Source organism: Culicoides brevitarsis, chromosome 1, assembly GCF_036172545.1.
Source record: "Culicoides brevitarsis isolate CSIRO-B50_1 chromosome 1, AGI_CSIRO_Cbre_v1, whole genome shotgun sequence".
In the NCBI taxonomy this organism is placed as follows: domain Eukaryota; kingdom Metazoa; phylum Arthropoda; class Insecta; order Diptera; family Ceratopogonidae; genus Culicoides; species Culicoides brevitarsis.
The window spans coordinates 6,287,055-6,500,114 of record NC_087085.1 but is presented as its reverse complement, the minus strand read 5'-3'; the positions used below and the strand labels follow the sequence as shown (position 1 = coordinate 6,500,114).

The 213,060-nt window shown below is 27.4% G+C and overlaps 20 protein-coding genes across 27 annotated transcripts; 10 read left to right on the top strand and 10 right to left on the bottom strand.

Annotated features, from left to right (window-relative positions):
- Positions 1-2,789: 2,789 nt before the first annotated feature.
- Positions 2,790-7,602, top strand: LOC134827219 (uncharacterized). The gene is made up of 4 exons (XM_063839800.1): positions 2,790-2,921; positions 4,774-4,859; positions 5,403-5,510; positions 6,626-7,602. The coding sequence occupies exons 1-4, from the start codon at positions 2,880-2,882 to the stop codon at positions 7,575-7,577; spliced, it is 1,188 nt and encodes a 395-aa protein (XP_063695870.1). The 5' UTR covers positions 2,790-2,879; the 3' UTR covers positions 7,578-7,602.
- Positions 7,603-18,782: 11,180 nt separating this feature from the next.
- Positions 18,783-19,496, bottom strand: LOC134827360 (cathepsin L-like). The gene has a single exon (XM_063839960.1). It carries the CDS (start codon positions 19,318-19,320, stop codon positions 18,838-18,840), a length of 483 nt encoding a protein of 160 aa, XP_063696030.1. The 5' UTR covers positions 19,321-19,496; the 3' UTR covers positions 18,783-18,837.
- Positions 19,418-19,909, bottom strand: LOC134838356 (cathepsin L-like). Its single transcript, XM_063853873.1, has one exon. It carries the CDS (start codon positions 19,907-19,909, stop codon positions 19,418-19,420), a length of 492 nt encoding a protein of 163 aa, XP_063709943.1.
- A 10,838-nt stretch (positions 19,910-30,747) lies between these two features.
- On the top strand, positions 30,748-42,077 carry LOC134827035 (myosin-IIIb-like). Of its 2 annotated transcripts, XM_063839565.1 has the most exons (13): positions 30,748-30,956; positions 33,115-33,270; positions 34,334-34,487; positions 34,546-35,447; positions 35,908-36,110; positions 36,168-36,852; positions 37,487-38,573; positions 38,635-38,772; positions 39,229-39,772; positions 39,867-39,947; positions 40,587-40,766; positions 40,828-40,855; positions 40,993-41,111. In XM_063839565.1, the coding sequence occupies exons 1-12, from the start codon at positions 30,804-30,806 to the stop codon at positions 40,853-40,855; spliced, it is 4,311 nt and encodes a 1,436-aa protein (XP_063695635.1). In that variant the 5' UTR covers positions 30,748-30,803; the 3' UTR covers positions 40,993-41,111. The 2 variants fall into 2 exon arrangements, with proteins under 2 accessions (XP_063695635.1, XP_063695634.1); XM_063839564.1 differs by lacking the exon at positions 40,828-40,855 and having other exon boundaries at positions 40,993-42,077.
- A 13,616-nt stretch (positions 42,078-55,693) lies between these two features.
- On the top strand, positions 55,694-110,871 carry LOC134833848 (alpha-catulin). The gene is made up of 12 exons (XM_063848323.1): positions 55,694-55,937; positions 79,242-79,440; positions 97,193-97,380; positions 97,446-97,551; positions 103,101-103,204; positions 103,265-103,417; positions 103,472-104,206; positions 104,270-104,362; positions 104,815-105,006; positions 105,070-105,384; positions 105,457-105,663; positions 110,430-110,871. The coding sequence occupies exons 1-12, from the start codon at positions 55,887-55,889 to the stop codon at positions 110,553-110,555; spliced, it is 2,469 nt and encodes an 822-aa protein (XP_063704393.1). The 5' UTR covers positions 55,694-55,886; the 3' UTR covers positions 110,556-110,871.
- On the bottom strand, positions 85,540-87,611 carry LOC134833856 (phenoloxidase-activating factor 2-like). 2 transcript variants are annotated; one of them, XM_063848345.1, is made up of 5 exons: positions 87,585-87,611; positions 86,951-87,324; positions 86,380-86,600; positions 85,814-86,324; positions 85,540-85,759 (listed from the first exon to the last, which is right to left on the bottom strand). In XM_063848345.1, the coding sequence occupies exons 2-5, from the start codon at positions 87,301-87,303 to the stop codon at positions 85,663-85,665; spliced, it is 1,182 nt and encodes a 393-aa protein (XP_063704415.1). In that variant the 5' UTR covers positions 87,304-87,324; positions 87,585-87,611; the 3' UTR covers positions 85,540-85,662. The 2 variants fall into 2 exon arrangements, with proteins under 2 accessions (XP_063704415.1, XP_063704406.1); XM_063848336.1 differs by having other exon boundaries at positions 86,951-87,327; positions 87,585-87,610.
- Positions 110,872-113,416: 2,545 nt separating the features above from the next.
- Positions 113,417-115,410, top strand: LOC134829591 (regulator of microtubule dynamics protein 1-like). Of its 3 annotated transcripts, none has more exons than XM_063842764.1 (5): positions 113,419-113,598; positions 113,670-113,739; positions 113,850-114,074; positions 114,128-114,663; positions 115,234-115,410. In XM_063842764.1, the coding sequence occupies exons 3-5, from the start codon at positions 113,973-113,975 to the stop codon at positions 115,289-115,291; spliced, it is 696 nt and encodes a 231-aa protein (XP_063698834.1). In that variant the 5' UTR covers positions 113,419-113,598; positions 113,670-113,739; positions 113,850-113,972; the 3' UTR covers positions 115,292-115,410. The 3 variants fall into 3 exon arrangements, with proteins under 3 accessions (XP_063698826.1, XP_063698834.1, XP_063698843.1); XM_063842773.1 differs by having other exon boundaries at positions 113,419-113,604; XM_063842756.1 differs by having other exon boundaries at positions 113,417-113,739.
- On the bottom strand, positions 115,380-116,887 carry LOC134829584 (AP-3 complex subunit mu-2). The gene is made up of 3 exons (XM_063842743.1): positions 116,740-116,887; positions 116,592-116,679; positions 115,380-116,535 (listed from the first exon to the last, which is right to left on the bottom strand). Exons 1-3 carry the CDS (start codon positions 116,772-116,774, stop codon positions 115,411-115,413), a joined length of 1,248 nt encoding a protein of 415 aa, XP_063698813.1. The 5' UTR covers positions 116,775-116,887; the 3' UTR covers positions 115,380-115,410.
- A 1,052-nt stretch (positions 116,888-117,939) lies between these two features.
- LOC134834201 (Golgi resident protein GCP60) lies at positions 117,940-119,781 on the top strand. Its single transcript, XM_063848789.1, has 2 exons — positions 117,940-118,030; positions 118,093-119,781. The coding sequence occupies exon 2, from the start codon at positions 118,109-118,111 to the stop codon at positions 119,408-119,410; it is 1,302 nt and encodes a 433-aa protein (XP_063704859.1). The 5' UTR covers positions 117,940-118,030; positions 118,093-118,108; the 3' UTR covers positions 119,411-119,781.
- A 696-nt stretch (positions 119,782-120,477) lies between these two features.
- LOC134837049 (guanine nucleotide-binding protein-like 1) lies at positions 120,478-122,467 on the bottom strand. The gene is given in 3 exon segments (XM_063852365.1): positions 120,478-121,376; positions 121,379-121,883; positions 121,946-122,467. Coding segments are annotated over 3 exon segments (1,758 nt in total). The 5' UTR covers positions 122,360-122,467; the 3' UTR covers positions 120,478-120,537.
- A 696-nt stretch (positions 122,468-123,163) lies between these two features.
- LOC134837036 (testis-expressed protein 2) lies at positions 123,164-142,382 on the top strand. 2 transcript variants are annotated; one of them, XR_010162331.1, is made up of 7 exons: positions 123,164-123,237; positions 123,301-123,374; positions 123,446-123,510; positions 123,572-125,327; positions 126,024-126,607; positions 126,669-127,026; positions 142,370-142,382. XR_010162331.1 is itself a non-coding variant. In XM_063852351.1 (6 exons), exons 1-6 carry the CDS (start codon positions 123,228-123,230, stop codon positions 126,853-126,855), a joined length of 2,676 nt encoding a protein of 891 aa, XP_063708421.1. In that variant the 5' UTR covers positions 123,164-123,227; the 3' UTR covers positions 126,856-127,345. The 2 variants fall into 2 exon arrangements, 1 of the variants encoding a protein (XP_063708421.1); XM_063852351.1 differs by lacking the exon at positions 142,370-142,382 and having other exon boundaries at positions 126,669-127,345.
- Positions 128,151-130,245, top strand: LOC134837123 (mitotic checkpoint serine/threonine-protein kinase BUB1-like). Its single transcript, XM_063852454.1, has 2 exons — positions 128,151-129,097; positions 129,470-130,245. Exons 1-2 carry the CDS (start codon positions 128,405-128,407, stop codon positions 130,148-130,150), a joined length of 1,374 nt encoding a protein of 457 aa, XP_063708524.1. The 5' UTR covers positions 128,151-128,404; the 3' UTR covers positions 130,151-130,245.
- LOC134836535 (pseudouridylate synthase 1 homolog) lies at positions 130,490-132,947 on the top strand. Of its 3 annotated transcripts, none has more exons than XR_010162313.1 (6): positions 130,490-130,634; positions 130,772-131,230; positions 131,288-131,561; positions 131,621-131,898; positions 131,958-132,271; positions 132,870-132,947. XR_010162313.1 is itself a non-coding variant. In XM_063851721.1 (5 exons), exons 1-5 carry the CDS (start codon positions 130,586-130,588, stop codon positions 132,185-132,187), a joined length of 1,290 nt encoding a protein of 429 aa, XP_063707791.1. In that variant the 5' UTR covers positions 130,490-130,585; the 3' UTR covers positions 132,188-132,356. The 3 variants fall into 3 exon arrangements, 1 of the variants encoding a protein (XP_063707791.1); XR_010162312.1 differs by having other exon boundaries at positions 132,846-132,916; XM_063851721.1 differs by lacking the exon at positions 132,870-132,947 and having other exon boundaries at positions 131,958-132,356.
- Positions 132,910-134,270, bottom strand: LOC134836549 (MYG1 protein). The gene is made up of 2 exons (XM_063851741.1): positions 133,856-134,270; positions 132,910-133,797 (listed from the first exon to the last, which is right to left on the bottom strand). The coding sequence occupies exons 1-2, from the start codon at positions 134,177-134,179 to the stop codon at positions 132,967-132,969; spliced, it is 1,155 nt and encodes a 384-aa protein (XP_063707811.1). The 5' UTR covers positions 134,180-134,270; the 3' UTR covers positions 132,910-132,966.
- LOC134838048 (succinate--CoA ligase [GDP-forming] subunit beta, mitochondrial) lies at positions 137,184-138,821 on the top strand. The gene is made up of 4 exons (XM_063853493.1): positions 137,184-137,323; positions 137,391-137,526; positions 137,600-137,699; positions 137,761-138,821. Exons 1-4 carry the CDS (start codon positions 137,261-137,263, stop codon positions 138,734-138,736), a joined length of 1,275 nt encoding a protein of 424 aa, XP_063709563.1. The 5' UTR covers positions 137,184-137,260; the 3' UTR covers positions 138,737-138,821.
- LOC134838049 (cancer/testis antigen family 47 member C1) lies at positions 138,633-139,580 on the bottom strand. Its single transcript, XM_063853494.1, has 2 exons — positions 139,147-139,580; positions 138,633-139,086 (listed from the first exon to the last, which is right to left on the bottom strand). The coding sequence occupies exons 1-2, from the start codon at positions 139,518-139,520 to the stop codon at positions 138,819-138,821; spliced, it is 642 nt and encodes a 213-aa protein (XP_063709564.1). The 5' UTR covers positions 139,521-139,580; the 3' UTR covers positions 138,633-138,818.
- On the bottom strand, positions 141,250-147,270 carry LOC134837027 (uncharacterized). The gene is made up of 5 exons (XM_063852339.1): positions 147,194-147,270; positions 144,828-147,122; positions 142,732-144,028; positions 142,213-142,369; positions 141,250-141,599 (listed from the first exon to the last, which is right to left on the bottom strand). The coding sequence occupies exons 2-5, from the start codon at positions 146,769-146,771 to the stop codon at positions 141,419-141,421; spliced, it is 3,579 nt and encodes a 1,192-aa protein (XP_063708409.1). The 5' UTR covers positions 146,772-147,122; positions 147,194-147,270; the 3' UTR covers positions 141,250-141,418.
- A 100-nt stretch (positions 147,271-147,370) lies between these two features.
- On the top strand, positions 147,371-152,508 carry LOC134829820 (peroxisomal ATPase PEX1). Its single transcript, XM_063843097.1, has 4 exons — positions 147,371-147,664; positions 147,743-147,863; positions 148,623-151,695; positions 152,319-152,508. Exons 1-4 carry the CDS (start codon positions 147,572-147,574, stop codon positions 152,389-152,391), a joined length of 3,360 nt encoding a protein of 1,119 aa, XP_063699167.1. The 5' UTR covers positions 147,371-147,571; the 3' UTR covers positions 152,392-152,508.
- An 11,535-nt stretch (positions 152,509-164,043) lies between these two features.
- LOC134827762 (transcription factor SOX-5-like) lies at positions 164,044-183,490 on the bottom strand. Its single transcript, XM_063840561.1, has 8 exons — positions 183,242-183,490; positions 181,441-181,586; positions 171,934-172,000; positions 171,751-171,878; positions 171,525-171,595; positions 169,684-169,976; positions 165,539-165,727; positions 164,044-164,601 (listed from the first exon to the last, which is right to left on the bottom strand). The coding sequence occupies exons 1-8, from the start codon at positions 183,289-183,291 to the stop codon at positions 164,142-164,144; spliced, it is 1,404 nt and encodes a 467-aa protein (XP_063696631.1). The 5' UTR covers positions 183,292-183,490; the 3' UTR covers positions 164,044-164,141.
- On the bottom strand, positions 174,740-175,553 carry LOC134827936 (chymotrypsin-2-like). Its single transcript, XM_063840844.1, has 2 exons — positions 175,502-175,553; positions 174,740-175,446 (listed from the first exon to the last, which is right to left on the bottom strand). Exons 1-2 carry the CDS (start codon positions 175,551-175,553, stop codon positions 174,740-174,742), a joined length of 759 nt encoding a protein of 252 aa, XP_063696914.1.
- Positions 183,491-213,060: the final 29,570 nt, after the last annotated feature.

The following is a 213,060-nucleotide window of genomic DNA, read 5'->3' as shown; positions in this document are numbered from 1 at the left end:
AAAAAATTATTTAAAAAAAAAAAAAAAAAATAAAATTATTAAAAAAATTATTTAAAAAAATATTAATTAAAAAAATTATTAAAAAAATTATTTAAAAAAAATATATATTAAAAAAAATTATTGAAAATTATATTTAAAAAACATGTTAAAAAAATTTGTTATACCTACAAGAATTTTTTAACTTTAAAAACCACAAGGCTCTTGTTTATTCCTTTTTAGTTCGCTTTTTTGATATTTTTTATTTTGACGAATATGAATGATCTATTTTTGAAGTTGAAAACTTTTTGTATAACAAAATTTTTTTAACATATTTTTTCAAGATATTTTTTTTTAAATGTATTTTTTTATTTAAAATATTTTTTTAATGCATCAAAATGGGTGCATTTTTTGCATTATTTTTTTAAATATTTTTTTTTTTAATATATTTTTTTTAATATATTTTTTTATATATATTTTTAAATAAAAATTTTTTAATATTTTTTTAATATTAAATAATTTTCAATTTCAAGCTTTAAATAAACTCTTACATTTTTTAATTAACATTTTCAAAGTCATCAACCTCTTCATTAATTATATAATACAGTTACAAATTTTCAGTATCACTTATCATTCAAAAATTTTGAAAAGTAGACGAGCCTATATGACAAATATCATACATCATCGCAACAAAGCGTTATTACGTTAATATTTTGTTAAAACACAAGACAAGAACGAGCGTTCAACCACATTTTCGTCATCATTGTTTGTTGTATTAATCAAACTTTAATAATTTTTAAATACAAGTGTCTGTATTATTATTTCGACGAGACATAAAGTACATGAAACAACAACTTTGCCGATATGACTTGCTACCATATTGAAGTAAAGAAAAGAATAGGTTCTTTTATACTTCTTTTGTGTCTCTGTGATAGCGAATAGCGTTTGTAGGTCTCCATTGTATTTCATAATAACATTTAATGAGTTTAAACACACAATTAGACGAGTTGTGTTTTTCACCTGTATATAGCAAAAAGTTCTAAGTTATCAGTATTTGTGAGGAAAATCCAAGTAAATTGAAGTTTTTTTTTTACAAATTTTAAATTTTTGTACTGCAAAATTGATTCTTAAAAAAAATCAAAGGCAAAAAGGAGAAATTTTATTAATTTTCTGTCCTTGTAAACTCTTTTCCGCTTCACAATTTCAAGTCTCACGACCAAAACAACTACAAAGACACGCATTTTCCGTGAGACTTAACACAAACATAACACTCCATACACAAATATATGCAAAAAACGATAGATAACCGAGTGACGACAACAAACTATCGCTCATTAATGTGTTTAAAAATTACCTAACGCTAACTGAGTACTTGTAATGAATGACTCAAAACCACACAGATGTGTCTTTTATTCTTACACATTGTTATTATTATTACATGATAAACAAATACTCACAATACATGCAACTTGCCAACTACTGTACCTCAACAATTGTCTTCGAAGCATCGGATATTCAGATGTGAGACCTTTGTGAATCAGTCAAGACGTTTTTTTTCTTATCGTGCGTAAATTGAAATTGAAAGTTGTTTCGTGATTGTGACAAAAGTGAAAAAAATGAAAATGTCAATGTGAAATAAAAAAAAAGTGAAGATTTTCTACAATTGCTTCAAGGTCGATCTAAATGATTCATTAACAAGATTTTGTGAGAAAATTTTTAATGACCTGTCACGAAAGATGTTATTACATTATTTAAGAACACATATCAAAACGTAAATCCGGAAAAATCTTTATTTATTCACATATAGATGTATGGGGTAGACAAAAAGTTGTCAGAAATCGATCGGGCATATTTTTTAATTTTTTTGCATTTTTTGAAATTTTGGGATTTTTTGAAAATAATTATTTTTTTAATTAAAATTTAAAAATTAAAATTAAATAAAATTCAATGAATAAATTTAAAAAAAATTAAATTAATAAATAAATTTTTTAGGGCCAGAAATTAAAAATATATTTTATCAAAAAGACCTTTTGACACAGTTGGCATATGTCTTTTAATTATTTAATTAAATTAAATAAATTATATAATTTTATTTAAATTCAATGAAATTGATTATTTAATCAAGGTAAAAATAAATCAAAATAATTATTTCAAAACCTAAAACTAATATTTTGAATACATTAATTTTTTTATTCGAAATAATTATTTTAATTAAATTTAAATAAAAATAAATTAATTTATTTAATTTAATTAAATAATTAAAAAATTGTCACTATGTCAAAAGGTCTTTTTTTAAGAAAATGTATTAATTTTTGGTCCCAAAAAAATTAATTTTATTTATTTCTAATTTTTTTCTAAATTTATTCATTAAATTTAAGTATAAATTTTAATTAAAATAATTAAAAAAATAATTTTTTTCAAAACTTCCAAAGCAAAAAATGCTTGTTTTTAAATTAAATTTACAAAAATTAAAAAAATTTGACTCATTGATTTCTGACAACTTTTTGTCTACCCCATACATTCATTTACAAACTCAAAATAGTGCAAAACTTGGAAATTGTGATCATAAAATAAAATAAATCTTCACATTTGGATAAAATTTCGGAGAATGAATCGTTATTTGAGGTAACAGAACGGACTGCAGCAGCAAAAAAACATAAATTTCGGACAAATAATATTGTTAGAATGTCATCAAAGGATTATTTTATGATAATAGATTGTCATTAATAGTGCTTGTTTAAGGATTATCGCAACGATCCTTTTATATTTAGTACTCCATACCGAATAATATTTTATTTTGTGTATATGAAGAGATAAAATAACAAAAAAGGAAAGGAAAAAGCCAGACAACACAACATAACAACTGTGACCAAAACCATAAAGAAAAGGAACAAAGGTGAAATATGAGACCGTGTGGAAGGATTGTAATAAAAATACTTGAGCTGGTAAGCAATTTGTAAAATTTGAAGACTTTTTCTTCGTGAAAAAAAACCCTTTTTGATAATTTTGATTGCCATTGTCGTAATTTTTGCGCAAATTTTATTACATCCTTTTTCAGTCCGACTTTTCTTAATTAAATTTTGCGTCTTTTTTGTCATCTCAACATCTTACAAGGAGCTTTTCACAAAAACCAATTAAAGTTATAATTATTTCTTTTCTTATTTTTCTTTTTTCCATCTCATAAGTCGTCTTACCTTCGTATTTACCGCAACACTTATGTATTCAACCCTCTCATTTCCGTTAAAATTAATCTTAATGACGCACACTCATAAATATCATTTCATTTTCACGCTTAAAAAGGCATCGCATCCATTTAATGAGCTTATTATTATCATCAAGAGCAAGTAAACAAGTAAACGATGACCCGGTTTTGCTCTTCGCTCTCATAACTTTATTTGTGTCGCCCTTTAGCAAAAAAAAAAAAAAATGCGACAAAAAGTGATAATAAACCATTATTTAGACCGTCGTCGTTACGAAAGTAGGTGACGACACTTTATCGTCACTAAATCATTCTCACGTAAAAATTTGAAAATGAAAAAAAAAATTCATCCGTCTTCGCGACGAAAATTGTTGCTTTTTTTTATCTTTTTCACTTTTTTTGAAGAGCATTGTGTTGATGGAAATAATTTTCAAGATTAATGTCTTCTTTTGTCTTTCATGCCATCAAAATGAACACCTGATGAAATTACAGCAAAGAACAATATTTGGCGTCTCTCTATAATAATTTTTCATCGTTTTCAGACCTTCTTTGACACAGATTAACACTTTTGTTGTTATTTTCTCGACCTTCATTGAAAATCAAACTACGACGATGAAAAGCGTTAGATTTTTTCGGATCGCATTCATTTATAAATCCTCCAGTATATGCCTTTAATAACAAAAAATGTAAAAAAAAATCTATAGAAACCAACAAAAAATTGTGATTTATGATCTAATAAAAATGCAAGGTGTGACACAAACCACAGTTTTTTTTGTCACAGATTCCATGGCAAACATGATGTATGAGTTTTTAAGGGGCTTTCCGTTACTTTTTGTGAATTTTTTGTCATTTATTCCCTCGCAGAAAATTATCTGTTAAAGGAAGTAATGGGATGACATTTTCTCTACCTTCGAAGCTTTCTTTGTTGATTCCATAAAAAAAGTTTGACGAAGGATGGAAAATTAGATGAATGATCTAAAAAAATAAAAAAAAAAAAATAAATAATTAAGTGTTATTAAAATTTATACAATTTTTTAATTATTTTTTTTTTATTTTATTTTTTTTTATTTTATTTTTTTTTTTTTTATTTTATTTTATTTTTTATTTTTATTTTTTTTTTATTAAATTGGGAATTTTATTTAATTTTTTTTTAATTTTTTTTAATTATTTTTTTTTTATTTATTTTTAAAATTAGGTTGCTCAGTAGGAAATGCAACTTTTTGTATTTTTTTTTATTTTTTTTTTTTTTTTTGATTTTATTCTTTTTTTTCATTTTATATTTTTTATTTTATTTTTCTTTTTTTAAACAATTTTATTTTTTTTTAAATATTTTATTTTTAATTTTTAAATTAAAAAAAATTAATTAAAAATTAATTAATTTTGTTAATTTTTTTTTTCATTTTCTCTTCAAAAATAAAAAAAATATATATTTTTTTTATTTTTTCCAAAAATATATTTTTTTTTTTTTAAAAAGTAAAAAATAAGGGCCTTAAAAACGAAAATATAAAAATTTTTTTAGAAGTTGAAAAAAATTTTTTTTTCTATTTTTTATATTTTTAAAATATTTTTTTCAATATTTTTTTTTTTTTTTTTTCTAGATTGGATGTGCTTGTTGTTTGATTGCAAAAGGTATCACAGATTTGGAAGAAGGACGAATAGCAACGAGAAATCAAAAGTTATCAAGGTTAGTTTACCTTAAAAAAAAAACGACAACAAAACCATCCCCTATCTTTAATTTTAATATAATCTATCGAAATTACTTTGACATACTATTAATATAATCTCTTAATATTAATAATATACTCTTTATTTAATATATTATTAATATAATATATATCATGCAAAAAATTCCCTGTTCGTTTTTTAAAAAAAAACTCATTAAACAATTATTAATCCAAAATTCCGTTATCTATATTTTTATTTTTATTTTTCTTTTTTATTTTTTCATTTATCATTATTTTTTTTTTTTTGAAAATATAAAAATTATTTTAGAAGTTGAAAGAAAATTTTTTTCTATTTTTTATATTTTTAAAATATTTTTTTCAATATTTTTTTTATATTTTTTTTTCAAAAAAAAAACTCATTAAACAATTATTAATCCAACATCCCTTTCCGTTATCATTTAATTTTGTTCTGCTTTTATTACCAATTTTCACATTTTATGCCCATTAATTTTTTTTATATTATATTTTTCATCAAACTATATCCAAACAACATAAAACAACAGAGAATGGAGTCTGCTTAACAACGTGACATGGGACGGTTCTGGCAACACGTTTGTCAATATAACATTTGGCGGATATTTAATTATCACAGCACTGATGACAATTGTGAGGTTTGTACAACATTTTTTTTTTTATTTATTTTTATCCCCATAAAAAAAATAACAATAAAAAATATTAAATAAGCCGATTTTATCGATTCCGTTAAAAAAAAATAAATATTTGTCACTGTTGGGTATGTCGCGAGTATGTGCGAATGGATATGAGATGATTATAAAAAAAAAATAAATGTGAAAAATGCAATGATAATTTTATGCTTATATACAGAAAAATACACATAAAAGTTTTAAAAGCCAACATTTTATGGTTTGTTGGTTGATATGTGGTCTAAAAATGTGTATTGTTTCATTGTGTTTATCTTTCCATATACACAACTAATTGTGGTTTCTTTCGGTTCTTTTGTGAATAACTTGCTAATATCTAACATAATTCACACACTTGAGTCATTACGAGCCAACAATCCAAAGTCGCATTATTATTATGAACAACGACCATGAAAACAACCATTCAGGAGACGTTTTGAGCTCAAGAGCGACTTACATGAGTTGTTCCGATTGAAATAACGAAATTTTTAGCGTTTAAAATTATTCGTATCCTAAAATATTTCCTGCGATTATTCATTGGGCTCAGGTGCACATGACTGTTAGACGACATCATAATTTTCACTCCATATATAGTTGGCTGAAACTTCGATATTAACACAAAACCATTAAATTTTCACATGATTCATATCCGATTACGAGTAATTATTTATAAAATATGCGTGTATTTTTGTGCTTCTATGCAAAATTCAGCTTACCTGACAAAATAATTGATTTACGTCATACACTCTCTCATGCTCTATGGGCGAAAAACGGGTCATATTGATCGCTTAAAGGATCAGGTTGACCTCTCAGGAGCCAAATTGATCCCCTAAAGGGAATTTTTTGATCACTTGAGGGATCGATTTGTTCTATTAAGGGGTCAATGTGATCCCTTATGAGGTCAAACTGACTTAAAGGGATCAAATTGACCTCTTAACGGAACAAATTGATCCCTTAAGGGAACAAAAAATTCCCTTAAAAGATCAATCTGACCCGTTTTTCGCCCATAGGATGTACTTGTTCAGAATAAACCTAACGGCAAAAAGCAGCAAAATAATTTATTTTCCCTTGAATGTGTTTTTCAGATGCATCGATGCGAGATCACGTCCTCATCTATTGGAGAAAATACTGCTGCTGCTCGGTGCATTAATGTTTTTCGCTTGTGCTGGACTCATTTTGGCATCTCTCGACCAAATTTTGCCCGAACTGTATGACAACGCCATCACATTAGGCACTTTATCATTCGTTGTTGGAATGTTGTACTTAATTGACTTAGGAGATCCCATGGCACGCAAAATACCAACAGCAACGCAAACGACGAACGACACTTCGTTGCAACAAAAACCGCAAAATCTGCAAGTAAATACGGGAGTTAACACGGGAACAGACACATGGAGACGACAACAAATGACGACGATATCAAAAGATGCACAAACAGGAACAGATTCGTTGCCGGGAACGCCGATACAGACTCACGTGAGTCGTTCTTCGAGTACAATGCGACAAGTTATGCCTCCATTTAACTCTGACACGATGGATGACATGCACGAAGTTGATTTTGTCGAGACAAAAAGTTATCCGCAACGACAAAGCCCGATTTTTTCCAAAGTTAAAATCGGAAATGAACGAAAACCTGTAAAGAATAAAGACAGTATAGGCAGAAATTACATAAATCGTGGATTTTTGGAGCAATGGGAAGAAGAAGAGCCCGTTTTAGTGAATAAACCTCCATCTGTTAGTCCAAGTCGACACACACGTTCGCCAGATCCGTATCATTCAAATACTTATGTTCAAGCTCCTGCCGTCGATAAGGGCACTTTAAGTGTCATTCGTAAATCGAAACCCGTCCTTTACACATATTATCCGGAATTTAGTGAAGAAATTGACGAAAAAGATCAAAAAGACGACGATCAACCTCCTCGAATGCAACGAGGGTATGTAGCAACAGCTGCTGCAATGTGGGATAGTCGTGTTAGCCAAAAGTCATCATCTCGACAAAGTACGAGACGAGCAGGATCCCAAGATACGAATGTTTAACTGTTAAAAAAAAAATGTTTAAAAATATTTTCCAGTTTGTTTTACAAAAAAAAAAAAAAAAAAAAAAAATATGTTGATACTCATAGAACCAAAATGTATTCCATGTTTATTTATTTATTTTTTTTTATTATTTGTTTCAAGGACAATAGTTCAATGTTGCCTGCCAACAACCACATCGCTATTATACACAAACATTTGCCATATTGTGTCTGTGCAAACATAAACTAGATCAACCTCCTATAAAAATATTTTCGTTTTTCGCTATTTTAAGAGTCAATAATTTTTGTTTGTGCGTAAAAATTGAATTAAAATCGATTTTGAATATCATACGGACTTCAAAAGGCGTTTGGAGTATTTTTTTTAGTTTTGTTTTTTAAGTAAGTCATGAAAATTTTGATATTCTGAAATTCAATTAATAATGAATCGCGATTTTCAACGATTTCTTCATACAATTTTGTCTCGTTCAAGTATTTTCACGTTTCAGGATCAAGCGATTGCGAACAAATCGAAAATTGTTAATTCACAAATTTCTTCAAAAAATGATAAAAAATCCAACGTCGTTCTCGTTCCAATGAAAAAAGCTTCTGCTTATATTTGCGAAGAAATGTTTTCGGAAAATCCAAAAGAAACTCCTCCATTGTCTTATCAATACGATACTTTGAGAGAACCTGAAAATATTAAAAAATCGTGTAATGAAAATTTTTCTTACGAAAAAGAAGATTCATATAGTTACCATCCCTTGAAGAAAAAGTCTCCTGATGTTATCGAAAAACTTGAAGCAAATTCTCCTCCAAATCCGAGTAATCGAAACGGCATTTGTGGACCAATAATCGTTGAAAAAGACGAATAACTGCACAAAACTAAGGAATAAAGATGAAAGATAAAAGATTATCAGAGCTGATACAATGAGCTTTATATGTAAATTCATCGCAAATTTATTTAACCAACAGTAAAAAAAATCTTAAGGCCGCTCCAATTTTTTTTTTTTGAACTTTTGTCCCATGCCCTGTTTTAAAAGTAAAAATCGAATGGACTAAAATAAAATAAAAAGTTAAAAATTTCATCAAAAATTAAATTTTTTTTTTGTATTTTGATAATTTTTCAAGAAATTTTCAAAAAAAAATTTTTTTTTAATTTTCTATTTTTACTAATTTTTTGAAAATCATATTTTAACATAAATTTTCTTCTCTAAAAATGATTTTCATAAAATTACTGAATTTATTTTTAAAAATTTTTTGACAGTTTTTTTTATGAAATTTTTTTTCTTTAAATTTTAATATGAAATATTTTGAAATCTATTTTAAATTAGCGAATCTCAAAGCAATTAGTTGAAAAATCATCAAAAATTTTATTTTTCGCTCCAAAATAAAAAAAAAATTAATTAAAAAAGTTAAAATTTTGACATTTTTTTATGAAAAAAATATTTTTTTTATTTTTCAAAATTTTTGAACTTATTATTGATTTATATTTGGAGCGGCCTTAATTATTTTTAATAAGAATTTTATTGTTATTATGTAACAGTAACGTTCCATAAAAAGAAGAAGGGTCAACGTTCGAATTCTTTATTAACACAAAATTCAATTAAAAATTTTTAACAAAGCTTTAATGATCCTATTTATAACACAGTAGCTGGCAATACGGTAGTTAATCGTAAATTAAGTGTTTTTTTTTAATAAGAATTGAAAAAGAGAAGAAATTACAAAGTAACAAGAGTTTGGCTTGCTCGAGCATGAAATCGTCTTCTTCAATGATTATTTTTTGCATCATCATGAGCTAAAATGTGAATAATTTTTTAATCATCTTTGTAATATTTTGCTTTTGATTTAAAATAGTTTTTTCCTATTATTTGAGATTTTCCCGTTAAAATTTTATTTTATACAAAAAAAAAGTTATACAGAATTCAGAATTTATTGAGCTGAAAATTTAATTAAAAAATTGTAATTACTTGAACTTTATAAATTTTGAAAAAAAATAATTTTTTTTTAATTTTTAAAATTTATTTATTGGATTTTATTTGAAATGCGCTCAAAAAAATTTTTTTTTTGTTAAAAATTCTTTCAAACTTTTTCCTTATTTCAGTACCACACAAACAATTCGCGAAAGAAAAAAGTGATTGAATTTAATATTCGTATCCAAAGATCATGATTCACGTCAACTATCATTGCCTATTCATTACAATAAATTTTATTGATAGTAAACACGATAAGCTTCAGGTAGGTAGTACATAACCTCCGCAATTCCCGCACAACCAAAATATTGTTAGGCACAGCCAATATTCAAAACGGCAAAATTATTCTTCACGCACTTTTGTACCCGATTTTCAGAAAAGTGCTTTGAAAATTGCAAACATTTATCACGCTACATCATAGAAGCTATCGAGAAAAATAGTTATATCGATAAGCAACGGCAATCACTAAGGAAACGCGAATAAATAAAGGCTCCGTTGTACGAGGAAGAAAAAATTTTGAGCACATTCAATTCTGGAACTTTGACGAAATCGGTTTGGAAAAAAAATAAAATCCCGAAAAAAAATCTAAAAAATAAAATTAAATTTCAAAAAAAAAAATCCGTGTGTGATAAAACTCCAAAAGTGCTCAATTGTCAAAAGGATTCTCGCAAAAGCGTAATATTGTTAGCTCAAACGGAAGTCGGAAAATCGTTCAAGGCTACGATTTCTGCAACGAAGAACGGAAACAAGTTTGATTAAAACGTATCAAAAATAAATTGCTTACTGTGTGCCATCTGTTCACATAGTAAAAGTGGTTAGCTTCAGGCAGAGTGTAGTTAAAAACTTTTGCAAAAATTCCCGTGAAAGTGGTAAGTTGATGAAAAAAGTGAAAGAAAAAAGTTTGTTGTTCTTGCAAATCAATCAAACATTTTTTTTTTAGTTTTGGATTCAGGTCATATTGTTTAAAATTAGTAGTTCTAGATTATTTTTACACCGAAATTTCTTGTACAAAGCTTTCATTTTCATTCATTTATGATTTGCATGAAACTGCGCAATTATTATTTACGAAATCGATTGTCCTGATTTTTTTCGTGTTCTATCTGTTTGTGTGCGAAATACTTGTTTATATTTAAATTTGGGGCTCAACAATTGTTACGTTGAGGTTTCCTGAATAAACAAACACGATAGTACACGAAAATTGTGGAAAAGTAATAAATTAATCCATCAATTTTTTTTTGTTCCAGAAAAAACATCGCAAAATGTGCGATCCTTGCTGCTTACCGTATTGCTCGCCATGCGATCCTTGCTACTTGTGCAAACCATCTTGCTGTTATCCATCGTTGTGCTGTAACCCCTGCTATCCATGTTGTCGCGATGTATGTCGTCGCTATCATCGGTTACACTTACGTTACTGCACTTATTGCAAACTTTATGTATAAAATTCATGTTTTTTCTAATTTCTCTTCCGTAAAACAAAATTTAACATTTAGGATAAGTTGATATAGGTATATAGGGCTCTTCGCGTTTTTTCTATGTGAAAAATCCAAAAAGATGCCAAAAAAATTCTTACGTTAAAAAGACATTCAACTTTCGTTCGGGAAAAAGTTGAAAAAGTCCTGAAAAAGCATCGTTGGGATTTTTTTTTCAATTCCTTTCAACAAACTTCATGATTTTCCTTCGGTTTAGAATCCTTGGCGTGATTGGCGATGCAGACCGTTGATTGTCAGTAATAGCACAAATCAAATTTGGCCAACGTGGAATCTGAAGAGAAAAACTCCAAACATACCGGATATTTATTTCGAGGAAATGTACGATAGATGTGGCAGAAGATGCTATTAACTTACCCCCGAAAATGTCTCGTGATAACCGAATTTTGTCTTGTGTCGTCTCGTCTGTGATTCAAATACTTTTTTAGGTAATGATTTGTTATGAGTTTTTGTCCCGATGGTGCTTGCATTCGATGTTTAGAGGACCAAAAGTAGTTCTTCGTTTGTTTTTTGACGTTCCTGTAAAAAAAAATTACTAAAAATAATCAACATTTAAGTTACTTCAACTACATGTCGGACTGCAATAGTTTCAAAGAAGCAAGAGGAGCACATTTTACAATCACAGTCACTTGAAAGGTCTTCATTTCGAGGATTTTTTGTTAAGTACGGAGTATCAGGTAAGAGTTTTTCTCTCTAAATATTCAAAATAATTCAAATTTTTACCTTTTTAGAGTAAAACATGCCTTTTCTCTTCAATTCTTGTACAAAGCTGATCTTCAAAGTATCGATACAACTTCTCGTCACGGCATCAAATGTTCACAAAAATACATTGCAATGTCATTAGATGCCCTTTTGCATGAAAAACTCTTGTATATTTCCGATTGACTGTGAAATGTCTCCTTTTACTTGTTTTTCATTACGTTCAATAACATTCCAAACGATCCTTTGCGGATTATACGGAATGTAAGTATTATTAACTTTTATTATGAAAAAATTCACTTATGAAAACTCACTTTTAGGTTATATCCCAGAATTGACTCCATTTGACTTTGCCAACCAACCAACGCTTTAAATCAATAAAATTTTTGTGCTTCTCCAAAGTTCTTCCTTCATTTCCGTTAAACTCGTAAAAAATTTTAGTTTTCATAAAAAAAAAAACGATTGTCACTGCAAGAAAAAGAAAAGTTTAGCTTTAGAAATTTTTGCACAGAGTCTTGAAATTGTTAAAATTATATTTAATAAGAAAGAATATATAAGAAAAAAATTATATTTGAATAGTTCATAAGGAAAAGAGAGATAAATAAGAGAAAGATATTCAACGTTGAACTGTTTGTTAGAAAGAAAAAAAATATATATGAGAAATGTTACATTTTTAAGATATTTTAGTAAAGTAGCGAGTTGGAAATATAAAAAAATATTTATGAATAATGTTAAAAATTGTCAACACAGAGATCTCTATAGCAGTTGTCTACATAAGAAATATTTATTTAGGTTTAAGCAAATGGTAACAATGCATTGTTGCCGAGTAAAATTATATTACAAAGCAAAAAATCAAGCAATGTAACCAAACTATTTAAGTTTATGGAAAATTCCAAATAAATATTTTTAAGAAAGTCAAGTTAAGTTGATTTTTTATCAAAAATTATTTAAAAAAAATGTAAGTTGATATGTTTAAGAAAATTTCACTTAATGTAACTTCCGTTCATTCCTTAAGACACTTTTTTGTATTTTTTTTTTTTTTTTTTTTTTTTATGAAAAACATTGCTCAGGACAAGTTTCATGGGAAGGCGTTTTACGAAGAGATAATTTTTTTTTTTTTTTTTTTTTTTTTTTTTTATGAAAAACATTGCTCAGGACAAGTTTCATGGGAAGGCGTTTTACGAAGAGATAATTTTTTTTTCCAAATTTTCAAAAAAATTTTTTTTTTTTTTTTTTGATAAAAAACATTGTTAGGTAATTTTTTTAAAATTAGGCCGCTCCAAATTTTTTTTTGAACTTTTTGTCCCATTTCAAAAGTCGAAAATCCAATGGGGCAAAATAAAAAAAAAGTTAAAAATTTCATCAAAATTGATCGTTTTTTGGTCTTTTTTCATATTTTTTCAAGAAATTTCCCAAAAATTTTTTTAAAAAATTCCAATTTTTAAGAATTTTGGTATTAAAAATCGTATTTTAACATGAATTTTCTTCTTTAAATTTTTTTTTGGAAAAAATTATTTTTCAAATTTTTTTGACAGTTATTTTTACGAAATTTTTTTGTTTTAATTTTAACTTGAAATACTTTGAGATAAATTTTAAATTATCAAATCTCAATGAAGATACCATAAAATCAACTAAAATATTGATTAATGACAAAAAACTGTTAAAATTTTGTCATTTTGTATGAAAAAGTATTTCAATTTTTTTTTATTTTGCCCCCCCCCATTTTGAAAAAAAGATTTTGGGACAAAAAGTTCGAAATAAATTTGGAGCGGCCTTATTAAATTAAATTAAAAGATACTACTGTCCAAAAAATTTAATTAAATGCAATTTTTATCAAATTTGAGCCTTTGTCGAAAGAATTTTTTGTTCAAGTCGAGGATACAAATTGTTTTGAAAGTTTAACAAATTTTACAGTTTGGCAAATTTTTGATGTTTTCTCGATAAAGTATCAAAATGGACTTTTTTTATGTACCAAAAACAAAGTATATAGTATATGTAACATATATACAAAAAGCCGGTATTTGAGTCATATGATCGTTTTAGTACTTCAGTTCTTTGCTACATATGTAACGTGCTCGCATTGATGCACATAATGAATAACGAATGTAAACCATTGAAGCTGAAGGTCTACATTCACCGCCGTATAATACTAACACAAGTAACTCTATTACTACTTAAAATAACTTTACTACTGCAGAATTGGTAGTTTTTCATGTACGCGCGTACCATCAACTATAACAGCAATAACTAAATAGCGGTACAAATAAAATGGCACAACAAAAAAGTAAAAGAGCTACTACTTCATCCGAGTTTTCATACAGTTTAGAAGTCAGTTGTGCAGAAGACTTGCGAGTGCGCAGATGTAATAATCAATTCGCGGCGCTATTTATTCAGTAATTTTTTGTTATTATTATCTCTTCTGACAATAGTTAACACAAAAAGTGAACAAATAATTGGATTTCAAAAAAAAGTGTACTTGGAAATTTTTCATCATCATCATTGTTAACCTTAATTTTGCTCGTTATTGATCGAAAATCTGATACTTTCTGTGTTTAGTTCCAATTATTTGCCCATTAAAGCAAAAAAGAGCAAATTTACAAACTATTTGATACTTGAGCAACCATACAAAGTATTTATTTACTTGCAAAGAAAAAAATCCATATATGAATATTTTTAATTGCATTAATTGATACACACATAAAATTGTGCAAGGTATCATAATTCATAATATTCATCGTAGAACTTTGTAAATAGATGAGTGTTTTTAAAAAAAATAACAGCAAAGTAACCGCATGCAGTGGTTGGCCTAAAAAAATATTTATTTATGGATTTTTAATTATTACATTAAGACCATGAAGAGTGATTATTTGCTTCAATAACAACAACAAAGCATCTCAGAATATGAGCATCTGACTTAAAATAATTCATTGGCTGATCAAACCACAGAAAAAAATTATTATTATTTCTAAACTAATTGTTTTATAGAACGAATTAGTTGAAAAATTAGCGAAAAGTGATTAATTTTTTAAAAATTGTTCTTAATTAAATAATGACAAACCAAAAATTGAACAGAAATTAAAAAAGTGAAAAATTAGTGAAATTTTAAGTAAATATTAAATAAAAAAAATAATTCGTGACCAAAAAAATGTTCTCTTCATGCTTATCTTCAGTTGCAAGCAACATACAGGAAAATTATTAAAAAAAAAATAATTAAATTACTCTCCGTTATGTGAAAGAAATAAATCAGCAACTCGTCATAAAACCACATCTTGCATTATAATTGAAAAACAAGCACATTCTTCGCAGAAAGGTGCACGCACTGATTAACGAACAAGGTAAAAATTGTTGTTTTCTGCACGTTCTTCTACTTTTTTGAGCTTTTGAGAAGAAGAGCAAAATATCGCTAATTTTTTCTGCGTGATGAATAGATTTTGACACTTTAAGTTGATGTTAATGGCTTGACGATAATTAAAGTTGACTGTATGGTGCGTTATGACGAAGAGAATAAAAGCTTATAAACAATGAGTTTCTTACTGCCTCGCGGGAACGGGACTTAATTTTTTTTATAAAGGTGTCGATCGTGTACAAGACAATAGTAACCGTTAGAGAAATGATGGTATTGTGAGAAGAGTAAGCTTACTCAGAATGAAAATTTAATGCAAAAAATGCAAGCTTTTACTCAAATCCATTGAAGCCGCTCCAAATGAAACTCAATAGTTTTGTCCAAAATTTTTGAATTAAAAATGGGGCAAAAAAAATAAATAAAAAATTTTTGAAATACTTTTTCTTCATACAAAAAATGCAAAATTTTTCAAAATTTTTTAAAAAATTTCGAACATTAATATTAAATAATTAATATGAATATTGTTTAACGTTCAAAAATTTTTGAAAAATTTCGCATTTTGTATAGGTTTAAAAATTTTTTGTTGTTTTGAGTTTTTTACATTGATATTTGTGTATTAAAAATTAATTTAAAAACATTTTTATTAAAATTGAAAAAAAAATAATATCATAAAAATAACTCTCAAAATTTTTCTGTAAAAAAAAATTCAATAATTTTTATGAAAATTTTTTTAAAAGAAAATTCAAAATACGATTTTCAATACAAAAATTACTAAAAAAAAATAAAAAATTTGAAAAATTATGAAAATTTTCCAAAAATTGGTAATTTTTGACGAAATTTTTAACTTTATTTTTTATTTTGCCCCGATTTTCGACTTTTAAAATGGGGCATATATATATAGATATATGATAAAGAAATCGTTTTGTGACACTTTATTTACAAAAATGTTTTTTTCCATCAAATTTTACTAACGAAATGCAACTCCAAATAGCAGGAAAAACAAATTTAAATTTTATGTGTAAATATAAACATAAACAAGTAAGCTTCATATAAAATAACAACAAACAAGCAACATCAATAAATATCGGGGTCAAGCAAGTAAATAATTTGTTAGTGTTATTTTTCTTTCGAAAAAGAATACGTATTTTAAAAATAAACGATAGAAATTTCATGAGTCATATATGTATAAACTCTCGTATTCGCGTTCCCTTTCTTTTGTGACTGCTTTTGTATAGCTGCGATCGAAGCGAATAAAGAAAAAAAACGTAAATAAAGTTTTTATGTTCATGTCTCAAGTACTTTATTTTCTTCTTCTTCTTTCAACGACTCTATATGCGAAGAGAAAAAAGAACGGAGATGATGATTATACCCGGTAGGTAATAAAACGAAACCGTAAAAGTTGAAAAAGTTGCGAGTCAGTCATTTTCAAATAAAGTACAACATTTGAAAAAATTTCCAAAGCAATTTCACTCATTTGTTTAGAAAAAGATGACACACTGTGCGATATTCATGTTAAACGCTAAAAACAAAAAGTTACAAGTAGTAATAATTAGCTGCGTATTGACAGCTTTTTACATCGCAAATATATTTTTTGAACGTGACTCGCTACCAACAAAATTGTTAATTACTGCGGGAAAAAGTTGTGTCAGTCAACATGTCATACACGTGATTGCACATTTTTTTGCATAAAAATATCAATTTACTGCAATTTCACCCTATGACTAACTAAAAAAATGTCTATTTGTTCGCTATTTTATGATTATAATTGAAGCTTGAAATTGATCAAAAATTATGGAAAATTTTTTGAATGACTTTTTGATGGTTCTTAAGCTTGAAAATTGAAAGATATGAAAAAAAGTAAAAAATCCGTATTTTTTTTTTTTTTTTTTGAAGTCAAGTTGATGATTTTTTAACTCATTATGAAATTCATTAAAAATTACAGATTTTTTTAATATCGTTAATTTTTAGAAAATTTTTCAATATAAAAATTTAAAAAAATATATTTTTTTTTGAAGATATTGAAGCAAATAACAATGTCTTGTTAAAAGATGAGATTTTTTTTGCAAATTTTTTACTGAAGAAGACAAAAAAGAAAGAAAGTGAATGTCAGCAATATCAAATCATTATAGCATATTTTCGAATAAACAGATAAAAAACAATAATTATGTTGTATTACAACCAAATCATGACATTTTAAAAATTTTAACATGAACATTGTAAAAAATGAAACATATATTTTTTTAAAACTTAATGAAGAAGAAGAAGAAATATGAAAGAAAAAATTTTTTTTTGTCTTTCTTCAGTAGTAAGTAGTTGATCATTATCAGTATTTTATATATTTTTATGACCGCTTCGTTGGGTGATATCATTGTAAAAACTTAATGATATGGCGGAACACGAAAACACGAGCTTAAAAATTGTGTAGGTCAATAATCTCAAGATAATCACATGATATAAATAGGTCTATGTCAAGCGGAAATATTAAAAATATCTGATATTTAAACAATAAAATGATTATTTGTAGAAATTTGGATTATTTTTGACCTTGAACCCGTTTGCTCTTAAAACCATATGTCAACTTCAAATTTCTAATGTTTCAATTGTAAAGCATCTTTAGGCCTTAAATAAACGAAAAACAATTAGAGCATGTTGATACTCTTATCAGAGGAACAAAATAACCTTTTTTAAATAAGCCTCAAACTTTTCCATGGAAATTTTATGAAATTTTTATTTTTTTGAAAAAAATTTTATTTTTACATTTTTTTTATTTTTTTAAGGCCCTTAAACTTTTCCATGGAAATTTTAGAAAATTTTTATATTTTTGAAAAAAAATTTTTTTTTTTATTTTTTTTATTTTTTCAAAAAATAAAAATTTCCATTAAAATTTTAGAAATTTTTTTTTTTTGTTTGCATTTTTTCAAAAAAATAAAAATTTCATGGAAAAAAATTTTTTTTTTTTGCATTTTTTCAAAACCCTCAAACTTTTCCATTTTTTTTTTTTGATTTTTTCATAAAAAATTTTTTTAAGACCCTCAAACTATTCCATGGAAATTTTATGAAATTTTTATTTTTTTGAAAAAAAAAATTTTTTTCTTATTTTATTTATTAAAAAAATTAAAATTTTATTTATAAAATTTGAAAAAGTCACGCATTTAAAAATTTATTTTGTCCCTTTAAAATAATAATTAAATATATTGATTTTTTCATAAATAAAGCTTTAGAGTAGGTATATAGGTCTCATTTATGGGCGAAATTTAAAAAATCGCGTTAAAGCACTCACGCATGACGAAAAAAAATTAAAATTTGATACGCAGCAAGCTAAAAAATATTTTTGAACAAAAAACAGCCAAACTACGATGAAAACAAACTAATGATGATTACTCTTTTAAGAGCTCTCCCATTACTATCATTGCTACTTATTGCAATTGTTGTCACTTTTGATCATTTTCATTTTCTAATACATATTATTATAAACACAAATTTCGACGTACATTGTCTATAAAGCTATAAAATGTTAATACCAAAGGGGTTTAACTCTGCACTGAAATTGCTATTTGATGCCATTTGTGTTGGCAATTCATTGTGTCTGATGATGATTACAAAAGCTCCATTTTATATTTGTACATTTGTTGTTGAAACTGAAAGCCTCTTTACAAAAATAATACATTTTAAAGCATACATTTTTATTGTTTTCGACATGAATGTGTGTTATTGAACATGAAATTCCATGAACAAAAAAAAAATGAGCTCAAATGGCTTTTTGATAGAATTTTTTTAAAATTTTTAAGGTTTTTCTCCATACATAACGGGACGATAGGCATGATTGAGCATGATACCTCCTTCAATTTTGCCGCTTCTGGTACGTCTTCCGCTCAAACGCATATTTCCATCTTCTCCCCACCAAGAGTCGCTCCATGAGTTACGAATCTTCCAATAGAATTCGCCTCTCTCGTCGAAACCATAACCAACCAAAGCCACAGCATGCGAGCAATATGGGGTTTCAACGCGAGAATGTCTGAAAACTCCCTGTTTGTAAGGTTGCCATTCCGAAGCATCAACACAAACGGAAAGAACGCCATATGTATCCAAAGCTTCTTTAACTGCTTCGTCATCATCTTTAATTTGAACCCATGGAGTATCGGGATTCAACCAAACCGACTTTTGTTTTTGCTTTTCTTGACACGTGCCCCAAACTCCGGTGTATGGATAATCTTTTTCATATGCAAAACCTCCGTTTTTAGCTAAATGCTCCATGGCTGTTGGCATCCATCCTCCGCGACATCCGCCATAAGAATACACGCAATCGACTAATTGTTGTTCAGCCAAATCTCCGAGGTAGTTCGTTTGTCTCCAATAAGCATATTCAACGGCAGCTGCTGTCGAGAAAGGTCCAGCATGATCCGCATGTTAGTTGATCGCGTACTTTCCATTCGTCTTTACGGAAGCGTTTTGTCAAATCGAGTTCTCTTGGAGGAGGACGACCATGACCTTTTCCATTGTTTCCGTGATTTCCGTGATTTTCATGATTTCCAGGTTTTTTGTGACTTTCGTGATGACGCGTTTCTGGAGGCATCGCAACTCCGCCAAAACGTTGCAAAAAGGCTTCCGGTGTCAAATCGGAATATTTATTGATAGCTGCCACGTATGAAGCTTCACCTTTGGCGAATTTCTCGTTGTGATGTTCGATTTTTTTCTTGTTGTCCAAGAACGTGTGCATGCGTTGCGTTTCTTTGCCGGGCGACAAAAAGAGCTTTCCATGTTGAAGTTTGAATTCTTGCCATGCTTTCTTGTCGTCTTCGGTAATTTCAGCATGCGCCAAGGCTGTAACAGCCAACAAGGTAATGAAGAATTTCATCTCGTTACTTGTTTTAATGAACGAGTTGAGACACTAATGAGATACAAATGTTTTTTGATACCTTTTATATCGATCGAAATTAGGACAAAATTTTGCTTTTTTGACGGAAATATTTTTTTTGAGAACACTTGATCAAACAGGAAGAGCAAACATTTTAAAAAAGTTCGTCGTAGATTGACGTCTGAAATATAAATTGATAGTTTAGTTAGAAAAAAAAGTAAATTTTGAAATCGATCCATAAAAACAAATAGGGTCGCTCCAAATTTTTTTCTATGTTTTTGGGGAAAAATTTAAAAAAAAATAAAATTTCATCAAAATTGACATTTTAAATTTTTTTTTCAATTTTTAAGAATTTTTATATTAAAAAATGAAATTTAACATGAATTTTCTTCTCTAAAAACTTTTTTTTTTTTTTTTTGAAATATTTTTTAAAATTTTTTTATGAAATTTTTTTGTTTAAATTTTTAACTTGATATACTTTGAGATCAATTTTAACTTGTTAAATCTCAATATTTTTAACATAAAATCAACTAAAATATTCATTAATGATCAAAAATTGTTAAAATTTTGTCATTTTGTATGAAAAAGTATATCAAAACTTTTTTTTTATTTTGCCCCATTTTGAAAAAAAAACCTTTTGGAACAAAAACATCGAAAAAAATTTGGAACGGTCTAATTTAGATAGAAGAATTAAGATCGAAAGTACAATAGAAAATTGCCCTGTATCACTAATTCAAGTTTTAATTCTTGATGGTATTGAGCTTAAAAACACGTGTATTTTTTTGCGTAGAATATGATACAAATATTTGCCTAAAATTGACGTAAGATAAAAAAATTAATAAAAAAATATTTACGCACGCGTTTCATTTTTTTTTTTGCTTAGAAACTGAAAATCATTAACATTTTGCAGTTTTAGATTAATTTTGTGTCTTTAATTACCTCTTGAGAAATTTGTTCGTGTTCCCTTCATTTGAATCAGATATTAATTCAAACTATTCAAAATTAGTCTTCATTTAAATTTTTCAAGGTTTTCTTCAACAATAATTAGAAAAAATCTCGTATTTTTATCTAAAATGAAAATCTTTCTACTTCTAAGCTTCTTCGCTTTAAATTTACCTGAATTTAAGATCAAAGCAAGGTTTTTACTTTCTATTGTTGTTTAAAAGCAGACAATTAAAATCAAGCGCATTATATTTGGGTCAAAATGCAATTTAGCAGCAGACAAAACCTTAAACAGTAAACATAACACGGGGCAATTATATCAATAAAATAAGCATTAAATTAGATACTTTACAAAAAGATTTTTAACTTTTTTCGGTAATTAACATATTATTACGACTCTTTTCGTTACAACTGACAGCCAATTTGTATAAACAAAGATAAAAAAAAATAAAAAGAGCATTAAAGAGTGAAGTTTAAACTATTTATGAAATAGTTTTCATTTGAATTTGTTTGTGATTGTTGAATGAATCTTGCCTTGATGGGGCAAAGCGTGCCATTTATTTGAATTTTATGCAGAAATTGCATCACAAAAGGTAATTATTTGACGAGACTTTGCATGAAATATATTCAAGTTGATGAATTTTTTCATTTATTTTTCTACAAAAATTATCGAAAAATTGATTATTAATTTTTTTTTTTTTTTTTATTATTAAAAATTAAAAATAAAGTCCAAAATTTTTGATAATAACTATTTAATTTCAAAATTAATTTTAAAAAAAAAAAAAAATTTCAAAAAATTTTGAAAAAAAATTCAAAAATAAAAAAAAACTATTTTCATACAAAATGTCAAAATTTTAACAATTTTTGAGCGAAAAAATTTTTTTTATTTTTAAAATTTTTTGAACTTGCTAATTTAAAATAAATTTCAGAATATTTCATATTAAAAAAATTTAAGAAAAAAATTTATAAAAAATAACTGTCAAAAAATTTTGAAAAATAAATTCAGAAATTTAAAAAATTTTTTTTAAGAAGAAAATTTAAGTAAAAATATGATTTAAAATGTATGAGGAAAAAATAGTAAAAATTGAAATTTTTTAAAAAAATTTTTAAAATTCATTGAAAAAGTAAGGAAAAAGATCAAAAAATGGTCAATTTCTTGAAAATTATGAAAAAACGTAAATTTTTAACTTTTTTTTTATTTTGCTCCATTGTATTTTTGACTTTTAATTTTGATTTTTATTTGGAGCGGCCTAAATAATTAAAAAAAAACTTAAAATATCTTTCCAATAGGGGAAATTTACGTCACCTCAGAGAAACAAAAAAGCATCATCTAACAACAAAAATTGAAACATAAGGAAATATTTTGAAACAAAAAAAAAATTAATCGCTTGAATAAATTCTAATTTTTCGTTCGCTAACAAGCAACCAAAGAAAGAAAATATTTTGTTCATTCAATTCTCTCTTAACGTTCGAATATTTGTTACATGATCACTTTATTGCATTACAGCAACAGAAATTTGTTAGTGACGAAGCAAAAATATTGCAAATTCATACGTCGGCCCTTGCGATGGCATTTCCTGATATTTTAAGAGAATTATTTCCATCGTGCACTTGTTGTTACGGAAATGAAGAGCAAACAAAAAAAAATACATCTCATTTATCATCATGAAAAAATACTCGAAAACAAAAGAAGCAGAACCATTTTAAGCCGAAAAAAGAGTCATGATGATGAGTTAACGCTAGATGATGCAAAATGATGATTTATTTTGTTTTCATTAGTAACTAAAGCAAGTTGTTTCAAAATAAGATAAGCAGACAATTTTATTAGTTTATTGTTTTAGTTTTTCTCTCTTTCGCTCTCTATCCATGCTTATTAGCATATTTGCATAACATTAATGTGGTTTTACAATCGACAAAATAAATTATTCGCATAATACCAGCATAATGTCCCAAATAATATTGTTGTGATACATTACATACTGTATAATTTATTATTTATGAAAGTGCTTTTAATAATAAGTAGCATGGATTTGATGATTTAATTAGTTCATTATGACGCGGTTTATTAAAATTTTGGGTTAAACATATGCAAAATTCTGTTTGTGTCAAATTCTGTTTTTGGGCCATAGGAGATTGCATCAAAATACGGGCAACAATGGATGAGAGGTCATAATGAATTTTTAACCTAAAAATATTTTATGAATGAGTCGAAAAATTTAAATATTTTTTAATTATTTATTTTTTAATTTTATTTTTTTTTTCAATTTTTAATTTTTTTTTTTTTAATTTTTATTTTTTTTAATTTTTTTTTTTTAATTTTTTTTATTTATTTTTTTTAATTTTTTTTTTATTTTTTTAAATTTTTTTTCTAATTTTTTTTTTATTTTTTTAATTTTTTTTTTTTATTTTTATTTTTTTTATTTAAATTTTTCTGAAATATTTTCGTCTTTTATAAAAAAGAGAAATTGTCTCATTATTATCATCGCTAATCAAACCAGCGAATATTCATGCTGCGCGACAATAATTGATAAAATTTGAACAAAAAACCATCAGACAGCCGTCTCATTTCATATACTTTCAAACAAAAAATAATTTTTTCTACCATAAATTGCCAAATTAAAATTTCTTGCTGTGACGAGGAAATTAAAACAGCAGCGCGCGAGTCGAGACCAATTTGTCATACATGAACGATTATTTGACCAAAAAGTAAATTAAAAAGAAAATTTAACGATATTCTACGCGGTTGTTGACGATGACGTGAATACTAATGAGCTGGAAACTAAAAAAAAAATTTTTTTTGTAAAAATCTTGGGTCATCTAAATTTGCACGTGATGGAAGAGAAACAAAAAAAAGCGAATTTAAATTATTATCAACACAGATGGGAGTGAAAACATGTAATAATGACGTGAAATGTCGCCAGCAACAATGTGATTGTGTCATGCATCGATGCATCGAGTGTATATGCAATATTTAAGGTACCGCTATTTGAACCTATATTTCGTATGAATAAGCGAATTATACAAAAATATCGAAAAAACGGGAAATTAGAACACTTTCACTTGTTTCCCGTTTTTTTTTATTTGTTTGTTTTAATTAAATTTTATTTTTTTTTTATTTTTAGATTAATTTTAAGAGCTCTTTAATATGTTTTTAATTAGTTTCATACAACATCAATTCCAAACAAAGGTCTATTCAACACATTTGTTTAACAAATTTCAAAAATGTCTCCAAAATACGAAAGAAATTTCAAATGAATGAGCGCGCCAATGTAAAAAAAATAACAAAAGCCGACCACAAACACATGAACGACGAAAAAAGAAAGCAACTTTTCTTGAAAATGAAATTATTTAAAGATTTTAATAAATGAATGAATGAAAATTATCAGCAAGAGTAACGAAGAAAGAAGGTACAAACGCGTGAACATATGAGAAAATGTTTTGTTTATGTTTACTTTGCGATGAAATCATTAATTTTTCTATTGTAAACACTCAACAATAATCAGTAAAAAAATAACATCGAAAGTCTCCTACAAAAGATAAGATTTGAAGAAGAAAAAGTGAAAACATATGTGTGAAAATTGATACAAATGGAAATTTATTTTACGATTCTTATCTTTCTTACAAATGACGTCAATCGGTGTAAAATGTCTTTTAATGAGAGTTTAAACATTTGACATTAAGGAATATATGTTAAAAATTTAATTGTCTACTTACTACTAACATTGACCTTTCTTTTCGATATTTTGAAGAGCTAATGTGATAAATCGCACATATGCATCTTTTACAAACTGAGAAAAATTAATTTTAATTTTTTTTGCCGTTTTTGAGATGTAAAAAAGCTACTAAATTCATATATTTAAATTAAATCCAATTTAATCAGAAAAAATTTCCTATCTGCACTTTTGGGCTATTTGCTGTTTAATAATGAGATAAATCGCACATATGCACTTTCATACAAAAAAAAATTTTTTCAAAATCTTCTAATTTGAAAGTTTAATTCAATTTTTTGATTCCAATTAATTTATTTTTTTTCATAGGCCGCTCCAAATTTTTTTCGAACTTTTTGTCCCAAAAACTTTTTTCAAAATGGGGGGGGGGGGCAAAATAAAAAAAAAAAAAATTTGAAATACTTTTTTATACAAAATGACAAAATTTTAAAAGTTTTTTGTCATTAATCAATATTTTAGTTGATTTTATGGTATCTACATTGAGATTTGATAATTTAAAATTTATCGCAGAGTATTTTAATTTAAAAATTTAAACAAAAAAATTTCGTAAAAATAACTGTCAAAAAATTTTGAAAAATAATTTTTTTGAAAAAAATTTTAAAGAAGAAAATTCATGTTAAAATACGATTTTTGATACAAAAATTCTTAAAAATTGAAAATATTTTTAAAAAATTTTGGAAAATTCCTTGAAAAAATATGAAAAAAGACCAAAAAACGGTCAATTTTGATGAAATTTTTAACTTTTTTTTTATTTTGCCCCATTGGATTTTTGACTTTTGAAATGGGGCATGGGACAAAAAGTTCAAAAAAAAATTTGAAGCGGCCTAAAGCAAACATAAAAAACTCGAAATTATAAGAAATTTTGAAATTTTTGAAACCTAAAAATTTAGCTTTTAGACCATTTGTATGCATATGTGCGATTTATCACATTAGCCCTTGACTTAATGCCGAAAATTTATGTCGTTATGTCGTTAAAAGGGTTTTCGGTGCGCATTTTCATTAAATTTAATGATCTCATATTAAAACTATTTCTTCTGAAGAAAGATGTTACATTTTCTAAATGATTTTTTTGCTCATTGTCATCTTTAGCACTGAATTCGCAACCATTTTAAATGAACCCAAATAAATTTTTGACACGATAACTTTTACTTCTGCTTTTCTCCGCGACAAGAACGGTTCGTTAATCGATAAACATCAAAAATAAAAAGTTACTTGGTGACAGTGACACACTAAACTCCATTTAAACGAACATTTCGGTCTCTCATTCGAAAAATTCAAAAGCAAAAAAAAAAACTTGAAATGATGTTTTAGACTAAAACATCATCATCATTTAAATTAACGACAGTTGTCGACATTCAGACCAAAGGATACCGCAAACATGTTTCAACCCAGACACTTCGGTATTTTTCAGTTTATGGAACCCAAATTTCGTGTTTTTGCCATTAGTTGAGCTTAATGGATCACGAGAGAAAGTCTCGAAACACGAGAGAGAGAAAAGGAAACATGTGGGTTTAATTTTCTATTGAAACATTAATTTTCGCGATAGAGTGATAGATTAAGAGCCCAAATTCTTGCGAATCAACTATCACATAACTAACGGATTTCATTTGCATGTTCAGAACCAGTCTGTAACACAGAGAGAGATGCATAAAATTCAGTCTATTAATTTTACGTAACACATGAATTACTCTAATTTATTTATTGCTTTTTGCGTTGTTGCTATAATTTCCATGCTATACAGAGCAGTGTTGTTTATCAAATGAGATTTTCATGTAATCGCATATAAAACAAGTTTAATTTCTTTTTTGATATCGGTGAGTAGTTTAAAAAAAAATATATGTTGGTCAGACAAAACTTCGTGTAATGCGAATATTAATTTTAATTGAATTAGAGGTCAATCTATGAAACACCTTTGCATTGAAATTGTAAAAAGTTTCTCTAATGAAGTCATTTTTTTTAATTTTAATTTTAGGCCGCTTCAATTTTTTTATGCTTTTTCAAAAGTCGAAAATCCAATGGGGCAAAGTGAAAAAAAAGTTGACAATTTCATCAAAATTGGTCGTTTTTTTGGAGTTTTTCAAGACATTTTCAAAAATTTTTTTTAATTTACATGAATTTTTGAGTTGACATATAAACAAATTTTGAATTAAAAAAAAATTCTAAAAAAAAATTTTAATTAAGTAATTTAATTTTAAAAAAATAAAATAATTTAAATTTTTAAAAAAATAAAATAAATAATTTTTAAAAAATAAAATAATTTAAAAAAAAAATAAAATAATTTAATTTAAAAAAAATAAAATAATTTAATTTTTAAAAAAATAAAATAATTTTATTTTAAAAAAAATATAAAAAAATAAATTATTTTTTTATTTTTTAAATTTTTTGACAATTATTTTTATGAAATTTTTTGTTAAAATTTTCAACTTGAAATTTAAAAAAAAAATTAAAAATAAATTTAAAAAAAATTAATAAAATTTAATTAAGAAAATTCAGAACGGCCTTACTGACCTTTCTCAAAATCTCACAAGAAACCGTTAATCGATGAATTTAATTTATGGTTATTATTACGAAACAATTCGAATAGCAGAAAAAAGCATAAAATGCGTATGTCGATTACCGCTATGATATTTATCTTTTTTTCTTTCTATTTATGCATAGTTGTTGCATTTCTCGCATATATGCTCTGTGTGAAATAGAAACAATCCAGTTTATGTCACGATGCGATGTGTCGTTTACCCAAAGCGAACGACGAACACGCATTACCTTACTAACCTAGTGAACGCAGCGAAATAAGAATGTAAACAGGTTCCTTGCCATTTTACCGTGTTTGTCTTACTTTTTGCGCGCATGATGTTACAGGTTTATTTTTTTTTTTTGTTACATATTTCTCCATTCAAGTGTACGTTGGTATATCTATCTATATCTCAACTGCTCTTTTTTGCAGTTTGCATTTGTTTGGTTTTGTGCCAAAGTTTGTGTATCAAGTTACTGAAAATTGGTTTTAGAGCAAATTAGTGCATGCAATAACAGGAAGGAATGAAAAAGAAGAAGAAGTAAAAGTCAAAAGAGGTTGTTAGTGACAGACAACAGATTGTTTAAAATTTAAAGGAAGTATTTAAATAAAAAGAGTAAAGATGATATTTTGTTTAACACTTCTTACAATATTTATATCGTATTCGAAAAAAATATTGCTTCTTTTTTTACATTACTTAATGCTCTATAAAGTATTTTTATAAAATATATAGATAAATATTTAAAAAAACTAAAAAATATATATATATATGTATTTAAAAAAATATAAAAAATTAAAAAAAATAAAAAAATTTAATTTTAATAAGTTTTTTTTTTATTTTTTTTTTTTTTATTTTTTTTATTTTTTTTTTTTAATTTTTTTTAATTTTTTTTTAATTTTTTTTTAATTTTTTTTTTAATTTTTTAAATTTTTTTAATTTTTTTTTTTTTTTTTATTTTTTTTTTTTTTATTTTTTTTTTATTTTTTTAATTTAATTTATTTTTTTTTAGTTTTTTAATTTTTTTTTAAATTTTTTTTAAATATATGTTTTTTTACATCTGAAGTTATGAAATTCTCTTTTTGAAGCAATAAATCTCCTTGACTTTCGTTTAAATAAAAATTGTTCATGGTCTTCATAAATTTACATATCTACAACGACATCTAAAAACTTTAAACATGCCCAAAAAAACATAAAAAAAACTTCCCATCATTGCCCGTTGTCTTAAATTACGAAAGAACGAAAATAATAACTTAATTAAAACAAACATTGCCAAAAAATATTACGAGTAATAAATAATACCTCTAACAAAAAACAAAAATAAATAAAAAAAAATCCACAAAACTAATATATCACGTGCTAAAACAATAGAGTCCAATTTCTTTATTCCCATAAGCCACTTAAAAGCATAAATAAATTTTATAATAATATAATCTGAGGGTCTCTCTTCGTCATTACCGCTTTTTCAAACAAAAACAATGAAAATTTTATACATGTGCTGCCTATCACATCCTTTTTACTTTTTGTTTTATTAAATTTTTAAGAACAAAAATTGTACGTCTTTTGGGAAAATTAATGTGACGTTTAAAGTGTCTGGAGATTATTTTATTAAAATATTATTACAAAAGTTTGTTCCGAGAGAAGAGATAATCGTTTCGTTCGTGCGTCGACCATGACTTGAAATTGAAAAAGAAAAGTTTCTAATCTTGTACTTGTGGGTTAAAGTTGCTCGCTCGTAAAACATGGAGAGAGTGAGAAATGAAAAAGGACTAAAGGGTAATAAATTGTCAAGGGCAATCATTTTTTGATATTTGCGGTTTTAAACACCTTTTTACAGCATTTTTGGATACTTAAAATTTTATGTTAGTCCCACACACACATGCTGCTTTTATGTTCAACAATTTATATTGAGCAAAGTTTTGATAAAAATCCATAAAATTTAAAGTTGAAACTGTTTGAAAGGGCAAAAAGTTTTCATTTTACGTAAATTATAAAATGAATTGCGTCAAAATATCAAAAAATTTTGTTGCTGACTAACTTTTAGAGTAAATAAACAATTAACCTCTTGCGGAAGTAGACGACATTCAATAAAAGACTTCCGAAAGCTCACAAAATTTTAATATTTCGATGTTTATCGGACCATAAAAAGTACGCATATATCACAGAACAACGAAAAATTATCTCACTTTGCCAACCGCTAACCTTCGAGACAAACGAACGCCTTCAATTACCCATCAAAATCCTTCCAAAATCGATAATTTATACGAAATATATCTAATTAAAAGGTGTCTTGTGTTTTAAGGTAGCTTAATGCAAAATGATGGGACATGTCTAATCTGTCGCACTATAATGTTTATCGAAAAAACGTGATGTGACATTTGACTCGATAAAATTTCCTTGCAAATGTACAGCAAAATAAAATTGATATCGATTTGTTATTGGAGCGTGATTTAGCTACCATTGAAGCTACTAATTAGATTTTTATGTTACGCAGTAAGGTAGATAGACGATCATGACCCATGAATGTTTTTCCAATGAAATTCTGACACGTATGAAGGTTTTGTCTATTATTCAATTAGCATGAGTGACATCGATTTTCTAATGAACGGCGGATTTTTATTCAGTAAAAAGGAAGACTTCTCCTTGTAAATAACACAATATCACGGAAATCAAGAGTAAACTTCACTTTTTAAATCTAATTACGAAAATGAATCAAATTTTCAAAACAATATAATGCAATACTTGAGACTTGTTGAAATATATAGTCGTTTACTTGCATTGATAACAAACACATTTTAGTCTAAACAATAAATTGATAATAATTAAGTGTATCATTTAAACTGAAATCATTGTGAAACTGAAACGCTTTAATATGAACGACAAAAAATTTAAGGGGCGGAATTAAGTCAAATTTTGATTTGCATTAATTATTCAGTGTCATTCGAGTAAACATTAATAAACAAAAAATATTAAATAAAACTAATAAAATAAAAAAAAATTATAAAAAATAAATAAACAAAAAATCATAATATTTTCGGTAAAAAATAAATCAAAGTTATAATATTAAAAAATAAATTTTGATTTTTAATTAATTTTTTAATTTTAATTTTTTTTTTAATTTTTAAAAAGTTTTAAATAATAATTTAAAATAAATTTTAATAAATTTAAAAAATAAAAAAATTATATATTTAACAAACAAAAATAGAAAAAAAAATACTTTATGTGTGTCATGTGCTTGCTTTGTTTTTCCATAACAATAGTTAAAAATAGCAACAAAATATGTGATAATAGTGTTCATAACCCAAAGAAACAACTTTTGAATTCTTGTATTGTCTGAACTATGACGAGATTCACATAAATAATTTTAAATATATTTTTATTACATATGTTTTTCAGAAAAAAATATAAACAAAAAGTTAAATATTCAGTGATGTTGAAAGCTTTATCAAACTAACAACAGAAATTTATGATAATAAAACAATTTTAAAATAAAAATTATGTGTGAGTGAAAATAAAGTTTGAAATATGAATATATTTTTAAATAAAAGAAAAATGTTTTAAGATCTATAGTACTAAATTTACATAATTTTTCTTGAAAATGACTAATGAAAATTAAATATTATCTTTCGTTACAGATAAATAATAATAAAAAAATGAGGAAAAATAATTAAAATCAATATTTTTCAAAAAAAAAAATTTAAAAAGGAAATAAAAATGGCATACGCTGGACTGTCACAACATATCGACTTTGATCGATTGCCTTCTCCAGACGGCAGATTTACCTTAAGTCATCTTATCGGCGAAGGCACTTACGGAGAAGTTTATAGTGCGAAAGATAACAAAAGCGGAGCAAGTGTCGCTATTAAGGTAAGTGTATTTCATAGAAATTTTATTGCTTTATTACACTTTTAATAATTGTTTTAAAAAAAAAAAAAAAATAAAAATTCAATTAAAATTCAACAATATTGTAATTTAGATAATTCTTATGGGAAAAATATAGACAAATTTTAATTTTTTTTTCATAAAATCAAAAAATAAATTAATAAAAATTATTAAAATTATTTATTTGCAAAAATTTTGTTAAAAATTCAAAAGTTTTACGTAAAAATGTTAAAAGAATTTTTTAAACATAATTTTTCTAAAAACTTCAATTTTAATTTTTTTAAAAATGGAAAATTAAAAATAAATTTTTAAGATTTTTTTTTTTTTTTTTTTTTTTGAAAACTTAAAAATAATTTCAGTTTTTCAATTTTAACTTCAATTTTAATTTTTTAAAAATGGAAAATTAAAAATGAATTTTTTAAGAATATTTTTTTTTTTTTTGAAAACTTAAAAATAAATTTTTTAAGATATTTTTTACAAGTTATATCACATTCATGTCATTTTTTCGTCAAATATAAATTTAAAAAAAAATAATTCATAATTTTCAAAGTCAAGCTTAATGAATGTTTTTTTCATGAAACATTTTTGTTTTATTTTTTTTACCATTCGCATTATTTAACAAAAAAAAAATATTATTGTTGGTTTTCTTTATGGAAAAGTACAAAAAAAACACGACTACTTGTGTTTGTCTTTTTCACACCTAATTACTTCGTACATCGTCGACACAACACGAAGAGTTCAAGTTCAAAAAATGTACATTTTTTTGTATTTTTTACCATGTACTTTTTGGTTTGAAGTATTTCCTAAAGTTTTTAAACCACAAATGTTAACTTCGTGCACAAATTTATTGCATTCAAAACTAAAAGTCTTTTTTACGTCAAAAAAAAAATAAAAGAAAGATGAAAGCAATTTTTCTCGAAATGATGTGAAGGTTAATCACTTCACAGATATAAGAGCATTGAACATGTGAGGTTGGCGAACAATACGATGAAAAAATTTCTTTAACCCAAATGTGTGCTCATGTTCATCGAAGAGGGTCGCATAAATTTTACTATCACTGCAAGTAGCATTACATTCATATGTACGTTCAGTATGTTCGTCAAATACGTCACCGACATCTTCATGTGCGGTTTCTTTAAATTAAATACCATTATTTTTGTTTTTTTTTACTCACTCACAAAACACAAAAAAAAACTTTTACAATGAAAAAATTTCTTTTAATTATAACGCGAGTGAGTAAACAATGCCCATAATTCACTGTGCATCACACAAAAATGTTGACGTTGCAATCGTCATTAAATTAAAAAATAATTGCATATGTAAATTTATTGAAAAGCCAGAGAGATGCACGTGACTATTGTTCTCTTCAACATCATCATCATCAAGCACCATGTCACACACTTAAACACATAAAGTAGTAATAATAATAATTAAATCGTTTGAATTTCGAGCAAAACTATGTAAAATATTTAATGATGATGAAGTAAATGAAATAGAATTAAAAATAAAATACGGCGACGACGACGGAGGTAAAATGCGAAAGATAATGATGAAAATTAAATTGAAAAGGTAAAAATTGAAGAATTTCGAGAATTTTTTTGTGCCCGTGTTGAATTATGCATGAAAATGAAAAATAATAATTTATTTTTTAGTTCATTAAAATGGTAGAAGACAATAATAAAATAAAATAATTGTGTGTGCTTTCAAAACAAAGCTTCACGATAACTCATTTTTCTTCTTCGCATCAACGCCAAAATTTAATGAATGCTATATTTTACAATAATTTTGTCGGTACATCATGCAAACGTGAAGTGATAACTGACTTTTTTTTTGATCAGATTGACTAATTAAAAATAATTATGTAGTATCGAACAATTTTTTCAACTAAAAATCATTATTATATTATTATTTGTAACAAAAAAAAACCGTTAGTTCAAAAAAAAATGAGAAAGGAATAGTTTTGCCCTATCATGCAAAATTTAAAATATAATTAAATTGATTCTCATTGTGAGATGGAGTCGAAGTCGGTAGTTAAAAAAAAATAATTATTGTTTTTTTTATTGTTGTTGAAATGATCGCATGATACAAAACATTAAAATTTTGTTACTTTGTAAGTTTCATGAGTTTTTTTTTTATTTTTCAGATTTTAGAGAGTATTCAAGACAATTTGGAAGAAATTGAAGAAGAGTATTTGGTCTTCAGAGATTTATCGAAACACCCAAATTTGCCGACTTTTGTGGGAATTTTTCTGAAACATGGAACAACGCCTGAAGATGATCAATTGTGGTTCGTCATGGAGGTAAGATTTGAAAAATGATAATAATTTTTCCTTTGACTTCATGCTTAACCTAGTTTTGAATTGCATCATACAAAACTTTTTAGGCAAATTTTCGGTCATTTTTCATATTCATACGCAATTTTATTATTAAATAATATCTCTAACATTTGAATTTTGTTCTCTTACGTGAACTATTGTTTTGTTTTAACGTTCAATTGTTTTATTATTACGGTTGGCTTTCAATCTCGTGCAATATTGTCTAAAGCATGAGCAATAAAATAGAAGAAAATGAAAGAAAATAAGATATGAGGTTTTGTTTATCATGTATCTTTTCTCTTTGAATCATCACACATAAAAAATCTTTTAATAAAAATTAAAAAAAAAAAATAAAAAAAAAAATTAAAAAAAATTAAAAATCGAAAAAAATAAAATAAATAGATAAAAATACATTTTTGAAGTTCTCAACTTGTAAAATAATTTTTATATTTTTCGTAAAAAAAATACAAAAAAAAATATATAAAAAAAATATGTTTTAAGAAGTTGAAAGCTTCAAAAATTTTTTTTTTTTTTTTTTATTTTTTTTTTTTTTTTTTTTTTTTTTTTTTTTTTTTTTTTTTTTTTTTTTTTTTTAATTTTTTTTTTTCACGAAAAACATCGGGCACGTCATAACTAACATTTTTCTCCATGAAACATATGCTCTGAGACGTATAGTTTTCGAGATTACCTCTCATGAACAAATTTTGTAGGGCAAACTCAATATAAAAATTGTAATAAAACATAAAATTTATTCATAAAGAAGTTTTTATTCATGTTTGATGAGTATATGGCACCGCCCTTTCTTGATTAAAATTAGGTAATAATTTCGACGATGCAACTCATATGCAACAAGATGTATAAACAAATATGATTTTGTAAACTACTTTTTTTTAATCTTAAAAAAATAAAAGAAATTGAAACAAAAGAATTAAAAAATTTTCATAAAATGATGATATAGGAAGTTTTTTAGACAAGACACGCGAATCTCTGAGTAGTTTTAATTAAATTTTTTATCGTTTTTTGCTTCATTTCGTTTTTAATCTTGCAGTTGTGCACAGGAGGATCCGTAACTGATCTCGTTCATGGCTTAAAATTAAAAGGAAAACGCTTGACAGACGAACAAATTGCTTATATTTTGCGAGAAACGGCACGAGCTTTAGTATTTTTACACGGAAATCATTGTATGCATCGAGATATCAAAGGTTTGTCTTCATTTTTTTGAAATTCAAAATTAAAATCAACACTTAAATATTTTTTCAGGTCATAATATACTTTTAACGGAACAAGGCGACGTAAAACTCGTTGATTTTGGCGTTTCTTCACATTTAGCAGCAACAATGGCGCGTCGAAATACATCTGTAGGCACCCCATATTGGATGTCACCCGAAGTTATTGCTTGCGAACAACAACTTGATCAGTCATACGACTCACGATGCGATGTTTGGTCTCTCGGAATAACAGCAATCGAACTTGCCGAAGGAGATCCGCCGCTGAATGATTTGCATCCGATGCGTGCCTTATTTCAAATTCCGCGAAATCCTCCGCCAGCATTACAACATCCCGAACAACACACACATTTACTGAGTGATTTCATTTCCGAGTGTCTCATTAAAGACCTCGAACAACGTCCCTTTTCGAAAGAGCTTATCAAACATCCGTTGCTGCAGAATGTCGCTTCGTACGAAAGTCACGTGAAAAAAGAGTTGCGAATGGAAATTCAACGTCAACGTGAAGAAGGACGCGATCCAAGACAACCAGAAGCAACAACGCGATTCGGAAATTTGAAATCAGATCGAAAGTCAAAACCCGAGAAAATGTATATGGATGATTTGGCGGGTTTGGAAACTCTTACGGAAGATTCCATTGTTGATCAATTAAAGAAACGATATGATCAGAAGCAAATTTACACGTACATTGGCGATATTCTTGTCGCTGTCAATCCCTTTGAAGAGCTGAAAATTTATTCGGGGGTTACACAGAAAAAATACAATGGACAAGCGCGTTCTGATAACCCTCCGCATATTTTTGCCGTTGCTGATGCGGCTCATCAAGCGCTTGTACACGAAAAACAGAATCAAGCCATCGTCATTTCAGGCGAAAGCGGAAGCGGAAAAACAGAAAGTGCGAATTTCTTGTTGAAACAACTCGTGTTACTTGGAAAGGTACTTTTTTAACTTTTTTTTCGAACTTTTTGTACCAAATTTTTTTTTCAAAAAAAAATTAAGTGCAATTCAACTTAAAAATTTTCATAAAAAAATAATAAAAAAATCATTTAAAAAAAAAATAAAAAAAAATTCATTCAAAAAATTTCACAAAAAAAAAAAAATTTCATAAAAAAATTTAAAAAAAAATTCAAAAAAAAAATTATGAAAAAAAATAAAAAAAAAATTTCATAAAAAAATTAAAAAAAAAAATTCATAAAAAATTTCTTTCATAATTTTTTTTTTTCATAAAATATTTTTTCATAATTTTTTTTTTTTTTTTTAATTTTGAAAATATTAATTCAATAATTTTCGAAAAATTATTTTTGGAGAAAAAAATTCTTCTAAAAATATCATTTTCAGTACAAAAGTTTATAAAAATTAAAAATTTTCTTTAAAATTGTTATAATTTCTTTCGCAGGCTTCAAATCGAAATTTGGAAGAACGTATATTGCAAGTTAACCCTATAATGGAGGCATTTGGTAATGCAAGAACAGGCATCAACTCTAATTCTTCCCGTTTCGGCAAATATTTGGAATTGACGATGACTCGAACGGGTAAAGTGACGGGAGCAAGAATTTCTGTTTATCTCTTGGAACAAAGTCGAGTCGTTAAACAAGCAGGGTAAATATTAGACATTAAAAATTTTTTAATAAATTTTCTTAAAATAATTTTTTTTAGCGATGAGGGAAATTTTCATGTATTCTATTACCTCTATGATGGTCTTGAACACGAACGAAATTTGGGAAATTATCATCTTGATGCTGCTTTCCGTAAACAACACAAATATCTGACACCAACGACAAATTCTCCCGAATTCAATGTTGACAAATGGAAACAATTACAGGCGAGTTTCAAAGTTCTCGGCTTCAAAAATGAGGAAATCGATGGCGTAAATCGTGTTTTGGCTGCTGTTCTGAATTTGGGAGATCTCGAATTTGGCGAAGTTGTTACGCATGATAATACAGATAACAAAGCGCGCGTAATTGATGTCGCTCCAATGCATCGCGTTTCGAAATTGTTGGGAGTTGAACCGTCAGAGCTGCTGGAAGCGTTAACATCAAATTCTGTCGTTACAAAGGGAGAAATTATTACACGAAACAATACGGTAGCTGAGGCTGGAGTTGCTCGAGATGCAATGGCGAAAGGATTGTACGGGAGATTGTTCGATTGGATGGTTAACCAGATAAATTTGCTGTTAGTTTTTAATCGTCCAAACAACCCGGAACAACTTTCAGTAGGATTATTGGATATTTTTGGATTTGAAAATTTTCCAACAAATTCATTCGAACAACTTTGTATTAATATTGCGAATGAACAGATTCAATATTACTTTAATCAACATATTTTTACGTGGGAACAACAAGTAAGTTTTTTTTGTAATTTTATTTAGGCCGCTCCAATTTTTTTTTTTGACCCATTTATCAAAAGCCAAAAATCCAATGGGAAAAAAATATAAAAAAAATGTTGAAAATTTCATCAAAATTTACCATTTTTTCATCATTTTTCATATTTTTTCAAGGAATTTTTAAAAAATTTTTTAAATATTTTCAAGAATTTTGTATTGAAATTCGTATTTTAACATGAATTTTCTTCTTTAATTTTTTTTTAAAGAAAAATTATTTTTCAAAATTTTTTAACAGTTATTTTTATGATTTTTTTTTGTTAAATTTTTAATTCAATAAAAAATTCATAAAAATAAGTATCAAAAAAATTTGAAAATAATTTTTTAAAAATATTTTTACAGAAGATTCTCATTTTTTTAAAGAAGATTTGTGTAAAATTTCGTTTTTTAATACAAAAATTTTAGAAAATCGAAAATATTTTTTAAAAAAATTTGAAAATTGCTTTAAAAAATTATGAAAAACGACCAAAAAACGGTTTGATGAAATTTTCAACTTTTTTTTTTATTTTGCCCCTTTGAATTTCAAAATGGGGCATGGGACAAAAACAAAAATTTGTAATGGCCTAAATCAACTTTTTGTTTATTTTTTTTAAAGGAATACATGGCGGAAGGAATTCCCGTGGATTTGGTCGAATTTGCGGATAATCGTCCTGTTTTAGATATGCTTCTCACACGTCCCTTGGGACTTTTAGCTCTTCTTGACGAGGAAAGTCGTTTTCCACGCGCAACCGAAAAATCGATGATTGAAAAGTTTCATGGCAACATCAAATCCAAATTCTATCAGAGACCAAAATCTGATGCCCTTTGCTTTGCCGTTCATCATTTCGCCGGAAGAGTTGTGTATCAAGCGGATGGTTTTTTGGAGAAAAATCGAAATTACCTCCCAATGGAAGTAATTCAACTGTTACGTCAAAGCCAATACGACATGATTCGTTTTCTGTTCCAATGTCCCATCACAAAAACGGGAAATTTGTATTCAGCATTCCAAGATTCGTCATCTGCGGTAGGATCAAAATCGAATATTATGGTTGACACGAAAGAAAAATTCAATTCACGTGGCTTGGCGTCGCAATCACGGGCTCAGCAAACAGTCGCAACGTATTTCCGTTACTCGTTGATGGATTTATTGCAGAAAATGGTAGCTGGAACGCCGCAATTTGTACGATGCATCAAACCGAATGATGTGAAAACTCCCAAATCGTTTGACGCAACGAAAGTTATTAAGCAGCTGCGATACACGGGAGTCTTGGAAACCATCCGAATACGTCAACATGGGTTTAGTCATCGATTTACGTTTGCGGAGTTCTTGAAACGATATTGTTTCTTGGCTTTTGGATTCGAGGAACGAGTTGTTGCAAATCGGGAGTCATGTCGTTTGTTACTCGTTCGTCTCAAAATGGATGGATGGGCATTAGGAAAGTCGAAAGTTTTCCTAAAATATTATCATGTAGAGTATTTGGCAAAGTTATATGAAGAACAAGTTCGAAAAATTACACTTGTTCAAGCGTTCGTTCGTCGATGGTTGGCTAAAATTCATGTAAGGAAGTTGCGCAGGGAAAGACAAGCAAGTGTCGTAACGTTACAAAAACATGTTAGAGGCTGGTTGACACGTCGTCGAATGCAAATCTTACAAGAGAGACGAGAAATGGAACGAAAACAAAAATCGGAACAAGCGAAGAATGGTAATTAAATCAAATTTTGACAATTTTTTGATACAAAATGTATTTTTTTTTTTGTTTTTAGCACCATCAAAAGTTCAACAAGTTGTTAGTAGAGCAAAACTCCTTCAAAATATCTCATCTCAGGAAAATTTCAATGACATGTCACGCAATAACGATAAAGACAATCAAAAAGAAAAGGCTGCAGTATTGATTCAAAGTTGTAAGTAACTTAAGATGCTCCAAATGAAATTCAATAGTTTTGTTCGATGCTCTATTTTAAAAGTCAAAAGGGGCAAAATAAAAAAAAATTAAAATTTTTATCAAAAAATTACCAATTTTTGGTCTGTTTTCATTATTTTTTTAAAATTTTCCATCTTTTAGTAATTTTTTTTATTGAAAATCGTTTCGACATGAAATTTTCTTTTTAAAAATAATTTTAATAAAAATGTGATTTCAATTTTTTTTTTTTTAAACCAATTTTTAATTTTTAAAAATTTTTTAAATCTTTTAAAATAAGATTTTTTTTTTAAATTTGGCATTTTGTATGAAAAAAAAGTATTTCCAAATTTTTATATTTTTTTGCATATTTTTATTTCAAAAATTTTGGACAAAACTGTTGAGTTTCATTTTTATGATGTTTTTTTTCTTCGAAAATTAAACATTTTTTATTTTTTAGATTTCCGTGGATACACAATTCGAAAGAAAAAATGGTCTCCTGAGCAAGAAGCGAAAGTAAAGATAATTTTAAACACCGCACGAAATCGCGTTGAGGCTCAAAAACTTATGCAAAAGGAAGGATTTACATCTGACGAAGCTGCTCGTTTTGCACATCGCTATTATAGAACCTTTCGAGCACGAGGAGGCAATTCGCGAGACAGTCAAGCATCCCCAAATGGAAAAAAGAGTCCTTTTGGATCTCCCGCAAAGAAAGGCATGACACCGAAAGAGCAACAGGAACAATTGATGGCATTGTCGCAAAATGTTCATTTGCTGAATCAAGATGTGCATAAAATTTTGCGAAAAAATAAATCTGGAATCCCGTTAAATTTGCTGAACAAACTTCCGTCAGATTACAAAAGACCTCCGGGATTCGTGTTAGTGCCTGGATTGCTCGGATCAATTCCCGGCGGAGAAAATGAGGCGCGATCTTCAAAAACGAACGTGGGAAAAGGCGATAAAAATGGAAATTTGACAGAAAATGCAAATGGAGGATATATTAGGTACAATCCATTGTGCGTGGATTTTTTTTATAGATTTTCTTTCTTAACACAATATCTCTTCTTTTATTTAATGCACACACTTAAAAACACGTAGTCAAGAAGATTTCGACGATACTGAAAGCTCTCCTTGGGACTATCCCCTTTATAAAGTTGAGCAACTTCAGAAATCAAAAAGGTTTTCTAACAATTTTTACAAAAAAAATTAAGGCCGTTCCAAATTTTTTCGATGTTTTTGTCCCAAAACATTTTTTTCAAAAATAAAATAAAAATTTTGAAATGCTTTTTTATACAAAATGACAAAATTTTAACAATTTTTGATCATTAATGAATATATTAGTTGATAAAAATATTGAAATTTGATAATTTAAAATTAATCTCAGATTATTTCAATTTAAAAACTTAAACAAAAAAATTTCATAAAAATAAGTGTCAAAAAATTTTTAAAAAAAGTTTTTTTTTGAAAATACTTTTAAAGAAGAAAATTCATGTCAAATTTCGTTTTTTAGTACAAAAATTCTTAAAATTTTTTTAAAAATTTCAAAAACATAAAATTTCTTTTCTAAACATATTTTCAAAAAAAATATTTTTAAACTTTTTTTTTATGAAATTTTTTCTGCCTAAAATTTAACCTTGATAGAAAATCAACTTAATATTCATTAATGATCGAAAATTGTTTATATTTTGTCATTTTGTATAAAAAAGCATTTCAAAACTATTTTTTTATTTTGCCCCATTTTGAAAAAAAAACCTTTTGGGACAAAAACATAGAAAAAAATTTGGAACGGCCTAAATTAATTCAAGATTCGTTATATAGATTCAAATATAAGGAAAAGGAACAAGGCCCTGTAATAAACAAAGGATACGTTTTAAGCAGTAGTTCAAGTAACAGCAACAATAACAACGAACGACAACGATCTTCAGCAGAAAGAAGTAATCCAAGTTGGCATTCTGCCTTTTCCAACGACGCGAATCCACCGATTCAGGGAATGATCAGGTACGAAAATTGATTTCAAAAGTTTTACTTCACCAAAAATCTTTTTTTTTTTTCGTCAAAGAGCGAAAAATCTATTCATGAGGAAATAGGTATCAAAATTTATTTCTCCTTGCAATATCCATTAGTTGCTAGATGTTGATATATAATCTCGCTCCAAAGCAATTTCAGTGCTTGTCATATTTATTTGTCATGTTCTAATGTCATTTTTCACTTTTTCCGCATACAGTTTTGCCTCGAAGGATTATGGCGTTCGTCCCGCTCCCATTCCAGCATTCAACTACCTCAATCCAAATAGAACACAAGCACTTCGTATCTCACCGCCGCAACAAATTGTCTCTCACATAAACAATAAATCAGATTCGCTGCTCGACTATCAAAACATCCAACAGCAATGTGACACGAAATTATTGAAGGAATTACACTTTAAACAGAGCGCGTTGTCATCTTCGTCGTCGTCCTCGTCATCGTCATCTAGTTCAAACAAGAATCCAACAACAACAACAACAGTACAAATTCACAATAATGATAGGAACAGTGACGGCAGTAATAGAAGTAGTAATAACCATAAAGGGAATTGCGAAACAAATTTAAACAAACACAACAACTTTGGTGCCGTCGAAAAGACACAGAAGACAAAAAATATTGTCGAAAAGGAGAACAATCATATATTCAACAAGAAGATGAAAAAAGTCATTCCCCAGCAGCGCAATCAAGTACCCAAGAATGAGTATTACAACGTCATTGACGGCGAAATGCGAACGAAAAGTCCCCTTTTGCGTCGTTTTGGCGACAGCATCGATCCGCAACAGAAACGACGATCTCCCCAAAAGCAAAACAAAACTCCATCAAATCGAAGTTCTACCAATTTCAGTCTTTCGAAATTTTTGAACATGGAAGTCAAGAGCCCGCAACGCATCAGCAAGAAACCCCATTCCGCAAGCAGCTCAAGTACGAACACAAATTCGAGTTCAATGAATTCTTTCAATTCATTCGACTCCGTTGAACAAGCGATTATTTTGGGAGCTAAGGGAGAAACTGATAACTCGTATCTCGGTCCATTCAATTTCCGTCAATTGCTGAGACCAACACAAGGTCCAACGGAGTCTTTGAGAAAGCGGAAAGGAAATGTTAACCCTCCGACGCCTCCTCCTGCGCAAAAAGGAAAAAATACCTAATTTACTTTATCATGAAAATTATTAATTACCTGAGGCCACTCCAATTTTTTTTTTTTCATGTTTTTGTCCCAAAACATTTTTTTTTAAATGAGTCAAAAAAATTTAAAAAAAATAATTGAAATACTTTTTCATACGAAATGACAAAATTTTAACAATTTTTGATCATTAATGAATATTTTAGTTGATTTTATGGTAAAAAAAATATTGAGATTTGATAATTTAAAAATAATATCAGAATATATTTTCAAAATTTAGACAAAAAATATTCAATATTTTTTCAACTGTCAAAAAATTTAAAAAAAAATTTTTTTTGAAAATATTTTAAGAGAAAAAATTTAATGTTAAATTTCGTTTTTTAATACAAAAATTCTTGAAAATTAAAAATATTTTAAAAAAATTTTAATTTTTAAGAATTTTTGTATTGAAAAACGAAATTTAACATGAATTTTCTTCTCTAAAAATTTTTTCAAAAAAATTATTTTTCAAAACTTTTTGACAGTTATTTTTATGAAATTTTTTTATTTAAATTTTTAACTTGAAATACTTTGATATCAATTTTAAATTAAGAAATCTCAATATTTTTAACATAAAATCAACTAAAATATTGAACTGTTGAATAATGAATTTTGTCATTTTGTATAAAAAAGTATTTCAAAACTTTTTTTTTTTAATTTTAATAATCATTTATTAAAAAATCGAAAATGTTTTTAAAATTTCTTGAAAGAATATGGAAAAAGACCAAAAAACGATAATTTTTAAAAAATTTTCAACATTTTTTTAAAATTTTGTTCCATTGGATTTTCGACATTTAAAATAGGGCATGGGACAAAAAGTTCAAAAAAAAATTTGTAACGGCCTAATTTGAATATTTAAATCAAAAGTTGTTTTGTAAATAATTGCAATAATAAAAAAAAGTTAATTTTCACTGAAATCTGACGTCAAATTCGCTTCATTTATTTCGTACATTTTTCATATAATTACGTTGTCAATTCACACTCGTCGTGCCCGAGAATTTCATTCTTTTTCTATAAATATAAACAAATAAAAAGCATAAAATTACACGTACTCAGTAATAATCTGCAAGACACAGACACTGAAAACTATAAAATAATATTTTTTTATGCTTTATGGCGTCTATTCTCTTGATTTACCTTTCTTCTTAAATTTTACTCACGATCGTAGATCACAACATAAGACAAGATTTTTCCGAGAGATACTCACACATGAATGCTTTTTCACTCGGAGCAGAGAAAACTCGTGCACGTACGAAACTATTTTTGAGAAAAATTTATTGAATTCAATGAGCAAGTTAGTTTTTTGTCGAAATCTCAAATGAACGGAATGATCTTGCGTTATTTAGTGTAGGCAAATTTCGGGTCGGTGAACAAAAAAACGTCGAAAAAGTGTCTCTAAATGCCATAATTGATGCAAATTATTGAAAATAAATTAAAAAAAAAATAAAAATTTGATAAAATGGCAGAAAGTCTTCCTCCAATAGCGCCATCGTCGTCATCTACGACATCGCAAACAGTTACGAATGCACCACAGGCTAACTTTTCCGACATTCTGAGCACAATTAAAATTGTATCAATTGAAAAAACGCTCGCACCATTAATAAATCAGGTAAGTCCCCGATCTCCGATTGGTTTTCCGTCTGTTGATTTCTTTGAGATACAAAAATTTGATGAAAAATGCTTCGACAAGACAGATGTGCGTTTATTCTACCGCGCTCTTCTAAACATTTGTATGACACAGAGTTCAACTAATATGGAAATGAGAGAGAAACGACAGACGTGTGATCGTGACAATTTGTAAAAATTTTCCCTTACAAGCAAGTCAAACAATTTTTACATTAATATTATTTATAAAATTAAATTCGAGTTCAATAAGGAAACTTTTTCTATTTGTCGTAAAATCCCCAGGTGTAAGATTTTTTTTTTTTTTTTGAAAAAAAGTCTATTGTCTGTCGTGTGTAGAGACAGAGAGTGTCGGCGTCAACATAGTTTATTTTTAAAATAGAATACAATAAGAAAAATTTTATATAGAAAAACATCAAAAAGTACCTTGAATTAGCAAGAAAATTCGAATTGTAGTATATGTTTGTATTTTCGGATGTCATAATTACGAAAATGAAGATTTAAAGTAATGTTGATTGTCTAAATACTCCTTGAATTTACATTCTAAACAAATACATCAAAAATTTTGAAGAATTGTGTATTTAATATTTTTCAATTTTCGAGCTTAAGAACCTTCGAAAAGACATCCAAAGAAGTTTTTCATAATTTTTGATCAATTTCAAGCTTGAAAACCATCAAATGGGCTCTCAATGTCAAAATTACGTATTTCTATTTTTTCAATTTTCAAGCTTAAGAACCATCCAAAAATTTCACATTTTTTTTTTTTTTTTTTTTTTTTTTTTTTTTTGTAAAGTTTGGATGTTAAAATTAAGCAAATGAAGGCTTAAATTAATGCAAAGGGTCAAAATGCTTGAAAATTTTCAATATTTTCTTAATAGAATATCATAAAATGAACCTTTTATATGAACCAAAAACAAAGTAGTATATGGAAAATTAACTAAACAAATGTCGAAGAACAACCACAACAAACAAGTAAAATGCCAACAATTTATTAATAAATATAAACATGAAATAAATTTTCTTTGGTATTTGATAAAAAAAAAAGATGATGTCGTTATTGTTCATTAAAAATGATGAACAAAAAAATTTTGCGAAGATTTTTCATAAATGTTAGATACCAATAAATAATTTTTTTTACAAAAATAAAAAAAAACTGATAATTTATGTCACTCTTTGATGATTTCTGTTTAAAAAATTGACGACCTTCAAAAAAAAAATCGACATCTGCCCTCTTGAATTTTCCGAAAAGCCAATCGTTAAATCTCATTCATTTATTAACAGTTGAAAACGCAACTAAATAAATCATAACGTAAACATAGCCTCTGTCGCTCTCGCACGCATTCCAATTTCTACACATGTATTGCAACGTGAGTATTTTCCATCACGATACTGGAAATGTTTCTACAGATGTTTTTTTTTTTTTTGGAAACCCAAAGCGCATGTGCATTAAAACAAACTGTTGCTCATTTCTGCTTGAATATTTACGTGAGATACAAGACACTCACAGAAAAGAAAACAGAAAGAAATATTGATTGTACGAACGAGTACATCTGCACTTTTTCGTTTAAAGTGAGTTGAGTGAAACGATAGTCTGCTCCATGCGAGATCGTAAAAGGTACAAAAATAAAATTTTGGAAGAAATTTATTTCTCATTCTTGTTTTTTTGACACCGGTAGCACATGAATGAGGGATATCCCTCGACATCGAAAAAAAGATTCAAAATAAATGAGAAAGGTATTTAGGAGACACTTGTTCCGAGGAGAAAACTGATTTTACGATTTTTTGAGGGACAGCTTAAAGGAAATTAAATTGTCTCTTGAAAAACGTGAGCTTCGAGAGAAATGCAAATATTCCTTGATTATCCCTTTTTTGTGTTTCTTTTTATTTAAGAAAATTTGCAAAATAAACAATGTCTGTCTCAAGTGTTTAAAAGCGATAAAAAATTGAAAAACAAAAAAAAAATAAATCATCGCCAATAACCATTTCTTTAATTTCGCATTTTTTTTTATTTACAATTTTTATATTGATTTTGCTCTACAAAATTTGTTGCTGAGAGATAATCTTGAAAACTATACGTCTCAGAGCATATGTTTCATGGAGAAAAATGTTAGTTATGACGTGCCCGAAGTTTTTCGCGAAAAATAAAAATATAAAAAAATATTAAAAAAATATTAAAAAAAAATATTTAAAAAAAAAATATTTAAAAAAAACATTCAAAAATTTTTCAAAAATATATTAAAAAAAATATATTTTAAAAAATATTAAAAAAAAAAAATAAAAATATATATAAAATAATTATAAAAAAAATTTTTTTTGAAGTTTCTTTAAAGCAGACTTGTCTCATCCTTTATAGTTTTTTTTATATTTATTATTTTTTTTTTGTTTTTTTTATTATTTTTTTTATTTTATTTTTATAATTTTTTTTTTTTTTTTTTGATTTAAAACATTTATCGTTGTATTTCTCTTTGATGCCAGCTGGATAGATGTGATAAAAATATTTTGAGTTAAAAATAAACTTTTTTTTTGCCGAAATTTCTCAACAATAAACATACAACAAGAAGACGGATTAGAAGATTTTTAATGAAAAGTATACAAAAAAAGGGCTTTCGTAGCCGAACGTGGGGTATATAAGACAAACAATGCTTGGTTTCACCGTTAAAAAGGGAAACAAATAAATAAACGTGAATGGAAAATAAATGGTATGAGACAACAACAGTTATGCACACAGACACACACGAAGAAATAAAAAGAGAAAACAAATAAATAAATCGAGGTTAATCCCTGACGGAGTCTGTTATTTATGAAGGTGTTTCTGATTGTGATCATTAAAATGAGATTTTCCCAAGGAATGAATGATTTTTTTTTTTGTGAATGGAGACGACTGGTTTTTTCATATTCTCTTTGAATTTTGGTGTTAAATGCCATTTGATACAAATCAAGGTTACAAAAAGACAAATCGAGGCTCCATGATGTCTGTTACTGCTGATGGATATGACAATTTATTGAGTTCCTATCTACATCATGTAGCGTGATATAAGCCTCTGTTCTCTCGCTCTCTACTTAACATGACAAACTATTGCTTTTCTCATTTTTCTTCTTTTTTCCTTTTCAACATGATCCCCCGTCATGCTATGCCATGCGATTGCCTACTAATATGTGTGCTTTACTTTCTTCCGAGGATGTTGATGTGGGTTTACAACATGCATGGTCGTATCCCTGTGCCACGTTGGCTGTCATTTATTTATTGTTGTGCTATTTTTAGCCGCAAAATCAAGTGATTGTTGAACGTTGGAAGATTATTTGTTGTTTGTGTACAATTACTATCATCAGCAACAATAACAAACGAGTGAATGAGTGTCAAGTAGGTACGGAGATAATTTCCGTTTGTTAATTTAATCCAAAAACACTGTCAGTCATTGTAGATTTTTCGATTTATTTTTTTTTTCACGGAGAAAAAATAATTTGCAACCTATCAGTCAAGTTTTGTTTTTTTTAAACGTTTCAATTAAAATTCATGAAATTTTAATTAACTGAGATTGGATTGAAAGTTTTTCATAAATTTTGGGCTTCAAGCAAAATTTTACCATGAACTTGAGCATAATTCATCATTAACTAATAAAACATGTTGCCAACAAACACATTTTTCATTCTGCCATCGCACACACAAAACTATTTGTACTTCAGAGAAAAATGTTCCTGCTGAGCCATGAGATTATTTTTAAAAACTTTCACAGCATGTTTTATAAATTTCCACTGTTTCGCGCAATCTAAAACCTTGTTTTGGGCTTTTTTCCGTGATTAATTACACTGTATATAACAATTTGAGTCTACAGCGAAATTTCGTGATGTGGCTGAAATTTTTCGCAAAAATGACGCAAAATACATGGCTTTAAAAAAAACAATAAGGCAACATATATTATTACCGTTATGTAGATAATTCATATGGAAATTAGAAGGTTTCCTTCGACAGGTCGAGCTTAATTTAGGTCCCATTTGTGGAATCAAATTTCAAAAATCTAATGATGCAGTGCAAATTTCAAAAATGTTTTTGTCTCGTCGAAATTTTTTTAATTTTTAAATTTAGTTTAATTAAATTTATTTGTTTAGGTATTTAATTTAATTATTTATTATTATTTTTTAAATTTAAATTTTAAATTTTTTTTTAGCAAATATTTAGAAAATTTTTAAATTATTTTTCATAAAGTCAAAAATTAAATTTATAAAAATTAATTTCAATAATTAAGTTAATTAAGTTTCAAAAATTTTTGTTAAAAATATTGAAAAAAATTGAAAGTGTGTTAAAAATTTAAAATAAAAAATATGTTTAAAAATTTTTATTTAAAAATTAAATTAAGTAGGTATATTTGTTAATTTTTTTTTTTATTTTTATTTTTTTTTTTTTTAAATTAAAATTTTTTTAAAAATTAAAAATATTTTTTAAAATAAAAATTTTTAACATTTTATTTTTGTCCCGTCGATTAAATTATATTAACACTAAAAAGGTCCCAATAAATAAAAAAAATATATTTAAAAAAAATTAAAAAAATATATTAAAAAAAATATTAAAAAAATATATGTAAAAAAATATATATAAAAAAATCAATTTTAATCTTTTTGGAAATTTCTTGAAAAATTATGAAAATACAAAAAAAACTGAAATTTTTAATTTTTTTATTTTTCCCCATTGGATTTTCGACTTTTGAAATTAGGCATGGAACAAAAAGTTCAAAAAAAAAATTTGGAGCGGCCTTAATAAAAAATTATTAAAAATTTTAATTTTATTAAAAATTATTTTTAAAAATAAAAATTATAAAAATTATTAAATATTTATTATAATTTATTTTTAAAAATATTTTTTTTTTAAAATTAACATTTTTTTAAAAATTAATTTTTTTTTTAAATCTAAAATTTTTTTATTTTGCCCAATTTTTCATTTCAAGCGAACTTAGTAGAAATATTTTCGAATCAATATACAAAGTAAAGGCGCTAAAGGCTATCATCAAATATTTATAACGTTCGATATGAAATTCAATTGATAAACATTATTTTGGCTTTATTAATAAACGTTTGATTGTAGTTCATTGAGGTTAAAGCTGAGGTTAAATAACAATTTGTAATATTTTGAATGTTTGTGCAAATTGAATAACGTTGACATTTCTGTCAAATGTCAAATTGCAAAGAATTTCAGGAATTTCACGTTCATTTGCTAATCAAACACGAAAGAAATATTTTAATTAAAAGCCTGCAAATAATCACACACAAACATTCAACTTCCATTTAATCAAAACATTTACATAAGCCATATTAAATTTGATTGGCTTCAAATTACCATTTGCTCGTCTGATATCGAAGTTTGTGTTCGCATAAAATTTTAGTGTACGTATCTATTTTCACTCGCTCGCAAAATCAATCATTGGCATAATCAAACACGAAAAATGCTTTTGGCATTGGTTTGGAAAAATATTTATCTTTATGAGAAACAGTCGCAAACACACACAAAATGTTAAGGTAATTACATTCCGACACTGACTGACTGAACAGTGAACCACATAATAGATATTTGATATCTTTATTATGCCTCGGTTCGGCTGTCAAGTAACGGAATCTTTTTCAATCAATTCATGGAACAGTGCCCCGAAAAATGTGTAATGCCATGAAAAGCGACGGCGAAAGGATGTGCACACAGGCACACAGGTGTGTTTGAAAGCAAAACCGATAAATTGTATCGTGTGTGAATCAATGCTTTTTTGTACTAATTGCTTTTTAACGATTTTTTCATCGTACTCTCTTTCCGATCTTTTTGACGATCCATATGGACATCTAATGTGAGTGTGAACAATAAATCATTGGCAGCGTTACTTCCATCTTGAAAAATTGATGTCTTCCTTAAATTTTCACAATTAAGATTAATTATGTGCATTTTAAAGCTAATTCTTTATTTCACGCTGAATAACAAGAAGCAATAATAAATGACTTTTAAAAAAAATTAACAAATTTTGGAATAATAAATACATATGTGAAATTGACTCAAATGACATAATCAAGGAAAATATGGGATAAATTAAGAAAAGTAAGGATAAGGATAAAGTTTGATATAAATTAATGGAAATTATTTGAGGTTTCATTTATCATCGTGTCATATTTGTGGGGTGTATCCATCATTTTTATCCATTTTTTGACTTTTAAATTTCATTTTTTTTTACGAAATTTAATATCATAACTATAGGCCGAGTTTTAAAAGCCGAAAATACAATGAGGCAAAATAAAAAACTGAAAAGTTAAAAATTTTATCAAAAATGCCCGTTTTTTGTTTATTTTCATAACTTTTTAAGAAATTTTCAAAAGACTTTAAAAAAAATATTTTATTTTTTTTTTAATTATTTTAATTATTATTTAATTTAATTATTTTTTAATTTACAATTTTTATATTGACTTTGCCCTACAAAATTTGTTCATGAGAGGTAATCTCGAAAACTATACGTCTCAGATCATATGTTTCATGGAGAAAAATGTTAGTTATGACGTGCTCGATGTTTTTCGCGAAAAATAAAAATATAAAAAAATATTATGAAAAAAAATTTTTTTAAAATATTTAAAATATTTAAAAAAAATTAAAAAAATTTTTTTTTAAATAAATATTTAAAAATAATATTAAAAATATTTTTAAAAAAATATTCAAAAAAAAATATTTAAAAAAATATAAAACACAAACATTTTTGAAGTTTTTAACTTCTAAAATAATTTTTATATTTTTCAAAAAATATATTAAAATCAACTACTTTATTTTATTTATTTTTTTTTTTTTGTTTTTTTTTTAATATAAAAATTATTTTAGAAGTTGAAAATTTCAAAAAAAAATTTTTTTTTCTATTTTTTCACATTCTTTAAATATTTTTTAAATTTAAAAAAAATGTATTAAAAATGATATTTTTATAAAAATTTTCTTCTCGATATTTTTTTTTAAATCATTGAGCTTTCAATTTTTTTTTCTATATGAAAAAGTATTTCAAAGTTTTTTTTTTGGCTCCGAAGTTCGAAATAAATTTGAAGCGACCTAAAATAAAAATTCGTATTTCATCATGTCAGGAGTATAATTCAACAAAAACGACGAAAAACAAGCCTTTCATAAAATATATTATTTTTCGTTGTAAATTTTACATATAATTAAAATATGTACATGACCATCAACAACCTTAAAAGTACATCGCTTTCGAGAAGTTTTCTACTCCTTGTCTCTTGAACTAACAAGCAAAAAGTGTGTGTGTGTGTGCGTATGAATTATTTTATTAACAAACGACAAGTTAAAAATTCTTAACATGAGCATGACCATAAAACTGTTACACTGTTCTCTTCATCTTTCGTGTTTCATTTGAATTTCGCAGCAACCGTACGCGCAAACATTTTTTATGAGTTTTAATATAAAATTGTAGGCCAAATATAGAAAATTTCCACATCACATAACATATTACAGAAAATCTATATGGTATTCCCTCTGATGTCGTTTGCGAACGTCGTGCCAAAGCCAAGTCGTCGTTGTTGTTGTTGTTGTTGTAATTTATCTCGTCTATCGATGCGTGTACCTGTCCTATATTTGTCGTGACTCGCAGAGAAGAAACTTCTCATGATGATGATGATGAAAAAGATTCCGCTGTTAGTGTATGTGTGAGGCTAAAAATACGTCATTGCTCGTCTCTACGTGTTTTTGTATAAATAAATTTATGAAACAAACTCACATATTTAAGCGCCTTTTACGAACACACAAACTCTCGGTAGGAAAATAGAATAATTATGACGATATCATACCCATACTCGAAGGGAGAGCGCGAGAGATGTTTTCTCGCTCTGGATATTTGCACGAGTATTGGTGTGCGCTATTTCCCGACAGATTGAATAAAACACGTTAACATTGAAATTTTCCTCTGCATCTGTGTTGGTAAAGGCTTTTTATACGACATGTTAATGTATTGGTAACAAATCTCACGAATGTGTGCGTGAACGAAAGAAGGCATGAAGAGCATGGTTCTGATAAGGATATGGTCACATCTACGCAGAAGTCAATTCCATGGTAAATATCCGAATTGATAACAAATTTTCTATGGAATGGAAAGTCAAAATTGTATCCTTAAATTTTCGAATGCAATTTTAAATGGAGACGCCTCATGATTTTCTAAAAAAAATTCAAAAATTTATTTCAATCAATTTTTTAAATTTTAAATTTCTGAAAAATCATGTTCTATGGAATATACGCGATTCAAGCAACAATTCATTCAACATAAAGCTTACATGCGCAATAGCTCGCATTTTCATCACTATTCATTTTCGCCATGTAAAGCTACTCCATGGTACATTTTAGCCTACCTCAAGGAAAAAATATCTACCATTTAGATATTTTTCAGTCCAGGGTTTTGTATCAGTTGCACTCTGTCTTCCGTTCGCGTGACATTCAAATTGTTGAACAAAAAAAAGTAGCAGACTTGCTATTTTTATTTGATGTGTATACAAGTTTGTGTCTCACTCTCTTTTTCTCTTGATAAGTAAATGTGAGGATAAAAATGAAAATTTGGGAAAAATAAAGTGAAAAACGGGCATTTTCTTGTCTGAAAAGTGCTTAAAAACGAACAACGACAAGGCAGTTGACGATAAAAATCCAGCCAAGCAAATATATAAGAGCTTATAAACAAACAGTGTGAGAGAGTCTCATACACAGAAAAAAATATGCATTAATTAAAAAAAAATAATAAAATAAAATAAATAGGAAAACAAGAGTGAAACGAATAAAAATTGACAACTTAATTATTTTTTTTCTCATAAAAACGAAAAAAAATTATTTTTTCTATATAAAATAATAAATAATAATGATAATGGAGCAATTCTGTGTCAAAATAACAAAACACAAATCTAATCCGATAAATTGGGGCTGATAAAATTCCCAAAAGTTACTAAAATAATAATATTACAAAAATCTGTACAATTGTACACACGTGTGCTGTTTCTTTTCCGTAAATGACGTACATAATATAACGTACATAAAGAAAAAAAATAAGAGAAAACCCAGAAAAAAGTGAATAAAATTTGTGTATACGAAAAAAAAGTATTAAAAGTGTTAGAATATTCTCTTAATCATTCATCGTCGTCGTCGTCACGTTACTTACTACCGATAGTTGTTGTCATTCATTCTAATTTACTCGCTACTTAGTAGTATTATTTATTATTATAATATTAGACCGTTAGTAGTAATTGAATTGTGCTTAACTACCCTATGGGCGAAAAACAGGTCAGATTGATCTCTTAAAGGGTCAGTTTGACCTCTGAGGAGTCAAATTGATCCCTGAAATGAATTTTTTGATTCCATAAGAGATCAATTTGTTCCATTAAGGGGTCAACCTGATCCCCTTTTGAATTTGTAATCATCAAAACCCAAAAGTTTAAATCTTTCAAGAGGTCATTTTGAACCCTTAAGAGATCATTATAAACCCTTAAGAGGTCAAATTGATCCCTTCAAGAGGTCAATTTAATCTCTTCAAGGGGTCAAACTGACTTAAATGGATCAATTAGAACCCTTGAAGAGATAAAATAGATCTTTTGAGAGGATCAAATTTACCTCTTAAGGGTTTATATTGACCTCTTAAGGGATCAAAATGACCTCTTGAAAGATTTAAACTTTTGGGTTTTGATGATTACAAATTCAAAAGGGGATCAGGTTGACCCCTTAATGGAACAAATTGATATCTTAAGATATCAAAAAATTCATTTAAGGGATCAATTTGACTCTTTAGAGGTCAACCTGATCCCTAAAGGGATCAATCTGACCCGTTTTTCGCCCATAGGGTATCTACATTTTGTCCTTTTTCTGTGTGTGTGTGAAACAATATCACGAACTAATTGAAGAAGAAATAAGGAAAATTATCTATTTTTTTCTCTGTGTACGGTTTACGGTACAGATCGCGTCTCGTACACGCAATGTGCAAGTAATAATAACGATAATTATAGTAATAAATAATAAATGAATGAATATTAAAACGAGTCTACAGTCCATTGTGCCGTGCCGTCCTTTATTATTATTTTCCCGTTGGATTATAATTTTTGACATACGATATTTATTTTTTTTTTGCACATTAAGCTGTAGGATGAACTCTAATAATAACATAATAATAAAAATGTGACAAATTAAATTAAATCTATCGAACACACACACACACAGAAGAAGAAAAAATAAGTTGCCCACAAAAGTGAAAAAAGAGTAAATATGAGCAAATCAAATTATAATGTGCAATGTGTTGCGGCATGGTGTGTCATAACAATAAATATGGCAAAAAAATATTATTTTATACTATAAAAAATAACGTGAAAAGGCACCTAATGTCGTTATTATATATATAAAAAAAAAACGAAATATACAGTAAATAAATATCGACTTATTGCACAACAACTATTACGTTATATGACGCGCGGTTGAATCCTCAATAACATAACAAACATGATGGCGAACTACCTGTGTATGTGTGTTATGGAGAAAAATATAAAAAATCAAAGAATGGAAAAATTCAATATTGATCGATATTTTATTATTATATGTTTGCACCTTTTTCATTCACATGTGTAACATAAACGAGAGTTTGTAGGTGAATTTTTGTGAGGATTCAATTCGATTTGGACTCGATTTGGAATAAAATTTGATATGGAAATTAATTAAGTAATTTTTGATACGCATTTGATTAAAATTTAGGATATCTCAGGGTCTAAAATAAAAGGTTTTAAAGTTTTCTTAACAGTTTTCCAATTTTTGTATTTTTTCGAAAAAAAATTCTTTGACAGAATGAAAATTTGAGTTAATTAAATATTTTATGTTTCAATAAGAACGATGCAAGCAGAGAGAATTATAGCTCCTTTCGAAGCTTTTTATTATAAAAAATTTTTAAAAAAATTTCTATCAATATAATTTTCATTATAAACAAAAATTTGAAAAAATTTTGAAAATTTTTTTTCTAAAATTTAAAAAATAAATCTTGCTTAAAATAATTTTTTTTTCTGTTTTGTTACATTTTTATCTGCAAAACACTTTCGTGAAACTGAAATCTAAAAATAATATTTTTTTGATAATTTTTTTCGAAATATCTTAAAAGTTGTAAATATTTCAAGAAGGTTTTCAATATCTGAAAATTTACTTACTTAAAATTATTTATAATTTCAAGAATATCAAAACAAGAAAAAAAATTAATTTTTTTTTACATTTTTTTAAAGAAAATTGAAGATAATAGTGAAGTTAATGAAGATAAAAATTTTCCTATTTGTGTCGTAATATCTCAATTTTAACGCAAAACGTTGATTGAGAAGGTCTATACAAGTTAAGGCATAAAATAAAAAAAGTAGTATTGACAGAAAAAATGATGAAATACATTCAAGAAAAAAAATATTAAAAAACCGAAAGATGAAAAACATTTCCTTTTTTTATTTTATATTATTTTTGGTGTTTACTTTATTACTCGTACTCTCTTGATGAGACCTTTTTTCTTTTATTTCTTTCTGTTAATATTTTATTTCAGACTCTCTTGTTTGAATTTATGTCTAATGTAGTATTAAAACTGCAAGATCCTTCGAGATATTTATCGGGACGTCTTTTCAAACTTTTTTTTTTGTTTAATTTTTATCAAGATAGATTGAGGTCAAGGCACACTTTAAAGGCGAAACTTTTCTAATTGTATGCATTAGATTAAATCAATATTGCTTGAAAGTTTATACTACAGGTGAAATAAAAAAGGTGAAGAAAGGTTTCGATTAAAGAAAATGAAAAATGCTATGATGAAACAAAGTAGATAAGGCTCATTAGTTTTTCTTTATTCCTACATAAAGGAACCCTGAATTCAACAAAAGCACATTATTTGCTCACATTTACTCAACTTTTCTTTAAATTCTCCATTAAATATTTCTTTGTACAATCAAGAAATGAAGTATTGGTAATTTAAAATACGCGCCAATTATGAAAAAACAACAGAAAATATATTCAAAATAACTGCAGCAGCACTACATAAGAGAAATATGAAAAGCTCAATGAAAAATAAACCGAAAAATAAATAAAATAAAAAATAAATATTCACGAGCAAGAGCAAGGAAAAAAATGCAAAAAAAATCAATTATTGTTGTTTGAAAAAAGAAATGAAAAATTGTGTTGAAAAAAAGTGAAAAATAAGAAAAGAAACGTCGTCTTCATAACCTAACAAAGGAAAAAAAAACCTAAAGAAAGCCCGCAAACATCATTTTATCATTACTCAACTACTCTTCACATACAAAAAGGCAAATCCAGGCACATCATGTATGTGAAACGGAAACCAAAATATGAAAAATATGACAACTGTAATAGGGTAAATATTTACAATTTTTTCTACATTGTAGGTTTTTTTGTTTTAGTTTAAGATAATCGAGTATAATGGAATATGAAAGTATGTTTGGACAGGATCTTCTTTCTTGTTTATTGTATTTTTTCAACAATAATCAACTCAATCACCGAATTCAACCGTTTTTGAACTTTTCCCATATTTTTTAAAGACATTTTCAAAAAATATTTGAACAGTTAATTTGAACAGTTAATTTTGACAGTTAATTTTATGAAATTTTTTTGTTTAAATTTTTAATTCAAAATATTCTGAGATAAATTTAAAAGTATCAAATCTCAATGTTGATACCATAATAACAACTAAAATATTCATTTTAAAGAAATTTTCAAATTTATTATTTCAAATTTATTTCAACTTTTAATAAATTTTGTGTTAAAAATCTTAATTTAACATGAGTTTTCTTCTCTAAAAAAAATTTTACTAAATAAGGCCGCTCCAAATTTTTTTTTGAACTTTTTGTCCCACGCCCCATTTCAAAAGTTGAAAATTCAATGGGGCAAAATAAAAAAAAAAAGTTGAAAATATCATCTTTAAAAATGATTTCCAATTTTTGTCTTTTTTCAAAATTTTTTAAGTCAGTTTTTCAAATTTTTTTTTTTTTTAAATTTTTATTTTGTGAAATTTTATTAATTTTTGATTGAAAAACAAAATAATCAAATAAAAATTTTTTAATGTGTTCAGTCAAAATTTTTTCAAAAAATTTTAAAATTTTTAAAAAAATTTTTTATGATTTTTTTTTAAAAAATCTTTAACTTGGAATACTTTTAAATCAATTTTAAATTAGAAATTCAATTAGAAAAAAACAACTGGAAATTCTTTAATAACCAAAAATTGTTTAAATTTTGTCATTTTGTATGAAAAAGTATTTCAAAACTTTTTTATTTAGTTTTATTTTATTTTTTTATGATTTTGAAAAAAATCTTTTGGGACAAAAACATCGAAAAAAAAATTGAAACGGCCTTAATATTAAAAAAAAAAATAAATTTTCCTATTTGACTTCTCTTTTCATCGAAAAAATAGCATTTTACATAGAAAACGCCTGATCTTGATTGAATTTCACAAAGGAAAGAATGTCAAAGAAACAAACAAAAAACGAGAACAAAGCGAAAACAACAAAATTAGAAATTCGAGACAAAATAACAGCGAAACTTTTATTGAACATTATTTTTTTCGTGACTTTTCTTCTTTTTTTTTTCTTCTTCATATTTTGACACTTTATTATTTTTTTTTTCACGGTTCGAAAAATAAAAAATAACAAACACTTAAATACACGCACACACAAAAACCATGAATTTTTTTGCTCGGAGTCTGTGATGGTTTCTGCGGTGATTGTTACACGAACGACAACGACGATTGTTTAAAACTAATAAAATAATAACCAGATGCGCGTCACGACAATCGCTATCAGACACATTTATCTGAACAATTTTACAGATTTGACGTTGACATTATGGTAATGTGTGTGTGCGCGCGATTCGATGACAACTGAAATCCTGGTTTGTGTTTTGAATAAAACAGAAACTTCATCCCAACTTATTTTCGCGATATGCTGTGACATAATGTGGTTTCGAGTCTTTAACACGATTATTCGCCAAACACGAAGAATTCGAAGAAAATGTCGGCGGAAAAAATTTTTTATGCACAAATAAAAACGAAAGTAATGAATGTCTCTGCTGAGAATTGGCGCAAAAGTGATCGTTGTCTCCAATTAAATTTGCTTCATTATGATGATGTTCATGACAGAAAAGCTTTTACTTGTTTTTTTTATGGAAAAATGTTCGTTTGTCGGTTGGCTGAGAAATATTTTTGTAATAATTAGAGTTGAAGCTATAAGATTCCTTTGAGAATTGAATAACAAGCCATCCGACATTAATAAAATTAGGAAATAATTACATGCCAAAAACGAATTTTAATGTGCCATCTTGAAAAATCTCTGAATCAACAAAGATAAAATTTTATGGAATCATCATGGATATCATCACAAGGCATCATTATTGTTATGTTAATAATATTTTGGCGTCCTTGCTTTCGAATTTCTGCAGAAATTCCTTACTTTTTACTATTATTTAGCATTGCTCCGCACAAAATGAGTCTGTTCACGTTTGATAGCGCGTGAAACAATAAAATAAAGTTTTATTTGATGAACAATGGAATTGAGTCTCAAAACTTTCATATATATTTTCGTAATATTGTTATTACAGATCACAAGAGACAGCGATAGACTTAAGGTTCGACTCGTAACCACATTCCCGTTATTATTGTTTTAATTTAAAAGTTTGTCGTTCCTTTTTGTTTTTCATTTGCAGTAAATTTTCGTACAACTTCTAACAGGAAAAAAAGAAAGAAGCCACGAAACTATAATAATTCATTTGTTCGATAAACATCGACAAACCTCATTTAAAGTAAAATATTACACATTATTTTTTTCGCCTTTGATCGTAACATCCCGAAAAAGCTCGTTCTTTTTTTTCTTTCTATTTTTGACCTTGATAAGGGATGTTAGAAGAAAAAAAAAATCTGTATAAAAAATACAGAAAATGTGTAGAAAATTCCCACGAGAACGATCAAGCGAGACCCAGTTAGGCATTAGGCAATTTTTATCTCCTTTTCTTTTTTTTTTTTTTGTTCTTTGTTAAAAGTGAAATATTATCATAGAAATGACACGGCGTTAGATGTTTAGCTGCGTGTAATTTTTTTTGTGTATCGTTGTTGAGCATTTTCCCTGTGAGACTGTTGAAAAAAATAAAACATGAAAGAAATTCGGATAAGAGAAACAAATAAAAAAAAATGAACACACAGTCGTCAAATTTATATTCTAAATCTAAATGGTTTCTCTTCCTTTTCGAACATTTTTTCATGGTCTCTTAACACAAACTTGTCCTAGATTTTAAAAAACTTTTATAAAGAGCTTAAGGACTTTTTTTTTATTTTTGTTTCATCTTAATCTTGGTTTGCTCGAAAAATAGATAAAAAAAAAAACAAACTTTGGTTATTGGAATCTGTTTTGAAACAAAATAATTTGACTTTTTCTGCTAATAGTTCGTATACGAGTTCGAAAAAATAAAACGAAAAAATTATATAAGGCCGCTCTAAATGAAACTCAATAGTTTTGTCCGATGACCCATTTAAAAAGTCAAAAATCCCATAAGGCAAAAATAAAAAGTTAAAAATTCCATCAAAATTGACCTTTTTTGGTATATTTTCATAATTTTTCAAGGATTTTTCAAAATTTCTTTTTTAATTTTGTAATGAAAATGATATTTTTACAAGATTTTTTTTCTTTAATTTTTTTTTTTTTTACGGATAAAACCTTTCGTTATTGAGTGTTCAAGGTACAAAAAATACCTTTCCACACTTACTGCAATAAATAATCGTTAATAATAATGAAAATGACATGAAACAATTGAAAATTATTTTATTGAATTTTGTCGCAAAACTAAAAACATGTGAGGGTGACACAAATTAACAAGGGATCGACAAATGTATTTTCAGAGACATCCTTCGAACCTCTTTTAGAAATGTGAGTCATGTTCACATGTTGTAAGAAATGTTTCTGCATTTGATTTCATCGGGCTATTATTATACATATTTGAGATGTTGGCTTGCAAAATTAATGAAAACGTTGAAAGAGACTTACGTTTATAGAATTTTTGCCGCATGAATCAAGATAATTTTAATTTTACACACAAAATTGACGAAGTAAATGTAAAAAATTCTTTATATAACTTTTAAATCAAGCTAAAAATTAAGATTTAAATAAAATAAAATTAATTCCTTGAAGTCGTATAAATTGCAACCGACAAAATTTTCTTCTTTCTTTTATCCCATGATGAAATTAGCATTTCAGGTCAATCTACAGGTCTCTTTTTGCATTTATCTTCAATTTATTTTGAATGAATGATAAAAACGAATGTTTGTGAAATTTCATCTTTTGTATGAGATAATAACTTTTGATATAAATAATAATGGTTATCTCTTTTCAATTTATAGACTTTTATATTTTAAAATGCTTTCAAATTGTGTTTGCATGAAAAGTGATCAATGAAGAAAATTTTCTAACGTTTATCTCCTACTTCTTCGTTCTGTTTGAATTTCATTTGAAAATTTTCTTGAGTGAATCTCAAACGAAAATTTCTCTATTGAATAGATATTTTTTTGTATAAGATTTTAGAAAGCATACAACCTCAGATGACCTATCTTTGCTCGATAAAAATGATAATTGTTCAATTTTATAAAAATAATCCTTTTCCTTTTAACGAACAAACAACATTTTTGATTGTTTCCTAATGTTTACATTTATTATCATAGTAGGTCCTTAAACACGAAAAGCAATTCAATACAAAGGCCTATTTTAATTAAAAATCCCATAACAATAAATTTTGTTAATTCCTTTGGCGAGTAAGCAAACAAACATTCATTTCACTCTAAATTAAAAGCTCTTCGTTGAATACAAAAAACGATCGAAGAACAGCAAAAAAACTTTTTTATTCGATATTTCGAAAATTGTAAATGAACCCCGAAAGGAAAGCGTCTGAGCAATAAATCACATTTTATGATATTGTTTAAACGAACGTTGGTGCCAATAATTGCCGTCCTGAACACAAGAAACGATTTCTCTCATTCGTCAATTTTCGAACATAAAAAAAAAACTAAAAGTCAATATAAAGGAGATTAAATACATGTCGAACACACCTTTTAAATAACATTACGGCAACAAAATTTGTTTTCCTTGTTGAGCGATGAGTGTGGGTGTATGTGAATGTTTAAAGTTCAATTTAAACTGTCGATTTTGTAAATTACATTCAACTAATATTTATCTTTGGGATTTATTGAACAATTTATATGAAATCAGAAAATATTGTTCAGAAGAATTTGATATGATTTTTTCAAAAAGTTTCACAAAGAAAAAAAACTTTGACGAAAATGGAATCAACTAGTTTTTTTTAAGTTTATTTCTTCAATAAAAAAAAATAAAACGGAAAAAACATTCAGATAAATTTCTCTATGGAAAAAAAAGTTAAAAATTGACAAATAAGCATATTATTATTATTATTTGGATATTATTAGCTCTCATTTTTTTTCGCTTGTTAAAAGTTCAGTTCATATCTTGCACCAATCTGAGGCAAACAACAACTAAAGCAATGAAAAAATCTTTTTTAATGAAAAAAATATTTTTAAACTCGATAAAAATGCATAATTTGGAAATTTTTCAAGATAATTTTTCATTTTTTTTTTTTTTTGCATAGATGAAATATTTTATGCTCCCAGCACTCGTATTCTCTCGTATTTCACAAACATTCAAACATGCATTCGAAATATTATTTAATTTTTTATGAAATTCTTCGTGAAAGTTTTTTTCTTCGTTTTGTGGAACAGCTGCGAAGATTACCATGATGCATATCCGTGTACCGTATCATCATTATTATTATTATTGGAGAAAATGTAATCTATTTTCCAATTTTATTCACATAAAATCCATATAATGAGATCCTTAATATTTCATGTTTATGATGATGATGATGATGATATCGTATCAAATTTGATGCATTTCCTTTATGCGTTGAAATATTTTTTTTTTGTGAATGTAAAAGTGTATTTGGAGCATCTGAAAATGACAAAATTCAATATTTTTCGCATCTGCATTGCAATTCAGATACATATCAATTTCTTGCATTTTAATCTCTCTGATTCTGAATCTCTCTCTGATATGGTATCAGTTACTTTTGATATCATGCCAGTGAAATGTTACCTGTAAATATTCCGTTAACGTTCATTTTAAACATTTTACAACATTGTCACGTGCCCTCGAGTGCGATAAAAATCAATCAAGTTGATTGCTTCAAACCTTTTTTCACTCGCAACAAAGTCGCACAAGCAAAAAAAAATCAAGATATGTGTCACGTCACTGCAAGAAAATACACAAAGCCTCATTTTTTTGGTGTGCTTGTCATTTCTTGCTTCATTCAATAATACTTTCCATTTCCAGACGGATATTTATGTGTCATAAATATGAAAGAAATGAAATATATATTAAAGCTGTCAATATTTTTAATGGTATTTTTTTCTGTCTGTGATTTTTTTTGTATTTTCTTCAGGAAATTTATTCATAATTTTTTAACAAAAAAAATAACCTTTTTTTTATCACAGTTCGTTAAAAATATTCGAAGAAATATCAAAAATTTGTTTGTTTTGAGGCAGGAAATCAGATGACACGTGCCATTTTTTGTTTCGCATAAAAATCTAAAAAGTTCATCGAACATCAGGCTTAAAAGCAATATTTACTCTGGCAAGCGAAATTTATGACTGTCGTGTGTTATTACAAAATTTCGTTCAATAATAATAGAAAAGTTTTACAGACAAATAAATCAAATCATGCTCAACTTTGTGCGATTTGAGTAATGGCAGATTTATGAAAAGTGACTGATTTTGTGAGCAAATTCAATAAAAATTGATTTAAAATTTATGAAAAGAATTTTAACAAAAATTACTGTCAAAATTTCGCAATATTTTATTTATCTGTTAAGGCCGCTCCAAACGAAAATCAAAAATAAAGTCCAAATTTTTTTAAAATGCGAAAATGTTGCGAGTGAAAAAATAAAAAAAAACTTGAAAATTTTTATCAAAATGCACTTTTTAACGAGGGCACGTGAAATGTTTTAAAATTTTAAATTATCGTTTTTGGATTTTAATTTAAAATAGATTTCACTGGCATGAATATCAAAAGTAACTGATTAAAGAAAAAAAGAGATTCATAAAAGAGATTAAAATGCAAGAAATTTTGTATCAGAATTGCAATTCAGTATTTTTTTTAAAATATTGAATTTTGTCATTTTCAGATGCTCCAAATACACTTTTACATTGCAATAAAAAAAAAAAAATTTCAAAAAGGAAATGCATCAAAAATTGATACGATATCATCAAAAACATCCATTTTTGAAACATGAAATATTTCAAGGATCTTTTTTTTTGTCCCATTGGATTTTCGACTTTTAAAATGGGGCATCGGACTTTATTTTTGATTTTCATTTGGAGCGGCCTAAAACTAAGTAGTAAATTGAGTGAAACATGCACGTGTTTAAACCTAATATTACGTGCTTTGCTTGTCATAAAACGAAACAAAAGTAAGGATTTTCTGCTAACCTGAGAAATTTTTCGGTTTTACCTCAAATAAAGATTTTATTAAAAAAAAAGATGGTTCAACGCAGTTCTCGCTGTTGCTAAAAATCCTTGAAAAGGGCTTAAAAACATTTGTGTATACCTTTGTTCACTGTCTCGTTACGAGCGAGGAAAGATAATATAGTGCTTCATTAAAACCTTTATTTACCTAATACCTGATGCCTTGCACGCTATTTTAAAACACGAAATCGGCTTATCAACTTCTGCATAAAGTAAGTAATACAATTTATATACATAACGGAACGAAATGGGACTTACACATTTATTTTATCCTTTCGCTGATCTTTCATGATAAATTTTTAGCAACAATTTTGCGAAATTTCGTTAAAACCAATATTTTTCATTCGAGATTTCTCTGCCGACAGATACAATTCCTTGTAAAAAGGGGTCAATCGATCACTCGTTCATTCATTTATCTTGCAAAAAAAATTATTTTCTCCTTTATTCTCTTGTATTTGTTCTCAACATCGCTCGACAACGCGAACGAGAAAAAAAAAGTTGAAATAAATCGAACAAAGACCTGTAAAATGTTTCATATTCAACAGTCACTTGATGAAAAACAGACAAAATCGATAAAATCATACACTGAAATTTGTGTTTTTTGTTCGTCGTCGTATCAAAATGTTGAATGGAGGCATACACCTATCAATCTTTGTATTGCCTTTCCTTTTATAACAAACTTTGCCAAATATTGTGTCACACATCTGTTTTTGTCTTCTTTTTCTTTATGTACTCTTCCAATTTAAGAAGAAGCTTTTTTTATGGAAATCTTATCTGTCTCAGAAGAAACCGCCATAAAACAAGAGAATGAAAGTAAAAAGGCACTTTTATGATGATCGCACCTTATATTATGGCGAAAAAGGCCAATCGCATATAAATGTAAATGTTCCAAAAGAAAAAAATTTATGATCTGTGATGGATCATAGATTTATGATGCTAATAGATTATTCAGCAATAATCTTCTTTTTGTGTGTTGTGGATAGAATAAAAATAACAGAAGCATGTCATGCAAAAATTATGGGGTTTCTGTTGAAAATGTGCTGTCTGGTAAACTTGAGAGCATCACAGAAGAGATTAAAAGTTATCAAAATGAAAGAGAATTTAAAAATTTGTTCTCTTAACGAAAATAGAAGTCAAAATTCGTCTTCTTAATATTTTTTGTTTCAAATTCCTATTTTTAAAAAAATTTTAAATGAAAATTTTTAAATTTTTAATTAATTTTATATTTTTATTTTAAAGTTAGGCCGCTCCAAATGAATTTCAATATTTTTGTCCAATTTTTTTTCAATGGAAGTGCAAAAAAAAAATTAAAAATTTTGAAATACTTCTTTCATACAAAATTCCAAACTTTTAAAAAATTTTTTTGATCGTTGAAAAATTGATTTTAAAACATTTTAACTAAAATTAAAAAAAAAATGAATATCATAAAAATAACTGTAATTTTTTTTTTTTTTTGAAAAAAAATATTCAATAATTTTTATTAAAATTATTTTTAAAGAAAATTTTATTTTATTTTTATAATTTTAAAATACCAAAATTGCTAAAAATTGAAAAATTTTCTTAAAAAATTATGAAATTAAAAAAAAATTCAAAAATTGGTAATTTTTGATAAAATTTTTAACTTTTTTTATTTTTTCTTTCATTCGAATTTTAACGGTTATTTTCTCTTATCTACATTACGGTATAAAACGACTCTCTTGTCATTTAATAAATGTGCATAATTTTAGTATAATAAAAATCAACCTCTAAATTTTTATCCATTCTACATGAATAACTTCATCTCTGTCACTTGCCCACAAATGATAAACAACGAAGGTACACAAAATCTGCGTCATTCGACTATATTAAGATTTCATATCAAATATTATTTTTTTATGACATGAATTTTATTAGTTTTAAATTTTGCGTTTTGAGATTTTGCAAGCGAGACATTTTTATTGCCCGCAATTTTTTCAGTAATTTACATTTTATGCTAACCCCATTATTCGTCAAATCAAACAACAAACCGAGAATTTGCATGGGAAGACTGTCATAAATAAATTTAGATCAGAAATGAAGTGACAGGGACGCTGCTCGTTTAATTAAGAGCTTTTGGCAGTAGATAAGCCCAATTCAGTCATGGAAAATGATGCTAATTTTGTCGCTTTGTTGCCTCGTTTTACGGGACAGACATTATTTTTGATCGATGTATCAGGGAAATTCTATTGTCTCACTGTATGTTTCGCAAATTCGCTGATTTCATATACGGGCTTTAATTGGTTTAATTTGTTTTCATAAATCAACGTGCGATGCGCACGACAATAAATCAGATATGTGAGATGGGAAAGTACCAACAACGAATGGTTATATTGTTTTCCATAAATTTTCAACAAGAAAAATGCTTTTAAATGACAACAAACGGGTCGACAGTCGGAAATTATGTCTCTTCGTATGCAAAATATTTATATGGTAATGTTAATAATTATACTGCGTGTTAACAGATTTAAATTATATTACCTATCTTGACGCGTATTATTTAAAATTTTATAATTTAAAATTTGTTTTTAATCAATTTTTGAAAAATTTTTACACCAATTGAAGTTTTTCAAATCTAATCAGATAAAGAAGGAGTAATAAAATTGACATAACTTTGCTAACAAACTAATAATTTTATACTTTTTTATTGAATAACTGTTGACAGTTTCATTTAAACTTTAAATTAAATAAACATTTCCAACGAGAATTTAACATTTCCAAACCATTATTTTTTTATTTTATTTTATTTTTTTTTTTTCAATAAAAATTGACAGTTAATATTTTTTTTTTTGTCTTTCTCTCCCAAACAACTTTTTTTTGTTTCGTTTTTTATTGAACTTCCTTTCGATCACAAAACACGTAAAAAACATTTTTTTGCCCAAGATATGTCTTTCAACAAAAATTATTAATAATAATAAGTGCTGAGTGCCATTTGACGTGATTAGAATTGAAATTGTCGTCGCTCACTTCTTGCTTAACTTTTCCCAATAAATATTGAATTGACAAAAAAAAATTGACAAATTGTCTTTTTTTATATTTTTTGTTCTTCCAAAAGCATTTTCGCTGAAAATGTTCCGGATACAATTGAGTAAATTGCCGTTATATTAAATTGTTAAGGAGGCGTAAAACCTTTTTAATGATCTCTCAGTCCATCGCAAGCAATTTAAGCTGATTATCTGTGCAATATTTAAAAAAAGCGAACATTTTATCGATTTCACATTAACTGAATTTTCAAAAAAAAAAAAAAAAAACTTTGGTGATTAGCAAAATTCAATTACTATCTGAAAAAAAAGGGAAGGAAAAAAATGTCATCTAATAAAAAATGAAAAAATTGGAGTAATTTATCAAATAAAAACAATAAATCAAAAGAAAATGTCCAGAAAATCAATTTCTCCAACAAACTTGAGTGGTTTAAAAAAAAAAGTAGAAATATTGTAATTGAAATTTGTATCGGCAACACTCACGAATGCACGAAATCCATCAGGAAATAGAAAAATTGCGTTCTCTAACACACGACAAAGGAACCGAATTCGTAAACAGGGTGTGAGCAATCATAAAGATAAAATCTAACTACTATAAATGGCATAAATGGTTTATTTGGTTACGAACGAAGACGAGTGTTTGCCCTTCGAAGGAAATTGAAAGATTTATTTACACTTAATCAATAAATCTTTCTTATCGAAAGATACCATTCAAATATATTGGATGGGAGGAAAACGCAAGTCAACGCGTACACTAATAGTAAGCGAATCAAATTGAAATTTATTAGGAAAGCTCAGTGTGCGAAACGTAATAAGATGCGAAATCGACTGCTTTTCTGTGGAAAATGTGAAGGAAATTAAATTTCTCTGAAAAAATTTTCACAGAGAACATTTTTTATTCCTTCCTTGACTTGCGTTATGATTGATGACAAACCACGATTTATGATGAAAATTAACCCGCCACATTTCTGGGAGGCTTCGCGCTTTGATTGATTATTCGAGCTCTCAACTAATTTAAATAAACATGACATTCGCATTATTTTTTTTTAGTTAGAGTCTATATGGAGACGACAGGTATTGTCTCAAGAGACAAGCGCATTTAAAATCATTTTAAAATGTGAAAGCGAACGAAGAACAACATAAGAGGCTATTATTTTATCAAAATCTGTTGAATTCTGTTTGCATCATTTGGCAAGCAAGACATCGTCGCTTCAGCGTGCATTTTTTGCTTCCTTCTTCTACGTTTCTTGGAGTGTTGATTCTCTTTGAGCGAAAAAGGGGTGAAATTAACACCTTAAGAGGTCAATTTAACCCCTTAAGAGGTAAATTTGACCCCTTTGGAGGATAATTTTACCCCTTAAGAGGTAAATTTGACCCCTTTGGAGGATAATTTTACCCCTTAAGAGGTAAATTTGACCCCTTTGGAGGATAATTTTACCCCTTAAGAGGTAAATTTGACCCCTTTGGAGGATAATTTTACCCCTTAAGAGGTAAATTTGACCCCTTTGGAGGATAATTTTACCCCTTAAGAGGTAAATTTGACCCCTTTGGAGGATAATTTTACCCCTTAAGAGGTAAATTTGACCCCTTAAGAAGTCAATTTATCTACTTAGGGGTTAATTTGACCTCTATAAGAGGTTATTCTGATCTCTTAAGAGGTTATTTGGCTCCAAAACGGGTCAGAATAACCTCTTAAAGAGGTTCATTTAACCCCTTAGAAGCTAAATTAACCTCTTAAGGGGTTAAATTGACTTCTTAAGGGGTCAAATTCACCACTTAAGGGGTCAAATTTATCTCCCAAGGGGTTAATTTGATAACTTACGGAGTTAATATCACCCCTTTTTCGCCCACAGAGTGCCTTCATATATCTGTATGTTGGGGGCAATGGAGCGTAATGAACTTTTCTTGCGAGATTTATTTTTACTTTTATCTACATGCAAACAGACTCAGTTGGATCAGCATTCATGAGACCAACCAATAAATCACTTGAAAGTGTCGTTTTCTTCTCTCGTTTCTCTATCGCGCCGAAGAAACAAATAAACCACACTAAAGACATTTGTTGCAATTTAAGACACCTGCAGATTATTTTGTCTCTCTCGGTAAATGTTTCAGAATAAATTTTTATATCTTTTTGGCGTGCTTGACATTTTTATGCTCAACTTTTTGCCTTTTTCTCGTGCTTCACGTGCTAAAAGCAGTGTGAGTGACACTATTCATGCCCAAAAAAAAAAAAATATTTCACATGTCATATCGTTTGTGTACCTTTCGTCTATCCTTCTTTTCAATTTACATTTGAACACATTCAGAGCAGAAATGGGGCACGATTTTTCAATGTAATGAGCTGAGTACCGTTTGTCTCTTCTTGAATACGTGACGTACCTTCAAAAAGAGAAACTCGTTAACATTCCAAAGAAACGTTTTTGTTGTTTTTCTTTCGATATGAAGAGATACCTCCTACTGATATCTGATTTTTTCTTAAGAGAAAAAGATTTTGAAAAAGTACGCTGTTGAATTAATCAAAAAAATGGGGATTAAATTCATCTGGGACAATAAACCCAAAGCTATTTTTGGAAGAAACCATAAAAAAAAAATTATAAAATTTTTACCTTTGTTCACGGAAAGCTCATCACATATGTAAAAGCATATATTTTATTTTTTTCTTATTTTATTTTATTTTTTTTTTTTTTTTTTTTTTGTTAAGAAAATAAGGAAAATTTAAAAAAAAATAAGAAATTGTTAAAAAAGTAAGAAAAATTTAAAAAAAAAAATTAAAAAATTGTTAAAAAAATAAGAAAAATTAAAAAAAAAATTAAGAAATTAAAAAAATTCTTTAAAAAATTTTCTTTTGCAATTTTATGTTTTTCTTATTTTATTTTATTTTATTATTTTTTTTTTGTTAAGAAAATAAGAAAAATTAAAAAAAAATTAAGAAATTGTAAAAAAAATAAGAAAAATAAAAAAAAAATTGAAAAATTGTTAAAAAAATAAGAAAAATTAAAAAAAAAATTAAGAAATTAAGAAAAATTCTTTAAAAAAATTATTTTCCAATTTTATGTTTTTCTTATTTTATTTTATTTTATTTTTTTTTTTTTTTTTTTTGTTAAGAAAATAAGAAAAATTTAAAAAAAATAAGAAATTGTTTAAAAAATAAGAAAAATTAAAAAAAAATTAAGAAATTAAGAAAAATTCTTTAAAACATTTTTTTTTGCAAAATATCTCAATAGGACACGTGAGCGAATGAAATGACCATAACAAAAGCTATAAACACCCGACTTCGCTATTACCATGACACAATTGGTACAATCAATATTCAACAGATATTAAATGCGGTTGCTTTCACAAATTTATAGTCTATTATTCTGTATGAACAGATTTTCGACTTTATGCAGGATTTTTATGTGTTTTGTGTGTGACATGCGAACCTAAATTGTCCCGTTGGGGTCATTGCAATATTTTAATGTACAGATAATAATTTTGTGGTTTTATGATAAACGTTGGGCTAAAAAGAGCCATGTAAGCAATTTTATGATTTAATTGTCATTTGTTGGATATTCACTTTTAGCTTTGAAATCCATCAAATATGGGTTGAAACTCATTTTTGCGTTGGGACGGCTAAACTAATAACTTGTCGTTTATTTTTATGGTCTAATTAATGAAATACATTAAGTAGTCTCATCATTTCATGGGAATGATGTATCAAAAGGGACTTCTTTAACAACAATACAACTCGAACTGAATAAAACAACAATAAAAGAGGAATCGATTAAAGTAAAAGCTTTATTCGAACTCTTGTTTTTCTTGCTTCGATGGTTATTAAATAACTTTTCTCTCTATTTCATGTTGGAAAAAACAAACTTTATTCGAGAAATTAAAGCAAAAAGTGTATTAAAGGCACTATTTCAATTTTTCATGTCAAAGCAACTTCCTGTTTTTCTTACATTTTGAGCCTCAAAGCAAAACTTGTGTTTTTTTTTCTTAGTTTTTATTATTTCCTCTTTTAGTACGTGTCCCTTTCACTATCTTTTTTCTTATCATTTTCTGAGCCTACAAGATTTATCAAGTTTTGTATTTATTTTTGTTTGTCTTGACCATTAGCCTTGAGCTTCATTTTGGAATTATCATGACTTTTTTCTTTAACGAAGGCGTTATAGTGTTTGCGAAAAAGAAAAAAAACAGGAAATACCAAATCACAAATGTGATTATTATCATAAATAAATGGAGGGAAAAATGTTAAAATCGAGGAGTGCCCATCTTCTTATCTGTCGTTTATTTTCAGAACAACAAAATAATGATAATTTATGTCAATGTTTTTTTTCTTGTGTGTGTTTGACATTCTTGAGTGTTTTTTTTTTCTTTAATTAGAAAGCAAGAAATTAATTTGACTCACGACGGTTCATCAATCTTTTCATTTCCTGTCTAACGTTGTAAAAAAAATGTTTTTTTTTTTCAAGGACAAACATTTACAATTTATAGTCATTTTTTTGTACTTTAAGAAACGTTCTATAAATATATTCACAAGGACAACAATTTGCATTAAAATTTTACAAAATAACATTTGCTCAAAAAAGGCACAAAACACGTACCAACATCTGCTGTCATAATGACAATAATTATGTCTGAGGCCTGCATGAAAATTCATATTTCCAAAGTAAGAGTTACACACACACAAAAAAAATATTGTCAGGAAAAATTAAAATATATAAATGACGCCATTTCCTCCCTTTTTTCGTTGTCGTTTTTATTTGCATAATTTTTAAATAAAAATAAAATAGGAAAAAATTGGTGCAAATTATTCTATTCAGTAATGTGTGACATTCATCGTCAGTTCTGCTTCAAAAGTAATAATAAAGAAAATAAAAAATTGCTAAATTACGATTCCTTGTTCCCTTGAAATGTTGCAAAAGGAAACGCCCTGTTGTTTATTAAGCTAAATCCTCTGCAGTAAAAAAAAATTTATATTATAGGGACCCGTTTTTTTTTCGTTCTTATTATTCATTCAATGGAAAAACGGAAGTTGGAAGATATAATTTTCACCAACGAGACGGATGTTTTTCGCGTGTGGAATCTAGAGTGTAATGAAATAAATGATATAAATTTTTGATGGGCATATCACGCAAACGGTTTATTGGGGTAACGATTGTTGTTGTGTAATACAAGTTCTTTTTGTTTCATAGAGGTAAAAACATAAAAAAATAATAATAAGGAAAAATAAAAAAAAAAACAAACACCCATGAAAGTGTAAAAAAGGACAGAAAGTTGATTAAAGTAAATATTACTGAGATATTGATGGTTTAATTAAGGGTGTTCTGTTTTCTGTTTCGCGTTTCCTCCCCCTGTTCATTTTTATCAAAAAACCACCAAAAAATCATTTTTATCAAAAAGAGCCAAAAAATTGAAACTGGATTGAAATTTGTCAGAGGGCTCTAAATCATTTTATAACTCAAAACTGCCAAAAAATTGAAACTGAAAAAAAAAATTTTTCCTTTGACATAGTTTTATTTTAAAAACTAAATCAAGAGCAAAAACTGTATCAAAAACTGTGTCAAAGCCAATTTTGTCAAATCTTGCTCCAAATGGATTGAAATTTGTCAGAGGGCTCTAATTTATCATTTTTAATCATTTTATAACTCAAAACTGCCAAAAAATTGAAACTGAAAAAAAAAATTTCCTTTGACATAGTTTTGTTTTAAAAACTAAATCAAGAGCAAAAAAACTGTGTCAAAAACTGTGTCAAAGCCAATTTTGTCAAATCTTGCTCCAAATGGATTGAAATTTGTCAGAGGGCTCTAATTTATCATTTTTAATCATTTTATAACTCAAAACTGCCAAAAAATTGAAACTGAAAAAAAAATTTCCTTTGACATAGTTTTGTTTTGAAAACTAAATCAAGAGCAAAAAAACTGTGTCAAAAACTGTGTCAAAGTGTCAAAGCAATTTTTATCATTTTTAATCATTTTATAACTCAAAACTGTCAAATCTTGCTCCAAATGGATAAAAATTTGTCAGAGGGCTCTAATTTATCATTTTTAATCATTTTATAACTCAAAACTGCCAAAAAATTGAAACTGAAAAAAAAAATTTCCTTTGACATAGTTTTGTTTTGCAAAACTGTGTCAAATCAAGAGCAAAAAATGGATTGAAATTTGTCAGAGGGCTCTAATTTATCATTTTTAATCATTTTATAACTGCCAAAAAATTGAAACTGAAAAAAAAAATTTTTCTGTGTCAAAGCAAAAAAACTGTGTCAATTTTGTCAAATCTTGCTCCAAATGGATTGAAATTTGTCAGAGGGCTCTAATTTATCATTTTTAATCATTTTATAACTCAAAACTGCCAAAAAATTGAAACTGAAAAAAAAATTTTTCCTTTGACATAGTTTTGTTTGAAAACTAAATCAAGAGCAAAAAAACTATGTCAAAAACTGTGTCAAAGCCAATTTTTGTCAAATCTTGCTCCAAATGGATAAAAATTTGTCAGAGGGCTCTAATTTATCATTTTTAATCATTTTATAACTCAAAACTGCCAAAAAATTGAAACTGAAAAAAAAAATTTCCTTTGACATAGTTTTGTTTTAAAAACTAAATCAAGAGCAAAAAAACTGTGTCAAAAACTGTGTCAAAGCAATTTTGTCAAATCTTGCTCCAAATGGATTGAAATTTGTCAGAGGGCTCTAATTTATCATTTTTAATCATTTTATAACTCAAAACTGCCAAAAAATTGAAACTGAAAAAAAAAATTTCCTTTGACATAGTTTTGTTTTAAAAACTAAATCAAGAGCAAAAAAACTGTGTCAAAAACTGTGTCAAAGCCAATTTTGTCAAATCTTGCTCCAAATGGATAAAAATTTATCAGAAGGGCTCTAATTTATCATTTTTAATCATTTTGCAACTCAAAACTGCCTCTAATGGATAAATCTGACCCTTTTTTCGCCCAAAGTGTTTTTCGACATTTAAATAAAAAATTTTCGACATTTTGAAATTTTTTTTTGTAAGCTTCTCTATGCTCTTGTTCGATATTGCTATTTTCGCGTTCCAGTTACTGTAAAAAAATGTATCAGCAGCTGTGTCATCCTGTCATATATATTGAAATAAGTAACAGGATCAAATTAAATTTTATAAAGCAGAAGCACTCGTCGTTATGCTCCATCGATGCGACGCCTTAAAAAACAGTTCTTGTGTGCAAGATGATCCCTTCACCTGTCTAAAGACACAATTTAATATTGAGCTTTTCCTGAACACTGAATACGACAACGAAGAGCTCACATCGGTAAGCTTATTAATAAACAACGAAGGATCATATTCCAGTTTTTCTCACAGAGACGTTTATTACGTTAATTCCGTTGTAAAATAAAGCCTTCTTGATGCTGTGTCGAACGAATTCATGATAGAAAAAAAGAGGATTTTTTTTCTGATGTACAATTCAATTACGAGCATCATTGATTATTTTAAATCCAGAGAGAATGTATTGAAGGGCAGTTAAAATCAATAACGAAAAAATTCTCATCTCACATTGTAATAAAAAGAAAGTAACTCGTAAAAAATAATATTAGAAAACGAGAAAAGGATTCATTTCGAGTTAACGACGACAGACAGAAAGATGTCATTGTTATCCACTCGAGTTGAAAGTTATTACATCGTAAATTTCCTTTTTTTTTCTCCTTCTTTGCCTCACAAATGGACATCAACATGTCATACATTCATATTTTTTCTTGTCTTGCATTTCGTCATCATCATCTCATCATTACATTAACGACAGAAGAAGCAACTACTTTTATAGTAAAAACGTTCTCAAAAGGACGAACAATGTGTATGATGTGAGGGTAACAACATTTTAATGGGCTCCGTATGTGTTTTTACGAATGTAAGATAAAAGCATGTCGTCTTTTATCTCGCAGATATAATTATCATTCATGAATGACGAAAGTGCAGATAATTGATGTGTTGTTGGCTTGGATGTGTGTAAATGAAGGAAAATAAGAGGAAAAAGACGAAAACAACAAAATATAAGAAACATAATCCGCTCTTCAGCGAAATCCTCGAGAGAAATGTGTCTGCCACGAATGTTTGTCAGTTTGTTAGCACAAACAAGAGATAAACTTTTTTTTTGTCCTCATCCTACTTTGCCACATATTATCTTTTCTTTCGTATATATTGAATGTATCACATGTCACTTGCCATCTTCGTTTATTTTTGGTAACATGAACAGGTGAAAAAATTCCAGACAAGAAAATGTGTCTTTCTTCGTTTTTTTTTTTTGCAAACTCTGAGAACTCAGTGAGGCGTAAAATTAAAATAAGAAAAAAAATTTCTTAACAAACAAATGAAAAATTACGAAAAAGGTTCAAAGTTGCTTTTTTTTATGTGATCACGATAGAAAAAAAAAGTTCAATAAAAAAAATCGACATTGAAATATTGAAACTGATTGCTGATTGACACACTGTTTGATTTTTCATTTGAAAGTGTTATGCTTGACCTGACACGAGCAAAATGTTTTTTTCCACATTTCTCCGTTTTTAAGTGACACGGTTGTGAAAGAAAATTAAAAAGTTGAACAAAAAAAAGTAGGAAATGGCGTGAAGCATTGCGTTCGTTTTTGTTTGCATGTGTTCGAGTCAAGTCATGCAAGAAACCAAAAAAATAATCAAAATTATTGAAAATAATGATAAAACTAATTTTTGATGAAATAAAAAAATGAAGGTCAGTGCCAAAAAATTTAGATTTCTGCGATATCTCGGATATTTTAAAGTTTGTTAGTTGCATCAAATTAACAAAAAAGTTAAAAATTGTTTAATGTTGAATTAATATATTATCATAATATAGATAATTCTTATGGAAAAAATTGTTTACAAATTTTTAAAAAATGCCTTAAAATTTTAAATGGAACATCAAAAAAATTTTGAAGTTTCTATGAGAAAAATACTTTTAAATAAATTTTTGGATTTTTTTACCAAATATTTAGACACTTTTAAATTATTTTTCATAAAATCAAAAATTAAATGAATAAAAATTCATTAAAATAATTCATTCTAAAAAATTTTGTTGAAAATATTGAAAAAATACGAAATTTTGTTAAAAATTCAAAAGTTTTACGTAAAAGTGTTAATAGAAGAATAAAAAAAAAATACAAATTTAGAATGTTTGAATTTTCAAAATGAAATTTTTACATAATTTTATCAAGATTCGTGTCATTACAATCGTCTTATCGTTCACGAAATCCAAATAATTAAAATTAATCGAAATTAATTTAATGTTTTTATGATAACACATGCGATGTTTTTACTGCCTAACGATGATGGATCACATAATTATTATGAAATTAGGTATCAGTTAGCTATTAAGCTGTCAATAATGCCAAAAATGAATTCTGTCAACTTTTCATCTTGTGCTAAAAACTTTTATATCAAATTCATAAGGCTTGTTTGTTGCTCTTATTATCTATATTGATGCGGAAACAATTTACTGAATTCATCTTTTTTCTTATCTCTTTTATTATAATAACAATATTTGACAAGGAAGACGAAAAAATCTTTTGAAGAAAAAAAATGTTAATTTACGACGTTACTCATAACTTAATGTTTTTTTCTCTCTAAATTTTCTTAAGATAAGAAATTTAATGTGACTCGAAACAAAAGGACATGTGCCTCGTATAATCTTAAAACAATGAAAAGACACCATAAAAGAAACACATTCAATGGACACAAATTGCAAAGGTTTTATTTGTTCAGCTACCTTTTTTCCGAGAAGAAAAGCGATCAACAAAGCGAAATTGTTCGTTCTCGTTACACATCGTTATTATCTCGTTTTCAGCCAGTTATCAGATGAAGAATGACGAAAGCAAATAATGAGAGCCTGTTGAAAGCGCACATTTAAATGTTTCTACTGAAAAAGTATCAAGCTGCGTTGACTCGAGTCGTACGTTGTTGATTTATATACGATAATATGAATTGAGAAACGGCGTGTGACAAAAGCTGCCACAAAAAAAAAACGCAAAAGATTAATGAGATTGAAATGTGAAGTATTCATGCTGTTTCTGACAACTTTTTCGTGTTTTAACTGGGTTTTATGTAACACAAAAAAGAATCGAGATTTAGAACGGCTCGAATTAATTTAATAACTGCAAAAAAAAAACGTGTCAAATCATCATCTACAAAAAAGTCTAAGGGAATGAACAAAAGACGACGATTGGATATCATCAATGGTTTGGATTCACTTTAGATTTTTTTTTCATGTTTTTCGAAAAAAACAGGAGGGTGCAAACAAGTGCTGAAAATACTTTGCCAATCAGATAGCGATGAATTAAAGTTGAATAACAATATAGACAATGAGATTTTCTCATGCCTTGTGCAATCTTTGGAATATAATATTTTTTAAAGAGTACTTTTTCGTGAAAAATTCCTTACTTTATAAATTTCGACAAAGTCTCTCACTGCAAAGATTAAAACGGAAACCTCCATGGCTTTATGAAGAACAGACATTTGATGCAAAATTAACATGGAAAATTGATCAATTTTAAATTTAGGTTTTTTTTTTTTTTTTTTTTGAACTTTTTGTCCCATGCCCCATTTCAAAAGTCACAAACCATCAAAAAAAAAAGTTGAAAATTTCATCAATTGACCGTTACTTTTTTTTTCAATTCTTTCAAAAATTTAGGTAAAAGTTGTTTTTAAAAACTTCAATTTTTCAGTTTTTAATTCATAATATGAACTGAATCTTCTTCAAAGGGACTTGGCAAAAAAAAAATACTTTTCAAAATTTTTGACAAATATTTTTATGAAATTTTTTGTTTTAATTTTTACCTTGAAATATTCTGAGATATATTTTAAATTATCAAATCTCAATGTAGAGACCATAAAATCAACTAAAATATTGATTAATGACAAAAAACTGTTAAAATTTTGTCATTTTGTATGAAAAAGTATTTCAAAACTTTTTTTTTTTTTTTTGCACCCCCCCCCCCCCCATTTTAAAAAAAGTTTTTTTAAAATTTTTTTGGAGCGGCCTAATACTAAATTATCAAAAAATCTCTCGCCATTTATTTTTCGATGAAATGTTAAAATTGGGTAATGTAATACGATAAAAATGTCGTGTTACAATATTTTTATTGTAAATGTTAAAATATTCGAAATTTGTTGGAATTTTTAAAAAATAAAAATATTTGTTGACAAAAATACAACAAAATTAAACAAGCAACATTCACTTGCAGATTCAAATAACATTTTTCTTCTATACATTATATATAGCATAAACTATAAAAGTGATAAAGTTTTCCGTTTGTTTGCTATTTCCCACATAATTTATCAAGGAGAGTGTATCGCTCTGCTATGTTCCGTATTTTTCGAGAAAATACAACAAAATAACTAAAAACTAGGTTGAAATTTTGTTGTGTTCACATGTTTTTACGCTACGAGAATGTTAAAAACCAAAAGTTTACATCATCTTGCTTCTCTGTGTCGTGTATGTGTATCTCTCTTAAGTAGTAAAGTAGTGCACAATACTTTGTCATTTGTTGTTTACAACTATTCAATTTACTGGGAAAACTTAAAATATTGTTTGTCATTGTTTATTGTCTGTACATAAAAGGAAAACTTTTGATTTTGAAATGTATTTTTATTTTTTGAATTTGTTGTTTGTAGTAGACATACAGAAAGCAAAAAGGAAAAAAAACTTTTGAATGATTGTTAGAAGTTTTAAAATCAAGAAAAGGATGTAACACTCATGGAAATGAACGAGGTAGACACAAAGAAGATGTTTTTAGAAGTCATTAAGGGTGAATCTCCTGATGATTTCCTTTTGTTCGTAACAGAAGAGTCTTGTACAAACACTTGAGTCTTTTGTCTTTCGAACGAACTCGAAACTTTTTACATTATAGAATGTTTGTTTACGTTCAATAGAATCCTTTGTACGGAATTTTGATTCAATTTTGAAAGTTTGCAAAATTTTGATGACTTTTGTTTATATTATAATGAATATTCAGGTTGATAAAAATTGACCAAAAGAACTTGTTATTTTTCAATGAAAAAAATCTGTTTTTTTATATTCTTAAAAAAACTTAAAGTTGATCTCAAAGATTTTGAACTCAAAATTTTAATAAAAGCCAGAGTCTTAAATCATGCCAAAATTATATTAAAAAACTTTTCGTAAAACTTGCAAAAAACAATTGTTATTACAAAAAAAAAACCTGGGCGCGAAACCTTAATTAAGATTTATTTTCCTTCAAATTCGTTCTTTTTTTTTGTTTCCATTTTCCTTTTATGATAATTATTATTTGCAATCTCATTCGGTATTCAAACTCATCGCCAATAGCAACACAAAAAAGATAGAAAAATAAGTTAAATTAACTTTTTATGATCATATTTCTTTCGCTATTCTCTGCGCCATTCACAATTCCTCCTTTATCTCCTAATTTTTTTTTCTCTTTTTGAATTATTTGATTACTTCATGGAATCTCGCAATTATTATGATAATATTCGGATAGTATTGGTTCATTAATGATGATATATAGAAAAAAAAGAGAATGGAGAAAAAAATGTAGGAAATTTGTTGATGATATTTTTTTTTCGAACGATTGTTGCGTGATTCTCATTAATATATTTTTTTCCATGCTGCGGAGCCTCACCTTATAATGTGTGTGTTTGATACCTATTTTTAGATAATTATTGAAGGGAAATTCCTTTGATAACATTTAAATAAAAAAAAAAAAAATGGAAAAAGAAAATTAACGTGACCAATGGCTTTGATGTGAATGCCGTTCCTTCCCTTAATTATTCGAAATTCATTAGCGTTATTTATCACTACTTTAAGCTCTTAATGGAGGAAAATCTTAATTTCATTATCCGTATTGTGTCATAAATTTGGTGCGATAAAATCTCAAATTATAATAATAAAAAAAACACGCAGGGATCATTTTATCACAAAAATCTAAGAAATTAACGAAAATAATTAATATTATCATTCCTGTTATCAAGCAAGGAAGCACGAAGAATATGTCTTAAAAAACACGAAACAACTACTAAAAAACGAGCGAAAAGTATCACTTTACAAATTATGTCAAAATGTCCAAAAATCGTTACTTAATTCCTTCTTCACTTTTTTTCTTTCAGATAACAAATTTAGTTTCGCATCGCAGCGATACACGACCACACACAACAACGGAACGTACATTACGTGCAATTTCACGTGTTGGACAAGCTGTTAATTTGGCAGTTGAACGATTTGTAACTGTTGGCGAGACAATTGCTGATGACAATCCCGATATCAAGAAAGATATGTACGACGCTTGCAAAGAAGCACGAGCAGCAGGTAAGTAACGTCGACATTACTTCATAGACTTTTTTGTTTCAATGCGAATTTGACTGTTACTACGTGACAAGAATCGAATATTTTGGCTTTTTTGTTAATCAAGGCGCTCCAAATGAAAATCAAAAATAAAATCCAAAATTTTTGAAAATAAAATGGGGGAGGCAAAATAAAAAAAAATTTTTTTCGTACAAAATTTCAAAATTTTAACAAGTTTTGGCCGTTTTTGATAAGTTTTTAAATATCTACTTTAAGATTTAAGATTTTAATAAAAAAAATAAAGAAAAAAAAAATCATAATAAAAAATAACTGTCAAATCATTTTGAAAAATAAATTCAGTAATTTTATGAAAAATATTTTTTGAGAAAAAAATTTATGTTAAAATATAATTTTTATCACAAAAATTAGTAAAAATTAAAAATTTTTCAAAAGTTGAATTTTTTTTTTTAATTTAGGCGAATAAATTTAATATTTTCATTTTTTGTCCCATGAGGATTTTCTCGAGGGGGGGGGGGGAAATAAAAAAATAAATATTTTTGAATTTTTTGTTTGTAATTTTTTATCGTTTTTAGACGTTAAACGTTGATTCTTAACATTTATTTTATTTTAGTTTATATTATTTGAAAATTTGAACTTAAAAGTAAAGAAAAATCAACAAAATCTCCCAAAATAAAAATTTTTGAAAAAAAAATAATTTTGGTCACGTGACTTTCAAAAAAATGTTTTTCAACATTTCAATAGAACATATCGCAATTAAGCAAATTTCTATATTTTTTTGTATAATTTTACCATAAACAATAATTTTTCATGATTTTTTCAATATGTATAAAAATTCCAAAATATGTCAAAAATATTTGTATTTTATATTTAATTTTTATTTTTCCCCCTGAATTTTTTCGACAAAATCCGAGGGGGGGGAGGCAAAAAATGGATATATTAAATTTATACGCCTTAATTTTTTTTTATATATTTCTTGATTGGATTTTTGACTTTAAAAATGGTGCGTCGGACTTTATTTTTAGTTTTCAATTAAAACGGTCTAAAATATGTATCATATTCGAACAGAAAGGTAAAATCGCATTTTACAAATCAATCGAATAAAACAAATTATTATTTTAAAAATAAATCCTCGAATTTGTTACTTCTCGTCAAGTTGATTATTTTCGGTCAATGTCAAATCGGGATGAAATTTCGTACAAAATAAAACCAACTGAGGCGAAATTTTTATGTGACAAATAAATTTCGTTTCTATTGTTGTTCCATTTCATTATTTTAATGCAATTAAATGAAATGTTTGCGCAAAAACGGTGAGGCATCAAACTTGATGAGGATTTCACTTCACATTAAATGTCTAAAAATAGACGCAAAAATGACGAACGCAAAAAGTAGCCTGACGTCTCCATTGTCGGTGACGGAGAACGTGACAAAAGAACTCTGTAACTTGTTTCCTTCCTTCTTCCATCAAAAACGGAAACTCACTATCTCTTCTTCTCGCTGTCGACGTTTTTTTTTCGTGAGCATTAAAATAAAATCATACTCGCATAAATTTTTTAATAGGGTGAAGAAGGAAAAGAAAATGCGTAAAATTAAATTTTTAATCACGTAAAGTGATTTAAACTGAAAAATAACAATGTAATAGTAATCCGCGAGAAAAAAAGATGAGATAAGGATGGAAATAAAGAGACATGATGAAGATAGGAGCACCGCATTTAGTTACTCTTATTATATTTTGCCTTTGTAATTAGGCCGCTCCAATTTTTTTTTTAACTTTTTGTCTCAAAAACTTTTTTTTTTAAATGGAGGGGGCAAAATAAAAAGTTTTTGAAAAATTTACTTTTTTAAACAACATGACAAATATTCAATGAATTTTTCAATATTTTTAATCTACATTGAGAATTTCTTATTTAAAACTTGATTTCAGAATACAACTAAAAATATTAAAAAAAAAAATTAAAAAAAATTTTTTTCGTAAAAAAAATTAAAAAAAAAACTTTTTTCATAAAAAATGTTAAAAATTAAAAAAAAACATAAGTTCAATAATTTTCGATAAATTATTTTTAGAGAAGAAAATTGTTGTAAAAATATCATTTTCAGTACAAAAGTTTAAAAAAAATTAAAATTTTAATATAATTTAATTAATTAATGGTTAAATTTTTATTTAATTAATTTTTTTAATTTAAAAAAATTGAATTTAATTGAAAAAAAAATTGGAGCGGCCTTATCGAGATTTTTAAAAAATTATAAAAGGAGCGCACAAAAATCACACATTAATAACGACTAAAGGAGTTTTTAATTAAATATTTGAAATTCTCTTTGAAGATCAGCATCAGGAGTAAAAATTTTTGACGTACAGTCTGGAAAATTATTTTTCTGTATTTTTTTAGTGAATCATCGTCCTCTATTAACAATAGAAATATTTGTGAAGGTCGACTTTATGTTATTATTTGTATGTATGTTCTCGATCAATCTCCTTTATTGAGCTTCGTTGATAATAATTTGGTTTCTCATGAGAGAGACAATCCAAGCAAGCACGATAGTAAACAAATAATCCGGACTAAATTCAGGAGTATTCGTGTCACGTTTCATTTTCGTCGTTTCATATCTTTTCCGAGATGTGCAAATAAATGATTATTATATCAGAGGCGAAATCTGTCTCCGTGAATTGCTTCTGTAGGAGTAAAATGGCGTGAATATTTGTATAACATCTCTATTTTATGAACCTCTTCTCTCCCTGTGATCTCGTGTGTGTGTGTCGTGAAAATCGACAAAACAACGACAAGCATCGTCATCTCAATAGGTTTAACAAAACATGACAAACACACATACACTAAATAAATAAGCACTTAGTCATGCAAGCAAGTATTGATGCAACTTTACTCTGCCTGAACACATCGTTCAATTGAATATCGAAATTCACAAGTCTGCAATTGAGTTGAATATACATATCACAGTTTGATGGATCATGATGACATGTACATTGAGTGCCATTCAAGAAAGTCAACAAGAGGTAGATTGATTAAAGGAAATATCTGAACTTAAGGAGTCGAGTTTTAACGAAATTTAAGAATTTGAACAGGGTTAGATTCCAAAAAAAGTGCATTGGGGTAAAAATTTCAAAATGTCAACTGGGGCGAAATTTTTAAATGTGTTTTGGGTAAAAATTTTCAATTATGCATTGGGTCAAACATTTTGAATATGCATTGGGTTTGTTTATTTAAAATGTCAAATAGGGCAAAATTATGACAAAGGAAAAATAGTGTCGTTTCGTAAAATTTTAACACATAAAAAAATCTACTATGTACTTAATACAATTTAAGTATAAATGAGCCATTTGGAGCCATGAACACTGTATTACGGTTATTCGGATTTTTTTATATAATCCGCCTCACTTTCAATTTAAATTGCAACAGTTTGACATTTTTTCTCTATTTAATGCTCTATAATACTCTATGCTGAGTTACTATGTAAGAGAGAAAAAAAACAAATTGAGCAAAGAAAACATAACATAAATATTCAATCATGTGAAAGGATTAAAATAAATGAGGGAAATAGCACACAACCTATAAAACACTAAAAAATGCATTCAAATGCATTGAAATGGATATGGCAGGGAAAAGCTATTGTTTTTTTTTTTTTATTTATGCATCACAACAGGAGGACGATGAAAGCTCGAAATGCTCCCTTTTCGCGCAAATGACTTTTGAACAAAGATCGTCACTGTACCGTAATAATCTCATTTGTCGAAATAAACTATGGACTCGACCAATGTGTTCTACTAACATACTGAACTCCCTTTAGAGGAACGAAAACAAAAAAAAAAACAAAGAATGAGTGTCACAATAATTGAAGCACTTTATGTGCAATATTGCAGGTAGAAGGATTAAAAAATATTTCAGGCAGTGAATATAAAATAGAAAACAGAACGTTTAAAATGGAGTGGTTTTTAAAATGGAATTATTTTAATGCATTGTTGTTTCATTATTATGATTTCCTCTAAAAAGACACAACACATGCAATAAAAGCATTTCAGGATGTTTTAAAAGATTTGAATATTCAAAAGATGCAATTAAAATTAATAAATTTTAAAAACAACTCCGTTCTATAAAAGATAATTTCTGAAAATTTTTCTTTATAATTTGCTTCACCTGTATGCCCTTTTTTATGATTAAGATGAAGTTTTGAAGAGAAATAATCGTTGTTACAAAATTATTTATTTCTTATAAGTTTTTAAAAGTTGTTCGTAAAACTTTTATATCCTAACTATGATCGAACTTATTAAACACGATATTCATTGAAATCCTTTAAACTTTTTTTTTCTTAAATGCTTTTAACCCATATTTGCATCCATCGCTTCAATTACAAAATAAAAAAGAAGAAAAGACAACAAGCATCGGTCATAAATTGTGCACTTTTTAATTTAAAAACGTTCCTCTTTTTGTTTTGCCAACATTTATTGTAGTAGGTATGTGTTCCGTATACTACTATGTTTTTGGTTCGAATTTTTTCTGATGGTTTTCATGGTCATTAAGCTTGAATATTTGAAAAAAAAATATGATCCGTAAAAAAATTTAAAAAAAACAGAAAAAAACATTTTTGAAGTTTTCAACTTGTCAAAACTATAAATATAAGAATACGAAAATTTTCTTTGAATGTCATTATGAAGGTTCTTAAGCTTAAAAATTGAAAGATATGAAAAAAAACGAAAAAAAATAGGCAAAAAATACGTAAAAACTACGTAATTTTTATTTTGAATGTCAATGTAATGAATCTTAAGCTTGAAATTGACTAAAATTTATGAAAATTTCTTGAAAGCTTGAAAATTATTTTTTTTAAATTTGCTCAGTTGAGACTTCTGGAAATAAAATACAAACGCGATTGTAAGTTTTTTAATGCAAAATTTTTTTTTTTCATACAAAACCCTCAAAATTGGGCTCCTATGGCAAAAATTAGTTGAATTTGGAAAATTTTGTTCGCTTATATGTTTTTGTTAGAGTAATTAAAATTTTTATAGATATGAAGGTTTATTTGAAAAAAAGTTAAATTTTCATAAAAAATCGCCATTTTTGATAAAATTTTAGAAAACATCAAATATCTTTAAAACCCATAAAGATAAAATTTTCATAAAAGCGAAAAATTTTTTACTTTAGCTTAAAAAAAAAACGTACTTATATGCGAAAAAATTTACCAAAGGTAACTAAAATTTTCAAATAATTTAAAATTACAAAATTTTTGGATTTTGTATGAAAAAAAGCCTTTTGCAAAAAAAAACTTATGATCGCCACTGTATACTACAATTCGAATTTGTTTGCTAATTCAAGATACTTTATGTTGCAATTACAATTCGTAGACACACATTTTGTAAACAGAACAACTGGCACTCCAAATTTAAATTAATTATTCCGCTTTTCTCTCTACAGAGAGAAAAACTTTTGATTAAAAAGCTTCCTATGAGTATTGCAGAAGAGAAAAAGTTTGAAAATGTGTAAAAATAAATGTTTACTTTTTCAAAACTACTTCTTCTTTAATGTAAAACAAACCAAAAATTATGACTTTTAAAAATGTTTCAATATCAATGCGGTTTAATTGCGATCTTTCTAAAATTATTCTTTAGTTGACCAACGTCGATGTCTTGATACATAAAGTAAGCAGTTAAGAAGTCAATATAAATAACCAGTTGTTGTGTGTTCATTGGCCTTTCTGAACGAACAAATACATCGCATGTGCTTTTATTGCTTATTTCATGCTTGCATGCCACGATATCATCATCATCGTACGTGTAATAGTTTTAAATGGATTTATAACAACGTGCTGCCAAGAATAAATCTTTGCGACTCGTATGACTTGTTATGCAAGGTCTTGGTTATTTGTTTTGTTGTTGTGCGAATGTCAAGGTAAAGGTCTTTTTTGCGAGTTTTTAACAAATTAAACTGTATATAAAAAAAATAGATAAAATGGGAATTTCCCAAAAATTATCATTTTTTATACTTCATGCACGACAAAATATTTTTAGTTTAAATATTTATTCAACATTGGTGATTTTTATGAAAAATAAATATTAAACTCATAAACTTTTTGCTTTCTGTCTTCGATGATATCATTAATTCTCATTTTTAAACACTTTTCAGATACCAAATTTGGACTTTAACATTAAAATACCGTTATTTATTTACTTTTGTGTTACAATTTTTGCGTTTCTTCTAATCTAAGAAACTTTTTCTGCTTATTTTATTGATGATAGACATATTTGGAAGTATCAATTCCGCCGATTTGTTGTAATTGGAAGTCGATCCAGTTTCGGAACATACCAACATTTGCATAAACACTAAAAAAAATCCAAATTTTAAATCAAATTCAAGAAATTTCATTAAAATCTCACCCCGGAATGTTATTTTCTCCGCATCCGATGCCCCAACTGACAATTCCAGCTTGATAATAAACCTTTGGATTGCCTTGAACGGGACAAATCAACGGCGAACCGCCATCTCCGCGACACGTATCTTTTCCGGGTTCTCCTCCGGCACACATAAACGACTCGTGCAACTTGAAATAACGTCCCAAACGCGTTGTTCTCAATCGATTTTGACAATCGGGATTTGGCACAACGGGCAAATCGAGTTTCTTCAAGATAACTTGATACTTGCCTTCCTTTCCGAAATGATCTTTACCCCATCCCGAAGCGGTGCAACGAGCTCCATCAAAGATGGCGCCTTGCGGCGGCAAACAAATTGTTCCGATGTTGTCTTGTAACAATGCGGGTTTATCCAAAACTAACAAAGCAACGTTGTTGTAAAGAGATTTCGAGTTGAAATTTTCATGAACGATTTTACGGACAACTTGGAAGTCTTGATGTTGGAAAAGCTCGTTGGCTGTTTGGGTATCCCATTCACCTGATGAAAAAAAAAAAATCATGAAAAATGTTTAAAAAAAATGTTTTTCTTATACCTAAACGTGCTTTTAGTTGATGAGGTTCACGATCGAAGACACAATGAGCGCCCGTTAAAACGACATTTGGAGCGATAAGAGATCCGCCGCATTTGTATACGTTTACGAGCTTGCCTAAAGCTTCTTCTTCTGACAGCAAAGCAACCATCCATGGAAATTCTCCGAATTCTGATTCCATATCTTTAGCGCCTTGAATTCTGAATCCGAGACCTTCGAAATTTCTGTAAGAAAATTATTTTCACGTAAAAATTTTTACATGTTACTAATTTCTTACACAACGAGACGTGAAAAATTGATATTTTTGGCTTTTCTGAAGCATTGGTAGGTTTGAAAAAAAATATTCTCAAAAAATTTCACTTCAACTTCGATTTTTAAGGATTTTCAAGCAATTTTGAAATTTTTTGTAGAAAATCAAAATTGTTTGAAAAAAAAAAATTTTCATCAGAATTGTTTGTTGTCTCGAGAAGATCATTTTTTGCCGAGAAACATATGCCCGCAATGGTTTGCTTCAGAAAAGCCAAAAATATCAATTTTTCACGCCGCCCGAGACGTAGATTTTTTTACTCTGTACCTTATTCCGCATCCCCCTTCAAGAATTGGCTCCGGCTTTCGTGGCTCTGCTAATTTTTCCTCCGTGAAACAACATGTCGTCAAGTAATCTTTGCATTCTTTGTCCTCGCTAAACCGAATATCGATGACACCTTCGCCGCCAGTCAATATTTTTGACTCGTTACTGCAGAGATAGAAGGGCACACATTCGCCTTGAATGCCTTCATGAGTGCATGTCTCATAAACATCGGGACTTCCTCGATTATCACTCGCTGGCGGCGTTCCAAATACTTCACTTACCAAATCATCCGTACTTGCGCTAATGTGATGTCGGCAGATCAGCACAATGCCAAATATTAACAAAGATCGAAACATTGTTTCTTATTTCAAAGTGTTCTTCTGAAACACAAAATATATATTTTTTTTAATTTTTGGAAAATGAACTAAACCAAAAAAAAAATTTACTTGATAACCTTTCATGAACTTTTTTTTTATACATTCTGACACTTGTAATTTTTAAATTTTTTTTTATTAACTGAGCGAATTTTTACACAAAATTTAATTTTAACTCAATAAGACGTCAGAATATATGAAGAAAAAAAATATTCAATGACAAGAATTAACAAGTAAATATATGAAATTTAAGCGAAACTTACATCAGGGTTGTTGTCTCGTCTTCGGCTGCAATACAACTGAATCAGAAATCAAAACAAATAAATGAAAACAGGTTGTTTTGGTTTTTTTAATGTATGCTTACTAAGAATCATAAAGCTGTCGTCTGTATATGAATGGATGACAAACACATAAGCAGAAAACAAACAAGAAGAATAAAAACACATCACCGATTCAGGTTTAAATACTGGAAGAAAAATGCAAATATAGAGGGCTTCTATATGAATCGTCTCAATTTTGCTCGAAGATTGAAGACTATGAACCTGAAATTTTAATTCAGGTTCGTAAAAACCGGCATGGCTCCCTAACATCTCATTATCATATCACTTCCAATTGGAATTTCAATATTTTAGTTAATTTCGTCGTTTTTTTATGGTTTGTGTGAATTACAAAACTAACGAGATTTAATGACGTCACTCGGGTTTTACACGAACGACTCGCAATTTGTTGGATTTTAAGTAGATCAGGTCAGAGTCAATGTTAATCTTAATCTCAATACGAATATAGGTCATAAAACTGTAAGATTCATGAAAAAAAACACTTTTGGAGCACAAATCTTTTTATAGAAAAAGATTAAAACTTTTTTATTTACAAATTTTCAAACTGAGATAAAAAAAAAACTTTCATGTGTGTCATGAAAAATATAAAAATATAAAGGAATTAAAGTAGAAAGAGGATTTCCTGCTTTCAAAAACACAAAATCCAACCAACTTTGTTTAAAATAAAAAAAAAATCAGAACTATTTTACGTGTTGTCAAAACAGAAACGAACGCGTTCATGTGACACAAAAGAAAACTTTTTCTTCCTCCATTGTCGGGAAAATTGGTTTAAAACTGACACAATCCATTCCTTTTTGAGGGATTTAGTGGAAAATTTCACATTGATTTTTTTTCGTCGGGTTTTCCTTAAAATACAATTGCCTCATATGACAAAAAAAAACATATCTTGCTTGTTCAAGTCAACATTTTTGGCAAAATTTCAAGTTTTTAACAGCTTTCTGTCAAACTGTACGGAACATAAAAAGAAAGTAAATTCTTTATTGTTGCACCTTTGAACATGTCTCATTAATGTCTCCGAGAACTTTTTTGTTTAGAAGGAATTTCCGTTTGTTTTACACTGATTTTGGAAACATCTGTTGTCAAATTCGCACTTGCAATTTCTTTTTATAGTCAACTATAGTGCATTTTACCCAAAAATGCTTTTTTAATTAAAACTACTTACTTAATAAAATTTAAAGACAAAAAAAAACTAAAATACTTTTTCATAGAAAATGCAAATTTTTTTAATCGTTAATTAATGTTTTTGTTGTTTTGAGTTTTTTACATTGATATTTGGATATTATTTAAAAATTGATTTAAAAACATTTTAATTAAAATTGAAAAAATGAATGTCATAAAAAATAACGGTCAAAATTTTTATGAAAAAAAATCAGTAATTTTTATGAAAATGATTTTTAAATTCAAATTGATGTCAAATACCTACGATTTTAAATACAAAAATATACTAAAAATTGAAAAATTTTCTTGAAAATTCTTAGAAAAATTATCAAATCACACCAAAAATCGATAATTTTTGATGAAATTTTTAACTTTTTTTTTTATTTTGATCCATTGGATTTTCGAATTTAAAATGGGGCATCGGACAAAACTATTGAGTTTGAGCGGCCTTAATCTCATAGTTAAAAATTTTAAAAAAAAAATGTTAAAAAATTTTGAAAAACATTTTTTTTTTATATTTTTGAGAATGAACTTTTAATGTAAAATTTCGTTTTTCAATAAAAAAAATGAAATTTGAAAATATTAAAAAAAAAAATAATTTTGCAAAAATTTGAAAACAGACCAAAAAACAGTCAATTTTGATGAAATTTTTCACTTTTTCTTTTACTTTTGAAATGAGGAATGAGACAAAACATAGAAAAAAATTGGAGCGGCCTTAAAATGTTTTTAAACATGATCAATAAATGCAAAGTGGAGTATAACCAATGCTCAATTGTTTGAATATTAAAATTTAATCAAAACTATATTCATTCAAAAATTTCTCTGCTTTGCAATTTTCCAACATCAACAACTTTGCTGAAAATAGGAAGCAAAAAAAATCGATAACAATTAGCAACTATTTTAAAATCTGTTTTAATTATTTTAAACTGATATTGACATTTTATGATTTCTTAATAGTACTTTATTAGCCTTTTCCAAAATAATAGCAAATTAACGATAAAAACCTTTCGAAAAAAAAACCACTGCAAAAACATTAGAGAACCATAAAAATTCTGTTGAGGATAATAATCACATCCAATTAGTTTCGTGATCAGAAACTGAAATGGGTTAAACCATGTAGTATAATTTTTTCCGTTATCCTTTTTCCGATGACAAACACACGCAGTAAATGATACGAGTCTCGGCGCAACGTGAGGTTATTTCTCATACAAACGGCATAAATGGAGCTTCATATTGTAACAAAACTAAGGGAAAATACAGGGAAAAACAACAGAAGAAAAATGTACATATAGTTATCATTTAAGTAAATGAGATTAATGTTGATGATGACTGTACAGAACGATACGATGTTACATATTTTATGATTATTTTGTGTATATGCCTCAGGATGAAAAAAAAAACAACAAGACACGTAACAAAAGTCAAAACCATTAATGGAAGAGAAAAAGAATGAAAAATATGAGTTATTCATTTATTTTAATGAATCATAAGAAAAAAAGAGGCTTTTTATTATTCGCTGATTACGATTTAAATGATGAACTACTTGTAACAACTTGAATTAGAGAGCAAGTTTATCTTTTGTCGAATTTGTATTTTTTTTTAGTTAGGCCGCTCCAAATTTTTTTCGAACTTTTTGTCCCAAAAACCTTTTTTCAAAATGGGGGGGCAAGAAAATAAAAAAAAAAGTTTTGAAATACTTTTTCATACAAAATGACAAAATTTTAACAATTTTTAATCAATAATGAATATTTGAGTTATTTTTATGGTATTTGCATTGAGATTTGATAATTTAAAATTAATCTCAAAGTATTTCAAGGTAAAAATTTATATTAAAAAAATTCATAAAAATAACTGTCAAAAATTTTTGAAAAGAAGAAAATTCATCTTAAAATACTATTTTCAATATAAAGATTCTTAAAAATTGAAATTTTTTAAAAAATTTTAGAATATTCTTTGAAAAAATATGAAAAAAGACCAAAAAACGGTCAATTTTGATGAAATTTTCAACTTTTTTTTTATTTTGCCCCATTGGATTTTCGACTTTTGAAATGGGGCATGGGACAAAAAGTTCAAAAAAAAAAAATTGGAGCGGCCTTAAGACCAAAAATGAAATTGATTCTTTGGTTAGTAATCAATCAAATACTTAAAAAGATATTTTTTATAATAATCTCTTACATTAAAGAAACGAATTTAGTCAATATCCTCGTAAATTGATATTGTCTTACATTACAAGACAAACAAATATTTTGGCTTTTCTTGAATTTTGATACTTTTTTTTTTTTTTACAAAATTAAAGTTCAATTTTCAATTTGTTTCTAACAAAATATATCCTCAATGATAGTCGAAAAAATATTTTCTCCTTGAAAACTTTCTCTAAAATTGATATTTTTTTTCTATTTGGATCCTTATACTCATTTCACTTTGTCACTGGATTTTAAAAAAGTTATTGTTTGACATTTTGATAAATTTATTGCTGACAATTGAGATTTATTTTGTTTTATTGACTTTTTATCGAACTAAAATATTTATATCGGAGCTGTTTATCTACTCGAATGATTTAAAAGCTTTTTAACACTCCCTCAAGACATTCGTCAAGAAAAATTGCCCTGTTATACGTCGGTCATCATTATTATGGTAATCAAACACTTTCGCTTAACATTAGCAAGCCATTTAAAAATTCTCGCCCATATCTCCTCCCTCTGTAATGACAGAGCTTTTATCATCGCATATTTTATTTTTCATTCATTATTATCCGTTGTTGTGTAAAAAACACAGAAAAAAAAGAAAATTTACACACACCTACCACAATTTGTATGCGCCCCATGAAAATTTATAAATATACATGCGGTACACATCAAAATCATTAATAAACAGGTATTTACAACTATTTTTAGACGCCTTTTTCACTTATAGACACATCGTCGTCGTTCATTATTATTATTATTATTGCCTTTACCGCAAAATATACAAACGCACGGCGAAAGAGCTTCTATATTGGCAGTAGAAGCACATTTAAACGGAAAATATTATAAATAACTTTTGTGTTTGTTTGTTACGTTAACGAATGTGTGCGACTCTGACGGTGTGCGCATTCATGCATTATTTTACATGAATGAACGACGAACAAGCACCCGCTTTGGAAAGCACAAAGAAACGTGCTTTTTTGTCATCGTTGTGAATAAATGAAGAAGAACCACAAAAATTAACAATTCCTAAAGAAATGGTTTGTCTGAGTCTTAAAAAAGCTTTATTTATTTGAGAGAAAATGAATATTGTTGAAAAAGCTCGATGTCTTGTAAAAAACACACACATGGAAAATTTTACTATAAAAACTTTTAATGTCATTTACGTGCCTCTTGCACCTAAAAAATGTAATTTTTAGCAATGGAGCAATTTTTAGCTTGTTCTGTTTCAAAACAAAAAAAAAATATTTTAAAAAAATATTAAAAAAATTATTTAAATAAAAAATTTAAAAAAAAAATTATTTAAAAAAAATTAATTAAAAAAATTTATTAGAAAAATTATTTAAATAAAAAATTTAGAAAAAAAATTATTTAAAAAAAAAATTTTTATTAAAAAAATATATTTAAAAACATATTTAAAAAAATTCAAAAAAATAGTTTTTCAAAAAAAAAAAATAATTAAAAAAAAATTAAAATAAAATTATTAAAAAAATTATTCAAAAAAATTTATTAAAAAAATATATTTAATAAATATATGTATTTATATAATACACAAGATATATTTAATAAAACATACAAGAATTTTTTTAAATAATTTTTTCAATATTTTTTTTTAAATAATTTTTTTTCAATAATTTTTTTTTCAATAATTTTTTTGTGCATGAACCTTATATAAGTTAGAGGATAGTGACAGAATATAAAGGATCTATAAATAACGTAAATATGTAACACGTGCGTAAATAAAACATTTGTCTCTCAAAAAATATTTATGAAAAAACTCCTCGTTTTTACTGCCTGTTGCAACAAAAATGTCATAGCCTCTCATATTTACTATTGTACTAAAAATTTGTGGTGTTATTCTGTTTGTTTGCCTGTTTTTTACAACTACGGTTGTACATCGCAAACATGATTTATTTATTTGTTCATTGCAGAGTGTCGTCCTCTTTTGCATCGAAACGTTCTTTTAATTTATTTTCAATGTACCTGAGCCCCCTGCACATGTTTAACCTTTTTGTGCTAAATAATTTATTTATTCTTTCAAATTGTTTTTTGTAGTGTAAAGCCATATATAAGGCTTCACATGTCGCCGAAACCACACGTATAAAAACCCTAATTTTGCCTACTTTTTCAATCGAAACATTTTGAAATTCAATTACATTAAATTTAGCTGTGTGTTGTATTGTGTTGTATGACACAAAATGTTATCACATCACGTTTTCTTGTTAAATGTGTTTCATTTTTCCTCATCGTTGGATAGGCCAACAAAAACCTTAATAGTACATAAGTCGTTTGATTGAATTTCCAGATATTTTCTGACAACAAACAGAATTTTGTGCTTTGTTATAGTCGAACGCTGTCGTGTTTCGAGGAAAAATGAAAACAAAATGATGTACTTTTTTCCATTAAATTACATCAAATAAATAAGTTTTCTCATTTGCCATAGCTCTATATTTTATTTTTTTTTAAATAATATATTTTCCGCATATAAGAAGATTTTTCAGACAATATATCGACGGCGATGCAAGATGACACAGATATATCAAAAATAGAAAAAAAAAATGATCTATAAACGGAAGTCTGTTAGATATATATAATAAAGAAACAGTATTTGTATGCATGTGAGATTTTGGAGTTGATTGCTTTGTAAAAGAAATTTAATGAAGGATAAAATGTTTGATTATTTAAAATTTGAGTTTTTTTTTTGTCTTTTTGCAGCAATATTAAATTCAAAACTTGTTAGTTTTTAGTTATTTTTAAAAATATAATTTTACAATATAACTAAAAAGAAAACTCGCGAGCCTTAAAAGCGACTTTAATCGTTTTTTTTATACAAAATGTTCTTTTTCTTCCATATTTTTAAAGTATATTTTGCTTTTCTTTGCCGTAATATATAACAAAAACAATAAAATTTTATATAAACCCCGGAAATTATTTTTTTTTCTCTTCTACTTCACTCCCAATTTTCATTTTATTTTTATTAAAAATCGTTTAGATATTTTCTTTTGTTTTAAGCGAAAAAAACAGTATATCCAGAAATATGAAATAAAGCTTGCAAAAAAAATATTTTAAATCAAACAGAACAACCAAATGCTTGCATTCTTTCACTCTCTTACCCGAACTGTGGTATAAAACGAATGATATATATATTTCGAACAGCTCCTGGCATAAAATTTTAAAAATGACAAAAATAGAAACAAAGAAAAAAGAAACCAATATTCCATAATTAAATAATAATTATTTTTTTTATTCAAATTAAGGCCGCTCCAAAAATTTTTTTTTTCAACTTTTTGTTTTAAATTTCGAGCAATTCAACTAAAAATATTTTTTCATATTTTTTTTTATTATTAAAACATAAGTTCAATAAATTTTCGAAAAACTATTTATAGAGAAGAAAATTCTTGTAAAAATATCATTTTCAGTACAAAAGTTTAAAAAAAAATTAAAAATTTTAAAAAAATTTATCTGAAAATTCCTTGAAAAAATATGAAAAACTCCAAAAAACGATCAATTGTGATGAAATTTTTAGCTTTGTTTTTTTTTTTAATTTTCCCCATAATGGATTTTCAACTTTTGAAATAGGGCATGGGACAAAAACATAGAAAAAAATTTGGAGTGGCCTAAACTGTATAAAAAATATACAATAATTTAGGAAAATTTTTAATTAAAGTATCTTTAGCGCTGAGACGACTTTATCCTATTTAGTCAATTACGAAATACACAAAAATTATTCTGTTTGGTATGCTAAAAACCAAACTTTTACCAAAAATTACAAATTCAGTTTGAAAACTCCTGTTCTTTACTTTTTTAATTAAACATTTTCAAGTCTAATTTAATTTCAATTTACACATCGCAATGTGGTTTCTTTTTGACGTTTGATATTTCTTTGTCTCTCTGTTTGAACAAATAACAACCTGGCAGTGTAAAATACGGAACAACCACAAAATATGAATGCTCAGACAAGTCAAGTTATTCTTAAGCTTAAAATCGATCAAAAATTACGAAAATTTTCTTTGAATGTCTATTTGATGATTCTTTCTATTTAAAAAAAAAAAAGAAAGAAAAGACAATAAAGACAAAAAAATCCCGAAAAAAGCACAGATATTTAAATTCGTACTCGGGCAAGTTTGCTTTTGTTCGCATAATTTTTTGCTTTCATTATCATATTTTATGCAAATTCCTTATTTTCTGTCTTTATGTATGTAAGAATGTGCGAATATTAAATATTTATCCATGCGCACATCGCAAAAAAGACACACAACATCATCATCATGAGAAAAAAGGGAGAAAAGTCAGTTATTTTTCGGGTGAAGAGATTATTATTCAAAAGATCGTGCGAATGTTACAAGATTATTGATGGAAGTTTGTATCGAGCAGACTAATTTTTTGCTTTCTTTGGTCAAAAACTGTTAAAAAATTTCAAGAGAAAGTTTATTTTATCAACTTTTGATTAATGTTGTTATTAAAATCCCCTCAAAATTAAATTTTTAATCATTCATTGTTGATCATTGGCTTGAAACTTCCAAAATATCATCAAATTTCGTTTAAAACTCGCAACTAACAGCTAATATTCATTATTTATCGCTTTTAAATGTGTGATGAAAATTAAACACGCCGCCAGTTTGCCTTTAATTTAAAATGTTAGCAGCGAGGGAGAAAATTTTCCATTCAGAAACTTTCCATTGAATAGAAAACTTTGCCATTATCTCATGCATCATCGTAAGAGAAACAAACAAGTGCAAGCAACACAAGTGCTTATTATTGCACGCAAAAAACGAACTCTCGATGCACCATCCGACAACATGATAAATAAACTTTAATAAAGCAAAAGTAGGAGAACAATATTTTGCTTCACACGATAAAGGTATACGAAGCTGAGGATAAATTTCATAATTAGCTTGCACACTGGCATGCTTACTTGTCGTGTAAGAGAGTTTATTATAAGCATGACACTCAAATCATGGCATGGCTTTGAAACTAATTGCTCGAGAAAAAAAATCTCACATTAAAAATAATCCCTATATAAATTTGTCAAAAGCGACATTTATGATGATTTCTCGCTCGTTACTATTGTTATCGTCCTCGATCAGGCTTTTTAATCGCTTTCAACCACAAAGTAAAATGAAAAATTGAAGGTAATAAAAGTCTGACACATTAATAATCTGACTTACTTGTGTGGCAAAAATTTATGTGGCTGATAATGAAATTCTTCGCACATTTTGAAAGCAGTTGAGAAAAGTTGTGAAGATGATAGTTTTATTAATTTAGGCCGTTTCAATTTTTTTTTCAATGTTTTTGTCCCAAAAAATTCTTTACAAAATGGCGCGAAATAAAAAAAAAGTTTTAAAATACTTTTTTTTAATACAAAATAACAAAATTTAAATATTTTTTGGTAGCTAATGAGTATTTCAATTTCTTTTATGGTATTTACATCGAGCATTTCAAGTTAAAAATTTAAACAAAAAAAAAATCAAAAAAATTACTGTCAAAAAATTTTGAAAAATAATTTTTTTGAAAAAAATTTTAACGAAGAAAATTCATATTGAATTTTGTTTTTTAACACAAAAATTCTTGAAAATTAAAAATTTTTTAAAAAATTTTCTAAAATTTCTTTACAAAAAATAAACCTAACAAAAAATAGTCGAATTTGATGAAATTTTCAACTTTTTTTTTATTTTGCCCCATTTTGACTTTCGAAAGGGGACAGGAGACAAAAACATAGAAAAAAATTTGGAGCGACCTTATATGAAATCGCAGATATGACAAAAAGTACGAAAGAAAGAGGAAAGTTTTTCAAGAAAAAGAGTTATTGGAATTTTAATTTAATTTTTTTTTTGTTTTTACTCATGAAAATTTGTTAAATAAAGTAATTTGAAAAGAATGAAGAACGATTTAACGATGACTTTCATAAATTGTTTCTTCAACTTTTTCCGAAAACGAAAACCGAAAGGGAAGGAACTAAAAGTTTAATCCATTGAAGAAAAAAAAGAAGGAAATTAAATGTCAAAATGTTTTTTGCGGTTAAGGGATTTTTGAAAAGTCATCGTAATTTTTTCAAAACTTCTTTGCGATCAAAATTCTTCTTAAAATAAATGATTATTTTTGCTCACTTAAAGAACGATAGATTTTTTTTTGTTTTTGACACATTTTCTTTCTCAAAAATTGCTCATAAAACATTTTTTTTTGTATTTTCAGGTGCATCAATAGAACGATTGTGTGACATAAGTGCAAACGATTTGCATGGCTATCCTCCCAGACCGGATCCTATTGACGATCGAGGGCACATGGTGCGTGCCGCCCGTACATTATTAAGTGCAGTTACACGAGTTCTTTTATTAGCAGATATTGTGGTTGTAAAACAATTACTACTAACTAAGGATAGGGTAATAAATTTCCTTATTCTCGTCGTCTTTTTTACAAATTGAATGAATTTCTCTCCGAATTGCAGGTAGAACGTACTTTAGGTAGATTAGAACAAGTGGCAAATTTTTCCGAATTTGTAAAAGCATTTTCAGTATTTGGTGCCGAAATGGTTGAATTAGCACACGTAACAGGTAAGAGGAAATGATTCATGATATTTCTTTCTTTTCTGTATTGTTTGTTGCTGTTTGTTGAAAGTGTCTGTAATTGATAGTTTTATCAGGTATGGTAATGAAACAACTTCAACGTATCAAGGAAATTAAAAGATTTTCAATCTTTTCCTTTTTTTAATTAGTTATCCTTTGTGTGTTGAACATTTATAAAGAGATTAACTTTAATTGAATTTTTACGACAAAATCGCTCTTCCCACAAAAAAAAAATTATTTCTTACAAAATCATGTCCAATTAATATGGCATGGCATTTACAAATATCACGCAACAATTGTGTTTGTTATGCGAGTTTCAAAAACAAACCCACTTTCATGATTATTTTTATTTGACACACACACTCAACAACGACGATAAAAAATGCTTTCCATTTTAGCAGTAATAACAAACATGAAAATTGTTTACATAGAAAAGCATCATGCATGACCAAACACTTAAATACGCTTTAATATCAACTAAATAGAGACGCATGAACACCTCACTCATTAATATGTTTCGCCGCGAATATAATTGAATATTGCATGTTAGAAAATCAAATTTGATGCATATATATGTGACAGTTAGCAAGTTAATCATTTGGGAACCAAATCAGGTAGAATCACATTTATTAGTGTCAGGAGGAAAAAAATATTTGGTTTAGTAATTATACACATACTTTTTGCTGAGGGTTGAAATTTTTTGTGATGTCAGCTGTTATCATTTTCATTGTTGACTATTTCAATATTTATTCAGCTGAGAGAAATCATGCACAATTAAAATTTGCATTCTATTCAGTTTTAGCTTTCGTCCCGAATGTAAATATTAAGCAAATGAAAGCTTAAATTAAGAAAAAAAAAATAAAATTAAATTGAAATAAAAATTTTAAAATTTTAAAAAATTCAATAATAAAAAAATTTTAAAAATTAAAAAAAAAATTAATTAAATTAAAAATTAAAATTTTTATCTTAACTATTTTAGCTATTTTCTATAATTTATTTTAAAATACATAAAACGACTTTTTTTACTATTCAAAAATGAAACATCAGAAAAAAAAATCAAGAAAAAAAAATAAAAATAATTAAACTTTCGCTTATTAATATCTTAAATTGTACCAAAGAGATGTTAAATGGCTATTTTTGCAAAAAGAAAAACAGAAACGACATTTATGGTCTGGAAATAATGTCTCTAAAATTAACCAATTTTACCACATTTAAATTTAATTTCATCACAGTGGCTTTATTTTTTTTGCTCCTTGCCTTTTTTGTGTATATTATGAAATAGAAAAAACGCTTTAAGGAAACTTCATTCGAGTAATTTCTTCAAGAAAAATAAAATAACAGACAGCAGCAAGTAAAAATAAATAAACTGCAGAAAAACAATAAACAAGTTATGTAATGGAAAATTCCGCAGATAAAATATTTATGTAAACCTTTTATACTTTACACAAATATTCGAGTTGAAAATGAAGGATTTGAAATTTAATTTGTATATAAATTCAGAAAAGATTCAAACTTTTTGTACAAATAAATTATTTGATCTTAATTTTTGTACTAAATATTTAATTACGTTAAGCTACCTTCATTTATTTCAAAAACTAAAGTTTCTATTAATACTTTTGCAAAACATTCCTTTAAACTGTTGAGCTTTGTTTCCATTATGCAACCCAAATTCTGACATAAAATTAGTGAAAATTTTTATCGAAAAAAAACTTGCATGTTCTTTTAATTTGATAAATCACAGAAATTTTGATTGTCACAATGATAATAACAATAAAGCACACTTGATGAGAAAAATGTCATGTGTCATAAATTTGGGACAATCAATTTCGATTTTAATGTAACGCAACGAGAAATTATGAGAAAATTTGTCAGAATTGTGAGTGTTTCATATGATATTATTTTCTCTCCGTATAAATCTCTTTTTCATGTGTCCAACTAATAAAAAATTACGACGTTTATATGATAAATAATGATGATATCAAGCACGTGTTATGATTAAAAATTAATGACGCAACAAAAAACGACAGTGATTTTCTTTATCGATACAATTTTATGAATGTTTGACAATATTGGTTACTTGCTGATTCAAGCTTTTGTTCAGAAAACGTATTAAAGTGCCGTAAAATGACAAATTTGTTATAAAGCACTTAGGATTATTACGAAACTACCGTTCTTGAGCATCAAGACAACGCAAACAAAATGCCGTAAGATGTTGTCTCACAAACACATTTTAAGATGCAAATTTCCTTTGTGTAATGATATTCATTGCTATTGCGAGCACACAGCCTGAAGATGAGCCAGAATAAGAAGACACATGTGTGGATGCACATTTTCTGTTATTTATTACGTATTGTTGCATAAATTATTGCCTAATTTAATGTCGGCGACGACAACACACGATGGAGGAAGATATGAAAGATGTAAATATGGCTTAAAGGATATGCATTTTCCTTCCTCTTGCTCCTTTCAATCATCAAGCGCATCTTGTCAAAAATATTTTGTCGAGTGTCGACTTTAAATATTCAAGTTTTCTCAGAACGCTATTCAGTTCATTAAATAAAAAGTATCTTGCAATGAATTTATTGCGGTACAAATAGAAAAATGTGACAGAAAAAGAAATTGAACAAAACTTAAGATAGATTGATTCAATTCGAGCAACAGAAAAATTTAATAAAAGGAAATTTCGATACTATCTAAAGTTGTAGATAAACGTCGTGTTTTGTTATTTATTGAAACTGCAATACACGTAACGGATGCAAAAAAAAGAAGAGAAACGGCAAGGTGTTAATAATGATTTCCTATTAATAATGGTAATTTAATATCCTCAAATAGTGAAGTTTTCACTATTTTTATTGAAAATTGAAATTTGTAAAAAAAACAAAAAAAATGCATAATTTGAAAAATTCAACAAAAAATTTAGGGTAAAAATGGGCATTTGGTTATATGAGAGAAGGCAATATGAGGGAAATTTTTCCCAAATGCTGCCCAAAGAGTTCTTTCTTCAAAATTTCATTTGAAAGAACCTAACTAACCTAATCTGTAACGCACTTTTCGTATATTTCCCTGAATTAACTTAAAACTACCTAACGCTCTATGAGCAGAATCCCTTACAAGCTATTGAGGATCACAAATCCCGTTACGAAAAAAATTGAAGCTTTCCCTAACAAAAAAAAACAAACTTTCCCTAAAAGAGCGACAATGCTCTAACCTTACATATAAGCTGAAAAAAAACTTATGAACTACCCTAACACGAAAAGTGCGAATAAATTATCTAAAAATCTTACAAACTAAAGATTGAGAACTTACCCTAATATCCTGTCGACGATTGTTGCTCCGACGCTGCATCATTTCTCTCCTTCTCAAAGTCTTCCTATCCATGTAGTTGGTTATCTCGTTTTGTGCTAAAAAAAAAGAAAAAAAAGAACCGAACTCCTTGCAAATTAAAATAATTGCAAGGAGTTCCAAATTTGAATTTACCCATAAACAATTAAAAAACTTACCTGATTTTTCTGATCTGCCATATCCATATTTTCTCCTTTTTTGCCATTTTTGACGCTTCCTTCCTCGACATCTCCATTGTTTGTTCATCCTTCTCTGTGTTGTCTTCTGAAATAAACAAAAATTATTGTAAAAAAATTGCGTAAAATCATTAAATTTAAGAAAATTCTTACCTCTGTTGTTTCTCGATCCACGCGGTAATATCCAAGATGGCGGATGACAATTTGTTTAGTTCCATATTTTGCCGCTATGCGACAATTGTGACATTTTAACAGTTCAAATCGACCGTTAAATGTATAGATCATCCAAAAAGCATCTATTTTTTTATTTTTTAATAAAAATTTCATTGATTTAATTTTTTTTATAATTTTTGCCTAAATTGCATTCATTTTCAATTCCATTTTCTGACATTTAAAAAAAATGTTTTTTTCTCAAAATCTTTTGAAATTTTTTAAGAATGAAAATTAACTAAATAACATAAAAAAAATCACAAAACAGCGAAATATTCGCTTAAGTAGCAGAGACACATGTATAAAAATATCAAATTCGCGTAACTCGATTATTTTTGTCTCATAAATCATCGTTTTTTTACAATATCTGCCATAAACAAACTATTTTGCTTTTTAAAATAAACAACCACAATTTTTTAAAAAAATCTTTTTAAGACAGTGCACATAAATAGAGCAAAAAAAATACCTACCGAAGTAAGAAAATTTTCTTCCTTCATTTTCAACAGGCAAAATAGTTTTTGTCCTTGTTTACGCTAAAAATACAAAAAATAATTGTGTTTATGTTTTCCGTTAGAGTTGTAATATGCTTCGCAAGCCAAATTTGTACAACTCCCTTAGTTATGGTTTCACAACTTAAAATTGAACGAGAAAACATATTTGGTGAACAATTTTTATATGCACTTGTTAAGCCGGCACGTTCTTGAGTGCATTAATAATTTATTGTTCTATTTTTTTTGTGTGAAAACTAAAACAGATACTTTGAAGTAATTTGCGAAAAAGCTTATTTTGATGATAAATTTGCATATTTATGCACATCCATCAAGTTCAAAAATTTCGTTTTTGTTCACATCTTAATTACATATTAAAATTTTACAAACAAAAACTTGTTTGAAAACTCTTTTTGTGAAAATGTCTGGATTTCATTTTAAAATATTGTTTTTACTTTGCAAAACAAATGACTTTCATTTTGAAACTATTTTACGGAAGTAATAGTTTATAATGCTGTTTTTGTTAAATGATAACGATTAATTACCAAGATGCATTATTATTTTACATCTTAGTTTATATTTTTTAAAATTAAAAAAAAAATAAAAAAAAAATTTAAAAAAAAAAAAATAAAAAAAAAAAAATTTAAAAATTTAAAAAATAAAAAAAAATTAAATTTAAAAAAAATATTCAGTGGCTCCTTATTTTAATGGGAAAAATTTTTTCAAATTTTGGTTCATTTTAAAAAATAAGATAAAATAAATAATAAATGGATGTATTAACGTAAATAATGTAAATTTCCATTAAAAAAAAAAAAGATAAAAATTATGAAAAATATTAATAAAAATAATTTAAATAAAAAAATGAATTAAATTAATAACATTAATAATACAAATATAATTAATTAAAAAAATTAATGTAAAATTATTTCTGTAACAATTTTTGTATTATTAAAATTTTTAAAAAAATAGAAAGAAATCGAAAATATATTTAATTTTAGTTTTATTGCTTAAAATTTAAGAATTTGAAAAAGATCTGTTCGTCTAATTTTTTTTCTCACTCAACATTGAACAACTTTTCTTATGTAAATTTTGCTTGCTATTTATTTTGGCATCGCTGAGTAAAAGTTGTGCAGTATTTTTGCTTCTTTCTTTGTATCTTAACAATTTTCTTCATGTCTTTCACTTTTTTCAGTAGTTAGCATAGCTCTATATCTACATTGTAGAGTTGTGTATTTTCTTTTATCTGCAGAATGAATCAATTTTTAATTAGTTTGTTTATTTTCTTTTTTTTTCTCTCATTTCTTCGTTGTAACGAAAATAGGTAATAGACAGAGTGATTTGAAGGATGAACGAAGAAGGGCACAAATGGCGAGCGCAAGGCAAGTTCTTGAGAGATCGACAATGATGTTATTGACGTCCTCCAAGGTAAGTAAAAAATTTTTTTTTTTAATTTTTGAAGTTAAAAAAGTTCTTTTTTTTTTTTAGACATGTTTGCGTCACCCGGACTGCGTACATTCAAAGGAAAATCGCGATACAGTTTTTTGCCAAATGCGTCGTGCCATGGATCTGATACATTACGTTGTCAAAGATGGTGTGATAGAAACGACAGTGCCTGCCGATCGTAATACCTCACGACATGTAATGTATCAGCCAAGTAATTTTACGACAGGCAAACTAAAATTTTCCTTACAGCAAGCTGAATGGGACTCGGAACGTGCAACAGCATTTACGTGTTTGCACCATTTCCGGCGTCTCATCGAAGCGGCAAAGCCCAAATTCAATCGCAGCGTATCGACGAGCGTGCCAAAATCGCTGGCAAAGGATATTCTCACGAGTCCGATTACGGAGAAGGATTTCGACATGGATCGCCCGGATCCGACGGAGCTTTTGCTACAACGAAGTAACAGCGAACGCGATCGACGAATCGGAAGTCGCGCATCTGGCGGGCATCGAGAATTTCGTTATCGTGAAATTCTGACGCGGGGATGTCGTCTTACGGGCGTTTCGTTGTTTACGCCCGACGGCAGGGAAAAACTGATGGCAGCTCTCGACAAAGTGTGCGAACGTACTCAGGATTTTACCGATTCCGCCTACACGAGTCACGATCATCGCGAAAATATTCTTTTGCTGTGCGATCGATGCAAATTAGAACTAAATCAGTTGCTTCGTATGGCTGTTAACATGGAACAATTTCCCAACTCTACGTTTGACATAAATGCGGCACTCGAAAGTGTGATAAATGCTGCGCTCGATTTGCAACATCAACTCGTTGTAACGACGCATGATCAGGCCGTGGAGTTGCCACACATCATCAAAACGAGCATCGAACTTGTTAATACGCTCAGGACAATTGCCTTAAATCACGAAATTGATAGACTGCAAGAATGCGCTGACCGATTCCACGAACGGATTGATCACATGTTGGAGGTAATTTCTCTTTTAATTCATTCGCTTCTTAAATTTTCATGATCTGAAACAATTTTTTTAAAGGTTTGTAAGTTACTGAGACACATTGCCTTATCTGAAACACTTCAAGTTCAAGCCAAATTTACTGAAATTAATATTAGGATATACGGACCACAGGTAAGAAAAAATAAAAATAATAAATTAAAAAATGAGTTTTCATTTTTTTTTTTTTTTTTTTTATAAATTTTTTTTTTTTTTTTAAATAAAAATATAAATTTTTCATAATTTTTTTTTAACGAATTAAAAAATAATTTTTCATAAATTTTTTTTTTTGAAATTGAAAAAAAATTTTTCATAAAATAAAATTTTATAATTTTTTTTTTTAAACTGAAAAATAATTATTCATATTTTTTTTTAATTAAAAAATAACTTTGATAATTTTTTTTCAAATAAAAAAATAATTTTTCATATATTTTTTTTTTAATTAAAAAAATTTTTTCGTAAATAGAAAAAAATTCTTTTAAAAAAATAATTTTCAATACAAAAGTTAAAAAATAATTTTTTTTTTAATTTTTAATTAATTTAAGAGTTAGAATTTAATAATAATAATTTTTAAAAATATTTTTTAGGTCATCACATCAGCTCGTGCACTCTCTACACATCCCAGTAGTAAAATTGCCAAAGAAAATGTCGAGGTTTTCGTTGATATGTGGCAATGGTTATGCAGCGATATTACGTTAATATCGAAGGAAGTGCTTGATCTTGCACAGAATCGTTCCAAAATCGACAAATCCGAATACTTAAGTCTTCCAAGGCCTGGCGTAAGTTTCCTGCATCTCGTTTTTCTCAATTTTCCTTTTTATTTCATTTCATTCTGTCTTCAGAAGCATGGAACAACAGCAAAACCATTAAAGCCTGCGCGTTTAGATTCGGAAGAGCAGGAAAAAATCGCCAAAACGGGACAAGAAATGAAAGAAGCAACAAACGAAATGGAAGGCGAAGCCGACAAATGGAATGCCGATGAGAACAATGACATTGTGAAACGCGCAAAAAATATGTCAGCGATGGCACTATCAATGTATCAATTCACAAAAGGTGAAGGCAATCTCCGGACAACACAGGATTTATTTACTCAGGCCGAATATTTTGCCGAAGAGGCAAACAGATTATACAAGGTTGTGCGACAATTTTCCTATCAGGTAAGATTTTCATCATAATTTCATGAAATCTCGTATTAATCAAAATTTGAAAAAAAAAAAAAAAACTCGCAGGTCCCAGCTGGTGATCCAAAAAAAGAATTATTAGCCCATTTAGATAAAGTGCCAACTTATGTACAAACACTACAATTTACTGTGAAGGATCATACGGTTGGGAAAGCCGCAACATTTGTCAAAGTAGATCACGTAATACAGGAAACAAAAAATCTAATGAATATCATATCAAAAGTTGTATCAACATGTTTCAGTTGTGCCAATAAGGTAAGTGAATTGAAAATCATCAACTTCATAAAAATTTGGTTACAGAAAAAAAAAGTTTTTATTTTCATTCAAACACACATGATAACACGAAATTTTATTAAAAACGATGTTCGAACATACAGAATTATTATTTCTTTTTTTTTTTTTGAAAAAAAAAATACAAAACTCAGGCAACACTAAATAAATATACTCAATAAATACACACTCAACATAATAAAACACTTAACAAAATAAACAACAACAAGAAGAGGAGTCGTTAAGATGCATAAAGTTTTCTCTCGCTTTTCGTGTCTCTCTCATTATTATTATTACTTCGGATAAATTCTGCGTTATAGTTTGCGAAAAGTTTTCACACAGTATCCGCATTCATAATTATGATGAGATGCCGGCAGAACAGAATTTGACAGAAATTGAACAGTACGTACAACTTCCTATTTAACGAATGTGAGCGAATATCAAAAATAACCCATTATACAACTGGATTTTTAATCCCAGTGCATATTTTAGCCTTTTAAAGTATTATACACTCGACATTTGCCCCAGTTGACATTTTAAAATATTTGTCCCAATGCATATTCAAGATTTTTGACCCAAAACGCATTTAAAAACTTTGACCCAATGCACATTTGATGAATTTGGCCCAATGCACAATCAACGTTTTTGCCCCAAATGATATTTTATTATAATTAACCCAATGCAAATTCAAAATTTTAGACCCAATGCGCAATAATTGAAAATTTTTACCCAAAACACATTTAAAAATTTTGCCCCAGCTGACATTTTAAATTTTTTTTACCCCAATTCACATTGAATACTTTTGTCCCAATGCACATTTAAAAATTTTGATCCAATGTAAATTCAGAATTTTTGCCCCATTTGACATTTTAATTTAATCAGCCCAATGCACTTTCAAGATTTTTGACCCAATGCACAATTTTTGTATCAAACCCTATTCAAATCGTAAAATTCGTTATACAGCAACCTTTTTTTCGCTATATGGGGATTTGTTAAATGGGAAGTTGTACGTATTTTATGTTAAAATGGTCTGAAAACTGTAAAGTCACTCCCAAGCCAATGATCATTAGCATTCATTAAGAACACGATAACGTTCGTTAGATATTTAAGAGGATTATTTGAACAACTTGCAACTTATTTTATTTGTTTTTAATTAATGATTTTCCTTCCGACCCGTGAATAGTTAAACTAATATTCGCACTTTGTATGACGACATCACGTAATTTTGAGCAGAAACTAAAATATTACTCTTCGCGCCTTTTGATTTCTTAATTAATGGCATCAAAACTTTTCAGGGTATCTTCTGAGAATTGAACTGAATTTTATCGACTCTTATTTGTTGTTATTATGAGTTCAGATGCTGATACTGTCGAAAATTTGAAAATCGTTGAGATAAGTAAATTTTCAAACCATTAATTAAGAGAATCCAATTTAATTCTTAGAAATTTGAAGAAAGCTAGTTTTGCCTATTTCCATCGTTACGACAACATGTGCAACCACAAATGAAATCAATTAAGACGAAAATTGATACTTTAAAGAAACACTTTGAGAATTTAAGCAAATATTTACAGAATAAACTGAAAATTTCCCATTTGAAATAAATTAAAAGTCGGTTGTCTTGACAATCATTTGCACTGAGCAGCTCTTATTATTATTACTATTTAGCAGAGTCAACATTAGACAAGAGTCTTGTTATCACAAATCTCGGAGATTTGTAATAAAGATGTCGGCTTATTTTCCAGCAGTAATCTCTTCTCCTTTTCTTGCTTGTTGTCCTACATGTAAACGTAATCTTCTTAAAATTGCTGTGTCAAGTTAACAAATGAACGATTATCATTTTTCATGGTATTCATTTTCCGTTTAGAGATAATTATTACATAAGTACCTTATTATAATATTAAAATTTAGTCATATTTATCGCAAAATTCATATTTTTTTTCCTTTTTTCTTTTTTTTCACATAACACGATACACACAAATACAATTGCACGCCGATTCTTGCATATCTATTTAAATTTTAAAAAAAATATGAAAAAAGCACGGATTATGTATGCCTCAACAAGTTGAATATAAATTGCAACAATATGAGCAAATGCTTAGACTCGAGTCGAGCAGCACAGAGAATGTATGAAAAAAAGCCTTTTCGCGTATCAAACGCAGACGAGGAAAAAACAACAAAAATATTGCCATTAAATTTATTATGATGAGACAATATTACACAAATAAATAAACGTAAAGCACGCGAGACACCAATCAATTTGCTTCGTGTGCGGCGTCAACGACTTCTACGAGATACAACAACAACGAAGAAAAGTCATAATATAATAATAATAATAATAAGAAAATTGTGTGAAAATAATAATATTTAAATATTTCGTTGGTATCTTTAAAGAAAAATTCGTAACTTAAAAGATTTTATTATTTATAATCATATCGAAAAAAGCCATTGTTATGTACAATGTGTTTGTTTTTGCTTTGTCAAATTTATTTTATTTAAAAATTCTAAAAATTTATTTCAATTCTAAAAGTTAATTAAATTTTAATAAATTAAATTAATAATTTTTTCTATATTATATGTTTATTATTTGTATATCATATAATGTTTTATATATTTTATATAATATATTATATTATATATATTATTAATTATTATATAATTATTAACTTTATATAATAATTAAATATAATATGTATATTATATATTATATAATATGCTTATAAGTTTTATATGTATTTTTTTTCATACTAAATATCAAAAATTTGAGCATAAATCGAAGTTTAAATTATATATTTTAAACAAAAACACTCTTATTGAGTTATTTTTATCAATTAATGGTACAATATTTGATATTTAGTATGAAAAAAATATATATAAAAATTATATGCATTATATTATATTGTATATTATATAATATGTATATAATTTATATTTAAAATTTTTTCATACTAAATTTCAAAAATTATACCATTAATCTATGAAAAATTAACTCAATAAGAGTGTTTTTGTTAATTTATACAATTTTAACTTTGATTTATATTCAAATTTTTTAATTATAGACATATTATATAATATATAACATACAATATTATATATAATTATTATATAAAGTTAATAATTATATATATTATTAATATAATATACATGTTTATATATTATATAGTATATAATACATTATACAATATACAAGTTATATACATATAATTAGAAAAAATTAATTTTGTCCGATCTTAAATAAATTAAAATTTAATAAATATCTTAAAAATTGTGAGAGTTATTAAAAAAAAAAAAAAATAAAATTTGTACAAAACGGAAACAATCACACTGTGCTTCTAAGTAATAATACTGCCTTCCGTTTATATTCCTTCCGTATTTGATATACAACATTATTACGTAACAAACAAACAAACATGAAATAAATAAAGAATGCAATTTACTATAAATCATATAAAAACATTTTTTAAAATCCTGAAGATATGTCAAGATAGGCGAAAATATAGGAGAAAATCTAGATTTTGAACCTGAAAAATATTTTGTTTGGAGATTTTTTGTCAAGTATGTAAAAAGCTGATGAATTTCCGCATCTTCAGTTGTACTTATTGCTCAATTAACTTGAATGATGCTAAAATTGAAAAAAAAGCTTGTTTTATAATCTGATAATACTAAATTAGGAAATGTTGAAAGAAATTGGTGAATTGACTAATTATTACATAATATATATTTACTATTAGGAAATATTTCTCTGCATGTTAAATGCTTCTTCGCTGTGCATCTTCTTCACATCTTCATAGTTTCTGCAAAAAAAGGAAAAATTTAAACTAATATCATTTGTTTATTATTTATTATTAGGTTAATATGTCACTGGGTCACTTAAATTATTATTACGATCGTCATCTTCTGCATCTCGATACAATTCATGGGTAAGCAAGCAAGTATAGCTTGCGAAATTGTAGCAAAAAAAAAATATTTTTGGGTTGTTTATTTTATGAACTTCTCTATACAATATAGATGGCTTCCTCGTGATTTTGTGAGACGTCAACAGTATTGCATTAGTCCCACGAACTTTAATACGTCAACGATGCTAATGTGATCTTCAAACAAAGGGCTTGGGCCGTTGCCTCTTGTTCCTTTGGTATATCGCATGTCATTTTCTCTTAAAATGCAACAAAATCTAAACAAGCAAAAAAAGCAACTGACTAAAAAATTATGAAAAAAATAATTTAAAAAAAATTTTTCAAGGGTAGGAAATGAGATGACAAACAAAAGTGTGAATTATCTTGTAGAATAAATTGATAAAAAAAAATAGATTGTTAATAAAATAGAAAAATTTTTTGGGATGAAGCGAAAATTGAAATGAAACAGAATGCAAGAATTTTCTGATAGAGAAACAAAAGCTGGTTGCATGAAACTAACGAAACATTAAAACACATGAAAAAGTATAAATAACACAAACAGTTGAAAACGCTTATGGCATTTTTTTGTTTTTGTTTTTAATAACACTTTTTAACAGTTTTTTTTTATTTAGTTGGCATTCTGTTTTGACTTTTTTCCAAACAAAAACATAACATATTAGATTTTTTTTTTGTTTTCTTGTTGATTTAGGAGCATTTTACACTAAATACTTCTTGGTTTTGACTAACAACAACTGAATTTAATTTCTTTGAGAATTCCGCAAGATTTCTCAAAGTTTGTTACTAATTTTAAAAATTTATCAAAATATGAATCTAATACCTTTTTTTCTATTTAATCTTTAGTATAAATTAGACTTTAGCGGATTATCTGGGCGCATGGCATCCGGAAGTTCGCGCGATGACGAAGTTTCTGGCGGTCAAGGAGATACAAAGGGAACGACATTCGGATCAACGGATCAGCAAGGGTGACAGTACGGGATGGGCAGACGGCCCAAAGGAGACGCGCGTAGAACACGAGTTTCGTTTCTCTTGTTCTAATGAGTCTGTGTTTAAGCTGCGTTTTGATGCGAGAAGAGCAATTGTACGAAGAACAACAACATTTCTCAGCACATACAAATACATATCAAAACTAAGATTAAATATCAGAAAATGGATGTTTGTGTAAAAAAAAATAAAATTTTGTAAAAAATAGTCGCTGAACTAAAACTACATGATGAGTGATTAGTAATTTTTATCATTAACTGCAATTAATAGCTGTGTTTTTTCGTGTACTACAAAAACAACAAAAATATGCGGAATACAATCCTACTAACAAAAAACGAAGACATGCTTATAAACGTAAAATTACAAATCGCTTAAAAAATAATTTTAAACAATAGTTTGCTAATTTCGATCAAAAAATAAATGTTCTTTATCTAATCATGTCTCAATTTACTTTATGTGTAGTTTCTTATTCAAAAATTTTCTATTTATGTAATTTATAAAAATACTCCTCATGAAAAAAGTAGTTAAGCATAAAAAATCAAGTACCTGTAGAAATCAAAGATAGTTTTTTAAATTATTTATATTACATCAAAAATTTCTTCAAATTCATAAATTTTCTATATTTCATAAAAAAACGAATGTAGTGTTCCCAAAGTCATATTTACAAAAATTTTCTTCATATCCGCTCTTCTTAAAAAAAAATATTTAAAAAATAAAATATTTTTCTAAATATAAAAAAAAAATATTTCTATCGCAAAAAGACAATGAAATGGAAATAAAAATGTATCAAAAAAAAAATTAAGACTCGGTAAAAGTTTCCTATTCTTCTCGAGAACATATTAAGTTGAAAAAAAATTAGAACTCAAACGTTTCTTTATACATGGATGGAATTATAAATGGCTGTTGCACGATAATCGAATGGAAAAAAAAACAAGAAAATGTAAGACATTTTTAAATCATTAAATTTAATTAAATTATTAGAATTTTCAATCAAAGCTTTTCCCCATTTGCGTTTCTGATAAACGAAAAAAATATATAATTATTAGAATATAAATTATTAATAATAATAAAAGTACTTGAAAACAGAAACACCAGTTAGAAATTAGTTCCCAAAAAGAGAAATAATAATTATTAGAAATTTTGTATTAGAATGATAGGATTTCTTATTTGTAAAATTTTTCATACATACATAAATATATTTGTATTAAAATACTACCGAAAAAATTATTATGATACATAATGTGTATATGATACTAAATGTCGAATATGTATGTTGTGTATACTAACTTTGTATATTTAATAATAAAGAAAAAAAAACAAGGAAACATTTATTAACTAAATATAATTAATAATAAATCTTGTATAAAAATTTCATATAATAGAATGAATGCATTTTTTACGTATATCTGTTATAAATAATATATATATTAAAAACAAATATTACTTGAATCAAGAAAACAGACAAATTGTAGAGCTTATTAATTGTTAAGAAATAGTATCCAACAAAATCTAGTTATTTATCGTGAATATTTATATATATTTAACAATTAAACGTTATAATATATAATTATTATATAAGTCCAATATGTATTTTTTCTTTATTATACTTGTATTATTTATAAATAAAATTAATTAGAAAAAAAGGAGAAACTATTCATAGACGATTCCGAATATTTTTCACTTCGACGAACAGAGCCCTTAATAAAAAAAAATTAAAAAAGAAAAATTTCGTGAATTATATGATATACTTTCTCGAATGTTTTATTTTATTTCTCCAAAAAGAGATAAAAAAAATATATGAAAAAAATAGTATTAGAGAACAGAAGAAATAATATTTTAAGATACATAAAGCGATAATAATTTTCAGGTTGTAAACGAAAACTCTCTGTATATGTAGTTAGAATTTACAATTTATTATATAATATACTATATATTTATTATTATGATCATCTTTATTATTATAAAAAAAAATAAATGAAGAATTATTCAAATTGAAAGAAAAATATATCATTCTCATTATAAAAATTATATGAAAAAAAGAGTTTAATTAATAAAAAAAAAATATGAAATTAAATCGAGTTTTATTAACATTTAATATAATTTTATTTTATTTATTCAATGCTAAAGCTGTGAACAAAATTAATTTTTTCTATGTTATAAGTATATAATTTGTATATCATATAATATATTATAAGTTATAAAATATATAATATATACATTATATAATATTATATTGTATATTTTATGTTATATATTATATTAATATAATATTATATTGTATATTTTATGTTATATAATTTTTGATATTTAGTATAAAAAAATTTATATAAAAAAATTATATGCATATTATATGATATATGATATTCAAATTATATACATATAATATAGAAAAAATTAATTAATTAATTATCCGCAGTTTAAAAAATATACAATATAAAAAAATTTCAGAATTTTTTTTAAAAAAAGTTTTTCAAAAGTGTTCAATGAACTAATTTTTACAAGTGAGAGAAATTATTAAATTTCTTGATATTTTGTTTATGTATGATTAACGGTAACAATTTTTGAAATCAATCGTGCTCTTATTGGCTGGTATTTCTTTTCGACATCCAATCATATTCATTTATTCATCATGGAAATATTGAACAGTGATGGACCTTATTTAAACCTTTAAACTTTAAAAGCCTAATTTAAAAAAAAAAATTGGATTTTTAAAAATTTTTGAATTTTTTAAAAATTTTTTGAATTTTTCTTTTTAAATATTTTCACAAAATTTTTAACCAAAAAATTATATATGATAAAAATATACCGTTACTCTGTCACTCAAAACACGTGTTCCATCTCTGACTTCGCCGACGACCTTTGTACCATTTATTTACAAATAATCACAGACAGATTTCAACAATCAACAATTTTCATTTAAAAAAGTTTTGGATTAGCTTTTTTATCAGCTATTTATCGATTTTTTGGTTATTTACTCAGCATCTTGCGTTAAATTTGTCTTGGCGACGTAATTTGGAGCGTAAACACTGTAAGAGTAATGTCATTAGTATCTGGTCGCTTGCTGAATCATTTACAGGAATTTCAATTATTTCTTCGTAGTCGTCGTCAAATTACACGATTGATTGAAGAATTTGTTGCACAAAGGCAACAACAACGTTTGAGACAAAGAGTGAGTACCTTTTGACCTTCAATTTTTAATTGTTTTTCTCTTTTTTTTTTGTTCTTTGTAAATTAAAGTAATTTAATTTGCAAAAGTGATAAGATTTCATTTCGTTTCAGTTTACTTTTGGATCGAAACAACGAAGCTTCTCAGCGAGAAATTACATTTTGATCCAATCATTCCTTGGAATATCGTTTGGTAGTAAGACTGAAGCAGAAACTAAAGAGACTACACGAAAAAAAATGTCTGATGAAAAGAAATTGGATGAAGTAATTTTGCATGCCGATCAACTTTTTGACGAAAATAATTTTACCGAAACTGTCGAAGTTTTGAAAAGCTATTCCGTGAGTAAAATTTCCATTTCTCCCAACAAAAATTTAATTTTATGAATTTTCAGGTACAAGACACTTATGAGATTCAATGGCGTCTTGCGCGAGCAGTTTACTCCTTATCCAAATCCGAAGACGCCAAGAAAAAAGAGCTCGTTGACGAAGCATTTAACTACGCCAAACGTGCTTTGGAGCTAAATGACAATCATTTTGCCGCTCACAAATGGTATGCTGTGCTCTTGGATACGAAAAGCGGTTTAGAAGGCACGAAACAACGCGTGCAACAACTCGAAAACTTCCAAAAACATCTTCAAAAGGCTCTGGAATTAAATCCGCAGGATGCAACAACTTGGTATATTTTAGGCGAATTTTATTACGGTCTTGCCGATCTTAATTGGATGACACGAAAAGTTGTTCAAGTTGTTTTTGCAAATCCGCCGTCAGCTACATTCGAACAGGCTTTGGAGTGTTATGAAAAGGCAGAAAGTATCAGCCCAGATTTTTATTCGTTGAACAAATTGTCGCTCGGAAAGACATATTTGCAATTGAATAATAAGGAAAAGGCGAAAGAGTTTCTCACAAAGGCTTCCAATGTTGATGTTGCGTAAGAAAATCAATTTTTATATACATTTTCTTAAAACTTACATTTTTAATTATTATCCGTCCTCATCATATGAAGTTAATTCATTTAAAAAAAAAATATTTAAAAAAATATTTAAATAACTTTTAAAAAAAATATTAAAAAAAAATATTTAAAAAAATATTTTAAAAAATGATAAAAAAAAAAGTGTTAAAAAATATTTCAACTTTTAAAAAAATTTATTTTAATATTTTTTTTTAATTTTTTTTTTTAATTTTTTTGTAATATATTTTTTTAATTTTTTTTTAAATATTTTTTTAAAAATATTTTTTAAAATATTTTTTAAAATATTTTTTAATATTCTTTAACATTTATTTTTAAATATTTTTTTTAATATTTTTTTTTGTATTTTTTTAATATTTTTTTTTTTTAATTTTTTTAATATTTTTTTTTTAATTTTTTTTATATATATTTTTTTTTAATATTTTTTTTACATATTTTTTTTTATATATTTTTTTTTCAAATATTTTTTTTAATTTTTTTTTGTATGAAATTAAATTTATTTAAATGTTTTTTTTTTTCAAATTATTACAGGAATGAAGATGACAAAAAGTGCAAGGAAGAAGCAACCAAATTATTGAAAAAATGCTAAAACGCCATAAATGAGACGCAAAAAGTGCATTTAACATGAAATTTGATCGATTTTTGAAATTTACATATATTTTTTTTCTATCTATTAAAATAATAAAAGCGATAGATAACGAGCTTCAATTACATTCTCATTTGAAATTTTCCTGCTTTTGTCAAATATTTGACTCCCTTGAACGGTTTGTATTTCTCTCCGTACATATCTAATCGGTTAACTTTCAATCCAGAAACAGCCAGTTGGGAGATCGTAAAATGCACATTAATTGAAGGATTTGTCTCGAGACTTGTTGTGCCTACTTGCACAGAAACGCTTCCCCGAATATTTGGCAATTTCGTTACATCAATGCGTCCCACGTCCCATGTCAGAACTTTATTTGTCGGATCAAAGGCATATTTTCCTTGATTTGTTGTCAACGAGCAGTTCAAAATTGCTTTGGGCATCTGAATTTCCAACTTTACATTTTCAAGCGTACGCCCGAGAGTTGTTTTCGGACCTACCGTGATATCGAGTTTTGCTTGTTCGCCCGTTTTGAAGGATAAATTGTGACGCACATAGATGGGAATCGCAACGATACTTTGTGTCCCTATGTGATAAGACATGAGACGAAAATTGCCATCCGGAGGAATGAAAGATAAAAGTCGTTCGCCTTCCCATCGTTTGAAACGAACGCACGGATGAAAGGAGACATCGTCAAATAAGCGAGGATTCATGAAAGAAAGTGTCAGATCCGGCATGCCCGAGAGCTTGATGCAACAATCGATATATCCTTGAATTTCGGCAAAAACAGTCGACCCCGATTTATCGATGATGGCGTCAACTTCTTCAACAACATCGAAATAGGCTTCGTTATTTGTGTATTTGACGCCTGTACGACGCCACGGAATTGCCGATAGCTGTCCCGTTGGCAAAGTTCCTGCCATATTCGATTTTCCCGTGACTGTATTTGCGATTGTTCGTAAAATATTGGGCGGTTTTATCAATTCCTTCAAGACATTACTTTCTGTCACGCTTGGAAAACCATTGTCCAACATCTCATCGAGCAATTCGTAAACAAGCACATAATTTTCCTTGATAATCGACTCTGTACATTCGGAAAAGTAATCCTCAAAGGTATCGACGACACGATGCAAAAATTCAATAACAAACAACGGAGGAGATTCTTGTTTGCAGGCAGCAACGAGAGAAACGCCATTTCGCTGCACCGAAACGAGATAATGATGGGCTGTTTGAATGATGGGAGGAATGTCCTAAAATGAGAAAATTCATTAAAAATTGAAGAAATTTCGCAAAAAGATGAAGTTACGTTTGGTTTTGCTAATTGAGCATCAAGAAAATAATCGCAGACAGATCGATTCACGACACTTCTCCAATGTTTCTCGAGGAAAATGTCTCTGCAAAAGAGAAATGCTCGATAAGAATTGTGAAAGTAGTCATTTTTAAAGGTAACTTACCCACTGGAATTGATAATAAAAAGACTGTGAATCATCTTGTCGTACTCTCGTCTTGCTTTGATGCTGGATTTTCGTCTCAGATAGTTTAAAATAACAAAAATTTGCTCTAAAATTGATTAAAATATGGTTCGGTTCTTATTAAGACATTCCGATACACTGTAAAAAATTGATGTTTCGCAAGCAAAAAATTTCGCGAGACACTTTGTGAAATGAAAAATTTTAAAATTTTGAAAATTTATGGAGGAAATATTTTTTTTCTATATTTTTTGTTTATTTTAACTAATGTAAGCATTAATTATTGCAAATTTTGCTAAAATTTCTGAGGTATTTTGTGAATATTTTTCTTTTTTCACCTAAAATAAAATAAAATAATAAATAATAAAATAAAATAAATAAAAACCGTTAAATTTTCAATAAAAAACAAATAAAAACAAATTTTGTGCAGAAAAATTTCTAATCAAATCCCCAAAGGATAAGAAAAAGAATAAATCGCACAATTGATCAAAATTCCGTATAAAAATGAGATTTTGAAAGTCTTCTAATTTTCAGATTTTTCCAAATTTGTTGGTTCAAATTGACTTGTTATGCAATAACACATCATTAACATTATAAAATTTTATTTTTATTATAGAAAATGCTCGTATGTATGGCATGAGGTTTGTATGGGAAAAGTCGTGTCGCGGCACCTTTTCCAATGTTTCGATACATAGCTATCGAACTACGGGAAGGTGCTCGCGGCATACGTCCAATATGAATCAAAGGGGGAGATCCTTGCATTCGACACACACTCTTCGGAACAACATTTGTCGAAAAGAGGACATTCGAAAATCTGTAAGATTGCTCGCGAAAACGGAGCTTCCCCCGCCGAGGTAGAGCAAGGAATTTGTCGGAGCTTGATAAGAAAGTTAAAGGACAATAAGTCCGAGCAAACTGCCTCGATTTGTGTTATGTAAGCAATTTTTGTTTGTTTCGTTTTATTTTATTTCTCAGTTTTATTACTCACAATTTTAATTTTATATTTTTTTTTCATAATAGAAACAAACTCATCTCGAGACATCGAAAAAAATATTTAAAAAAAAATTTTCTGTATAAATTTTCAAAATTTTCTCGCAGATATTTTTGTTCGCGAAACACAAATTTTTTACAATATAAGAACGTCAAAAACAGCTGAGCTACACGTCAACGCTGTCAAAAACAAATTTTCCATTGGATTTTTTCACTCAATTTTCTCGAATATTTTAACAATTATCAATAAGCGGACCAAAAAAAGTAAATTTTTCATTTAAATTAACTTCAAATGATTCATTTTGATGAAATTTTCTGTTTTTATGCGAAAATTGAGGCCTAAGAGACAAAAAAAGTGCACAAAATGGAAAAAACAAAAACATCTCAAGGTGTTTCTTTGATCACAGAAAAGGAGACAGACCTCACTTTGGAAGAAACCTACAAAATTGCCCTGAAATTCTACAAAGAAAAGTTCGGAAAAGCCGTTGTACTTAGTTACGATGATAATTTGCGTCTCATTGCTTATTCGCAACAAGCGAAATACGGCTCCGTCGATGATAATCCCGAGACAAAGCCTTTGGGGTATCTCGATATCGTTGGAAAAGCACGTCGTCAAGCATGGGCCGCTTTGGGAAATATGCCAAAAGACGTAGCAAAACGTTCTTTTATCAATACTTTGCACGAAATTTGTCCTTCATTTAAGCCGTACATCGAAGCTGTGCAGCACAACAAACGCGAAAAAAGCGACAACAATAAATTGCACGAAATGTTTGACGAAAAATTGCGTTTGGAGAACAAAAATCAAGAAGAACTCGAAAAATACAATGAAGAAATGCAACTTAGAAAATTGCAAGATGCACTAAATGAACAAACGTATGACCAATTCAAAGAGCATGTCGACAAAATGCATCCCGGCAATCCGGAGCAACAAGCTGTTCTACTAAAAAACTTGCAAGAAGAGCATTATCGACAATATTTATTGCACATGCAATCGGAGATATTTGATGTTCAGTGCAATCCGGGTAGTGACATTCACGTCGAGGACGCGAAACACAACGAACGCGACGAACAAAACGCACAAATGAGTGACGGGCGCGATCGAAGCGAAAGTGAATCGGAGTTTGATGATGGGACACTTCTCACGCCCGCATCAATGTGGACTCGACCTGATATTAAAAAGTTCAAGGATGAAGTTACCGAAGGCAAATCGGGCGTTTTACGTATCGGCCATGGAGATATTGTAACGGTGCGTGTTCCAACCAATAGCGATGGCGTAAGTCTCTTTTGGGAATTTGCCACAGACAGTTACGACATTGGTTTCGGAGTTTATTTCGAATGGGGTCCGCCAGAATCGCAAGAAGTTACTGTCCGTATCAGCGAAAGTGATTCGGAAGACGATTATTTTGACGATACCGACGGAGAATATGTAACAACGGCAGATTTGGAGTCGGGAGGTATGACAGCTGCACAAGAAACAACGTCACTCACATCGCCGCAAAGGAATCTCAGTGTTGTCGTGCCAGTTTATCGCAGAGATTGCCATTTGGAAGTTTATGCGGGAAGTCATACGTATCCCGGCGAAGGAACATATTTACTTAAATTTGATAATTCTTTCAGTTTATGGCGGTCAAAAGTTTTATATTACCGCGTTTTCTATACGCGATAAATCCCAATGCTTCAGTTTCACATTTCAACAAAGCTCTTTGTTACCTTTCATTTATTTAATTATCTATGTGATAAATTTCACGCATTGCTGAGATAATTCCGTATCAATTTCAAAGCAAACAAATTTGTATGAAAAATAAACAACAAGAACCTGATCCCTCTTCCCGTTTCCCACCTTTTTGTTAGTTTTTTAGTGAAAGAACTCTATATTCAATGTTTTAAATGTACGAAATTTTATGAAAAAAATGAATGTGTCAATATTAAAAAAAAATGAATTAAAATATTAAAGGCACAATTTTCAAGGTATATGGAATGCATGAAAAAATATGTTTATGACTGTTTAAAACTATACATTGAAATTATGTATTGAATAAAAAATAAAAAAAAAGATAGATGTTAATAAAATTAATGATTTTTTTTTTTTTGTACAAAAATTTCATGCTTCATAAGGTAAGACTTTCTGCAAAAATTTAACATCAAAAAAATTTTTTCAATTTTTTTTTTAACATTTTTTTTTTCATTATTTATTAATTATTAAATTTAAGAATCATCTGCAAAAATATTTTTCAATTTTTTTTTTATTTTTTTGAAAAAATTTTTTTTAAACAATCGAAAAATTTTTTTTTAATTTTTTTTTTAATTTTTTATAATTATTTATTAATTTTGTAATTTTAGAATCATCTGCAAAAATTTAACATCGAAAATATTTTTTCAATTTTTTTTTTTATTTTTTTGAAAAAATTTTTTTTAAACAATCGAAAAAATTTTTTTCAATTTTTTTAAATTTTTTATAATTATTTATTAATTTTGTAATTTTAGAATCATTTGCAAACATTTAACATCGAAAATATTTTTTCAATTTTTTTTTTTATTTTTTTGAAAAAATTTTTTTAAAACAATCGAAAAATTTTTTTTCAATTTTTTAATTTTTTTTTTAATTTTCTATAATAATTTATAAATTATGTAATTTAAGAATCATCTGCAAAAATTTAACATCGAAAAAAATTTTTTCAATTTTTTTAAATTTTTTTTAACATTTTAATATAATTATTTATTAATTATGTAATTTAAGAATCATCTGCAAAAACTTAACATCGAAAAAATTTTTTTATTTTTTTTTTTTGTTATTTAAGAATCATCACTACTGTCTTCATTCAAGAGATCAAAAGCATTTGAATAAGTCAGAGGCACTTCTTTTTTACTTTTTTCACTTTTTTCTCCTTTGGTCTTTGTTTCCGTTTTTTCTTCTTCATCAGAGCAATTTTCATCACTTTCAGTTTCTTCTTCTTCTTCAAATTCCTCAAGAGTTTCCTCTTCAGATTTTCCCAAACATTGAATTTTTCGAATTTCCTCTAATTCTCTGCTTTGCGACAATTTTTCCAACTCATTTCCATATCCAAATGGTTTCAGCGCCAAAACTAATTTTCCACTCAAGGCCATTCTCAAAATGTTATTTGCTGCTCGATAAGTATCAGGTCTTGCTGCTTTTGCCGTCAAAAATCCCCTTTTGAGAGCCCATGCCGTGCAAATATCCATTGCGGACCATTCTTCTTCATCATCTCCCTCGGGATGTTTGACATTCAACAATTTTGGCAAATCAATGCGTTCCGCGAGAAATTTTACAGACGCGTAAGGAACTTTCAGTTGAGCAATCGGATAACTTCCCAACAAAACTTGAATGTTTCGCGGCGTCGACGAGGGAAAAACTAATCCGGGACAATCGCAGAGTCGAATATTGTTTGTTAGAAATATCGTTTGAAAATGCTTTGTATGTCCGGGAGTTTGAGACACGCTAACAACTTTTTTGCCCATTAAAGCATTCAACACGGAAGACTTTCCAACGTTTGGAAAACCAACACAACCAATTGTTAATATGCCATTTTTGTATTTTTCGTGTTCTTCGAAGGGAAAAAGGGATTCTGGTTCGTGGGTGCCTTCAGTTTCAACTTTTTCATCATCATCTCTTCTTCCGTAACTTCAGAAACTTCATTTTTGATTTTCGTTTCCCATGAGGAAAAATCGATATCTGATCCAACGATACTTTTACAAGCACCCAATATTTGTTTCGCACCTTCGACAGCCATTCGCATTCTACCTCGACGACGTTTTGCACGCAAACTTGCCAATCCAAGTTCTTCAGGTGAATTATTCGATGGATATGAAGTAAATAAAATGATAGAAATATCAGGATATTTTTCGGAAAAGTAATTTTTCCAAGCCAGAACTACTGTAGGACGAACGAGATCTATTTTGTTCAATACCAAAATGAGATGTTTGCCCAAAGTGTTGTTCACATAATCGTAAATCGATGGCGGGAACATTAAACTTGCCATTCGTACATCAACAATGAACAAAATTAAGTCGGAAATTTCCAAAACGCGCCATAATTGTCGCCATGTCTCGAGATTCAATTCGCAATAACTCAATTCTCGACCTTCTTCATGATGGCGCTTTTCAAGAGCCTTTACATAATTCTAAAAGAAAAAAAAATTGTTAATTTTTTTCGGAAAAAACACAAAAAATAAAGTTTACTTACAAAAAAATATCGGTTTTCGTTGCTGTCAACAACTTCTTTGCTCATCTCATAAGTCCATTTCGGTCTCACGGGAAAATCGTAACCATCAAAGTACTCATCAGCAACTTCCAATTCTTGTTCTGATAGACTTTTAATAGCATTTCTCGCATCTTCTTGCATTTGTCTCAGCTGTTCTTTCGATTCTTTGTGAAATTGTAGGGCATATCGATTGTTTCGATTGCTTCTCGAATTTGGCTGAACATTAATTTTTTGAACACTTTCGAGAAGAGATCCTGCTTCTGGCTTTTCTTCTCCGTCATCACTTTCGTTATCGGGATTTGTTATTGAAAAATTACGATTTTTTTGCTTCTTCTCAAGCAACTGTTGCTTCTTCTGTTTGCCACTAAAGGGAACTTTTCGACGATTTTGAGGCATTTTTCTCGAATTCGATGAAAAATTTAAACTTTTAGATTTAAATTTAAAATATTTTTAAACAAAATCCTTCTGTATTTGCAGTGAAAACACGGTTTTTGTAGATGCCGATGAAATTTCTGGATTTGTTTTGATTCTGAACAATCGTTAGGCCGCTCCAAATTTTATTTGAACTTTTTGTCCCATGTCCCATTACAAAAAGAGAAAATCCAATGGGGCAAAATAAAAAAAAAATCTCTTCGATTTTTGAAGAAATCAAAAAAAAAAAACGATTTTATCATATGAGGAGCAAAAACCGTTGTTTTTTCTCAAGTCAATTTTCAACCAATATTTGATGGGTTTCAAAGCTAAAATTGAATATTTATGCATTCTAAAGATAATTTCTATGCATATCTGGTCGATTTTTGAAGAAATAAAAAAAAAACGATTTTATCATATGAGGAGCAAAAACCGTTGTTTTTTCTCAAGTCAATTTTCAACCAATATTTGATGGGTTTCAAAGCTAAAATTTAATTAATATTCATTCTAAAGTTGATTTCAATTGATATCTGATCGATTTTTGAAGAAATAAAAAAAGTACGATTTTATCATATGAGGAGCAAAAACCGTTGTTTTTTCTCAAAAAAATTTATTTATGCATTCTACCATGCATGGGACAAAGCAAAAACCGTAAGTCAATTTAATAATTATGCATTCTGAAGATGAAAAAAAATCTTTTGGGACAAAAAGTTAAAAAAAAAAATTGGAGTGGCCTTATTCGTCGTTTTCGAAGTAAAACATTAACTTTTAAAATTGTTCGTTTTGTATCAAAGGAATGCAGTACTGACGACAATAACAAAAGGCAGAATTCTGATCGGATATCCAGCTGAAAATGAGTAAAGGTAAGGATTTTCCCGTATTACAAAAAATTTAAAAGGATTCTAATTGAAAAAATTTTTATTTAGGACACGATGCTCCCGTGTTCCGTTTCAACAAAGAAGATGACTCATTAGAGACGTTGATTACAACACCTTCAAAGGTAAATTAACTTATTTTTTTCTAATTTCTTATCTCATTTTCTAATTTTTTTAAATTCTTAATTACTTTCAGATCGAGGAGGTATCAACATCAAGTTCGACATCAACTTCAAACACAAAGAAAAGTTTTTTCAAAGAGTGAGTTCAAGTTCATTGTTTCGGAAACATATTGTAATGACTCTCGTTCTTTCTTTCGCAGTAATTTTCACAAGTCGTACAGCGTGGATGATGAGTCAACAGCGATCACACCGAATAATGCCAAGGAAACGAAAACGTGGCGCATGATAAAGGACAAAGTAGCGCAAGCTGTCGAAGATTACAAATCGAATCGCAGTGTGAAAGACGAAGACTCCGACTTGGAAGACATTTCGGAAGCATCTCTCAAGACTGAAAACATGCCAAATATCTCAGATACTGCAGATAGTTCGTCGCTTCTCGGGAAACATCTCTCATCGCTCAGGAATAAAAAGAAAGCTGTGTTTTCGAAATTGTCAAAGAGCAAAGAATCGTCGCCCGCCAAGACACTCCAGCAAAAACTCACGAAAAATGATGTACTTAATGATTTGGGGAAAACGACCCAAGTTGATGTCGAGTCGGGCGTCGAAGTTGTCGAAGATATGATTTTTGTTCCCTCAATTAGTGTTAATGACAACGACGTTGCACCCAATGAACTAAGTTTGCAACAAGAAATGCAGTTATTGGATGCACTGAGATCTGAAACGGCAAAAAATCCTCCTGTGACAATGAATATCGAAACAAAAACACAAAAAACGTTCGATATTTTGGTGCGAATTTTCACGAAAGAATCTTTTATGTTTGCCTTGCTTGCCGTTATCGTAACGCTGATCCTCAAGTTGTCGCTCTTTTGGCAAGGTGCCTTCACAACAGGTTTCCTCATGTTACTCTACCATAATTTCTGTGACTATTTACGCGAATCAGTATTAAACAAGACGACAGAGAGTAAATTTTCGCTGTTGAACAAATTCCAAAGTACTTACAACATTCCATTTGTCGGGAAAGACGTCATTGAGGAACATCGCCCAATCAAAAGTTATCGCGGATGGATGAACATCATCGACAAATACGATCCCGAAACGTATTCCGTATCGCAAACACAATCAATTTACATGAAACTCGATGGATCTTCGTTGCGGATCTCCTACACAAAATCCAAAATCTCCAAACGTCATTTGTGGAACGAGTCAACGAAGAAAAGTTATCCGAAAAACTTCACACATCAAAAGTTTTTCGAACTTAAAGGAGCTACCGTCGAATTATGGCCTCGAGGACTTGCACGTAAACGATACTACAGTCGAAAATATCCCATAAGAGTTGTTTTAGTGCCCGAACAACAAATCGAGAGCAACAAAAATACGCCGACAAACGACTTAATTGACACGGATTTGGAGTTTAAGGATTGCACGGATGACGAACCTGAAGTACTTTATTTATTTGCGCGGTGTGATCGTGAAAAAGAAGATTGGTTCAGACAACTCAGGGCTGCCAGTATCGGAGACATCAACGATCCAAGCGGCGAATATCAAGTAAAATCCAAAAATAGTTCGCGAAACAGCAGTTTTCCTCCAACTCCGACAAAAGAACCTGAATCTGAAACAAAAAAACGAAATAGTAGTGACTCGAATAGCATGAAGGAATTGGAAGGAGACGATTTTGAGAAAATTGAACGTGAAGCATTTACCTTTGAGTCGATGATTCAACCGTGTGCAGCAAGAACTTCAGCTGAATTCCTTCAATTTATTAAAGCATATGTGCGAAAACCATCAAAAGTGACGGAAAATGACACATGTTCATCTTTTGATCCCTCACAACCGCTTGCCAGTGAAGGTTTTTGGATTAATTTAGTTCTCGGAAGATTTTTGTACGGAATTATGCACGACAAGACAATTATGGATGAGATTCACACATTTTTCCAACGGAAATTGAGTGCTATTAAGGTAAGTTTTTGCCTAAAAAACGTTAAAAAAAAATTTAAAAAAAAATATAAAAAAAAATTAAAAAAAAAAAAATATTAAAAAAAATAAAAAAAAAAATTAAAAAATATGAAAAAAAAATTATTTTTGTATAAAAAAAAAATTAAAAAAAAAAATATTTAAAAAAAAAATATTTTAAAAAAAATTAAGAAAAAAACATTTAAAAAATTAGAAATTATGAAAAAAAAATTAAAAATTATGAAAAAAAATTTTAAAAAATTATAAAAAAATATTAAAAAATAAAATTAAAAAAATATATTTAATGAAGTCCTCAACTTCTAAAAAAAATTATATTGAGTAAAAAAGGAAAAAAAAAACAAAGTATTTTTTTGCTCAATTTAATTTTTTTTAGAAGTTGAAAACTTCATTAAATACATATACCTATTTATTTTAATTTTATTTTGTTTAGTATTTTTTTTAATATTTTTTTTTATTTTTTTCATTTTTTTTTAAATTTTTTTCATTTTTTTTTCATTTTTTTAATATATTTTTTTTAATTTTTTTTATAATATTTTTTTAAATATATTTTTTTAATTTTTTTAAAATTTTATTTTAAATTTTTTTTAAATTTTTTTTTAAATTTTTTTTTTTATGTTTTTTTTTAATTTTTACCGAAAATAACTTTCAAAATAATAATTCTTAATTAAATTTTATTTATAGTTACCCAATTTCATGGAAGAAGTCTGTATCCAAGAGATAAATCTCCGCAGTGACACACCTCCGATCATTCACAAAATCTACACTCCATACGTTGACGAACGCGGCATTTGGTTAGATGCTGACTTATCGTATGAAGGTCTTGTTCACGCCACAATTTCGACAAAATTGAATTTGATGCGGCTCAAAATCAAGCAGGAAAGTGACAAAGAAGATGCTCTCGACAAACAATATTCCAAAAGTGCTCCGGTCGAAACGATTTACGACAGTGATGCTGAAAGCGAGTCAAGTTCAAGCTCAGATGATGATACGTCGTCGGCAACAAATGACACAAATGTTGCTGTTGAGTCAACAGTTTCGGGAAGCCCATCATCTTCAACGGCACCTGCAAATAAGAAACGTTTGTTACGCATCGTGAACCAAATTACGACTTCAAATTTGTTTCAATCCGCTACGGAAATCCCGTATATTCAACGTGCAATGGAAAATATGAGCAAAAATATCAAATTACGAGTAGAATTAAAGGGAATTGTTGCACGAGTTGTTATAAATTTACCGTCGCCGCCTTCAGATCGTCTTTGGATGGGGTAAAAAATGCCTTTTTTTATCGAAAAAATTTGAAAAATTAAAATTTTGATTATTTTTTAGCTTCCGTGAACCTCCTCGATTATTCATGTCGGCAAAACCGACAATTGGCGAGTCACTTTTCGATTGGAATATCGTAACATCCGCAATTGAGAACAAACTTTGTGATGAAATTTACAAACAAATGGTCTATCCGAACCTAATTGACGTGATTATCGCGACTCTCGGACAACCAACATACAAAGAATGAAAGAATTCGTTGAACATTTCTTATTTTAGTGAATTATTTATTGTTTTATTAATTTTTATTTATATTTACAGAAAATTATATTTTGTTTTACATCTATGGTAGAAATTAAGAGATACATGTTGTTATAAAAATAGAAAAAAAAATTGTAACGAAGTAGTTAAAAAAAAATATGTGTAAGAAAACAACAACAAAAAACCTGCCGATGAAAATTAATGTCTTATGAACCACCAACAAAAAAAAAACTTTATGTAAATGTGCTAAATTTTCCCTATTTTAAACAAATCGTTAGTATTTTTGTGTATGAAAAACTGCTTTAAGAAGAAAATAATTTCTGAAAAACGGGAGCTTTCTTGAGAGTAGAAATTGTTGTTACCTCAATAAAATTTGTAACTGATGTGCTGATTAAAGTTGGAGAAAAACAAAGTTTTCAAAAACGGTTTTAAAATGTTAGTTTAGAATAACTATTAAGAAAATTATTAAAAAAAATACAACACTATCAAATTGCTGTGAAACAGTTTAGAATTAAAATTAAGGGTTTTTCTTAAGGCAACTTCAAAATTTTTTTGAACTTTTTGTCCCAATCCAAAAATAAAAAAAAGTTGAACATTTTATCAAAATTTACTGATTTTTAGTTCAAAATTTTCAAAATTTAAACAAAAAAAAAAAATTATTTAAAATACTGTCAAAAATTTTTGAAAAATAAATTTTTTGAAAATAAATATTTTTGTAAAGAAGAAAATTCATGTAAAAATGCAATTTTCAGTACAAAAAATTTTGAAAATTGAATATTTTTTAAAAAATTTCTTAAAAACATTTTCAATTTTCAAAATTTTTGTATTGAAAATTACATTTTTACATGAATTTTCTTCTTTAAAAATATTTATTTTTAAAAATTTTTGTCAGTTATTTTAATGATTTTTTTTTTGTTCAAATTTTTAACTTGAAATAACTGTTAAGTAAAACCAACTAAAATATTCATTAATGATCAAAAAAATTTTTTTTTATTTTGCCCCCTCATTTTGAAAAAATTTTTTGGGAAAAAAAGTTCGAAAAAAATTTGGAGCGGCTTAATAATAAAAAGAAAGGCTTCATAAATTGACCCTATCTAATAAAAAATTCACTAAACGAACAAGGCCTAAAAGTGTTACGAGCAAAAAATATTACCTTTTTGGTACGGAAACGTCTCTCCGTTAAAGATTATCTTAATAAAATACACTCACGTGTTGCCAATATTTGCGAAGTACAAAAGGCTTTACAAAAATTTTGCTCAGTTACAAGCTAACTTTCGTAAAGAACACGTCTTTTTTCGTAAATTTCCATTAAAATCAAATAAAAAAAATGCTTCCTACAGGAAAAATCCCCCAAAAAACGTGTTTCAATGTCGGATTTGTGAGACCTACTACATTTTATCCACAGAATCATGAGCAAAACGGAAAATCATGGGAAACAGTCCCAAATGTGATTATACACGAACACGACAAAAAGAACAAATCACAATCACGGATCGGGATTTTGTATCCAAATTTTCCGGGACGCCCTGAATTCAGCCATGAGGAGTATATGGCTTATCGATGGGCTCGTCAGAACAAAGAAAATGCCCATTCACAGAAATTTGTACAAAAATATGATCGATTTTGGAAAAATTCGGTACCCGAGACAGAAGAAAGGGAAGTTCAACAAACCTCAATGCTTGGTACCTTCAATGAAAAACCTCGAATTGATGCAAAAGAAAGCAAAATCCAAATCAACAGGAATGCTAAATCCGGTATCAGAAAAAGTCGCTTTTCAAAGTGCATCGCCAAATCCGTCTCCAAAACCATCGCCATTTGCGCAAAGAAACAAAACAATGAAACCAATAGCAAGTATCCAACCAATTATGCAAACTCGTTCACCGATCCCAAGCACAATTAACAGAAGTTCTCCGCTTCGCATAAATCCTTTCGCTTTATCGTTCAAACAACGAATGGTCGAGAAAACTGATATTAAAGAACGCCTTAGAAATCTTCCATCATGCACATTCAAACACAATGGAAGATCTCTTTCGAAAGGCCAATCGTTGGATTTTGGCGGCGAACAATTCTACGTTATTAAGGCTCTTGCAAAAGGGGGTTATGGTACAATTTATACCGCAAAAGCGAAGTCAACGGGAGAAATTTACGCCTTAAAACAAGAAAAGCCTCCAAATTTGTGGGAATTCTACGTTTGTTTGGAGCTGAAAGAAAGAATTCATAACCAACAAATCGTAAGTTTATAAAAAAAATAATTAAAAAAAAAATTTAAAAAAAAATTTAAAAAAATATTTTAAAAAATATTTAAAAAAAATATATTTAAAAAAATATTTAAAAAAACATTAAAAAAAAAATATTTAAAAAAATATTAAAAAATAACAAAAAATAGAAAAATATTTTTTTTTAAGTTTTAAACTTCTAAAATCATTTTTATAAATATTAAAAAAATATAAAAATGATTTTAGAAGTTGAAAACTTTAAAAAAAAAAATTTTTTTCTATACCTATTTTTTAATTTTTTTTTAAAATTTTTTATATTATAAAATATATTTATATTTTTTTCAAAATTTTTTTTTTATTTATTTTTTTTAACTTTATCTTTTGTAGCTTCCAGCCTTTACAACAATTACCCATGGCTTGCTTACGAATGATCACAGTATTTTGGCAACAAATTATGCACCTTACGGCTCCTTAATCGAAGTATTTAACAAAGTTCGTGTTGAAACTCATCGTTGTTGCGAAGAATTAGTTGTAATTAGTGTTGCCCATCAAATTTTAACAATTTTTCAATATCTTCATGAAGCTAAGATCATCCATGCCGACGTCAAACCCGAAAATTTTCTCGTAATCCGTGACGTTGGACCTCATCCGTACATACAACTCATCGATTTTGGCGTTTCGATCGACATGAAATTAGTTCAAAACGAATTTCCGAACTTTGATGGCTTTCGTGCTGCGTCTAAAAAAGATTTGATTATTGAAATGCATGAAAATCGTCCGTGGAGCTATCAGATTGATTATTTTGGGATCGCAGGAACGATCCATGTCATGCTATTTGGCGAACACATGAAGATAAGGAAAGATAATATTTGGAAGCCAAAGGCAGCTATTAAGCGGTATATGAATCAACGTTTGTGGGAAAAGTTTTTTTGTGAATTGTTGAATATTGTCGGAGAAAAGCCTAATGTAGAGGAAATTATTAAAATTTTGGATGGAGAACTGAAAACACCCGAAAACCATGCAAGAGATAAATTTATCGAGTTTAATAGAATTTTGAAGTCAAAATGAACAAACTTACGAAAAAATTACAAAAATTTACAAAAAAAAAGAATTAAAAAAATATCAAAATTTGGAAAAAAAAATTTTTTTCTCTTCGTCATTTGCCTTCCCATGAAACTTGTTCTGAACAATGTTTTTCATCAAAAAAAAAAAAAATTTTTTTTTGAAAATTTGAAAAAAAAAAAAAAATTTCTCGTAAAACGCCTTCCCATGAAACTTGCCCTGAACAATTTTTTTCATCAAAAAAAAAAAAAATTTTTTTTTTCAAAATTTGGAAAAAAAAAAATTATCTGGTTTTAGAGAATTGAAACACTCTTCGCCATTGCAATGACCTTCGTTAATGTCAAACGCATGTATTTTGATGAAGAAGTCGGAAACTTTTTTAAACTCTTAACCCGCAAGAACATACAATTTAATATTAAAAACCAAAAAATCTGAAAATAAATGTTCAAAATCTTTCGCAGAACATTTTCTTTAATTAATGCAGAAGCAAGTAAGTAAAAAATCATCATCCGAAAATAACACAAATAAAATTTTTGACAACATTTCACATGTGTATGACTTTCTATAGGCTGATAAAAAGGTATTCATTAAATAATTTTGTCTTTTTTTTCTGTTTCATGATTGTAGCTTCCACACGATTTGAAAAATTTGAGGAAAAAGTGTGGAAAAGGATTCGAGAAATGGAGGAAACAAATAAAAAGAATTTAGAACAGGGGAAATTAGAGATTCCACGTTTTGTCAAGAAAGAAGGCAACGAAGCGAAATTCAGTAAGAAACGACGAACGTGGGCTGAAGGCGGCAAAAAAGAAGAAGACCTGAAGAAACAAAGGACTGAAGAATCCCCGTTCGAACGAGTCAAACGGAAAAAGAGCCTTATTGTTTTGGGATATTCGGGCGTCAATTATTTTGGAATGCAACGAAATCCGGGTTTTAGTACGATTGAAGAAGAATTATTAACTGCCTTGAAAAAATGTGAATTTATTACCCCCGAATCGTACGAACAGCCGCAATGGATTGGTTTTCAACGGGCGGCCCGAACCGATAAAGGCGTTTCAGCCATGACACAATGTGTCTCCTTAAAATTGCGTAAGTTTAAAAAATTAAAAATGTCTGAAAAATTAATAAAAAATTCTTTTTTTTCAGCTGATGTCGTTGATGTCGATGCAATTAATGCATGTCTTCCGGAGCAAATTAAAGTTTTCGCCGTGAAACGTGTCACGAAAGGCTTTAATTCAAAGGAAAATTGTGATTTTCGAACATATTCTTACACATTGCCAACAGTTGCATTTGAAAAACACGACACGCCTGATCAAAAAATGGAAAATTATCGCGTCACACAGGAAAAACTAAATGAAGTCAATGAAGTACTCAAAATGTATGAAGGCACAAAAAATTATCACAATTTCACGTCGAAAAAGTAAGATTTTATTTTTAAAAAAAATATTTTTTTTTACAACTTTTTTTTTATTATTTTAGAGCTGCTTTTGATCCATCGGCACGTCGTTATATGGTCTCGTTAGAAGTTGGAGCGCCATTTATCGTTCGCGATGTGTACGAATTTGCAACCATCAAGATTAAAGGCCAAAGTTTCATGTTACATCAAATTCGGAAAATGGTTGGATTGATGCTCGCAATTGTACGAGGCTTAACTCCCAAAGAAACAATTTCAAAGGCGTTTCAACAAGAAAAAATCGATTTGCCAACAGCTCCTGGATTGGGTCTCGTGTTGAATCAACCGCATTACGATCGATACAGTAAGAAACTTTCGAATTTTAATCCTTTATTTGATATTTTTAACAAAAAATCTTTGTAGATAAGAGATATGGCGATGATGGAATACACGAAAAATTACTTTTTGAAGATATCAAGGAGCAAGTAGAAGAGTTTGCGAAAAAACACATTATATCAAATATTGTTGACACGGAGCTAAAAGAAAAATCAATGATGGATTTCATTGAAAAACTGCACAAACACACCTATGAGCCTCGAGAAGATGAAAAAGTCACGGAACCCAGTAGTAAAGACGATGATGGAGATGAATAAATTTAGATAACTTTAACATTGCATCTTACTACAACTTTATTTAAGAATGTTTTTTTGCCACAGAAAAAAATTTTGTGTCTAAAAGTTAGTTTGAACACGTTCAAAATCCCCTCGATAGCTAAAATTTGAGAAAAAACATTTTGATCCGTTGAAAAGATCAATTTTTGGGTATTTTTGGGCATTTTCGATCTCATATCGTATGGAAAAATCATCTTAAATGCAAAATGTTATATATCGTTGAAAAAAGATGAAATTTCTGATGAAATTTGTTCATTTTTAACACAATTTGGTACAGCTCATTAACTTTTTTGGTTCAAAAGTACGTTTTTTGATCATTTTTGGGGGTTTTCAAAGGCTGTCGGAAAACTTAAAAGGCGATAATAAGTTAAAATTTGTAAATTATTTTGCATTTTGACCCATTAAATTATTCGACAGCCTTTGAAAACCCCCATAAATGACCAATAAACGTACTTTTTGAACCATAAAAGTTCAGAAGCTTTACCAAATTGTGTTGAAAATGATCTCATTTGATCAGAAATTTTGTCTTCTTTCCAACGATATATAACTTTTTGCATTTAAAATGATTTTTTCATACGATATGAGATCGAAAATGCCCAAAAATACCCAAATTTTTAAAAAATTTATTCTCAAATTTTAGGTATCGTGTGGATTTCGATCATAGACAAAAAAAATTTTACCAAAAAAGAAAATTCTTAAATAAAGTTGTAGCTAAGAAAAAAAAATAAATATTTTAGAACAGAAATTTTTCTTCATTTCAATCAATAATCCGCTTCTAAACTTTGAACAGCCATTTGCAAAGCAGCTTCTCGTGTCTTTGCGCCTCCAATAAAGCCCGTGGCATGACAAAAGTTGATTCCCTTGATGCCCGATACCTTTTCAAGTTCTTCGTCGCGAATGCCGCGCCAATCTTTGTGCAAAAACTTCCTGCAAACGAAGGAATCTGGCGTCGTTGGAACACAAATGACACGCCAATCGTCACTCTTGTTCTCGTACAAAACGTATTTGGCGACTCCTTCGAGCTTCAATTCATGTTCTAATTCCGCTAAATGTTGTTTCCACGGACAAAATTCAGATAATTCCAAAATTTCTCCCGATTCGTGAACATTAAAACGATTTTCAAGAGTTTTTTGAACAATTGCTCTCGCAGCCCACCAAACCTCAGTGTAATAGCGGATTTTATCGACAAATTCACCGCCTACGAGCTCTTTAGCTTTTTCGAACTGCGATTGTGCGTCGTAAGGCTCTTTCGAATTCCACGTTTGATTGAAATGCGAGACACGAGAACTCAAATTTGTCGAAATTGTCCATCTAGGTTCGCCTTCAAACTGAGGAACGCCATTGTCAATCGCGTCAATTTCACGAATAAAACTTTCATAGAGCTTACGATAGACAGTTTTAAGGCATTTGAGATCGATTTCCGTCCCGGTATACTTTTTAACGACATTTTTAATGACATCTTCGCCATAATAACAATAAACAAGTCCCGCTGAACTGAGTTTTATATCGAAATCTGGACCAACTTCGGGCTTCAATGAACTCATGGTACCCGTAAATTCACGTTGATGGTGATCAAAACGCTTCTTTTCGACCTAAAATTTAAGAATTTTTGTTAGATTTGAAGAAAATAAAAAAAAGTTATAAAATTACATCAAAAACTGCTCCAACATCAACAACAATGTCACATTCAGCTAATTTTGTCAAGTCTCGGGTTCTTAAAATTGTTGCATTTTCGTATTCAGGTAATTGTTGCAACATGAAACAGGCGAGAATTTCGTCACAATGAAAGACTCCATCGTGTGTTCCAATAACGACGTCAGTTTTGGCTTTTTTTGCAGCATTTTCGTTCGTCATAGTTGAAAATTTTCGGAGGTTGTTTTGCCGGTAAATTGATTTTCTTCCAAATTTATGAAAATTTTGAGGGATTAAATGTGATTCTTTGACAACAATTAATCGCAGTAACGATTTGAACATATAATTAACTCTATTTTCCTTGAAGAAATTGAGATTTTAGAGAATTTGCGAGTTTTTATGTTAGCGCGTTGTTTTCTGTGTTGTTTTGAAGTTGTCTGTCAAATATTTTAGGCAAGTGCAATTTCAAAAAATGTTTCACATAATTTATCATTTTTAACATTTTTACAAAACTGCCAAAAAATTGAAACTGAAAAAAAATTTTTCCTTTGACATAGTTTTGTTTTGAAAACTAAATCAAGAACAAAAAAAACTGTGTCAAAAACTGTGTCAAAGCAATTTTTGTCAAATCTTGCTCCAAATGGATAAAAATTTATCAGAGGGGCTCTAATTTATCATTTTTAATCATTTTATAACTCAAAACTGCCAAAAAATTGAAACTGAAAAAAATTTTTTTCTTTGACATAGTTTTGTTTTGAAAACTAAATCAAGAGCAAAAAAAACTGTGTCAAAAACTGTGTCAAAGCAATTTTTGTCAAATCTTGCTCCAAATGGATAAAAATTTATCAGAGGGCTCTAATTTATCATTTTTAATCATTTTATAACTCAAAACTGCCAAAAAATTGAAACTGAAAAAAAATTTTTCCTTTGACATAGTTTTGTTTTGAAAAACTAAATCAAGAGTCAAATCTTGCTCCAAATGGATAAAAATTTATCAGGGGGCTCTAATTTATCATTTTTAATCATTTTATAACTCAAAACTGCCAAAAAATTGAAACTGAAAAATAACTATTTGAAAAAAAATTTTTCCTTTGACTAGTGTCAAAAACTGTGTCAAAGCAATTTTTGTCAAATCTTGCTCCAAATGGATAAAAACTCGTCAGAGGGCTCTAATTTATCATTTTTAATCATTTTATAACTCAAAACTGCCAAAAAATTGAAACTGAAAAAAAATTTTTTCTTTGACATAGTTTTGTTTTGAAAACTAAATCAAGAGAAAAAATTGAAACTGAAAAAAAAAAACTAAATCTGTGTCAAAAACTGTGTCAAAGCAATTTTTGTCAAATCTTGCTCCAAATGGATAAAAATTTATCAGGGGGCTCTAATTTATCATTTTTAATCATTTTATAACTCAAAACTGCCAAAAAATTGAAACTGAAAAAAAATTTTTTCTTTGACATAGTTTTGTTTTGAAAACTAAATCAAGAACAAAAAAAACTGTGTCAAAAACTGTGTCAAAGCAATTTTTGTCAAATCTTGCTCTAAATGGATAAAAATTTGTCAGAAGGCTTTAATTTATCATTTTTAATCATTTTAACTCAAAACTGCCATAACTCAAAACTGCCAAAAAATTGAAACTGAAAAAAAATTTTTTCTTTGACATAGTTTTGTTTTGAAAACTAAATCAAGAACAAAAAAACTGTGTCAAAAACTGTGTCAAAGCAATTTTTGTCAAATCTTGCTCCAAATGGATAAAAATTTGTCAGAGGGTACTAATTTATCATTTTTAATCATTTTATAACTCAAAACTGCCAAAAAATTGAAACTGAAAAAAAATTTTTTCTTTGACATAGTTTTGTTTTGAAAACTAAATCAAGAACAAAAAAACTGTGTCAAAAACTGTGTCAAAGCAATTTTTGTCAAATCTTGCTCCAAATGGATAAAAATTTGTCAGAGGGCTCTAATTTATCATTTTTAATCATTTTATAACTCAAAACTGCCAAAAAATTGAAACTGAAAAAAAAATTTTTCTTTGACATAGTTTTGTTTTAAAAACTAAATCAAGAGCAAAAAAAAAAAAATTGTGTCAAAAACTGTGTCAAAGCAATTTTTGTCAAATCTTGCTCCAATTGGATAAAAATTTGTCAGAGGGCTCTAATTTATCATTTTTAATCATTTTATAACTCAAAACTGCCAAAAAATTGAAACTGAAAAAAAAATTTTTCTTTGACATAGTTTTGTTTTGAAAACTAAATCAAGAACAAAAAAACTGTGTCAAAAACTGTGTCAAAGCAATTTTTGTCAAATCTTGCTCCAATTGGATAAAAATTTGTCAGAGGGCTCTAATTTATCATTTTTAAGCATTTTATAACTCAAAACTGCCAAAAAATTGAAACTGAAAAATTTTTTTTTCTTTGACATAGTTTTGTTTTGAAAACTAAATCAAGAGCAAAAAAACTGTGTCAAAAACTGTGTCAAAAACTGTGTCAAATCAATTTTTGTCAAATCTTGCTCCAATTGGATAAAAATTTGTCAGAGGGCTCTAATTTATCATTTTTAATCATTTTATAACTCAAAACTGCCAAAAAATTGAAACTGAAAAAAAATTTTTTCTTTGACATAGTTTTGTTTTGAAAACTTTTCAAAAACTGTGTCAAAGCAATTTTTGTCAAATCATTGGATAAAAATTTGTCAGAGGGCTTAATTTATCATTTTTAATCATTTTATAACTCAAAACTGCCAAAAAATTGAAACTGAAAAAAAATTTTTTCTTTGACATAGTTTTGTTTTGAAAACTAAATCAAGAACAAAAAAAACTGTGTCAAAGCCATTTTTGTCAAATCTTGCTCCAAATGCATAAAAATTTATCAGAGGGGCTCTAATTTATCATTTTATAACTCAAAACTGCAAAAAAATAGAAACTGAAAAAAAATTTCTTTGACATGGTTTAGATTTGAATGTGTTGCAAAAGGGTCATGAGGAGTACGAAAATGTGAATTGAGGATTTTTTATTTATTTATTTATTTTTTATATATTTTCAAGAGATTAAAAAAAAAATTAAATATTTTCAATTTTGAAGAACTTTTGTATTGAAAAACGAAAATTAACGTGAATTTTTTGATAGTTATTTTTATGATTTTTTTTTTTAATTTTTAACATGAAATACTTTGAGATCAATTTTAAAATATCAAATCTCGTAGTAGTAGACTCATCCATTTAAAAAAAAAAATATTTGAATGAAAAAATATTTCAAAAATATTCTTACCTTTCGAAAAATATCTCCTTACTTTTTGAAGTCTAAAATAATGTGAAACATTTTTTGGAATTGCACTTGCCTAAACAAACTGTCAATGAGGATAAGAGCCATATGAATTCATAGTCGACTGTTCTCATAAAATTTTCAAAAATTCAAATATATCGAAAATGTCTCGATTGATCTTGGGCAGTGTCGTGAAAAAAGCAATCTTCCAAAAATCATTAAATCAGGTAAATATAAAAATATTCAAAAAATCTTGACAAAAATTTTATAACCTTCTAAATAAAATGTTTAAAGGTTCAAAAAACATCAAGCCGAAATTTGAATCTTCTCGAATTCCAAAGTAAAAAGCTACTTGACGATGCTGGCGTACAAATTCAGGCCTTCAGAGTTGTTCAAGATAAGCAAAAATTGGATCCCTTAAATGACTTTAGTGAGTTTCAATTTTTTTTTGCCATAAATGTCGAACCGGTTTTCATTGATTTTCCTTTAAAAAACATAAATAGATGTCAAAGAGTACGTTGTAAAAGCTCAAATTCTCGCTGGAGGTCGCGGAAAAGGAGTTTTCGATTCAGGTCTCAAAGGCGGAGTTCAAATAACAACAGAGTAAGTTCATTTCCCTCACACATTTTTATCATTTTTCATTATCTCTTTTACGTTTCCGTAGTCGTACGAAGATGATGGATTTGGTAAAGCAGATGATCGGGCATAAATTAATCACAAAACAAACTCCCAAAGATGGCTTAATGGTAAAATCTGTCATGGTAGCCGACAGCATAAACATTTTGCGTGAAACGTACCTTTGCATTTTGATGGATCGTGAAAATAATGGACCTGTATTGATTGCTTCGCCCGCGGGAGGTGTCGATATCGAAGCCGTTGCCGAAAAAACGCCCGAATTGATCAAAACTGTACCGATAAACGTTGAACGAGGACTTGATGATAAAACTTGTACTGATATCGCCGAATTTTTGGAGTTCAAAGGTCCTCTCGTCACACAAGCTGCCAAAGAAATCAAAAAACTCTATGAGCTTTTTAACAAAGTCGATGCCGTTCAAATCGAAATAAATCCTCTGGCAGAAACGGATGACGGGCGCGTCATTTCTGTCGATGCGAAACTCAACTTTGACGATAACGCCAAATTTCGACAAAAGGAAATTTTCAATATGGAAGTCGTTGACGAGCTGGATCCAAAAGAAGTTGAAGCAGTGAAATATAATCTGAATTATATCTCGATGGATGGAAATATTGGTTGTATGGTAAACGGAGCTGGTTTGGCGATGGCAACGTGTGATATTATCAAATTGAATGGCGGAAATCCTGCAAACTTTTTAGATGTTGGCGGAAGTGTGAAGGAAGACCAAGTAGAAAAGGCTTTCCAAATTTTGACATCAGATCCGAAAGTTAAAGTGCTCTTTGTCAACATCTTTGGCGGAATTGTGAATTGTGCAACGATTGCAAATGGAATTGTTGGTGCCGCTAAAAATTTGGGCTTGAATTTGCCGTTGGTTGTGCGTCTCCAAGGCAATAATGTGACACAAGCGGTGAAAATTTTGAAGGAATCCGGCTTACCAATTCATTCCGTCTCGAATTTGGATGAGGCGGCGAAGAAAGCTGTCGATGCCTTGAAAGAATGTAAATAAGAACGGGTTAGGTTTGTTAGAAATTTAGAAATTTTAGAGCTTTTATTAGTATTTTTATGGTTAATTAAAGTTGATTACGAATTTATTTCTTCTTAGAGTTGGCAAAAATTTGTAAAAGCTTCCCTCGAGACATTTCCTTTGACTCTTCGACGCCAATTTTGTACGCGTGATCATACAACTTTTTAATTTCCAGAATTAATTGTGAGTTTGACATCGCACCAAGTTCGTGCATCTGATCGATATCTTCTTGCGTCAATCCTTTAGTCCAAGTTGGTAGCGATGAGCCTTCCGTTGCATGTTCTTGCACGAAATCTTGAACGCCGGGAATTTTTTCAGGCCAAATCTCGGGACTTTTTCGAAAAAAAATAATTTTTTTGTGATTTTTCGAGAAAAATCTTAAAATAATTTACCTTTCACGATCCAAATTCTCTTCACTGAGAAGATTTTCGTCGTTTTTGGCTCCATTTTTTGTTTTTTCGGGACTCTTTGAACCTTCCGAAGCTGTTTGCATTTCTTCTTCAGCTTCCTCTTCCTCTTCGGTTTCTTTCACGTCATTTTCTTTCTCCTCGTGAGTCTCATTTTCTTTCGTTTCGGCGTCAGTTTCTTCAACTTCCATCGGTTGAGACTCTTCCTCGGGCTTTTCTGATGCTTTTTCCGTTGACTCTTCAACCGCTTGCTCCGATTCTGTCGTCGAAATTGCCTCTGAAACGACTTTTTCGGCGCTCTCGGCTGTTTCTGTCACAGGCTCCTTTGTCACGGCTTCCATATCAGTTGTTTCGCTCATTTCGGGGCTTTTATTGGCTTTAAAATACGAAAAAAGCACAAGAAACAGTTGTTGTTGTTATGTTGTTGCTTGAAAAATTACTCCTGTCACTGTTGTAATGTCAACTTATCAATTTCATTCGTCTCAGTTTCATGGTGAATTTTTTGAATTAAAAAGCCGTTATTGGAGACACACAAAAAAAAATAAAATTTTTGAGCCTCAAATTCTGAAAATTTCTTAAAAATTAAATTTATTTTAAAAAATAAAATTTTTAAATAAAAAATGCTTAATTTAATTTTTTTTTTTCAAAATTTGTAATTTTTTCCAAATGGAAGATGCGGGAAATGTAAAATAAAACGAAAGAAATGAAAATACTTAAATTTTTCAATTTTTTTAATATTTTTATGATTTTATTACAATTAATAAAAAAAATTTAAAAAAAAGCAAAAAATTAAAAATTAAATATAAAAATTTAAAATAAAATATATTTGAAAATTAACATAAATTTTGTAATGAAAAACAAAATTTGAAAAAAAAAATTAAATTAAGCAAAATTATTTAAAATATGAGAAAAAAAAAAAAAAAAAAATAGAAAAATAAATGTATTCAGAATGTTCAAAAATTTCTTAAAAAAACTTTTTTTTAAATATTTCTAATTTTTCAATTTTTTTATATATTTTTTTTATTTCAAAAAAAATGTTTCAATTTTAATCAAAAAATTTTTAATCAAAAATACTAAAAATATTAAAAATTAAAGTAATTTCATTTCTTTCGTCTAATTTCACATTTCCCGCATCTTCATGTCAAAATGAAGCTTGAGTTCATGCCTTATTTCTTTAAATTACTTCAAAACTCGGATTTTGGGCTGATAAAAAAAACAAGTTGTTTTAAATGATTGATTTTTATAAACTATAAAATATAAATAAAAAATCATAAAAATTTTACTAATTTTTTTTATTCATTCATCGATTTATTTTAATAATTTTTTTTTGTGCAGATCAAACTCTGAAAACTATGATTGGATTTAATAAAAAAAAGGTTTATGATTTAAACTGTTAGGTAATATACATATAATAAAAGTTAAATTTAAAATTTCATATTAAACATTGTAGAATAATAAAAGGAACAGTATTAGTTACGATTGTTTAAATTATTACACTTTTAAGTTTTTTTATTTGATTTGCAAACAATATTTTTAAATGATTAATTTTTGAGCAACTCAAGAGAGTCTTTTTAACATATTATAAGATTGTTTTTGGAATTTTTGTTTATGTGCATATTAAATAACATTACAAATAACAAAAATTGTGAAAAAAATTATTAGTTGCCTTGCATATAAAAATAGCCGACGTAAATATATCTTGTAAAAAAATTGTAAATTTTAATTATTATATTTATTTTTGGCAGAATTCCTGCATTAAAATGTCTTCTTACTCATTAATCTCAATATATTTTAGCTCTGATAATATTTCCATTCTCGACTTGTTAATTTTTTTGTAAATAATTTTATCACTACTGTTTTTTTTTATCCTAATATTATTAACAGAGGTGATTAATTTTGGCGAATATTATTGATGTTTCTCTTATCGCATATATTTTGCATATTAATATTTTTTTTTCAAAATATGTCTGTAAACATACATCTTAACAATATTTTACTAACGATTCATTTTTAATATTTGCAATTTTTAGATTCATTAAATTTTAACAAAAATTTTTTTTATTTTTTAATGATTAGAGAACACAAACGTTAAAATGTTTAACAAACAGTGACAAAAACGAAAAAAAAAATGAGACAACATACACACATGTTCAACGTGCACTAAATAATTAAGATAAATAATTAATTCATAAAGGGACGTATTCGAAAAAATAATTAAGATTAAGTGGTAAAGAAAAGTTTCTAACAATTAAGGAAGCTATGAAGTATTTGTGTTAAAATCGTCATCTATATCACTTGACTCCGTTGATGTCATATTCCATTGATTTCCCAAGGACTTCCGTATTTCTACCATGTTGTAATTACTTTGACTATTTGACAAGCTTGCGGGGTTTTGACTATCGACGCCACAATGGAAGGATTGTGATCGAAGGACGGAGCTGTAATTGAAAAAAATAAATATTAAAAAAAAATAAAAAAATATATTTTTGAAATTTTTAACTTCTAAAAAAAATAGTTTTTATATTTTTCAATAAAAAAAAATATATATATAAATATTTAAGAAAAATATAAAAATTGTTTTTTTAGAAATTGAAATTTTAAATATTTTTTAAAATATTTTTTTTTAAATATTTTTTTAATAATTTTTTTAAACATTTTTTTTTTTAAAATATTTTTTTTTTAATATTTTTTTTAATTTCATACTTTATTTTGTTAGATTTTACTTAAAGGTTCAATACCCTTTGACTGCAGAAATAACTCAAACAAGTTTTCTAATGCAAAATTAAGAGGGTTGCGAAGATGCAATAAGATAAAATTTGCAAAAAGATGCATCAAACAAGTTTTTATTTTCCCCTTTGGACTTCAAAGACGATGATATTTCGCAATTATAAAATGCATTTTGCAACTTTAAGTAGTTTGAGATTTTATCATGGAGACAAAGCGCAGTGGCCTCTCCCGCCTCATAAAAGTTAGTTCATTCAACTAGCTCTTTTGGCAATTTTTGACGAGCCTCGCACATTTCAAGTTGCAGAGGCTTAAAAAAATACAAACCTTTCAAAATTCTTATTTTGTCTCTCGGATGATGGATTATTTTGTTGTCTACTAAGTTGCTGTTTTCGTTTGCCTTCAGCAGCTGCCTTCATGGGATCATATTTTGCACGACGTTTCCACATTTCCAATTCTTGTTTTTTTGCTTCTTGAGCAATAGCTGTAAGAAAAAAAATTTAAATAAAAATTAGAATTTTAAAATATTATAAAAAAACTTAAAAAAAATTAAAAAATTTAAAAAAAAATTTAAAAAAAATTAAAAATTAAAAAAATTAAAAAATTTAAAAAAATTAAAAGTTAGTTATTAAAAATTTTAAAATTTAAAAAAAATTTTAAAGAATTTAAAAAAATTTTTTAGAAAAAAAAAAGTTAAAAAAAAATTTTAAAAAATTTAAAAAAATTTTAAAGAATTTAAAAAAAAATTAAAAAATTCAAAAAAAAATCAAAAATTTAAAATAATAAAAAATTTAAAAACTAAAAAAAATAAAAACTTAAAAAAAATTAAATTTTATGTCAACTTACCAACTGGATCCGGCAATTTCTTAATTCCCGGTTTTGATCCTGCACTTTTTACGGAACGAATACTCGCACGCGCCACATCATTTCTCGCTCCAATAACCGAAGCACTACTTGGCGTTCGTTTAACTTCTGATTTCGTGAGATAACTCTTACTCTCGTCTTTTTTCAAAAAATTTTGTCCTTGCGTTGTTGTCGCTTTGTATTTCGAAATATCGAGATACTTTGGAAGTACTTTACCCGATTGAGAATTCGAAAGACTTGCACTTCCCGCAGATCGACTCATAATTGAGTCTTTGGCAGTTATGTCGCTTAATCGTTTCCTCGTGATGTCTTCTTTCAATCGGTTCAGACTAGAATCGCGAGGCATTGAAGCTCTTTCACGCAACGACATGCGAGCTTTTCCATTTCCATCGTGACGCGACATTTGCGGAGTATTCGGACAGGCAACATTTCCTTTTTGCGTTGTCGGAGCACTTGAAGCAATAACTTTTTTGCTTTTTTCGACACGCATCAAGAAGGCTTTGTTGTATTTCGTGTTGGTTATTGGCTCTTTTTCGCATTCCCCGTCGTCATCTGATGAATAGTCGGGCTCGGGATTCAGATTGTCATTATTATTTATGTAAAATTCACATTCATCATCTTCGTATCGATGCATCATTTGCTTGAAGCTCGTACTTGAGGCACTTTTCTGAATCGCATTTAATTGTCCACGCGGGTTTGGCGTCGATCGCTGTGTTAATCGAGGCGTAGTTGGTTGCTTTTGTCGATGCTCTGTTTGAGCTTTCACGGAAAACGAACTCGATCTTTTGATCGGAGACGAATGATGTTGCGTTTTTGTGACATTTTGGAGTTTCTTTTGATTATGTAAAGCCTTAACTGGCGACGATGTAGGACGGTTCGGCACAATTTGCCCTTTTTCAACAATTACAATGTTTTCCGCACATTCTTCTGCATCATCTTCGAATCCGTGACAATAAATTTCACTTTGATCGTATTCCGGTTGTTCATACGAAGGACGGCGACGACGAATATATTCTTGCAATAACTCGGCGTCAGGATTGTCGGATCGAAAATGCTGTTGTTGACGTTGGAGTGCATTGAATGAGTGCGAAGGATCGTAAATTGGTGAAGGACTGCTTGGAGAGATTCTGTGCTGTGGCGATAAAGGACTGCGTGGCGAATTTCGTAAAGAATTATTTCTTAATGACTCTCGCAAAGAGTTACGGCGTTGTAAATTCGCAAGTGCGGAAATAGCTGCAGCTGTGTTTTGTAAATGAATATCTGCTTCATCGTCAAGATTCTGAAAGAAAATAAATTGAATTAGTTTTAAACTTTTTTTTTGCGAATTTGTGGGAAAATTTAAAAAAAAATATTTAAGAAAAATTTTGTAGTTGAAAAATTAAAGAAAAAAAAATTTTTTTTAAAGGAATTGAAAAATTTAAGGTAATATTTTAACTCTTAACTAATTTTTTTAAAAAGAAAAAAAAAAAATTTCTTTCATTTTCAAAATTAGAATTTTTTTAATTTTTTTTAAATCTTTTAATTTGATGATTTTTTTTTATTTTTGAATTTTAAAGTAAAATATTTAACTCAAAATTAAAAAATAATAAAGAAATTTTATCGCTCCAATTTTCAATTTTTTTAAAGAAATTTTCAAAAAATTTTTAATTCTTTTAAACTTCTGTATTAAAAATGATATTTTTACAAAAATTTTATCTCTAAAAATTTTTTTCGAAAATCATTGAACTTATGTTTTCAAAAATTTTTTTAAAGATTTTTTTATGAAATTTTTTTTTTCAATTGATCTGAAATTTACTTTAAATAAGAAATTCTCAATGTAGAAAAAGTATTTTAAATTTTTTATTTTTTTAATTAAAAAATAAAGTTTTGAGACAAAAGTTCGAAAAAAAAAAATTTTTTTTCAATAACTTTTGGTCAATTTTAAGCTTGAAAATTATCAATTGGGCTCTCAAAGTCAAAATTACGTATTTTTATTTTTTCAATTTTCAAGCTTATGAAAAATCAAAAAGACATCCAAAGAGGTTTTTCATAATTTTTGATCAATTTCCAGCTTAAAAAATTTAATGCAAATATCATACCGTGACACTTCCATGCAAACTGCCTCGTGTTCTGCTAACACTCCTTGGTCTCCCCATCGTATTCATGGGACTTGGAATCTTACTCGGGCTCATGGGAGGCTTCCTCAAAATCGTCGATGCAAGAAATTGCTCGTCATCCGACCCATATAACATTGCGTTGCGTGTCAAACTTCTCGAAGGCGATGTTACAGGACCAAAATCGCTCATTTGCCCCCGATCATATTCAAATTGCTTCCGTCTATTACTCTGATACTCCTGATACCGTAAATTCGGATCACTCGAATACTCGTTATCGTGCATTTTACTTCTAAACGACCGATTTTTCGCCATTTGTCTTCGTGCTGCATAAAAACTTTGATTTTCCGATGGATCTTCGCTATCGTAATAATCACTACTTGACATTGTCATATTGTCTGGTTGACGATCATATGATCGAGTCATCACGTGTGCCTTCTTTCCCGAGTACTCGCGAGCATTTCGAGCCCATTCCTGTATCCAATCTTTTTTCGTCGAGGCAGTTTTGAGTATTTCGGTTGGATTTGGAACATCTTCGTCGTCGTCTGAAGCTTTTGTGTCGGAATTTTTGTGAAAAATGTTGAGTTTATATTTCTGTGGATTGTTTATCTCGACTTTTTCGCCGTCAATCACTGATTTTACGGGAACGTTCACTGTCGTCAAGCCTTGAACGTATTCCGAGCTATCGACTGTTGCTTTGCACAAACTATTTTTACGTTTAACTTGAATTTTGTCATCTAACGTCGGTTTGTAACTCAAAATTCCGCTCGTAGTTACACTCGTGAAACATCCGAGATCCGACGGAGATGGAAGAACTTGTTTTTCGGGTGATTTTTTTTGAAAAGTTCGATCACTTATATTCTTGACACGCGACTTAAGTTTGTCCAAATATGAAACTTTCGCTTTGATCGTCGGTTCTTGATGACTATAACTCACTTCGAGTACATTTCTTGTCGATTTTCTCGTCGCAGAGGGTTTTGGGAGGTCCAAATCTATTACTTCGAGATCATCTTTGAAGCAAGTTGGGCGGATTAGCCGAGTTTTTGTCTCTTTTGGAAGCACTTCAATTTTATCAATGTTCATTTTCTCTTTTTGCTCTTCAGTGTAATTGTCGCCGTCAACTGTGTATGTGCCAGCATCACTAACAGCTTCGTCGCCTGTCGTTGGAAAGCTTTCCAATGGCGGTTCGGAACACAAAAAGCTATCGAGACTTTGTGGATCATTGCTACTTTTTGATTCTAAGCTCGGATAATTTTTGACTTGCTCAAGCGCTTCGGTCACTGCACTCGATTTGAACTTTGAAGCACTCGACGGAACACTTTTTACGAGATTTTCGTGAATACTTGAGCGCGGACTCCAACTATGACGTTTACTCGAGTCTCGTATTTGTGCATTTTTGTCACGAAGTTTGACTTTTTGATCGGTTTCCTGTTCTGAGGATATTGAACTCTCGCCGCTCGGTACGTTTGTGATGCGTTTTCGCGAAAGTTTCCCACTTAACGGAGGTTTGTTGGGATTTGGACTCGTTCCGGCACGATAAATGTCATTTTCCTCCAATTTACTTAAGGATTGTCCCCGTTTGTGACGCTGTTCGAATCGTTCGAGGATGCTTTTGTGCCGTTGTTGTCGCGTCGCGTCTTTTCCATCGCCGAAATCGATCGTGAATGCAAGGGTTTTCTTCACGTCATCAGCTTCTTGTTGCTCTTCGGATTTAGTACGGGATTTGATCTCTTGCAAAGAACAACTTTTGGTCATGTTTTTGTTGTCCAAATAAGTAACGTTGTTATTTTCGCCATTGGAAACTTCGACAGATGGTGAAGTTTTTTCCGAATTTTCGGGAGTCATGTCGGATTTTTCGGATGATGATCCCGGATGAGGATCTGATTTTAATTTGATCTCAAGGACACCATTATTGCTCGGTATATCCATATTTTAAACGATGATGATTGGTTAACGGAACAAAAAAAATAAGTTAACAAATAATCAAAATTCATATGATTTTCTAGGCCATTTGATTCAGTACGCCCGTTGTTTTGTCTTTTGTGTATGTTGGCTGTGTGTGTAGGTGAAATGCAAGAAATTTATATTTTTCCTCAATTTTTGCTTCAACAAGCACTTCTTAAACCCTCTTGGGTTATACGAAATATTTTTTCCATGTTGTTCGACAAAATGCTTTCACGGACCAAAAATTCCACTCCCTCAGACATAAAACTCGTATGATATCACTTTTGAAGATGAAAATATTTTTGTCACTTTTTTTTTTTTTTTTTGAAGAAATATCTGTAAGTTTACAACAAAATTGGGTTAATAAATCGAGATTCAGCGTCTAAATATACAGTTCATGGTCTTACCAAGATGATTTTTAAATTAAATTGGGGCTATAAATAGAAAATTCATTTGTTTTTGATTTTTTTTTAATATTTTTTTTTGTCAAAATTTGACAATTAATTGACAGTCACTATTGAAAGATGCCCAAAGCAAATTTTATCTCACTGACATAAAAAAGTTCACTTTCGTAAATTGCTCATTAAAATAGTTTTTATTTTTTTTTTATTTTTTACGCGAAAACATTGACGAACGAATAGTTGAAGCAAATATTCGAAGAAACTTTAACCTAAAAGAGAAAAAGGAATTGGAAGGTTTTTGTGACAATTACATGAAATCTTGAAAAAAAAGATTACTTCCTTATAAAGAGTCCAAACTTCAATTCTGTTACAAAAGTTTGGAAAATGTTCAAGCGTGGATTAACGGTTGCTCATTCGCCGATCAAGAACAACTTTGTGCTCCTGCCAGAGGTCTACTTGAGGCTCATCAATACAACGGTAATTTTTTTTCGCCGATTCATCGTCAAAAATATTTCCAATGATTCATTCATTCATTCATAATTTTTCTATTTTTAGCCAAATGCAGCGCTCTTGCTCAATTTCAAGGCCAAAAATACGGTTGTTTCATGGCTTCCATATGGCGGCGCAGTTGAGCCACACGAGATCGGAATGAACGTGTTGACTGCCGAGGTTTTAGGTATTTACGTCACTTTACGTTTTAGAGACATCGGAAGCAAACTTATTTTTAGAACATAAACATATCGTGAAAATATTTGATTTTTTTTACAATTTTTTTTTTATTTAAATTTTTATATTGAATTTGCTCTACAAAATTTGTGCCTGAGAGAAAATTTTGAAAACTATACGTCTCAGAGCATATGTTTCATGGAGAAAAATGTTAGTTATGACGTGCTCGAAGTTTTTCGCGAAAAAAAATTTGAAGAAATTTGAAAAAAAAAAAAATCACTCATATCCTCTTATTAAATATTACAATTTTTATATTAATTTTGCCCTACAAAATTTGAAAAACTATAAAATTTATACTATAAAGTATGAAATAAAAATAAAAAAAATATTTAAAAAAATATATTAAAAAAAATAGATAAAATAACATTTTTAAAGATTTCAACTTCTAAAATAATTTTTATATTTTTCAAAAAAAAAAAAAAAAAAAAAAATATTTAAAAAAAATATATAAAAAAACAACTTTAAATTAAAAGTTTTTTTTTTAAAAAAGATTTTTTAAAATTTTTAAAAATTTTTTTTAAATAAAACTTTTTTTTTTTTAAATTTTTTTAAAAAATATTTTTTTTAAATTTTTTTAGTAATATTTTTTTTTAAATTTTTATAAATTTTTTTTTTTTTTAATAATTTTTTTAAATGTTTTTTTTTTTAAATATTTTTTTAAAAATATTTTTCACTTTTTTTAATTATTATTTTTTTATTTTTCACACAGGTTTAAAGGCAGGAGATACAGTAACATGCTCCGTCGTTACAGATGTACGCAGTTTAAGCACATTGAATGTCTCACCTGTATCGAAACAAGATCTCGAAGTACTTTTAATGTCGCCAACGCGTATTCAAAATGAAGTTTTAGAACAGATTCGTATCGTAAATCGCGGGCAAATCTTCATGACATGGATAAGTCGTTCAGTTTATGTCAAGCTTCAAGTTGACAACATGTCCCCATCGATGTCATACGGGCGTTTGGAGCAAAATTCTGAACTTCATATCAACACGAGTGTTTCAGGAACCGTTCCTGCTGTCGATTCATCCTCATCTTATTCCAACGGAAACGGAAGCATAACAAATCGTCGCCCAACCTCAATTCCCGACAAACCAACAAATACAACAAATTACGGCAGACGAGCTCTCGAACGAAAAAACAGCAATAAAGAATCCATTTTTGATCGCGTCGAACGTCATTTGGATCCGGGCAAAGAAGAACGCGAAATGGATGCACGTGTCGCCAACGTAATTGGTAATAAGAAAAAACTCGCTCTGCCAAAGCGAAATAGTTTCATTCAATCGGATTATGATAGCACACCGCCAGATTCGCCCTCGTACATTAACGGAAATGCAATTGCAAGTGAATATACCGACAAAATTGACGGCATCATTAATGGTCTTCGCAAATCCGTGACAATGGCGGATATGAAATTCCGAGAATTCGAGAACGATTTTCGAAACAGCGCCTCCAGCAGTAGTCGAGAAGCAAGTATTGCTCCGGAGTCATGGGCTGATGTCTCCCAATCGATGAAAAAAGAACAAACACACGACACAGAATTTCGTGTGATTCAAGGAACGTGGGAGTCTGATGCCCCCATATCGAACGTTTATGCCACAAGAGCAAATTTACCGCATAATTTCGACACAACTCAAGTTTATTTGTTGAAAACATCAGGCGACAAGGAATATTGTGTGAACGTAAAAGTAATTAATGACAAAGATTTCCCGTGTAATCGTTACCCTACCCTCGAAATGAACGAAAATTTGATGTCGTTATTAGAATTGAAGCCCTTCGAACGTGTAATTTTAAAACCGAAACTCATGATACTCAACTGTTTAGACAAATTGGAGCTAATTCCATCTACACAGCTCGATGTGAATTCACGAGAACCAAAAAGACGATTAGAAACAGCTTTCAAAAACTACATATTGGACAACACAAAATTATATCCTTTGCTATTAAATCAGGATCAAGTCGTCAAATGCCAAAATGAAGTTGTTTCAGTGAAATTGTGGCCTTTGAGCTTAAAATGTGCCGTTATTGACTCCAAATTATTAAAAGAAAACAAAATTGATGTTTTAACAGATCATAAAAATGTGTCAAATATCTTAAATCCAAAACCAGCCAAAAAAGAAGACGAAGAAGAAACTACATCGAAGAAGAAAAAAAATAATCATCACGTTAAAATCGAAAAATTCGAAGAAATAGTCGAAAATTGTGTAAATCGCTTCAAAGACAGTTTATCTCTCGTATCAAATTCGATCCCGATAGCTGATAATTTATTACTTGTGGGTCTCTCAAATTCAGGAAAAACCACTCTTGTTAATGAAATATGCAAAAAACTGCAGGAAAAACCTTTTTACGTGTATGTTCATAACTTTGCATGTGTCAAATATAAGGGAAGAAAGCCAGATTCGATCCAAAAAGATCTACGAATCGCTTTAAATCAATGTCTTTTGCACTATCCGGCAATTTTAGTCATGGATACCTTGGATTATCTCACGCAAGCTGAAGATGAACAACAAGCCCATGATGCGGATTATCATAATAAAGTCTCAGATTTGATTCGGGATGTCATTCAAGAGTATACAAGTCACGGACATATATCCGTAATTGCAACTGTTAACAACGTCGATTTGCTAAACAAACGAATTTTCCCTAAAAAAGGCTTTCATTTGTTTCATAAAATCATTACGATGCCCTCTCTTGATAAAATCGATCGAGAACTTTTCATTAAGGAATCCTGTATGAACGCCAAAATACCTGATCGGAAATTAATTAATTGGGATAAATACGCAAACATGACGGATGGATACAAAATCGGCGATTTGGCGTTCTTTATCGAACGAAGTATTTACTATGCATTTAAGAAAAATCCGCGAGAACCAACGTTAATGGATGAAAATTTGAAAGATGCTCTAAAAGTCACGAACGAAATATTTTTACAAGGTATCGAGAGTCATAGTCAATCTGAACTTGAAGAAGCTGATATTCCGGGCGATCAAATCCCGGGACTTGAAAAAGCTATTGAAGTATTTGAAGAAGTAATTAAATGGCCTATTGAGTTGCCAGGTATTTTCGAAGGAGCTCCGATTAAATTGCCCAAAGGAATTTTGTTGTACGGACCTCCGGGTGTGGGAAAAACCTTTTTTGTCAAACAAATTGCCAAAACGTGGTCTTTGCGAATGATTTCCGTCAAAGGTCCCGAATTACTTGCCAAATTTATCGGACAAAGTGAGGAAAATGTGAGAAATTTATTTGCTAAAGCTCGTGCTGCTCGTCCTTGCGTGCTGTTTTTCGATGAATTTGATAGTTTGGCGCCGCGAAGAGGGCATGATTCAACGGGCGTGACCGATCGTGTTGTCAATCAGTTTTTGACGCAACTTGATGGGGTCGAAGAGCTTAAGGGAGTCATTGTTGTTGCTGCAACTTCGAGACCGGAGCTTCTGGATCCCGCAATTATTCGACCGGGACGTATTGATCGACATATCGAGATAACGCTGCCAAATAAGCAGTCTAGGATGAAGATCTTGAAGGCATTGAGTGCGACATTGCATCTCGGAAAAGATGTCGAATGGAAAGATTTTGCGGAGAAAATGGAAAGATTTACGGGTGCGGATATTATGAGTTTCTTGACGACGGCGAATATGGATGCTGTGCAAGAGTATTTGGAAAAACATGGAGGCAATACGGCACAGACTCAAGAATATGTGGTTATTACGAAGAAACATCTGCAGAAGGCACTGACAAAGACGAATCCTTCTATTAAACCGGCGGATTTGGAGCGATATAAACATGTGTAAGTGTATTTTTTTTTTTTTGAAAAATTTACTTTAGGCCGTCCCAAATTTTTTTTCGAACTTTTTGTCCCAAAAGATTTTTTTCCAAATGGGGAAAAAATAAAAAAAAAATAATTTTTCATACAAACAATTTTCATAAAAAAAATTTAGGTCTATGTTCATAATTTTTCAAGGAATTTTTCTTTAATTATTTTTTTTTAAATTTTTTATTTTTTTTTTTAACTTTTTTATTGAAAATAATATTTTTTCAAAAATTGTCTTTTTATAAAAAAAATTTTTTTTTTCATTTTTTTTAAATTTTTTTTTTTAATTTTTTTTAACTTTTGTATTAAAAATGAATTTTTACAAAAAATTTCTTTAAAAAAAAATTTTTAATAATTTTTTTTAAATTTTTTGTAAACTTTTGTATTGAAGGTTGTCTTTAAATTTTTTTTTTAATTTTGAAAATATAAGTTTAATGATTTAAAAATAAATTAGAAAATAAAATTCTTGTAAAAATATCATTTTCAATACAAAAGTTAAGAAAAAATAATCTTTTAAAAAATACATTTTAAAATAAAATTAAAATACATTAAAATACATTTTGAATACTCTTATAAATAACATTTGACTTTTTTTTCAGATATGCCCAATTCATAAACAAAAGTGAACCTACTCCGCTAAACTTTGTTGGTCAAAAGGCTACATTAGCTTAATTTTCGAGAAAAATAGAGCAAAAAAAAAAAGAACGGGTTGTTTTTTTGAATTTTTAGATAAATAATGACAAAAAATCTTTAAAAAATGTTATTTATTTTTATAAAAACTGTTGAATAAAAAAATTTATACGAAACTAATTTTAATTTCTCCTCCTTTAGTTGAAAACTTTACAAGGAACGAGTTTTCGAGCTAAGTACATATCAAGCAAGTTTACGTTCATCCATCTTGCAAGCAAAATTTAATCATGGGACGAAATTGAAAATTTCCGGGTGCTATAACAAGATGGGTTAAGTGTTTTTGTCGTCGTTGTAACTCTGTGTGTCCTGTGTGTTTGTGTCACAAAATAATGTAATCTAAATAAAGAGAATAATTATGCCATAGCATAATAGAAATAATGGGAATCAAGACATGGCAAGAGACTTGACTCTGTCGAATTAATTGAATTGCGGCGAACCGTAATTAATTTAATTTTTATTCCTCATAATGGTGAACAATTTTTTTTTGCATCCATAGTCCGTCAGGAAATTATTTTGAAATCATGTCATCCGTGTTTTTAATACATCCATGACTCAATTATAGCCAGGGTTGAAAAAACTTTCAGTCAAAAAAAAATTTAAAGCTTTTTCTTTATTTTTTAATTTTAAATAAATTTTTCAATTAAATTTTTTTTGTTTAAATTTTTATTTATTTTTAAATTGAATTGACATTTTTAAAGTTAAGTTGACTTTTGACTTAAAAATTAAAAGTAAAAGCCTATAAAGCTAATTTACTTTTACTTAAATAAAAGTTTAAGTTAGTTTAGTCAAAATTAAAAGCCTAATTTTTCAAAAAATTTAATTTTTTTTTTCAATTTCGAACCATTTTTTATGAAAAATTAAAATTTTTTGAAAATTAAGCTTTTTATTTTGAATTATTTGACTTAATTTTTTACTTAAGCAAAAGTTAATTAGCTTTAAAGGCTTTTACTTTTAAGTCAAAAGTCAACTTAATTTAAAAAATTTTTTATTTAAAAATAATTAAAAATTTAAACAAAAAAAAAAAATTAATTGAAAAATTTATTTAAAATTAAAAAAAATAAGCAAAAGCTTTAGGAATTTTTTTTTAACTGAAATTTTTTTCAACCCTGGTTTAAAATTTGCAGTTGCTTTTATCTAGCGGCATTTTTATTTTTTCAAAAAACAGAAAAGCCAATCACAATGCAGAACAACAATTTTTTGCAACATTGAATTGCGTTCGTGTGACAATCAGTGTTTAGAAAACGAGTCGGAGGATAAATATGTGATTGAAACAACAAATGCTGCAGGCGCATTTTTTTCAATTATTTTACAATTTTCAATAACTCTGAGATGAGAGGAAGGAGCGTATCGTTATTTTTGACGCCATATTTTGTTAAATTCAATTTCTTTTCCTCCTCTTCGGTAAAGAAAAAATCCGTTCGAATTACTTTTATTAAATTTATTTTTCACACATCCTTAAGATCCTCTGAGCTAACTGAGCATGAGATTAAAATCTCAATATTAATGTGAGAAAAGTTTGCATTTTATCATAAACTGTTAGAAAATTCTCATATTTAAAATCAAATGAAGCAAAATTTTTTCTAATTTGAATTTTTGCATCAACATGCAATTGAATTTAATAATCAGAAGCGAAAAAATTTACTTTAGCAGCAACCATAAATAATTATATGTCAAATAATATTTCTTGAATGTCACGCAAGTCGAAGAGGAAAAAGGATGTTAGAAAAAACAAACTTTTTTTTACGGTCGTTCAGTTGCTCACTTACTTGAAAAACGACTTGTTTGTACACATTTTCTTTCATTTTATTTGAGAGCATCGTGGAAAAAGTTTTTCCATTATCATCTTCATTTTATTTTATTCTGCGGAAAATGCTTGAGAAAGAGTTCATATATTTTATTTTGTTTAACAAACGGAAATAATTCGCAATTATTTTGCACAGACTTTGCTCGTTTAAACTTTTTGAAGGAAAATGTAAAGTATATACGATTCAATGGTGCTTGATTACCTTCTGTGTAGCGCGAAATGCGCGTTTTACTTCATTCATTGTGGTTTTAGCCATAAATATAATTACAAATGAACAACGTATAACGGTGAAAATTCGCGTCTTTAACGACAGCATTTTTGATCGAGAGATAATGAAAAATTTTGTAAATGTAGCGGAAAGAAAGTTTGTCGATTTTTCTCATGTGTTCCTGTAAGTATAAGATGTTTTGATTAAGATTTCGTGGATTTTCAACAAACACTTTAAAAAATTAAAAAAAAAATGTAAAAAAATAAAATTAAAAAGTACCTTGAATTAGCAAAGCAAATTCGAATTGTAGTATATGTTTGTTACATAACCCGTTTGTGTACCGAGTCATTGTTTAGTTTAAGAGAAATTATTGCCAATTCTTCATATGCTGGACAAACATATAAACACAATGTACTAAAAATTACAAAAAAGACTTTTTCTAAATTTTGCGTTTCCGATGTACAGGCGACATTTAAAGATGTTAGCGAAAAAAATTGATTAAAAAAAATTTAAGTCAAAATCCTCTTATTATGAGGGCTCACATACCGATTTTTCAAAATTAAGCTAGATCACGGTTCTCCGTCTCAAAATGAAGGTTTTGATGTTAGAAACAACTTTTGTTTTGGACTTTTTCTAAATTTTGCGTTTTCGATGTACAGGAGCCATTTAAAGATGTTAGCGAAAAAAATTGATTAAAAAAATTTAAGTCAAAATCCTCTTATTATGAGGGCTCACATACCGATTTTTCAAAATTTTTTCAACTTTTGTAGATCACGGTTCTCCGTCTCAAAATGAAGGTTTTGATGTTAGAAACAACTTTTGTTTTGGACTTTTTCTAAATTTTGCGTTTTCGATGTACAGGAGCCATTTAAAGATGTTAGCGAAAAAAATTGATTAAAAAAATTTAAGTCAAAATCCTTTTATTATGAGGGCTCACATACCGATTTTTCAAAATTAAGCTAGATCACGGTTCTCCGTCTCAAAATGAAGGTTTTGATGTTAGAAACAACTTTTGTTTTGGACTTTTTCTAAATTTTGCGTTTTCGATGTACAGGAGCCATTTAAAGATGTTAGCGAAAAAAATTGATTAAAAAAATTTAAGTCAAAATCCTCTTATTATGCGGGCTCACATACCGATTTTTCAAAATTTTTTCAACTTTTGTAGATCACGGTTCTCCGTCTCAAAATGAAGGTTTTGATGTTAGAAACAACTTTTGTTTTGGACTTTTTCTAAATTTTGCGTTTTCGATGTACAGGAGCCATTTAAAGATGTTAGCGAAAAAAATTGATTAAAAAAATTTAAGTCAAAATCCTTTTATTATGAGGGCTCACATACCGATTTTTCAAAATTAAGCTAGATTTTGCACGGTTCTCCGTCTCAAAATGAAGGTTTTGATGTTAGAAACAACTTTTGTTTTGGACTTTTTCTTAATTGTGCGTTTTCGATGTACAGGAGCCATTTAAAGATGTTAGCGAAAAAAATTGATTAAAAAAATTTAAGTCAAAATCCTCTTATTATGAGGGCTCAAAATTGATTAAAAAAATTTAGAAACAACTTTTGTTTTGGACAAAATCAGGAGCTTTTAAAAAAATTGATTAAAAAAATTTAAGTCACAACCGATCCTTTATTATGGGGCTCACATACCGATTTTTCAAAATCCGATTTTTCAAATTTTTTCAACTTTTGTAGATCACGGTTCTCCGTCTCAAAATGAAGGTTTTGATGTTAGAAACAACTTTTGTTTTGGACTTTTTCTAAATTTTGCGTTTTCGATGTACAGGAGCCATTTAAAGATGTTAGCGAAAAAAATTGATTAAAAAAATTTAAGTCAAAATCCTTTTATTATGAGGGCTCACATACCGATTTTTCAAAATTAAGCTAGATCACGGTTCTCCGTCTCAAAATGAAGGTTTTGATGTTAGAAACAACTTTTGTTTTGGACTTTTTCTAAATTTTGCGTTTTCGATGTACAGGAGCCATTTAAAGATGTTAGCGAAAAAAATTGATTAAAAAAATTTAAGTCAAAATCCTCTTATTATGCGGGCTCACATACCGATTTTTCAAAATTTTTTCAACTTTTGTAGATCACGGTTCTCCGTCTCAAAATGAAGGTTTTGATGTTAGAAACAACTTTTGTTTTGGACTTTTTCTAAATTTTGCGTTTTCGATGTACAGGAGCCATTTAAAGATGTTAGCGAAAAAAATTGATTAAAAAAATTTAAGTCAAAATCCTTTTATTATTAGGGCTCACATACCGATTTTTCAAAATTAAGCTAGATCACGGTTCTCCGTCTCAAAATGAAGGTTTTGATGTTAGAAACAACTTTTGTTTTGGACTTTTTCTAAATTTTGCGTTTTCGATGTACAGGAGCCATTTAAAGATGTTAGCGAAAAAAATTGATTAAAAAAAATTTAAGTCAAAATCCTTTTATTATGAGGGCTCACATACCGATTTTTCAAAATTAAGCTAGATCACGGTTCTCCGTCTCAAAATGAAGGTTTTGATGTTAGAAACAACTTTTGTTTTGGACTTTTTCTAAATTTTGCGTTTTCGATGTACAGGAGCCATTTAAAGATGTTAGCGAAAAAAATTGATTAAAAAAATTTAAGTCAAAATCCTTTTATTATACATACCGAAAAAAATGAAGGTTTTGATGTTAGAAATGCGGTGATTAAAAAAATTTAAGTCAAAATCCTTTTATTATGAGGGCTCACATACCGATTTTTCAAAATTAAGCTAGATCACGGTTCTCCGTCTCAAAATGAAGGTTTTGATGTTAGAAACAACTTTTGTTTTGGACTTTTTCTAAATTTTGCGTTTTCGATGTACAGGAGCCATTTAAAGATGTTAGCGAAAAAAATTGATTAAAAAAAATTTAAGTCATGAGGGCTCACATACCGATTTTTCAAAATTAAGCTAGATCACGGTTCTCCGTCTCAAAATGAAGGTTTTGATGTTAGAAACAACTTTTGTTTTGGACTTTTTCTAAATTTTGCGTTTTCGATGTACAAGAGCCATTTAAAGAAGCGAAAAAAATTGATTAAAAAAAATTTAAGTCAAAATCCTCTTATTATGAGGGCTCACATACCGATTTTTAAGCTAGATCACGGTTTTCTCAAAATTTTTGATTTTAGAAATAACTTTTGTTTTGGACGTTTTCTAAATTTTTTTTTCCGATGTACAGGCGATTTTGAAATTTTGATTTGAAAAAAAAAATTTTTTTTTTTAATTTTTGAAGTTGAAAACTTCATTAAATATATTTTTTTAATATTTTTTTTTATTTTTTATTTTATTTTATATTTTTTTTTTAATTTTATTTTATTTATTTAAATAATTTATTTTTTTAATATTTTTTTTTAATATTTTTTTTTATATTTTTGATTTTAATTTTTTTTAAATATTTTTTTACATTTTTTTTTTATATTTTTTTTTTACATTAATTTAATTTTTTTATTATTTTTTATATATTTTTTTAATTTAAAAAAATTTTTTATTTTATTTTTTTATATTCTTTTTAGTTTCTTCAAGAAAAAATATTTTGCAAGTGCTTAAAAGTTTCCATTATATTTTCTGAATGTTTTTGCACAATAAAAAAATAATAAAATTACAAAGTAACAACACAAGAGAAAAGTAATCCTCGAGAATGGCAATTTTTATTTATCTACAATTCTTTTGCTATTTCAACTTTTCTTCTCTACACATTATTATTATATTCTTCAATTTTTTTTCATAGATGCTCAACAATAAAAGCGATGACAAAAGAAGGCTTTATGAGGAGATTTGACTACATTGCCAGTCTACTTTGCTATATTTTTCACATTCCTTGGGTGAATGGAAAACGTGCGGCATTATTATAATTCTGATTCATTTCTTTCATTGGTAGATTTTTCATTGGTAGAATTGATGCAACTTGTTTTTTTTTCTACAGCGTAAATTAACGCGATTTTATTTTGCTTCGCTTCCATTAAAGAACAAGAAAAATTTTTCATGCTTTTGAGATAAAATAAAAATGGCCATAAATGCTACTGTATGTTTCAAGAAAAATAGAATAAATATGAAAAAATAATGAGTTTTAACGAGCAACGCTTTCAAAATGTTTACTTTTACAACCGAATATAATGATACACGAGAAATAAAGTGATACGATATTATGTTTGTTACTTCCGATATTTTATGCAAAAATAATATCTCAAATTTTTTTTAGCGGAATGAAAAGAAAGAAGTCAAAGAGGAAAAAAACTTCCTTAATTACCTTTTTTCTTCACCTTCAATTCACGGTTTTTGATAAGAAGTATCCTTAATAAGTTTTGAAAAATATGACAATTGATGACAAATGAAGCTTTGTTCAAAAGAATTTAATTTTTCTTTTCTTCCTATTCATTCGCTTATGCTTACATTTTTTTATTTATTTATAATTCAAAGTGTTTAAGTGAAGAAAAAAAAAACGATTTCAAAATGTCTATCCGAGAATTTTTTAAAAATGGTTTCTACTTATACAGTGAAAATTCTATCATAGGGCATCCACAATTCAAGAAAATGAAAAAATAAGATAATTTGAAAATTTGTTAAAAAATTATTGTTTTACAAATGTTTTTGATCATTTAGCTAAATTATTCAATATTTCAATAAGAAATTTTCAAAAAGAAGAAAATTTATTTAAAAAATATAAAATAACAAAATAAAAAAATAAAAAAAAATAAAATAAAATAAAAATTAAAAAAAAAATTAAAATAAAAAAAAATAAATTTAAATTATTTTTTTTATTTTTTAACAAACTTTTAAATTTATTTAACAAATTTTTTGAAAATGAATTATTTTAATTTATTTTTATTAATTTATTTTTTGATTTTATGAGAAATAATTTAAAATTTGTCTAAATATTTGCTGAAAAAAAATTTTCAATAAGAATTATCTACATTACGGTAATATACCTACAAAACAGACAAAAAAAAAATGAAAAATCGAATCAACATTAAATTTTTTATCATTCTTAAATTCACCAAAATGCATTCAATAGCAATTCATTTTTCTTTGAAAAACAGATGAAGTTGTCATCTATTCAATAAAATAAAAGTCGTCAAATAAACTCATCAGTACCTTTTCTTTTAATTTTTTTTTCTTTTATAAAAAGTTTAAATTTAATTTTCGACCTTTTCATTTTTTTCTGAAAAGAAAAACTTTGGTCATTAATGAACAGGTGATTCACTCGTCTTACAGCAAAACTTTTTCCTTATAAATCGAAAGAGAGAGAGGCGTAAATTAAACTATTACAATGACATTTATCTAACAATTGCACAAGAAAAAAGGTCACGTTTGTTACAATAAAATCTAACAAAGAGCATATGAAAATCCTCCTGCAACAATATAGAGCGTTGTGGCTTTCTAAATGGTTTTATAAAAGACTCTTGCAGCGTAAAATACAAATATCTGCGGTGCAATTCATTGTAGAGCTACATGGGTATATTTGAAACAATGTGCTTATCATCAAAAGAACATGCAGCAATATAATAGAATTATAGAACAACAAAAAAGTATTAAATGTTTTTCTGTTGTCTCTTATTCTTCTCTTTTATTGTTATAACCGACTGCCTGTGTGCCGATGATTTTTTGGACGCTGCGTGTGTGTTTATATGATGATTTCCATTCTTCTTTTTTTTATTAGGTTATTATTATATTAGTACCAAAATTATGTGAATTATATGGAAATTCTGGGTGAATTCCATTTTCTTTTCACAGCATTTTGCTTCTCTTCTATTGTGCGGTCTACGAGACAAAATCCCGAGCAGTATACTAAATATTATGGAGAAAAGCGTCTTTTATGTTCGTATTAGCTGAGATATAATAATATTTATGTTGGAATTAAGTGAAAATGATAATAGAGTGATGGTGATGCGGAAAAAAAATTGTTCGTTGCTTCAAGTCTATTTTATTTTATAAAGAAGACAAAGAATGAACAATGGCATCCAAGTCGCTTCCAATGAAAAAGCGAACAAGAACCAAATCAAAATAGCCTTTTTTTATTCAATTAGATAAGAATCATTTTATTTCCGGTCAAAGAGGCCATTTACATTCACATTCAGAGAAGAAAGCAAAGAAAATGTGACACAATTCCTTTTCCTTTCGACTTTCTTCTTTTTTCTTTCTTATTTTTTTGGATAAAAAAAGAAGACATCCGGTTCGTAAATTCTTTAAAAAATGTCGGTTTTTGACATACTCTCGCATTGGAGAAAACTGGCGATAAATCATAAAATTTTATTTTCCTTTTCTTTATGACAATGAATTTAAGCTTAACTGTGCATGTATATTTTTTTTATAATAATGAAACGAGAAAGGAGAAACATCTTATCTGAATGTTATTTTTCCTGCTTTCATGCCCTCCTTGTCTTTAATATTTACATCCCTTATCGTATTTTTTTTTTCTTCTTTCATTAAAAATACCAATGAAGACGAAGAGTTCTTCCATAATATTTTTCTGACGTACATTATCTGTTTACTGTGTGCCTAAACCTCGTCATATGTTTGCATACGGATTTTTTCATTTAATCTTTTCAAAAATACAATTTACACTTCAATGTTTAAAACCATGGAAAATTGATACTTAAATAACATGAATTTAGATAAGATTCGTTGTTGTTGTTGTTATTATTCATGTTTTTCTTTTATAGCTTGTTCTAAATAAAAATGGAATGAGTGAAAATTTTTTCTTTTATTGTTACTCAATGAATAAAAAGCAAAATAATAAAAAAACGTGATGATTTTTTTTTGTTGGAGAAGTGAAGAATTGAAATAAATTTATTATTCGCGACACATAAATAAACCGGACTACAATTAGGTCTATAACAAACCCCGTATTTAGGCTGCTATTCAACGCAACGTTGCAATTGATTGCTTGTTGTAACAAAAAAGTGACAAAATGCACACAATGCAATCTGTTGTGTTGCTTGAATTGAGGACGAACAATGCAAACTATAATTTAATATCGACTCACATGATTGATTGTGATGGGTGAAAAAATAAATATTTGAGCTTGCATTGAAAAAAAAACAGAGCCTTTTCGAAAAAATGCAATAAACGCAAATAATCGCAGTTGTTATTTTCATTCGATTGTTCTATTGAATAATTTAGCAAAAGAATTTTTAATTATACCTTTTATTGTTTTTGAATTACATAAATATAAGTTTGTTTTCGTCTTTTAGGTTTTCTCCTCAATTTCCTCCAAATTAAAAGAAATCATTAATATTTATGTTTCTTTTAAAAATTTTTGAAAATATTAAATCTGTACCTACATTTTGTTAAAAAAAAGAATTCAATTTTTCTCATATTAAAAATTTATGTAAAAAAAAAATTTATATAAATATGTGAAAAAAAAAATGGAGAATTATTTATAAAATTTTTTTTTTTTAATTTTTTGTATTTATTTGTGAAGAAAATTATTCTTTCTAATTTTCAAAATTTTTATGAAAAACTGAAAAAATAAAATTTTCCTTTTTATAGGTAGTTACTTTTATAGATAGTGAGATCGGAAGCATTTTTGATATTTGTATCGGCCTAAACGAATGACATCCGCCATATTGGTTTTGGGAGAAAAACAATAAACACGAGGTTCGTGTAATTTTACACTTTTTAATTATATTAAAGGCTTTTTTAAAATATTTTTTTATTAGAACATGCAAGACAAAGCAGAGGACTAACAGGATAAGATGAAGGATGAAACAAAAAATAAAGAAAACATATAAAAAGAGGGAGAAATGATGAGGCGATCAAGACGATGGAAGCGATCATCGAAATTTAGGGTAAGTTGTCAATTTCAATAGAATACATTGTAATTTGGAACTCTTTGCGGCAATTTTGCGTTGTCAAAAAGAGTTCCGAAAATCTTTTTTTTTTTAGCAAAAATTAAACACAAGAGGAAAGAAGAGAGAATCACATCGTAATCGACGATTTTCACAGGAAAAAAGGCGCAAAAAGAGACGGGAATCATTGGGATCAATGACAGGAAAACGGGTAAGTTTTTGAATCTTTTTAGTTTTAAGTAGAATATTTCACGCACTTTTCGTTAGGGTAGCTTTTAAGTTTTTTTCAGCTAGAATTAAGTTTAGAGCATTTGTCGCTCTATAGGGAAAGCTTTTTTATTTTTTTTTAAGTCAGGGAAAGCTTCAATTGTTTTTGTAACGGGAATTGTGTTCCCCAATAGTATATAAGGGATTCTGCTATAGAGCGTTAGGTAGTTTTAAGTTTTCGTAGGAAATAGAAAAGTGCGTTTTAGCTCAGGTTAGTTAGGTTCTTTCGAAAAGAAAAGTAAAGAAAGAACTCTTGGGCAGCATTTTGGAATAATTTCCATCATATTGCCTTCTTACGTATTCTGATGTCTGATATCGAGTATATCAAATATATTTTTTGCATACTTTCGATCAAATTTAAAACAAAATATCTAAATTTTCATTCTAAATATTTTCTTTCGTATTTGAATGAAAAAAAAAATCTTAAGAATATTTATAGAAATTAATTTTTTTTTTCATACTTGTATCGTCCGAAAAAAAGTTAGTATCTTGACAAAATTTTAATATTTATACTTAAATCAATAGTATAAAAACTTTCGATTTTCAATCCGTTCAATTCACTGTTCCGCAAGAGTTTTTCACATTTTTTATCAACAAAATCGACACATAGACACTATGAGAAGCGATGAATAAAAAAAGGCATTATTATTATGATTGAATAAAATTTACCCTTTTGTTGCTTGATTGTTCTCTGAAACGTGATCTTACTTTTAATATTTTGGGGGGTTGACAAAAACACAAAAATCAAAAGTTTTTTTTTATTGTTGAAGTTCATTAGTAAATACATCGAGCCTTTGAGTTGATATGAAAATGAATACAAAAAACTGTTTTTGCGAGAAAAAATCTTAAATACAGCAATAACAATGTTAAAGAAAACAAACCAAATATTGTAAGTTCAAATAAAAGCGAGAGAAAAGATAATGTTGTAAAAAAATGAAAAAGAGGAAGACAAGGTCATAAATTTCTTATCTTAAAAACAATATATTTGCTTCGTTTTTCGTTGTTTCGACGTATTATATGGAATATTTTTAATAGTATTCAAGTAGAATATCGTGCAAGAAAGAAAGCAAGTTATCGCGATGTTTCACTTTGAACAGCAAGGCCCTTAGTTTCCGTTTTTTTCTGCGATGACTACAATAAAAAACGAGCAAATCTCAGAAGTGTATAACAAATGGCATGAAAAGAAAACAAAACCGCACGTGTCATGATTATTATTATCATTTAAGACTCTTAACAGAAAAGATGACCTGCTGCCATTTGTGTCACATAATAAACACCCTTCTAATAATAATAATATAACTAAATTTACCACAAAAGGCAGTGAAAATTGATATTTTGATAAGAATGCATTCAATTCAATTGAAAGTTCAACTGCCGAGAAAATAATATTGTTTTATGATAAGCAAGGAAAAAAAAGGGGAAATTAATTTAAAAATCAACAACGAACAAGAGGGGTTAATTTAGCGTTTTGTCAACGACGCAGGGGCGTGAAAAACTGATTTGTGTTAATTTAAATTTTTATTTCACAATATGACTTTAAATAACAATAGAAAAGTAAATTAGACAAGAAAAACATTTAAGAACAACAAATATTGCTTAAAAGAAAAAGTTTAGACAGTTTCCGAGACAACGCCATTTCCATAGCGCAATGGAGTTGGTCAAATGACATTTGCTCCATTCGGAGAAGTTTGATGCATCGGAGGAGTCGTTGGCAAAGAAATTGTTGGCGGTGATCTCGGAGGCTTATTATACGTTGACGGGGGCGAAGGTGATATCGATTCTGTCATTGGATTGAAAGAACTTCTCCCGAAACACTGATGATAGTAAAGTGCATTTAGACGAGCTTGAAGATCAGCAAATGTAAAATCATAAGGCGTATATGGCGCGAATGGTAAGGGAGGAGGGCGAGTTGATATGCCTGGAACAGTTAGGTCAAAGTTGTGATATGTGTATTTTGTATTTTGCGGAGGCGAATCCTTCACTGAAATATTATTTTGCGAATTATTATTGTTGTTGTTGTTGTTACTAATATTGTTAGGCGTCGGAGATTTCACGAGAGTTTTTGGCTTACGTCGAGGACGATATTTGTAGTCAGGATGCTCTTTCATGTGCAAAGCTCTGAAAATAAAAAAAAAATTATTTACTTTAAAAGTGTTAAAAAAATAAATGAAAAAAAGCATTCGATATTTGTATTTCTTATCAAAAAATTCTTTGTTTGCTCGTATTTATTTGGATTATGAAGTGTAAGTAATACACATAAAGGATCCTCTTTTGCATACACAATAAATAAAAAAAGAAAGAACGAAAACGATATCAAAAAGACATTAACATTAGTAATACAAAGTACACAGATTTCTTATCTATCAGTGAGTGAATGATTCTTTTTTGGGTTTATTTTTATTTATTTCGTGTTTCTTTATTTGTTCACCTTCAAATCGACTACGATCGTAATAATAAAAGCTCTTTTGATTCTGAGTCTGAACATTCATTCGATTGTATTTACACAAAAAAAGGTTTAAATATAACTGATAGCTGTTTTAAAAGGCGGTTACAGAATTTCAGATATAATACCGGAAAGAAAATGTTTGTTTTGTATGCGTATGCATATTGATGTTTACGACTTAGGCGAATAAATTTAATATTTTCATTTTTTTAAGGAAATAAAAAAATAAATATTTTTGATTTTTTTGGTTGATTCATTTAATTTTTAATTTAATTTAAATTTTTTTTATTTTTAATTATTTTTTTATTTTTTTTTATTTTAATTTAATTTTTTATTATTTTTAATTTAATATTATTCATTTAATTTTTAATTATATTATTTTGAAATTTAAACTTAAAATAAAAAAAATCAAACAAAATCTCCCACAGTAATTTTTTTTATTTTTTAATTTAAAAGCGGATTTCTTTGATTTCAAAAAAAAAAATAAAAAAATATTTCTATTTTTAATTTAATTTTTATTTTTTCCCCTGAATTTTTTCGACAAAATCGAAATGGGGGGCGACAAAAAATTAATATATTAAATTTATTCGCCTGATACAAAAATAAATTTACCTTAATCTTTTTGCCTCATCAATAAACGGTCTTTTTTGTCCTTCCGTGAGTAATTTCCATTCAGCGCCAAGTCGCTTCGAAATTTCAGAATTGTGCATTTTTGGGTTGTCTTGTGCCATTTTTCGTCTCTGCCCTCGTGACCAAACCATGAAAGCATTCATGGGGCGTTTGATGTGATCAATGTTAGAACTTGGCGATTTTGCTGAGCTTGATGTCATTTTTGATGAAAAATTCTTAACTGTTTGATAATTTGTCTGCCAACAATACGAGTTAGAGATGACGAATCGTCGTCTACTATTATATGATTATCATCACTATTTTCACTTGTGAAAAATTTGTTTTCTTCGCTACTTTTTAGTGCTATTGATGTTGAAGTTGTTGCCGATTGGAATGTTTCCGCGAATTTTAATAGATCAATCTTGTTGATTTTTATCAAATTTTCAAAGTTCATGTAGGTTTTTTTTTTATTTATTATTTTTTTTTTTATTTTTTATATTATTTTTTTAAAATAATTTTTAATAAATAACACAACCGTCTTTGTCAATGGTTATCGATAAAATAATCCCAAAATGTTTAACTTATTACTTTTTCATAATTTTATTTTTTATTATTTTATTCTTGAAAGAAACGTTTACACCGTTTGAGTACACATGTGACAATGAACTAATAGATAAACTGTCTTCTTTTTTATCCTTTTGTCGTCGACACTCGCGCGCGCTATTTTCTACTTGTACAACAAAATGCGAATCACGTGCTGTCCTATAGACTCGTATAATTTTTCGCCTTTTATTCTCTCCTTTTATTATTTTATTTGTTCGTCTGTACGTTGAATGGCGTGTGTGGTCTGATAATGTGGTGTAAACATGGATGTTTTTTGTCCTCTTTCATGGAGTTCTGTGTTCAAAGCACATAAAAGGGGGAGAAACACTGCGTGGATCCATTAGCATTGTATGGAGTTTGTCGTCTCTTTCTGTCATTCGTAGAGAAAAATGCTCTTGTACACATTGTTCGTTGCTTTGAATAAATACAAATGGAGGAAATGGGGAAATTTTTACGGTTTTATTATGAGTTTTAGTCAAATGTGTGCCCACAGAAGAAAATCGGATGCCTTTTTTTATTATTATATTATTATTTTTTTTTTTATAATTCCAGTTTAGAAGCTTCATTAGGATTTTTTTGTTTAATTTTCAAGAAAAATAATTTTCCATGCGCACGGATCTCCGTTTTTTTTAATGTTGTAAACAGAATTGCTGTACAATGCGAAGAACATTAGCACACAGCGACAAATGCTCCATACACAAAAGATGCTTTTTATATCCAATCCAATAGAAACGGGTGTGGTTTATTGTGTTCTGACTGTGATACGATCACTTTTTGTCCTAACTACAATATGATGAACATTTTATAGTCTCTTTTATGGCTTTTGTTGTTGTTTGTTGTTGTTGGTTTTCCTCATATATGTTGGTATTTTGTGTCAGGATTGCAATAATTGTGATATTGATGACGCAACATGTGGTTTTTGGTATTTTGTTCCTTTTCTCGAAGGCTTTTCCATTTTCATTAAATAGATGGATCCATATCCAAGAATAACAAAGTCAAGAGTTTTGTGATAAAGATTGCCATTGAGAGATGTTATTGTTTGTTCTATTGTTCGATCAAATAAAGAAAGTAATATAGATGTAGCTATCGGGCATAAATGGAGAAAGACTTCTCTTTTCTCTTGTGTCAATATTATGATTATGTGTCAAGTGTCGTCAATTCAATTGTGAATGTCTGTCACTCCGTTTTGTTATTGTTTCGCCGAACAATTGCTATTTATTTTTGTTCTTCTTTGCTCCTTTCTGGTATTTGTGATTAATTTAATAATTTTTATTTTTTTTCTCTTTAACACAATTTTCTTTTCTCCTCCGTTATTCGATTGTATAATTAATCCCTTTATCGGTGACTGCGTCATTCATTCATTTTATGGAGAAAAGTAACGAGAAGACAATAAACCTTTAATTGTTTATTTATTTAAATCCGTTTTTTATTGTCCCTTGCTACCAAACAATGCTAACTATACGAAATTCTCTAATGAGAAAGGAATTTTTATAAAAAAGTTACTCTCTTTCTCCTTTTCCCTCCCACAATAGCCGTGTAAATTGTTATTATTAAAGCATTTTATTGCATACAAATTTTTCTTGTATCATTATTATGATTATTATTTTCATCAAATACAATTGAAACATTTCGCACAATGTATGATAAAAGTAAAACGAGAATGAGGGGTGCAATTGTTCAAGAGTGTTGCATATGTGCTGATTTCGTTACAGTACTTATACTTACTCACTTGCCAACCAACCCCTTTATCGTTTATTTTATTATTTTTTTCACACAAATAAGATTTAAATAGGATCAAAAATCAAATAGCTGTGAATAATCTAAGTAGGGGGGATGATTATTTGTCTACACTGCCTGTCAATTTGAATTGTAATCAAAGCAAAGATGAGTTTAAATGCATATTAAAGTCAAATTAAAACAACAAGAGGTATCTATTTTGTGTGCAATATGGTTATTGTCTTAAGGGGTTGTTTTCTGAAATATTTGAAAGTTAATTTTAAAAATTAGTTTTAAGTTTATTGTTAAAATTTTAATTTTAATTAATTAATAATTAATGGAACATCAATTTCGAAGTCAATATGTAGAACAATATTTTTTTAGCAAATATTTAGAAAAAAATTAAATTATTTCTCATAAAATTAAAAATAAATTAATTAATATTCATTCAAAATTTTCTTCAAAAATAGCTATTTTCGTTAATATAACGGATCATTTTTTTCTGAATTATCTACATGAAATTTGATTCTTAAAGGCAACAATTTTTACTCGCACTTTTCATTCAATTTTTTTGCAAATTGGTTAATGTCTGTGAAACTCGATTTGAACAAGCTCGAAATTGGTTAATGGAACTCGATTTGAATTTATGAATTAATTTGTTGTGATTACATACGATGAAAAAAAAATTTTTTGCCGAGTTTTCCGTAAAAAACCCCAAAAAATTTAGCATTTAGATTAAAAAATTTTTTTTTTAATTAATTAATTTTTTTTAATTTAATTAATTTATTTTTATTTTTTTTTAATTTTTTTTTTAAGAGCTCTTTATTGGATTTTTTTTTATATAAAAATTAAAATTTATTTTAATTGAACCGATTAACCGATTCAAACTCGGTTTATTAACTGTTCGGAACGCCATCTCTCGACAAAATCGATTTTAAAAAAGTCGTTACTTCCGAATCGGGTGCAATAACCGATTAAATCGGGTGAAAAAATGTGAAAAACAGCATTTTCGGAGGCTTTTCACGGAAAACTCGGCAAAAGGGTACAAGAATTTCACAAAAAATCGGCTCAAAATCGTTTCTCCTTATTGCTTTTGATGCATTCGAGGGCAATTTCAAATTAAAAACTATAATTTGTTGAGTCAATCATAATGAACTTTATTATATATCCAATTAATACACATCAATTACTTCCTCATTATGATTATAACCATTAGACTTAATTAAGATATTGATTTAAAACATTTTATTCGTATACATTTTAGCTCATTACTTGTCTTTTTTTTAGACTAACTTTACATATTACATATTTTCTCTATTTAGATAAAGATTTTTTTTTTCTACAACAAACTTGTAAAACTTATACATTAATTAGCTTTAAACAAAAATATTTAGAAGCATCCAATAGAAGCTTACTCTTTAATTGCACGAATTTTTTTCTTAAAAACACAAGTGCATTCTCTAAACAAAGATAAAAGCCTTATTTACTTATTTTAAAAACTTTATATTAAAAAATTTCCTGTAATAATGTTTGCTCAAGTCAATTCATCCTCGAAATCCTTGTCGATCGGTCAAAATATGACAGTTAATGGGCGACGATATTCGCCGTTGTTGTTATTATTATTATTTTGCGCGGTGTTTGTATTATTTGGCGTACCATAATTTTGATATGCCGCCGAACTAGATGATGATCCATATTGGTTATTTCCCATGCTCGTTGTGTCGACTTGATTATCGGAGATGACTTGTCCCTTGTCTTGTGAGTCGCTAAGTTGTGAATTTGTGTCTCGCTCGTCGATGTTGTTGTTATTCAAGCTGCTTCCATTTAGCAATTGATTCTGATGGTGATGATGATGATGATTTTGTTGGCTGCTTTGTTGACTTTGCTGACTTCCTTGCTGCCCTCCGTAAATTTTGGAAATGTCAAACGCGTAATTTGCACGATCCTGATACATTTTTGAGTCGAAATACGCTTTTGTTAGCATCGATGTTGGATCGAGATATGCACTGCTGTAAGCACTGGCCTTTGTTGTGTCGTATAAAGCATTTGCAGCAGCGGAATTCAAGTAAGCAGTTCGATCAAGCGCGAACTTTGAGACGTCCATTTGAGATGTTAATGATGCCTAAAAAAAAGAAATTACTTTAATTGATCTTTGAAACAAATTTAAAAAATTATTTTTTTAAAAAAAATATTAAAAAAAATATTTAAAAAAATATTTAAAAAAAATTAAAAAAAAAAATAAAAAAAAATTTAAAAAAAATATTAAAAAAAAATATTAAAATGTGCACTCGGTAAAAAAATTTAAAAAATTTTTAAAAAAATATTTTTTTTAAAAAAAAATTTTAAAAAATAATTTTTTCTTCAAAATGCGGTTTTCAAAGGCTCTAAAGCATGTTTGTGAAATAGACAAAAAAATTATTCCCATAAAAATATTTTCACGCCAAAGCCCCTATTAACATTCATTTTTTTCTTATTGAAAAGTCTCAATTATTAAAAATTCAAAATATTTATTCAACCTGTCGAAACTCTCACCCTCCCTTGAATAAAAAAAATGCACTTCCCAATTTTTCTATTCAATTATGTATTTATTTTTATTTATTTATTTATTTATTTACTTTTCAACACTAAAATTATAGCCTAATTTTTTTTTAATAAAAAAAAAAGTTATTTTTTCTCTGTGCAGTGTGAAAATAACAATAAAAAACTTCCATGTTTGAATTAAACTAAGATAATTGCAGACCATAAATATATCAACATCCATTAAAACGCCCTTTTTAGATCGAATTGAATGAGCAGGTCAAAAGAAGAAAATAATTATAGTATTTTAAACTTTAAAAATCAATTATTATTTTAAACAGAGACTCTTATTACTTTGCATGATTTGTTGAAATTGTGAGGATTTTGAGGAAACGTCTGCTCTTCTGGAACTTTATGAATGAATGAATGTTAAACATGAAATTATCACATCAAACTAATGATCACGTCTGTTTTGAAGTATTTATAAGATGTTTATCTTGTTTTCAACACAGGAGGAGAATGCAAGGTAGCAAGCAAGCAATTATATGTCAAGTTCACAAGTTAACGAGAAAAAGTGTCTTGTCATGGTTCCTGCTACTGTTTAACCAAATATTAGATAGAAGGTACAAAAATTGAGATGTTTATCAAAATTTTAAATAAATTGGATGATGATCCTTTTTAAAAATAAGAATTCGTAAAGTCGTTACTGAATGAACTGAAATGGGTAAAAATTTTTTGAAATTTTTTTTTTCGCGTTAAACATTCCTTGAGTCATAAGAATCACTTTTCTCCATGAAACATATGCTCGGAAACGCATAGTTTTGGAGCCTACTCGTGACTTCTCATATTTTGAAGGCAAATGCAATATAAATGTTGTAAAAAAAGAATTTTTGAAATATTTTTATTTGAGTTTTAAGGTGCTTTATTGTCTCTTTCTTGCAATCGCAAACAAACACAAGCTTTGTCGAAAATTTGCTTGCTTTTTAGCTCGTTAGCTCGTTATTGTTAACATGTCATTATTTCAACAGAAGAATAAATTTAGCCTTTCAATTCTTTTGAAATGATGAGAAAAAAAATTTAACAAACCAAATAATTATTGTCGTTCAAATACTTGATAATAATTAAGACTAATGATCATCCTAATCTAAATTACCTGAGTAGTTGGCGGACTTGACTGTGACAAATGACTGCTTAAGTATGCAGCGCTTCCGGGACCAAAATAGCCTGTAAGAATTAAAATTAAAGTTTATAAAAGAAACTAATTTATAAAACTGATACTGATCATTGCGTGATTTGGTTCATTTTTTTTTTTTTTTATTATTATTTTTTTTTTTTTTTTGAAACAAAAGAGACAAATGACTTAATTAGAAGACACTAACCAGCTCGTAATGCATCTACAGGGACTGATGGATACGGCATCGGATATGGATATCCTTCACGTCTTAAAGCTTTGGGTTTCCGTCTTGGTCGATATTTGTAATCTGGATGCTCCTTCATATGGAGAGCTCTAAAAATTTAACAATGTAAAATAATTTGTGAAAACAAAAAATCGCAAATATTACCGTAAACGCTTTGCTTCATCGATAAAAGGTCTCTTCTCATCTTCTGTCAGCAATTTCCATTCAGCACCTGTAATGATTTAAATTAAAAAAATAAATTTTTTATACATGAAAATGGTAGCAAAAAGTACGCATATCTCTCATATCAATGCATTTGCTGACGATCAGATCATTGTTTTCTTTGTTCTCCCATAACATGAATGAAACTAGTTTTGTACTTGATTGGTTTTTCATTATTAAAAAATATAAAAAATTGAGTTTGCACAATAGAAGGCGGCTTCCGATTTTTTTTTATTTTTTCGTACTGCGAGGTAGCAAACTATTGTCTATTCTTGTTTGTTGTTATATTATTTTATTACGGCGCGCAATAATATGTCGAATAAAATACACAACATTATCAATTCATAAAGTAAATTCTTTTGTTGTCGAAACATTGCACAATCGACGCACAAAAAAGAATAAAAATCTATAACGGACATATGGTTCATTTGACTTTTTGATAATACCTAATGTATAAAAGCAAAGCAGTGGCAAGAGAACAGGTACATTCACAGAAATATTTTACAACAAACAAAACAAAAAAAAAAAGTTAAATTGAATGCAGAAAGGGCGATGAATTTTTCTCAATTATAAACGATGAGTTTTATTGGGAGTTGCGGGAATTCTCAAAATTAAGTAAAAAATTAAAAATCGCAACATTATAAGGAAAAAATTTGTAAAAAGTAGAAAATTAGTATAAATTATATTTAAACTAGACTTAAACAAGATTTTCAAATTTCGAATTAAAAAAATCGGGAAAAATCAATAAAATTTAAGTAAATTTTTTTTGAAATTGTTAGATAATATAAATTTTATTTGATTTTTTGAATTTATATTATCTAACAATTTTGAAATAAATTTACTTAAATTTTATTAATTTTTCTCATTTTTTTAATTTGAAACTTGAAAAACTTATAATTTTTGCTAATTTTCTACTTTTTACAAATGTTTTCTTTTGATGTTGCGATTTTTAATTTTTTACTTAAATTTGAGGATTCCCGCAACTCCTTGCATGTTATTAAATACAAATATTTATGTAGGTTAAATATGCATGTTTGACCATTATCGACTATTTTCTCTTAGATTGTTATTGCATTCGGAAGTGAATGAGATGCGAAAGATGCGTTATTTGTTTATATTTTTTGTTGTCATTGTGAGTTCATGTGGAAAATTGAAGTATGACGCCGACTACCGGATTCAATGATTCTGAATAAATTACGATTGTCATGAAATGTAAAAAAAACAGTTTCATCGTGCATTACAATTTAAGAGGGGGTGATTTTTGGCAACGTAATTTCCGTGAATATTTCGGAAACAAAAACTCTCACACTACAGTAGATGTGTAAATTTCAATTATAAAATCTTATAATCTAATGTCAATCAAGTATCACAGCACCCCTTTTTTGGTTCTTTAGCTGATTTTATCACGAAGTTTGTCTGATTGACAATATGCTTATCCTAAATGAGAACAAACGCGCAACCCTTGTGATAAGGATGATTTTCATTAATATTCATACATCACATCGTTTATTTATTTACATTAATATAACCATACAAAACCATAATGAGAAAACTTATTTTAAAAAATAAATATTACCGCACACAGACAACAAATCCGAAATTATGTGAATGACAGGGAGGGTGAACAAGCGAAGGATCAAATGACGGTTATTCAATTGTATTTTCATTAGCAAACGAATTTTATGAGATTGTTTAATAAGAATGTCATAACAATCAGCATAATTTTAATTGAATAGTTTTTTAAAGATCTTCTATTTATATATACGGTATCATCTCCCAAAATTGGCACCCAAAATTGAAATACAAATTGAAGATTTTTTTTTCTTAATTTGGGCACATCTAAATTCATGAAAATATCAATTTTTTCGAGAATTTTTTAAGGTTTAATAAAATTAATGATAAAATTTCAAAATATAAATAAAAAAATATAGAGATTAAAAAAAAAATAATAAAAAATGAAGTTTTAAATTTCTAAAGCAAGATAACTTCAAGAACTTATTTTATACTTTATAGTTTGTTTTTTTTTTTTACTTTTTTAATAAAAATTTGTTTTAAAAGTTGAAAATTTATTTTTTATTATTTTTTTATAGGCATAACTTTTTTTTTATTTTTTTAACGTTTACCGTTTTTTGGTCTATTTTCATTATTTTTAAAAGAATTTTTTAATTTTTTATCATTTTTTTTAAACTTTTGTATTGAAAATGATATTTTTACAAGAATTTTCTTCTCTAAATTTATTTTTTCGAAAATTATTAAATTTACTTTAAAAAAAAAAAAGTTGAAAATTTCATCAAAAATGGCCGTTTTTAGGTGTGATTTTTCAAGATGTTTTTAGAAATTTTTTTAAAAAGTTTTAAATTTTTAATAATTTTTGTTTAAAAAATCGTAATTTAACATAAATTTTCTTATTTAATTTTTTTTTACAAAATTACTGAATTTATTTTTCAAATTTTTTTGACAGTTAGTTTTTATATTTTTTTTTTATTTTTAATATGTAATATTCTGAAATCTATTTTAAATTACAAAATCTCAAAAAAAAAAAAAAAAAATTAATAAAAAATATTTAACGCTCAAAAATAGTTAAAAATTTTTTTTTTTTGTTGCATATTTAAAAAAAAAAAAAGTTTTTGGGACAATAAGTTCGAAAAAAATTTGGAGCGGCCTAAACGTTGCTTAAAAAAGTTTGAAAATACTTGTTTTTAATTTTTTTATTGTAAGCTTGTTCAAAGCTTGATATTCAAAGAGTTCCTTAGTTGGCGTTGTTCATGATCCATGATCTGTGATAGTAAACAGAGCAGAAACCATCTGGATATCCAGATCCGCATCCTCCAATGACAAACGAGTTGATACCAACTTGACCTTCTCCCGGAACAACTAATGGACCTCCCGAATCTCCGAAGCAAATTCCTCTGTTGGCTGAGACAAAAGCGCAAACTGTATCTGCATTAGTTCCAATGCGACGTGAACAATCAGCGTGCGAGATAACATTTGTGTACAAATATTGCAAATTATCGGGAGCACTTCCGCTCGTCGACAAATATCCCCATCCCGAAACGAGCAATTGACCGCTTTGCACATCACGATTGATCAACGGCGTAGTTTGGATCAAATTGGAGAAACTGAAGCTTTGAACAGTTTTTACGAGAGCAACATCATTGGCAAGCGTTTGACGATTGTAACTTGCGTGAACAATGAGTTTAGCAGTATCGTATGTGTATCCGCCGCTGCTCAACAAATGGCTTCCAGCGACAACGCGAACATTATTTACAGTAGAATCGACAACGCAATGAGCCGCCGTGAGCACAGTGTTGGCATTTATGATAGATCCGCCGCAAAAGTGTCCATTGAACGCATTTCTCAAAGAAACTTGATACGGGAATTGTCCTTGTTTGGCATTTTCTCCTCCTACAATGCGACTATTTGCATCACGTACTTGAATACGTGGCAAAATTGGCACTGCAAAAAATTATAATTTAAACTTTTTGAGTAAAAACAAAAAAAAAATACACACCTGCAGCAAAGACAGCGTTAAGACACAACAAAATTGCGATAAAGCGGAACATTTTTCTACTACTTTAATGATTTTGAATTCAGCACTTCCTTAAATACTGAACGTTATCATTTATTATCATAATTTATCATCTTATCATTAGTCATTCATCATCCAAAGGTAATTCCAATACAATTGTCTAAATGTTATCATGTGTCTTCATTCATCAAAAGCCTTATAAATCAAATTATGTTTGAAAAAATTGATAAATTTGTAGGAATTACCCAAGATAAGAGTGATAAGAAAAAGGAAGGATACGGATTTATTTTTTTTAAATGATAATTGAAGATTCCGCTGATATTAGATGTATGGGGTAGACAAAAAGTTGTCAGAAATCAATATTTTTTTAATTTTTTAAAATACATTTAAAAACAAGCATTTTTTGATTTGGAAGTTTTTATATTTTTTTTTTGTTTTTTTAATTATTTTTTAATTATTTTTTTTAATTATTTTAATTAAAATTTTAATTTTTTATTTTTTAAATTTTATTAAATTCAATGAATAAAAAAAAAAAATAAAATTTTATTTATAATTATAATTTTATTTAATTTTTTATTTTTAAAATTTTAATTTTTTTATTTTAATTAAATTAAACTTAATATCAAATGAGTTTTGAAAAAATAAAAAAAAAAAATAAATAATTTTTTAAGGACCAGAAATTAATATATTTTCTCAAAAAAATATTTTTTAACATTATTTCATTGATTAATTATTTTGATTTATTTTTCATTTTAATTAAATGAATTAATTTAATTTAATTTAAATAAATGAAAAACTATTCAATTTAATTAAAAATAAATTAAAATAATTGTTTTAAAACTAAATTTTTTTGAAATTCATTCATTGATTTTAAAATATGGAATTTAAATTAATTATTTTAATTTAAAAAAGAAATTCATTTTAATTAATAATTTTAAAAAAAAATCTATTTTTTTTTTTTTGAAATTCATTCATTGAATTTATGTATAAATTTTAATTAAAATTTTAATTAAAATAATTAAAACATAATTTTTAAAAAATAAAAAAAAATAATAAAAACTTCCAAAACAAAAAATACTTGTTTTAAAATGTAAAAATATTTTTAAAAAATATGACCGATTGATTTCTGACAACTTTTTATCTACCCCATATGTACATCTTATATCAGTGACATTTTGATTATAATCTACAAATATTGGAAAGAATCGATTTTGGACACAAAACAAAATTAAATTGAAAAGAAACCTCATTTCCAATGCTGTTCGACACAAAACAAAATAAAATAATAAAAGCGAAGAGAGACAAAACCCAATACTCCAACTAACAATTACATTAAACAAAGCTTCGTATTTTCCATTGTTGCGAATTGTTACTGCTAGAGAGACTTTAGAGGAGACCAAAATTTACACAAAGGCTTTAGTGAGTGATGCTATGACAACACAAACACACGCACACTACTCTCGATATAAACAACGACAAAACAGCGAGACAATAAATGACAATGATGTAGTTACAACATTCGAGTCTATTGTGTGCAGAGAATTTTCATTATTTACAGGCAGATAGAGACAATTCCTCGCAAAACGTATTTACAAAACATGATGGGGAAGGTCTGTAGCAAAATCCATGTTAATGAACAATGGCAACGAAAAATTGAAGCCGGCAAAGGAAGTGCCTACAGTTATTGAAACGAAACCTGTGTTAATTAAAAAAAATCTTCTTCATCGTTTTTTTTTTCTGAATTTTTATTCAGTAATCAAACTTAAATATTTTTTAAAGCTGGTCTAGACAGATTCGCAGATTATTTCCCATAAATTGATTTCCATAGAGAATTGAAAAACAAAAAAGAAAAAAAAAACAAACACTATGATAATGACGTTTTTCAATAACAACAAAACATCTTCTACTTCATTGAATATATCTTCAGCAAACTTGCACGTTACGTAATTAATTGTCAAAAAGACAAAAGATTCATTTTCTGCTTTAATTATTATTTGCATTGTTCGAACACCAAAGGAGAAAAAATACAAGTCTAATCTTCATCTTTTCCCTTTTTCATAATTTTCATCGATTGTTGTTCAAAGTTTTTCAATGAATGAAATTGATAGGAAAAATTTTTTTATGAAAATGGAGAAAATGATCTGTTGTTGTCTGTTTTTATTAATTGCTTTCTCGTAATAGATTAGAATGGATTATATGATAATAATTGAATTATATGATGATAAAAAGGGTTAGAAAAATTTCAATTTTTTGTCTTCTTCTTGATGAAAAGTGTTAAAAGTTTTATTAAAAACTTGATTTTTTTAAATTTTGAGGTTAGTTTTGATACATTTTTAAGCAAAATTTGTACCTCGAGTCTTGAAATTGTTCAAAAAAATTTTTTTTTTAAATGACAGCTGTCAAATTTTTCTATTTTTGAACACTTTTGAAACTCAATATTCAAAATGTTATCTAAAAATTTCGATAACTAACCTCAAAATGTTCAAGTATAAAATTTTGAGGTTATGTCGAACAATTTTTAGACAATTGTATTTTCAAAAATTGTCATTTTAATATGACAGACGTCAAATTCTGTATTAAATGATAATTTTTGAAGAGTTTCAAGACTTGAAGTAAAATATTTTGTGTAAATGTGTCAAAATCTAACCTCAAAATCTTTAAAAATCAAATTTTCATTATAAATTTTGACATTCAAAACAAAAATACGTTTGTTCAAGGAATGTTTTAAACCTTAAAATTGTATAAATTGATTGAAAATTAAAGTTCAATTCAACTTTCCTCTAAAATTGAAAAGAAAATCGATATTTGATCTCTTCAAGATCCTTTTCAATCACATATATGAAAGTGACAGGCAGACAATAGCGACTTTTTCTTTTCAATTTTCCCAACTTTTTAGCATCGGGAATGTTTGTTGTTGTACAATGCGCAAAGAATAAAATATGCAAAACACAGTTTAAAAAAAAATAATCAAAATAATGGCCACATTACAATGGCAATGATTTGACATTTTGAGAAAAAGTGTCAAGAAAAGTAGCAGGTCTTTTGTTAGGAAGCATTTTGTTCAGCAAATGATAAAACACGTGTCAAATAGTGAGTGTTTTGACTGGTTATTGGGGCAGCTTTAAACTAAAGTGCTCATGACATAAGCCGATTAAATGTTTTTCAAATTATTTTAAAAGCATTCATTAAAATAAAACGACGAATGCATTTGGTTAAAATTAATAATAATCCTCATACACCCTTCTGCGTTTCGTTGTTAAGTAGCGTACGCGAGAAAAAATATTGTCATTTTTCAATCATAACTCTTCGCGTATAGAACGCCATTGTTGCTACTTTTATAATAAAATGATACAAAAGACGATATATACATATTAAATTTCCACTTGAGAAAACAATTTTCATTTTCTCTTTTTTTTATTGTTCGTGTGTCATCTTTTTCTCCTTGTTTGTCATTTTTGCACAAAATGATGAATATTCATTTTGTACATTGTTGCTGGTTTATTATTCAAGCAACAAATATTTTCTTGTAACAATGGCGCACGAGATCTTTGTTCAAGAACAAGAAAATACTTTTAACAAAATGAAAAATTTTTACTGCTCTTTTCACTGCTTGTTCGTCTTTGCATTCTTTTTTTCATTCATTCACGAAGAGAAAGGGTACCTACTTGAAAATTTTTAAGTAACAAGAAAAGGTCGTTCCAAATTTTCTTTGAACTTTTTGTTCCGTGCCCTATTTTAAAAGCTGAAAATCCAATGGGGCAAAATTAAATTAAAAGTTAAAAATTTCATCAAAAATTACCGTTTTTTGGTCTATTTTCATAATTTCTCAAAATGTTTTTTAAAAAATTTCAATTTTTTTAAAACTTTTTATTAAAAATGATATTTTCACAAGAATTATCTTCTATAAAATTTTTTTTTTCTAAAGTCATTGTAAAGTCATTCTAAAGTCAAAATTTTTCATGAAAAATTATTTTTTAATTGAATTAAGCTCAAAAATCAATTTAATTAAAAAAATCTTAATGTAGATACATTAAAAACAAATTTCAATTATATTTTTTATACATTTTAATTATTTAAATTAAAATTAAATAAAATTAAAAAAATGCGTTAAAAATAAAATAAAAAAAATATTTATTAAATAAATATTTATTAAATAAATTATTAAACTATATTTTTTAAATAAATTATTTATTTTTTATTTATTAATAATAAATTTTTTTAAATTATTATAATTAAAAAAAATAAATTAAATTTAATTAAATTTAAACATTTTAATTAAAAATTATTAATATCATAAAAATATATGAATAAATAAATAAAAATTATAATAATAATAAAAACTGTCATATTTTTTTTTGAAAAAAAAAATTAATAATTTTCATGAAAATATTTTTAATTGAAAATTCACGTCGAAATACGATTTTCAATACAAAAATTATTATAAATTGAAAATTTTTCTTGAAAAATTATGAATTTACACAAAAAGTCGGTAATTTTTAATGAAATTTTTAACTTTTTTTTTTTTTTAATTTTGTCCCATTGGATTTTCAACTTTCAAAATTTGGAACGGCCTAACAAGAAAATGTCCTTCTTCTTGAAGAAAAATTTCGCAACATTATCTTTAATCAAACAAAAAGTCATATAGGGACAGTAATAATTGAAAAATAAATTATATTTTGTCCTTCTTGTTTATCTTGATATTAGTCGTCGAATCCAATTTCCGCACACACAAAAAGAATTGCCCAACAAAAGCGACACAATAATAAACTAATAATATATGAAGTGAATGTTTGTGATACACGCAGACAATGCAGAAATGACAAAGAAAAAGAGTAAACACATTTTTATGCTATTATTCAATTTATTATTGCAATTATCGTTATTTGTTTGGTCATTTGTCACATACACTCCTCATCATCATCGTAAAACTGCCCACAGTTCAATACATTTTCTTGTGCAATTTAATTAAAATTTATGTCATAGACTTTTAAAACGGAGTGAAGACAATTGAGAAAATGCTGATAGGAAACACACAGGTACTCAGGATGTAAAATAATGAAATAAAAGGGTGAAAATATGTTTTCCATGTACCTGTTCATTGTTCCTTCTCCTCTCTCTTGGATTCATTCAATGGAACAATACACCCTGCGAGTACACGAGTTTTGATATTGTAACGAACAAACAAGTAGCGATTGTTTGGCTCCATTGTTTGTGACATGCGCTTTACTCACGATATTTTATGCGATGAGGAAAAATCTAATTTTTTTCTAAATTTTACCCAAACTCAGACATTTAAGTGCTCGAAATCCAATAAAAATATAGCTAATACATGATAATGCGAGAAAACATTGAGTGAAGAAAGCCATTAGTCATAATCATAAAATAATGCGACTCCTCCCACAAGCACTCTTCAACAATATCAATTGCAAATGGAAAAACACAAAACAAAAAACTCAACAATCCATTATTTACTGTTACTCCTTGCTTTATACTTTCTTGCATTATTTCAACAAAAAACTTCCTCTTTTTTTTTTCCTCTAGTTACATTATTATTTTTATTCTCTCAAACTTTTTATATAAAAACATTCACGTTCACCGAATAATAATAATCATTTCCATATTGTTATGTCGAATTCAGACAGAGGAGCAGAAAAAATACGCATTTTCATTTCCTTTCATTTCCCTTATTATGCGGCATATTTTTCCATATACTCTCAAAGCAGATAGCAAAAGTGGGTATTTTTTCCATTACTGGGTATTGTTAAAATTTTTTTTTTATCGAAGCAGAGACAAACAACAAAACAACATCGATGAGAGACGATGACGTTTCCAAAAATTTATCTTTGTTAATGTCATATTGTTTCCGTTTCGAGTTATATGTTGATTCAAAATAAAATGAAAAAATTCTTTTGAATGCTTACCTAACCGTTTGGATATCTCCGAGTTGTGCATTTTTGGGTTTTCTTGAGCGATTTTTCGTCGTTGTAAGCGAGACCATACCATAAATGCATTCATTGGACGTTTTATGTGATCGTCAACGGGTTTCTTCATTGCTTGTGATAAAATACTGAAAAAAATAAGAAAAAAAATTAATTTAAAAATAGTTAAATTTTGAAGGTATTGATTAGATAATTTTAGAAATAAGGCCGTTTCTAATGAAAGTCAATAGTTTTGTTCCAATTTTTTTGAAAAAAAAAATTAAATTCAAAATTTTGAAATTCAAAACTGACATTTTTGACAAAATTGAGTTAAGAATGGGAAAGTATGCTTAAAGACGAGTATTTTGAGATACACTGAGAGATTTTCAAAAATTTTTAAAAAATATCAGTTTTATTTCAATAGAAAGAATAGACGAAAAGGATAAATCGCACAAATGCATACAAATTGGTAATAAGTCAAATTTTAAAATTTCTCCAAATCGTTTTTTGTTTATGTTTTTGTGTTGTTTATGCCTTATTATTGCATAAAAAGTCCATTTGAACCAAAAAATTTGCAAAAATCTTTAAATTGGAAGAGTTGAAAAATCTCATTTTTATATGAAATTTTGTGCATTTGTGCGATTTATCCCTTTTTTCAATAAAAAATTTCCCAAAACTACCTCTTAGAGATTAGATAAGAAATTTTTCTGCACAAAAATTGTTTTTAGTGGCCAATTATTTACTTTTGTGCGCTTGAAAATGAAGAAATAGTTTATAAATAAATTTTTACAGCTCAAAAACCGTAAAAAACTTTAAATCGATTTTTCTCACTTTGTTAAAAATGTTAGTTGTGCGATTTATCCTTTTCGCCCGGGATTTATTTTATTAAATTAATTAATTTTATTTATTTTATTAAATTTTTATTTTTTATTTAATTAATTTTTTTAAAGAAAATCCATGTTGAAATGCAATTTTCAATAATAAAAAAAAATTATTAAAAAAAATATTTTATCAAATAAGCTAATATTTTTAATTTTTGACTTTAAATTTTATTTCAATTATTTTTTTATTGAATTAAAATTTTTTATTTTTTGAAAAACGCATATAAAAAAATAATTAATTAATTAAAATTTTATCAAATATTTGTAACTTTCCAAGAAAATAAAAAAAAACGAAATTATTCCAAACTATCGATTTTCGAATAATTTTATTTTTTTTCTCTTTATTTTCTAAAGTAACCTTTATAAATTTTTTAAACACAAAATTATTTAAAATTAAAATTTTAAATATTATTTAAGGCCGCTCCAAATTTATTTCGAACTTTTTGTCCCAAAAACTTTTTTTCAAAATGGGGGGGGGGGCAAAATAAAAAAAAAATTGAAATACTGTTTCATACAAAATGACAAAATTTTAACAGTTTTTTGTGATAAATCAATATTTTAGTTGATTTTATGGTATCTACATTGACATTTGATAATTTAAAATTTATCTCAGAGTATTTCAAGTTAAAAATTTAAACAAAAAAAAATTCGTAAAAAAATTGTCCAAAAATTTTGAGAAATCATTTTTTTTTTGAAAAAAATTTTAACGAAGAAAATGTAAGTTAAAATACGATTTTCAACACAAAAATTCTTAAAAATTGAAAATTTAAAAAAAAAAATTGTAAAATTCCTTGAAAAAATATGAAAAAAACCAAAAAACGGTCAATTTTGATGATATTTTTAACTTTTTGGATTTTGATTTTCATTCGGAATGGCTTAAATTCATCATAATAAAATCAATAATTTTCTTTTAAAAAACTTACTTATTATTAGCTCCATTCATTAGCGACATATTCTGATGTATACTGTTCATGACATTCGACTGTGAATTATGTAACGATGCCGATGAGGATACATGATGATGGAGATTTTGTGTATGTAAATTTTGTAGCGAGTTTGCCAGAGAATGATGATGATGCGAAGAATTATTTCCACTATTGGTGCTCAGATGCTGTGATGTCGGGATCGATAGCGAATGTGACAGAGATAAACCGGGAAGTGACAAAGACGGTATTCGATCCATCATTTTTATTGATTGCTTCTAAATCTCCTGTGCTTCTACTCTGAAAATAAAAAAATATTTATTTTTTTAAATTTTTATAATTTTTCTGAAGGGACAATTTTGTTAAAAGCGGAAATTCACTTGAAATGGGCAGTCGTAAAACTTGAACAAACAATATTACGCTTAAAATAATCTTCGAGTGGCAACTTCAGTTCTTGCATAAAATGAGAAATATAATTGGCGAATAATTCGTCGTCGTCGTTGTTGACATTTTTGTGTCATTTAATTGAAGTAATTAATTTACTTTTTATGCAATTTAATTGTGATTCATTAAAAATTAATTCAACGAACCGTTTTTCTTGCCTCTATTCCCTAAAATATGAATAAAAGGGAAAACGTCAACGATTGTATGGCTTTTTTTATGTAATCAACACTCCTCCGTCAAGTTTCATTTACTTTTATTATTATTTATCACAAAATCAAAAAGCGACCATATTTGCAAAACTTTTTAAATTATTTATTTATATAATGCTCGCTTTTGTTTTAACTCGAATAATAGACTTTCAACGCATACAGAAAACACAGGAGCGAAGGTGCTTGTTGGAATTAAAATGAATCCTTTGTGAAAAGCAATTGTGTGTGCGTTTGCTTTATAAATAATAATTATTTTGCCAACACAACAGGCAATGACGATGAAAAGGGGTAGATTGTTTCCATTAATTAATTCATCAAAAATGTTTCGTTGTTTGTTGCTTTTTTCTTTCTGCTCATATACATATGTATGGTTTCTTAATTAAAATTGCTGCTCTATCAATATTTAAGAATTTTTAAGTTTTTATGTCGCATGAGGATTTTATTTAATATTTTTTTAAATAATTTTTTCATTTTTTTAAATTATTTTTTTATTTAATTTTTTTTTATTTATTATTTATTTTAATTATTTATTTTATTTTTTTTTAATTAATTTAATTTATTTTAATTTTATTTATTTTTTTTTTATTTAATTATTATTTTTGTTTTTAATATTTTAAGGTTTTAGATTAAAATTGATATAAATAAAATTTAAAAAAAATAAAAATTTAAGAAAAAATAATAATTTTGGTCACGTGACTCAAAAAATTTTTCTCCTAAAAATCTAATATCTTTTAAATGTAAATTTGCTATTTTTCTCATTTTTTAATCAAAAAGTACCAAAAAATGTAAAAAAATTCCTTTTATTCTAAAAATTTTTATTTTTATCCCTAAATTTTTTCGACAAAATCGGAGGGGGAGGGTAACATATAATTTGATGGCCTTACATCTTTGGTAGAAGAAAGCATTCACGTCCTTCGGGTAGGTCAATTCCGAAATAAATAATAATAATTCTTCACAAAAAGTCAAGTAGTCAGTGAAAACGACTTCCCGCAGCGAAAACAAATCATGATAAGCCTCTATGTTGGACTAAAGTTCTTAAATGAAATAATTTATTCTCCATTCCTCTTCTTTTTGTATCTTCTTTGAAACTCAAATTGGATTTGAATTCGTATTTGAATCACATATCAAAACATCGTCTTTCTCTCGATAGAGGATTAACTTTATGGAATTTGATTCTCACAAGAGTCATAAAAATATACAGATAAATGCATACTTAATGTTATCTTGATGGTATTTACCACTGTTCGTAAATTGATCGATTTTTCGTGCCGTTGCCGGTAGATGAACGTTAGAGACAAGATATTAAGAAAGATCCGAAAATCGATAAGGCAGTGTCCAATAGAGCTTTAATGACGGTGTCACGGTTTGAATAAAACCGGAAATATATGAAAGTTACATCCATTGAGAAAAGTGTGAAAATTTGCCTTTGGGCAATACATTGATTGCCTTCAACTCCAAACGTAATAATTAACCGCAAAAAGTTACCCTCCAAAAAATGTGAAATGCAATAATTTAACCACAATTTTACAATTATTACGATTGAAATTGAATTGTTTGGGTGTTTTTGTAATGATAACGTACTTGTGTTACTTACACTTTCGAATTGATATAATTATGGGGTGCCAAAACACAATATTTGACATATTTCCGCCCCCTACATAGATTCTTATATTTGACACAACAACAATGTAATCACTGTAATCAAAAGCAGTTGCCCCTTTTTAAAGTTTGTTTCCATGGCATCTTGATATTCTGATCAAACTTAAATTAAATGGATCAAGACTAAGTGACAGACAACTAACGAAGCTTCTACCGCTAAATTCCTGAAATTTTTAATTTTTTTTTATCTCAATAACAAACATTAATCCGTGTCAAAAATGTAAATGCATAAATAATCTTGTATTCTACTCGTTTTATTTGTATTTTATATATTCTTTTCGCGTTTTTCACACAAAAGACACACTCTCTCGTCTACACCTCGTTAAATTGTTAATTGTGAGACATTTGAATGGTCAGCAATTAGTTGCATTAGTAGATTTGAAAGATAATGCGACACTTGAGAAAAAATGACTTATTTGTCATAATAATATAAATAAGAAATGAAACACTTTCAAACAGTGAATTAACTCGCGTCTAATTTTTGTTCTTGATTGAATTTCAATTTATTTATTTATTTTTTTCTTATTGCTGTTATCGGTGAAAGTTATACTTATTTTAGTTTTCCAATAGAGTTCTTAAAATTTTAAAATTGATACTCAGATTCAAATCAAAATCAAATTCATGCCTCAAATTATTGTCAGTATTTGTTTCAGTTTTGATTTGAAAAGTAGGAAGTTGTCGCTGCGTCTTATTTCTGAAATGAGGCTGTTGAAGAAGTTTATCCTTTCATGAAAAACACTGTTTCGTGAGTAGTTTGTTCGAGACAATGGGATTTGCAATCTGGACTTTCTTCTTGTGTCGTGGTCATGTCGGTCCTGAACGAGAGAAATTGACAGATTTGTCCTCAATAGCCCTTTTATCATTTTGTATATCATCATTGCTTGTTCGTATTTAATCATGTCATTCACTTTTAGGATGTGATATCATTAGATGTTTAGTTATATTTATTAAAAAATAAATTTCTTTGTTTTTAAATAATATTTAATTTATGGCATTCGATTTTTCCTCACTTTGGCTTCTGATAAAATTCACAGCAGGATAGTCGGTTAGGTAAATGTCATGAAACATTCGTTATTTATTTGATTATTATTATTCCTCTGTTTTATACTTTTTATGTCGGTTCCTCTTTTTTAATCAAAAATAAATTTAAATTTACTTGAGACCCAACGCTGCTTGAGTCTTTCTTAAGTTATATATACAACAAAAAAAAAAAAGAAATGTGTCAAAATTCTCATTTTTGAACTTTTAAGAGACATCTGCAAAATGTCTCAATTTTAGTTCTTTAAAAGCCTCTTGGTAAAATAATAATAATAATGAATTGATGATAAATAGTTAGGCCAACCGTAAAATTTGGATTATCATTATGTATATATTTTTAAAGTTGTTTTTATACATAATAAAGAAATAAAAATATTATAAACAAAATATTTGGAGTTAAAAAAAGTAGATAAAAAATGAGAAGCTTACAAGTGTCATCTTTAATTTTTTTTTGAAAACTTCTTCAAAAAAATTTAAAAAAATGAAAAAAATTACAAAATTTAAAACAAAATGATTTATAAACTTATCAATCATTAAAAAATATTTCCTAATTTACAAAAAAAAAGTATATTATTTTTATAGGGATATAAATATTTATTTTCAAATGCTTACATTTTTTTAAAAAATGAATGTAAATAATATAATTTATATTACTCAAACTATATCAAGCTACGTTCGCGTAGATTATTATAAATAACAATGAACGACTTCTCAACACAAACCATTTATATTTAAATATTTGTTAAATAATTTGAAGCAACTATTCTGGTTCCTCATAACTTATCTTATTAAAAACCGGTTGCAAATTCAAAGCTTTATAATTAACTGAATAAATAAAGGAAAGAACGAATGTGTGAAATTCATAATAAAACTAATAATTATTAAAATCATGTTTATTTTATACGGTTACTCGGATGAAAAGCTAAAAAGTCGGTAGCAATTCTCATTTATTATTTGTTCTCACTGTTAAAAATTTTAGTATGAAATTATAATTAAAATTATACAACGATTAACAGATACCAATCAAAATAATCTTTTGTATTATGATTAGGCGTAAAACTAAAAAAAAACGTTCGTTTTACTTCGAAACGTATTGCCGACGGTAAAAAAATAAAACACCGAAAATTAAAACACTATATTACGCGCATTGTAAAAATGATATTATTTATTTTTAAAAAAAAAAGTTTTTTTTTAATTAAATCTTCAGAATAAAAAAAAATGCGTCCCTTTTAAAAAAGCATCATCAACCAGAAAAACATCCGATTGATGTTTGGTTTGTATTTTTTTAAAAAATATTCTACATCATTGTTATTCTATTTTTAGAAAAAAATTGTTATTAATCATCTACTTATACATAACACAATAATAATATGCACTATTCATTCATGTCATTCCTTTTATTATTATATTATTGTTGTCGGCTGTATTCTAAAAAGAATTTCATTTTTTTCTTTTTCACTCAAGAACGAACGAAAAAATGTTGAATCAAGTGGATTTGCTTGCAAGTGTAATAATTATATAGAAAAATCTACACGTGTTACTTGCGGTAAAAATTTTCAATTGCAAAATCACGCAAGTGTTGATTAAAGGATTTAATGATGACAAATATTTCAATGGATTACGAAAACGATCTTGTTTTTATTCCTCTATGTATTCTTCGAGAGAAATAAAAATCACTGAATTTGTCAAACAAATAACTATCATGAGTAGGCAGATAAAAAAAAACGAATATTTAATGATGGCAATAAAATTATTTTGCGTTTGAAATCATGCCGCAATATGCATAAAAAGTTATTCAGACTATAAAAGTTCACTACCCTCCCAATAATCACATTGAAATGAACAACGAGATTCTTGTTTCATTTCATTTAAAGGTATTGCACAAATGAAAAGTAGACAAATCCGTATCCCACTGTTTAACGGAACGATGTTTGTAAATAAAAAATTAGACTCGCAATTAATTAAGTTTTTTTTTATTATTTCCGAGCACGTGCCATTATTACAATATTTTAACGTATGTACTCGTAAAATTGTCACATTAAATGTTTTTTATTTTTATATTTTCGAATGTCACTACTGGAAATACACAAAAATGACAAACACCTACAGGAGCGGGAATTTATGATGCTGTGTAAAAATTTTGATATTTGAAGGGCTAATGTGATAAATCGTACATATGCATTTTTTACAAACTGAGAAAAATCAATTTTAAGTTTTTTACCGTTTTTGAGCTGTCAAATTTGATCTTTTAACATTTTCTTGATTCAAAAGCTACCAAATAAATTCATTTAATAGTCTATTAAATACATTTTTAATCAGAAAAATTTCCTATTTGCATTCAAAAATTAAAAAAATTGAATTAAACTTTGAAATTAGAAGACTTTGAAAATTACGTTTTTTGTATGAAATAAGGCTCATATGTGCAATTTATAATATTATTTAACAGTAAATTGCCCAAATTTATTTGCAAGAGCTAAATTAGGGCAATTTGCTGTTGAATAATGTGATAAATCGCACATATGCACTTTATTTCATACAAAAAACGTAATTTTCAAATTCTTCTAATTTCAAAGTTTAATTTAATTTTTTTGATTCCAATTGAATTTTTTTAAAGAACTTGAAAATATAAGAAATTTGTTTATTTTTGATGAAACTTAAAAATTTAACTTTCAGAGCATTTATATGCATATATGCGATTTATCACATTAATTTGCAAATATGCGATCTGGCACATCGCAATAAAATATACATTTTCGAACATTTTCTGAAAATTTCTCAATGTATGTGAAACTACTCGTCTTTCCGCATATTTTCTCATTTTTAACTCCATTTAACTCCAAAAAGTGCGTATGTGCGATTTATCCTTTAAACCCTTCATTTATATGAACATGAACTTTTTTTAAGGTTAACTCAAAATTAAGACTTTTGACATTTTTATCTTCGGTTAATTGAGTGTCACTTTTTAATAAAGCTTTTTACTTACGTGTTTAATTTATGTTTCACTTTAATTTTATTGATTATTTTTTTAATATTGATTCATTTTATTTTTTTTAGTTTATTCAAAATATTTGTATTATTTTCAAAACAATTTATATATTTCACTTTTATGTTTATTGATTAACTTTATTGATTGAATTGTTGATATTATATTTGTTATTGTCATTTCTATGACTCTTTCACACAAATTTGAACATAAAAGAGCAATATTGCAACAATGGTACTATTATAATCAATATTATCATTGTTTTTATAATGTACAAGTGAGCACATTTTATTAAATACTCGCAAAATGATTGAAAACGGTTCAAGTAAAAATATTTAAATAATTTTTTTTATTTTTTGAAACCGACTATTACCGAGGAATTATCGCATTTCGCGCCTAGCCACACAAAATACCTGTACACAACTGATATTACAACGATTTTTTCAGTATTCAAATACCGCCATTTCTCTTATTATCGTTTTTCCTTGTACTTGTACGACGAACTTTTTAACGCATGTGTATGTCTTGCAATTTTTGTTCGTCGCTTAATTTGTAAATATGTTAATATTTCATAGTAGTTTTTTTTTTAGATTTTAGAGACTTTTATGAATTTTGCAGACACACGAGCGGCAACTCACAAAGAACGACAATGAATCAGAAATCGTACGAAACCGAGGCGCAACATAAAGTGTTACTTCGTGTCGTGCGCTGCTCGATACCTCGAAAAGTCATGTGCAGAGTCTTGTTGTGTGTAGAAATGTTTGTTCATAATAAATTGAACAAAAAAAAAATCAGAGTAGAAAAAACTTTTCCATGAACGTTTATTCAAATCTTTTTCCCAGTTCAACGACAATGGACAGAATATTCTTACAAGCCGTCATACAGTTTGTTGTTTTTTTTTCTCGTCATTATATTATTGTATCTATCTAAAGACACATAAAATGATAAAATTACAAAAAAGCGCATGCTCTGCGTCTTATTGTTCAATTATTATTGGTCATTGAATATGATTGGTTGTTTCTGTTTTCTCTTCATTATTAAACGCGACGTCTCATACGTGCGTGAAATAAAACTGAACGTGAAATAAAACTTGATTCAGGAGGAAAAACACATATGATACTCCTTCACACGTTTCTTCGTTTCTCCAATTCGAATTGAATTCAGAAGGGGAATTGAAAAAGCTTCGACACTAACACTGAGGCACGGCTCGTACTCGCATTATTTTCAACGTAGATTATTGTTCAATTCTTATTGGATAAAAGACGAAATATGACTTCAATTGTGCTTTGAATTGCTCGTTGCCTGTGCAAAGGATGTTACAGTAACTCTGCGTTACTTGGTATTAAATATCAACTCAACTTTCAACAACGAAACGATATATAATGAAAAAGAATGTCATTCATTCGTATTATGTTTTTTTTGTCACACTCCCTTTAATGTGATATAGTGCGATATTGTCATTTTATTCAATTTTAATAATATTAAAACTTTGTGAATTATCACACTAAATTATATTTTTGTAATTAGTTTTAATATTATTTATTTATTTTTTTTATTTTTACTAATTTTTGTTTTGAAAATTATATTTTATCATAAGTTTTCTTTTCTAAATATATTTTTTCATTAAATTACTGAATTTATTGATTATCAATATATTTATCAAAATTATAATTTTATTTATTTTTTAATTGCTTCATATAAATATAATAATCAGAAAATTTCGTAAAATTCTTAAAATAATTGAATTTTAAATTTAAAAAAATAAAATAATAAAACAATAAAGAATGAATAAAAGTTTTTTAAAAATAATTTTGAAGAAAATAAAAAAATATAAGATCTCAATTTTTAATTAAAAAAATATTTTTTAACATATCTTTTTTTTTTATTCATTTTCAAAAAAAATAATTACAAGAAAAAAATAATTTTCTATGAATTTTAAAAAGTTTAAAATAAATGTTTTTAAAAATTTAAAAATATTTTTTTGTATTGAAAAAAAAAAAAAAATCAATTTGACAAAAATAAATAATTAAAGAAAATTTTTAAAAAAATCAATAAATAGAGAATTAGAGTAAAAATTAAATTAAATTAAAAAAATTTTTTTTTGAAAAAAATAATTTTAAAAAAAAAAAGGAAAATGTTTTTTTAAAATTTTGACAAAAAATTGGTTTAAAAATATTTTTTTGTTTTGAGTTCAAGAAAAAAAATCATTTTGACATAAATAAATAATTAAAGAAAATTTTTAAAAAAATCAATAAATAGAGAATTAGAGTAAAAATTAAATTAAATTATTAAAATATTTTTTTGACTCAAAAAATATAATTTAAATTTAAAAAAAAATTAAATCAATTTTTAAAAAATTAATATTTTAATTCAGTTAATAATTTAAGCTAAAAATATTTTTAAATAAATAATAATTTTTTTTCACGTATTTTAAAAAAAATATATTTTAAGAAAAAAATTAAAATAAATAAATTTTCATGAAAAAAGCTCAAATTATCTTAAAAATACAAAAAAAAAAAATTATTTTCAAAATTTTAAACTTTATTTGTGATTTTCATTTGGATCTGCCTAAATATAACAAAAAATTGAGGCATTTGATGTTTCAATTAAATTCAATGAATGTAGGTATCAAGTACTTTATTTTCACCTACACACTCATTCACAATTTTTTTAATGGTTTCTCAAAATTAATTTTGTAATTTTAAAGTATATAATAAAAGCACCTGAATCGAGTATATGAATCTCAAAAAATATAAATTAGAATTATTGATAGTATATTAATCAATTAACACATATTTTATTTATTCATGAATTTATAAAAAAAATCTTTTATCGTCACGTATCTTTTTTCTCATTAGTATGATAATAATGAACAAATTGTACAATAGCAACAATAATAACAAACGTCGACTAACAAGTAACTGAAAATTGAAGTTCATCAATAATAATATCTAAATTGTGTTATTATTAAAATTCATTAACAATTGATCATTGCTTCGTTTACTCATCATGTGTATATATATTTGTTGAATTGATTATATTGTTAGTGATTATTTATTAACAAAAATAACTGAACTCACGATATTTTTCAATCATTGTTAATGTGTCAAAAAGTATCTTGTCATTGAGCGTAATAAGATTTCTTTATAGTTTGACATTTTTCCTCGATTTTTTTTTCTCGAATCATTAATGAAAACATTAAAATTAAAAAAAAAAGTTAGACACCATCGTTTTTTATATTCATTATTATTGTTATTACTTCATTCATTTGACACTTATTCAGAATACTGACTGAACAGTCCACAATTATCATAATAGCAAAATGATAACAATCAAAACGAATAATGTAAATGTAATGAAATTGGAAAAAAGCTCTTATATAATAATAATAATAAAGCCTTTGTGTGCTTTCTATATATATATAGAGTTTTTTGTATTCGTATACAATGCAAGTACTTGCTGCTGCCATTTTCTGGGGAAAATAAATTTTTGTTACTGTATAATAGATGAATACGTTTCTTCTAGCTCTATGTGTTGACGATATATGTATGGAGAAAAAAACACTTGAATGTTACATTTTGTACATTATATATTAACAAAAGTATATAATAACAATGAAAAGCTTCAGAAAATTTCTAAAGAATGAATATATACTCGTTCAACGTTGCTACATTGCTCATTCATAGCACGACAAAAGGCACAAAGAAACGAGAAATGAATAATAGCAAGAAGAAGGCTTTTATATACGAAAAATGTTTGCTTTCTTATTGGCATTGTCATGGAACTATTATTATTATTTTCATCATCATCATGAAAGGAAAAAAAAAAGAATTTCTCGCTTTCAATTTTTGCATTAAAAATGATACAAAAAGAATGAAAAGCGGTAGCAATTTTAGGTACTCTATTTATAATAGCATTAAAACTTTAAATTAAATTAACAAGATTTTAAATTTCTTGTTGTTTATTCGCTCAAGGCTACATGACTCTTGAAATATTTGCCATATATTGATTCTAACACTCAGCAATATGTTAATAATGAGAAAAACGTGTCGGTAATCAATTAGGAGACTTGCTTGGTACTCGTTGTTATTTTACAAAATATTTTAGGGGGGTGACATTGTACAAAATTTATTTCTAACTGAATGAATGAAAACTATTTGTCCGTAATTCCCATAAAATTTTGACGCTCGGATATACTTCCGATAAAAATCATCAGAAAAACGCATCCAAATAAATCTTATTACCAAGATTACAATTCACATTACTTCACTTGACTTATATTCATTGTTGTTACATAATTCGGTCGTTTCAGTACAAATATCAAAAAAAAAATTCACATACAAAAAAAAATAGATAATAGAAAAAATAAACTTTAGAATATTTTTGTATCTTTTTTTGATACAACACAAAAGTAGATAATAATCTCGCTTTCTTTATTGAATGTTCAATAATGAAATCTACCTTTCAGTATTTTTTTATTCATTAGAATCGCATTTCCTTTCATCAAATGGCGAACAATACTTAAAACTTTTATAATCAAATATGAAAAGTAAAATCCAAGTCGCTACCGATTTAGACACACACAGAACATTTTCAAATAAAGGAAACAAAAATATAAAGAAAAAAACGTTTAAGATTGTAATCTTTACATTAATCGAACATTGATGATGATTTTTGAATTATATTAATTTCAATTGTTATCGAATTACTTTTTATTGATTGTCATTCTCCGTTTTAGGAATCTCCTTTGTGTGTGCCGCCTTACAATCCGTCAGTATTATCTCATCGCAAAATCTATCCAAAATGAAAGTCACACACATTTCTGGCTAGTTAAAGCTCAAAATGTGCAAAGGAAAGCAGATGTTAAGCCATTTTTGTTTAGATAAAAGTAAATGAACGAATAAAATTAACATAGCGATAAATAAATTATTATATGGCATGGTAACACCTGCCATCGTGTTCGTTTGCCATAAAAGAAGAAAGACATAAAATTAATTTTATTATAACATTTACCATTACAACCCACGTAAAAATAACGCAAAATGGAGATACATTTTTTTTATTTTTACATTTAATATTCATGTTAAGTTTCAAAAGGGGGTGGTGCTTGAATAAAAAAAAGAGTTTCGTTAGAAAATAACAGATTAAAAATGTCTTGAAGATTATAATTTAGAAAAAGTCTTCTTACATCTTCGACAATGGCTTTCGGTTAGTTTCAAAGAATTTTTTCTATCCATCAAAAGATGCAAAAAGTTCATTTACAAGTTCTTTAATAATATTTTTAAAAATAATAATGATGATTCCATCGTTTAATTTCTTTGTCCGTTTTAAAAAGGATTACATGTAGATTACAACAAACGGCATTAACAGCAAGTAGCAGAATGTACTGTAAAAATTGTTTTGGAAAAACCAAAAAAAAAATGTAAAATAATAATGCCTTACAATAACAATAATTAATATTAGCCTTTTGTTTAAATGTGATGCTTTTGTCACAATAACAATAGAAAATGGAGATGTAAAGATAACAAAAATCAAAGAATTTTAAATAATACAATACGGTTGTGTCAAAACAATAAGAACATGAAAAGATGTACTGTAACAGGTTTTTTTTTGCTGATCAGGACGAAACAAGTGAAATGTATTAGATTCACTTGTAATTTTTAATTTTATTGGCAAAAATATCAGGAGTTCTGCTTTTTTGGCTCAGTTTGGCGATGCGATTTGCGTTACAGTTGACATGACATAAAACATAAAAAGATACAAAAAGAACAAAAATTCGTCTGATGTTGCCAGTTCAATCGCCATTTGCTTAAATCTACTCCTTGAGACTCCGAAACTAAAATTTCCCTCCAGGTCCAGCGAAACTGTTAATGAAAAAAAGTTAATTATTAATTTAATAAATTTTATTCAAAAAAAAAGTTTTACAACTAATTTTTAAAAAATATTTTTTTTTTATTTTTTTTAGTTTTTTTTTTTGAATATATTTCATTTCTTTTGGAATACAGGAGATTTAGAATCCTCTGTGTGTCATTTGTGACAACGTCATAATCCGACCTCAAACAATGGCACAACAATACAAGAACATAGAGATAAGCTTAATTAACAAAAACACAAAAAAAAAGTTTAAGTACCGGATTATTCATGATGATGAGCATTTTGTTCGTTGAACATCTGGCATTTTAAGAAAAATGTTTCAAACAAATCTATCGATTACAAACTAGACAATCAGTCGCCTGACGAAGACCCAAAACGATATTTAAATTTGCGTACCTCACTTATTCTAACCTAATAATTTTTTGTATTGAATAAACCCTTTTGCTTTTTTTTTTGCCTCATATTACTAAAATATTTATGATCTTTTGCAATTTTATGCTGAAATACTATTGAAAAATAAATATATCTTAATATAAAATTAATCGAGTATACTTTTTTTTTGTATTTATTAAAATTTCTTAATACATTAGAAAAATATCAAATATATGAATAACAATAATTTTATTGATTTGATTGAAATTTTTCAACAATTGAACCAAAAAAAAAAAATCCAAGTCTATATTTTCATTATCATTAAAATGTGTAACGGTCGATCTTTTATTGCTTTTATAAACTAACTTTCATATTCTACTACTTCTTTTTTTTATTAACAAAAGAAAGCAATAAAATTATAAGAAGCGAAAATTTTGCGAACAAAAAGCCATTATTTAAATTGTGTCTTCTATTGTGTCATCAAATAATAATACAAGATCGAAGTACAAGTAATAAATATATTTTTTTATTATACTTAACATGACTCGACTTGGTTATGTTTTATGCAAATATTTTAACTGCCTTCTTCGATATTGTTATTATCAACTCCGAAACATTGTACGAGATATGCAAAAGAGTTTTTTTCTTCATTTATCGACATATGTTAAATAAGTATCAATTACTTTTCTTTTGTCCTTCAATATTTTGTAATATTTTATTCGCATTTTTAATATAGAAGTATTTTTAAATCCAAAAATTCGATTTATATTTCAAATTTTCAATAACTTATCTAAAATTCTTTTAAATTAAAGAGAATTAAAGAAAAAGTGACTTTCTCAATATTGCATCATATACACTTTAGGCCGCTCCAAATTTTTTTGAACATTTTTTCTCATGCCCCATTTCAAAACCCGAAAATCCAATGGGGCAAAATAAAAAAAAAGTTAAAAATTCTATCAAAAATGACCGTTTTTTGGCCTATTTTCATAAATTTTGAAGGAATTTCTAAAAAAATTTTTTTTTCATTTTTTTTTAACTTTTGTATTGAAAATGATATTTTTACAAGAATTTTCTTCTCTAATTTTTTTTTTTTGTAAAATTATTGAACTTATGTTTTCTAATTTTTTTTAAAGATTTTTTTTTTATTTTTTTTTCAATTTTTTATTAATTGCTCTGAAATCAATTATACATAAATATAACCTTAGAAACATAAAATATTGATTATTGACATAAATTGCATCATATACATTTTTTGAAAAAAAAAACTTTATATGAGCGGCCTTATATGATAAAAAAAATCATTCATAACTTCATGAATGAAAATATTAGGCCCTTTATGGTTGTTGTATTGTTCCATTTTAGTTTCATTCAAGAATTTTCTTCTCCTTTTTTTATTTTTAACATAAATAATGACTACTAACAATATCTAACAAACAGAAAATTGTTTTAACGACGAATACCAAGAATAATTTATGACAATGCAACTCGATTGAACTTAAGTAGAATATGTGTGAAAAGATACACCTTCAACAATAAAACTTTTATTATTTGTTGTTTTGTGTACAACTGACGTAACTATAGAGATTATTGTATGTAATATAACAATAAATATATATTTGAGGATAGTTGATGTATTATTATATATAAAAAAAAATAATAAACAGGAAACACTTTTTTTGTTAGAATTAGAAAATTGCTTAAAAATCTATTGATACTTTTTATAAATTTTTTGTTACAAAAAAATAAAAAAGATAAAAAAAATATCTTTCAAGTGTGCCATGGGAACCTAATGCCAAAAAAAAAACGAAAAACCATTATTGCATGGTCACAGTCAAATCGCTTACTTGGTTTGTCATTCTCCATTCCATTGTTCTTCTTCTATTGCACATGACTCGACTCGATGAGAAACAATGGCAGAAACGTATTTTTTTAATGCTACTCCGCCCTACCCATCATTCGTGTGTGAAGTGAAGTAAAAGGAATTCACCGTGCTGTGTTATTGTTTAACTTATCTAACTATATCCTCGTGTTTTTTTTTGATATTTATAGTTACAAGGATTTTTGTTAATCGACGACTCGAAACCTTTCTAATCGTTAAATGACCAAAAAAATGAAGATGTCTCGAAAGGTGTTATGTTATGATAGTTATCGATCGATGTAAAAGGCACAACGGGGTTCCAAAAATTGATTCAAAAGTTTAATTTTATATTTGATTTGTTTTTTTTTTCAAAATGTTAAACAACAAACATAAATAATAATAAAAATTCCTTCAAACATATAATTTATGTAAGTAAAACACATTTAGAGATCTATAAATTAGCTAGTAGGAGATAACTCGGAGACATTATGTCTACCGACGTGTATTCTCGTAGTTTTGCTTCTTCTTCCATTTATTCATTCGAATCCGTTTTGAATGCAATAAAAATTTATATTTTTTTCTTACTTCACGGCATGTTGTGTGTTATAAATATGTTTCGGTGGCTACTTGGATGTAAATGTATGTTTTTTTTATTTCTCTTTAACCGAATTTTTTGTTAAAGATCGTAAGAAGTCTCATGAGACTAAAAAAAATTATCGAGAAAATTTCCAAACCAAAGAAAATATTGTAAAAATCCACAAACAAAAGCACGTAGTTAAGACTCTTTTTGTGACACAAACACACAAATCACTCCCACAATTCACAAAATAGCAAACAATATGTAGAATAAACACCAAATCTTTAACATCAATGGCACAAAAGAATCAATAAGTATCTAAACTATTCATCGCACAGTAATAATGATGCTGATGCTGAGGTTCAGATGTATGCAAATTCCCTTTTTGACAATTTTTCTTCAATTTTCTTAGAATGGCATTGAACAAAGTGCACGAAAAAGTAGAAAGAATAATAAACAGCAGCTTCTTATTGCCAATTTCAATTTTATGCATCTTTATTGTGTGTCTGTTGTTGTAAGATCTTTTTGTTGTGTACTTTTACCAAATAGTACCTCCCAATGTATGTTTTAGAAAAGATATAAAAGAAAAATATTATTATTTGTCATATAATAATAAAATAACAAGACACAAAACACATATAAGATAAGCGAAATTCTATATAAAGCTTAACGAAACATACAAACAAACAATGACGCAAAAGAAAAGAATATTCAGCTTGCTCGATTTAGTGTATCAAATTCGCTTTCTTATCTTCGTTTTGTCATATCCTTCTTTTATAATGTAATTGGAGACATTTTAGAGGGTTTTTAATAAGTTTAATATGAAAATTTCTCTTCTAAAATAACGCGCTGAAAATTAATTTTGCAATTGCATTCTTAAACAATATTTTTTTTCAATTTTCAGAACTTCAAAAGGGCTATTGAGGACAAATCTGTCAAATCTCGTTCAGGATCGACATGACCACGATACAAGAAGAAGATCCAAATTACAAATCCCATTGTCTCGAACAAACTACTCACGAAACTTTTCATGAAGGAATAAACTTCTTCAACAGCCTCCTTTCAGAACTAAAACGCATCGACAACTTCCTACTTTTCAAATCAAAACTGAAACAAATTTTATATATATTTTAATCATATTTTAAATAATTAAATCAATATTAATTTTTATAAAAAAAAATAAAATATTAATATAAAATTTTATATTTTCAATAATCAAATTTAGTTAATTAAATAAAAAATAGATAATATTAAAAAATATTAATATTAAAAAAAATAATAATAAAATTATAATTGAAATATTTATGAAAAAATATATAATTTTATGTATTTTAATAATAAAATCATTAAAAAAAAATTTATAAAAAAACTAAATAAAAATAAATAAAATTAATAAAATTGAAAAAAAAATAATAATTGACAAAAAATAACTTTATTAATGATCTGAGACATGATTCTGATTTTAATTTGACTCTGAGTATTAATTTAAGTTAAATTTTTAACTTTTAAAATTGTTCCATTGATTAATCAATTTAAAACAAAATAAGTATATCAATTACAGCAAAAAAAATTTTTTGGTATCATAATTAAATAGAATTAACCACAAAATACTTTTTTTATGATTTGGGGTGAAATTTCCCCATAAGATGAGCATCCGATAATATCGGTAATAGTAACAGGCTAACTATTGACATTGAATTATATCTTTTTTGTGTCATTTCGATTGAAGTGAGAGACTTTATTATGCCGGACATTATTATTTCACGCTTGGAAAAAAATGAGGGGGGAAATCTGATAATCTTTCTTTTTGTGATAAAATGCTATAAGGATAAATACTTATTCAATATATCTATCTTTAAGCCGATATTGACAGTGATATGAGAAAATTAGTCTGGACATGTTTGATTTGATTTAAATGTGAATAATAGAGATAAGAAGGACATGTTCAATTGATAAAGAAACCACAAAAGACAGTTTTTTATGCAGAATTTGTAATTTAATAGATGAATGAAGTATATTGAATTAGCAAGAAAATTCGAATTATATATGAGGGTCTAAATGCTTTCAGAATGTTGGATCTGAACTGATACATAAAAAAATTTGAAGAATATTTTTAAACTTTAAAACTTCATTTTTTATTATTATATATAATATTTTATTTAAAAAAATATAAAATTATATTGAAAAAAAAAATATTTTTCCATATTTTCAATTTTCAAACGTTACAACTATCAAAGAGACATTCAAAGAAAATTCTGTATTCTTTTTACTAAAAATTTATAAAGTAATAAAAATAATTATTTTTGAATTATTTTTATCCAGTTTGATTTCACAAATAAATGTTTATTAACTTCCATAAGATATATGAAAATATTAAATAAAATCTAATAAAATAATATAAAGCTATAAATGATTAATAATAATATTTTTGAACATACATAAAATCATGCTGATAAAACTATTCACTTTTGTTCGCTTTTAAAGTTTCCTCTCACACGATCGCATGAGCAAGAGACATTTTGTCTAGCTGGTCCATTCTCATTCATAAAAACCAATAAATTTATTACAACTCCTACATATTAACTTCTAACATTCATAAAAAAAAATTAACTTTAATAATTTCAAGTCATCGGCTTAGATTTCTATCTCTTACAGTATAAAAAGAAAACCGAAGAAAAAAATACATAAATTAGGTAAATTATCGAATAAACATTCACCTTAAGTATGAGAATCCTCTCGACAGTGAAATATTGAACACACACAGATAAGCGACAAAGGTTTTAATTGGGTAGCATTGGGAGTCCTTTAAATTATCAAATAAATAAATAGGTTTCAGTAAGTTTCGATGATGACACAATGATGCACCTTTAAAAATATTAAAATAAGTCATAAAAATTGTATTCTTTGTTATTATCTCCATATGATACCACTTCTTTTTCCTTTACAAGTATCTAATAATTTAAATATTTATTGCTTAATGGGATTTAAGTATCTTTGAAGAAGATTTTATTTTTTATTATCATCTTGAAAGTAAATGTCTTAAAGTTAATAAATTTACTTTTTTTACTTGCTTTTCATAAAATTGAGGTTTAATTTACCCTCTTGTTAGCAAGACTTGATACGTGAAACCCTTTTCGCTGTAAAAGAAAGCAAACTCAATGTCATTTAATAAAGAAAGGCACATAACAGCTCACTCTCATAAACCGCCAAAGCAAATTAGAACATCAAAATTTGCATTTCTGCAATTACATTTTCATTATTTGAATAAATAAGATATGTTTTGTCAATCAAACGATTCCATGGGAGAAATTTCTAAAGTGAAATCTCACTCCTTTTGACAATTTTGCAACAATGCAAGATGCAAGGAAGATAATAGAATGCAAAAGGGTGCGTTATGCAAATAATTGTGACAAGCACATGCGAATATCTTAACCGAATTTGATCGAAATGTGTCTCAAAGGATTTTTTCTCATAATTTAGCGGATGTTTTTACTCCTCGTTTGCATACAAAATTAATGAAATATAATGAAAGTCAAGACTTTTGATTGGTTTCTACCTGTAAAAATGTTATCCTTTGTTGATTCGAACATGTAATTTTCGCATTCACCTGAGATTTTTTGCCTATGGGAAAAGTGTGGTAAACAATATTCAAAAACATTTTGGGACAATACGCTGCACAATTTACATGTTTCTCATCTTTTGTTATTTTATGTTACAAAGGACATTCAATTCAAGGAATGCCAAAGCTTATCCCATGTCATTCATTCATCCGCTCTCTTGGCGCAGTTATGTTTTTTCTTGTATTCGAAAAAAAAAGTAAATGATTGATTTCTATTCACGTATACTTATTTTTTGTCACAACTAATTCTATGAATTAATACCAAAAAATACATTATTTTTTAATTGTCAATATTTACAGTAGTTGTAAGTTTCAATTGTCATTTTTGTTTGTATATAATATATATCTTTTTTTTCGGTAAATCCATGAAAAATCGGTTCAATGCCATTGTATGCGCTATAAATCAGGACAAATGTTTCAAATATAATAAAATATTGCAGAAAAGTAAATATTAGGATGTTTTTGTCATGCGGAAAGGACATCGGCTTACATCGTTTTATTTGAAGCTCCGGAAGCTAGATAAAAAAAAATTGATTGAAACTTAATATTTGGTTGATTCCAAATATGATTAAGGAAAATTTTTGATATATTTTGTGTTTGCAGGTAAAAAAAATATATGATCCATTGTCCGAAAGAAGGTGTGAGATTGTTACATTTTTACACAAAATTAAAAAATAAAGTCCAAAATAAAGGGGGGGTTTTAAATATAAAATGACAAATATTTAAGAATTTTTGAGCGTTAAATAATATTTTTGATATTTTTTAATCATCTTCTTTGAGATTTGCTATTTTAAAGCATATTTCATATAAAAAAATTGAAGAAATCGAATTTTATAAAAAATAACTGTTAAAAATAAAATTTTAAAAATAATTAAAATAAGTAATTTTATGAAAAATATTTTTTGAAAAGAAAATTTAAATTAAAATATGATTTTCAAAATAAAAATTATTAAAAATTGAATTTTTTTTTTTAAATTTAAAAAAAAATTTTTAAAAATTAAATTTTAATTTAATTTTAAAAATTAAATTTTTTTAATTTTTAAATTTTAAATTTTTAAATATAAAAATTACTTTTAAATTTTTAAATTTTTATTTTTAAATTTTTTTTAAACAAAAAAATAAAAATTTATATTTTTGAGCATTTTTTTTATCGAATCAAACAAGATAGATACTTTCTCAACATACTTTTAAAAAGAATGCCATACTCACAAAAATATGAATCATATAAATTTTTAAAAAGCTCTGTCATCAAAAGTGCATCCTCTTTTATTCTCTTAATGATTATAAATGAATTTTGTGACTACATGATATTTCATATTTTTTATTTATTGTATTGGTCTTTCCCGTCACACCAAACAAAAACCTGTATTCCTCAACTCGCCTTATACTTTTATCTCCTTCACACGTGAAAACAATGTTTCTGTTACCTTTAAGCTGCAAAAGTGCAAACTCACTTGATTGAATTAACGTAATAATGAACTATTAAGATTGTTTTCGAATGTATTGTTTGAGAAATCTTACTTGTAAATTTTTGATAAGATAAAAAAAACAATTTATTTATGATAATTTTCTAATCACAGAGTAACTCCAGCAGCAACTTTACTTCATCAAATATGGAATAATGAAATTTAAAAAAAAATTAACATCTTTGTTAGAGCAGTGAGTAAATAAAAAAAAGTCTACAGGAATCATGATTTATTTTTGTTTTGCATGGTTTGCAACAATAAAATTTAAAAGAAGCCATAAAGTAAATACGAAACTTTTTTGCTACTTTTTTTCGAGTAATGTCGCAACGCAAAAAAAAATCAAGCATTATGTCTGAATGAATAATGAAGAATAAAAGCAACATGGAAATTGTAATATATTTTAAGTCGATTGTGCTTTTAATTGCTGCCCATTCTTTTTCTTCGTATTTGCGTTGCCTTTTGTCATTACAATCCGCCAACGATGTTTTTTTTTTATATATTTCCCCTCTCGTTTTTGCTTGAAGTTTGTTTTTTAGGAAACATTTCGAGGAGACATGGTTGTACTTCTATTTTTTGCTTTTATAATCAAAATGTTAAATAATTATTGCGTGCGTTTCTTAATTAAGATTTTCTTTTGTTCACAATTTGTATACGTTCCATATTGACCTGAAAGCAAAACACGTGGTAAAAACTGAATGAAATAAAATGTTCCAACCCCATATTTTGTCACAGCGACGACATCATGCCATTCAAGAAAAAAAAAATGTAATGCAATCATTAATCATTTTACGTTTTTTTTTGTTGTTTGTTCAATTATTTCTTACTTTGTTATTTAATTCCGAAAGAAATTTTCATTCATTATTTTTTTTTAATCTTTCAGCTCCAAAACCGAATTACGATGAGAATTATAACATATTCAAAACGAGAATCCTTTCTTATTTTGAATTTCAATTTTAATACAAAAGTTTTCTAACATTTAAAAATTTATTGCAATTTAAAAAATATATAAAAAAAAAATTAAAAATAAAAAAAAATATTTAAAAAAAATATAATAAGAACATTAATTTTAAAAAATGTATTAAAAGAAGTTTTTAACTTCTAAAACAAATTTATACCAATTTTTTTCGCCTAAAACATCCGCGATGTCAAATCTAACATTTTTGTCCATGAAACATATCCTCGGAAACGTATAGTTTCGCAAAAAATGTGTTGGTTTCAAAATTTTGGGAGCAAATACAATATAAAAAAAAAATAAAAAAAAAATACACATAATAAAAAAATTAAAAAAAAATATAATAAAAAAATATAATAAAAAAAATAAAATTAAAAAAAAATAAATTTAGTAAAAAAATAAAAAAATAATAATAAAAGTAACAGACATATCCTATTTTGCAAATAAAAAAGATTTTTCTCTTTTACCTTCATATATTCCATTTATCAATAGGGACTAAAAATCGATAATATTCTCGAAACCCATTCCGATTTAAATATTTTTAGACTTATACGTTTTTTTTTGCACATACTCTCTATACATGTCATACAATTTCAAACATGTTATAACATTAAATATATTTGGTAGTCAATATGATAAATAAATAAATTTGCATCAAAATAATAGAAAAATAATTTCGTTTTGATTGACTGTTACACGGTTTTTATTATTATTACATTCTTTCTCTACCGCTACCATTTAACGGTTGAGAAGCAAAATTTGCATTCACAGCATTTGGCAATTCAAAAATCTTCATTGCATTTAAAAGAGGAAGAAAAGCAATATAAAAGGTAACATTTAAATTATTGATGGTTTTTTTGAGGAGGTAACACGTTTCATTGTTCACTACACTTTTTGATTTCTTTTTCTGTTAAATGTATTTTACAATTTAAAATCATTATTTCCTCATTGAAACGCCCATTGATATCACTTTTGTTGCCATTGTGATATTTATTGCCCCGACACATGTGAAATTTTACGATATGAGAGATTCCCTCGATTTTTTTTTTAAATTGAGTCATTTTGGTGAATTCGTGGTTAAGTATGTCAAAAACATTGTCTTAAAGAAAAAATTTAAAAAAATTAACAATATATGAGCGATGGAGTAACATTCAATAACAAATGTTCATATCAATCATGTTTTTTCATTATTTACAATATAAATCTCTCAAAGTTTTCCTTTGACGCTTGTTTGAAGATTGAGACATTCCAAACAATAGAGAAAAAAACAACTCAAGGAAGACAAAGCCTTCAAAAGTAATTTTTCATAATTTTTATTTGTTTTATACCATTTTCTACGTGTCAAATGATATTACAGTGCCATTGTCTAAAATGAAACGAAATTACCGAATGATTAATCATCGTCATTCATTCACGACGAGTATCTTCTTGACGTGTATATATTTCAGAAATTAATAAGATTTAACGTTGAGAAGGTTTTAGTATAAATCTTTATAGTTTAGAGATGGTTCGTCAACTTATCCAAGATGATTTCTTCTCTTTGAAAAAACAAAAGAGACCCAACGTGTGGAATAATTTACATTTTAAAATAACAATGTAAGTTTAGGAATACTACAAATAGATTTGATATGGTCAAATAGAAATGCCGCCATTTTCACTCTATGGGCGAAAAACGGGTCAGATTGATCCCTAAAGGGATCAGGTTAACTCTTCAGGAGTCAAATTGATCCTTTAAGGGAATTTTTTTGATTCCTTGAGAGATTAATTTGACTCCTGGAGGGTCAACCTGATCCCCTTTCGAGTTTGTCATCCACAGACCCAAAAAATTGAGAACTTCAAGAGATCATTTTGATCTTTAAAGAGATCATTTTGATCTTTAAAGAGATCAATATAAACCCTCCAGATGTCAATATGAACCCTTAAGAGATCAAACTGATCTTCTGGAGATGAAATTGATCTCTTAAAGGGATCTAATTGACCTCTGGAGGGTTTATATTGATCTCTTTAAAGATCAAAATGATCTCTTTAAAGATCAAAATGATCTCTTTAAAGATCAAAATGATCTCTTGAAGGTCTCAATTTTTTGGGTCTGTGGATGACGAAAGGCGATCAGGTTGATTCTTTAAGGGATCAAATTAAGCCTTTAATGGAACAAATTGATCCCTTAAGAGATCAAAAAATTCCCTTAAAGGATCAATTTGACTCCTGAAGGGTCAACCTGATCCTTTAAAAGATCAATCTGACCCGTTTTTCGCCCATAGGGCAATCTATCCATCCAACAAAAATCAAAAAAAAAGTTTAAACGAAGGTGTTGGATTATTTTGTTAATGTTTTAGACAGATGCTATTTATCTTAGATTAATCTCGTGTTACCTGCTAGACTTTGTGTCTCGACTCAAGTTTCAACGTTGTTAAGATAAAATTTAAAGAAATCTTGATAAATGTCTTAATTAATAATGTTTAATTGTGGTCAAATTTTTCAACGTTGCAACTCTCGTTCATGGCACAGAAGATGTTCAGATGCAATAAATCAAAACAAATTGCTGCACAACTGCAAAAAACATTTAAACTTTTTTTTTTCGTTGTTGTTGTTTTTGCCTTTAAGGAAACAACTACTGCGTGCCATTTTTCATTATTATATTATTATTATTGAATTTCGAATCATATGTGAATATATACGATCACATTTTATGACTTAATTTATCGCTATACAACCCACTAAGATGTGCCAGACAACTGCATGCAATTTTTGTGAATCAGATGTCGTATCGGTTTAAAACACGCTTTCAAACAACTCTCTCTCTAACTTTGCACAAAAGAGACACTATTAATAATAATGATATTGGAAAGCAATAAAAATAAAATTCAACGCCCAAAAAACTTTAAAATGTACAAAAAAAAAACATTTAACGAAAATTTGCACATTTTTTTTTTATTTTGTTGCAATTGTTAAAATAGGGACTAATGGATGCATTAATGTAAATTTACTTAGGGCATTTATGGGTAATTTATCGATTTGACGCATAAATCCATGTTAAAGGGTAAAAATTGCAAATCGCAATCCAATATGTTCTCTAATTCTGTTATTTAACGCTCGAAAAATTATAAATTTAGGATAGGCAAAAATATTTAAAATTAAAAAATATGCATTTATAAGCAAAATATGCAATTTTATGCATTAAAAAAATAATTTTTTGGTTGAAAATAAATATTTTTAAATTTTAAATATTTTTAATGAAAGTATTTTTTTTATAATTTGTTTGCAAAATCAAAATTTGAACATCTTGAAATTTTAAAATAAACTTTTAGACCAATTTTTTCTACAAATTCTTTAATATTGAAAGAAAATCATCTAAAATTTTTTTTTTCAAATTATTTCTTTTTATAAATGCAGATTTATAGAGAAAATCTTTTAAATTTCAAAAAATTCATAAGTTAATTTTTTGTAAAAATTTTTCGAAAAAAATATTTTTTTGGCTTAAAAAATTTGCAATATAAAAATATAATAAAACAAAATATAATAAAATAAAATTATTAAATTAAAAATAAAATAAAATAAAATAAAATAAATAAATAAAAAAATTTAAAAAAAATAAAATAAAATAAAATAAAATAAAATAAAATAAAATAAAATAAAATAAAATAAAAAAAATAAAATAAAATAAAATAAAATAAAATAAAAAAAATAAAATAAAATATAAAATTAAAAAAAAAATAAAATAAAATAAATAAATAAAAAAAAATAAAATAAATAAATAAAATAAATAAAAATAAAATAAAATAAAAAAATAAATAAAATAAAATAAAATAAAAAATAAAATAAAATAAAATAAAATAAAATAAAATAAAATAAAATAAAATAAAATAAAATAAAATAAAATTAAAATAAAATAAAATAAATAAATTAAATAAATAAAAAAATATGCATTTACATATTTTTGCCAAGCTTATTAATAATTTTTTTTTCGCTTATTTTTGATCATTAAATGCTATTTTTAAAATTTTTCGTTATTTCTCATCAAAATAAAAATTTAAACATTTAATAACAACAAACATCACAAAATGTTTGTTACAAAGGTTGTCATTTATAATAGAAAAAAGAAAAATCAAACTGATGCCATCTTTTCTTTTATCGGCTCCTTTCAATTCACCATTAAATTGGTATAAAGTTTTATCGCTTTTATATTTTTTGATACTGAAAAAGGATGAAGAAATTTTTATATAAAAAGCTGCATTTTTGTCATTTTTTTTTATTATTATTACTCTTATTGCTAAGAGACCCCAATCACACAAGGATTAAAGTCAAGAATGTTTCTTTTGTGTTTTTGCTTCGTCTAACAAAAAAACTGCTTGACAAAAAAGATGAAATGAACAACAAATTAGCGTCCTTTTGATGTTTTTCGATTGATTTCTTCTTTTCTTCCAATTCAAAAAAAAAATGCTTTTAAAAAACTTAAATAAAATTTCAATAGAACAATGATAACCATCTGCGCGTGTTACAAAGTAATCATCTACCATCTACCTTGGAATGTTCGTGTTCGTGCGAAATGTGACCCAAATCTAATTATGTACGAGCATAAAACCGTCAAATATCGAAGCAATTAACATTATTTCTCTATGCGTTACTTTTAATGGAGCGATTGACTTCAAAAGTGTGTACAAGCTTGAATGATCGCTTTTTTTATTCTCTTGTGTGAAGGCATGTGTGAACGTCGAATTTGAATCATTCGTCATGGTACTTCAGAAAAACTTATTTTTATGCTCGGTAGTATATGAAAGACTCGTGGCACCATTTTGTCTGCTGCATTTTTATTCAGTTTCATTGCAAGAATTCACGCAATTTGTTTCTTCTTTTTTTCAACTCGAAAAGTAGTAACAGGATTTCGAACGCACAATTCACTTAAAATCACAGCATTTTTGATAAATATCTTGTTTTCTGCATTCCAAACGAGTGCCCCATGTGGTTTGCTTTGAACAGCTTTACAGAGGATAAAACAACAGAATAAGGTGTAAAGAACCATTGATTTTAAACACTTGGACTTGTGAGACTGCACATTTTTTGTCGATTTGTATCTGCTTTGTGATTCAAATATGCATTTAATTTCCATTAAACGCTTTGATTGAAAATAAATTATATTAATACCTCTTTTTGTGTTACTGGTCTTCAATCTTCCTCTTCTCCTATAATAAACCTTTTTTCGCCGTTATTTCAGAAAACTTGTCACAAATTACTTGTATCCGTTCGACAATTTTCTTACACAAACAAAGGATCTCGAATGAAAAAAAAACAATTACCAATGTTGTCACCTCCTTTTGCTTTTAGCCTTTGTTACGTCTTGTCACAATGCCCGTGAACAATAGCGGATGGTGTCAAATAATAATAATCATCGACACTTTATATGAATGGGTCCCGTTCATCAGGCACAAAAAGAGAGTATTATCAAAACGTGTACAATTTCCATCTCATATTACATGCGATTACCAACAGAATGTTGAAGGCGATTCCTACTGAATGGAAAAAAAAGAAAAACGGTACAGAATAATAGTTTCTCGATTTACGCCTGAATTGTATGTTTATTGTTTTGCTTATTGAATGTGATGTTGTTTCTGTAAAAATAGAAAAAAAAATGTGTAACAAAAGTGTGAGAAAGGAAATAATCAATTACTGAAAGGATATTTGTTGCGCTGATGTGAGGATATTGAATTAAGTGTTATAAACATACATTAAGGCTGTTTCAAATGAAAATCAAAAATAAAGTCAAAAATTTTGAAAATAAAATAAATGATAAAAATTTAAAAAATAAAAAAATTCATACTAAATGACAAAATTTTAACAATTTTTTAAAGTTAAATAATATTTTTATATTTTTTTACTATTTATTTTGAGATATGATTTTAATTTAGAGAATAAAACTTCATAGAAAATAACAAAAAAATTCCATAAAAAATTTTAAAAAATAAATTAAGTAATTTTATGAAAAATATTTTTTTTGAGAAGAAAATTCACGTTAAATTATGATTTTCAAAACAAAGAATTGTAAAAATTTTTGAAAAATTATTGAAAAACTTTATACCAAATCGCACAATTGCAACAATATACAAAATTTACAAATTTTTAAAAAGGATAAAATTCCTCCAAATTATTATTTTGCATTTGGCAGGTTATTAAATTAAGAGGAAATAGTCAAATAATAGTTAAAAATCAAATAATTGCAAAAAAAGGGCAAATCAGAACAAAACATATAAAAATATATATAGTGAGCTTCCAAAAAATTTTAGTTAATATTCCAAAAACAAGTAAGTCATTAAACTGAAAGTCACACCGCTAAACGTTCTTGACAGTTTAACAAATGAGTTTTGGCAGAAATACGGTCTCTTATAAATATTTTTTTTTCTTCAGCATGGTGTTTTGTTGTTATTTAGCTACATCACTGCTGCGCGTTTTGTCGTTCGTGTTCATTCGCGTCGTTACATCGGATTAACAAAATTTATGAGATATTTTTATTTTCATTCGTTTATTGTCTTGTGTTTTGTTTCACCTTTGTTTGCTAACTTTGTAATAAAAGAATTATTTCTGGTTTGAGTAACTTGACAGACGCTCATTCAGCAGTCTTGGATCGTTATGAATTTCATTTTAAAAAAAAAAGTTTTTATTATTGCTTAACACTTTAAATTTATTTGTGTCTGTTGTTCTAAATTAATATTTATAATATTAATATTTTTAGCTGCATGTCTACACAGGAATATCGATTTTTTTTTGATAGCTATCGCAAAGGAATTCACTTTTTCGTATGGCGACAAGATTGAGTCAAATTTAAAAAAAAAAGTTTTATGTGTTCATATATCAAGAAGAGGATTAAAGTAATAATTCTTTTAACTGTCATACCTTTAAATATTTTTTTTTTAAATAAAGTAATAATAATTCAAGCAATATTTGAATACTTTAAGGCTTTTGAAGGCGTTTCGCGCCATTTTTATAATTTTCTTTCTACATGTTGGTGACAAAATTATCGATTGAACCCATTTTATAAAAAAAAATACAATAAAGAAAAAAAATCTTGATTAAATTGAATTTGATTTACTCTCGCATAATAATATTTGACTATTTTATAAGATTGTCTCGGATCGCAAAATGTATAAATAATAATCGTCGTGTGATTCTCTTCTTGTGCTTTTTATGCAGTCATGATCGATTTTTCCCTGTTGTTGTTGTTATTCTTTACGGTATTACACGAAAAATATTTGCATGGATTAATTTTGTATAAAAGTGGTACAAAGCTAAACAATGCGACAAGAAAAAGGGTTGCTATGGTTAAATCTCAAAGTTCTACATGACAAAATATGTTCAAGATTTCTGATGTGAAAAAAATGAGCGCAAAAAGGAAAGAAGGAATCGCAAATAATTGATTTAATGCAAATAAAAAAAGTAATTGGCTCAAACTGTAGGGTAAAAGTGTTTGTGACATATTTTTTTTTTAGAATTTGACCTGAATGATATTTGCATTTAATTAAAGATAATTCCAGATTAAATTAAAATTAATTAAAATTTACAATTTTTCAAATCAATTTTAAGGAAATATAAAAAAAGTGAAATTCCTTATTGATTCAAAAAATTAAAGTTATGAATGGATGTCAAGTAGTAATGACTAAGCTGAACAAATTTCATTCAATTTTGGGTAAGTAAAGGAATTCTTTTATAACTTTATGATAACTTTGATAGGTTTTTATAAAAAAAAATCATAATAAAAAAATGAACTTGAAAAAAGTCAAAAAGTTTCATTCATAAATTTAATCCAAAAAATAATAAAAAAAGAAAACTAAGTCTCTCAAAGGTTTCTCGAATACACTTATCAATTTTGATATAAAAGTAAAATTAACAAAGGATAAATGACCAAAATATTTTATCCGACTTCAATAATAATCTAAAAATTCATTCAGATAACTTTGGAATGTTACTTCTCTTCAAGTCTCGTGGCGGCTTATTTTATTCATATTTTCGAAATTTCATTCATCCTTTTTATTTAATTCACGGATGTATCATACCGACTTTTATTTTCGTCCTTTATTATAATGATTATTTATGTGAATGAATTTTTTCTTCTTATAGTTTGTCAAAAGAAAAAAAAACGATGCTATTCAACAATTATTAATGCAGGTGAATGAAAAAGGAGACAAAAACATTCAAAATGGTGTGTTGGACAATCAATGGATAGGTTTCTAATTTATTAGGATTTGTTCTTTTTTTTTATTGTAAAAATGACATGGGACTGAACTATTAGAAGTGTGTGAAAAATTTAAGAAAGTCGCTCCAAAAAAGCTTTGTCATTAGGATGTTTAAAGGATGTACAGGACGTGAATGATTTTTATAAAAAAAAAATTATAAATTAATATTTATAGTTCAGTTCAAAGTCATTGAACATCATCGGAAAATTTTCGCAACTATCCCAACTTTCAGTAAGATCGGGTATGTCAAAGAGGTACTTAAATATACCCAAATGCACTAAAAAATGTCTAAAATCTCAAAAGCTTTCAGAATTTTAAATTTAAGTTTTTTCGACTACTTTAGGCCTAACTAACACAAAACCATCAGAAAATCTCATGCCATTTATTTTTCGATGAAATGCTGATATCGGGTGATGAACAAAAAAAGCAAAAAAATATTAAAGAAGCCTAAAACAAAAAAAAAATAAAATAAACAAGGACTTGAGGAGTTCTATTGCTTTTATCAAATCCTTAATGAAATAAAAAGATAGAATTTGCGGGTTTTCA

What these genes read in the sequence shown, in the direction of transcription:
- LOC134827219 (XM_063839800.1), top strand. Translation starts at nt 2,880, where the DNA reads ATGAGACCGTGTGGAAGGATTGTAATAAAAATACTTGAGCTG. An exon ending in TAATAAAAATACTTGAGCTG is followed by an intron (nt 2,922 to 4,773) that starts GTAAGCAATTTG and finishes TTTTTTTTCTAG; the next exon opens with ATTGGATGTGCTTGTTGTTT. An exon ending in GCACTGATGACAATTGTGAG is followed by an intron (nt 5,511 to 6,625) that starts GTTTGTACAACA and finishes TGTGTTTTTCAG; the next exon opens with ATGCATCGATGCGAGATCAC.
- LOC134833856 (XM_063848345.1), bottom strand. Translation starts at nt 87,303, where the DNA reads ATGTTTCGATCTTTGTTAATATTTGGCATTGTGCTGATCTGCCGACAT. An exon ending in GAAGGGGGATGCGGAATAAG is followed by an intron (nt 86,601 to 86,950) that starts GTACAGAGTAAA and finishes ATTTTCTTACAG; the next exon opens with AAATTTCGAAGGTCTCGGAT. An exon ending in TCAACTAAAAGCACGTTTAG is followed by an intron (nt 86,325 to 86,379) that starts GTATAAGAAAAA and finishes TTTTTTCATCAG; the next exon opens with GTGAATGGGATACCCAAACA.
- LOC134834201 (XM_063848789.1), top strand. Translation starts at nt 118,109, where the DNA reads ATGGAAAAAACAAAAACATCTCAAGGTGTTTCTTTGATCACAGAAAAG.
- LOC134829820 (XM_063843097.1), top strand. Translation starts at nt 147,572, where the DNA reads ATGTTCAAGCGTGGATTAACGGTTGCTCATTCGCCGATCAAGAACAAC. An exon ending in TGAGGCTCATCAATACAACG is followed by an intron (nt 147,665 to 147,742) that starts GTAATTTTTTTT and finishes TTCTATTTTTAG; the next exon opens with CCAAATGCAGCGCTCTTGCT. An exon ending in GTTGACTGCCGAGGTTTTAG is followed by an intron (nt 147,864 to 148,622) that starts GTATTTACGTCA and finishes TTTTTCACACAG; the next exon opens with GTTTAAAGGCAGGAGATACA.
- LOC134836535 (XM_063851721.1), top strand. Translation starts at nt 130,586, where the DNA reads ATGTTCAAAATCTTTCGCAGAACATTTTCTTTAATTAATGCAGAAGCA. An exon ending in CACAATTTCACGTCGAAAAA is followed by an intron (nt 131,562 to 131,620) that starts GTAAGATTTTAT and finishes TTATTATTTTAG; the next exon opens with AGCTGCTTTTGATCCATCGG. An exon ending in ACCGCATTACGATCGATACA is followed by an intron (nt 131,899 to 131,957) that starts GTAAGAAACTTT and finishes AAATCTTTGTAG; the next exon opens with ATAAGAGATATGGCGATGAT.
- LOC134827936 (XM_063840844.1), bottom strand. Translation starts at nt 175,553, where the DNA reads ATGTTCCGCTTTATCGCAATTTTGTTGTGTCTTAACGCTGTCTTTGCT. An exon ending in TAACGCTGTCTTTGCTGCAG is followed by an intron (nt 175,447 to 175,501) that starts GTGTGTATTTTT and finishes AATTTTTTGCAG; the next exon opens with TGCCAATTTTGCCACGTATT.
- LOC134827762 (XM_063840561.1), bottom strand. Translation starts at nt 183,291, where the DNA reads ATGAACAGTATACATCAGAATATGTCGCTAATGAATGGAGCTAATAAT. An exon ending in GATGAAGCAAAGCGTTTACG is followed by an intron (nt 171,879 to 171,933) that starts GTAATATTTGCG and finishes TTAAATTTTTAG; the next exon opens with AGCTCTCCATATGAAGGAGC. An exon ending in CATCACCATCAGAATCAATT is followed by an intron (nt 165,728 to 169,683) that starts GCTAAATGGAAG and finishes AAAATCGCCAAG; the next exon opens with TTCTAACATTGATCACATCA.
- LOC134836549 (XM_063851741.1), bottom strand. Translation starts at nt 134,179, where the DNA reads ATGTTCAAATCGTTACTGCGATTAATTGTTGTCAAAGAATCACATTTA. An exon ending in ATGTTGGAGCAGTTTTTGAT is followed by an intron (nt 133,798 to 133,855) that starts GTAATTTTATAA and finishes CTTAAATTTTAG; the next exon opens with GTCGAAAAGAAGCGTTTTGA.
- LOC134837036 (XM_063852351.1), top strand. An exon ending in TGATTACAACACCTTCAAAG is followed by an intron (nt 123,375 to 123,445) that starts GTAAATTAACTT and finishes AATTACTTTCAG; the next exon opens with ATCGAGGAGGTATCAACATC. An exon ending in TCAGATCGTCTTTGGATGGG is followed by an intron (nt 126,608 to 126,668) that starts GTAAAAAATGCC and finishes ATTATTTTTTAG; the next exon opens with CTTCCGTGAACCTCCTCGAT.
- LOC134837027 (XM_063852339.1), bottom strand. Translation starts at nt 146,771, where the DNA reads ATGGATATACCGAGCAATAATGGTGTCCTTGAGATCAAATTAAAATCA. An exon ending in GTTTGCATGGAAGTGTCACG is followed by an intron (nt 144,029 to 144,827) that starts GTATGATATTTG and finishes ATTTTCTTTCAG; the next exon opens with AATCTTGACGATGAAGCAGA. An exon ending in CAAAATAAGAATTTTGAAAG is followed by an intron (nt 141,600 to 142,212) that starts GTTTGTATTTTT and finishes TTTCAATTACAG; the next exon opens with CTCCGTCCTTCGATCACAAT.
- LOC134829584 (XM_063842743.1), bottom strand. Translation starts at nt 116,774, where the DNA reads ATGATTCACAGTCTTTTTATTATCAATTCCAGTGG. An exon ending in TTTATTATCAATTCCAGTGG is followed by an intron (nt 116,680 to 116,739) that starts GTAAGTTACCTT and finishes TCTCTTTTGCAG; the next exon opens with AGACATTTTCCTCGAGAAAC. An exon ending in CTCAATTAGCAAAACCAAAC is followed by an intron (nt 116,536 to 116,591) that starts GTAACTTCATCT and finishes TTCTCATTTTAG; the next exon opens with GACATTCCTCCCATCATTCA.
- LOC134833848 (XM_063848323.1), top strand. Translation starts at nt 55,887, where the DNA reads ATGTATGTGAAACGGAAACCAAAATATGAAAAATATGACAACTGTAAT. An exon ending in TACTACTAACTAAGGATAGG is followed by an intron (nt 97,381 to 97,445) that starts GTAATAAATTTC and finishes TCCGAATTGCAG; the next exon opens with GTAGAACGTACTTTAGGTAG. An exon ending in TGTTATTGACGTCCTCCAAG is followed by an intron (nt 103,205 to 103,264) that starts GTAAGTAAAAAA and finishes TTTTTTTTTTAG; the next exon opens with ACATGTTTGCGTCACCCGGA.
- LOC134837123 (XM_063852454.1), top strand. Translation starts at nt 128,405, where the DNA reads ATGAGGAGTATATGGCTTATCGATGGGCTCGTCAGAACAAAGAAAATG. An exon ending in GAATTCATAACCAACAAATC is followed by an intron (nt 129,098 to 129,469) that starts GTAAGTTTATAA and finishes TATCTTTTGTAG; the next exon opens with CTTCCAGCCTTTACAACAAT.
- LOC134829591 (XM_063842756.1), top strand. Translation starts at nt 113,608, where the DNA reads ATGTCATTAGTATCTGGTCGCTTGCTGAATCATTTACAGGAATTTCAA. An exon ending in AACAACGTTTGAGACAAAGA is followed by an intron (nt 113,740 to 113,849) that starts GTGAGTACCTTT and finishes ATTTCGTTTCAG; the next exon opens with TTTACTTTTGGATCGAAACA. An exon ending in AAGTTTTGAAAAGCTATTCC is followed by an intron (nt 114,075 to 114,127) that starts GTGAGTAAAATT and finishes ATGAATTTTCAG; the next exon opens with GTACAAGACACTTATGAGAT.
- LOC134838356 (XM_063853873.1), bottom strand. Translation starts at nt 19,909, where the DNA reads ATGAAATTCTTCATTACCTTGTTGGCTGTTACAGCCTTGGCGCATGCT.
- LOC134827360 (XM_063839960.1), bottom strand. Translation starts at nt 19,320, where the DNA reads ATGCCAACAGCCATGGAGCATTTAGCTAAAAACGGAGGTTTTGCATAT.
- LOC134838048 (XM_063853493.1), top strand. Translation starts at nt 137,261, where the DNA reads ATGTCTCGATTGATCTTGGGCAGTGTCGTGAAAAAAGCAATCTTCCAA. An exon ending in GGATCCCTTAAATGACTTTA is followed by an intron (nt 137,527 to 137,599) that starts GTGAGTTTCAAT and finishes AAACATAAATAG; the next exon opens with ATGTCAAAGAGTACGTTGTA. An exon ending in GGAGTTCAAATAACAACAGA is followed by an intron (nt 137,700 to 137,760) that starts GTAAGTTCATTT and finishes ACGTTTCCGTAG; the next exon opens with TCGTACGAAGATGATGGATT.
- LOC134838049 (XM_063853494.1), bottom strand. Translation starts at nt 139,520, where the DNA reads ATGAGCGAAACAACTGATATGGAAGCCGTGACAAAGGAGCCTGTGACA. An exon ending in GAGAATTTGGATCGTGAAAG is followed by an intron (nt 139,087 to 139,146) that starts GTAAATTATTTT and finishes TTTTCGAAAAAG; the next exon opens with TCCCGAGATTTGGCCTGAAA.
- LOC134827035 (XM_063839564.1), top strand. Translation starts at nt 30,804, where the DNA reads ATGGCATACGCTGGACTGTCACAACATATCGACTTTGATCGATTGCCT. An exon ending in TATGCATCGAGATATCAAAG is followed by an intron (nt 34,488 to 34,545) that starts GTTTGTCTTCAT and finishes ATATTTTTTCAG; the next exon opens with GTCATAATATACTTTTAACG. An exon ending in GCAAATGGAGGATATATTAG is followed by an intron (nt 39,773 to 39,866) that starts GTACAATCCATT and finishes AAAAACACGTAG; the next exon opens with TCAAGAAGATTTCGACGATA.